At 42.4% G+C, this 288,358-nt stretch overlaps 6 protein-coding genes across 9 annotated transcripts; 2 read left to right on the forward strand and 4 right to left on the reverse strand.

Annotated features, from left to right (window-relative positions):
• Positions 1–233: 233 nt before the first annotated feature.
• myo1d (myosin 1D) lies at positions 234–140,540 on the forward strand. Its single transcript, XM_061708988.1, has 22 exons — positions 234–679; positions 25,910–26,118; positions 26,747–26,840; positions 28,979–29,144; positions 29,306–29,359; positions 29,458–29,553; positions 32,196–32,312; positions 33,447–33,650; positions 35,190–35,335; positions 35,672–35,786; positions 36,671–36,841; positions 53,783–53,853; positions 56,733–56,807; positions 57,600–57,732; positions 58,787–58,953; positions 61,779–61,986; positions 85,301–85,524; positions 86,156–86,294; positions 87,036–87,140; positions 87,301–87,414; positions 101,066–101,220; positions 138,643–140,540. The coding sequence occupies exons 1-22, from the start codon at positions 585–587 to the stop codon at positions 138,797–138,799; spliced, it is 3,015 nt and encodes a 1,004-aa protein (XP_061564972.1). The 5' UTR covers positions 234–584; the 3' UTR covers positions 138,800–140,540.
• A 16,592-nt stretch (positions 140,541–157,132) lies between these two features.
• cdk5r1b (cyclin dependent kinase 5, regulatory subunit 1b (p35)) lies at positions 157,133–160,118 on the reverse strand. 3 transcript variants are annotated; one of them, XM_061708184.1, is made up of 2 exons: positions 159,749–160,118; positions 157,133–158,268 (listed from the first exon to the last, which is right to left on the reverse strand). In XM_061708184.1, exon 2 carries the CDS (start codon positions 158,046–158,048, stop codon positions 157,140–157,142), a length of 909 nt encoding a protein of 302 aa, XP_061564168.1. In that variant the 5' UTR covers positions 158,049–158,268; positions 159,749–160,118; the 3' UTR covers positions 157,133–157,139. The 3 variants fall into 3 exon arrangements, with proteins under 3 accessions (XP_061564168.1, XP_061564167.1, XP_061564169.1); XM_061708183.1 differs by having other exon boundaries at positions 157,133–158,271; XM_061708185.1 differs by lacking the exon at positions 159,749–160,118 and adding an exon at positions 159,485–159,561.
• Positions 160,119–161,003: 885 nt separating this feature from the next.
• On the forward strand, positions 161,004–174,389 carry psmd11b (proteasome 26S subunit, non-ATPase 11b). Of its 2 annotated transcripts, none has more exons than XM_061708775.1 (13): positions 161,004–161,114; positions 164,157–164,258; positions 164,439–164,635; positions 167,980–168,037; positions 168,362–168,556; positions 169,701–169,845; positions 169,958–170,018; positions 172,473–172,535; positions 172,914–173,039; positions 173,219–173,254; positions 173,370–173,421; positions 173,528–173,670; positions 173,762–174,389. In XM_061708775.1, the coding sequence occupies exons 1-12, from the start codon at positions 161,024–161,026 to the stop codon at positions 173,668–173,670; spliced, it is 1,269 nt and encodes a 422-aa protein (XP_061564759.1). In that variant the 5' UTR covers positions 161,004–161,023; the 3' UTR covers positions 173,762–174,389. The 2 variants fall into 2 exon arrangements, with proteins under 2 accessions (XP_061564759.1, XP_061564760.1); XM_061708776.1 differs by having other exon boundaries at positions 173,832–174,389.
• A 25,657-nt stretch (positions 174,390–200,046) lies between these two features.
• On the reverse strand, positions 200,047–207,100 carry LOC133419681 (serotransferrin-like). Its single transcript, XM_061709042.1, has 17 exons — positions 207,067–207,100; positions 206,834–206,982; positions 206,081–206,183; positions 205,803–205,994; positions 205,561–205,690; positions 205,343–205,398; positions 205,010–205,173; positions 204,718–204,871; positions 204,483–204,637; positions 204,289–204,385; positions 204,175–204,195; positions 203,908–204,072; positions 201,460–201,610; positions 201,250–201,317; positions 200,969–201,150; positions 200,301–200,493; positions 200,047–200,212 (listed from the first exon to the last, which is right to left on the reverse strand). Exons 1-17 carry the CDS (start codon positions 207,098–207,100, stop codon positions 200,169–200,171), a joined length of 2,058 nt encoding a protein of 685 aa, XP_061565026.1. The 3' UTR covers positions 200,047–200,168.
• A 3,755-nt stretch (positions 207,101–210,855) lies between these two features.
• Positions 210,856–228,993, reverse strand: LOC133419273 (transmembrane protein 150A-like). The gene is made up of 7 exons (XM_061708344.1): positions 228,929–228,993; positions 226,028–226,075; positions 225,517–225,603; positions 222,648–222,715; positions 218,234–218,361; positions 212,759–212,936; positions 210,856–211,880 (listed from the first exon to the last, which is right to left on the reverse strand). The coding sequence occupies exons 1-7, from the start codon at positions 228,991–228,993 to the stop codon at positions 211,633–211,635; spliced, it is 822 nt and encodes a 273-aa protein (XP_061564328.1). The 3' UTR covers positions 210,856–211,632.
• A 21,133-nt stretch (positions 228,994–250,126) lies between these two features.
• Positions 250,127–267,971, reverse strand: LOC133419336 (elongation of very long chain fatty acids protein 6-like). Its single transcript, XM_061708451.1, has 4 exons — positions 267,724–267,971; positions 257,565–257,696; positions 254,144–254,295; positions 250,127–250,885 (listed from the first exon to the last, which is right to left on the reverse strand). The coding sequence occupies exons 1-4, from the start codon at positions 267,804–267,806 to the stop codon at positions 250,455–250,457; spliced, it is 798 nt and encodes a 265-aa protein (XP_061564435.1). The 5' UTR covers positions 267,807–267,971; the 3' UTR covers positions 250,127–250,454.
• Positions 267,972–288,358: the final 20,387 nt, after the last annotated feature.

Here is a 288,358-nt window from a genome sequence, read left to right on the forward strand (position 1 = left end):
TGGAGCAGAGCAGTGGTCTTGAGAAATATTTGCGCTGCTTTTCAACTTCCACTCAGCCCGAACCGAGCCACGCCTCCTCCCGGTGGGGGCGTGGCCTGGGGAGGAGACTCCCCTCCCATTGGCTGACGGGAGACACGGGGCGTGTCCTGGGGAGGAGCCTCCCCTCCCATTGGCTGAAGGGAGACTCCCGGAAAAAGGCAGGTCTCGCCCGCAGCTCGCTGCCAGTGTAACGGGACCAGCAGCCACTTTGGTCCGGGACACTAAACTCTGGATGGATATGAGGACTTTTCGGGATCGTTTGTTCTTTGAAACACAAACTCGTTGCTGCTAAGGGATAGTAAAATACTCACACGACTTGTTTTAATTACAAAAAAAAATAAAAAATAACTCGACCTTAATTAAAAATGACAGAAATTACAATTTGAACCGGCAGAAAAATCCAAATGCACACCGTCGCTGTTTGAAGGGAGAGGTGCCAATGTGTCGGCACTTCAAAGCAATTCCCTGAAACATTTTATTTTATTTCATTTCATTTTTATTGTTTTTACTCGAGCTTCGGTGAAATAAAGTGAAACGGCAACAGCATGGCAGAACACGAGAGCCTGGAGTTTGGAAAGGCAGATTTTGTGCTTCTGGACACCGTGTCTCTGGAGGACTTCATGGCCAACCTGAAGCTCAGGTAAGCAGGCGTCACTCACCTGCGGAGAACCGCTGAGGTGTTTAACGGGCACTTAGCGGGGAGGCTTAATGACATCTTATCCAGGACGGACTGGTGGTTACTCAACACTCCCGAGCTGCCGCTCACCTGTGTTGGGCTGTGCAGGAACAATGAGCCCGTTTGTTCAGCATTCCTCCCGACCAGAGCAGACGGTTTCCATCCACGGGGGGAAACGTGTGGGAGACTCCACCCAACACTGCTGCCTCCTGCCCAGAGGGTTCAGCCAGCTGTGTTGTCAGAGTCTGGGCGTCCAACTAGGGTTGCCACCCGTCCCGTAAAATACGGAATTGTCCTTTATTTGAGGAAAAAAATGTTGCGTCCCGTATTGAACTAATACGGGACGCGATTTGTACCGTATTTTCATTAACTTTTACACCATATTCTAGTTGAATTATTGAAATAAATTAACTTTTACACCATAGTCTAGTTGAATTATTGAAATAAATTAACTTTTACACCATATTCTAGTTGAATTATTGAAATAAATTAACCTTTACACCATATTCTAGTTGAATTATTGAAATAAATTAACTTTTACACCATATTCTAGTTGAATTATTGAAATAAATTAACTTTTACACCATATTCTAGTTGAATTATTGAAATAAATTAACTTTTACACCATATTCTTCACCTGTAGGCTATATTATACATTTGGGCTGATGTGGACATACAGTAGCATAGGAGGCTATTTCAGTTGCTAGTATGGTTGCCTGTCTGTACAGTCATGCAAGTTCAATGCTATTAAAGCACGTTAAACTTGAAATCAAAGCATTTTGTTTTTTTATATAAAAAATGTTATATAAAAATAAACACATTTTTATTCAGTTTAGAAGTTTGGGGGCTTTTTTCTTTTGGATCCTGCGCTGCTGAAATCAGGGCGTCCCTTATATCTATTTCTGAAAGGTGGCAACCCTACGTCCAACACGCCCCGTGGATGGCCGAGCAGCGTGGGTCGTGGCCCGGGGTCAGGGTCCCGAGGGTCCCCACGCCCCCCTGCCACCCGTGATGAGTGGAAGCTGACCCTGCAGCCACGCAGCCTGCTGCTTTTACGATGCAGGGCAAGACCTGCATCGTTTAGGGCAGGCGTGCCCAATCCTGGTCCTCGAGAGCCCCTATCCAGCATGTTTTAGATGTTTCCCTGCTTCCTCACACCTGATTCTAATTACTCGTCATCATTAGCTTGTCATCAAGGTCTGGACAGTTCTGTTGTTGAAACAGCTACTTTTATCACGATGTGCTTAAGCAGGGAAACATCTAAAACATGCTGGATAGGGGCTCTCGAGGAACAGGATTGGGCGTCTTACCGACAGAAGTGTAAAATGTTTATTGCTTTGGTTTTATCAGCTACAAATGATTGTTTTATAAGCAATGGCAGCATCCAGGGTTCTTTCTTATGTTTTGAGGTCAGAGGTGATGTGGGCTCAGTGTTTGTGCTCCACTGGACTGGTTTTAAATGAGTTGACCATGCTGCCGGTAAGGACTGGGGCTCAAAGGTACTTCCTGGTGGATTATGGCAGTGTTCCTCAACCTTTTTTCCGTGATGTACTCCCTGTGAAATATTTTTTTCAGCCAAGTACCCCCTAACCAGCGCAAAGCACTTTTGGTTGTAAAAAAAATACCTAAGACAGAGCACTGTGCCATCAGTAACTGATTTATTAAACATAAAAATATTGCTGCTATGCTTCAACCACGACTCCATCGTTGGTCCAAGTGATTGACAGGTGAAGCCAGGTGGCATTTGACAGGTTAGGTGGAACATCCTGGTGTGGGGGATACTCTGCGGTTTTAGGATAATAAGTTGAATAGCCTACTCCTGAAGATAAAATTAATTTTATGAATTTAGACTTATATTTTCCTCAATTATTTATGAAATATTTATTTTTAAAGGATTTTTGCATGGATGCTAATTTTTAAATATATGTATATTTTAAAATCTCAGGTACCCCCTGGAGTGCCTTCACGTACCCCCAGGGGTACGCGTACCCTCATTTGAGAACCACTGGTTTAGGGCGTCTTACTGACATAAGTGTAAAATGTTTATTGCTTTGGTTTTATCAGCTACAAATGATTGTTTTATAAGCAAAGACAGCATCCAAGGTTCTTTCTTATGTTTTGAGGTCAGAGGTGATGTGGGCTCAGTGTTTGTGCTCCACTGGACTGGTTTTGAATGAGTTGACCATGCTGCCCGTAAGGAATGGGGCTCAAAGGTACTTCCTGGTGGATTATGTGATGCCGATGTTCAGTTTTTGGGCACCCGAACCGAGCTCAGGGAGAATCTTGGCACTTGAATGTTCCTGCGCTCCTAAGAGTGGGGTGATGATAGAAACCAGTTGTTAAGAAGTGGGGCATCATGGCACTTGAGCTTACCTGGATACCTAAAAAAAGTTAAGTTTGCTGCTCCAATGTTTGTAAGGGCTTTCACTCTCACCAAACTCTGGTTCTGCTTCAAACATGTTTGCTGTCATTGTTATTGTTGCACAGCCACATTATTATTATTATTATTATTATTATTGTTATTTTTATTATGATTTGTTCATCCTGTTCAGGGTCACATGTTTCTGGATCATGAACCAGCTTGTCAGAGTTTGAGGCTGAACATTGAAGCGAACCATGTCTGCTTCAACTTTCAAAGAATTGAGCTAGTGATTATTGAGTGATTATATATATATTAATCACTCCACTGGGCTTTTCACTATTAGGGGAAAAAGAAAATTGGCTCTGTTAAACGTCTTCTCCCATCCTGCTTTTATAGACGGTTTTCTCTTTAGTAAAGTGATCAGCAGCTCATAAATCCAGGCTTGAATATCATCTGGTTGGCAGAGCTTCATTTGTGAAACTTTGTTTCTATTGAATGTCCTTGGAGACCTCTGACGGCAGTACGGCGAGAATTGGGCGAAAACATTACGGCGCGTGTCATTCAAGGTTGCCGTCTGGGGTGACGTGCGTAGCCGGACCGAACGAGCATCAAACAGGGCTGATGACTGAAGGATGATTCTTGACAGACAGAAGCAAAGATGCTAAATTGAGCCAACTTGAGAAAATACAATAAATAAACTAAAGTGTTTATCTGTATGAAGTGGTCGAGGGATCCCCACAAGCTGCCAGATGTGACATTTCCAGATGTATTGTGTTAATTGAAAATTTGTGGTAAAATTACTGGAAATTTGGTTAAATGGATAAAAACAGCATGATGAAAGGTGCCATGTATGTTTTTTCCTTTTACATTTCTGTTTCCAGTTTACTATAACCTGAATATTTGCACATTTCCACCTCAGTGATATTAAACCCCGTGGTACTGGTCATTCGTATGTATTCCTAATAAATCCCATGGAAAGTTTCAGATCTTACATTCTGCAGGCCTTATCGTCTTCCAGGCAATGCTGTCACTTCAGCAGCCTCACTTTCACCGAGCTCCTTCCAGTCTGGGAAGCAGAAACATTTCATTTGGTTTTCATGTGACTGCCAAATCCCTCGTCCGACTCTCACCTACTCTTCTACTTGTGTGTTATACTGTCCCACAGCTTCTTCCCACCTTTCCACATCGCCTGAAGCCACATTCTCATGGGTCGAGCTCTTTAGCTCGACTGTGCATGTGCGAAACTGAAGTCTGGGCAGGGTGTGCCAGTTGTAAAAGTAAAGGTGTTTTATAGAGGACATAGCTGTTTTGATTAGCTCCTTTTAAAAAAAGACATGCTTTTTAAATGAAATCAGCTGCAGTCGTGTAAACGGTAGCTCTGGCAGCCAGACGGGGGGATCTTGGAGCAACCAGACAGCACCAGGCCTCCTTTCCCCCAGACTCTCCCCTATTTTCTGTCTGTTTGTTTTCCCTCCAGTGAGACGGCTCGGTCCGGAGATGGCGTGTGCAGATTGTTATTTGTAGAGGGTGTGACCGGCCAGGAGGGCTTCCTTTTTGCTCTTTTTCCCAGTAGTTTGAGCGTGTGTGTGTGTGTGTGTGTGCGTGTGTGTGTGTTTGCATGCGTGCTCATGCAGCCAAGTGCGGGTGTGTTTGCCTGAGTGGGAGTGGACCACTTCAGGGACGGATGCAGAGGGCATCCGATGGTCTGCGTTTGTCCCGGTGAGCCGTCCAAAACAAGCGGGCTGGAGCACATCTGTTGGGTGTATTTTATGGTGCGTTCGTGAAGTGAGATTTACTGCTGCACATCCAAGTTCAGCTCCCTTAACAAAAGTGATGTATTTGAACAGCCTTTTCCAGTACTGGGAGACTAATGTGCTCTTTAACAAGCATGCAACATTGCTCACTTTATCAGAACTTTTGTAAAACTCTCCCTTTATTATCGGTTTTCACTTGAAGTGTGTCAGAACGCTAGTGTGTGCCAGCCCTTAAGAAGGGACTGCTTTGATGAGCCGTCGGCTGAATTACACAGCTATGCTGGGGATTTCTGCCGCCGTCAGATGTCGGCCCTGCTGGGTTGCTTGTCACGTCCCCCTGTGGAAACATGTAAAGCACAATTTGAAAAAGATTGCTTGTGGCCAGACAAGGTTGCTCAAGTTGATATGTACTTTTAACTAGAAGCTGAACTATGTGGCCTTTTCCATGAAGCCTCCCTTTCTCAAAATAGTGCGCAGCAGATGCCCGGTCCTTCTGAACAGTCAGAGCTGGTTGGACAAAAGTTCATGTCAAATCTCTGTTGGGTTTTGGGGGAATTTTGTCGGCAGATTAAAAACCATGTTTATGTACATGAATGATCTGATATTTTAATCGAAATGACTCATGTCTTTTGCCCAAAGAAAGCTGGGGTCCTAATAATAAGAATAAGCTGAGATGGATGGATGAATAAAAAAAAATGTATTTAGAATGAGAAGATGTGTTCATGTTTAAATAGGAGAGGGTTTTACACTGTTAAGATATGCCCCTCATCAAACGGCACTCTCAGCCATTACTTTCCTAGATTACTCCTAGAGATCAGTCCTGTTTCCTCACTGGTACCTGAGCTTCAGATATTAACCAATACTTACGCAGATGATCATTCTCACCCATTTGTCTTGTCCAGGGTACTTTTACTTTGGCCTCACACCCATCATGCCTGCAAGCAGTTTGTAATAACTTCAAAATAATAAAGAAGAATATTGCTGAACAAAAAACCTCCTGACAACAAGATGATGTGTCCCGCTTGGTCAGAATTCTGCAAGCTGTCTCTCAGGGTGCCCCATGCACATGCTGGATGTGCCGCTGTCCATATTGTGTATATTTCAGTGCTATTCCAGCTACGTCGCTGTGTTCCCATTGCCTGACACATAGCTGGAAGCGGTCTTCTTACAGTCGTCTACAGTGGAACCTGACCAATAAAGTTAAGTAGAGTTAAATAAAGTCCTGAAACAAAGTGCATCTCTTTATGTAAACTTACAACGATGTCTAAGATGAGAATTCATTGTTGCAACAATTTGGACGAGTCCAAAAACACCTGGAAGCAAGTGGTCCACTTCTAACACTTACATTTCCAGCCCTTTTTGAAGCATAGATCCTGTATAAATGTACGGAGTTGTTGTTAATTTATTATAAAATGTGATCTGAACTAAGTCACAATATTGGTCAAACACAAATATAATAGAGCTGATGTTATACTGACATAATGGACGTTTGCAATGCTGGAGTTAAACATGCTCAAAGACACAGGAAATGACAAAGGTGTGTGTGTTGCAGCTTAAGCACGTCATGTTTGCCTGTTGTTGTGACGCAGAGATCAAAACAGATTTTATTGCTGAAAACCAGTTGATTTAGGACGTTAAAGAAAAACCCAAACCACTCACTGAACTGAAAAGATACGGACTCATGGATCTGTCCCATTATCCATACCCAACCTGGTTATTTAGCCAATATTTGGAGTGATACTAACATCAGACCGGTTTATCCCCAAGAGCTTCTTCAGATTTAAGACAAATGCGGGTAAAATAATTATAACTCAGCTGTGTGAGAAAAGGAATGAAGTGAAAGTTTAATGGCCAAGACTTGGGGAAGCCACCTGCTGTAGAAGGAAAACAGAGCAGTCAGTGGAAACTATAAAGAGTACCAGCGCTGAGCAAAGGTTCTCAGCACGCCGAGGAGCTGGCATCCAGGGAAACATCCCAAATAAGGCAGCGTTGTTTAGTCTGCTGCTTGGAATCCAGGAGGGGAAAAGAAATGCACTTAAAACGGCCGGGTCCTCGTAAATATGGATCATGGGAGATTTCAGTTACTTTTTATTTTAATGTATTCATTTTAACATACGGTAAATAAATGGAAATTAAGCTGGTGACAAGATGACAATCGGACAGGGCATGGCCCTCTGTTTTAAACTAGTTCATAATCGGTCACGGATTGGCCAGATGTGTTCAGAATAACTTTATTTTAATAAAAAAGTCTGAGGTAATGCATTTGTAACTGCCAACTGTGAAGTATGTTGGGGTGAAAGATGAACCCAGGGGCTCCTGTTTGTCGACGGTGTGAGCTGCTCTGAGTGATTTGACCCTTGAACCCGTCTACGAGGAGTTAAAGAGGACTTCAACAGGAAGTCTCCAATAATGTGGAGCAGGCCAGCGGAGCAGGAAAGCTGGCATTTCCCCTGCATTTGCTCCTCACATTTCATTGTTTCCTGCAGCCGATTACCAACTCGGTTGTGACTCTTGCATATTTGTGAGTTTCAAAAGAGCAGTTTTCATCCCAAGTAGCATAGACAAAGCTCTTCAACAGTTGGATATGTGGCTGTTCTGGCCCAGCCACGTTAAGGTTGTCACTGTATCTGAGGTATTTTCAGTGTGTGACCTGAAAGTTACTCAGCAAGCGATCCCGGGATGTCAAAGGAACAATGGTTGACCAGTTTTGACTGCTAGAACTGCAGGTAGAGCAGGAAGGGTGTGGCGAAGAAAGAGAAACCCAACTCAAACTCCTTTTAATCCTTCAAAGTAGATAAACCAGTCTCGTAGCATGAGGAGTTCCAGGGAGGAGAACCCAAGGTTAAAGGTCTCCTCCTCAGGTGAGGGGGTCTCTAAATAAGACTGGTGTCTATCGCCACCTCACATTGAAACATATCGCATCCAGTGTTTATTCTTAAGCAATATCCTGTAATTTCTTTCTGTCTTTTATTACCCATTCTTTTCCAATAAAACTAAACGTCCATGTGCAAAACACGCAGTGGCGGCTGACACGTTTGTAGCCTGCAGCAAAGATGAAATGGTAATGGTGCGTAGCGGAGGCCTCCTAAGAATATTTAGTCCCAACCCACTTATTAAAGTTTTTCTCCTCCTTCCAGCGGTCAGTAACTGGGAGAGAAATATTTCTAGATCAATGGAGAGATAGGCCTTTCTCTTATTCACTTCCTGCTCATTCGTGCAGAGCTCTTGCCAAGACCAGCAGCGGTGGAGTTGGTTTCAGTCATAGATTCAGAGATGCGGGATGTGAAGCAGATTGCAGGCACATTGTGGCATTAACTTGTGTTTCTTTTTATGTCGGAGAAGTTGAACTGTCTGAGAACTCCTCGTGCAAGTTGTTTCTCCAGTTCCCGCTGGGAGATGTCTCTGCTAGTCGTGAGGAAAAAGTCTCCCCCTGGAGCTCGCAGATTCATAGAGGGCTCTTTGAGAAATGCCTGGTAGGCCTGCTCCCCTGCAATCCAGCAGTGAAAAGTCCAGTCTCGCCACAAGAATTTCCATAGTACCGCCTGTAATCTGAAACACATTACCATCCCTACATAAACAGGGGCTGTGCTTGTGTAGCTCTATTCCTCACTAAAATAGGTTCACCAGCTCTCAGAGACGTCTCATTTGTGGACGGAGCGAGTTGGCAGGCGGGGTCAGGAGCAGGCCGTTCAGCACAGGCGTTCAGTCCTTCCAAGAGCTCTCTGTAGTCTCTGTGTGAGTGCCACTGCTTTACATGAGGCTGCTACCATGCACAGTTTCCTCTGACTCCTCACTATCATGTTGGCATGTGTGATGCATACCGTCTTGATGTAGAATGTGCCTCTGGTTTTCTAAGTGGACTAAAACTGTTACAGGAGGGTGAGTCAGAGCTGAAATGTCTGTTCCGTCACACGTAGTCTCATGCTGAAATATGAGACTGGAGCGAAATTATTATCATATCCCTGCAGATAAACGTATAATCGATGACAGGCTCTTTAATTGAACATTTAATCAGATTGCTCAAAAATGACATGGGTATTTTGTGGAACACTTCATCATCCCGGAGTTCCCATCCCTTCATCGCCATCTTCCTGTCTCTCACAGGTTCTGGATAGGTTTTCAAAGCTGAGACGGACTGGAGAAGAAGGCAAACATGATCTTTTACAGTCACTGATCTTTAAGTAAACTGCTGTATTTGTTATTTTTGCAAATGAAAATGGTGCATCAGGTAAAAATAAAAACTTAAACAAAAAAACAAAGCAAACTGAGGACGGACAAGCTGGTATCACCTGTCTGTTGGAAACTCATCATTGGGATTGGCTTTCAACAATTTGTGTCTGCTATGAAACAAATTCACTTTTGGACAAATATCTCAAGCTTGGTATTATTCATTTTTTAGCTCAGGTGGACTTTCCAAAGCCTCCGCTGTCAGGACGGCTGGCTGATCTTCCAGTTCTTGGTCTTTTTGGATTCATGACGTTTTTTTGTTGTTGTTGTTGTTGTTGTAAATACCAGTGAAAGATGGCAAAGGCTGCAAGCTGTCTTTTTTTGAAGCTTCAGTCTTAGCCTCTTAGACTTGTAGAACTGGGCATGCTCAGTCAAGTTTAATTGTTAAGTGTTGGACTAACTTGCTGTCCCAAACATTTTGATGGTTGCTTTTCTACATCTCCAACATGCCTGTGTCATGTGCTCACCTGGGTTGAAAACGCTGGATTCCTGTTTTGAATGCGTGATGTCTGCGTCTGCCTCACCTGCCAGAGCTGGGCGCTGGATTCCAACCACAAGCAACGCCGTGCAGTCTAGTCATGCACAGCAGCACAGATCACTCATTTCCAGATAGTTTTACCATCTGCTTGAGATCAAAGTGTTCATGTAGAAGTTCCTGTGGAGCTTTTGATCATAAAATGTATCTTTTTAAATCAGTTTTCTACATATTTACCTTCCTCTGTACTTTACCAAGTTTATACTGGATGCTCCAGTATCACAGATGAGGGACAATATCCCCGTTTGGAAAATCGCTCCTGAAATTCAGCCAAAAACAATTTCAGCTCTCAGCAGACAGTTTCACTAATCAAGTACAGATAGTCTGAGTATTGTTTGCCTTTTTGGAAGGCTGTGTAGAGAAAAGGGTTGTATTTTCTAGTAAGAACACAGAAATAGTTGAGGGTTTGTTTATCTTCTGCACCAAAAAGGATTATTTTTGTCCGTTGTGACTCATGCTGGAAGCGCATTGGGAAAGGAGTCCTTCCCAGACTGTGCAGGACGTCTTTAAGAAGCTTCCAGTCTTTAACACAGTTTAAATAGAAGCCTGGTTGTATAATTCTCTGTTTCCTGCAAATTAAGAAATGTGACTATTTTTATTTATTCCGCAGAGGTTTCACACAGGGCTGAATGTTATCATGCGTCACATGTAAACTGTTTGACTCATGATTTGCCAAGGAACCGCATCATCGGTCTGCAACATTACACCCAGACAAAACTTCCCCGTTAGCCTTGTTCACAAGCACATGCACACACGCTGCATTGAACTCATCTCCTATCTGAGCATGATTCACTGAAGGAATTAATTTTTCAGGAAAACACTTAGGTTGCATTGTGTTTGGGAATCCCCGTTTAATGCTCGGGACTCATATGGCCTCACATTGAGGTTCATTTAAGGTTTACTGCCTTTGTGTCTTTTTCTTTGTGTGTGTTTTGTCTGTCCTGGGCTGCTGTGACGTCATTCCCCGCTTCCTTCAGGCTCGTATTGTTCCCCGGTCCACCTGTTGGAGCCGAGCCGTGGGCTGCGGCAGCAGTGGAGGAGCTTACTCACTTTCACAGCCAGCAGGTTGAATCACTTTACGGCCTTAAAGAGACAACATACACAGAATCACTCTACTTTTACTCCTCAGTGCACCCCATTTCCCATGTTTCTTCTGTTTCTTCAGCATTATCATGGGTAGTTTCTGTGCTCTTCTGTGCTTTTCAGTTTTGAAAATTAAACTTTTTTTTTTTGGCTGAGTGAAACTGGGTGTGACTGCAGGTTTGTGGGTTTTGAAAGGCTACTTTTGAAGCTTTCCCAACGTTACCCCATCATGCATTATGACAAATTGTATTTTTGATAGTTATTGACTTTTAAGGACAAATTTATTAAGTGCAGCTTTGATATGCAAACTTTTACACAAATTACTGATTACCTTTTAAAGTTAAGATTTATTTTCTTTTGACAAAAGTTTCCAGTTGCTGAAGATGTACTTTTTATTTCATTTCATTTGTTTATTTGGAAGGGACAGATACAGAAAACATAGACAGACATAAATGGCTATCTGATGCCTAGTGCATAGTGTTTATAGCGAATGCTAATTTGCAACACTCGTCCCTAACAGGACGACCAGCTTCATGGTGGATGTGGGTGGACTCCCTTGTAGGGCGGAATAATGGCAAGAGCATCACGATACGATACGTATCCCAATACATGTGTTGCAATACGATACGTATCACGATACCTAATGTAATATTGTGATATATCAAAGTATTTTAATTTGCTAACTTAGTCAAATGTGCACTGGAGGATAGTGATCAAGGGACAATCAGAGTCAAAATTTTGCTTTTGAACAACTGCTCGATTTTTATTTTTATTAACCTTATTGCATAGGTGCTTTGTAGATCAAGTAAAAAAAAAAAGGCCTTTGCAAACATATCTCAATAAGGTAAGGTTTAGAGCTGGGTATCATCACTGACCTTACGATACGATTCCGATACACTAGGTCCCAAGTCGATATGATTTCCGATAAGATTCTATACAATTCAAAAAAAAAAAAAAAAAAAAAAAAAAAAAAAAAATTTCACCACCTCACCACCTCCGTCGCCTAGAGACAATAAAACATCTTTTGAAAAGATGTGAACTTCAGTGATTACTGCGCCTCGAAGAATGAAACATTAGCCTAGATTAGAGCTACACTGATTAATCTCCTAATTAACGTGCCAAGAGAGGTTGAATCTCTTAGTTATTGGTGACATAAGCAAAACAATATATACCTTGGCATTTTCAGGTAGACTGTGGTACGTTACATACTTTTTGAACTAAAAAACATTTACAATATTGTAACATTGATTTGGTTTTCTTTTGTTGTTTTATTTATATTCCGGCCTGCTGATACAATTAATCCAACATCAGTATCAATATCGTCCGATTCGGACCAACTTGTCTTGCATCCGATTCTTTGGGGTTTGTCTGTAGAAACTTATATTCAGTGTTCATTTGTTTTGTGTTTCCGATCTGTTCCTATTTGAGTTGGAGAAATAAAAGTATTTATGACTTTTAACCAGCGTTGCATGTAAAGTGACTCTGAGGAAGTCTGTTCACATTGCATGTGAGCAAATACACAGGTCACAGCTGCACATGTGGGTCAAATAACGTCATCCAGGCCTGTAAACACTGCCATTTTCACCGCACTTTAAAGACCAAACAGTTACTCTTAAATTCATTCAGACTAATTATGAATCCAGCTGACTTTAACTAAACCCAAGATGACAACATTCTTCCATAATAGCAAGTAGATTCCGTATAGTGTTGTTGATTATTGGTAAGTCAAATGCTAAGATTTGTTGTGGCATTGAAATAAGTGCAGTGATTAAGTGATAAGTGCAGCTCCGGCGTAGTGAATAACGCTGTCCCACATGTTGATGTCTCTTTTCTGCCTCCTCTTGGACTGCTGTCCAGCTGTCTGGGTTTGTGCTCCTCCCTTCTGTCCTTTAAGCCCTCTCAGATAGAAATCCTTATGCTTTCCCTGAAATAGCAGGTTGAGTAATGTCTGGTTCTGTTGGACTGGATCACTTCTTCTTTAAAACATTATGTTTCTTCAAATCCACTCAGTCATCCTTTTCGTAGCCAAGCCCACAGTGACTATTACATCAGCCGCTGCTGGCTAGTGTATCATAGTGCAGGCAGGTTCTGAATCAGTTCTCCTGCCAGGCCCAGAAGCCCACCACCACCCCTCCCTTTATTTCTCCTGTCACTACATTTGGAAATGAAATCAGGCTGCTTGATCTTGGTTTGGCATGTCTTATTTGCGTGTACACAGGGGGTGTGGTCGAGGGCTGTCAACAAAGAACAGGAGAAGCAGCCACCTGATCTGCAGCCAAGTGATCTACACATGGCTCCCATTTCCACCGCAGGGTCCAGCCCTGCCAGACGTATGGGAGCGTGCTGGGTTATGATCTGGGGGAATTCTGCCAAGCACTGACAAACCTGAGCTCATAGCCTTTTTGTTAAGTGTACGTATTGTACTTTTACAGTAAAAAGACCTCCTATTATAGAGTAATGGTGTTAAAATTGATCAGCTGTTACCTGCCAACAATGTTTTTTTTTTTTTTTTTTTTTTTTTTTTTTTTTTTTTTTTTGGGCCGCTCGGTGGCGCAGTGGGTTAAGCAAGCGGCTCATATACTGACGCTACAATCGTCCTGCAGCGGTCGCAGGTTCGTCTCCCGGCCTGCGCACCTTTGCTGCATGTCTTCCCCATTCTCTCTCTACCCCCTTCCTGTCTGCAACTTGAATAAAGGGCCACTAGAGCCACAAAAAATCTTTGTAAGTATTTTTTTCCCCCCAATTTTAATTTCCATTAGACTGGACTTTCAGGAGCATCGTCTTCACAGCAACACACATTCTTTCTCTTCCCCATTATACGCGGGAATTAGGGCATTTTGTAATTTGTTTCTTCGTGCTACATAACGTTACTTGAAGTAGGCTTAAACAAACAGCAGATTTAGCTTCGAGGCAAGCCTCCAGCCACATCATCTGAAGCTGCTAAACTGTCGTGATCTGCCTCTTGTTCTGAAAAGCTTGCCTACATCGATGAATTGTGTGTCAGTGTTAACCTCGGTCATCCAGTTTAATGCGAATGATTTCGGTGAGGCTTTCTCCGCTGCACCCGTTGTCTGATCTTTTTTTTATGCTATTATGGTAAGCATGGGTTAAAATGGCTAAAAATAACCCCTTTTTTCAGTTTTGCATAGCCTTCATTGTTTTGTTAGTGATTTCACATTTTAACTAGTGGACGTAGTACACCAGTTAGTTAGTGGTGGTGATGTAATCTTGTGAAATTAAACAAATATACATTATTAGGCGCATAGTGTTTCTGAAATGCTTTTTCCACCCCTCTGAGTTTGCAGCAGGTGAGCAGCATCAGAGGAGTTGTTTTAATCTTGTTGGTTGCTTCTGCTCCTACTTTGGTCTCGCAGTAGCAGCACTGATGTCTTCCAGTGATACAGCAGATTCATTGTCTGGTTTGTCCTCGGTCTGATGCACTTGAAGGTGTGGTCGCTGCATTTCAGTTTCCGCGTGTTTTAGATAGGGGTGGGTTAAAAATATCGATATATCGACATTTTACCGATATACATGTGTAGGAACGATTATCTATACATAAATCCAAGTATCGATTTAAAAAAAAATAAATATATATATATATATATATATATATATATATATATATATATATATATATATATATATGTGTGTGTGTATATTATATATATACACACACACATATATATATGTGTGTGTGTATATTATATATATATATATTTTTTTTTTTATCTAATTTTTTTTCCCCATTTTATCACCCAGTGCTCCTACCTAAGTGACAGTCCTGGGCATTGCTCCCTCTACCAACCCCGGGGGGGCCCTACACTGAGCTCAAGTCTCCTCCTTACTTGAGGAGTGAGCAGGCCGCTGCTTCCGGCCAGATCCTCCCCACCCCATCTGGCGCCCCGGTTGGCCAGAGGGGGCATGTATAGCCCAGGACTGTTGCATGTTTTTGTGAGGGTAGCTCACATTAGCAACCCAAGAGAACATGCAAACTCCACACAGAAAGGTCCTTTCACCAACCCCACCCAGGGTCTGGGCGCTGAAGTCATGGGGGAACTTTAACACGCACTCAGCACCCACAGCGTCCCCAGCAGGAATTGAACCCAGGACCTTCTTGCTGTGAGACGACTGCACTACCAGCTGTGCCACCGTGCCCCTCGATTTTTTTTTTTTTTTTTTTTTTTTTTTTCTTGAGAATCCCTTCCATTGCCAAAGCAAAATTGGTTTTGTAACTAGAATATCGATATCGTATCGGAAATCGTATCGACTTGGGACCTAGTGCATCGGAATTGTATCGTATCGGGAGGTCAGTGATGATACCCAGCTCTAGTTCTAGATGTTGTTTAATGGCACGGTTTTCAAATCAGACCTGTTTGAAATAATCTTTTTCATCTTTGGATCCATTAACCGACTAATGGCACCACCTGTGTACGAGATCACTTTTGCATGCATGTTTGTGACTTAAATTTGGAGCCTAAGAGCTGGACCATTTAGACTTTAATGTTTTCACAGACGTGCATCGCTCAAGGATACAGTTTGGAAGACGAGAGTTTCAGGCAATATTTGTGTTGGCAAAAGTAATTGAAGACAAGTGTTGGACTCTGTCTTTTCCTGCGTGGGCTCAAGGACTCGGTAACACTGAAGCTTACAAATGGCTCCAAAGTTTGCAGCTGTAAATCAAGTCTTTGTTACCCTGTGAAATAAATCTGCTGGAGAAAGTTCAGTTTCTGTCTGCGTAGATCAGAATTTTATCTTGAACAAGATAAAGATATTATTGCAGCTACAGCATGTATCCAGCTTCAGGCTTCCTAAAACTATTTATCTGCATGTTATTAATCAAGATATACTGTACACTTCTTAGTTGGTGTGTGAGTGAATGTGTGTGCTCAGTTAGTAGACATCGCTTAGCCGGTCTGTCACTTTTGTGGGTTCCCAAAGACATTTGTCATCTGTGCTATTTGCACCGTGCAGGGAAAAACGAGGCATACGCATCACTGTCCGTGTCCTAGTGGGGGTTTATCTCACCCTGCATATCTCAACACGTGGCTTGTTTGGATTTGTCAGGCTTGATAACATCATTCATTCCCAGACAGTCGTGGCATCATATGAGGATAATAAACAGTGGGAGGGTGCATGTGTTGATGGGCTACTTGAAGACAGTCGGGGAACTGCTGTGTAGCACTGAGCAGGAGAAAAATCCCCTGATCCAGAGCCCAGATGTCTGCTGGCTGCAGACCGTGAAGGTCTCTGTCACAGCGCGCATGAAAAGGGGAGAGAGCAGCACTCCTGACTCAACTCTGGTGGCTTTCCAGGATGTAAACCAAACTGACGCGTCTGAGACAGACTGCTGCTCCACAAATTCCAGTGTCTCCGTCGTTTGGGCCGTTAGGAGCGCGAGCTGTTGCCCAGAGCCGTTCATCTCTACTGTGTGTGTTGAAATTAGTGGCAGGGATGAGCTTATAAAAACAAGTTGAACCAAATCTAAAGATGGCATCACTTTAGTTCAGAGTTGTTTTGACAACATCAGCTTACACCTGTCACACGTCCCTCCCTGTGCTCTAAATCTCCTGAATCATGCAGTGATGTCAACATTGCACCCACACAAACACGGTGTCGGTGCGTTTACTCATCATGCCTTGGCCCTCATGTATTTGTGTTGTCTGTGCGAAGAGTTTCTGAGATTTAATCTGCCACAAACGGCCACATGTCGCTCCATAACTCTCACCTCTCTCTTCACGTTGCAGCGGTTACAGATCAAGCTTGAAAAGCCCTGTAACGGACTGCAGGGAAGCAGCTTTGAGACTTGTACTTTGACAGAAGTACAACACAGTTTATCTTAATGTGATCGAGCCGTGACTGTCTGTGTCTCCAGCTGTAGTTGGATTCACATGACTTTGTATTTGGGCTATTTGAGGAAGACAAAAATTGCAGGGAGTTTGTGAATAATTACAAAACAATACGTCAGAATTTCTCAGAATATAACGTAGATATTTGCGAGACAAACGCACGTCTGCAGTCGTTGACCTGATCAGATTACACAGCTGGATGTATCCACCTGGAAATATCTGTGATTTTTGCAGCCACACTGTTTCAGCTCCTAATATCTGTGTGGATGTGAAGGCTGTTGGTGTTCTAGCTGCTGAACGGGAGGCAGCGTGATCGGCTGACGTCTCTCATCTCCAAATACCAACAGATACCAGGACACGTGAACAGTCGGATCAGGATGAGATCATCCGTGATGTCACATAACACGCCTCTAAATCTAAATATAGACGTGTCATGGAAGCACTGAAAAAAATAATTGTTGTGATGTTGTGATGCTGTAGCGTAAGATGGTTGTTCTAATGTTTAACATTAAGCGTTTCTCTGAGTATCAGTCCAAAGTCCTTGTGTTCAGTTCAACGATATAGTTTCAGCCGAGGTTTGGACACACCTGTGTATTCAAACTGAATGAACGGGTGTGTTGAGAAGGCGTGATAACCGCACATGGAAAGGTGTGTGTGTGTGTGTGTGTGTGTGTGTGTGTGTGTGTGTGTGTGTGTGTGTGTGTGTGTGTGTGTGTGTGTGTGTGTGTGTGTGTGTGTGTGTGTGTGTGTGTGTGTGTGTGTGTGTGTGTGTGTGTGTGTGTGTGTGTGTGTGTGTGTGTGTGTGTGTGTGTGTGTGATTATTTAAATATCAGATTCCCCTGCAGTTCTCTTCCAGTAAGCTTTGCTAGTAGCTTTTGAAAACAGAACTGACTGCAGACCTGCAGATGCGATGAATAAAAGCATTATGCCAGCAGCTGCTCACAAAAACACAGCTTTTGAAAGTCAAAGCACCGCAATCAACGAGATAAGCTCTAAAGAATTCTGCTGTTACTCCGAACAAGAGCGGCGATGCTGATGAACTCGGCAATAAAAGTGGAACAGGCACAGATTATCTCCCTGCCCTTCATAATTCCTGCAGTTACCCTCCTGCCGGCTCTCTCTCTCTCTCTTCTCTCTCCCTCTCTCACACACACGCGCAACAAGTACTACAACATGTGAACTGATTAAAAACATGGTACGAAGCATTATGATATGCCTTTTTCCCCCCATAGAAAATGCAAAATCTTCAACATCTCTCTCTTTTTTTCCCAGGGCAGAAGGGGCGGGGTTTGTTAGTTGGAAAATGTCGTAATTTGCTTGTGCTCCTCCCTGAGTTAACCATAAACTAGACCCACCCAAACAAGATTGGAGACAGCGGTCGTGCTCTGTAATTCACTTCTGAGGAGTGCGTGTGTGTGTGTGTGTGGAGGCCAGCATGTGTGGGGTATTAGGGTTTCCTTGGTATTATAGAGCAGACAGTTATTTGGCTGATGTGGTTTTGTGTGTAAATCTTCACTTTTACGTTTTTACATCGTCTATACGGTGGAACAAAGCGCCAGTTTACTTGTTTTGTTGCACAGGATGGTGAAATATAAAGGAGAAACATGCTGGCAAACCTTTTCAACACACCACAGATCCTGTGTTTACTAGCAGTTTTGGTTCATGGGAACTGATCTTGTTTTTTTACGCCTCAAAAATAGACAAAGCGGCCGCAGACCCGAGGAAAACCACAATCTGATCCGTCCAGGTCCAGCTGCTGTGCCGTGACTTTCCATGCTTCAACCAACCAGCTGACTTACTATCCTGCGTCCAGTTTTGAGTATTTGGGTTTCAAAAGCTTTACCATGATCTAAAAAAAAAAAGGTTTTTGGTGCGTGCCAGATGTTGTGTTCATGCTACTTGAAAACAGTGATTCCTTCACTCTGGAGCTGCTGTAACATAAGCAGAATGAGATCTGGCGTTGTATTGCTGAAATAAGTAAGACTTTCCCTGGAAGAGACATCTTGCTGGCAGCTCCCATTAATATTATTTACAGTTACGGATGCCCCGATACCGATACTGGTATCGGTATCGGGGCCGATACTGCTCTCATACTCATACTCGCAAAAATTCTCCGATACCACGCACCGATACCACTTCATTGTTGTTACTGATTAGTGACTCTAGGGGGAGATGTTGAGCCGCAGTCAGCGTGATGATGAGAAGAGAGAGATACCCATTGGTGAGACTGGCAGTGCCATTTCAGGCAAAATAGCGACAATTAATGCAAGCGGGATGCTAGCAGTGTGGACATATTTCAAAATAAGGGACGACGCCAGAAGCAAGGCAGACTGCAAGCTACGTGCTGCTAAGGTGTCAAGAGGAGGAAAGGAGAATACGTCGTTTAATACCAGCAACTTGATAAAACATCTCAAGACGCATCATAAAGCCGATCATACGGAGTTTGCTAATGCTACTGCAAGACCACAACAGCCTCTCACGTTCCCAAAAAAGGCTTAGTCCAATACAGGGCTCGAAATTAACTTTTTTCTTCAGTGTCCTGAAACTGTCCCCCCCCAAGCTGGAGACAGTACTTCATAGTTAATTGATATTTTGTTGGAGACTGTGCAATTGTTTCATTGACATGTTATATGTTTGATATTTTCTTAAATGTGAAGACAGTGCCAGTGTGGAGACTTTTTATTTACACAGAAAGATTATTTTTTTGTTTAAAATAGTTATTCTACTAATTTTATTTATTTTTATTGAATTTATCTGTTGCAAATAAAACCTGTCTTCCAATTCCTTGCATTTTTCATTGCATTTTTAGCCTAGTTATCTTTGTGGTAGAAGTATCGTATCGGTACTCGGTATTGGCAAGTACACAAATTAAAATGGTATCGGGGGCATCCCTAGTTACAGTAATATAAAGTTCCCAATGTTCCACATGTATGTGTAGTTCCAGCCTTCCCTCTTTCCATCAGTCCGTCATAACGGGTTTCAGGCACGAAAGGCTTCTAGTTTGTGACGCAGCAAGGACCCGGGGATCAAACCTTATTCAAGACACATTCTCTGCCTCGAGCCCTTTGTCGCCTGCAGGAGTTGATCTGTTTGAAACCGGCGCGAGCTCAAAGTGTGGACTAAAACCATTGGACTTAGACCTGGTGAAGTCTAACCATGTTGTTACCGTGTTGTTACCATCTTGTTACCATGTTGTTACCGTGTCACCACGGTATAAAACGCACTCCCCTGGGATAGTGTGGTCACAGTGATTATAGTCTCAAGATTGAAGTGAAAGTCCGGATTAATCAGTGGATGTGAACGTGTCCGACCCCTGCTTGAGGCTGATCTTTCCTGCCCCTTTCATCTCTGGGCCTTTCTCCTTCTCATCCCTCTCTTTTGTGAGGTCTGAGTCTCTCCGTTTTCGCTGGCAGTGATTTGGACGGAGATCACAGAGCTTCAGGTCAGACCAGTTTAGACACACTTCCCCTCACAGCTGGACAGACGGCAGGATGAAAGGGGCAAGGCGAGTTGATGTAAAATTAGGGGCCTTATTACACTGGCAGATGGATGTGCAGTCAAAGTTAAAGTACTTTCAGCTTCCTGTATAAACGTTGACTCTGAATGCTCAAAAAGACGGGCCGATAGTGTCACCGACCCAATCATGATGGGATTTCCATGCACCTATAAATAGCACCTCTGGGACGATGATGGCAGATGAAGTCCTCTAATCTCCGTCCTGTGTGTCATTTAAATCCCTCTAAATGAGTCGGAGCAGATGGATCAGAAACCCGTTTCAGTCCACACTCCCACCCGGTTAATTTTTGTAGGATAGACTCAAACATCATTCACAAGAAGCCTCTTCTAATCCCAGATGTGGGGAGAAGACGGAGGCTCCCGTGGGGCGTCCGCTGGTCCAAACCCGCTCTGTCATCCTCGCTGTGCTCCCTCAGAGCTGCGACGGTGTTGAAGGATGTGATTGTGGTTTGTTTGTGTAATGGGTCATGTTTTGCTTCTGGGTGGAAAAATGAGAACCGCAATGACAGACCGACACTCCCGTTAGTAATAATGTTTGGACAAATATTCCCTTGCTATTGACTTTAAGGAAGCTTCTATTATAGCCTGTATTTTGCATCACTTTTAAAGGGGACCTATTATGGCATTTAATGTATATTTTAAACAGGCCTTGAATGTCTTTAAAAACAATCAAAAGCTTGTTTTTTCTACATAAATCAGAAATTCAGCCTCTGGGCCATGTCTTTATTTTTACCGCTTCTAACCTCCTTTTCTATGATAAATTCTGAGGGGCGGGGAGGCTATGATCATGAGGCTCTGTGCTGATTGGCTGCCTGACTGACGTGTAGCAGGGGAGGGCACAAAGCCTCGCTCCCGCCAGAAGAGCAGCGGCTGCGAACACTATAAGCGATGCGAGCGAGCGCCAGCGACAAAATCAATTCCATTGCTTTATTTTCTATTGGACTGTCCTAACTGGCCGCGAGTTTAACGGTTTCAGTGTGGACAGAGAGCGTCCGATGTCACGCAGCTCGACGTGATAGTCGGACGCTCGCATGCAGTTACACGGTGTAAACGGATCTTAAGCCTGAATTACGGTTCTGCGTTAAATCGACGCGTACCCTACGCCGTAGGCTCTGCGTTGGTGTAACGCGGAACCATAAATCAGCCTTTAGTCACCTGAAGAGGGAACGGGTCACCTCGTCTTCACACTAATTCAAACAGGAAGATTTAATTGAATTCTAAACAGGTACACCACAGTTATTTACTCCGATTCCTCATCATTTCATTTCTTATGTTACAAGACAAATGAATCCTGTTAACTGTAAAGAAATCACAACACGGAATGTTCACAAATGGCAACTTTATTGTTAAAAAAAATAAAATAACATAAGTTGTAAATAAATAACATGTATGCACTATTGCTGGCTCAAGGAAGGACTGTGCATCTTCTGAAGGTGTCGTTGAACAGCTTCAGGTGCTTGGAAGATCTGAAACCAGACAGAAGAAAAATGTATTACGGTACTAATAGAGCTCCAGTGTTACTTAACGGGTGAGTGGCTCCGTTAGGTAACACTGGAGCCATCGGAGCCACTCAACGGTCCGGTCCGGTGAGTGGCCCCGGTGCTCCGGAGCTAAGCTAAATACTTAGCCCATGCAAAGATCATACTTGTAGACCAATATAAATAACATAAAAAAAAAACACTTTATATATGTTAAAGCAAGAAAAAACATGTTTTTCATAATAGGTCCCCTTGATTCACATTCGGGGATTTTTGCGGTGAGGCGGCTCGGTGGCTCGGAGCGTTGCTTATCATTTCTTTGAGTGCATGCAGGCTCAGTCTTTGAGCTCAAATCTTTATTGCTCCAATGTTGAATCTAATGTTGACGTCACAGTGGTTCATTGGAGATTTTTATCATCTATAAAGCCTCTTATCTGTTACAAATCTGCTCATGAGGGGTTTTTTAATCAATATCTTCCACAGAATTATCTCATCAGGCTTTATTGTCATCATTGCTGGAACTTTAAAGACATATTATCTTTGTGTGTGTGTGTATGTAGCCCTAAAACAAACAATCCATAATCTATATAACAATTATATCAACACTAGTTGTGCTTGAAAACCTGATTCTAGTCCACAATATATGGAGCTAGAACAGTCTCATAATTCACAAATGCACAGGACAAGTTTTACAAATGCACAGACCGATTTGCAAATACACACACAGTTTCACACGTGCACAGAACAATTCACACGTGTGTAGGAAAAGATATACACATGTATTTTTGATGCACACACAAATATAACCTGATTTACAAACGTTTTTTTGTCTGTGAGTTGCGCTGGATTTGTGTGTGACTTTTGAGACTACCATGACGTCCCTCGATCCACAAATAGGTTTTTTTTTAACACGGAATGATCTGTGAAACGGTGTGTGTATTTGCAAATCGGTCTGCGCATTTGTAAAACTTGTCCTGTGCATTTGTCAATTATGAGACTGTTCTAGCTCCATAACAATACGTCACCATCAGAGGCGATCTGGACATCTTAAAGTTTTGTTGCTTTTCTTTACGACAAACAACTTTATACTTCTGCAGAGGGTCTGAGGGCCTTTCATCAGACATGTCTACTTCCTGAAGGACAGTTTTGTGTCAACTTTGATGAACGAAGCCAGGGACCACAAAGTCAGCGGCTCATGCTGCTCCGTCTTCATGTTGTCTGTACTGTGTTTAAGTCGTGTGTGTGTGTGTTATCATCTGCTAACGGTCGCATGTGCGTTTAAACGTGTAAAAGAGTGAATTGAGGTGAATGTGTGCAGCTGTATACTTGTAGTGTCTTTGGATTTTCTGCCCCCACAACCCAGGGTAAAAAAACTGGAAAAAAGATCAGTAGACTCGATGTAGCTTTAACAGAAGTTTAGTAGTTAAAATAAGACCCAGGGTGGATGTCGTGAGCTGACTGTGTTCCCGACCACATCTCTTGTGTTTTTGTTCTGTCATTAAGAGAATCAGGTGGATAACAAGAGACTTTGATTCATGTAAATGCAACAATAACCTTGGTCTCCAACTGCCGTAACGTAGAGCTTCTCTTCTGGCTTTTCTGTGGCACGCCTCCTCATGACGGATGGGAGATCCCATCACCCCCAAGTGGCCATAAACGTCCCGCCGTGCTCTCAGATCTGCCGTGGCATCATGTCAGGCCTTGCTGGCAGTGCCCCGCCAGCTATTGTACATACGAATGAAGTGGGCAGCTCGGCGCGTTGGCACATGCAGGGGTAGACGGAGGGCCCGTCCCAGACAAAGACCTCCGATTGACGTTTAAACAATGGAGCGGGCACACAGCAGCCTCCTGACTGAGGACAGGAAACACAATGGCTCTTTTTACTGCAGCATCAGGGAGGAAGAGTTACCAATGCTACCATCCCAATATACTGATGACGCCCTCTGCACGTCTTCTGGTGACATGTTTGAGTGGTTTTTGTACTCAGGACACCAAGGCATCTGTCATCTTTATTATTGTCTGCGTTTATTAACTAGTGGTAACCTGAACGGCTCCATCTCTTGAGAAAGTGCTGTTGTTTTGCAGTGAACCCTCTTTCTGCTCTGGCCCTCCAGTCTATCCAGGACACGTTGACGTCCCGTGCCAGTGTCCCTCAGGGCATGGCGCCAGGCTGAACATTGTCTGATGGATACGGACGTGTCGTGGACACGTGTCATCAGCATCAGCGGTGTTTGGACTGATGGTCAGGGACGTGCGGGATAGCAAATCAGCTCACTGCAACAACGGGAGAGCGGACAGCCACATGGGTGTTTTTGTCAGTGCCTGAGTCGGGTGTTATTTTGGAAAAATTATGTCTTGAAACCAATGTGACTTAATCTGGACATTTAAATCAAGCCTGCAATCACAAGAACCTTCCAGAGTTGCAGGAGAGTTTTAGACAAATATACTTAAGGCCGTGTTTGCAGGGCAGCAGCAGAGGTCTGGCAGCTGTGACGAGCAAGACCTTGAGAGGAGAAACAGTGGCATTGTAGTAATTTCTGGACAGAGAAGCAGGTGTACAAGGAAGAAGCAGAAACTCAGTAGAGAGTTTGTGTATTTATCTACAACAGAAGTTGAACATGTCCAATTTCAGGATGGCTGCATAGATTTGCTGATATGGTGACTATTGGTTTCCGGTGGTTCTTGCCACAGGCTGAGGGACGGTAAAGAGGTCGCCCGACTGACTGGACCATGACGGATCAGAGTCACATCCAGCACACAGGCTTTCCTGTCAGAACATTGTGTTGCAGCGGTTTTAAAATTGAGGCCGATCACTGTGGAATGGATGAAACTGTACGTGAAACCCTGGGAATCACGAAGTCTGATGAGCAAAGTCCCTTTAAAAGACGAGCGCAGCGGTCTTAAACTGATGACATGCACACATCTAGGCTTGAATGCATCCGGGAAACGTTCACATTCATGGATGAAACCATTTCATTGGCTGTTGATCAGCTTCACATACAGTCATATGGTCCATAATCAAGGTGGGGATGATTGACAGTCCTCCTGTAGCCTTGGTGCTTTCATTTAATAAACGTGATGTTTTCTATTTCTCTTTTTCCATAGGGGCTTTTGCTCTGCCAGAGTTGAACTCATCTTTTATTTGTTTTCTATCCATTGTTGTTGGTTTTTAAATTGTCTTTCCTTCTTCAGACGATGGTCTCAGTTCTGTGACTGGTATTGGTGCCTCTGTGTTGTTGCTGCCATTGCTGCTGCGCCAGGCGCGCCTGCATCTGTGCATGACCATAAACGGCTGTGAGAGGTGTAACAGATTTATAAAAGACCGACACATGCACACGTGAAATCTGGAGAAAGTGATGCCTGCACGTTTCTGCCTCTGATCGTGCACACAGGTGCTGTAGTGAGTTTTATTCAACCTGCGTTCAAGAGGGCAGAACAGGATGTAACTGAGGAAGACACCAGGAAACCTGGTGTGCATGGCTAAGGCCGGAGATGAAAAGACAAACAGTTGACAGATGGGAGAGCTGCCGTCAGCGTCTCTCCACAGTCGCTCTGGTTAATGTTTAGCTGGCTGTAAAAGCGTCAGTGTAGTAAAAGTAGGCAAAGGTCTTTGTCGGTGATTGGCTGTCATTGTTGAGATTACGAGTGATCATTTAATCTTTTTGATAAAAGTAATGTTCCTGCATGAATTGGGACGGTGAGAGACACCTGCAGACTTGATGCTGTGGTTGCTTGGGGGGGGTGTTATTCAGCAGGGGGCTGAACCCAGCGACTGGTCAGGGTCCACATCTGCCCCCTCATCAGCTATATCACTGATATTTTCAATTCAATTTTATTTATATAGCGTCTATTACAACAGAAGTTGTCTCTAGGATCTTTCCAAAGACCCAGAACATGACCCCCGAGCAATTATTACATAAACATAACATAAACAATGGCAGGTAAAAGCTCCCCTAGTGGGAGAAAAACCTTAAGCCAAACAGTGGCAAGAAAAACTCCCCTTTAGGAGGGAAGAAACCTGGCTGGATATTTACCTTCTGATACCATCTGACCGTCTTCTTCTCTCACTATCTGACATCAAACTCCTGCATTCATCTATCATCCGTGTCACATGTTCATGTTCAGGGTCACCAGGGCCTGCTGCAGTCCATCCTCAATTACATTTCTAAAAGGAAATGCTTGTTTTTTGTTTGTTTTTTATTACAAAGACACTTTTTTTTTCTTTAAATCCACACATGTCCAACCAAATATTTTCCTTTTTTTAATCTGTGAAGGAAGTAAACAGGTTGCTTCAGCCCTTTTTTGTGTTGTGATAGTATTTGTAAGTATTTTATTAGATTTGTGTGTGTGTTCAATCACATGACTGAATCCCACTTCGATGGCTTCTTCTCAGGTTTGAAAAGGGCAGGATCTACACGTACATCGGAGAGGTGGTGGTGTCTGTCAACCCGTACCGGGCCATGAACATCTACGGCCGGGAGGTCATCGAGCAGTACAAGGGCCGGGAGCTGTACGAGCGCCCCCCCCATCTCTTCGCCATCGCCGATGCTGCTTACAAAGCCATGAAGAGGAGGAACAAAGACACTTGTATTGTCATCTCAGGTAACACAGGAAGCCCCACATGGCGAGGAGAGAAAAAGGGAAAGAAAGAAACACAAATACGGTTTACTTGGTCTAAAGGACACATTTAAAATCCCGTCCTGAGAGTCTCTCTCTCATTTTCATCTCTTTTTTTTCTTTAATTGCTGAGGCCACCTGAAAATAATGTCATACATATGGTAACAGTGTTTTTAAAACAACAATCTTGTGTGGAGCATTGAGAAACCAAGCAGAGCCTGCAGCGCCGCTCAGTGGTCGGTTCAGGAACTGAGGTCCTCTGTGCCCTGCTGTCCTGTCCTAACCTCAAACCAATGTCACCAAAACCAGAAGCTCATAATGCTGCAAATATGTTGTGTCAGGAAATGATGGGCTTCCAAAAGTGAATATCAACATAAAATCCCTTTGGAAGTCTGTCTGGGTGGAGTAACCGCCATCTTTCTGAAGAAAGATGAACATTTAAAGTGTTTTCCTTATAATTAACAGAAATACTAGTACTTTTAAATGGAGAGTATTGTGAGCAGCTTTTGGTCTGGCGTGTACACCGCTTCATGATTACACGACTTAAATGGATTTGTGGATGTTTTGTGAAGAAGGAAAGCGGGCGTCAGCGCAGCCTGTGTTTGTGTTGCAGGGGAGAGTGGAGCAGGGAAGACCGAGGCCAGCAAGTACATCATGCAATACATCGCTGCTATAACCAATCCTAATCAGAGAGCCGAGGTGGAAAGGTGAGTTCCTGCTATTGACCTGGGTTTGGGGACGAAAGAGCAAACGTTATCAGATAAGTAGAGTTTATTATTCGCAGTTGCACAAAATCCACTCATAAATTCTCTGAAAGCGTGATGCTTACTGATAAGTTAGGTGACCCCGATGGAGCTGCTGCTCTGCTGCTTAGGGCCTGCTTGCAGTGACCCGTGGGCTTATTCTGAATCAACAACTGTGGTGTCCGGCTGTACGGTCCCGTACATCCATGTCATCTTTATCAGCTCATTGTCATACTCCCAGAATTATCCCTGTGGGCTGCATGAGCCTCCGGCAGATATGAATACAGGTGGAGTCATCGTCTCAGATCACAGACCGAGGCGTTATCGTACCATATTACAGCGCTATTTGTTGTACTTGAGTGTGTGTTACTGATCTTCATGGACAGTAAAGCAGTGGAGGGAAAATAGAATACGGGTCAGATAAGGAGACAGGACACCAGATTTAACATCTGATGAGGTTTTATTTGTACTTTTCTAAACGCTTGGGTCCCCTAGGCGGAGCTTTAGTGTCCGTGTAGTGGGGACAGGTGTGAACATTTCAGGGACGCGCAATGATGCCGGCCTGCCACCAGTACAGGTTGACCGCTTAATCAATTAATCAGTTTGATTATTGACAATTTAGATAGGTAAATAAATGAATAATTAGCGCTGGTCGCCACCGGTGGATTTTTAGCTGACTAACATGCGGTCGTATCATTAATCAGCCGTTGATAGCCTTATTTTATTTTATTTTTTGATTAAAATCATAGAAAAAGCAATTCCAGCCAGCCTGTAGCTAATATACATGAAATAACCTCAAGATGCTCAGAACAACGGAACAAGAACAAGCTCATATCCTTCTTTTGAAGGATATACAGATATTATCAATAGTATTGATTATTCCTTCAGCCTGTAGAGAGTCGGGTTCCTGTGTTTTCTGTTTGTAATCATGAAGAGAAAAGAGAATGAAACTCGACACCATTAAAACGTTGATATAACAGCAATATCAAGGGTGACCTAGACTTCTGCAGTCATTTCGGGTCTCGTCCGAGGCGACGTGATTCATCTCTGCACCTACTGATAGTCCATGTTTGCTTCCCTTTCAAATTGAGTCTTGTTTCTCTGCTGTGAAGCATAAAATGAATATTTAGTGAAGTTAGTTACTTAGAGGCTTAACTGGTGCCTTTAAACAAAGTCTCAGTTTTAGAGTAACTCTTTGTTGATACAAGGTTTGTAAAGAGTCTTAAATAATGGATTGAAGCTGCAGTGGGAAGGTGGATACAACAAAAGTGCTCATTGTTAATTCAGTCTTAGTTTAAAATGTCTGATTCTTTTACTTCTCTGTTCTCATGTAAAGGAAGGCTCAAGACTTTAAGATGAAAGTAAAACAATATCAAGTTTTCTGCATGAAAGTTATTTTATTCTGAAACATCATGTTTACGTCTGACGTTCTGTGAGAATTCCAAAAAAATTTAAAAACTCCCCTTCGGCCTGCAGAAAATCTCTCTCGTCCCCTTCTAGCCATTCCTCTGCTTTTAAAATCTGGCATCTAAAAACTGGAGCACTCGTACATAGATGGTGTCTTCGCCAGTTTCACACAACTTGAAGAAACGTGTTCTCTGACACTCTCCTAGTTTCCAGTGTTTGCAGGTGAGGGAGTTATTATGGAGGAGTTCCCAGATTTCCCTCCACTCCCGTCTAAATCTCACCTGGATCATATTATTGATGTGCTGTTACATTGTTTTGGTATCATTTGATTGTGAATGACCTTGGCATTGTTTTTACTTTGATATTTCCAGATTTATTCATTGACTTTTTTAAGTGTTGAAGTGAGTCCCTTGTGTCCTGACGTTCGCTGTTGAAATGCATCCATTTTTAAAAAAGAATTAAAAAGAAAAGAGGTCCTGTAAACATGCTGCTGATCAATACACAAATGCAGCATGCTGTTTTAATAGAAACCAGAGTCCAGACTGCTTTGGTGTCCCGGTGGTGCAGAGGTGGAGCTCTGCAAAGCACTAGTATAGATATGTATATTACAGGCGTCCATGCGTAATCGCTGGACAGCATCTGCAGCATCTTCTTCCACTTTATCGTTGTCCTTTATTGTCTTGTTCTCCTTCCAGGGTAAAAAACATGCTCCTGAAATCCAACTGCGTCTTGGAGGCCTTCGGGAATGCCAAGACCAACCGCAACGACAACTCCAGCCGCTTCGGCAAGTACATGGACATCAACTTTGACTTCAAGGGAGATCCCATCGGAGGGCACATAAACAACTACCTGCTGGAGAAGGTGAGGAACACTGCATGTGCATGCAACACAGCTAACAGGAAGGTGGGAGACCCAAACATGGTCCGAACAGCAATATTTGGTGCAGCCCCCTGCTTTTCATGCATTTTAATGTATGTGCCAGTTAATACTCGGACCTTCCTCTGTCCTCTCCCCCCCCACAGTCCAGGGTCATTTTCCAGCAGGAAGGAGAGAGGAGCTTTCATTCATTTTACCAGGTAAATGTAAAAGAGTTAAAGAAACAAAACCACTGAAAGCACATACATGCAGGTGTCTTGTGAAGTGTTTTAACACAAGTCCCCCCCCCCCCAACTAGTTGCTCAAAGGGGCTCCAGATTCCCTGCTGCGGTCTCTGCACATCCAGAAGGACGCGGCGGCCTACACTTACATCAAAGTTGGAGGGCATATTAAGGTATATTGGCCACGGTTACATGATGTTTTTTAATTATGAATTCATTATTCCGAATTAAATAATTCCGAATTAAACTATTTTCCTTCGAGTTTACATGGAAATAGTAATTCCGAATTGAGGTTTACATGGAAAACACATTTGATTGGCTTTATCCAATTCCGCTTAAGATCTAGGGGTTGGGGAAGGGTTCTGATTGGATAGGGGGGCGGACCGGAAGTTACGTCTACCGGAAGAAAAACAAACTTAGCCGCTTAACTTTGAAAAGCTGACAATTTTTATGTTTCCTGCCATCTGTTCTTTTAATTATTTCCAGGTCCTGCAAGCTATTTATTAAATAAATCGTCTCTGCTCTTGACCACTGTTTATTGCGTGCTGCCATCTTGAAACTTTGGCTGTGTCTGAAATTCCATACTTCCACCCTAATGATTAGCAAAAACAGTGTGAGATTTTTTTAGTGCGTCCGAAACATTAGTACGTACAACGGGGGCGGCGATGTGCAGCTTTGCTCTCTGGTACTTTTCTGGAGCACGAGTTCTCTGAACGCCAGAGTGACGCCAAGTGTGTCTGAAAAGGGATTAATGCAGCTTTGCGTGTGCGTGTGTGTGTTATTTAATAAGTACAACCTCAGATGAAGAACCACGTATCTACGGAAGAGTATTAGGGCCAGGCAAGAGAAAAATAACATTTTAGAGGAGGAGGATTTTTTCTTTCATTTTGCACTTCGAGAAAAATGTCGAGATTAATGTTGAAGTACAATTTTGAGGAAAATGTTCAGGAAAAAAGTCAAAATCTCGTGAATAAAGTTGAAATGTTGAGAAAAAAGGCTTTATTGTTGAAATTGTATTTCAACATTAATCTCGATATTTCGACTTTTTTCTCGAAGTGCACAATAAAAAAAAATCTTCCCCTCTCAAATATTTTTTCTCCTGCATTGCCCTAATACTCTTCCGTACGTATCTGTCAGCATAGTGTTATTTTAACAAGAATGGAACCAAAAAGAGAGAGATACAGTAAGTGGCACGGCCAGCACCGCCTCGCTCCTTCTGCGGTATTCAAGAGGGTGTAACCAGGTGCTGCTTGTCATCAACCCTTGATGAGCTGATCGTCTGCAGGTGCGTAGAGTTTATCACAGTTTAATGCCAGTAAAGAAAGACGTAAGCAATGCTCTTAGAGAAGCAACAGTTGGTGGAAAGTATTTAAGACGGTCTTCTCCAGGAGTTGATGTCCCAGCAAGTTCACCTCAACTTCAGACGGTTAAATGCTCGGAAGATTACGAGAAAGGCAGGAGCTACATCTTGGACTCTACAGACCTCACTTGGCATGTTAAATATTAAGGCTCATTAAATCCTGATTAGTAGAGGGGTGATGAGAGGGAGCTGTATTGCAGCTTGGGCCTGAAGTCATGTGAGGTTGTTTATCTGGCAGTTAAAGGGGACCTATTATGAAAAACAGGTTTTCTCTTGCTTTAACATATATAAAGTGGTCTCCCCTCAGCCTGCCAACTCAGAGAAGGAGGAAAGCAACCAAATTCTGCAGTGTCTGTACAGCCGCCCGGATGAGCCGTCCAGTGTGATGTGGATCTACGAGCCGTTCAGATTCTGCTCCCGTCGTTACGTAACCAAAATGCGATTTACATAGGTTGGCCTCCGATGCGTGAAACCACGCCCACAACTAACTCCGCCGGCCGGAGCTTCCGCCATTTTTCCGTAGCGGTGTATCGCGTCATTCAGGCAGCCAATCAGCACATGCCTCATTATCATAGCCCCGCCCACTCAGAATCCCGCATAGAGAATGAGGTTGGACACTGGGAAGATAAAGACATGGCTCAGAGGCTGAATTTCTAATTTATTTAGCAAAAACAATCAAACGTTTTTAAGACATTCAAGGACTGTTTAAAATAGGTATTAGATGCCATAATAGTTCCCCTTTAAAAGCCTGAAATTGGATTGTTAAACAGCAAATCTACAAAATCAAAGAATATAGATAGATAGATAGATAGATAAATAGAAGACTACTTCATATTTTTGCTGTTAAAGGTGGATCCACAAGCTACTGAAGCATGGGGTTACTTGGTATTACCCACGTTATTTTTCCTTGTTTGGTCCTTATTTTTGTCAAAGAAATTACAGTGTGAAAAAAGTTTTGTTGTTTGTTTGAGGTTTTTTGCCACAGTGACTATGACTAAGACAGTCCGATGTTTTTGTTTGTTTTTAAACACACAAACAGGATTAAAGGTTTAGAGTTAGTCTGGTCACCTTTGAGTTTACTGTAGGTCTCGGTTGTGTGTGGCTGCTTTCTTGCATGAGCTTAATGAGTTGGAACAAAAGCTGAGGAACAAAACAACTGGAGAGCGACAAATTGGCCTGATGTCATGGAAGATGAGGCTAGAAAACAGCTGAGCTGGAGTTTGTACAGTCTGTTCCCCGGCAACGCGCGAGCTCGTCGGGACACGTCACAGACTGTAACTCGCTTCACTGCTGAACTTGATATTCTGCCTTTGTTTAAATAAAAGAGGAGGCAGCAAGACACAGATGGAGGAAGCTTCATGACATATTTTGTGTAAAGTTTAAATGTGCAAAAATGACACCCAATCGTTCTTGTATTGTCCTTTCAGTAGTTCTGCATCTCTGTTCTCCCTCCAGTCGTCCATCAACGATAATGCCGATTTCAAAGCCGTAGCTGATGCCATGAAAGTGATCGGATTCACAGGAGACGAGATTCAGACTGTCTACAAGATCCTGGCCACCATCATACATCTGGTAATGTGCTGTGCTGACGCAGCCTGCTCGTCTCGTCCACACTTACACACGACAGAACCGAGAAGAGATGCTGAACTTGCAGTTTGATCTCTGGATCACATTCAATGTTTTCAAGATGTTTTGTTTTTATTTGGTTCTTCAGAACTGATGTTTTAATCAAAGCAAAACGAATGTGATGACCGAGCAGTTAACAAACAGGCCCCCGTTTATTCTTAGAAACATTGTTGTTATCCAGTAAAACCCTTTGGTGAATGTCAGAGTTTGGCCGTAACGGGATAAACAGCTGTTTTGATTAACTGCACCTGGAGAGGATGCAGACCGAACGCTGTGGGCTTTGAGTTTGACTGTTACAGACAACTTTTATTGTCTTGACAAAGAGAAAATGTTATCTTTACAGCCGTGGATGACAAAGTCTAAACGCCGGTGCAAAGCTTGGCACTGTTCCCATCAAGTAAATACACGATGAGCTAATTTATCACACTTTGAAAGTCGTGAAATTAGAAAGAGGGTTAAAATGAGTTTAAAATGTCGGCCAGCAGGAACAAGCTGCCCAGTTCTGAGCGCGATGGGAAGCAGTCCAGTGAAAAGTCCCGGTGATTCATAAAGAACACTTTGGCAGAATATCTAATCTCCCTTCAGGGATTAATTATTCAGACTGTTATTGAGCTGAATTTGGAAAAACTGTAGTTGTAGTGGCTGTTAGAAAAGCATCAGGCCTTTTGCATGAAAATACTGCGGTCAGATGAATAAGTACAGATGTTTGTTTGGCCAAAGGAGCGACAGACATGTTTAACACCAACCAAATGCATCTTTTATGGGACAAAACAACTTCATACAGACTGTGAAGGCAGCGGTAAAAGTGTTGTGGTTTTTGTTTCTTCTTTAAATTAACAAGCACTTGTTTCCGAAAAAAGCAAAACATGAACTGGAGCCACTGAAGTCCACTCAAAAATATCACAGCTCCTGATCTGGCTTCTGTCCGTAGTCACCGATTCAGAGAGGATCTAACGTTCTTTCCTGACTCCGGCTCCAGCTTCATGTTTCACACACGACTTACGTCCATTATCTTTGTTTATTACGAGAAGGTGGTTATGGTATTTGCCGTTGACCGGCCCCCTCTGACCTCTCCTGCAGGGCAACCTGACGTTCGGGGTGGACGGGGACATCACCCTGATAGAGAACAAGAAAGTGGTGTCGATCATCAGGGATCTGCTGTCCACCAAGGAGGAAAACGTGGAGAAGGCCATGCTGTACCGCACGGTGGCCACGGGCCGCGATGTCATCGAGAAGCAGCACACAATCCAGGAGGCCAGCTACGGGCGCGACGCCCTCGCCAAGGTTAGTGCTGGGCCACAAATGTTATGGCGCTTTTTTTTTCCCACTAGAACCTACTCTGTTCATCTCAACTTGGCCTGCTGTCTTTTCCATAACAATTCAGCTCCTGGAGCAGAAGTAGGCGGGTTGGAGCGAAGCTGCTGTGACGTATTTGATTGTGTGATCTAAACGAAGAAGACAACGACACTAAAGATCATATATGTGCTGCTGGGTCTGTGGCTTGTGTTCGATATCAAGTTAAAAGGCCAGCTGAGAGTGAGAGAAGCTTTTTTTTTTAGTTTGTCCTGGTAGATCTGGTCGTTCCTTATCACCCGTCTAGATCCCTTTTTAATTCTCCCCTCAGCCACCAGGTTTTTTTTTTTTTCTAATATTTTTTTTTTTTTTTACCCATTTTTATCAACTTTTTTTTTTATCACCCCATGCTCCTACCTAAGTCAGTCCTGGGCATTGCTCCCTCTACCAACCCCGGGAGGCCCTACACTGAGCTCAAGTCTCCTCCTTACTTGAGGAGTGAGCAGCTTCTTTTCACCAGACAGGGTGGGGTTTCTCCGGCCGCACTTAGCGCTTGGAAGGATCACGTTATTCCGGCCAGATTCCCCCCCCCCATCTGGCGCCCCGGTTGGCCAGAGGGGGCATGTATAGCCCAGGACTGTGTGCATGTTTTTGTGAGAGTAGCTCACATTAGCAACCCAAGAGAACACGGGGAGAACATGCAAACTCCACACAGAAAGGCCCTTTCACCAACCCCACCCAGGGTGTGGGTGCTGAAGTCATGGGGGAACTTTAACATGCACTTCAGCGCCCACAGCGTCCCCGGCGGGAATTGAACCCAGGACCTTCTTGCTGTGAGACGACTGCACTACCAGCTGCACCACCGTGCCCCCTTTCAGCCACCAGGTTTATGAATATCTGCACCTCAGAGTTGGATCACCAAACAGACTTTTGTGCTGCCGTTGCCTGTCGAACAAAATGAACAAGAAGCCGCGAGTCGCTCTTTCACTGATGTCACATCCACACTCAGACGTCTGACTCCAACCCCCGACAAATCGGTGGCCTGTAGTGTGATAACATCAGATGGAGCCCGACTCAGCCGCTTAGAACCTCGGCAGAGTAGCTAAAGAAAAGTATATAGTCGGTACGTTAGACCCCTGGTGGAAAAGCGCAAAGTCGAGTCGGGCTGAGTAGGTGCTAGTGGAAAAGCGCCATTAGCAAGTACGACCGAGCAGAGGCTGGCCGCTGCACGCAGGGTCGGGCTGCTTCACTGGTTCTCCTGCACACTGGTTCACGTCAACCCGAGTCCCACTGTTCTGACTCCAGACCCGAGTCTGTGGAGGCTGCAGCGGATGTCAGCAGCTACAACACCAACACTGTTAGCCTGGGAACAAAAGTCTGACTCACTCCTCTGAGAGCTTGACATTTTACTTCCAGTTAGTCATCAGTAATAGTGTTTGTGTCCTGGACCGCTGTGTCTCCCTGAAGCTGCAAGCAAAGCAGCCTGTTACTGGCCCCACGTCCACACTTTCACCTCTCTGTCGTCCTCAGGCCATGTATGAGCGCTTGTTCTGCTGGATCGTGGGCCGCATCAACGATATCATCGAGGTGAAAAACTACGATGCCCGAATCCACGGGAAGAACACGGTCATCGGGGTGTTGGATATCTACGGCTTTGAGATTTTCCAGAATAACAGGTGTGCATCCGGTCGATGATCAGAAACGTGTCAATCCTCACATCTCACGATCAGTGTTGAATCTCATCCAATCCACTATCGAACCCACTTGACATACCACTTAATCTTGTAAATATGATCTTTTTTTTTTTTTTTTTGGTGTTTAGTATTTTTTTTTCTCTACTTTTATATTGCTCTTTTTTATTATTTAGCTATTTATTGGTTATTCTATTTAAAAAATTTTGTATAAACCGTTGAGCGTGTGTGTGTTTGGCTGCTGCACGACTGAATTTCTCCTCTGGGAGATAAATAAAGTCTTCTATTCTATTCTAATCTTCTTTATTGTTTGTGCTGCAGCTTTGAACAGTTCTGCATCAATTACTGCAACGAGAAGCTGCAGCAGCTCTTCATCCAGCTGGTGCTGAGGCAGGAGCAAGAGGAGTACCAGAGAGAAGGCATCCCCTGGAAACATGTATGATCTAAATAACAACCATACCTCTCAAATCAAATCCCAATAGTCTCGTTTAGCCTTTGAACGGAGATGGCAGAGTTTCTGGATGCAGTAGTTTAGATGAAAAGGTTTCCATCCACAACTGTAGAAAAGGTGCTCTCATAAAACAGTTTACTTATTATTTTTTTGTTTTCTTGGTTTGTAGGAATAGTCAAGAAACCATGTGAAGATTTAAAAAAAAAACTGTATTTGCAGGGTTCAGTTCAGCTGGTCTTTGAAATACTCATTTAGTCTGATGTCTGACAGACTGGGGTGGAGGGTCAGAGATCTGGTTCCCGTGTTTGGATGGTTTATCATCGTATTCTTCTGATCCTGCTGAGCTAACATTTCTCCGTTCGCTGTAAACAACAGCTACTTTAATTGTGCATGAAGAAATTAGGAAGTAGTTCCTGTCACGTGTATGTTTTAGCTACATAATTACCTGTTGTCATGCTCCTCAGTTCTGCGGAAGACTCACGGTGCTAAAAATGTTTCATTCGGGCTTGTATTCTCGTATTCAAAGTGTTTGTTTGCAGCGTAGTCATTATTGTGCTTGAGCTGGCATGCTTTGGAAGAGACAGTTTCTGGTGGTCGGAGACGTGAAACAGGCCTCCGTGACTGAACCACTTGTGACGTTGTGAGTTTTGGTCAGTGTTCTTCAGGATAAATAAAGAAAACGTTAGAATTAATGCACACAAATCTCCACAGTTTATCAAAATGTGTGTGAACGGGATGCTTTTGTCAAAGTGAGAGGCGAGGTCAGGGGTCTTCTGGTCATCTTGGGGTTAAAATTAGTTCTGCAAACACATGAAATGTAGCATGTTTGTTGTCCGTAATTGGCCACTTTCCTCTCTGTTCCGCCTCAGATCGATTACTTCAATAACCAGATCATTGTGGACTTGGTGGAGCAGCAGCACAAGGGCATGTTCGCCGTTCTGGACGAGGCCTGCATGAATGTGGGCAAAGTCACTGATGAGGTGTTTCTCCAGGGACTCAACGGCAAGCTGGCCAAGCATGCCCACTACACCAGCCGCAAGGTAGGAAAGTCAAGTGGTCGAGTGCTCTTCTGCTGCCTTTAGCGTGGTAAAATCTGAAGTGGGACAAGCATCTTGAAGGTTTCTCTTCTCCCACCCAGTACCAAGTTACTCATGCAAGTTTTTCTCTTTTTTTCTGCTGAAAAGGTGTAATCTTGATCTTTTCTAAATATGGAAGTTGTTTGACAGTACTCTGTATCAAACTGAGGCAATATATCAACTTCTGCTGACGAGTGATGTGACTGTAGCAGCCTGAGGAAAGCATGCATTAAGTAGCGCCCGGTGCTGCAGGAGGCTGAAAATGATCCTGTTAGTGTCAGTAATCAGGAAGGCTTACAGCCAAATTCACTCCTGCGTACTGCTCAGACCAAACATAAGCCAATTTAACCCCCCAAAATTAACGGTTTAGGAGCAGGTGCCTTGGATTTGAGGGCAATCTCTCATCATCGCTGCTCTGAGCTAATGTTTTGAAGATTTTCAGGTGATGAATGCCATCTAAGTGCTAAATAGGGTTGGAGTTGGAAGGGTGCATTCTTCCTGCTGAACACTAGAGGGCATCAAGAGTCAAAGAACGAGCGTGTGCGACTCTGACTCAACACTTTGCAGCAGTGATGTCACTCTTAGCCAATAGGAGTGTGTGAAGCTGGTGCTCTGCTGTGTTAAAGAAAACGTATTTACAAATTTATGAAGAGAGCCATCAGCACAGCAAATGTTAGCGAGGCAGGGGAGAGTAAGGAATGGCGACGCAGTGAGAATAAATCCTGACACGTGGTGGCTTAACACCTATGTGCGTTCGTGGGAGGCTGTGGGCAGAAATACGTATGGCAAAGACCAGAAAGTGTGGCACTGTGTCAAAAACGTGCTCCTATGCAAAGAAAAAGCCCAAGTAGGTAGTGGATGCTGCAGATATTGTTGCTAATAGTGAATATAGACCCTAATGACAAGGACGCTGTGAATTAGGACAAGCTGAGGTAAAGAGTGGACTATAAGCTGTATTGATTCATGAAGCTTCCTGTTGTACTGAAGTCGATACCGCCCCCACCACTCCCATCGCTCTTCAACTGCTCCCTGCCCCTTTCAGACATTAATACTCTGACTGTACAGTCACCCAGCCGTTACCTGCTGGAACCAGAATGGGCTCCAGTCGATATCTGCCAGAAATATCTCCGGTGCTGCCTGGCGTCCTGTTTCCAAGCAACGTTAAAATGCTCATCTTTTGAGTGTGGAAGTGATGCTTTTGTTACACTTTCGTGGTAACGCTTCCAGCGTGCATCAAGAGTCCTCACAATAACGCTCCATGTGAGGGGATACTCTGCAAAGAATTAGGATTTTAGAAAACCTTAACACCACTTTTGAATGAAGTGTGCAGTTTATTGCAACAGCGTACTTCTCGGTTATTTAGCATCCTCAAATGTGATTGATTCATCACTGATGTAATTAACACCCCTGAATCTGGTTTTAGGTGGGTTCAACACTTTTTTTGACTGCATAGTTTCTGTCATTGTTATCTGAAGACGTATATGTTTTACATTTATACATATCTTCATAAACCATCTTGCTCCTACCTGGTAAAGGCCCTTTACAGGGCGATGATGCTGAGAGGGTAGTGCTGCCATCTCCTGGTCAGAGGAATTATCTCCAGTTCAGATGGAGCTGAGCAGCAGCAGATTGATCTGGAAGTGGTTTTAATGCTTTTAATTTCCTCTCGTCCAGATAGTTGTTATGGCGACCGCAACTAAAGAGTGTGCCTGGTGGTGTTGCTGCTGCTGGTTTTACACAGCAGGTTGATGATCACAGCGCCCGCTGCAAAGGCCTTAAAATCTTATTTTTGATATTGATTTTTAATTCACTTCAGTTAGGATTTTTAGGGAGCATCTAAATGTGCCTATAATTAAACATCTGAACCAGGACTCCTGGTGTAAATGAACGCCGAGGACAGATCCGAAGTGTTTGAGGTTTGGAGGGTAGGAAGAGCAGCTGTGCTCTGCAGACTTGAAACCCACGAGGCTCTCCGGCCTCCAGAGCCCACGTCTCCTCAAGCCTGTTTGCCAGGATAAAAGTGTGAAGGTTAAACAGAAAAGTGTGAGGGGAGAGAGGGGGAGGGAGAAACTCTGAATTAAATGTGAGGAGAAGGGAGAGGTACATGTGGAGATGAGAGACTAGTGTTGTTTTTGTCAGCCTGTTTCAATTTTAGTTATAGTCTTGTCTTTGGATCGAGCTATCATTTTAGTTTTTATTAGTTTTAGTCACATTCCTTCTCCTTTTAGTTGTGTCAAGTTTCAGTCGACTAAAAGTCTGAGCATCTTAGTCTTATTTTAGTCAGAATGGTCCAGGACCATTTTAGTCTCGTTTTAGTCAATGATTGTATTTAGCCAAACCCATTTTACAATTCAAACGTTATCTTATTTTTATATTATTGTTACCTTATAGACTCAAGAAATACATTCATTCCAGATACAGAAGACTCTTATTTGAGTTTACAACATATTTATTTTTCCGCATTTCTCCCCATCTTTTTCTTTTCCAACGACACATTGGGTTTTCTTTTCCACGTCTATGTAGAAAAGTGTATCCAAAGATGGTTCTTCTTCTTCTTCTCCCAGCCCCAGAGCAGATCCCTGCGTTTCTCTACTTAACTTTGTTTTTACTTGACGTGAACCTAGAGCTCTGCGTTAACGGCATCAGCCTCTAACCTGCAGCTGCATCTGCTGGATCTGATTCCCCGCTGCAGCGACTGGGATTGAGGACGTGACGTCACCAGCAGCAGAACTAAACTAGAGGAAACTACTGAAAACATGGACATTAAGGATCATTGTTAGAACAATTCGTCTCGTTTTGGTCAAAGAAAATGAAGACACATTTTAGCAGAGTAGAGTTTTTACTTTGTAATTTACATTTTAGTCTTATTTTTATTCCCCTACGATATTGCATTATATATTTAATTATCGTTATTGTCACATGACCAGCATCTTAGTTGCATCTCGTCTCGTTTTCCTCAGCTCATAAAGGTCCGTTGATGACGATATTTAGTCATAATTTTCGTTGACGAAAGCAACTTTACGAGAGATGGGGCTGTGCGATGGAGGAGGATGGAATAAAACAGGTTTTTATAAGGAGACTTAAAGAAGTTTGACACAGCGTCTCAGTAACGACTCCATCAGCAACCGTAAAGTGAAAAACAGGATTGTTTTTTATCACTATTTTTCCCAGTTTCACCCAGATATTATGGCAGTTATCTAACCATGATAAGGATCATCACTTGAATGTGTGGTCGTGACGACACACGGGTGGAAGGTTCCGGTCTGCGTTGTGTGTTGGAGTGTCTGTGGACCACTGCGCCACCATATCCTGGAACTTTCAAACCAGGCTGTTCTCGACGCTCTCTAAGCATCATGGGGATTAGGAATGAACTAGTGTTAACGTGTCACTGACACACATAAGCTCCACAGTTGATCAAAGCGTTCATCCTGGAACTCAACAAGTTTGCAAAAAGACTTGACAGGAAACTGGAACGACAACATCAATAACCTGCCGGCTGCTGAGGAAGACGTGTTTCTGCTGCTTAGTGACAACGCAATCGTTGACATTAAAACTGTTGCAATGCTCTGCAAAAGAGGCATTGAGAGAACCAAATTAAAAGTGATTACTACCCTTTTTAAAAAAAAAAAAAGTCATTCAAATCTTTATTTTTAGATTTTAAACAGTCAGAACATTAACCATGAACAATACAAATATTCCTTCAATTATGTTAGCCGTTACATTTTTTGTTCTGAATTTTTTTGATACATTCGAAGTAATTCTTGAAATTGATATGAAAAACAGGAAAGAAAGTTCGACCTGTGGAGAATTTGGTTTTATGTACGTGAAATTTTGCAATTAGAATAATCAAGTTAATTAATTGTTGCATTTTCCATATTACTATATTATAACAATATATCTTTGGCATTCACATTTATTGGTGTGTTGGAATATGATGTGATGTAAGCTTCAATTTTTTCCCAAAGAATCTGGGAAAATTTACATTAAAAGAAAAGGTGCCTAATCGTTTCCACTTCGGTTTTACTAAATACACAACATCAATATTGACACATTTTGAGACAAATCTGTTAGCAGGGTAAATGGGTAGAATTTTATATTGAACTTCTTCCAATTTATTTGGAAGGAGCCATCTTATGTTCCAGTTAATGTCAGAGAGGGAGGAAGACCATAAAAATTTTCCTCTACGCGTGATTGTCCTTTTCGTGAAGAAATAACTTGAGAATCGATTTTTCAACACAGGCCTAGTCTGAGAGCTGCGTCAGGCTGCGCTTACAGCAGACCCCCGAGCGGTTCCTCTGTAGGTGGGATTCACCTCTACATGTGTGAGAGTCCGAGGAGTTTTTTCAATTTTCCCCATTTCATGAAGTGTGCTTTGATACTAAAAGCCCAAACAAATCAGGACTTTCTATGAATATAGCTTTACTGTGGTCTGTAAGGTCCTTGTAACGGAGGAGCTTTCATGCAGCACTAGCCAGCGCTGGGTTCACAACCAACCCGTGCTCATGTTGAGCTGCACAAACCCGAGTAAGATGACCAATATTTCTGCTGAGTGGACAAAAGAGAGATGGATTACTAAAAACCTGCAGCAGGCGTGATTTACCACAGGACTCTTTCATGAGAATGCTTTACCAGGAGAGCTTAATTTGAATTTCTGTTGAACGTAATCGATGCACTGAGCTCCTTTTATAAAAACCTGTTTTATTCCATCCTCCTCCATCGCACAGCCCCATCTCTCGTAAAGTTGCTTTCATCAACGAAAATTATGACTAAATATCGTCATCAACAAACCTTTATGAGCTGAGCGTGTGTGGGGCCACGAAGGGATGAAAGAGAGGAGAAGCTGCAGGAAGAGACTGAGTCACGGGTCGGCAGTGTTGTGCATGAACGAGTTCAAATGAACGCGTTTATTGAACACGTTAATTTCTATGAGAACGTTGAACTGAACGCAACATATTTGCAAATAAAGAACTAGAACGTAAACTTGTTCATTCTGCAGATAACAAACTGGAATTTGAACTGTTCAGATTATGTGAGTTTCAGCTTCACTGTTTAGGTCCAATTATTACGGAATACATTTCACAAGCGGGCACATTTAAAATACTTGACGAGACGACGTTACACTACATTACCCACAATGCAGTGCACACACTAGCATAGCAACGGCCACAAGCTCCATGGCAACGGCGGCCCGAGCCCGGTGCAGTCTTTACATGACCAGTGAAGAGAGAGGCGTTGCAGACGCAGCGTCAGCGAGTCGTCAGATGATGATCCGCTTATCATTATTTGGGAGAATTTTACACATTGTCTCCCAAAGAGTCTGACGGTAAAAATCGGACCTTTCTGTGCAAATGATGTCCACCTACGCCGAGAAAACAAGTCAGAGTGTCTGCCTCGTCAACTTCACATTTGAAACGTCATGTGGAGTTAAATCATCCGTCCAGTGTGAGAAAATATCTGCAGTCCTTGACAATCAAAAAAAGTAATCAGGAAAAACCAAGTAGACCCCCAACTGCCCCAAATGACCCCAGTCCCACTGCTGCACCTTCAGGGGGTTGATTTCCCAGCAACAGGTAGACACACTGATAATGGACTACATTGTTGGAGATCTACAGCCTCTGAGTAAAGTTGAAAAGCCACTAGGACAATACATTATTGTATTCAGTGAACAGTTTTAGGATAGGGGGGCATTTCATTCGTACTTCTCACCTAAAAATATTGAAATTAACTGAATTTGATCTAGTCCAAAGTGAAAATGGTGAACTATGAACATGAATTATTAATTTTTAAACTATGTGAACTGAACTTTGAACTAGTTTATGAGAAGTATGAACTTGCACAACACTGCGGATCAGTTCCTGGAGGTGCTCATGTAACACCATCGGTGCTGCGTGTTGCTGGTTGCTCACTCCTGAATCATGCTGCTCTCTGTCGTCGCACACGGTGTGACGCACGCAAACCCTTGGTGCACGTTGTTCATCCTCTTCATTCATACATTCATTCATCCGCTTTCGAGATGAAGCACGTGAATGGTGAATGTACACCACACATGTGGTGACGCTGAACCGTGGGTGTAAAGAGCGCACAGGAGTCCTGATGAGACGGAGGGAAGGGATCCTGCAGGAGACCAAGTCCACAGCAGATGCCCTCTGCTGTAGCTTCTCATCCAGTCTTTCTCATCTGAGCGTCACGTTGCCCTGCAGTCTGCTGATGAGGAATTCTTTTTGTTTTCTTGCAGGCTTCTCAACTTTGTGATGAATTAATCAAGCAGTTTGAATATATGGAAGCTCCAGGCTTGTTTACAGAGCTTTCCTACCTAAAGGGAAATGCTTGACTCTGATGTACAAAGGATTTTTCTTATTCTTGTGCGCCTGGGTGCAGAGAAATCCAACTGTCAGCCGTTGTTAGGATCAGGCCACCACTGCTAGGTGCTGCACTTCTATCCTACGTAGCTCCATACGTACTTTGCACTTGTTGACCTGCTGCTAAACTGCATTTGTTTACCTCGGTCCTCCAGCCTCTCCGTAATGATGCCGGGGGTAACCCAGCTGGTCGTAGGAGGTATCGCCTCTAATTAGCCCTCATGAGACGCCAGCAGAACGAGTCAGCGGGTGAACTGTGTGCAGAACCAAGATGTACGTGTGCTTACATGTGCATTTGTGGAAAGTTTGGTAGTCCCAAACTTCTCCAGAGCTACGAACAAACTTCTGGCCGTAAAAGGAGCTTGTAGGGACACGCGACGGGACGGCGTTTGGACGGATTTGATGAGCATGAATGTAACGTTAACTGGCATCACAGGTTAGCATACGCCAAGTGAGCCAAGCCAGAATAGCAAATTGATTGAAACATGATGGGTGTGTTCCAGCCGGCCTGTTGGTTCCGCCCATTTGTAACACGGCAGCGTGCAGTTTGTGGGGATTTGTCCAGTTTTTCTTATGCAGTCTGGTTTTGATACGTAAAAACTGAAAGGTTTACAACTTCATGTTATGACATTTAATCACCCACTGAATTCTCTCTCTCTCTGAATCCTCACGATTTCTTAAAAGCTTATTTCAGCTTCCAATTCCCTGGGTTGCCGGCTTACAACATCTTCTTTTGATTAAAATGGTTCATTATTGAGCATAAAACTTGTATCTTCAAATGCAGCTCCTTTCACTTTCTTGTCAATTGCAATTCCTGCCTCAGTTTTCGTCCTCTTCAGCGCTCTCCTGGTGTTTGGTGATGTGCATCCCAACACGCAGCATGTGCAGGTGCTGAAAAGGCGTCGCTACATGTGTGCTACACCTGCTGCCACGTGTTTGAGTGCATGTCGAGGGGCTGTGTTAAGCGCTAGAGCTTCCTTGGGCCACGTGTTTGTGGTGTTGATCACGGAGACGCTCCGGTGGCCGGCATCGGGCAGGGACACTATGGCAAGCCGTTTTCATACACTATGGCAAGCCGTTGCAGATATCCGCAATTCAATTCTTCCTAGTCAAAAAGAGCATTTCAGATATCTACAATTACATTCTTCCTATCCACAATTGTCATTTCAGATATCCACAACGTCATTCTGCCGAGGACAAATTACGTCACTTTTAACATTCATGTGTGTGGTTTCTAATTACACATATCTACAATTCAGTTGCAGATATCCGCAATGTGCAACTGAATTACGACTAGCTGTAATTCCAGTTTCAGATATTTACAATCTAATTCTGACTAGTCATAATTCCAGTTCAAGATATCTTTAATTCTCCTCAATTCAAGATATCTACATAATCCTTTTTAGATATCTTAAATTAAGTTTTGACTAGTCAGAACCAAGTTGTAGATATCTTGAACTGGAATTATGGATAGTCATAATTTAATTGTAGATATCTATAATCAAGTTATAGATGGATTTTAATTAGAGATATTTCAAATTGGAGATATATCTTTAACTTTCATTCTGCCTAGTAAAAATGTAATTACAGATATCTTGAATTAGAGTTTTGACTAGTCAAAGTGATGTTATAGACAGGGCTGCACATAAGTGGGCCGCCAGAGCGCATGCGCCGTCAAAATCCACAGTGCGCTGTCAATCTTGTGCTGCGAAGCGCATTTGCGTACCAACAGCTGGGGCTCATATTATTGGTTGTGGCCAGACCAGAATATTAATATTAAAACAACTATTGGGAGAGCTTTTCCCCAGAACTCCCACTCAAAGTTTGTACTGGCCAATCACAGCGCGTCCTTACTCCCCCTCCATGCTCGTTGCGGCGGTGGGTGGGGAGGAAGAGAGGTAAGGATCAGCTTTACTGAACAAACCCCGTCACGTCTCGTCAAAATGTCCAAGAAGCAAGCGCCATTAAGTAATTATTTTGGCGTTCCACCACCACCAACTACAAAGAGACGCCAAACTGAACCACTACCCGTGGATAGAAACAGAAAACATGTTTTCGCCGAGAAGTGGCTGCATGATGCACGCGGCGACGCGCACCATACGTTCGCGGTCCCGCGTATCCTACCCCGTAAGTTCTGCGTTGGTGCAACGCGGAACCATAAATCAGCCAGTGTCCGTCACTGCGTGCAGCAGTTACCTGCAAGACGCTGCTCTCTGATTATGGCTCACAGTTTATGAAAACCCCAAATAAAAAATAAATTAGAGAATATTTTATTAAATCAATAAACAATTTCATCATCAAAATTATAACAAATAAAGGTTCAACATATCTTGCTTTGCATGTAATAAGACTAGGTAATATATTAGTTTCACCTTTTAAATTGAATTATTGAAATAGATTAACTTTTACACCATATTCTAGTTGAATTATTGAAATAAATTAACTTTTACACAATATTCTAGTTGATTATTGAAATAAGTTAACTTTTACACCAAATTCTAGTTGAATTATTGAAATAAGTTAACTTTTACACCATATTCTAGTTGAATTATTGAAATAAGTTAACTTTTACACCATATTCTAGTTGAATTATTGAAATAAATTCACTTTTACACCATATTCTAGTTGAATTATTGAAATAAATTAACTTTGTAAAAGACTATATTGAGCCATTCATCTTTATACAGTAAGTGAATAAATATCGTTTTGCCTATAACTTATTCCTGCATCCCTCTTTTATCGATCCGGCGAGACGGGTCACCGCGTTTTGGAGGCCCAAGTCACATATCCAGGGGCTCCTCTGAGCACCAGACCAAAATAATTATGTGCAGCCCTGGTTATAGATATCTTGAATGATGATTCTGACTAGTCACAATGTAATTACAACTAGTCAAAATGCAGTTGTAGATATCTGCATTGTTAATTCTGGATAGTCAAACTTAGCCATTAAATGTTAAAACGGCTTGCCATAGGGACACGGTCAACAGTGGTCGCAGCAGCAACGCATGGGGGGGGGGGGGGGGCTATGAGGGCGTGACGTCCAGCAGCTCTGTCGTGTGAGTGTGATGCCTAGGTCAGGGTTTATACCAACATCCATCTGCTCAGAGTGAAGTTGCAGCGTCATATGTGGTGCTTCAATACCCCGACAGCTGCCACTCAGTGAACTGGGCTTGAAACACAAGAGTCAGCTCTTCATCTGCTGCCTGGACCGGAGACAGCCAGTTACCTGCTGGGCAGGTTTTGAGATGATCAGATGCTCCTCATCAGGAGGTCTGGCTGCTACCATTTGTGCATCATGAAACTGGATTTCTCTCTTCCTCCCGGGCTTAAGAGAGCAGGGGGGCACAGGTGGCGAGGAGTTGGGCTGGAAAAGTGAGGGAGGGATTAGCTGGAGGGCGAGGAGCTGGGAGGAGAACTGGGGACGCACATCAACGCTGGGCTCTCTCTTCCTGGTAGTGGAATGGCAGAATCCGTGCACAGTAGTGTAGTGGAGACCCATCCAACCTACAGCAGCTGAGCTCTCCACCTTTAGCTCTGACGATGCAAGCGGAGCATTAATGGAGGCGTGAACTTCATGTTGCTCTGTAGAATAAATGTAGCTTCGGCATCAATAAAAGCAGGACGACCAAATCTAGATGGAGGCAGAGAAAGATCTGATCAAGGTGGCTGAAGTCTGTGACTTTGGATACTTGTAGAAGAACAGTTTTCCTGTGTGATTCAGTCTAAAAAAGATTGTTTGTACAAATCAGTTTGTTTTTGCACAAATACACAATAAAAGTAATCTCAAGTCGATTTACAGAGAAAGTAAACATGTTGAATGCCGTCAAATTAAATGTATTCCAATTACTGAATATTCCAATTAATTAATTTGTGATATACTTCATATAATACCAGTTAATAATCATTTTTAAACAATCTAAGGACCCCACCCAGAGTGATTGCACTGAACCAGCTGGGGTTTTGAGTTACAGGGGGTGGATTCAGTGAGCCTGTGAAAGTAGCGTGTTATTGCACATCTAAACCACAAGTTTGAGTTGTTTCAAGTTAAACACGTTTATGCTTTTCTTTTCTTTTTTATGTTATATTTATTTTTTTATTATTTATGCTTTTATTTATTTTTATATGAACCAAGTCTCACCGGGAACACCAGAGACTATCTTCGCCCACATTTGACTCTTTTATTAAATGTAAGAAAAAAAAAAAAAGTTTGCCAACACAGGTCTTTTTATTTTATTTTTTATTTAACCTTTATTTAACCAGGCAAGCAAATTAAGAACACATTTCTTATTTACAAGTGCAGCCTAGGGGCGTAAGGGGAGGGAGCTAAGATGAAAAAACAAAGTTATATAAATACACAAAAAGACATTAAAACACAATACAAAAGATAAAACAAATAATCAAGTAAAACAGTCAGTATGCCTGAAGGAGGACTAAAGGCAAGTGCAGGAGTCGGTTGTACTTAATAAAAGATGTAGTTTGAAGGTGGAGATGGAAGTCTTTAAGTCTTTAAAATGAACGTTACGAGTTTCTCATCTCCTCCAGAGAAATGACCCCAAATACTCTTCCTGGCTAGTTGGTGGGTGGTGGTTGCTGTAAAACAATCCCATGTTAATGCAGCTTTAACTTCTTGAGGACGGGTTGTTATTCTGTCCATTTATATTATTATACAGCATTCAGGCTAGTGATGAGTTTTTCAAGTGGTGCTTGGGTCCCTGCTGGCGGCTGCCGTCGTCTCATGTCCTGAACACCGTGCAAATGCATGAGTATGAGGGAGGGAGGCAGGGAGGATCTGCTTCTTTAACTCCCATAGCTAACTGGTTGTAGGAAGAATACACATGGAGACGAGTTAAAAGAGTGTTTATCACCGACTGCTGGTACAGTGAGCTCCTGAGACTGCTCTTGTCAGTTCTTCCTGCTGCCTCGCGCCTTCTCACCTCAGCTCCCCCTCCGTTCACAGTTTTCCTGCCTGTAGTTGCTATCTTTGAATAATATATTCTTCACACTTTTTTTTGTTCTGTTCTACATTATGGTGTTTGTGGAAATGGAAGAAAAAAGCCACCTTGCACCTCCTGCTAGCTTTAGTCACTTTTCACTTAATACATAGACCCTTTAAAATCTCCCAGATTACTGCCTACCTGACAAACAGACACAGTTTGTGAAACTGGATAGTTTTGTGTCTGACTAGGTGGCCAGCAGCACAGGAGCACCACAGGGGACGTTACTCTCACCTCTCCTCTTCACCCTGTTCACCTCAGACTTCCAGTACAAGTCAGCGTCCTGTCATCTGTGCTGTGCTCTTTGACAAATAAAACTCTAATCATCATCATCTGCAGAAATACTCAGATTACTCTGCAGGTGTGGGTTGTATCAGTGGGGGACCAGAAACTGAGGGACAGAGAACTGGTGGTACGGGAGATCCTTGGGGCGGCTAGGGGAGATCGTTCAGACCTCTACAGGAGATCCTTCCGTCCACATCAATACATCTCTACAATAAAATCTGTTTGATGAGATTTAAATCAAGGTGACTGCAATAATTAATTTCCCTTCAGGGATTTGAAGTCACAATGGTCTATTGTTGAATGCAAATTTAATGAAAATATGCCTTTTTTTTTTATACGTCATGAAACATGCAGTATAGTAAATGCCAACAATTTTAAATATTTAATTTTAATCTTTTTTTTTTTTTTTTTTTTAACCCATGACTATTCATGTAACAACATTGATCTGTTTTTCCCTTTACTGATGTTACTTCACATTCATTGATCAGTATTTCCAAGAGATGAACGCTTCTACCATGACATTAATTACTGACCCACTTAAGAAAAAACACAAAAGAGTGGGTTTTGCTTTGCGGTCTTGTAGAACTAAGACCAGTGCTAGTGCTACCCTTGTTAACATGGCTCAGTTGTAGTTCTTCAATTCTTACATCTACAACTGGTACAATTTATCTTCTAAAAAACAACACAAAATATGTAATCGCAGAGTACTGTACGCAATTTATATAAAAATGAATGCATATGGGCCGCTCGGTAGCGCAGTGGGTTAAGCGAGCGGCTCATATACTGAGGCTACAGTCCTCCTGCAGCGGCCGCAGGTTCGAAATCCCGGCCTGCGCACCTTTGCTGCATGTCATCCCCATTCTCTCTCTATCCCCTTCCTGTCTGAAACTTGAATAAAGGACCACTAGAGCCCAACAAAATCTTTAATAAAAAATTTAAAAAATGAATGCATATAACATACTTATTGACAACTGGAGGTCTTTGTGTAATGGTCCAATTAATTGGAGATCAAGTCAAAACTAAATTAATTATAAACATTCATAAATAGCAGAACCATGTTAACAATGAAGTGATAAAATGACTCCTGTGACTATAAACGGTAAGCATGTAACTGTGACCTGATCAGCCCAACCCATTCATTCTCCCTTGTGAACTGGTTCTGGTCCCCCTCCCGTTCGCAGCCATCCCACTGGCATGAAGCGTACCAAACGGATCACAGCAGGCCGGGGATGGGCTTAATGTGGTTCCTCATACAGGAAGATCCATTCCCGATTGCCTGGTCATGCAAGCGCTCATTGGTCAATGGAGTTGGTAACACATTATAGAACCAGATTTGTTCCAGCTCCACGGGGACAACACTCCAGCGTCCATGCATGTCATCATGGAGGGTTCTGGAATCACTGTCTGTGTAGGCCTCAAGTGTTTGCTCTTACAGATGCTTCTGCAGCGGCTTCAGTGTTGATACCGGTGACCGTGGCCATGGAGATCCAGTCCGTGGGCGGACATAAAGCTTCTCGGCATAATTACCACTTTCACTGCTTAAGTTTCCTCATCAGTCTGATTTGAGCACCGAGGACTCAAGTGCACGTCTCTGCAGATGTACTTCAGTTGGCCTGCCTTCCTCTCACATCCACACAAACGCCATCGCCCCCGCCGACCTCGGTTTGACATTAGGCTGAGTCCCAAACAAAGGGGAAGTGCTAACAACAAGGGTGCCAAGTTTGTGTCTGGTGTGAGTGTGCGTGCGTAGTGCATGTTGGTGTGTGTGTGTATGTGTTTGTGTTGGAGTGTGGCTGATTGTGATGGATGAGGGAGCAGCGCGGCTTCCAGCAGATGCAGGCTGTCTGTCTGGTAGAGCATCTGTTTGTCTGTCGTGTGTGTGTGCGTGTGTGTGTGTGTGTGTGTCCACCTGAAACGTATCTCTTTTGAGTTTCCGGTCCTGTCAACTCCTAGGACTGAGTCAGCTGAGCTGTGAGAAGTCATTATTGGTTAAAGCTGATATTTTTCAGTGGTAATACCTCGCTGACATCATCTAGCGGAGCTGTAACCTCAGGGTTCTTTTCTTCTTCCAGGAGCTGTGGTGCTCCCTTCTTAAGATTGTTGGAGTCTCAATGAAACTGGCCCGCCTTCCTATCTTACTGTCAGTTCTGCCCTCATGGTTTGTGCAATAGTAAACAATTAAAATAATGTCTTGTCCAATCCTTAAGGAGACATTTAAGGATATAATAGCAGCACTACCAGTGGGCATTGATGGCATTTTTGGCTGCCTCCAATTTATCTATTTATTCCTTCATTTTTTATGGTCAATTTCCGTGTTCCTACTAAGATCTATAATCAACCACACAGTTGAGATTTTTGTTTAATTGAGAAATTAACTCCAAAAAGCCATTTAAACCATTTAAAAATGAAAAAAGGTATGTTTTCTGAATAATTGCAGCAGGTTATAACTTATAACGCTGTATGTCATTGAAAATCCAATAAAATACAATGCTCTGGGTTTTGTTCATAGTGGTTTGATGCCTTTAAATTCTCTTCATTTTTACACTGCATCCACTTCCTCTATAATTTATTTGATTTGATTTTTCCCAACTGAAGGACGTCTTTGCTGTGAATGATATTGTTAAAATGATTGTGTACTTTACTGGACCCTCACAGATTCAATCCTCATGGAATAATTCCCTTCTGTTGTCATAACAACAGCTCGTCTCCTCATCTACTTCATCTTACGCAGCCACGGTTTCTTTTTTCTGTGAATGCTGAGCACATTACTGTTGACAGTAAAACCTGAAGCATCTCAGTGCTTCAGCAGATTTCCTCAGCACCATGGAGGTAAATAGTCTTTTGATTTCTGCGAGGACATGTACTTGCATCTGTCAAACATTTACTGATGGGTCCTTTGTGGGTTTTATTGGGGCCTGAGTTGAGACGGATCCGTGCAGTACTCGGGGATGAATCTCTCCGCATCTGAAGCTTTTATTGTGTTTGCTCTCACACGGGACCTTTCCCTCCATCATTGTCTGTCTGAGAGTGTGTGTGGGTTTGTCAAAGTCTGAGAGCAATGAGACCTCAGATGAGTCAGTCAGCAATTCCTCAAAGCGGTGGAACATACTACATTGGCCGGGTTGGAGGAAATGGCAACGAGATGGAAGCCAACATGGCTGTCTGTTTCTTTCTTGCTGTTTTTTCCTCCCGTGCAGAGTTGTGATGAGTAAAGTCTGAGTAAAATCCCACGCATGGAAGGTGAAAGACAGAGGCTGCCCACCTCTATGTGATTGTTGCTCCGGGTTCATTGGCGACTCACTGCCATGTGAGCGTCGCGTCTCGCTCTACTTCCGTACTCTGTGCAGGGTGTTCAAGTTCTCGGCTCTAAACCTGAAAAACTATTAATGAAAACAAAAGTTGAAAGGCCCTGACTGGGACCCAAATTTCAACTGGAATGATTTATGGACTAATATAATATCATCTTCCAGAAACCCAGATCATCAGCTTATTCATTATCAATTTGTACACAGAACCTATTTAACACCTTGCAAGCTTTACCATATGAAGATCCTGGTTAGCTCTTTATGTACATTATGCTCTCAGAATGAACCAGGAACCTTCATGCATATGGTCTGGGAATGCCAACCTGTTGCAAACTTCTGGCAACAGGTTGCAACTGCATTATCGTCGATAACAGCACAGAATATTCCAGTAAACTCTCAAACACTTATTTTAAATAATTTATCCACAATTAATGCTTCACTTTTGGCGCTTTTACACTAGTACCTACTCAGCGCGACTCGACTCACCACACCCCCGTTTTGCGCTTGTACACTAGTGGGTGGAGGCGGGTAGAGGCGGGTAGAGGCGTGCCGAGTAGATACTTTTTCTGTATCTACTCTGCCGAGTTTCTAAGCGGCTGAGTCGGCCCTGGATCTGGAACGACCAGATCTACCAAGCGCCTGGTCACGCTCGTGGTTACCAGCTGAGTTTTCATCAGCGCCGACACAAACAAACAAAAAAACTTTTGAAGCCATGCTAGCTGCTACCTCTGCTAGCTTTCTTTTTTCCACTTGGATGGTTGTTTGCACAAAACAAAAACTACCAAATATTCAGATTTATGTAGTTGGATTTGACTTTTAAGCCTGTAAATTAAAAGAAGTAACATATTTTCACATTTTATAAAACAGGAAAAGTACCCTTTCAGCTTGTTTTCTTTTAAACCGATAACCTTTTATAGTGGTTTTAACTAGTAATTATTATGGAAACGGAGCCAGATCTGGGTGACTTGCACAATTAATCCGTAACAACGCACACAGAAATGCTCTCATGGGTTTGGCCTGATGATCTCTCTGCCCGTCTGCATCTTTACGGCCGTTAAACCATCTTTCCCACTGGGTTTCCAGTTTTCCCTCATTATTTAGAACATTGGCCTCGCCACTTCCTGCACCCTCCCTGGGACTGTTGTGACACTGCAGGGAATCGCTCGCCCCTCCTCTAATCTGTACCCCACACAACCCAACATTACCTCCCCAGAAGTTCCTGCAGGAATGGATATTTCTGCGTGTCTGTCTCCGCCTGCTCTGCTGCTAACGGGCCCACATACGGGCGTTGTGGTAGTACTTCCTACCTCCTCCTTTCATCATCTCTCTCTCCATTTTCCTCTCCTTGTCTTTCCTGGGAGACCTAATCAGATGTGGCGGTCTTAATGTTTTCCAAGCCAGTGCCTTCACCGTCGCAGTGGTGCTAATAGGTCTGCAAATCACCCCGAACACTCTGCCCAACCTTTTTACAGCACTGATGTGTAAAGACTTTTAGTCCAAGATTACTGAATAGTCTAGACGGATACTTCAACAGGACTCAGGCCCAAATTTTAGCAATTGGCAATTACACTGGCATTTTTGTAGGAAAGAGCCACGGTATGTCTAAAATGTCAGGAATGTTGAATCAGAGTAGTAGTGCAGATAATTTTAAACAGGCATGTAGCCAACATCTATTAGAAGAGGCAAAGCCTAGGAAACCACTGAACCTACCAAACTGAATAAAATAATTAAAAGAAGAAAGGTTAGATGGGAGCTGGACGAGACTGGGACACCTTCTTTATCAGATGTTGGCTTTTCAGTGATAAAAGGTGAATGGTTATGTAATGCTGTGTTGTGCTGTTTTTTTCCAGGTAAATGTGTAATGCCTGTTTCTTTGCCTAAAGACTTCATCCTTTTTAAAACCAAGTTACAAAAGCACGTCCTTGTTTAGTTGTTTACTCCCTGCTCCCTGTGTCTCTGCAGCTCGCACCGACTGACAAGAGTTTGGAGTTTGACAGAGACTTTCGCATCCGGCACTACGCAGGGGACGTGGTGTAAGTATCTCAAAGTCTGCTTCATTCAGGACATGCTTTTACCCATGATGCATCCTCTCTCCAGCAGTTCCGCATTTGCATGCCTTGGGGTTGCGGACAGAGCTTCTTTAAGGGAAAAAAGACACTCATTTGGAGTTTGTTTGATTTATTTATTCATTTTTAAAGACATTTCAATCGTAACATAATTAATAGGTAATATTCTTATTTCAAACTGTACCACTTTGCCTATTCGACTCCCTTTTTCCTCAATATTTTGCCAGATTACAAATTCTTCAGATTTAAGGACCCAACATGTCGTTGCTTCCCTCCTCAATACGAGACGTTGTTTTCTTTTATTTCATTTTCAGTCCAAAACACAATGTATTTGACCAACAACATTGATATCATGTAGACGGCTGTGAATGCATACCGTATGTATTCACAATGGTTGCAGTGAAATGGCATTGTTCATTTTACTCGTTTTACTAGTTTTAAACCACATTTGCACAATAATTCTACATGTGACACGTAAAAAGAAACACATCGTAACTTTCACAGCTTGTGCCACACTTGAGTTAGTGGTGAAGCACAACCCTTCAGATGTAAATTACACCCAATAAACCTAAAAAGACGGTACTGCTATACGATGGAGCATAGAGTATGTAGAGTATGTTGCCGTAAGGGCACATATTACAACACATATGGCGAACTAAGTTTACACTATTACACTGTAAACAAACTCTCAAATACTTACATTTCGCTCATCTCCACTTCAGCTGCGGTCAGTTGGTACTGATACCCCTTTTAGGCACAATCCTATTGTAAGTCATGGGTTTAACTGGGCCAGGTTGCTCGAGTGCAACATCGAAGGGAAAACTGAAGCAACATAACAGCCAAGGGCAGGTAATATACCGATCAGGAGTCACGTTATAAATCCTCTTTGTCGCTTATCAGATTCATAAACTGTGTTTCAGTTTCACTATGAGATTCTTTGCTTTGTTTACATTTATTTGAGTATTATTGCAAGTTGTTTGTTGCTGTGTCAAGTCCTGGTACAGTCTGGAACAACTGGGAAAGCAGAACTTCACCTTCATCCTTCTCCAACTTCTTTCTAAAGTTCTGAGCAAAATTGTATTTATATATTTAAAATGTAAAAAAAAATATAAAACGTAGTTTCTTTTATATGTACCCCTTTATAAAGTAATAACTATTTAGGAGAAAATCTTAAAACTTTCATCGTTGAACCTGTTCAGGGTCGGGTAGTGGGCTGGGGCATATCCTAATGGTTACTGGGTTGAAGACGGGCGACACCCTGGACAGGAGAACGACTAATTTTACAGTTATATTTTTCAGATATGAATTCATGAGAGAGGTGAATATTTATCGTGTGAATTGACGCCACAAAAACGGCTGCCAGTGCTTGAACTCAGGTAATCTCATTGTCACAGGAAACCTGGCAACTAATCTCCGTTTGGTGAGGATTTTATTTAGCCCAATTCTAAGAAATCATTTGATAAAATGTCCATTTCTATCATGTAAAAACTAGGGCTGTCAAACGATACATTTTTTTAATCATTTATTCACACATTTTTTGCTGTTCTAAATTACCTTAAGGTCATTTTTTTTATGCTTTTAATACTGTTAAAAACATGAGAGAGGGCAAATATGCTTGCTTTATGCCAATGTTTATTCAACTTTCCACCTGAATGTAACATTCCTTCATAAATACAAACACAATATATTCCCCAACTTTACACTTGTAAAGACTAACTTAAGATTCCTTGTTCAAGATCAATGTAAAACAATGAACCATATGCATCACAAACATTGTACAAGAAGTGCATTGGTCAGTTAAATTTTCCATGCAATTATGTCTAACCAAAACTGCAAGCTGCTATCCAGCGTTGTCTGCTTTTGACGAGGGGGGGGGTGCACTCTATGCATTGGTCGTGTGTTTGGCTGCAAGTGGTATTTGAGACTCGACATACTTCGATGGTAATTCATTTCAAATAACTTTAGTCTTGTCCAGCGAACCATCTGGCATCTTTTTGAAAGTGAACTCGCCGTTCAAAAGTCTCTTTTCATTCTCCATCTTTCCTCACTTTTCAAAAAAGTTCACGCAGTAGTCCACCATACTTTTCCTCAAGCTACGGGTGCCATCGACCGCCAGAAATTATATAATGTGCGTTTTTTTTTTTGTTTTTTTTTTAAATCCTGTTAATCGTGCGTTAAAAAAATTGTCGGTGTTAAGAGGACGTTAAGTTAACGCGTTAACTTTGACAGCCCTAGTAAAAACATAAAGGCATGTTTTTAAAGTAATTAATGAAGGAGACAATAATGCCCAGACTTGTGGGCAATGCACAGACTTAAGCACTTAAATAACATTTTAATCGCATGATGCACCTGCAAACATGATAAGACCCCTTCCACACCCCAGAGCACCTGCACACAGATCACACGATTAAATCACATGTGCTAAGCCTTCTAAGTGCTCTCATGGAGGACTGTTGAGCCCATTTGTGAAGGCAAAGTGTGTGCGACCCAGGGGACGACTCGGGGCGGAGGAGCGGGGCCCGGCTGGCAGGTTTGATTGATCCCTGAGCCACACTTGGACTCCAGGAGGCAGAGAGCTCCCCACATCTCACAGCGTGGCGCAGAGCAGCTCAGATACTTCTGGCAGCTTCATCACAGATGCACTACATCATGCTAAAGTGCAATTTAACCTGAAGCTCCGCGGCACAATGAGGCTCTGTAGTTGCACAGCATCCATTTATTTTCCGGTGAACCACAGTTTCTGTAATTAAAGTACCAATGTTAACTGGTAAAACACAAAGCAGAGCAGTGTGTACGAAAGCACTGCGTCTGCCCATGCATTAACCCCCCCCCCCTTCTCTTCACAGGTACTCGGTCGTGGGTTTTATCGATAAGAACAAAGACACTCTGTTCCAAGACTTCAAGAGGCTGTTGTACAACAGGTGACAGGCACATTAAATCACTTCCACACACTCTGATGTGTTGCTTTCTGCACAAGACACAACCGGCAGAGGATTGCAGCTTGTCATGTAGCAGCGCCTCCTTTCCTCAGCCTGATGGGAATGTGAGAGCTGATCAGTTCTCACTGGTGTAGGCAAGTTAGGCGAGGCAAGTTTATTTGTGTAGCACAATTCAACCCAAGGTAATTCAAAGCACTTTACATAAACATTAAAAGCGGCAAGACACAATTAAACAGTAAATAACAAATACAATGGGAAGAAAAGAGGTAAAATAATAAAAAGCACAAGTTTTTAAAAAGTAAGAGCAGTAGAGTACAGCAGGTACACAACTCATTCTTAAAATGGCAAGAATTACGTTTCTATACGGTCAAAACGTACAAACAACGGGTCAAATACAGTATTACAAAAGTAATGTGTAACAATTCGTATGGTGAATTAAACCAATTTGACAATTCTATGCCACAATGCCTGTTTCCAGGTCTTATTTCACACAACTGACGAGAATTACGTTTCTACGTTTCTGGTGTATTCTGTCTTGTTCTTGGCATGTAAATATATGTTTGATATGTTAGCATCATGTCCCATGTTTTGTATTTGCATATGAACGGTATTATTTTCAAATATTGGCAGTAGTTTTCTAGTGTTTGTCAGCATCAGTCTTCATGAAAACGGTATCGTACTGAAATGCAACTTTTCATTAATTTTGAACATGTAAAATGATTAAAATAAAGTTGTTTCATGTATCTGATGGTATAAATTTGACATTTGCAACAGTACCAACAGTGTCCTGAAGGCCATGTGGCCCGAGGGCAAACTGAGCATCACTGAGGTGACCAAGCGGCCGCTGACGGCAGGAACGCTCTTCAAGAACTCCATGATCTTACTGGTGGATAACCTGGCATCCAAGGTGAGAGGTCTGGATTAATGAATCATTTCATTCACAATTTCTTAGATTCAGTATTCAGCCCACCCTAAAGCCATACAAATAAGTCACATAGATTTCCCTGGAAATGAATTATGAAAGTGGAAGGAGGCTTTGTGACCTCAGAGCCTTTAACTTCTGCATCAGTAGAAGGTCAGGTCTTGCAAATGATCACTGTTTTAAAGGGGATGTAAATGAGATGTGAAATGGGAGATTAAATAGATTTATATTTGGTACTCTGAACAAACATGTATTAATATGTTGCCTTTTATTGGCAATTGAAGACTGTTTTGTCAACGTCGAGGATGTATCAAGGGCAAAGACTTGCTGAGTCAGCACTGGAGCCAAATGCAAGACAGCTGAAGCACGCCCTGCACACCACACTGCACAACAATGTCTGCGTTCCTCATGTAGCTCGCGCAGGGATCAGGCCACACCTAGGCCGAAGCAAAGCCGTCATCTTACATTCTAGCAGCACGGTTACAGAGTCAGCTTTTAAATCTAGGTTCCCTCACATAGCTGAGGGTCTGCCGGGTCTCCTTTTCATTTTAACGGTTTGTCCGTAACACCGTTGTTGCTTTTGTACACTATTGACACCGTCTCTCCATAATTACCATCCCCAACATTTAATGAATAAAGTCTAATTTTTTAGCTTTCAGTCATCGATTAATCCTCACTGAAAAACACAACATATGTTTGTTAACAAGCTAGTTTACAAGGAACATATGTATGAGTTAATGAATGATGCACTGGAATGTTATATTACTATATATTTGTAGTTTTAAAAAAATGAACATGTATGTTGCAGAAAGCTTTTCTCAGAGATGAAGTTGCACTTTCCTGCACATTATATATTTTTGCACATTTTTGCACATGCTTGCATCAAGGTGACCAGGAACCTCTCAGATACATCTCGCATGCTTACTTCTGTGACTGTGGGCATTCACATTCCCGTGTCGTGTTCACAGTTTGTACTGGATGATTGGTCTACGCATTCTCTTGTTATTAACCCACAGTCACATTATCTTTCCCTCTGTAGGAGCCGTATTACGTGCGCTGCATCAAGCCCAACGATGTCAAGTCCCCTCTGCTGTTCGAGCACGAGCGCTGCCTTCACCAGGTGGAGTACCTGGGCCTGCTGGAGAACGTCCGAGTGCGTCGAGCTGGCTTTGCCTACAGACAGACGTATCGTCGCTTCCTGCAGAGGTACTCGTCGTTATGAGCAGCACGTGGGCTGCTTGCTCAAGTGAATTCATTCATTTATTTCTGTTTTTGGTTATTTAAAATATTGTATTTTATTTATTTATTAATATGGGAACATTTTATACCATAAGTTACAGAAAGTAAATTCTCACAATTAAGTTATTGAAGGAGGTAAATTCTTTTTTTTTTCAAAAGTTAATTTCATGAGGTCTAAATGAATTATTGCACATGTGATGTCCGCTGTATAACAGGTGAGATCTTAATCCAGACAGACACCCTAAACCTCATAAAATAATACTTTGGTTTATGAGTCGAATAAAACCAGATATTTTTGTGGAAATGTAATTTAGCTTGAGTGATTTCTGATGGCTGGATGCCTGGCTCTGGCCTCTGAGACCATACAGTATATAAGAAGATATGCTCTCCACATTCTGCAGCTCTGCCCTTTTTCCCCACTCACCCACTGACAGAAATCACGGTGGACGCAGGATTAGGTAACGAGTGTTGCATAACCTGTGAGCATATCATCCAGAAATATCACTCATTTCTCCATACTGATGCACAGTATGTGAGGTTGGTGCATCACAGCCTTGCAAGTGACTAAGATTAGACATGTACTTGTGATTCACTTATATTTATCTGAGTCCATTTATTTAACATCAGAAAGATCATACAGTCCACATCCCAGGGAGAACACACTGGAAATGGAAAGAATGAATGCTAACTTTTCATTTCTTGTTATAGTATTTTACAATATACCATTCAATTCTGCTGTGTGACTGAATTATTGTAATATTTAAAGCAACTGAATACAGCAGCTGGAGTGAATACTCTTTCAGGTAAAAAGTGTAGGGCACTTACAAGTTACACAAGTTATGTTTCTCCTTTGAGATGTATTATATATTATTTCAATGCCACCGGGTAATTTACGAAGAATCAAAGTTTCTTAGTAACCTGATATGAAACAAACCTTCAAGTATTTGCAATGACCTCAGTAAATGAGCAGTCTGAAGATGAAAATCTTTACCTAAAACAGTATCACCAGTATCTTCAAGGGAATCCGGGGAAACGGGGAAAAATAAATGTGTACTGCAGGTGAAATGTGTAGATTTTAGGAGTGTAAATATACACTAATCTCCCGATACGGTACGATACACGATATTGAGGTCATGATAACGATACGTTATTTTAGCAGTATTTTTTTAACAAGCCATTTTAGATTTAGTCTTAGTCTTTTGGACGAAAAAGCTTATTAGTTTTAGTCACATTTTAGTCATCTCTATATGTGATAGTTTTAGTCTAGTTTTATTCGACGAAAGCTCAAAAAGGTTTTAGTCCAGTTTTAGTTAGAAAAAGGAAAAAATAAAAAAAATGTCACCAATATTTACAATAATAAAGGTATATTCTGTTTTAGCCTAAAGGTAGCAGACTCTACGTATGATGAAGCTGCACATATAACTCGACCAGTTTAACACATCACAACGTGCTGACGGAACATAAACACACAAAGAGAGGACCACACCGTCACTGAATGTAAACATGGTTAAACATGCTGCTAACGTTACAAAAAAAGCCAAGTGTGCTGTTCATTTAGACACATGGGGAACAGCAACACGTCTCAAATACTATATTTTCGGCTGCGTTTAAGACAGTCACTCAAACATGGGTCAATATGATAACTTATTACACTTGCAGCCCGACCAAAACCCCGTCATGTACTACACACAGGCTACCAGTAACACACACACAAGCTACTGAATTGATGTCAGCACATGAAGAAAAGGTGCGTCAACGAAATAATTTCGTCATCGTTGAAGAAAACAACACTGGCCCAGACTGCCCTTGTTTTAATGTTTAAACCCCAAATTCAGTGGGAGACTAAAGTGAAACATGTATAGTCCTGAATTAGTTCTATTCAATTTTATTTATATAGCATCTATTACAACAGAAGTTTTCTCTAGGATCTTTCCAGAGACCAGAACATGACTCGTGAGCAATTATTAGATAAACATAACATAAACAATGCCAGGTAAAAACTCCCCTAGTGGGAGAAAAACCTTAAGCCAAACAGTGGCAAGAAAAACTTCCCTTTAGGAGGGAAGAAACCTGGACCTGGATCATAAGGGGGGGCCCTCCTGTCGGAGGCAATATGGGCAGAGCAGGAAAAGAGAGAACAGACGGAGAGAATAAAGAACAGAGAAAGGAGGGCCAGGATGTCAGCAAGGATATAGCAGACATCTACACAGACAGGTGGAAGCAGCAGTGGGATGATCAGAGGGGGGGACTGCAGGTCAGCATGCAAACTACAAGAACGATGGACAAAAATGTCTTCTCCATGCGTCCAGCTGCCTTTTATAACGACGTTCATTGGCGCTATTGACTTGTCCTTTTGGCCCTGGCACCATGGAGAGATCATGGTTGTTGGTAAGCAGATAAAACGCTGATCTCACTATAATATCAACCACTCAGTCAGAATCATGTCGTCTTTCTCGATTGAATATAACTCGTGAAACCCCGCCGCTGTGTTAGCCAGGGCCATGTAGAGGGAGCACACAGATTCCACACCTGTATGACATCGCTGGTTTGCAGACTGTGTATTGGCAACACTTGTCATCATTATTAAAGTTATAAATAAGCTCAGAGGAGTGGGACATTGCCTGGAAAAGTTTGCAGTTTTCATTTCCTATCCTGTTTAGCACATGGGTCAGATATCCAGGTATCCATTCAGTTACTAGCGTCGTCATTTAGATTTGAAATACCAATAAGTTGTTTTGTGACGCCTCCCAGTGCTGCCTTGCCTCTCATTGCCACTGAAATCCCTCCTCCAGGTACAAGATGATCTCCGAGTTCACGTGGCCGAACCACGACCTTCCGTCAGACAAAGATGCAGTGAAGAAGCTCATGCAGGGCTGTGGGTTCGATCACGACGCGGCCTACGGCAAAACCAAAGTTTTCATTCGCACGCCACGTACTCTCTTCAGTCTGGAGGAGCAGCGCGCTGATATGGTGCAGAGAATTGTCCTCTTCCTTCAGAAGGTAGGAGCATGACGACATCCAAGTTATGTTTTTTTTTTTTTTTTTTTTTTTATTTTTGTTTGGAATGTCAACAATACATACATCTTTATCGCATAGTTACTTGTTTCAACACAGTGCTCCAATTTGTTTTTTTCCATTAAAAAAAACATGTTATAACAGAACACATGAACATGGGGTGTTTTCTTTTATAGTAATACAAGAAAATAGATACTTAAACAAATCTTGTTTAAAAGAGGTAAAAGAAAATTAAACAAAACATCATTTCAGGGAAATATACATTTTCCATTGCTCCCAGATGTCTTTGAATTTAGATTGCTGCAGCCTCTTTGAGAAAGTAATTCTTTCCATCACAAATATATCATAAATTCTATTATTCCATTCATCTATAGATGGGATGTCTGGCTTAAGCCATTTCTTTGTTATTGCTTTTCTTGCAGCTAGGCTCAGTATTCCAAATAAGTGTTTAGTTTCAGAGCTTACAGTGGTTGAACGTACAAGCCCAAGGAAGAGTTTGTCCCAATTTAAATGCAATGTCCTCCCCAAATATAATCACTGTGTGAATGTTACGCCAGAAAATATTTATTTTTTGACGGGCCCAAAACAGGTGGTAATGATTGGCTTCCTGGGAATGACACATCCTCCAGCAACTGGAAGAACCCATGTTATGTTTTAATGCCACCGTGAATGTTTGATGCTTGACGCCGCAGCGCCTTCAGAACTGGACTACTGAAAAGCCCTTGTTGTTAAAAGTTGGAACATTTCTTCCTCCTTAAATCTTTTTTTCCTTTGCCTTAATCCTTGTTGAACTAAATAACTGAAAGGACAAATATGATTTTGCAGTATTTGTTATAATGAAGCATCTCCTAAGTATAAATGTGTAATTGTAAGGAAAACACAGTGATCTGACGTTAAACAAGCTGCGCTGGTTTCGATGGCCGAGTCTTGTTTGCACTGAAACTCAGCGACACTCCTGCATATGAAGCACCAGCTCTGCTCAGTTGCACAAGCTCTGAGATATTTTCGGAGCTGATACTATCTTGTATTATTAACATTATCCTTAATCTCTGAGGGCGAGTGAGTCTCTGCTTGCAGGAGTTTTTGTCCCACACAGCACTTGTGAAGTTATTACCCGAGTAGCTTCGACATTCGTCGTTTCAGAGATTTCAGACTTTGTTCAAGGAAGCGTCCAATAGCAGCCCTCCTCATGCATCCACTGTCTCATTCAGGTGACTCTGATCTAGTTGTGTGAGTCGTTAAGCTCCCGTGTGGCTGGAGTTGGGACATATTGGCAGTCTGCAACGTTGCTGTTCCAGAAATGCAAGTTAGTTCACAGAGTACGCGGTCTTAAACTAAGATTGCAGTTAAGCAGGAAAATCAATAATTCTCTTCCTTTGAGCCTTCCCTCTCGTATTATTGTGAAACGATAACATTGAATTTTCATCTTGCCGATGGGAGAAGAGGAATCATCGATGCTGTCAGATGAGTCAGACTAACGCGCTGCAGCCTGAAACACAGCAGAATGCATTAACGTGTCCTTCCGTCCAAAATGAAAATTCACGCAGCGATCGTGTTTGAATATTGATCGCTGAGCGTCTCCGGATCTGAGTAGTCGTTGGCTCTCTCACGCGCCGGTGATCTGATGACACGTGGTTCCTGCGAGGATGCCAGTGTCTCAGTGTGATTATGCTGCGTTCACTGACAGGCGGCGGCTGAGGATGCAGATTAAACCTCAGACAGATATGGAGGCTGGTCTGTAAGTCTGGACTGAAGCTCTGTCTGGATATCAAATTAAGGATGCACTATGCTAATCTGCTATCTCTGGCTGACAGCCGTGCAACAACAGCGTCGACGTATTACCTCTGTGTGGGCGTACATGTGTGCAGTGTGTCCACATAAATCATCTGATGCAAAAGAGATTCCTCCACACCATGCTGGTTGGATGTAAACCTTCATTAAATTAAATACTTACCTGCTGTACTCTACTGCCCTTATTTTTCAACAACTTGTGCTTTTAATTATTTTACCTCTTTTCTTATCATTTTATGTCATTTTATTTGTTATTTAAGCGTACTCTTAAATTAAATACTTATGATTTTTGAAATCCGCGCAAAGTTATGGATAAGTCCTGAATGCAGGCATTGTGACGTAGAATTGTCAAATTGATCTGATCCACTGCACGAATCGGCACAGATTACTTTCTAATACTGTATTTGACCCGGTCTTTGTACGTTTTGACCGTATAGAAACGTAATTCTCGTCAGTTGTGTGAAATAAGACCTGGAAACAGGCATTGTGGCATAGAATTGTCAAATTGGTTTAATTCACCGTACGAATTGTTACAGATTACTTTTGTAATACTGTATTTGAACCGGTCTTTGTACGTTTTGACCGTATAGAAACGCAATTCTTGCCATTGTAAGAATGAGATATGTACCTGCTATACTCTACTGCCCTTACTTTTTAACAACTTGTGCTTTTTTATTATTTTACCTCTTTTCTTATCAATTTATTTCATTTGTTATTTACTGTTTAATTGTGTCTTGCCGCTTTTAATGTTGATGTAAAGCACTTTGAATTACCTTGTGTTGAATTGTGCTATATAAATAAACTAGCCTTGCCTTCTCAAGGTGCATTTCTTTTTTTTTATATTTTATTTTTATTTGGTTTTTCAACAAAAACAAAACATAAGACAGACAGGGTCATCACAGGTGTATAGAAATGCATGTTGTTAAAACAAGATTGAATGGGTCCGGGTTACATTTTTATCAAAATGTACTGGGTCCTTAGTGTCCATGTGTGCAGGTTGGGGTGCTAGAGGATTTTAGATCCTTTACTCTTTTCTTGTAGATCCTAAGCGTTCCGTAGGAAGATGGAAGATGTCTCCCATTCTTACATAACTCAAAAGTCCATTCTTTTTGTGCAGAGGGGAAATACAAAAACAATGGCATATTTCTTCTACCAAACACATATACAGAAAATCATTTTCGGTTCAAATAGGACTTCCATTTTTCCCAGTATTTTTCACCTTTCTTGGTAACATGTCTCAAAGAAAAAGTCAATCGTTCCATATTGTAGATGTCATTAACTATTTCAATCCATTCAAGGATTGTAGGAGATTCTTTACTCAGCCATTTCCTGGTTATTGCTTTTTTACTAGCTACTAACAGTATTTGTAAGAGGTATCTGTCCTGTTTATTGAGTCCCGTCGGTACATTTCCTAAATATATAGCACTAAAATTGAAGATAAGTTCTGAGCTGATTATAAATCTGATCTCTTTCACTATGTCTATCCAATAGGAAGATATGTTTGGACATTCCCAAAAAATGTGAAAATGACCAGCTGACATGTTACCGCACATTCTCCAGCACTGACCTTGTTCAGGGTTGTTACTTTGCGCTTTTTTAATACTTGGGGTTATAAAAAACCTTAAAATGTTTTTCCAGGTGTATTCCCTCCATAAGTCAGAGCTTGATGTTGTACACATTGTCCTACATATATTTGACCAGTCATCTTCAGTCAAAGCTATGTTAGCTTCCTTCTCCCACCTTAATTTTACATACAAAGTGGAAAGACCCCTTTCCAGTTGTAGAGATGAATAAATCTTTGAGATCAATTTCCTATTAGAATTACCTTTGTATGCATCAGAAAATATCTTAATCAAACCCGTTCCTTTCTCTCCAATAGTTTTAATATTTGTTTCGAAATGATGTCTCATTTGAAGATATCTGAAGAAATCACATTTCTCTAAATCATACTTTTTTGAGAGTTGTTCGAAGGTATCTAAATCTCTATTGGAGGATATCGTACAGTATGAAGTCATACCTGCATTTGTCCAAAGTTTAAATCTGTTATCAAATTTAGCTGGTGTAAATTCCGTGTCATGTGCCACCCAGCGTAATTTTCGTGCATTTCTTTCAAAATTTAGGTCTTTAAATTCCTTATACCAAATGTTTAAGGGGACTGCGATCCATTTAGTTCCTTTGTCCAGATGTTTCTTCAGAAGGGATTTGTCCCCCAATATAGATTGGAGAGGTATGTTTATTTGATTTTGTTCAATGTCTTTCCATTTTGCATCATATGTAGGATCACACCAGCAAACCAAGAAACGTAATTGTGCTGCTTTATAGTAGTCTTCTAAGCAGGGTAAAGCCCTTCCTCCTCTGTCCTTGGGCAGTTGTAATGTCTGAAAACGAATCCTGGGCCTTTGCTTTCCCCAAATAAATGTTGAAATCAGTCTATTCCATTCACTGAATTGTTTGGGAGGGACATCAACAGGCAGTGATTGGAAAAGGTAAAGCAGTCTGGGTAATATATTCATTTTTATAGCATCTATTCGATTATACATATTCATTGGTAACAAAGACCAACGGTTTAAATCAGCTTTAATATCAGCTGTTATGGGAGTATAATTATATTCATAGGTGGCGGATAGCTCTCTTGGTATTTGTATTCCTAAGTATTTGATTTTGTCACCTTTCCATTTAAAGTTACACAATCTATAAACATTGTCCTGTGGTTCATAATTAAAGGTAAGAGTTTGGGTTTTCTGTAAGTTTAATTTGTAACCGGAATATGAACCGAATACTTTAAGCAGACACAGTAATTTGGGTAAGCTAACATTAGGGTTGCTAAGCGTCACAAGAATGTCGTCCGCGTACAGACAGGCCTTGTGTTGTGTATCTCCCATCAATATACCTGTTATTTCATTATCTTCCCTGATTGCCTGTGCTAGTGGCTCAATAAAGAGCGCAAAAAGTGTGGGGCTGAGGGGGCACCCCTGTCGACACCCCCTCTCAAGAGAGATTGATTTACTTAAATTCACATTTATTTTAATTCTAGCTGTAGGAGAGTAGTATAGAGATTTCAGACATCCAACTACCTGGTTGTTAAAACCAAACCGTCTAAGAACTGAATACAAATATTCCCATCGAACCGAATCAAAAGCTTTCTGAGCATCAAGGCTTATAGCTATCGATTCCATGTTATTGTTTGTCATCTGATCGATGAGGTGGAGGGCCCGTCTCACATTGTCCTGCGTCTGCCTGTTTTTTACAAAACCAGTTTGGTCTGTATCGATCAAATCTGGGATTATATTTTCCATTCGCTTTGCAAGTATTGATGCAAATAATCTATAGTCTATGTTTAAAACGGATATGGGTCTATAAGAACCGCACTCTGTTTTATCCTTACCCGCTTTGGGGATTACTGAAATGACTGCTTGTCTCCAGGACAGTGGAGTCTCCCCACCCTGAAGAACATAATTAAAACATTGCTTAAGAACTGGTATTATAATCTCTCTAAAGGTTTTATACCACTCCGATGGGTAGCCGTCTGTACCTGGCATTTTATTCGTTTTTAATCGTGATATAGCATTGTTTATTTCTTCTTCTGTTATCTCCTGGGTTATTATTTTATTCTGCTCTGTTCCTACAGATGGCAAGTCCAAAGACACTAAAAAATTTGATACGGCTGCTGACTTAGCTGCCTGAGGTTGAGCGTATAATTTTGCGTAATATTTTTCAAGACAGGTTTGTATGTCTTCCAGGTCATGACACATCTTATTGGTCTGAGGATCTTTTAATTTATGTATAGACCTCTCGGCCTGTTGTTTACGAATTCTCCAAGCAAGTAATTTTTTTGATTTTGCACCGTTCTCATAGAAATTTTGTTTAATTAGTTTGGCTCTCTTCTCTATCTGATTTTCATACAGGTTGTTTAAAGATTGTTTGGTATCCTGAATCGGATTTAAAACTTCAGTATCCTTGTATTCCACATGTTTACTCTCCAGAAACTTTAACCTTTCAGTCAGATCCTTAATTTGTTTCTCTTTCTCCTTTTTCTTCTGAGCTGACCACATGATAAGTTTACCTCTAATGACAGCTTTTGCAGCGTCCCACAGTGTGCTGGGAGACACTGCGCCATTGTCATTATGAGTCAAATAATCTTGAAACTCTCCCTTTACATATTTCTGGCAATGATGGTCATTCAAAAGATAAGTATTAAGTCTCCACAGTGTATCCTTGCGCTTACTATCAAGGTGCAGTGTTAAATATACCCCTGCGTGGTCAGAAATATCCCTTACCCCAATATTACATTTAGTAATCCTGTGTCGATCTGAATTAAACATAAAAAAATAGTCGATTCTTGAATATACAGAATGCGGATGGGAGAAAAAAGTAAAATGTCTATTAAGCGGGTGTAACTCTCTCCATACGTCTATCATGCCCAATTCTTTAAGTAATTTTTGAACATGTATTGCTTCGGATCTCAATTTTTTTGTTTTGTTTGAGGAGTCAATGGAGGGATTGAGTTGAATATTCCAGTCCCCCCCACACACCAACACGCCTGATACTTCCGTGTTTATTAAGTTAAAGACCTTTTTGATCAGCTGTTTATCATTTCCTGGTGGTCTGTAGACGTTCAATAATGTAACTTCTTTGTGATCAATTAAACCTTTCACCAGTAAGTAACATCCCTCTTTATCATTGATCTGTGAAGAGAACTGGAAGTTTACTTTGTTTGAAATTAATATCGCCACTCCCCTTGAACTTCCTTTTTCAAATGAAGAGTAATATGAATTTTTAAATCCCATCTTTTGCAACTTCTCATGTTCAACATTGGAGAGGTGTGTCTCTTGCCAGAAAATTATGTCTTGTTTTTCCCTTTTTACTTTGGCAATCGCTTTACTTCTTTTTATAGGATTGTTTAACCCATTCACATTCAGTGTAATTATGTTATAATGTTGATGGGGCATTTCAAACAGTACAAAGGAGAAAAAGATTCACCTGAACATTTAAACATCCCTGGATGACCTGAACACTGTAACTTCTGTCTGCAAATCAAAATGAAACTAAACATATAAACATAAAAAAATAATGACTTCCATCTCTGAAGTATGAACTCAACTTCTAGTTTGGGAGGGGAAGCCCTAAACCGTGAAGGGGCCCCTCTCAGTGCAAACCGACATCTCTGACTTAATGAAATCAGAGCAGTCCACATAAAATAAAAACAACATAGGCTCCCAGCTGCGGTCTATATCAATATACAGTTTAAACTTAGAAAGGAAAGTTGGTTTAATTTGTATTTATATTTCACAGCGCAGTCCGAGCTGGCATCAAGATATATTCTTACCCGTTTTTTTTTTTTTTTTTTTTTTTTTACCAGTCGCGCAGTCATTTATAGTTGTTGGTTGTTGTCATTCAGCATCTTCCCCTCGCCTGAACCCCTTGAGCTTGTCCTGGATGCGCTGCAGGCGCACAACTCGGCCCCGGCCCGCCGCCGCACCTGCTGTCACCCACGGGAGCCGTCTCCCTCCCGACGCAGGTGCACCCTCCGCCCGGGCCTCCGCTCCGCTGGTATCCGAGATTAAGCCCTTTTTCTTCAGGTCATCCGCTGCCTCCTGTGAGCTGTTGTATGTTACCAGACCGCTCTCGTAGAAAACCTTGAGTTTCGCCGGATAGAGTGTCTGAAAACGGATCCCTTTTTCCTTAAGTGCCTTTTTGGAGGCGGAGTAAGCCTTTCTTTTCACAACTATTTCGGTCGGGAAATCCTGTTCAAAGAACACTCGTCTACCTTCATGGTGGATCTCCTTTTTTTTCCAAGCCGATCGGAGTATGAGCTCTTTAGTTTTATACTCCAAGAAATAAATGATGATGGACCTCGGGTTGGAGCCCCGCGGCGGCTTCGCTCCGAGGGACCGGTGACAGCGCTGTATGCCGAGGGAGGGGTCGGGAAGGGACAGGTGGGTTTTAATGAACTTTTCAATAAATTCCTGTATGTTGTCCCCCTCGGCCTCCTCGGGAATACCGTGGATGCGTATGTTATTTCGGCGTGACCGTGCCTCGAGGTCTGTCAGGTGGGCTTGGATGCTCTCCTGAAGCTCCAGGGTGCGGGAGAGCACTTCTCTGGATTCTGCGGTCCAATCCTCCACGTCCGCCACTCTCTGCTCCACTTCTTCAGTTCTGTCTGTGACTTCTTTTAAATCAGCACAGATAGCACTCAACTTATGGCTAATTTCTCCTCTGAAGTCTGCCAATTCCCTCTTCAACAGCGCCATCGTGTCAGTAAACTCTTTTTTCATGTCCGAGCGAACCGCTTGTATCTCGGCAATGATGTTGGCCTGAATCGCCTCCATGGCCTCGTGCTCGGTGTGGATGCTAGCGGCGTCGCTAGTGTCTTCACTTTCGCTCTTGGAATTGTCGTCTTCCCTCAACTTTTGCTGTGACTTTCCTCTCGTCCTTCTCGTCTTTCCCCCTCTCATGCTATAAAAACAACTTTTTAAGAAAGATAACTGATTTTTGTGGGGGTATAAGTGCGACCATCTGGGAGCCTGAGACTTATGCTGCTGCTGCCTGCTGCGCCATACCGGAAGTCCCTCAAGGTGCATTTCTAAGCTCTGGGACATGAGCAGGGTCTCCAAGTCACATGAACTTCGCTACGGGATCGATTGATTGACCTTTTGTATTGATCTGTGTGACCCTTTGCTGGCTGTTCCCACACACACGCCAGACGGGTGCTCCTTTGCTCCTCTCCCTCAGGAATATCCCATCTTGTATCTCGCAGCATACGCCGTCTTTGATGGCGGCGGGGAAGCCCTGAGGAATGGCAGCTTTTCCCTGCGAAGCAAACATCACAGCGTGGCTGAGTTGTTGGAGGACTGATACTTAATCCTGCCCTCTGTCACTGTGAAAGCTGCAACTGCAGTATGTGCTCCATGTGCACGCTCGCACACGCCATATGCGTTCAGTGACACACAAAATCAAATAGTGGCGTGACAGCAGAATTGACTCCTGTATCCATCATGCTGTTACTCAAACATCCATCCCAGCAGAGTGTGATCTGCGGTGCCAAGCAATCCCCTTATCAGCACCTGGCACACCACAGCGCCTTATGCCAGGCGGCAACAGTGTGCCAAGGCTGTCAGTGTATGACCGAGGCTCAGACACACTTCTGCTGCCTTTATTTGCCCCACAGATTTATAATAATACCTCTCAGTTTGCACTGGCAAACCACTAAAAACACAATCTGTGACTCTGCATCCATGAGTGGGCCTGGGGGTCACCCTGCCTGGCTGCACTCGGGGAACATCATACCTCTATGAGGCGTCCCCTTGTTTTACCCCTTTAAATCGTCATAATGTGGTCTCCTCTGAGGAGGGGGTGCACCTGGAGGAAATTAGGGAGGGGCAAGGGCTCCCCCACAGCTCCATTTAATCCTCCATCCATCAGTCCTCTCTCCACTCGCCTCGTCTCTCCACTCTGCTCTGACACCGCTCTTTTCACGCAGCGTGACATTTATTGCAGGTAGGCCTGGAGCCATTAGTGATGGTTCTACATCTTACTGGGTCCAGTCTCACACTGACAACACTGAAAAAGACCATTCCCACTTTCAGGAAGGCCAGCTGAAGGAGAGGCGATAGAATAAATCCAGATGATATGAATTTAACATGGGCCACCCCCACCTTGCCTCTGTGTTAGAAATGAATATTTCATAACTTCAAGCCCAGCCATCCACATCCCAGCGACTGTCGGGCGCTTGTCAGAGCAGGGATGATGATGGGAAGAGACCCCTTGTCCCCGCTGCCCCCCTGGATCCTCAGCCACAGCTTTAATTGCTTTCCAAAGCGTTCCGTGGTCTCTGTGTAGCAGGAGGTTAATCAGGCGCGGAGAGTGTTTTGTCTCGGGCCGTCAGCCTTCATAGCAAAGCCAGAGGGACGTTGTTTGTGTTGGAGCTAAATGAAAATGTCTATAAAGGATTTATGCCTTTTTTTTGGTTCTTTTTTTCCCCTAGTGCAATAATTGAAAACTTTAAACTTGTTTGGGGAAAATGTGATTGACGTGGAAAAAGTAGTTTGTGGATAACTCTGTGTAGCCTTTTCATAGACGGTGGGCCGCTCTGTAAGACACCCACCCCACTGTCCAGAACCCATCTGCTCTCTGCTGGACCTCAGCAGACCTGGGCACGACGGGTCTGAGCTGTCGGTCTGATATCACACCTTTAACCTGGCAAGAACAACATGGCAGATGAACGGGGGATGCTTATATGTTTATGTAGTGATCACACTGCTGGACTTTGATGAAAAGAAGTAGAAGTGGGTGCAATTCATCGATGTGTCGATGCATCGCGATGCGTCACGTTATGATTGGAATCGATTAATTAAAAAAAAATAAATAAAAAATTTAAGTTATCCTATCTAGATTCCAGACTGAATAAGCTGCTGAATCATTTCATTTTCAAGAATGCTCATTTCTTACTTCTTATTGTTCACTTGAAATATGGCAGATATGTTTACACTAAATAAATTTGATGGAAGTACATATCTTGTTTACTTGACTTAATGAACTCATTAAATCCAGGGCTTGACCGTTTTCAGTGTTTTCCGCCAATAGAGGGGGCTCTCATGCAAGTGCAGCTTTCCCTGGTCAAAGTTAAGTCAAAGAGCAAATGTTTACATAGTCATAAAATAAATTATTTTGTGTCTTTGAAAAATACATGTCAAATGTTCAAAAAACCTTATTTACTTAATGAGTGTTGTTAGAGGAACTGAGTTAATTGATTGGCTATTTATTTACAAATATAGCCACAGATGAAGACAAAATCAATCTTGTATGGAAAAAAGCATTAAATTCACAATAATCGAATCGACAATCGTTATAATCGATGAATCGAAGAATCGAAGCTCCGATAATCGAAATCGAATCGAATCGTGAGGTACCCTTGTTTGCACACCCCTAAAAAGAAGTATGAATCCTCGCAGAACACTTCCATTTATTACCACAGTTAGCCATTTCATCTCGTTGTTGCCACGTAGCTGATTATCACAGAGGAATCTCAGATCCACCCAAGGTTGTCAGATTTTGTGCTCCTGTTCACTGTCCCCGTCAATAATTCTCCTGCAGCTCTCATTATCTCTGGTGGGCATAAACACTCTAAAAGACAGTTGCTATGGACACAGGGATGACCAATGTTTGGCACACAGTCATTCTCATTTCCCTTTGCCCTCACTCCATCCTCACTGTGATGATTAGTTACAATACAGTTTTGAGCTGAAGTGTTGGTCTTCATGTGAATGTTTGAGCTCCACTTTGCTGCAGTATTCCTGTGCAGGTTACTGCAGGAATATGACGAACATGTGGGCTGTCGGGGACGCTCCAGGCAGCAGCTGTGGCTGAGCGGGTAGAGGAGCTCGTCCTCTGACTGGAGGGGGAGCAGTTTGATCTCATGTCACATGCTCGAGTGTTTTGGGAAGTGTCCTTCAGGTTTTCCTGTCTTTTTTTTTAATGTATAATAGGTGTTATCATAACCCTTAAATGTAACGTGTTTTCTACACAGGGCCGGACCAAGCCACCATGGTGCCCTAAGCTAAATTAGATTTTGGGGCCCTGTATTACTGCCAATAATACTGATTATTGATCACACACCCACTATAAACTTATTTCATGTTCTTCCCTGTCATTATTACAAATACACTTGTAAAACTAGATGTAAGAACTTTTTGTTGTAGTTAGATTGTAATCCACAGTGATTAAGACCATGGAAGCAGACAACAGATTAACAAACTTGCAGAAAAATCTTTCAAATAATATTTTGCAAAGTCAGCAACTGCCCCTACTGGCCACACAGAGAAGCAATAGATAAAAGATCAAAGAGCTGCACAGTTGCAGCAGTGTTGTTTCCATCGTCCTATTGCCAGCTTGGCATGTTTTTACCCATCTATGGTTTTTAATCTGAAATGGGAGCAAATTCAGCTACAAGAGCGGCCTGGGGTTGATTTACACTTAATATTTCAAGTGATATAGTACTAAGTGTGATACTGAGTGTCATCTACAGTGTAGGACTACTAAAAGAAACAAAATAATCAAATAGATCATTTATAAACCATTTACTGTAAACACGTTATCTACTTTATATTTGGTTTTAAATAAACTGCAACAGCAATGTGCAACAACAATTTGAAGTGGAACAACAACATTTAAGTGCAACAACAAAGTACTACAAAAACTAGAACTATAATTGAACTCACTCAACTTAGATAAACAGTACCTTGTTAATATGTGTATTTATGTAAAAATAATTTAATTAAAATTTTTTAATTTTCTTTAACTCTTGGGAGCCCCCTAGTGGTCACGGGGCCCTAAGCAGCCGCTTAGTTCGCTTATGCCTTGGGCCGGCTCTGTTTCTACAGATAAACTGATCAGATATGCTATATAATGTCAACCAAATAACTATTTGAATAAAGATAAATGCACTTGTCTGTTCATCCATCCGTCGTCCTCCACTTCTCCGAGGTCAGGTCGGGGGGGCCTAAGCAGGGAAGCCCGGGGTTCCCCCTCGGCAGCCACGTCACCCAGCTCATTGGGGATCCCCTACCCCCAAATAAACATTGATATTCATAGCACTAATTTTCAAGTCTTTTTAGGATGTACATGGCTCAAACGGGATCTCTACTGATGCTGTGACGACTCATTTTTCCATTGGACAGTTGATTTTTGTCAAGCAAGTTTGACAAATGTCCATTTTTAATCCTTTAGTGCTAATGACAAGCAACATTCCTCCAATCTGACTGATGAACGGTGCATCAAGAGCCATTCAGTGCACTCTAATACCGCATCTTTCAATGAGATTGCAGTGATTTAACTCGGCCTGAACACATTTTATTCACATCATTAGAGTGCATTAGCCCCGAGGTGAACATTCACAAATATATACGACAGAAGGATTGAGAAATCCATGTTGTTGGGAGTGTGTCTCGCTCTAGAGCATGTTAACGATTTATGATAATGAATTCTGGCCTGAACCTCTGCCTGGTGACCTGTCCTGACAGTCTGTGGTCAGTTCACGCTGCAGCGTCACCAGATTCTGTCTCACACTCTGGATCCCACCCTCTCTGTGCAAACCTGAGCGACGGGCATGTCGGTGGACAACCAGATTGTATTATTCCCAGAGGACTTGAAAACTCGGGCATTCAGCGTTGGGTTGCATTCGAGTGTCAGCAGTGGAGCCTGTCTGTGTTTCCATGCCGGTACGTGGTCAGGCATTTTGTTGCCCTGCAGGTGACACCAATGCAAATGTTTTTCCTTTGCCTTTTATGATGGACTTTTTTCCTTTAAGTTGCAAATACTGCAGGGGTTCAAACTAGTGGTGGGACTCGATTTAAAAAAAATGTATCTAATTAATTATAGGCATTGTAATTAATTAATTAATCGCATATCAATATTTGACACGAGAAGCAACATTTTTCAATTTAAATGGATTTTGGTATATGACTGAATCATTGAATTGACACACAAATGACACAAATTCTTTCTTGCACAATTTGCACACAATTGTGCTTTTATCCAGGTTTCCACTTGGTAGTTTTTTAAAACTAAAATTTCCGCCCACCGAACCCAGCAACGACTTCCATTGTTGTTTCTCGTGTTGAGTACTGTGCATCAGTATTAGGGGTAACTTATACCGGGAACTCGTGCAATGAGAAACGTTCCACACTGTTTGGAGTGCAAAAGTAAATAGCGATTAAATGCATCATTTTTTTTTTTGTCCTTTTATTTTTGTGTAATTAATTATTCGGAATTAACGCGATAAAGTCCCAGCCCTAGTTTAAACACATGCAGTTGCCTCAAAGTTGCCTTTAATTGTCTGTCAACAGAAACCTTCCAGCTCTTGCCACTTGCTCCAGTGCACATGATTTGTGCCTGCTTTTACCCCCTTGCTCATCTCACAGTCAAAACCCCTGCAATCTGTCCCACTTTGCTGCAACAAAAAAGGAAAACCTCCCAATCTGCCTGTGAGCTCATAAATCCCGAGCCCGGCGGGGGCTGAGGGCCGGCTCCACCATGATCAGATGGTGTTCTCAGCGAGGAGAGGAAGGCAGCAAACCTGTCGGAGGCCTTGTTATTGGCCTGATTTATCCTCAATCTCCCGAGGGTTGTCTTCATCAGCCCACCATCGCTAGCGTGGCCGGCCTGCTATGCTGGGGGACGAGCAGGAAATGGTTTTATAGTGTTAGTCCGTCCTTGTGTGGGTGGCTACTGTAGATGGCTTCATCGTAACTCCAACGCGTCTCTGCCTGTCACAGGCCTTAATGAGGCTCCAAACACCATGGAGGCAGTTAGTGTCTGCTCTTAAGTGATTCATCGTTGCTTTGTGGTCTCTCTTGTCTTGTTACGCCTCTCACCTCCAGCACCCTTCACATTGTAATAAGGGACTTTTTGGCGTAAACGGACACTGCCGCTGATCTGGCAAATGCCCGTGCACCATGTGGATGTTATACGGGCAGCTTCTGTGCTGAGCTTTAAGCCCCTTTCACATAGAACGCGCAAGGCGGCGGTCGCCGCCGGCTTTCCCATTCATTGTGTATGTGCTGTATGCGCCTGCCTGCGCGCAAATTGAATAATTTCACCGTGCGCCCTGTGACGACATCTCGGCACGTCCAATAGGAGAGAAGGTGGTGAAGGGTGAAAAAAAACTTGCAGGTTGTAGATCAGAGACGATCAAGATGGAGGAAAAAATGATCTTGGCTGTGAGTCTGTGTGAGGAGCTGTGGGATACGAGACTGCAGGCCTATCGTGACCTCAATGAAAAGGGACAAAAGTGGAGAGAAATCTCCCAAGAATTTGGACATACCTGGTGTGTTTAAAAGTGGTACGAGCCTGTATTCCCCCCCAAAAATGTCTTCTCATGAGGATTTCATGGACCCAGACCCTCCTTGCTGCTGCTGCTTGTCTCCTCCTCCTCATCAGACCGCCTTCTATGTGAAAGCAGCTTTATGCACCAAAGCTTTGGGATTGTGTGCTAATGGGTTATGATTGCTGATGGTTGCTGGACTGACACCCAAGATACCGGTCCCTTTGTTCAGATGACGGCATGGACACATAAAAGACCCCTGTTAGTAGTGATGCACCGAAATGAAAATTTTTGGCCGAAACCGAAATTATTAATAAACACTTGGCCGAATACCAAATAACATACCGAACATGGTTCTTCGCGGTTTTTCGTTTATTTTGCCAATTTTTTCACCATTGCATAAATCAAATAAATGTGCTTTATGCATGCTTTTCAAAGAAAGAAATCTTTAACAAAATTACAATATTTATTGAACATGAAGAACTAGGGGTGTAAAAATATATCGTGCCACGAAATTTCGCGATACAAAAACGTCACGATACGTGTCGTGGAGGTGACAACCTGTATCGCGATATTATGTTATTAATATTAATCTATTGTGTTGACTAGAAACGCGCATCCGACCGCGGCCGCGCCTGCGCGGACCAAAATCTTCCTCCGCTCAGGAGAAAGTAGTCCCGTTTTGCGGTCCTGTTTTGAGCTCTGAACCTTTACTGATGTAAGTCTGGTGTAGAGTTAAGCCTTACCTTATTAAATTAAACCTTTTTGGGGTCGTGAGTAGGATAAACACGGAGACAACTTCTGCGTGAGTTTGCGTGTACTTCAATGTCCACTCAACAGCGTAGGATTTCAGAACATCAACACAACACCTAGTGCTGTATCACTCCGCCCAATCTAAAACATACTAACAACTGATATACTGACTAGTGTAATTATAGTCCCTGATTTACAGAATATAAAGAATATATTTACAAAATAATGAACCCTGAATTACCAAAATAACCTTCTTAACAAACATGAATCTCCTCTTACACTTATAAGGTGAGCAGGAATAAATCTTTTTATGATGTAAAATTGTATGTATTTATTTACTTGTATTTATTTATTCAATTTTAGTTGTTAAATTTCTGGAAAAGAAAAAAGTCAAATCATACATGAGAGAAACTATTCAGTTTGTGGCAAAATATTTTTATTATATGAAACTGAAGATGCATAATGCAAACCTGACATTTACTTTTAGTTCAGTTTGTGGAAAATGGTTGGCCTGGCTTTCTCTTTAAAACTTAAACAGTTATAAAGCATTACAAACTGTAAAAATAGGGCAAACGCACAGCATTGTTTTGTATTATGTGTCTTTCAAATAAAAGACATTTTTTTCCAGTTATATATTCCTCATTCAAGGTTGTTAAAAAATACTGCTATAATATCGTATCGTATCGTTATCGTGACCTCAATATCGTGTATCGTACCGTATCGTGAGATTAGTGTATCGTTACACCCCTATGAAGAACTGAACATTTTTTTAATTTCCAGCATTTTTTTCATATTCGAGCAGACACTATACCAACAAAGCACAATAACTTAAAGGGGACCTATTATGAAAAACACCTTTTTTTCTTGCTTTAACACATATAAAGTGGTCTCCCCTCAGCCTGCCAACTCAGAGAAGGAGGATAGCAACCAAATTCTGCAGTGTCTGTACAGCTGCCCGGATGAGCCATCCAGTGTGATGTGGCTTCTACGAGCCGTTTAGATTCTGCTCCCTTTCGTTACGTAACGACGGAGCCATTTACATAGGTTGGCCTCCGATGCGTGAAACCACGGCACAACTAACTCCGCCGGCCGAAGCTTCCGCCATTTTTTCGTGGCGGTGTATCGCGTCATTCAGGCAGCCAATCAGCACAGAGCCTCATTATCATAGCCTCCCCGCCCACTCAGAATCCCACATAGATAATGAAGTTAGAGAATAGGATGCTAAAGACATGGCTCAGAGGCTGAATTTCTAATTTATTTAGCAAAAACAATCAAAAGCTTGTTTTTAAGACATTCAAGGCCTGTTTAAAATAGTTATTAGATGCCATAATAGGTCCTCTTTAAAATAAATAGATTAGCAAAATACATTTTTTGGACATCTTTGAGCTTACCTATAACTGACTGCCAAAAAACTGTAACATAGGCCTTAAAACAAATAAAAGTCATTGAATGCGTTAAAGTGCATTGTAAAAAGAAAAGCACAAAAGAAGTGTATAAACCCACAACAAATGAATAATTGTCCTGGGCATTGATTGCAAACAGCCATTCTTGTATCATTCTCAGCCACTTTGAAATACTTCCACACTGCTGACATGTTTTCTGCACGCACGCCCTTCACTCCACGCTGTTCGCTGTTTGCGTCATCTAAACATGCCGTTATTAATTGTTCAGTTTTTTCCCCACTTATTCCACCGAACACCAAAAGTGTTTTTTTGCTATTTTCGGCCGAACAATTTCGGTTACCGAACATTCGGTGCATCACTACCTGTTAGTCGCTGCTCTGCGTCTGCTACATGCCTCTGTTCAGCACTCTTATTTAATGGATGACACCATCAGGTATTTAGTCTCATGCATTCGTCTCATGATTCATAGCGTAGAAGTTGGCTTCCCACAGATGAAAGTACGAGTAGCTGAACGACCCAAAGCTTTAATATCACCAACACCAGAGATGCTGTGAAATGTTGAGGCAATAACAAACGGTATTGATCAGTTTGGCCCTCTTGTGTGTAATCTCCGAGTCGCTGAGACCACTTGGACTGTAAAGACTGCCATGAAACAGACTGGTGAATCTCAGCAGTGTAGTCAGAAGCAGAAGGTAAACAGCAGTTAATCTCTCGACTGCACAGAACATACTGTCACACAATTGTGCATTTATAGTACCGTACTTATACCTGGAAGTGGATCCACTTGAATGTGGATGTGGCCCGCATGACTGCCAGGGTGTTGTAATATCACGCCTGCATTCAGGCAACAATTAACTTTGTTCAACAAATCACTTTTCCAGAGATGCTAAGCTATATGGTAATTTTGTTGATTTTGAAATTGTATTGTTCAGGTTGTTTTGTTGTTGTTTTTGTAACAACCTACTTATATGAATAATGAGGCAAGCAGGAGATTTTCAGCAAAAGGAAATAAATAAACTCCTGATGCATTTTGTAACAAAGACTGCAGCTGCTAAAATGGTCTTTTACGTCCCCCAGGTACAAAAGGAGGTGATCTTCGCTCTTTTCTTTAATTCCACCTCTACTGGCATTACATTGCTCTTGTAGCCTACCTGCTGTTTGGGAGGTGTTGCAGACCTGATGACCTCTGCAGTTTCAGTACAACCAGAACTGTTAACCACTGAGCCCAGTCCCCTGGAACCCACTCATTCCTCCCACGACAGTCACCCCGGCCCGTGGGAGGGTCATCTCCAGGGCTGATCATAGATCAAATCATTTACGTTTGCTCTTGTATTTAGTAATAAAGCTTGTCAGTCGCTTATTAGTGCCATTTATACATACAACAATGTAGAAATATATTTATACTTTTCAAGAAAATGTACACAAGTTGGTACGGAAGAGTATTAGGGCCAGGCTGATTTTTTTTTCATTATGCACTTAACAAATGTTGAGAAAAAAGTTGAAATGTCGAAAATAATGTTGAAGTACAATTTCGAGAAAAAAGTCGAAATGTTGAGAAAAAAGTCAATATTTGATGACGATATTGACTTGAAACACATATCACACATATGCAGTTGCATAACTTCAAAAACTTAGGGATGTAAGTTAGTTACAGTAGTTAGTTACGGCTGCTGCTGCATAGCTGTCCTAACTGGATTTGATGGGCCAGAGGAGGCACTTCGACTTTATTCACGAAATTGCATTTCAACTTTATTCTCGAAATTTCGACTTTATTCACGAAAGTTCGACTTTATTCTTGAAATTGTATTTCAACATTATTCTCGACATTTCGACTTTTTTCTCGACATTTCAACTCTTCTCTCGAAGTGCACAATAAAACAAAATCTTCCCCTCTCAAATATTTTTTTCTCCTGCATGGCCCTAATACTCTTTCATAGGTTGGAATATCAAAGACCTCCACATAACCCAGTGGTCTGGGTTCTGCATGTAGCAGAACCTGACCTGGCTCGTGTGATTACACAGATCTGAAATATTTTCAGACTGGTGGTTTTTCTTCCTCTTTGATTCACCTTGTTCAGGAAGCTCTCGTAGTGACGGAGAATACGGCAGCGCTTTGAACTATCCGCTACCGGCTGAATGTTACAGTCCTTTAATTTGAATAAAAACACAAATCCCCACTAACGTATAGTTTAGATAATCTGCTGCTGATTCAACAGAGCCTGACCTCTCCGTCTCTGCATGCTCCTACACCAGCAGCCTCATCAGTTGACAGCCTCCACCACACTTTTTTATATGCAAATGAGAGAATTTCTTTTCTTTGCCGCAAGCCTCCCCCACTTGATGAAAAATTAAATATTCATGATCTCTGTGATTACCGTGCGCTGCACTTGGAGCCTCCGGAGCACAGAAGCGTCGCCTTGATTGTCAGTTTTAATGCTGCTGTTTGTCATTTTTCTTTTGAAAGGTTATTCCAGCCTCACAAACATCAACTCCTGTCGGTGTTAAAGAAGGAGAGAATACAGTAAAAGCAGAGCATATGGTGGTGATTTTTAGAGAGGGTGGATTAGGAGTTATGGCTCCCTTGGGTCCCACTTACATCTATTATTCATGTTTCAGAGGGTCTGATAGCCACTCAGCCTGTGTTTGGTTACAAGAGGGCCCGGTTTAGCCCTCTATTAGTCCAAGTTTATGCTGCTCAAGCATTGTAATCAGAATGATGGGTCATGACAAAGCAATTTCTATCTATAATGCAAACAAAACCTTCTTACACAGGTTTATGTCCTAGTTGGTCTTCGGGAGCTTTATTTAGAAACTCCCAAACAGTATTAAAGAGCGACTAGTTTCATGATTTGGTCATGTTCGGGGTCTCTGGAAAGCGCCTAGGGACAACTTCTGTTGTAATAGACGCTATATAAATAAAATTGAATTGAAATGATAGTGTTCCATTGTACTCATGAGCAGTTACTGGGGTCATGTGGGTCAAGGGACTGATTAAGTTATGATTCATAATTTAGTTAAAAAACAGTTAAAAATGGGTAATGATAATTTCATCATAATTCATAAAGTTTACATTGGACTAAAATGTGTACATGATAAAGTCTTTTGTATGTTTTGTGTTCTAGGTTGTGATGTCACTGTAATTTTGTGACTGGTTTGATGTAACGATGAAGTTAAGTTTCACTTCCAGTTTCAGAAAATGCTGGAAGCAACACAGTCTTTTGACCGTGCGTTAGACATTGTAATTTACTTTAATGTTTTCAAGTAAACTTTTAAAAGCCAAGGAAAGTTGTCATGTTTCATCGCTCGTGTCGAAAATAGAGTTTTTGTGGACTGACTCAAAAGGTGGTACAAATAAGAGTGATCAGAGTGCCACCACAGATATGTTTTGAAATATATTAACTTATTCTGTAGTATATAGTCCTAATATCGCTCTGCTTTGCACCCAAATTGATCCCTGATAGCCCCTGTTAGCAGGCAACTGGGTGTGGGGGGTAATTTCTATCACAGCAACATTGTTTTATTGACATAAGATAACAAATATAAAACTATATCCTGCAAACATGACCAACAGCAGTGGTGACATTTTAAATGCCAAGTGTATTTAGATTAGCATCACAATCTGGTATCCAGGGTGGCGATCTGATCGGTGATCAATATTCTTCACGTGAAGCGTGTGAAAGTATAGCAGCAGAAAATAAATGATTGCAATATTGTTTAGTTTGTTCAGTATTGATCTTGCAAAGCTGTTGCTGCAATGACACATTTGATTGTGTGGTCCTAGAGGCTAGTCATGTGACTGCTGTAGTAATGCATTGCATTATGGGATGCCGTATTGGCGGGAAATTGGTCAGTTGCACACTGTGATTTTTCCCAGAAGTAAAAAAGCATCTGGTTATTTCCAAGCACCATCTAACTTCCGGGCTGAGACTGTTGCAGCTCCTCAGCTCAGCTGGCTGGTCTTTGTTGGACTTTGCACCCGTGACAACGCTGAGGGGGAGGAACCTTCTGTAACCTGTCGGGGGAATTTGTATAAAGCAATAAATGAATTTCCAATATGACTGAATGACAGGGGCTACATCACCCTACGGAGGTCAGCAGAGTAACGGTTTGGACCAGCCCAGCTTCAGATAAAAGCAGCAGTAATGTTTGATTTCCCCACAGAAAGAATATCTGTAGTTGTCAGGGCTGGGGATCGATTCACATGTCAAGAACCGATTCGATTCCGATTCAGAATCGATTATCAGGATTTGATTCGATTCAATTCCGATATCGATTTGGGTTATTAAAACTGTTTTTTGAGCTGTTGCATGAATTATATGACTGTGTAGATATGCAACATATTAATACTAGTATTATATTGAGATTCAACGGCAAGTATTGGCAGCTAATGATGCTGTAAGGACCAATCACCTCCCAGAATGCTGATATAACTGCTTTCAGAAACATCAGAATTATCAAACAGATCCAGGGCAGCAAACAGAGATAGGGCCGTATGAAATCGGTTTTATGTTCATCCATTTTCGGTGTTTTTCGGGTGTATATTTTTTGAGAATTTGGTTTTTAGCATTTTATGCAAACGTAACCCCAAGACAGTATATAAAGTAATGAAATATACACAATTTATGCAATTATAACAGAAAACTTTAATGTTTTCATACCTTTAAACATATTTAAAGGCAAAAAAATCGTGTCCAACAAAACATCCTTTTTTGGGCATAAACAAAAAATAGCTAAAGTTGTAATGTAATGATGAAAAGGCAAAAAAGGTCCTTCAGAACGGCTCTTCGGAACCAGTGGGTCACATGACTGATGCTTGGTCCGTTGTTACTTCACACATGCTTTGTGTTGTTGCTCCCATCCGGCGTACCGTGTATCATGTTCAAGCTAAATCAGAAACGCACTAGTAATGTAGTATGCAGTGTTGAAAACAACCTGTATCTGCAGAACTCATTTCAGGAGCCATTAATGACTTGCATTTGCAGTAGCACCAGTTTGGATTTGCTATTGTTTGAATTTTAACACTTTTTTTATATGAATGTAATTAAATGCACTGCTTGGTTTATTTGAAGACCCCGAGTCTGTCATGTTTCAAGTGGGTGGTTGTGTAGGTTTCTAAAGGGTTGGGAAATGTGCTATAAACTTCAAGGATTTTTTTTTTTAATATTCCAATAGAGACATTTTTCTGTAGAAAGAAAAAGCTTATAAAAGCACAGAAGACAACTGTGTAGAAATAGATGAACACTTCTCAATCAGCGTGCTAAATCAAACTACAAACTATATTGGGGGGGGGTATCAGTCTTCATCTCCCCATTTACAGCGTTTATTAGAAACGAATCAAGAAGCTATCAAATGTAGTTAATACGTTTTTTACAGGGTAACTAGCGATCTGTAAACTATTAAAACTCTAAATGAACCTCCCAACATGGCTCCTGACTCTGACCGCGTCCTTCTTAGGGTTTCTGTTCCTCCTATCAGCAGCAAAGCTGCAAGATCACTGGGGTCATCATGAATTGATTTTTTTCACCATCCTTGTCATGTTTCCTCTGGCTTTGGTGAAGGTTTGAATATACCGGTAATAATAAAAACCTACCGTGTTTCTGCCTTTATTGTGGTTATCTTTCACAATTCTTTTAACAAATGGTGTCCCTGAAAGTCATTTCCACCTCCAATAGAAGTAGTCAAAGTTCCTGTAAATTCAGATGAAGCAGAAGGTAAACATGCTTGAGCTTCTCTGAACTGTCCATCTGACACAGAACAGAATGATTGTTTTTATGAGCCACATTTAAATCAAACTCAATATTATGCATATAGATAGGCCTATGTTATATGTAGGTATGTATAGAGATATATTGAGTTATATTATATGTACAGTATTTATATATCTATATCTCTATTAATATATATTGATTTATTGTTATATGTAGATATGTCGATATATAGATTTATAGTAATTTTTATGTATATAATTGGGGGTAAATATATGAACCAGTGTGTATATATAGCATATCTACTCTTATATAGTTAATCAAGTATATTGTTATATCATTGCTGTCTATTGTTCTCTATTATATTGTAGTATTATTGTAAAGTAATGATGATGTAATACTGTACATTATAATTACTTCTATTATTACATACAGTACATACATAGTAGCACAACTAAATGCTGGGCGTTTGTTTTGTTTTCTTTTTGTTAGCTTGTTTTGTTTTTGACTATGTTTATATATACATATAATTGAGTATTATGTCACTATATTGAATAGTTATAAAACACACATAACCAAACAGCCCTGCTTTAATAAGTTAGCTTATTTAAACTCTTGTTATATGTAAGAATGTATGTAAGATTCAGGGGTAAGACTCGAAGACTCCTACATGGGGTGTCACAGTCGATCATGAGGTCCGTGTGTTCAAGCTTCATGAAAATATAACATTATACGCCGTGCAATGCAGGGCCTGTAAGGGTGTCATCTACAGAGCAGCCTGTTACTGCCAACTCACGAGTTCTCCTTCCTCCGTTCCGCTTGTGCAGGTCTGGCGAGGAACCGTGGCCAGAATGCGGTACCGGAGGATGCGCGCCGCCCTGACCATCCTGCAGGCCTACCGTCGCTACAAAGTCAAGTCCTACATCCGCGAGGTCAACCGCCGCTTCAAAAATGTCCGGTCCATGAAGGACCATGGCCGACATGTGAAGTGGCCCACGCCGCCCAAAGTCCTGCGCAGGTTCGAAGAGGCTCTGAAGAGCATCTACAACAGGTAGGCGCTGCCTATTTATTACAGTAAACCTTGCAATGGCATTTACTAATACTGTATTAATACTATGGTGTCTCTCAGAAAAGAGTCAGAGGAGGATCATTTTTTCAGAGGAAATGTTTTTAAATTGCTTTTCTGTAAAGTAAATACAGTAACTGTTCTTATTTGACTGAACTAAAGCTGAATCTATCCCCAGCCTCACTAAACTACGATGACCTCGAGGGTTATTTTCCACCCAGATGAGCCTGTTTAAGGCAACTTGCACGTTTCCTCCAGCCTCAGGCCCAAACCGAGGATCGATATTCCTTTTTTAATCCCTCCTCCTCCTCCTTCAAAGTCTCACCACTGCCTTTCATCCCATCGTCTGTTTGCTTTTTTGTTTTCTCCCTGAAGCTGCGCACAGTTAGAAAATAACCCTGCCAGAGGATGATGCTGCCTGTCAGGATTTGTGAGTGAAAGGGCAGCGAGAACAGTACATAACAGCTGGGCTCTGCTGCAGCCGTTTGCTGGGTGCAGCACCGCCCCACTGACCCCATCCACAGCATCAAGGCTCTGTGCACATGCTTTGAAACTGAAAGTCAATATCTCTGCTCTGACTTTGCTCCTCACAAGTGCTTCTGGCTGTTTCCTTCAGGTGGTGGGCATGGACGCTGATCAAAGTCCTCTCCCCAGAAGAAGTTCTGCAAGTGAGGGCCAAGGTTGCCGGCCTGGAGGCCCTGAAGGGCCAGAGGGCTGACTTGGGGCTGCAGAGAGCCTGGGAGGGAAACTACCTGGTGAGTAGGTGGACTGTAGAAGATGTGCAAAACAAGAACCCCACACTGTTATGGTTGTTTACTAGTTTTACTCTGTAGTCTACGTCTCAGGGGCACAACAAGATTGATAGCCATTCACACTTTATGCAGGCTTTGATCAACTGCTCACCGACGTAAATACCCTATCATCTCATCACACTGCTCAATACTCAAGGTATTTTGGCCGGTTAACACGATCAAGATGACATCATGAAGTTATTGGGCCCCAGATTGATGACGTCAGGCGATTCAAAAGTGTAGTCTGGGCCGCCACCGGTCTGGGGTCTGGGCTGCAACCAGGTACTGGCTGACCTCCCATCATGAAGCTCTACATACATGACGAGGACAGGATTCAGGATCTTTATGACAAGAAAAACATCAGACATCTCATCCCTGAACAAAGGAATGCAAGCTCAGCATCAATCTTACTCTACTGAACGCAATAAATCGTAAAAGAAACGTGCATACAGTACTACTTACTCAATGAAAACGATGAAAACAGCAACAGATATGTCTTCTCCAGTATCTCCCTGATCACCGCTCAGGATGAAGGATCACAAAAACAAGACTGAGCCTGAGCCGCTTGATTGAACCATGATATTTATGTGACACATGTTTCCAGGCCTCTTTTCACCAGCCTTGTCTAAACTTGATCGGCTCCACTAGCGCCGTGATTCTCCTGAAGCTGAACTTTTAAATCTGTTTTGTTGTCTTGTCCAACAGAAGCGCGACAGCCCCGACACCGCTGCATCATTCACACTCGTAGCCAGCGAGCTGCAGCGGAAGGACAAGTTCATGAGAGTCCTGTTTTCCTGCAACGTGCGAAAGGTACGAGGCGCGTGGCTTTAAAGCATTTATCCTCCGCTAACCACGCAGGAACTCAGTCTGTGTGCGTTGACGCATAACCTCTCCCTCCCGGCTGTTTGTGTGCACATTCTGTTATATTGTCGGTCGTCTAATGAGGTGTGGGGGACTTTGTGTTTCCCAGATCAACCGTTTCCACAAGGCAGAGAACCGGGCTGTGCTCATCACTGACCGCCACCTGTACAAGATGGACCCCCTGAGGCAGTACAAGCCCATGAAGAGCATCCCGCTCTACAACGTAAGACATCCCTCCCTAACCGCCTTTTACGGCAGACGGGTGTTAGCAAACAAAGGCCTCATTACACACAGGCCTTAACAGCGCTGTCGGGCCAGAGCTGGCTGCTCTGGGGCCGGCTCAACACATGCGGAAGATGACGCCCAACAAATGAAACCGTCATTGAGGGGAAGTGAGTGACAAACAGAAAGGCCTCAGTACGCAGCAGCTGAAAATGGCAAAGGTTTGGAAATGAGCGCGGCCTGACCGAGTCTTTGTGCTCCACATTTTACTTTCAGTAAATGCTAGCATGGAAGTGGTTGTTACTAGTGTTGTTTTTGTCAGCCTGTTTCAGTTTTAGTTTCAGTCTAGTCTTTGGATCAAGCTATCATTTTAGTTTTTATTAGTTTAAGTCACGTTCATTCTCCTTTTTAGACGTGTCAAGTTTCAGTCGACTAAAAAGCTGAGCATGTTAGTCTTATTTTAGTCAGAATGGTCAAGGACCATTTTAGGCCCAATCCTAATTCAACTTCACTCGCCCTTCTTTTCTCCACTCGCACTTCTTTTCTTCCCTAACCCCTAAAAAAGAAGGGGGAGATTTTAGGGCAATTGAAATCTAGGGCACTTGGCCCAGGTGCCTGTCCCAATACTCCCCCTACCCCTCGTTTTCATCCCTACCCTGATCAGGAAGCAGAGAGCCAAAAGCTGTTTTAATTTCAGCTGTAGCGCTGTTAATATGGCACTTTATTAAGTTTTAATATTTTTTCAGGTATAAAGGTAACCTTTAAGATCCGCAACCGGGGCTCAGTTTATCCTAATAACGCCTGTTAAGAAATTTGCTCCGAAATTTAGAGATTTCTGTCTGCCGGCTCCGGAGCTTGGGTCCGCGTTAAATCGACGCAGAGCCTACGGCGTAGGGTACGGCATACGGCGCGCGTCGCCGCGTACATCGACGCAGACCTTACGGCGTAGGTTACGTAACCTCCGCCGTAGGCTCCGCGTTGGTGTAACGCGGAACCATAAATCCCTTTATTCTGGCGTGATCTTCGGCAACTTCGGCAACTTCTGAAAGTGTGTAAATTACCCAGATAACAGCTGGATTACTTTGTGGTTTCTGAAAAGTATTATATCAGAAACATCCAAAACAAATCTGACGGGTCACAGGATTATTTCTCTCTATTTCTCTGAGACGAGTCTGCCTGTTTGCCTTCGGTCGGCGAGTCAAATCGACGCAGAGCCTACGGCGTAGGTTATGTAGCCTACGGCGTAACCTAACAGCCTTTACTCCGGCGCAATCTTAGTGAACAACGGACAAAAAAGGGATTATGTACATTCACTGAGTGAATATTATGAAAGTAAAATATTGGTTTGCAACTAGAAATGTAATCAAAACACATTTTTATGCAGAAACTAACTCAAAATATTGATTTTATTCACAAAAAAATAAGAAATGTCCGCCATGTTTTTTTTTTTTTTCAGTCCGCAAATGACGACGAAAAGCATTCTGGGAAATTTTCATACCCCCTCGCTCGTGAAGTCAGCATCTGAAAACCCTCGATTTGAAGGGGCTATTCTCAGCCCCTAGCCCTCGTTATGCCCCCTCCCCCTTGGTGAAAAGAGGAATTGGGACACCACTACCCTCACGGGAACGTGCAAAAGTTAGGGTTAGTGAAGAAAACGAGGGGCGAGGGGTTCAATTGGGACGCAGCCATAGTCTCGTTTTAGTCAAAGATTGTATTTAGCCAAACCCATTTTACAATTCTGTTGAGAACTTTTAAATTAAACTGACCCCTGAGGTCAATGAGGTTTTTGTTTAGTTGTTTTAAACTGCTGCTTCAGGTTGCAGTTGTCTGCACCTCCCTCTTCCTTCCTGCTGGTGCTGATAGCCAACAAACACAGGTCACGTGACCCCCTGCCTGAAGCTGGGCCTGAGGTGACTGATGTCTTTGATCGCCCACCAGCCTCTATATGTGGCTGCGCAAAAATCCATATGCAAAGATCTCTTTCAGCTCTGCAGTTGGATGTTTTTTTAAATCCCATTCATGCTGTGATCGGCCCATTAAGGAAGGTACATGCACAAGCGCAGGAGGCTGTTTCCATGGCAAATGGGTCCCGTTTCCCTCATAACACTGTTTATTATCCGCCAAAGACGGAGGCATTTGAGGTAACATTCTCTTCTCTTAGTCGGGTTGTATAAACGATTCCCTCTCTGAGGGAATTGTACAACTGTACAACTGTTATTGTTTTGAATTTAGCTTACACAGCATGTGCCTTTGTCAAAAACGATCTGCAGCCGTCGTCTTCCCCACATTATCAATGCCTCCCCTTAAATGAGGAAGGTGAGTTAGTTTAATTGTTTAATTAGGATCCCCATTAGCTACAGCATGACTGCAGCTATTCTTCCTGGGGTCCGCCAATATTTTAAAATAATACAGTACTAAAACATAACATAATGAAAACAAGTCAAATAAATTTCCACTAGATAAAAAGAATATCAAATTAAAAAAAAAAGCAGAGACATTCCACAAAATGAAGACAGCGAAATGAGAACATAACACAAAACAAAACAAAAACACTGCACAGTTAAGACTTCATCTGAGGTCGTCAAAAAGTCGGAAAAGCAGTCCACAATTTCATTTCATTTGTAGTCTAGAACTTCACAACTGATCTAATATAGAAAAAAAGAAAGAAAAAATACATTCAACAACAATCATAACCAACTATATTTCCATTTCCAGCATGTCAGACAATCAGTCTCAGCAATCTGCTTGTTTAAGTGAGCTCTATTTCAATGTTCTATAATTGTTACTTATACTGATTCAAAAGATGTTGCTTAACTAATAATTTGAATGGTCCTGTGCTGTTTGTTTGTGTGATGTTTGGGAAATGAATTCCACTCATACATGGCCATGTACACAACAGTCCTTTTCCCAGCATTAGAATTCACATTTGGCAGCAGAATATCCTCCAGCTGCATGTCTGGTGATATATTTATGATAGTCAGAGCTGTAACATAGCTCCTGGTATAATACCTCAGGAGTCATATTTCTAATAAATGATAATAATGAGTAAAGTAATTTTTCACTAACCATTAACCAACCAACATTCTTATGCATTTTAATAACGCTTGTCGTCCAGTTACAACTAAGAACAATGCGTGCAGCCCTGTTTTGTATTTTTTGTAGTTTTGCAATCATATATGCAGTTGCATTTGACCAAACTGCCGGGCAATAGTCAAGATTTGATATAATTAAGGCCTAAATTACTAGTTTAGTTTCTTTTTGAGTTAAAAATGTTTTATGTCTGTTAGTGTGTTGCTGTTCATGCTTACTTGCGTACATCTAGATGTGCGGATTGTTGGGCCCTCACAGCCGTCCTGCCCAGATCCCCCCAAAGTCACAGGATTGTGTTTTTGTTTGTTTTTTCTGAGCTTTCTGAGTTGGAGATTAAGGCACAAACCCAAATAAATGCACTCAAGCTCAGAAAAGTATAGTTTTTGCCGTAATCTGCCCTTTAAACGTGGTTCTTTTAGCAGTGAGGTGGATTTATTTTCAATATTCTTATCTGAACTGTCTCTGTAGAGATGCTGAGCAGCCAGTATGTCCTCACTCTGGATGCCTGAAAAGGTGGAAGAAAATATAATTTCAATGGCCACGGTTACATGATGTTTTTTAATTCGGAATTAATTATTCTAAATTAAATCATTCAGAATTAAACTATTTTCCTTCGAGTTTACATGGAAATAGTAATTCCGAATTGAGGTTTACATGGTTTGATCGGCTTTATCCAATTCCTCTTAAGGTCTGGGGGTTGGGAAGGGTTCTGATTGGAAAGGGGGGTGGACCAGAAGTTACGTCTACCGGGGGAAAAAAAAAACTTAGCGGAATTTAAAGCGGAATGAGTGTATACATGATTGTGGAATTATTCTATTCGGATTTAAAATCGGAATAAACCAGCCACTTACTTCGGAATTAAGTTTAATTCGGAATGGACATTTTCATTTGGAATTAGGTGTTTACATGGTAATTTTTACTAATTTTGAATCAGATTTAATTTTAATTTTGAATTAAAAAGGAATTAAACTTCCCATGTAAACGCACTTAATGGAAAATCAAGCTATTCCTTCCTGGGTTTGGTGATTTGCCACAACATTAATATTGCTACCACGATTTGATTGCTGCACTGACCTTGAAGGTGAGGAAGGAAGGGAAGGTGTGATGTCGCCCGGTGAAATGAGTGGGATATGAAGCTGGAGTGCAGCGATGACTGTGACAAGGCACCCCAGTGCTCAATCTGACAAAGGGATGGGAGGAATTACAGAGCTTAGAGGAGCAGCCACAAAGCCTTCATCAGAGCGCCTGGAAGTGACGTAGAGGGATGGAGGCAGACAGATGGTGCTAGAGAGAGATAATTGATGCTGTACAGGATTTTAGTTACGGTAATGTTCATTCAGGAGAACTTCACTCATGCAAACTATGAACCGATAGTTGAGACTCGACATTGACACACGGGGCACATGGGAAGTCAACGACACAGAGCCCCGAGAGCCTTTAAAATAATCAAGAATCTGTTTTCTGGTCAGTAAGTTCTACAAGGATCAATAGGTCTGACCTGCGAGCATTGCTCATGCAGCTGAAGCCTGGAATATTTCATTTTTTTATGCAGTCACTGAAAGCTCAGCACTGAGTCGCATTGCTGCACGAGTCGATGCATGTTTTTGTTTGTTGTCTTTTATTTATTAACGTGGACAAAAACACTGTTGTTTTTCATTCAGTCCCACAATCATAACAAAAAAGTGGAATTATATACCAGAGCCACATATCTATTTTAGCACGAGAAAGAAAAATGTCTTCACCAGAGCAGAATATGAAAATGTTGGCTTTGAGAGCTCCTATTACCAACGACAGGGTCTTGGCTGTAGTTCTGGTCTAGTGGATTGGTTTTGCATCCTTTAATGTTCAAAAACACATTTGGTCCTCACTGCTGCAGCACTGCTGCTCACGATTAATCTGAACTGTTTCATTTTAGAGCCCATCTCCTCCTGCGTCGGTCCTGACAAGCGAGGAGTGAAGCCACTGCCCCGTCTTTGTTAGAGCTGGCCCTGAAGCGGGCAGCATTCACAAGTTTCATGGTAGTGTTGAGAAAATAAAGGAGTTATACTGAAGAAAAAGGTTGAATTTCATGAACCACAAGGTGTTATCTGAGGAACGGAGCACATGTACTGAGGGGTTCAGATCTTGATGCATTAAAACATGACAGCAGGGAGTTTAAGATGATGGTTTTGGTCCGTATTCTTCTGTGGTCTGCAGTAATTATTGTGTCTAATCATGTCACTGTGATGACTCTCCAGCACCTTCAGTCTTTATTTCCTTTCAGATTTATATGAATTCTGCCAGTTTAACGCAAGATGTTTTATCAGGACACTTTACATACAATTTATTTACCGAGGGAAACTTTCAGTGTAAGTGCTTGTCCTGTACTTACAAACTGGTTCTTTAGATTGTCCGGAGCGCCGCTCCAGGAGTAGTTTTTGTTTTGTGGTTGGAGACTTGTTCAAAATGACCAACTTCTCCGGTGCAAAACATTTCCCGAGAGCCATCTCCTGCGTTATGATCTAGATTCACAAGCTTTTTTTCCAAGTCAGAGCTCAAATATCACTCTCTAGCTCCATCACCTCGTCCAAATGTTGTTGATTCTGGCCCCAAAAGATTGGAGCGGTGAAAAGATGAACATCAGACCTCAAAAGAGGGATTTTTAATTTAAAAAAAAACAACAACTTCCATTTACTGTATATCATGTAATTCTATTAAATTGCACAAAAATGTAAAACAAAAAGTGAAAAAAGATAAAATTGAGATACCACACCTTTTAACACAGATATATATATTAGTTTATATATATTATAAATAGTTTATATTTATATATATTTTTTATAACTTGATAAGATTTTTCAATATTTTTTAAGACAAACAACCCCACATATATCCCACCCTCCCCGGTTCCCACATACAAAGATAATAGCAATAAAACAGAATATGTAAACAAGGATAAAAAAGATAAAATAAAATACATAAATAAAATAATATTAATAATAATAACAATAATAATGATGATAAATAAATAGATGAATAACACATGGACGGTTAAGGGTTACACATTAGTCCAAACATCTGTCAGTTAGTACAATTGAGGGTTTCCACACTTCTGAGTAACAAACATGACAAAAATAAATGCTAAGCTACATCATCGAAAGACAGCGTAAGGATGAATTCTAAGAAAGGGGACCAAGCCTTTATACATTTTTGGCGAGATTTGAATCTGTTGTATCTGAGCTTTTCTAAAGGTATAATATTAGTTTATATTTAATTATAAATAAATGAAGCCTGCTATAGATCTTTATCATTATAGTTTTTTGCCCTTTTTTTGCGTTTACTTTGGTTGATAGGCAAGAATTAAAACTCCTGTATTTCAGCACATTACCCGCAAACAAACGTCGTTGCCCGGATAGAAAAATGTATTAATCTTTTAAAAATGGAGCTGCAAGGGGTGAGAGAGTTGGTCAAGGTGAACATGGGCAGAAGTGGCTGGGAGCAGAAAGGTGGAGGGGAGGGAATGGAGATGTAAACGGAGAGCTGCTGCAGCATGACATGGAAGTATTGATCAGAAAAGGTCAAGCAGAGGGGAGAGCAGTTTAGTTCATTGTTGATTAGCACTGATAGGCTAACAGCTCAGCATCTCCTTGGCTGCCCCACAGCGTGTGTTTAATGCTGCTCCTGCAGGCCGAGCTGAAGGGGAAGGCTGGGCTGATGGATGGCTAGGAAAGTAGTGAGGAGCCAAAAACAGAGCCACATGATTTATATACCAATTAATGCCCGTGTAGGAACGGTGAGATCACACCATTTTTACTTCTTGTTGAGATTCAACAAAATTAAAGTAAATCCCGAATGAAAAATGGCTTCTGGATCAGCACCTCACACTGCCACTTCTCATCTCTCCTAACCTTTTCATCTTCAATTTTCCATTTTTATTTTTCCATTCTGTTCCCACCTTTTGTCCCTCCCCCCGCCCCCTCCTCTCCCATCTCGCCCATCTACTACTGTCTTTGCCTTTTCTCCATCTCGCTGTTGTTGTCATGCCAACTTCCCGGGAGACGGTGTTGTCATGGATACTGAGCAGCAGGGCAGATCAGCTGATGTCTGGTGTTGTGTTGGCATGTGCACAGATCTGTTTCCTATGTGTGCACTCTTTCCCTTCCTTTTTCCTGTTTATGTGTGACCCCTCCATTTCCCTTCATTTTCATCCTGCTTCCATTACTTTATTTATTTTTAGACTACACACTGAAATGTTTTGCTATTTACAACCAGGTAGCTCAAAGGATACACGATGGTCAATAAAGAACTGGCTGAGAAATGGGGATGCAATGAGGCATGCGGTTTAATCGTATCAATAAAAATCATGTGCTGCAGGGAGAACATGCAGAGGCCGGACTATGTCGTGCCCACTCATTCATGCCGCCCCTTCTGAATGTTTTTTTATTACTATTCTGTATTTACAAGACCTTCGGGATTTGTTACATAACCAATAAGCATAAACTGGGAAAATATGTGATTATGATGATAATGATCTATGAAGCAAAGTGATGGCCAAAGGAGCACTTGAGGAAAACTGTTGTGGTCCTGTCGGCATGTCTGCAGACTGGGCAGTCTACATGAATTTAATAATAATATAATACGTTTTATTTAAAGGCGCCTTTCTTGGCCCTCAAGGCCGCCGTACACAACACATTAAAAAATAAAAACAGCAGAGCACATTTAAAAACAGCAGCAGTAAAAATAAAGGGAAAAAAAGAAACAACAGAAAGAGGCAGAGAAATGAGCATTAAGTGAGATAGGCAGTTTTGAACAGATGCGTTTTGAGTTGTGATTAATTTGTTGATCAGTAATTTCAAAAGAAATGTTCCTAATGGGTTATGCTTTTCTTATTTGTTTGTACGGTTCTTTACAGCATGACTCAAAAGAGACATACCAGAGTTAGGAAATGCTTCTTTCCAGATGAACGTATGAACATGTTATAGTGTGAATGCCATAAAAAAATGAGCAATCAAATTTGACTGGCACACATTAGATCTATTCACTTCCACCTTTTGTCTTTAGTTTTTAGATTAACCCTTGTGCTTCCCATTTTTGTGTATTTGAGAAAAAAAAATGTATTATGATTTTGGTTTGATTATTGGAAGGGGGGTGTCTAGCGATGGGAGTCCTGGATTGTCCAGAAGTAGCAGCAAAACTGATTTCATTGTATTTTTAATGTTGTGCCAGATTTAAAATTTTGTTAAATGATATCCAGTATTGGCTACAATGTAAAATCCTGAAAACTATTGAATGTATTATAGTATTATAGTATATGTATTATAGTTTTGAGCAGAGCTGAAGAGGTTTGAGAGATTTTTCCAAAAAGAGAACATTCATGTAGGATAATTTTATAGCAATAATTTGTGCATTTATATTTTTGGCTTGAGGGTAAATCCACACCTCCACAAAGGGACCCACTGGGCATAACAAAACCCACATTGTGCTGCTCTAATTTACTGCCTGACAGAAAAGAACAAAAGCATCTGAGGATGTGGTGTAAACGGCCCGTTCATACACAGAACATTGAAACTATGGAAACGGCAGGTCACCACTCAGATGGATGACTGCTCACACTCCAGCAGAATTACCCAGCTTCCTGATCTTTGTCTCCTCTCAGTTTACGGACATGCTACACTTCCAGTAACTTGGTAATGGGTCGCACAAAGCTGTACATGGATTTCCAAAGAGGCACATCCCCAGGAGAAGAGGAGGGGCAATTTAGTTCCTGGCTCCGCCCACTAAAACCAGCTCAGAACAGATGAGAACTGATGTCACGTTTACACATTTACAAAAACGGATATTTCCCACTCTACGTTTTGAAAAATACCATCATTTACACGAACCCGCATAAATACGCTGTAAAGGGGTGCTATGAGCAGCCAAACCTACAGGCGGCAGTTAACGAAAAGCATATAATCATGCTAGCCAATCAGAATCCTGGAAAAAAACATCAACAAATGACACGAGTAACTTCCAGTTACTTCCAAGATGAACAAGAGTCTTTCGTTTGGAGTGACAGAGAAGTGGAATTACTTTTTTACTTATTTTAAAAAAAAAAAATTTCTTACAGCACCTGGTATTCCTAGGCGGTCTCCCATCCAAGTACTAACCAAGTAGTAATTACTTTTAAGTGTGACGTTAGAATGTAAAACAAGTAAAGTACAAGAAAATATTGACGGTGGCCAAACAAATTGCAAACACAGGTCGCACACATGACGCTGGTGACGTTTCTGTCGCATAATGTGACGTTCTGAAGCCTAAATGTCAGTTTCCCTCCGTTTACAAGCAAACGTGAAGACGGAGTTTTTGCAAATCTCCACTTTGGCCGGAGTTTTCAGAAATTATCGTTTTTAGTGACTTTGAGCTTCGTTTTCGTGTAAACGAACGGGCAAAACGCATGAAAACACCACAGTTTTTGCTACGTGTAAACGAGGCCTGAGGAGGTGGAGGAGATTTGAACTGCAGTTATTGTCCATTGATTAGTGCTTGGTTTCAAGAATGTATTTGCATTGTTTAGTCACATCTATACAACTTTGAGTCATTTCAAGGAAAAGTACAAATCTTTGTGGGTGTTTTTGAATCGAATAACAGTAATTATCATTCAACTGCCATTCATCAGGCGCTTGTTGCTTCTAATAAGCCTCAAAATGTAAGTAATTGAGTAGCCTTACACCGTTTGAAACCAAGATTTTACTCGGGCCAACCCCCTCCATCGGAGCTGTGATTCCCGATCAATACCACGGCTGCCTGTGGAGGGTTGGCTCTTATCAGTGCCAATGAAGCAAAACGCCGTGCAGTGCAGAGAAACTCCTCTGAGGCCTCGCTCCACTGTCTGCAGTCGTGAAGAATGTGTTTTGTGGGATTTGTGACAGATGGCTGGGCAGATAAATGGCTCTAACAGATTTTATACTTGGGATGAAACTGATATTGTGAATCGAAACAAAAAATGAGACGAGGAAATGGATCAGAATGTATCGTTTCCCAACTCATTAGAACACTGAGTGTCGTTCCAATCAATTAAGCCTGTAATATAAATGTAAATGCAATTTTCTCCTGGTAATTAACTGTGGGTGGATTGCTCGACAGAGGGACATGGCTCTAGGCTGCAGTTCATCAAGTGCTCATATTTGAAGTCGCAGGCATTTTGCTGATTCTCGTCTTCGTCTGTTGCCCCGCTGATGGAGAATTCCTCCCGCAGCACATCGTCCTGCTGATGGGTATTAATGTACCTGACCGACTGCCCCACGGCTCTTTCCCCAACAACCACCACCCTCGGTTCCTTGGAGAGGTCTAAACCTCAAAGGAAAGATGGGCCCAAAAGAAAAGGAGGGATGAAAGCACAGAAGGGAAAGGAATGGGAGTTGACGAGACATAAAGCCGAGCTTTCTCTCCTCCCGAGAAGTGATGTCCTGTGAAGACGTCGAGTCCTTCCTGAATCCAACAACAAAGTGGAAATCCGTCTGTTGTTCACTAGCATGCGGTTAGAAAATGTTGATTGATCCTTTGGGGTTCAATCAATAAATCTTTACTTCCAGTGCTGACTGGAAGTGGAAGTATTTGCATACATGAATAGACGCCACATTGTGGCTGCTTTTGTTGGGCAGTAAAGCTGTTGATCAATAAGTAATTACCATCAAAAGAGTGCCTTGTGTTTTTGGTCTTGTTCTTAAAGGCACATTCCTGAAGGGTACGAGGCAAATGCATAAAACTCTCATTGAAGTAGACTTTTGCTAAAAGAAATCTCATCTGCCATCAAGAGTTTCCCCAAAAGTCCTGAGGAAAATGCTAGTTACCCGACTCAAGCAAGCGCTTTCAGGACACACTGCAGCTTGCTTATCATCAAGGGGTTGGAGATGTCGATGCCGTTGTGCACTTCCTTCAACAAACCCACTGTTGCCTGGATTCTTTGCCTTCCCCAGTACGATGCTGGATTCACACTGAAAGCGTCAAAAGTCGCCTGTGGAGGCTCGGGACGCCTGCATCGCTGCTTGCCAACGCCTGTTGACGCCTGCAGTGGGCGGGGCTTTCAAGCTGCGCTGCAGAACTGGAGGGAACAAAGTGCATATAGTCTACATATATATATATATATATATATATATATATATATATATATATATATATATATATATATATATATATATATATATATATATATATATATATATATATATATATATATATATATATATAGCGTGCAGATCTTCAGTTTCCTATTTAAGCATGGATCACACTTTGGGAAGCCTTCTTTATATTCTAGCGTTATTTCCGCATAGATGAGAGTGAGTTTGATGCTCTTTAACAAGGTTGGTCCCGGATCAAAAGCAACCATCGGGGAGCCGTTGGTCCCGGTGAAGCTGCAGTCTGTCTGCGGTGAACACTGACACACCGGGTCGCAGCGGATTTGGTCATATTGTTTAAACTGTGTTTTGTGATTAATAAGCATGGTTTTTAATTATTTTGCGTTGGATCGATGTAGCAAATAAAATCGTTCGGACCATACAGCCCCTCTACCATCAGTTACGTGTTTCACATGAGCAGTTCAGGTAAAAACATTTAGTTCAGGTAAAAACCGCAGTCAAATCAGCAAAAATGTCAGTTTGCTGGATGAAATATATTAATTCCTGATAAAATAAGTTTGTTAGTGCACAGCTCTGCTCCTGTACGCATGTGAATGAGTGTACGTTTGTGTGAACATGAAAGTACAATCTGCATTGAGGCTTCTTGCTTTGGGAATCCCGGTCTGTGATTGGACGCTGCCTCGGCTTCGCTGCTGCTCATTCGCACAAAGTTGAGATTTTAACTTCAAATTGGCGCTCCTGATGCCTCCAACGCCTCCGTGGCCTCCAACGCCTCTCGCAGCGCGCTTTCATAGAAAATGAATGGCAGCCGGATGCCTATGACGCTTTCAGTGTAAATCCAGAGTCGCTGCTGCCTCAGAACTCTCAAAGGCTCCAAACAAGGAAACCAGACTTCCTTTTCTTCGGTCTCACCGTTCCCCAGAGGACTGTCAGCCTTATTTTAAGCCTTTGTTGCGGATGCACAAAAAATAACGCTGCATAACATGAAGGGCAACATCACACATCTTCTGTGTGACACAGCGATTTAATGTTGGTTTGTATTCAGTCAAACTTCTGGAAACACCCACCCCCCAGTTTATAGAAAGTCTTGTTTAAGGAAGCTTTAGGCTGTCATGGTTTTTAAAATGTGCAGGATGGAGAACAGGGCCTGATGAAAGAGGCTCCTCTTACATTTTAAGCACTTCAAAACCTTCTTCACTCCAGTTTACTATAACTATAAGGTATCTTCCCTCCTCATGTCAGTTTCTATATCTGCTAAATCAAGATATGTCTCAAACAAATGCTCATCTGTATACACACTTTGTGTGTTTCTATGCGATGTACAGTAATCCCTGGTTTTTCGCGGGGGTTACGTTCTAAAAAGAACCTGTGATAGGTGAAATCCGCGAAGTAGCAACTGTAGGAGCCATATATTGATGTTTCATTTGTTTGATCTGGTTGCCACGGTGATGAAGGAAGTTTGGGTCCCGTGGGTCGTCACCGTAGCTTATACAAGGAATCAAATCACCTGCACTGAGGTGGAGAGAGGAGCGTTGGGTAGCCGTAATTTTTGTTGACCGCATTTTACTGATCTCCCCGATTACACTTTGCAGTGTACACATTTAAAACCTAAGTGAATGTAATCGGGAGGCCGATGTGACTGAAGTTTTGTTATTAAACGCCATAAAACGTATCTCGGACTCAGCGTGCTTCTATGTCAGCAGCAGCGCGTCATACAAATATACAGGACCCAACAAAAACTCTCAAGCGGCTCTAATAAGTACAGGAAAGCCGCAATAGCAACTTTTTTTTTTTTTTTTACAATTACAAGGCTTCAAATTTCAGAGATCAGCCCCGCCCCACCGCGACCCGATTAATTGGATTTGAACGGGGAAAAAAAATAAAAATGATTATGAAAAAAAAATACAGTAAGTACAGTCAGACAAATTGTGACTGGTGTGTATTTCACTGCTCTTCTGATGCCGCTGCATCCTGACTCGCTCTGTAGCGTCTTTTTCTTCTAAAGCCCGCGGTTCAGATGTGTTTTTTCGAGAGAAGAACATAGTTATGGGTAGTTGTTGTCGCTCTTTTTTCTTCTGGGCAAAAAGATTCTTATAAACCCACATGCTACCATGGATTATATTTGAGAACTGTAATGAACGATTCATCAAAGTGTCCCGTTCTTGAGCTGCTGCTGAAGCTCATTGGCCGTTCTCAGCATTGTTGCTAAGCAACCAACGTTATTGACACAGGAAGTGAAGAAGCGGGGAGACTGTTTACCCAATCAGAATGCAGAAGACGATGCTCAATGCAAATCCGTGAAGCAGCGAGACGTGAAAAGTGAACCGTGTTATAGCCAGGGATTACTGTATAACAATATGTGCAACGCTTGTGAAACCCCGCTCTTACCTGTACCTTCCTCTACCTTGCTGTTGGCTGTGTGCATGGTTATCCGTGTTTAACTGGACCTGTGTGTGCCTCTCCCAGGTGACGGGGGTGAGCGTGTCTCCTGGGAAGGACCAGCTGGTTGTGTTCCACACCAAGGACGGCAGGGATCTGGTGGTGTGCCTGCAGGGCATGGTGCCCGCCAACGAGAGCCGCATCGGCGAGCTGGTCGGCACGCTGCTTGGCCATTTCAAGAGGTAGGCGCCGTGGGAGGGGATGCTTAAAAAGTTGTGTGCAACAAGTTCTGGAAGAGAGGGAGCTCCTTTTCATTTCATCTGCTTCCAAATCTGGAAGACTCGACACGAGGACAAGAAGAGCAAAGATGCATATCTTCCAGTTTCAGTGAGCATATCTTCCCCACCTGAACCCGCCGCACTTGAGTTAATCTGCCGCATCAATGCAGGGGCGTCCTAATGTTTTCATTCTCTCTCAACCCCTTCAAAGGGCGCTCAATGAAATACTTTCAATTCTAAATGTTTAACTCTACAGGGTTATTGGAGAATATTAAGAGACCTCTATCAACACTAACTTTTTTTGCAGTAATCAAAGTTACCAAATATGGTCACCTGCCCTGTAAAGGGTTAAATCTCATTTCTAAAACATCATGTTGAATCCAGTTGCGTTGTGACACATGTTTGGCGTGGACCACTGACCCGTGGCGGGCGGATTAAGGGCCAGATGTAGGACACCGTCACAGCTGTCCTCACTTAGACTGTGATGTTCACTTAATCTGAGCTCAGAGCTCTGCTCAGGACCTAAGAAGACCGGCTTTACGTCGCTCCGGACTCGGCCAATCCTTATTTATGTGAAACTTTCCAAGCGGAAATGCAACCCACAGAGCAAAAAAATAACCAAACTGAAATGAAAAACAAACAAGCCCAAAAGATTTTAAAACATTTTTTAAATGTGCCAAACATTTTCTAAATAAGCAGTTCAGGTTCAGATAAATGGTTTTAGACAAAAAGGTCAGGTTGGTATTAAAACCAGAGGTCGGAGCTCCACTGGTAAAAGACATGGAGAACCACCAGATAGTTGGGATTGATATGGTCCCATTTCTCTCTTTCTGACACATCTAGGTAACGTTCTGATCATTTTGATGTTTATACTGATTATTTGTTCAAATATTTCTGTGCGGGTGAAGTAATGAGAGTGAGAAACTGCTGGAGTCAGATTTGAGTCTCGCAAATCTTATAGTAAATCGTGAAGATCCAATATGTGAAACATTAACGACCAGGAATGTTTGTGTGGATAATCGAGACCACAGTTGCACACTCCGGGGATTTTTACTTGGATCCTAACAACACCCGATGAGAAAATGAGCTAAGAAAAGAAACGAAATACCTATAAATACTGATTTTACATTTATTTTCTGAAGTGGTATCGAAGGGAATTATGTCTCATTTTCCAGGAGAGACACAAGACGGACCACATTATTAAAAGATGATGTCCTTACTAGTGTCCACGTCGTGCTGTAACATCCGATACATCACGCTTCCTCTCGGATCATCCCAACCCCTTGTTTCACCGCTCTTCCTTCATGTTTACCCTGAGGTTCACAGCCGAGGTTCTGGATGTTTGTAATACAGCTAATATTGTAGTGTGGTTAGCTGTCTGGATTATATTGTCACACTCTACACACTACAGGAAACTTTGATTGATTGATTGATTGATTGATTGATTTTTTTTTTTTTAGTTGGTTCTCATATTTAAAAAAAAATGTGATCTTTTAGAAATATGTCTGTGCAGCACCGTTCAGTCTGAACGGCACAAAGTGAAGTGATGACGGGATTTGAGTCCGGACAACTTTTACACAGTAATTACACTGCTCTTGTGTCATTTAAAGAAAAGCAGGTGCAGATAAGCTGCTGGTCACATCCACCCTCCTGATATTGAACCATCGGGTCTTGTTCTATTTGTTCTGTGAAGTCGTACGTCGACAACTTTCTAGGGGAAAGCGTCGAACCCTCCCGTATTAAACACTCTTGGGTGTCACACCCTTCCACTTCTTTTAACATCAAACTGAACTCTTTAAAAAATAAGTTGATCATGTTTTGTTGTTGGAGTACACAAGGATGTTATGCCAGTAAGATGCTGCCTACGATGGATTATCTGCAGCCTGCACACGCTGCCCTTAAACAGCAGGCTTTTGTCTTCTTGCATATTGTTTTTCTCCCAGCAGCCGCCAAAGAAATTGGGTAAGACATTTCCACTAGACACAGTTTAGTTGTGCTCATTCCCCCTCTTTCTACTTTAATATAGTTTTGTTGAAGAGTATGAGCGCACACACACACACTGCAGACATAGAGGAGCAGTTGTTTTAACCATTCAGGCCTTTTGTCCCTAGTTAAACCTAAAGGGTTTCATTTGACTCATTAGATTGGATTTCTTATCAAATCCAACAGACTAAGACTATTTCAGATGCCCGTGGCTGGCATTCGCTCTCATTTCCCTTTCATTAAGTGGTTCGTCCTGTTGGCCTCATGTGATTTTATTTAGGCATTAAGGCCATGAGACACTCCGACACTGAATTGTGTGAGAGTAAATATGGTGTGGATGAGATAACGGACTAGGAACGCATCCGCCGGATAAACCACTGCAGAGGCGTCTGATGGCGAGGTTTCATTGTCGTGGCTGCGAGGAGCTCCGACTCTTGCATTATATTCTCGAGTCACCCGATTGAGAAAAATGTCTCATTGTCCTCACAGAACAAAACAGCACAGCTATGAATATATTCATAGAAAGAAAGTATCACATTTAATGCCTTAACCAAATTTAACGGTAGTTCATTCACTAGGCTTAAATGCCTCATTCAAAACCACATATTTAATGGTGGTAGAAGCAGTGACAAGTTTGTTTTTGGGGACCCATCATAGTGTTGTGTGGACCAAAGTATGGTGCCCAATCCTTTAAACCAAGCTGCAAAATCAGCTGCAAAAATGTGTGGATCACTTTTCCACACCATTTGGTTAAATTTCCTTGGTTTCCAAGAAACTCCCAAATTATCCTCTGATGCTGCTAAGACATGCTGCTTTAAGCAAGCAAGAAAGACAGCGGGTGGCAAAGAGAGGGGGTTGGGGTTGAGGTGCTGCTTTAACACAGGCAGGGTGTCTTGAATCCATGTAGAGTACGGTGACATTTCAAAACTATGAAGGCATTCTGGAGGGAAGTGTGCTGCTCGGTGTCAGAAAGCTTGATCTCTGCTGCACAACAGGATAATGACCCGAAACACACAACCACAAGCACTAAAGAGTGTTTGTTCTGGACCATTGTGAAGTGTCCTGATCTAAATCCTGTTGAACATCTGTGGAAAGAGCTGAAACATGCAGCCTGCAGAAGAAAACCCTGCGAACCTGAGACAGCAGGAGCAGTTTGCCAATGAGGCCTGAATTAATAGTTGCACTTCCATCTTCTTTAATCCAGAGCACGTCTCACTGAGCTTTGAGCAGGTTTCCTTGTTTTCACACTCTGGTGTTGCCCTGCTTCCTTTTGAAACCCTTCACACTCAATACGTCTGCATTTGCATCCCAGCCGAGCCCTTCCCTCACACTCGGGCTCCGTGTTCCTGCTTGTGAAACTTCTGCTCTTGGGTGTTCGTCTGTGGATATCTGTGCAACAGCGCTGTAAAAAACCCCAGTCAGCAGAGATGCAGAAACACGCTGACGTCACCATTTCCCCGTAGCCTCGCTCGTCTTACGCCAGAGCATCCCTGATGGTGCTTTTCCACTAGCACCTACTAAGCCCGACTCGCCTCGCCTCAGTTTTGCGCTTTTCCACTAGGGGTGTAACGTGCCGAGTAGATACTTTTTCTCTTTCTACCTTGCCGAGGTTCTAAGCGGCTGTGTCGGCTGCATCTGACGTCATCACACTACAGGCCACCGATTGGTCGGGGGGTTGGGAGTCAGACGTCTGAGTCAGGAGGCGGAAATCAGCGAAAGAGCGACTGACGGCGGCTTTTTGTTCATTTTATTCGACCAGCAACGGCAGCACGAAAGTCTGTTTCATGATCCAACTCTGAGGTGCAGATGTTCATAAACCTGGTGGCTGAGGAGAGAATTAAAAAGGGATCTAGACGGGCGATAAGGAACGACCAGATCTACCAGGAGCTCTGTCACTTCATAGCTGCTCGCGGCTCCAGCTGACTTTTCAGCAGCGCGAGAAAATCAAATAAAAATTAAAAAGCGTCGCCGCTTGAAGCTTCTTTGACTCTCATTTTTTAACTTGATATCGAACACAAGCCACAGACCCAGCAGCACATATATCATCTCCTCCAGGTTCTACATCTTTAGTGTTGTTGTCTTCTCCGTTTAGATCACACAATCAAATACGTCACAGCAGCTTCGCTCCAACCCTCCTACTTCTGCTCCAGGTGCTGAATTGTTATGGAAAAGAAACCAGGCCGAGTTGAGTCGAGCCGAGATGACTAGAGCTGAGTAGGTACTAGTGGAAAAGCGCCATAATAGACTCGACTGCTCCCATCTCTTGAGGGGAGATGCAACAATCCACTGCTGGTGGATGCTAATAATGATCATGAAGCATTGAAGGTTTTCTGTCTCTTTTTGTCTCGCATACACCTGAAGTGCAACTTCAGATGGGTTCTATCATCCAAACAGAACTATTCATGCCATCTCATTTGCCAGCCGTGTGTGTGCATCTTTGCCTCGGTAGAAAGGAGGTGTGAACATGCTCCATCGATGCTGTTCTGTGGCGGCACCTCGTCCTGGGATGCAGCCCATTTTTCTGCAGGGCCTCAGCTAGTGACCCTCCACGTGCTTCACCCTTCACACTCATCCATCACTGTGAAACAGAACAAAGGCTGCAGCGGCACATGGAAACACATCTGTATGTGCTGGTGCATGTCCTGTGTTGCTCCGTTGGGGGTGTCCGCATCAAGAAGGTTCCCCACATCTCAGCTCCACATGGGACCTGCTTGTGTATCAATATTGCATGATTGGTCTGCATGTGCCGTCCTGCCACTGCAACTCCCTTTAGATGGGGTTTTAACCTTTATCTCTCCTTCAGCATGCTGCACAGTGCACAGTATGCAGAGAGAAGGGCATCTTACAGCAGCAACAAAGCAGCACTTCATCCTCTCAGTTACAGCGAGGCCAAAATAGAACGACTCTGCTCAAGGGAATAAACGCTCCGCTGGATGCTTCAGTGTGACGTTTGTTTTTGGCAGTTTCCAAATCTCCTTGGCATAAATCTGTTTTATACATCCTATCTTTTCACATATTTGCATTTTGCTGAGGAGTTGCCTGTGGTTTTAATTTTGCGATAGCGTCAAGCGGAAGTCATCAATACTACACACAACTGGCTGAGACTGCAGTGACTCAGAGATTTCCAGCCCATTCTTAAGAGGATAACCCTCTTATCTGCCTTGACGCACCAGTTGTCTAGAGAAATTCAGAAATAGATCATTAATTTGCATACAAAGGAAGGGGAATAAGACCCTTATGCCCCCCCTCCCCTTATCGTGGTTTCTTTCCACTTCTTATTTTTTGATTACTTCCCCTTTTGTATTCTCTCACTCTCTCACGAAGCTCTTTGAGCTCCCTCCTCTGCTTTATCCTGTCCTGCCCCTCTCATTTGTTTCCCCCCCTCCTGCCCCCTTCCTCCTCCATTTCTGGAGAAGAGGCAATAAAATATTTAAGATATTGCTGCTGTTGAGGCCTATATTTAGATGGGATGAGCCACCCCTCTCTCTCTCTCTCTCTCTGTCTCTCGAGTGTCTCTCGTGTTTATCTGGGTGTTGAGGATGCTGTGGTGGGGGCTGCAACACGTTTGTCACATATGGACTTATAAAAGTCCGTGATGGATTTGGGTCACTCACAAGTCCTCACGTACAGTAAAGAATCACTAGATGGTAAGAAGAGAGAAGCAGAGCCGCATGAGCTACATGTGGTGGATTTCTGCAGAAATCTTAAGCATGAGTAGATTTTCAGGTTAGCTCTCAAATGACCCAAATGGAGGCTAAGTTAACAGGAAAACATTAGCAAGTTAGTTTATTAATTGACAAATTGGATTCACTTTTGGCAGCATGGTGGCTTGGTGGTTAGCACTGTTGCCTCACAGCAAGAAGGTCCCCGGTTCGACTCCCTGGCCCGGTTCGACTCTTTCAGTTTGGAGTTTGCATGTTCTCCCCGTGCTTGCGTGCGTTCCCTCCGGGTACTCCGGCTTCCTCCCACAGTCCAAAAACATGCGTAGTAGATTGATTGGTGATTCTAAATTGCCCGTAGGTGTGAGTGTGTCTGGTTGTGTTTATATATGTGGCCCTGCGATGGACTGGTGACCTGTCCAGGGTGAACCTCTGCCTCTCGCCTGAAAATTAGGGATAGACTCCAGCAGACCCCCGTGACCCTGAAAAGGATGAAGCGGGTATAGAAAATGGATGGATTCACTTTTCCATACCCGTAAAATCTTGGTAAGATTAACTGCTCCTTTCCATTACTATTCTTTTAACCTTTCCTTGGTAAAGCCTGTGCTCTCTCACTGTTGTACTGCATAGTGCTCAGAACAGATGAGCTGTACCTCCTAGCAGACTTCATGGGTCATGATTTCCTCCATGACGATGGGCCCAGATGCAGCTAAACAAGCCCACACCATGATACTACCACCATGTTTAACAGATGGGATACCATTCTCTTTCTGAGATGCTCTGTGTTTTTTCTCTGATTACATCACTTTGCATTTCCACCTGAAAGTCTCATTTTGTTCTTTTTTTCCCTATCTGATGGTTTTTCAGTGTCTCCTGTTATCAGATTATATTAACTAATTAAAGAGAGGTCTTTTACTGCTTGGAAGTTAGTTTTGGTCCCCTTGTGGCCTAACAGACTGCTGCACTGCTGCTGAACTGGTCTTTGCCAGTTAATCCTGGAGAGGATTATTCTGATTTTGAGTTTCCGTCATTTGCCAGTTGGAATAGTTGGAGTGTAAACACCTCAGTTGCTTATTTTTTCCATCATAAAAGCCTTGCAGCTGGAGTATAGTCCTGCCTCCATCTCCTCGCAGGTTTTATCTTGGAAGACTTTATCCTGTAACATGCATGAATCTGTGCTGGAAAGTATCAATTTACTTTTAATATTAACATTTCCAAACAAAAGTCACAGTTCTTAGCAAGAAGTAAAAAGCGAAACGATGAGTTATATTTAAGCTTCACGCAAACACCTTTTTTTCTTTATTAATAGATGAATATTAAATATTAAGAAATGCAAACTGACCCCGGTTCAACACTCTTGTAGGCACAGGAGAGATTATAGACCAAGTAATGAATTTTTGACAACTGTTTTCAGCTGAACTAAAAGAAAAATTGCGTTTCTACTCCACCTGCTGCTCTCGTCCAGTTATTAGGCGTTCTGGACCTTTCTAGCGACACAGAGACGAACAACGGATGCCAGTAAGGTGATGTTCAGAGGTAAAGCTTGCCATGTCTTGGGATTTCACATGGATTTTTTGAAAATGAGAATAAATTAAGAACTCAATTTCAGTTTAACTTTTAAGTTTGTTAAAGTTTGTTTCTCAGACGGCTCAATCCACACACTTCCACTCTGATTCACGCCCTCCCCGCTGAGATCTACATATAAAAATAGCTCAGTATTGAATTATTCATCCTCAACCTCAATTCTCACAGGTGGAAGGATGCAGGTTTTGTCTCTATAAAAGGCAATATATTTGTGCAAAGATGTTTTTGTTCCCAAAAGCAAGAGAAGTGGAACATTTTTTCAGGGTGAAAGCATACAAATCCCAAAATGTGTGAACGACAGAGAGCTGGTGAAGACTGTCCTGCATGTGCCAGTCAGACATGAATAACAAAGCTGCCCCGTGAGCAACACTTGTGCATCGCAGGTTTCTATTCCTCCATTCTTCCTGCCAGTCTGCAACTGGAGCTTTTCTAGCTGAAAATCAGAGGCTCCTTTATGCAGCGACAATTTGCTGGCGTCACGGGCGGTAGATAGCTCGGTGGGCCGAAGCCGTCGCCCTTGTGCTCATCTATGGGAGAAGTTAAAGAGCATCTACCGCTAGCTTCTCCTTTCATCAAGGCAGGGAAGTATCAGGCCAGAATAGATGAATGTCACCGAGCAGTGACTAAGTATGTGGTGTTGAACATGTTACCGGACATTCTTGTGTAATCGCCACAGAATAATTTGTTGTATTTAGTTAATTTCTACAGAATTTCTAAAGAAGAATATTTATTTTATTATTATTATTTTATATTAAATACATATTTTATATTACAAATAATTTTGTGAGGACCCCCTGGCCCACCATGAAGGAGCCCAAGGCTGGGGACTTAAGACCTCACTTGTATTTTTTGTTCAAAGAGAAAACAAAATCGATGCTAATCGACGTGTTTGTTCTCCTTTTTTCCAAATGAGAATCGATAAGAGAATCGATAAAGAATCGAATCGTTAAACAGAATCGAAAATGGAATCAGAATTGGAAAAATCTTATCAATTCCCATCCCTACTCATTGGGGTGTCTTTAACAAAACTGTTGTAGCATTACTTCCAATATTTGCTTTGAAAAGGAAAAGTAAACTGCAAAACACGTGTACATTTAGGCCAAAGTCAAAGTAATAAGAAGGAAGTTTAGATTCTGAAAGTTTAAATCAAAGTAGCGAACAAACCGGACGTCTGAAGATAAGAGGAAATCTAATAATCTAATAATAATGAGGCACACGTGCATCACAACATTGAGCAGGTGCACATGCGACGTACTATTGGAAAGCTCAAGTTCCTTTAATTCAGTTTCTGAAGTTAATACATTTATGAAGCTTTGAAATTAAGGTGAGTTATGTAACGGTTTCTCAGAATCAACTGATCAATCTTTTTACATTAATTAGCAGCTGTGGCTTATCTTCACAAGTCATTTGAGCCTACGGGAGCTTAAAACGTTTTGTCCACTAGACGAAAAGAAGCCCTGCTGCAAGGCCCTCGCCTTGAAAATATGGATTAAGATGAGCTATCAATTGTTTGTGCATCACCGTGTCAGTGCACTCCTGCAATGGAGGATGTGCTGCCTGTGAAGGGCTTAGAGGGCAGGGGAGTTGTCCAAGACTGGGAAAGGGTCCAGGTTCTGTGAATATACTAGCCTCATAGAGGAAAATGATTGAAAAGTGTACTACAAAATCAGTTTTATCAACTCGGGAATGTTATCCTTTGCAATACATATTTACGGTGTGATAATAATTTTTTAGACCTTTAGAGATTATACACGGTTGAGCAGCTGCAGGAACCTTCAGCTCCTCATTATTGTCTGATTTGATGATTCAGCAGACTTGACCCTGCTCTGATCATTACAACTTTTTTTTCTGGACTTTTAATCAATTTAAAATCATTCTTAAAGCTGTTATGACCCTTACACTGTCATAGTTCGGGTATCAACAGAACCTGTGAAAGATTTGCTCCAAGTGTGTCCTCCTCCGAAGTCCGTCCTCTTTATTGCAGTTTGACAGCTGATCTGGATTTAATGGATTCTTCCTTTGGACCTGCACCACGTCGTGTAAACCTGAGGAATACCAGGATTTCATGTTGACTACATTTTTATTAAATTGAGGATATCTCGTCTAATAAAACAATATGACTGTACTGTAGCTGTTTGCACATTTTTGAAATTCAATAAACAGGCTGGATTTTAGTAAGGCTAAAGTCTGATTTAAGCGTCTGCATTAAACCAACGCAGAGCCTACGCCGTTGCCGTGACGCCGTCGTGAACCCTTCGGACTTCTCCGTCACTCCATTTTGCCGCGGTGCAAAACCCCCCCAGAGCGCTAGTTGATACTGATTCAAAGAGATAAGGAAAACTATTGTGCAAAAAACCAAAACAACCCAAAAAAAAAAAAAATCACACACACACGAAGAAAAGAGCGCTGAAAGTTCACTACTGCTTCACGAACCGGAACCGGAAATGCGTTGCTACCAAGTGAACCAATCACAGCCCTCTCGGTCTGTGTTGGGTCTGCGTTGCCTCGACGCGTAGTTACATTTTTTTGGGAGGTGCACGTCAGGCTACGGTGTAGGCTACGGAGAGACTCCCGCGTAGCCGCGTACCCTACGGCAGTGGTCCCCAACCTTTTCCGTACCGCGGACCGGTTTAATGTCTGACAATATTTCCACGGCCCAATCTAAAGGTGTAGCTGAACTAAATAAAATGGCCGGCATTAAAAACTGTGGTATTTTCGCTATAGTAGTAGTAATAATAATAATAATAATAATAAAAAAACATCATTTTTGAAGAAATAAAATGAAATAATGGAAATTGTAAATTACCTATAATATCAGTGTTTCTATAAATGTGTTTTTATGTTTGTTTTCTCATTAACTCATTAAGTTAAACTTGTATGAATGTAGAAAGACTAACTATTTTATTTTATTCCTTTATAGCTCTTACGGTGTGTTTGCAGTGTATTTACATCCAAGGAAGAAAAACATTGTGAACCATCAGTTTGAGAGTCAAACATTATCAGTCGGGGATTCTACAGAAATTATTTTTTAATTAAAAAAAAAAAAAAAAAAAAAGTTTTTTTTTTTGTTTTTTTTTTTTCTCTGTGCGGCCCGGTACCAAATGACCCACGGCCCGGTACCGGGCCGCGGCCCGGGGGTTGGGGACCACTGCCCTACGGCATAGGTTTAACGCAGAACCATAATTCAGCCTTAAGGCTTTCACATTTTAGTTTACTGCTGTTGTATTAATGTAATAGAAAACACTAAACTAGCCTTTTTTATTATGGTCAGAACAAAACAAGTAAAGATTTTTGTCCCCCAACAAGATTGCATCTGCTCACACTTTTTCCCTCCTCTCACCTTTTTTCTACCATTCATCCCCCTTTGCCCCCACCCATTCACATGTGGCTCCTCCCACCCAGCAGTGTGAGTCAGCAGCCCTTTACTGATCTGTCAGTGTGATGCTCCTAGCCCCCTCCCTGAAGACGTCAACGTTTAACCTTGCTCCCTCAGCTTCTGCCCCCCCCCCGGGATACGTTTGGGAAGCACTGGGTCGGACCGAGTGCACGGGTAAAAGTGGAAACTGAGCACTGGCTCAGTGTTGGAAGGAGGGAGGGAAGTGGGGATGAGCTGGAAGGAAAAGAGCGCAAATGATGCAAAACGGATGAAGATTAATAAATGAAGGAGGCCATATCAGTCATATCGGTTTATTGATCTGCAGAAATACAAGCTGTTTTGTCTTGCGTTCTTGGTTCAGGTAACTCAGAAATCACTTGAGCCTGAAAGTGGAAGAGCTCGCCGTCATACCATGCAGACATGCTGGCGTCTGTGTTCGTCTCATTCATTTCTTAGTGTGTGATGGGTATTTTAGGCCTATTATCTGCCAGAACTGAGCCCTACTTCTAATGACATGACTGGACTCGGATTTGAGCACTGACGACTTGGACCAGTGCTTTAAACGCATTCAGACCCATAATTACTACAGATAAGTCTTCAGAGTTGTTTCTTTTTATGTAATCTGCGCTAGTATCTTTATACAAAAATCATTATCTGCATCAAGTTTGGTGTTAATTTTCAGTCACATTTAGGCACGGATGAATAACACCCGGAGAAAATGTTGCTCGTGGCGTCTGATCAGCCTTTACTGATTTCTGGTCTCTGGTAAAAAGCGTGCCAAGTGTTCATCGGTGAAAGAACCATCGAGCAAATGATGGGGGGGATTATTGCAGGTACAGCGGATAAGTCTGTAGCTGTAGCCTATAGGAAGGTTTACATTTTTATTTTTTTTAGTTTGTTTTTTTTTTATCCACGAAATAACAGGTGGAGACGCGTAATAATTATTCTGACATAAAAAAAGAGAAGGGGAGAGAGAGAGACGGACGATAAATAGATGAGTTTAATTATTTTGATCAATTTCTTATTATTATTATTATTATTATTATTATTATTATTATTATTATTATTATTGTTTATTATTTATTATCAAGATTTAAGATTAAACCCAGTGATAATAATAATAACAAATTATTATTATTGTTTTTGTCCAGTGGCTGATGTGTAGAGTTTGGGGATTTCCAGTTATGAAGAATGGTTTCCTTGACGATGCTAGAGAAATAAGAAGCAGATTTCTGTCTTTGATTGGGAGGTTGTCGACTTCTGTCAGATCACTGTGTAAACAGAGTGGCCGTGATTGAGGGATCCTACAGCGAGAAATACAGGAAAGTTCCTGAACTACTGTTGTCCAAAAAGAGTGAATGGATCAGCAGATCCATGTGGCATGAAAGTAATTATCAGTGCTACCCAGGGTGCATTGTGACCATGTGTCTGTCTGTGAATCCCATTTTGAAAATTTTCCTTTGGGTGATGTGAGATCTGTATATGATTTTCGTACTGTACAACTTTTATATTTGTGTTGCTGGTCATGGAAAAAAAACCTTGGCAGGTCCCATCCATCCATCCGTCCATCCATCCGTTTCCTTCTGCTTATCCGAGGTCTGGTCGCAGGGGCAGTAGCTTAAGCAGAGATTTGACATCATGGAGGCCTGGTGCCAAATCGTAGATTGAACAATTACTGGACAAACCATCTGTGATGTCACCCGTTGGTTTTCTGAGTGCTCTTGAAGCCTTTCCTCACATTTCACAGCACAACAAAATAAATCCCCTTTAAAATGTGAACGATTATGCTCTGGTACGTCTTTATTCACAGCTCAGAAATCAGTAGCAAAAGTGGCAACAGAGGCTGAACTGGTCACCAATCAGAGGTCCACACCCTTAATTACATATAAATGTATTTCTTTGTGTGTCTTTACCTGTCGTAGTACAAAACATTTACCCCCCCCCCCGTACAGTTGTAGCATGGAGGTGAAATCTGTCTGTCAAGACTCAAACTGTGTTTGAACCAGGCTGTAAATATGTTTATTTCTGATGCAAAGTTGGACATTTTAACACGGCCATCATAAGATCGACTTGCTTCCAGAGCCAGACCCTGGTGGTCAGTCGATGAACTGCATGTTTTTGTTACTTCCAGGTTGGCATCAATAACACAGATCCCAGTATTTACATTTTTTAAGAAATTTGCTATCCAATGCCTCTAACTTCTCTTTATTTTTTCCCATGCAACCCCCAGCTTTACTGTGACTTTAACCTGTATCAGATTTGACAAACATAATTTGCAGACTGGTGGAGTACATCAATTGTCTCCAAGCTAATATCAATAGCTAGCATCCCACCAGGAATTAGGGTTTAGTACTGGACTATAACGGAGGCTGTTTTTGTCCTGGTAGGAGTCGTGTCAGTGGTGTGCCAGTGTTCCCTTTGTATACAGAATTAAAAATCTGTGTACTGTGTACACAGAGTATGTACTACTCATACCTACATGTGTTCAAATGGGTTGTTTTTGGGGGGCAGCAGGGGGGTTAGTTTCAGATGATTAAGTCTTCTATCCTTTCACTTCCACTTATCTGGATTTGGGTAGTGGGGAAAGCAGCATAAGCAGGAAGGCCCAGACATCCCCCTCCCCAGCCACCACCTCCAGCTCTTCCAGGCGGATACCGTGGTATTCCAGGGGAAAGGATGTAATCTCTACAGCAGGATGCATTTTAACCAGATACCCAGACCATCTCTTCTGGCTCCTCTCACTCTGAAGGAGAAGCAACTCTTTTCTGAGTTTCTCCTACAGTGGCCACGGTTACATGATGTTTTTTAATTCGGAATTAATTATTCCAAATTAAATAATTCAGAATTAAACTATTTTCCTTCGAGTTTACATGGAAATAGTAATTCCGAATTGAGGTTTACATGGAAAACACGTTTGATCGGCTTTATCCAATTCCGCTTAAGGTCTGGGGGTTGGGAGGGATTCTGATTGGATAAGGGGGTGGACCGGAAGTTACGTCTACAGGAAGAAAAACAAACTTAGCCGCTACAACTTTGAAAAGCTCACAATTTTTATGTTTCCTACCATCTGTTCTTTTAATTATTTCCAGGTCCTCCAAGCTATTTATTAAATAAATCGTCTCTGCTCTTGACCACCGTTTACTGCGTGCTGCCATCTTGAAACTTTGTTTTGAAAACAAGCCCAGCGCGGAATATAAGCGTCATCGCGACAGACGGGCAAGGGAACGAGCAGCGCAGAAAGACCGGAATTAATTTAAAGCGGAATGAGTGTATACATGATCGTGGAATTATTCTATTCGGATTTAAAATCGGAATAAACCAGCCATTTACTTCGGAATTAAGTCTAATTTGGAATGGCCATTTTCATTCGGAATTAGGTGTTTACATGGTAGTTTTTATTCATTTTAAATCGGATTTAATTTTAATTCTGAATTAAAGAGGAATTAAACTTCCCATGTAAACGCACTCATTACTCTAACTCGAAGGGAGAGTCCAGCCACCCTTCAAAAGAAAGTAATTTCACCTGTTTATAACCACAATCTCTTTTTTTGTCAGTTTGTGACCATAGGTCAGGTCTGGATCGTAGACTGATCAGTAAACAGTCTTGCTCAGTTGTCTCTTCACCATTGCAGACCAGCACAGAGTCTGCATGACCTTAGATGTCACACCGCCAGCCCTCTTCTAACCGAGCATGGTTCCATGGTCCAGGTTCTTATGCCTGCCGCTTCACACTTGGATGCAAACTACTCCAGTGACAGCTGGAGAATTTTTCTCCATAAAAATTGAGAACAGAATTGATGACGATGGCTAGCCCTGGCAGCATCCAGCTCCCAGGATAAATCCCTTGATTTACGGGCTAAATTGCTCATGACAGACTCGGTGTCCCGTCCTCCTATAGGACTCCCCACAGAGTATCCCAAAGGACAGCGTCAAACTGCTGCCTCGAGTCCACAAATGACATGCGGACTGTCCTAATACACGCCTTCAGGACTCTAACATGCAAAGAGCTGATCTGCAGCCAGCATTTTGACAGATCTGGGATTGTTGTCATAATTCACAAAGCTGTTACAAAACACAGCAGTTGCAAAGTCCACCTGGAAGCTCAAAGTATGTGAGTCTGTTGTGCAAAGGATGAAAGTTGGAAAAAATAAATACTTAATTGTACGTTAAGGTCACACATTCATGTGTCTGTCTGTAAGAATCAAATCTGTGCCTGAATGTTTTGGCTATAGTGACTGGTTGGTACTTTACAACAAAAAGAGGACTTCACTAAACTTACCATTGTGTCTTTTCTATGTTAACTGAAGATGGCACTAATATTGTTTATTATAGCACAATGAAAGAAGCCCGAGAGGAAGGAGGAGTGATAAGAAAAGCAGACGGAGAGGGGGAGAGAATCTGCCTTTGTCTTCTACTCCAAGGTCACCCCTTCTGCTGAATCAAATATTTCACACTGATAGAAGTGGGCTTCTCTCTCCTCCTCCGTCGCGCCACCCCTCCTTCTCCATTTCTTCTTCCTCTATCCCTCACCAGGCCCGCTGCTGCTCCTCCCCCTCCCCCCTTGTTTTTCTCTTCACATTCCACTTCTCCTCCTCCCGTGATCCCCCGCCCCCCTTTCTGGGGCGCTGCGGATGTAGTTCCCATGGCAACCATTGGATCCATGTTTGTCTGATACGTATGTGATCCATTAATAACCCTGCTGGCTGCAGATAATAACAGCACATCTTATCCCAGACCACAGACGGAGCAAAGAGACAGAGATGCATGCGAAGAAAACTGAACAGTATCAAACAAAAATAACATGAATGTAATATGAAGACATGAGCAGATGGAATATGTCAAAAGCTTTTATTTAACATTTAAGACAGTAAAGTGCTGCACATTAATTCTTCATTATTTCATTCTGCAGTGCACCCTTAACACAAGACATAAAAAAGGAATGATGTACTCAACCAAATATCATCTTTAATTGTTGTTTAATCTGATTGTGTCACATATTTTAAACTAACTCAAAAATAAGTATAGATTTTGATGTTCCTTAGATGAATGTGTCAAAGAGCTGCATGGCCTCAAACGTTATTGTTTTTTTTTTTTCCAATTTTCAAAGTCACGTTGGCACTCCCCCACACACAAAGAATCAGACACTCTCTGCAAGTAGCTGTTATGTGGGCCAGCGGGTAGTTCTACCCGTCTCACTGGCACCGTACTGCAGCCTGGGGGAGGAGGGCGGCTTAGGTGGACTGATGGATGGCGAGTGGCCAAGACGGAGCGATTGGGATTTTTTTTTCTCTCTTGTGACTAAGAATGTGTGTTTATCCCTGCAGAATGTGGAAGTATACATTAGAGCTGATGCTGATGGTGTAGAAATGTGTGGTGTGTCTTGCAGCTTCTGTATGAATGAAAGCGTTGAGCTGACCTACTTTTCCACTGCAGAGAGCCCAGACTCATTGCCAGCCTACCTCCCTTCCTCATCCTCCTATTGTCTCTCACTGAAGGACAAATCAACTGAGGTGTGCTGCAGAGGTGTTTGCACTAATAATAGCAGCATATTGTGCTCTGAGATGTGGGTACAAGCTGACTTAACTGGGTGACTGTGTCAAATATACACAACATCTTTCTGCTAAATCACTAGATTTACTCTTTGATTTAAAGCAATTTAGATAGCTTCTCAAATGTGATTTATACAGTATGATTCCAATTAGAATATAGCCATTAATATTGGGGATCCAAATGGGGGTAACTCTTTATTTTTAAGAACATTCAGTGCTCATTTGAATAAATTAGATTTCTGGTTGGATTTCTTGGATGAGGGACCGTAAGGTGCCTCTGCCGGGACTCCCTCTTTTTGCTGGGGGTCTTTTTTTTTTTTTTTTTTATACTTTTTATTTTGTCTTTTTCAAGTTACACAAAAAGGAAAGAGAAGGGAAAAAAAATTATAATAAAAATAAAAAATGATAGTAACAATCATAACATAACTACCTGGGGGAGATGTAATATTTTGACATTCTTTTCTTTCCCTTCTTTAAGGGCATGGCTGGGATTTGACCTTAAATGTAGACCATTTTTGCCACTTTTGAGCAAAATCCCTTCCTCTAATTCTCAAACAAAAAGTCAATTTTTCCATGGCGTATATTTCTTCAACAATGTCGAGCCATTGTCTCAGTCCTGGGGGATCGCTTCTCATCCAGAGTCTTGTCAGGGCCTTCTTAGCAGCAACAGTCAATATTTTGAAGAGGTAGATGTCTCTCATTTCAGTGACTTCAACAGGCATAAGTCGCTGGGGGTCTTTTAATGCTGACGAGACCTGAGAGATTGGAAGGAACCGAGTTCCTCAAGGCTCTGGATGTTGTGGCCATGCCTCTACGGCATCGCACTAACATCAGGGACAGTGTCTCTGCATTGGCAGACTGGGGTGGTGGTCCCCGTTTTAAGAAGGGGGAGAGGAGGGTCCGCCTCACTGGTAAGCTCTATTCAGGCTTACTGGAGAGGGGGGTGCATCGGATGGTCGAACCTCAGATCCAGGAGGAGCAGTGTGGTTTTCATACTGGCCGTGGGATGGTGGACTATCTCTGCACCCTCAGTAGAGTCCTGGAGGGGGCGTGGGAGTTGCCCAACTAGTCTGCATGTGCTTTGCGGACTTGGAGAAGGTATTCAACCATGTTTCTCTAGTCCTGTGTGGTGTAGCTCACAATTTACCAGTTAGTCTATTTTCTAGGGCTGGGCGATATATCGAGATTTTAATATATATCGATATATTTTCAAACACGATATGGTACGAGACAATATCGTTTATATCGATTAAAAAAAAAAAAAAAAAAATTCACATTTTTTTTAAATGTTTTTGATATAGCTTATTTTGTGACAAATTGACTTGAATGTTTTACAAATGTTTTGTTATTTGCACAACTGTCAACCTCAGTGGAAAAGTCTGCCTGTTACTGTCTACATTGTATTAATTGCACAGTGTATTTTAATGTAATTGTTATGCAGGAAAGGGATATTTGTTTTATTTTATTCAAGAAGCATTTTTATTCTATATATGCAGGCAGTTTATTTTTATTTCATTTGTTTTATACATTTTGATATTGTGCAGACCTCTGTTAATAAAGGTACCTGTGTGACATTTGGCACGAGGCTTTGTATTAAAACTGACTGTTTTTTTAAGGGTTTGCCTCAGAAAAAAATGATGCTAACAGAGATGCTATGCTATAATGTTTTGGGGGAAACCCCAATTAAGGCACAGAAAAAATATCGAGATATATATCGAGTATCGCCATTTAGCTAGAAAATATCGAGATATGACTTTTGGTCCATATCGCCCAGCCCTACTATTTTCCTACCCTTACCTGTGCTCATGACCTGTGGGTAGTGACCGAAGGAACAAGATTGCTGATAAAACGGGCAAGATAAGTTTCTTCCACTGGACATCTGGGCTCTCTCCCTTTAGAGATGGAGTTACACACTGGAGTTACACTGACTACATCAACAATGAAAGACTCCACGTTGTGTGATCAACTAGCTGTGCTTTTAGCCTTTGTGGCTTGTTTAGCTTCATAACACTGAGCATCCGCTCAGCAATAAAAACCTCCACATCAGGCTTCACAGAAACCGTGTCATCATGATTTGTTCACTACAGAGAGGAAAAAATAATGATAATAATGATCCATACATTCTGCCGGTTTTAAGGTTGTATAACCTCTCCAGTTGATGAGTCAGTGCCAACAACAATTTCTTTTCTTTTCTCCTTTCAGGGTTGCCGTGGTTGATTGCCATGGTTCCTCATACTGTTTTAACACTGGTTTTACATCAGATGCCCATCCTGGCACAGCCCTCTGCATGTTCCACAGGCTGGAGACGGACACTGTAAGGGGATAGGGCAATCAATCTGGCACCCTTCCAGTTGAAGGGGAAATGACACTGCCACTGCATTAGCAGGCACCAATCCTTTACGTTTTACCTCTTTGACAGCAGGGACCTTAATGAACAGTGCTGACAAAATCATGTCAGTAGGGTCCTAATGTTCATGTTGCTGCTGGGCTGTCTTCATAGTGTCCTACATGAACCAGCCTACATTGACTGTGGAGTAGTGCATTATATAGCGAGCAGTGGGTGAATTTGGACAGAACATACTGTACTGTATGTCTCCCTGCTGTTGCTGTTCTTCACTTGCATTTCCCTGCAAGGATCCTGCAGTCAGTCTCCACTGCTGCCTTCAGCCTGAAGGTGGACCGCCTGAGAGCCGTAAAGCTCTTTTGAACGTGCGGGGCGGCTGCACACCTACACCTTCCAAGTACAAATGCAGCGCTTTAGAACAAAACTAAACCTCTATTTTTACAGACCGAATTCCATTTACTGTTCTTGTAGTTGACCAAAACAATTTTTAAACATGTCTTTGATCTCTGACAAATTGAGCATTTCTCAGCGTTCATAAATTAAACAATTAGCTGATTGATTTATCAAAAGGCAAAGACTCATGGAAACTCAAAAATGCTAACATTTCAGCCCGTGTGTGTGTGTGTGTTACCAGGAAAAAATGTTCAGCTGCTTTCTGCAGCTGATCTTTCTGCTGATCATTCCATTCTCACGAACTGTCTGAGCTCTCATAAACAAGATTGCAGGGATGTAATTGGCTTTGACCCTTTGATACATTCAACTATCTGGGACATATTTATGAAGCCTCGTTTCAAGTGCATTCTGAGGGGCAGAGATAAGCGCCGCTGGATTTACTGTAGTTCATGCTCTCTGCAAGGATCAGTTTTGCGTGAAAAACTCTCCTCTGAAGTTTAATTGCAGCCTCAATGAATTATCCAGACTGGTATTGCTTCATTTAGGAGCGTTTGTATTTGTTTTGCTTCTGACTGTCCTCATTTAAGCCAAATCCCAGTTCTCACATGTGCCATTTAGACCTCTGCTTGAATGCAGAATGCTCTTTAATGCCGCCTCGGTTCCTGATCCCATGATGAATTTCTGCTGGAGTCAATCAGACACTAATTACAAACAGATCAAAAGCGAATATTGAATGAAAGGTTCACAGGTTGCGACCTTTATTTTTTCTTAAATGCGTCATAAATTTAGCGCTCATTGCTCCTACAAGAATTACTGGATGTTGACTCTATTTACCGCGTGTGTTGTGTATAAACATGTACAGATGGAATTAAATGAATGCATGCTATTTATTTAGCAGCATGTCTGGTTGCTCTGGTTTCAACTGGAGGGGGGAAATTGTGTGTAGATGCAGGCTGCCTTTACAGTGTGTGCTTGTTTGAGCCGGTTCTCACCGGCGTATGCATGCCCATCTGTTGACTTGCACTATATTAAATCCCTTACATGGACACTTTCTGTCAGAGTAGCTGGCTCTGCATCCCGTAGGAGCTTCACTCATGCTCGTGTGCATGCGGAAGGTGTGCACTAATACTTACAGTACAGTAAGGCCATCTTTTGAATCTCTGCATGCTTGAAAGCACCAGTTGAGTTTGTAGTTTTATTTGGATCCCCATTAGCTACAGAAAAACTGCAGCTATTCTTCCTGGGGTCCGACACGTAATATACAGACAAAAATTAAAAGCAAACCTAAAGAGGTAGCATATAAAAAAAGAAAGGAAAAACAGAAAATAAAGAAAAAAATAAAAAATCTTTCCGTTTAACATTTAAATCAATACATATTCATACATTTTATAACATCAACAAATTCAAACCATGTATAGTTATCATAGATTGCACCAATAACCATTTTTAATAAATATTAAATTAATATATATATATATATATATATATATATATATATATATATATATATACACACACAGTGGGGAGAACAAGTATTTGATACACTGCCGATTTTGCAGGTTTTCCCACTTGAAAAGCATGTAGAAGTCTGTAATTTGTATCATAGGTACTCTTCAAATGTGAGTGACGGAATCTAAAAAAAAAAAATCCAGAAAATCATATTGTATGATTTTTAAGTAATTAATTTGCATTTTATTGCATGACATAAGTATTTGATACATCAGAAAAACAGAACTTAATATTTGGTACAGAAACCTTTGTTTGCAATTACAGAGATCAGACGTTTCCTGTAGTTCTTGACCAGGTTTGCACACACTGCAGCAGGGATTTTGGCCCACTCCTCCATACAGATCTTCTCCAGATCCTTCAGGTTTCGGGGCTGTCGCTGGGCAATACGGACTTTCAGCTCCCTCCAAAGATGTTCTATTTGGTTCAGTTCTGGAGACTGGCTAGGCCACTCCAGGACCTTGAAATGCTTCTTACGGAGCCACTCCTTAGTTGCCCTGGCTGTGTGTTTCGGGTCGTTGTCATGCTGGAAGACCCAGCCACAACCCATCTTCAATGCTCTTACTGAGGGAAGGAGGTTGTTGGCCAAGATCTTGCGATACATGGCCCCATCCATCCTCCCCTCAATACGGTGCAGTCGTCCTGTCCCCTTTGCAGAAAAGCATCCCCAAAGAATGATGTTTCCACCTCCATGCTTCACGGTTGGGATGGTGTTCTTGGGGTTGTACTCATCCTTCTTCTTCCTCCAAACACGGCGAATGGAGTTTAGACCAAAAAGCTCTATTTTAGTCTCATCAGACCACATGACCTTCTCCCATTCCTCCTCTGGATCATCCAGATGGTCATTGGCAAACTTCAGACGGGCCTTGACATGCACTGGCTTGAGCAGGGGGAGCTTGCGTGCGCTGCAGGATTTTAATCCATGACGGCGTAGTGTGTTACTAATGGTTTTCTTTGAGACTGTGGTCCCAGCTCTCTTCAGGTCATTGACCAGGTCCTGCCATGTAGTTCTGGGCTGATCCCTCACCTTCCTCATGATCATTGATGCCCCACGAGGTGAGATTTTGCATGGAGCCCCAGACCGAGGGAGATTGACCGTCATCTTGAACTTCTTCCATTTTCTAATAATTGTGCCAACAGTTGTTGCCTTCTCACCAAGCTGCTTGCCTATTCTCCTGTAGCCCATCCCAGCCTTGTGCAGGTCTACAATTTTATCCCTGATGTCCTTACACAGCTCTCTGGTCTTGGCCATTGTGGAGAGGTTGGAGTTTGTTTGATTGAGTGTGTGGACAGGTGTCTTTTATACAGGTAACGAGTTCAAACAGGTGCAGTTAATACAGGTAATGAGTGGAGAACAGGAGGGCTTCTTAAAGAAGAACTAACAGGTCTGTGAGAGCCGGAAGTCTTACTGGTTGACAGGTGATCAAATACTTATGTCATGCAATAAAATGCAAATTAATTACTTAAAAATCATAGAATGTGATTTTTTGGATTTTTTTTTAGATTCCATTACTCACAGTTGAAGAGTACCTATGATAAAAATTATAGACTTCTACATGCTTTTCAAGTGGGAAAATCTGCAAAATCGGCAGTGTATCAAATACTTGTTCTCCCCACTGTGTGTGTGTATATATATGTATATATATATATATATATATATATTACAGTTGAGTGCTGTGCAGCATCGTGGTCTATCATGGCCAGTCTCTCTCCTGCCTGCCCTTTACGTTCGGCTCATGACCCCATCCCCCCCACACACACATGTTCCACCCAGCAACAGCACCATACCATCTCCCACTGTCAGGCCAATTATTACCAACCTCAGCACAACAGCCCGCCTCCCCTCTCCTCTGTTTCCACCCCTTCTTCTTCTTCTCTCTTAACCATTTCTTCTATCCCTCATCTCATCTCGAAGTCAGACCTCTTGTTCCCCCCCCTCCTGTCTTATTTTCCCACCTGCCATCAATCCACAAGTCCCCCACCTCCGCACCCTCTTGCCACCTCTATAACAACACTCATTCATTACACCTCCACACATGCGTTCAAACACCAGCACAACCTTGGTGCCTTTCCATTTGACTTAATTATCGCTGCTGTTCATCAGAGATTATCTGATAAACCCTCGGAAAAATGTGTCCTGCTGTCCTGGAGTTTTTCCTCCATGGAGGAATTTGATATGACATCTATGCAACAGTGAGGAAAACATCAATATTAAGGTACAGATAAGCTTTCAGATGAACTAAAAATATTAGCTATTTAAAGTACTGGGGGAAACATAAGAGAGGTAAATCTACCTACATTTAATCATAAAAAGCATGACACAAAATACTTGTCCAGCACTCTGAACAAAAGGACAAAGGAGAAGGATGTTCACCACATGACAGGACACAGTCGTCCAGCTGCTGCCAGTTATCATAGCTAAACATGAAACTAAAGCTAAAACTGAAGCTAACAGTTGGAAAAGAACCCAGTTAACTTCAAATTACACAAAGGATATAATTGAGGACTTTTGTTCTGTGTGTCATCGTTGACAGGATTCTTTCAACCTATATATATATTTTTTTTAACTAAGCTAACACTAGCCATTTTTTTTAAAACTGAATATACTGAATGACCAGGTTATTCCATCAATGGATGTGATTATTCCCTGATGGTACGGTCATATTCCAAGGCGGTTGATGGAGCATCAGACGTCATTTTCACACGTGGATTGGCCACAACAGGAACCTTAATCCAGTTGAGAATCCCTGATGTTCTGGAGGAGACTGTGTGCAGCGGTCCAACTCTCCATCCTCAGTACAAGATCATGGACAGGAATAAATGCCCCTTGAAACGATGCTGCAGCCAATGCGTGGCGTCATGTAAGCTGAAGGAGGTCCAACGACATATTAGTGTGTGACTTTCTTTTTTTTTTGGACAGGCAATGAATATCAAAACAAACTGTATAATTTTATACCTACAAAAAGAAAATAAATGGTGGTGCCGGTTCACTTAAATTTGGAAAGTCAAAAACAGCCCAGAAGGCATTTTTCTGGAAAATGTAATAAAATAAAAAGCACATGTTCCTGTAACTTTACTTCCATGATTCCTGTGGATTGAGCTGTGAAATAGGAATAAATGATATAGCTTTTATTATACACATCTTAGACTTCAAAATTTTCCAACCACATAAAAGTTGACGACGACCGTCAGGAGATGGAAATAGAGGAACCTTTGATGGGACATTGATTGGCTTCAATGAACAAAACTGGTAACCACTTGACAAGTGAGCTGTCTCCCTTCAGTAATGAGCAACTAATTGAAGCTGCCCGTGTTTTTTATCTCCTGCGGGGTGTGTCAGCGTATTGATCTGTGTAATTTGATCCTAGTGAATTCTTTTGAGATATGATATGGGAAGGTGTCCTTAACGAAAACGGCAAAGACTCAGCTGACTGGTTATTGATATTCAGCAGGTTGGTTTTGCAATTTTCACAGAAGACGGCGTCGGGCACCGAGTTAGCGTCCTGCAAATCCCCGGTGCTGTTAAAGCATCCTGCTGTGTGGCTGTAATGACTGAGCAGCGTGGGCCGGCCTCCACCATCTGCGGAGCGGCCACGGTAACCCCCGGAGACGGATGTCTTTATGCATGTTTCCTCCGCCTCTAATCTTCAAATCTTGTGGTGAGAAGCGTGCCCTTTAGTTAAACAGGGCCGTCAGAGCAGCCTGAGCATATAGTTGTTATTGATAGCTATCCTTCAGCTGCTGTCCAGTGGGAATAAGTGGAGTTTGTCCGCAGCTGATCTTTGGAGAACCCCCCAGCGGTTCGCACACATGTTGCCGTATCCTCTTTCTCCTGCTCTCCTGTGGTTAAATCCAATTGAAATAGTAAAGTTTGGTAAGTTGTTGTGTTTTTTTTCTTGCCTTTGAGTCATGGACAGGAATGGTCAGAGAAAGAGAGAGACATGAAGCAGAGAGTTTAGACTTAACTGTAAGTACACAGAACACGTAAGGCAGCCATGAGTTTCACAGATCTGTAGTTTTATCTTCTATAAATGCTTGAACAAAAAATATTCAGTATATTCCAGCTGCTCACCAATAAAGAGGTTTTCCCTGCACGAGTAGTTGGTGTGACACTTCGTTTCTTTTTACTGAGACAGAAAAGTCGGTTCATACGTCTCGGTTCATACATCTCACATCCTTTTTGTTCCCCTTTAATCTCAAAGTAAGCTTTGCACAGAAAGTAGAGTAAGCTGTTACCAACTGATCTGAGAGATCTCATGTCTTTCATAAGTTTCTAAAATAACCCCAAACCCGGGAAAGAGGACACTGAGAGGCTTTTAGTGTCTTGGTAAATGTGTCTAGTGCCCTGAGTGAGGAGCATAAACCCTTTCTGTCAGAAATTGCTATGGACTTCAAATAATGTAATCTCACAAAACAAGAGTAATCAGAGTTTAATCAAGAGTTTAATCAGAGTAAAACACTGATTCAACTTTTAATATTTGAACATAATACATTATTATTATTATTATTATTATTATTATTATTATTATTATTATTATTATTTATTATTATTATATGTGGGACAGAGTTTGCAAAAATTGGTGTTTACTGAGTAGACGAGTTTGCATTCCTCCATTATGTCGTTTAATTCGGTCATCTCAGGTCACTAAATGAGTTAAAATTTCAAACCAATGAGGTGCAGTTCAATCTAATTTAATACCATGTCGTTCAGTTTGTTATAATCGTGTTCATATAATGATGTGGATATTTTATTTTATTTCAAGTCTGCCTAAGGCAACCAACAGACTCAGTTCCTCTCACCTTTCAGTCAGGCCTGCATGCAAGCGGCAGAAGAACAACTGCACGGTAACTTGATTCAGTTTAAAGGTATGAAAAGATCTTCTTTATCGATTCTTAGCTGTCGTGGTCCTCTGCTCAATGGATTACTGTCTTCATCAGTATTTTAAAGGCTTTGTCTGATTATTTGGATCATTTTGAATCTAAACCAGAGAACCAGATGTGCTTAAGAGATTCATATCTCCACACAAACAGACTCTCTTCAAGATGCTCCTGGGGCTTTCAGCGGACACTGATAGTCAAGGTCTCTGTACCCGGACTGCAGCAGTCCAGGTCCTGCTGACTGTCCTTTTTTTGTTTTCTTTAAAGAACTACTAGCTTTGAATATTAAAAAGTTTGAGAGTCTTTTATGCTCAAGCTTCATATGCTGCCATGGGAGTTTGCAGGATGATTTCCTGGCAGTGTTTTGCAGTCTAATTTGTCTTATGGGACATTTTTGGGCTTGTTTTTGACCACTTTGTCAGCAGCTGCCAGGCTTTCTCTCCTTCGTCTGAAGCCTGGGCCTGGAGCAGGCCGGCGTTCAGCTGCTTTGATGTTGGGAGGAGTGTCACCTCTGAACTCGTATTCCTCAGTCCCTGTTCTCTTGCTCTCTTTGTCTGTTCCCCCCTGCAGACAACTTAATCAATAGGATTCTTTTTTGCTGCTAGTGCAGTTTCACCCTGTTTTATGACCTACTTTGTAATCTGTATCGTTTTGACCACATATTCCTTTTATTCAGGTTCAACGGGAGAGATAAGAGCGAGAAGCGATCTGAGCGGGGAGAATAGTTGTGCTCAGGTCTGCTCCATTTTCACAGCGTGGTGAATATTGCAAGCATAGGTGCTGGTTGAAGGTTTTAGTACAGCATTTGATCAAATGTTTAATTTAGGTCCCAACCAATGCAGACTGGACATTATGGCTTCCTCTATTCACTCTAAAGAGCTGTGCTTTCTGTGTTACAGCTTTATTGTCTGTCTCTGCAACACTTAATAGGATGTTTTTGCAAGACTGACAGTAAAATTGCATGAAGTTAAAGTCAAAAGTTAAATAAGTTGTACTTTAGGGGAGTTGAGGCTTACAGCCAAAGATGAATGATCTGCAGGGTAGATTCTGTCTTTCTAACCCCGGTGTAATATCTCCAGTCTTGCTCTTGCTCTGTTCCATGAAAACTGCTCTCTCTCTCTGCATTTCTCTATTATTTATACACCGTATCTGCAGTTGCAGTTCTACCAAAAACTGCACGACTCAGGCAAAGTCATGCTAATTAAAGAGCCGTGCTCAGAAAGCCTCTCAGGCAGTATTCACACTTTGAACCAATCGGAGGAACGGGCGCTTTAAAACGACGGTAGATAAGTCGTTTCAGCTCCATCCATCCAGACTGCTAGAGCCACCTGATCTCACATTCATCGTTTTGTTCTAATGTTCCAGGACGAGAACTTATTCCACCCATGAGCGGTCCGGGATTATTTTTAGCTGGGTGTAGGTGTGGGTCTCGAGTATTTGTGCTGCCGCTTGCATCTTTTCATTTGTTCTCCAGCGCTAGCGGAGCACACGGGAGCACGTGAAAACGTGCGCTGCAGCCATGTGAGAGACAGAGGAAGAGAGATGATGTGTCAGTTCTGGTGCTGGCTCCATATCCATGTAGTTGAGTGGGCAGCAAAGACGGGAGGGAGACGTTTGGAGAGACATGAAAAGAACACCAAATCAAAACATTAAGCATCTCTTTTCTTGTTATTTTTAAATGTTCCCTTTGATCCTACACAACCTTTTTTCTTCGGTTACATGGGATGGCTTTAAAGCTTACGGTAAATCCGAGAAACAGGATACAGAAAGGATGGTATTGCCGCGTGTGTGTTTCTTATATATATGGTTGTACGTGAAACACTTCCTCGCTTTAACCTGCGATTTGTGTAATAAATAAATGTATATAAATGCATGTTACTAGCTATGTGGTGCAGTCAGATCAGTGGCGAAGCTTTCTGCTACCTGCTTCAGGTGAAGAATAGGATCAATGCAGAGTGATATGAAGATACACACAATTCTACTCTGATCTAGGTCTATGATGACTAAAAACCGTACAGGGATAAGTGACATGTTTTCAGAGCTGGACAACCCTAAACACGGACCCTGTTCAGACATTCCATCCCTGGAAATTGGATCAGAAGGTCTGGACACGTTCCAGGATGGATTCAGGTCCATGGAATCAGGGCGCCTCTGAAGGTGGTCTGGGACACTTGTGTCCACATTCCCTTCGTAGTCTGAACATGGAAGTGTCCTGGGAAGTATTCGGGGACTGACATCATCGGCTGGTTTGTTTGATTTTTGCGGGCGAGTCACCACAAGAAAGCGCTCATCTTGCTGGTCGGGATGCATCTTCCATTCTGTTTTATTTACACTCACTTGTGTTCAACATATCCTTTGTGTCAGGATGTGTTTGTGGTAGATCCTTTTGTCTTGTTTCATTCATTTCTTTAACTTCAGGTCCCTCCTGCTGCCTGTGGCAATTAAAGCTTTTGCATTTGGAGTTTGCAAACATAGATGATGTGCATGTTTATTAGTATTCAGTGCTAGAATATGAGATCTGATCACTCAGGACACATTTGGGTAGACATTACTGCACAGTTTAAACATGCATTTAGCGCTGGCCGCTTGGAATCAGGTTTCCTGATGCAGTTCGGTGCAAGATCTGAACGGGGGCCAAGATGATTTTGACTTGGCTGTAACTTCAGACTCCAAATAAATGGTCTTAAAAGACAACTCCCACCCCCTTAAATGTGAGTTTCAGCTGCTCCCATCAGGTCGGAGGTTCAGGGTACCTGCTTGCAAAACGAAACATTATAAAAATAGCTTTGTACCAGCAGCCATCAGTGCTATCAATAAGTGAGGGAACTGCAACATAACTTTGTATTTATGTTTTGTGTTGTTTCCTTTATCTTGTTTTTATGAAAAGGCACATTTTTTATCCCTTTGCTTGGTTTTAATATTTTAGTGTTTTTTTTTTTTGTTTGTTTTTTTTTCTACTGATGTTTTAACTTATTTTGATTCTTATCTTGGGGCCGTTCTTCTTGTTCTTTGTTCTTTTAGCCAAAGCACTGTTGTCACTTTATCTTATCCTGTGTTGTTGAGTGTATGGTTTTATATTGTATGAGGAGGCACTCACTGTGAACCAAATTTACCCAAGGGTACTATAATAAATCTATCTATCTATCTATCTATCAAACACAGAAAAGTGTCCACATAGTCCTCTGTATACTTCTCTCAATCAAGGTGCTTTTAAAATGCAGGCAGCTCTCTCTCCTATCTCTGCCCTCAAATACTGCAATATAATATCAAAGTGTTAAGTTTTTTGTGACTTGAAACGAACTGAATCCATTTTCAAATTTCAAATACTTAATTCAATTTCAGCTCAACCTTTGTTTTCCTGCATCAGCCACTGCATTTCTTCATTCATAAGTTAAAGAAACCCATCAGGGTTCCTCCTGCACTTGCTTCATGTGACATCCTTCTCTCTTCAAAATAAGCTGTTGGAAACTAAAACAGGGTCTAAAAACTTTCCAACTTGACTGTAGTGTCCCTTTTTTCAGTGTTTCACATGATTCACTTGGCAGAGAGAGTGCGTCGCTGGCGCTGTCATGTGCACAAAGAGCATGAATACAAGCCTGGTGGTCAGCTGGTGACGGAGGAGGCTCATCCTGCCGTGTCCACGCCTCAGATCTGACCTCGTGGTGCTTGAACTTAGAATATGCACACGCCATCAGCTGCATGGCTAGTGCACTGCTAGTGCATGTGCACGGGTGCTCTCTTTGCTTTATTCTGTGCTTTGATCACTCTGATGTCTTACAAATGGAAAAATTGATGCAAGGAGACAGTTTCCTTGTAAAATGTGGCATCACTTGAGCTTTTTCTGGGGAGGATTTCATCCTGGAAGCTTTGACGGACAGACGCTCCAGAGTCTCTGTGCATGGCCTCTCACACAGGGTACATGCACGTAAACGTCTTGTTGTTAGCATGGATAAATATTTGTTTCTTGCAAACTCCTGGCATAGAATTGGATCACATATTTTACTACAATGTCTCCGTCCCCCTGCATCACCTCACACCTCACACTTCTGTCTCCCTGATCAGCCTCACAGGTCTTTCCATTTTATTCCCAGCCTTTAGTTCCTGTCACTGATCTGTTTAACGCCGCCTCCGCGATGCACCCATGATGGATTACTACATTATTGTCTGTTAATTATGATTTGCAACGTGCCGAGTGTGAGAATGCTAATTTGATGCTAAGTCTCTGTTGGATTTCATGACTTGGGAGAGCAAATAAGGATGATGTTTAAAATGTTCTTAAGCTTCTGCTTGTCCGTTTGAAGACGCGTCAGTCACCACAGTTATAACTGAGCAGGCAGCTCACTTTGATCCAACTCTTGAGTCTGGAGGAGAAGTCAGCTTCGGTGAAGTCCACCCGCACCACTCATATATATTTCATCAGCAGACAGCTCAGGGGACGGCCAGGTAGGCTATTGGAGCCGTGACTCAGAAGAGGGCTGGATGCTTAAACAGACTGGAGGTGGTCTTTCCTCTTCAGTCTGAACATCGTCCCCTCATCCTCTCCTCCCCCACTCTCAACCTGCAACAGCTTTCCTCACTCTGGTACATTTCACTATCTTTCTTCATATTTTATATCTTAATTCCTCTTCTGATAGCCACTTTGCGTTATTCTCAATTTTTGAGATTTAGTCTTCTATCTTTTATATTTACTCTCATTCTCTTGCTCTCCTGGCCTCCCTCCGTCCAGGCTAAGAGGGAAGCTACCGTTGAGAGCCTGGGCTCACATGGCATGAAGGGCAAAGAGGCATGCAGGGAAGGGTGGGGGTTGAAGGGAGGAAAATAATTGATTTATTCTTTTTTTTTCCGTTGAGAGAGTCTGCCCTCGGGGCTCTGACTGACTCAGGGCCATTTCTTGACTGGAAAGGCCAGCCAGGGACCGTGTTTTTTTTCTCAGAGGATTGCTATTCCAGATTTACTATTCCAGGCGAATTAGCGTGTGTTTGCAAATGAGAAATAGCACAGGTGGGAATGTCTGGGTTTTGTGGGCGAAGTTCCAAAATGACAGTGCAAACACTGGCAGAGCTAATCTCTTATCTTATTTAGATAATAGCTAAAGCAGTGAGGAGGGGGGAAGATGTCCAACAAGCAGACACGTTTATATCAGGAGCCTGTCACTGGCCATCAGCTCTGGTGCAGCTTGTTCCTTGTTCCACCAGATGTTTTTCTTTTATTCTCATGTGTCGGCATCCAACAGCACACATGCACACATGCACATGTTAACTGTGGAAAAAACACCATTACAGGTTTGAACCTGATACGGGCAAGTTTTAACAAGCAACTTACGTAACACCAGGACACTTGTAGTCTACACTAATGTTTTGACATGTACTCTCATTTAGTCCTTTAGGAGTCAGAAAATGTAATAAATTCAAATTGAAATAGAAAAGGGATTTCATGTAGGCTGTGTTTGCTCCGTGTGACTTATCAGTCACATTCCGACACTTTTATATCCTCACTACAGGCCCGGAGATGGCGTTGACTCACCTCTCTGCCTGCAAAGTAAATAGTCATTTTTGATGCTGAAGCAGGATCCACAGCAGCCACAGAGCGATGCTAAATCTGCCTTGAAGTGTTCGGTTGTGCATTTTTAAAAATATATATTTATTTATAGGCCAGCTTTGGCCACAAGGGATAGGAGATGTGTCAAAGGCCCATTCAGTGAACTCGGCAGGGGCTTTGGGAGGAGGTTTCTTGTGCTTGTGTGTGCGGTGCAAGCGAGGCGAGCCCTGCTTGCCCTTTACGAGGAGCGCAGCGCAACCCCCCCCCCCTCCCCCCCCCCGGCATTTCAGCACTACAGTGCGATGGAGAAGCACGAGCGATGGCCAGCGGAAGAGACATATCACCAACTCTCACGCAAACGCCGCCATTGGCTGGCTGGCAGCCATGGCAGATGGGGGAGTTAGGTTCACGCTGGTTACCGTGGCAACCGACATCAGCGCTACCCTGAGCTTTTTCCACCCTGCATAAGCCGAGCCACAGAGCTGCACACACGCTGCAGAGGCGTGCGGCGTGGGCAGCAGGAGCCTGCTGCTCCTTGTTTATGACTTGTAGATGTTGTGCAACAAGTCGGCGTTCCAGGTGCACCGCTCATCCCCCGTATTCGGAGGAGAAGATCATAGAGCGGTGGGAGACCACTAAATGGTGTCACCAAGAAAAGTGTGTCAGGACAGGCGCTTGACTGAACACAAAGAGGTGCATGTTTGTTTCCTACGGTTTTAGCGTTTGAGCTCCCAGCACCGCTTCCACGACGAGCTCCAGCCTCTCCATCTCCGCCAGCCAGCGTTTATCTCTCACATTAACGTCACCTCACATTTCTGCCTCCCATATCAGCCTCACAGTTCTTGCCATTATAATCCCAGCCTTTGATTCCCTTCATTGATCCTGTTTAACAGCAAACGAGGCAAAGTAGCCGTTCACTCAGACAGAACGTGACCTGATCCGACAGCCTCTAAAAGCCTGGCTGCTGCAGTGCTCCGGTCCAGAGCAGCGTATGGATCATTCCTTCAGCAGCACTCCTGCTCCATTCCTTATGTTGTTTATCTTCATTTGCTCAGCTCCTGCACTCAAATCTTCACACACACACTTGCAGCCTCACTTAGGAGTCTTCAGATCAGGGGGGTTTAATCTGAACCCTGTACATGTTTCAAATCCAGCGGTAATCAGGCTGGGAAGTGTTCCTCATCTCTCCAGCTCCGGTGAATCGGGGGTTGGAGAAACTCAGCTTCTTGTGTTCAGTGTGTTCTTAGCCGTCAGCTTTGGCCATACGTTCTAAAGATGTTTTCAAAAGTGGTTCTGTAAATGTATGTAAATGTGTTGGGACCTAGCCTGAACCTAGTCGTAACCTGATCCGAGAACCTGTTTGAGGACGACCTGTTTTAGAAGCAGGTGGATCAGCTCTGGTGCTTCTGTGGTGCCGACCTTGTGCAGGACGCAGACCCGGTTCGGTCTCAGTGCCTCAACTTGAGCCTGTGTGTTTTGGCCAATTCAGCATCATCGTTTGGTCCATCTGCTGTTGTTCTTCATATTTGTTTGTATCGTACATGTTTACCAACAACACCAAGAACTTTGTGAGCATCCTGCAAGATCATATCATGTCAGTGGGATAAAAGGAAAGTGGGCAGCGGCGGTTTGATGAGCAGCTCTCTGTTTCTTTTCAAGCATCAGTAAAATCTCAGTAAAAGACTTTTGTGCTGTTATTGATCAAACTTATCCAGATATCACCAACCTGACAGCACGGGTTGCTTTGATACAGGCAGAGGTGTATAATCCAGGTGCCATAAAGTAAAAATCCAGTCCAGCAGTTGTTCCAACCAATCACTAAACCAGCTCCTCTGCAGGTAGATGGTCGTTAGTGAAAACCCTTGTTCTAAATGTACAGGCTGATCCAGAACCTTCTCATCTTAGCTCCCCAAGGCTGCACTTGTAAATAAGAAATTTGTTCTTAATTTGCTTGCCTGGTTAAATAAAGGTTTAAAAAAAAAAAAAACATGGCAGGGTTTTTACTTCATGGCACCTGGATTATACAACTCTGGACACTGGATGGTTGCGTCAATTTCTTTGTGCACATTTACTCATCCTAACTCTTATTTTGGTAAAAGTGCTCAACAATGCAACTGCAGCAACCATAAAATATACTCTGCTGTTGCTACAGCCCCGGTTTCATCGCTGAATATCGCGTTTATTAACCCGATCAGGCATGTCGTCCTTTTTACATTAGTCCACACAGGGTCCGTCTCCAAGGGTCCGCCTCTGACCCTGGATTCACACTGAAAGCGTCACGTGCGTCATAGGCGTCCGGCTGCCATTCCTTTTCTATGAAAGCGCGCTGTGAGAGGCGTCAGAGGCAGCGGAGGCGTCGGGAGCAGCGCGTTGGAGGCGTCCAGAGCATCAATTTGAAGTTGAAAAATCTCAACTTTTATGCAAATGAGCAGCAGCGACGCCGAGGCAGCGTCCAATCACAGACTGGGATTCCCGAAGCAAGAAGCCTCAATGCTGATTGTACTTTCATGTTCACACAATCCTACACTCATTCACAGGCACACATGAGCATAGCTGTGCACTAACAAACTTATTTTATCAGGAATTAATATATTTCATCCAGCAAACTGACATTTTTGCAGATTTGACTGCCGTTTTTACCTGAACTGCTCATGTGAAACACGTAACTGATGGTTGAGGAGCTGGATGGTCCGAACGATTTTATTTGCTACATCGATCCAATGCAAAATAAGTAAAAACCGTGCTTATTAATCACAAAACACAGTTTAAACAATATGACCAAATCCGTTACGACCCGGTGTGTCAGTGCTGCTCACCGCAGACAGACTGCAGCTTCACCAGGACCAACTGATAAGAACTAAGAATAACTGAGAAGCGTATCAATAAATATCAGTATCGTTATCAGTATTAGTATGGGGGGGTCCTAAGAATAAGCAGTCCTAGTTATTACCAGTTCTGCCACCATCTTGGTTATTTTGAACATGCTTAACATGTTTTATAAACTGACATTAAAGGGATTGTGACATGAAAAACACATTTTTCTTGATTTTTTGTGTTTTGTTGGGTGTCTTGACATCAATTACACCCAAAAAACAACGAACTTTTAACATTCAGTGTATTGTGTGCTTTCTGGGATTTTCCGCATAACTATGCAAAAACGGCGCATGTGGTTTGGTGGCGGGCCGTTACGTAACGGCCCGCTAAATCACCGCCCCCTCCACCCAGCTCCCTGCCTCCTCTCCTCTCCAGCGCACCATAAAGGCTGATTTATGGTTCCGCGTTACACCGACGCAGAACCTACGGCGTAGGGTTACGCGACGACGCACACCGTACGCTGAACCCTACGGCGTAGGCTCTGCGTCGATTTAACGCGGACCATAAATCAGGCTTAACATGGAGCTGTTTAGAGCCTCTTTTGTTCTAATCACCGGAGGAAAACTGCTAAGAAGACCCGCGGCCACTGACTGGACTTAAGATAAGGAGACACTGCTGCTTGCATGCCTTTTATTTTTATGATTGTTTGCTGTGGTTCGCCGTGCTGCTTTTCCGTGCATGCTTCGCCTGTCGCTCCCGGCTTAAATCTCCGACGCCGCTGTGAGCGTATGGCTGGAGGAGGAGGAGGTTTTGGAGGAGGAGCGAAGCAATGATTGACAGGAAAGGGGGAAAAGGAAGCGTTTTTCACGGCGCAAAAAAACACTGTAATAAAAAGCCAGGAATAGAGTACTAGAATGAAGTTTTTCTTGTTACACTCTTTTAGACACATTTGAGGGATGTTGGCCAAGACTTTTAATAGTGTTAAAAGCATGTTAAAAATGATGTCACAATACCTTTAACGCTTTTCCCCCTTTTTGTAAGTGGAGTTTTATTTTGAAAATCACTGGAAGTGGCTGTTTAGTCAGTCGCTCATTAGTATAAGAGCAAATATCAGTATTGTTATCAGTATTAGTATTGTGGGGGGGAAAATCCTAATAATAACCAACCCTAGTTATTACCAGTTCTGCCAAAATCTTGCAATAGGTTCGGTACGTTCCGTACCAGTGGAAACGGCTGTGAATGGAAGGGGTGCCAGAGCCGTGAAAATAGAGAATATTGATAATGGGTTAATGGGTATGGATGGCCAGGCGGCACTGCACTTTCATATTTCACCAACTGGCACTGAGAAAGGAGTGTTTGACACAGTTTTCCCCCTGGTTTCAACCAATGACTGACTCTCCAGCATGACAAAGACAAAATGAAACTCGAGATGACGGGGAGAAATCAAGATGATGCAAGACGACAAGAAATTGACAGTCAAAAAGGAACTGATACAGGTCCCTTCTGCTGACCGCCAACATGAATACCCAGATTATTTTCCACAAAAAGTCTGTTACATTTATGTGAAAGAGGTTGCTTTTTTTGTATGAAAGGGAAAGCAAACTTCACAAAACAGCATAAGCATTTGGGAAAGACCAAATGGGGAACAAATAACGTGATAAGAAGCAAAAACATATCTCATAGTGTTTTCCAACGGGCTAAGGACAGATCCACCGGTATTTCAGTCTAGGAGACACAAATGGGAGATCAAGTTGCTATAAAGACTAGTCAACAACTTCTTAGAAGTCACTGTTGATAAAAGAGAGAAAAAAAAGCCATTATAGGGAACTTAGGAGAGAGGCTGGTTGAATAAACAAACACCAGACACGTCAACAACGACATGCGATGAGATCGCATGTCAAGCATCTCACTTCTGCTGATGGTTGCTGTTGATCCGGGACCAACCTTGTTAAGGAACATCAAATTCACTCTTATATACGTGGAAATAACGCTAAAATATAACGAAGGCTTCCCAAAGTGTGATCCATGGTGAAATAGGAAACTGAAGATGTGCAGCTATATATAGATATATGTAGACTATTTGCACTTTGTTCCCTCCAGTTCTGCAGCGCAGCTTGAAGCCCCGCCCACTGCAGGCGTCGACAGACTATAGTGTGAATCTACCAAGCAGCGCGATGCAGGCATCGGGCGGTTTTTGACGCTTTCAGTGTGTTTCCACAGTGAGGGTCCGCTTTAACGCAGGTCAGATCTGATGTAAACAGAATGATGCAGGGTGGTGGGCCTGCGTGGGATTTATCACAAGGGTCTGCGAGCTCCTCATCATCACAGCCGAGGACCAAATAAATCTGTATTTTATGGGAACCTTAACGTGCGAGTCAGGTCATTAATAAACCGAAGAGCCTTAGAAAGAAGCCATCATGGACACAGCCAACCGTGGCGCTGACTACATGAATCACGCTGCAGGAATGTGAGCTAAGGAAGAGAAGAAGCCAAAAATGCTTCCGTCTTCAGAAAGTCTGAACATGAAGAGTTTATGGTTCCCCTTTTTAAGCCCTCCACGTTGGGGTTTAGATGTTTCATTGCTCTGAACTTCTCCAGAAGCAGGAGGTATCCGTCTCCCTGGGACTATGCCATTCGTTAGATCAACAAAAAAAAAATGTAACTGAGGAAAATAGAAACCGTTATTTAATCAAGTATTGTCTCCTGTGTTGGGGTCACTCTGGTGTCGGGGATCATTTCTGCAGCTCTACCAACATCTGAATCATTTAGATGTAATCCGAAATTTTATTTAGTTTGCAATTCAAGTTTACGGTGAAAGTCTCGACATTGTTATGTTATGTTTGATATGGAGGCAGCCTGCTTCAACAGTCAGCAGGGAATGGTTAAACTCCAGGTGGAACTGACGCGAGTGCACACGGGAAATGGTTGGGTTTGACCGCTACAACGCTGGATGTCTTCACCTCCCCTGATTCAAAATATGAGGGAATCAATGTTGAAATATGGTTAGGCAGAAACATTGAATCCATGTTGAAGCCTGGTCCGCGACAAACAGAATACTGATTACATGTTAGCATTAGAATTGGATGATTGGTTGATGGTTGATCCGCCATCAATCGTCGACCTTTACCAAAAATCAACCTTTTTTGACCATAATTCAACATTGATTTAACATCTTTTGCTATCTGGGTTTACATCTTAAATGCCTCAAGATGAAACATTTTATTATTTAGCACTAAGAATAAAATTAAAATGCAGCAATTGTTCATTCCGTCCACATTTGGTATTTTGAGCTATAGGTTAGCATATTTCATTGTGTCGGTCCTCGCTTGTTTGCAGTTTTCTTTTAAGTACAGCCACTTGCAGAGTATGTATAGTTTGTTGGTCGTTTGTTTTTCAATAGTTCTTTTCTCGTAGTGCTGCGTTAAAGGGTGGTATTGTGTGTGCGAGAGTGGGACCCAGTTTGCTGATATTAAAGCACAGTTTAACTGTGTGGATGGGGAAGATTTATGGTCCACACTGTTGTATGGAGGGGGGGGGGGGTAGCATGATCTATGGCTTTAACAGCCTCTTGTGTCTGTTTTGTATTCGCGCTTTGGTCACTAATGAATCAGATTTTGCTCCTTTTTGATATGACCAAGCAGAACATCTGCAGACATCTGTATACCAGCTTATTGATGCAAATCTGTCAAATAAGTGTATGAATTAGATTTGTCGACGGTGCCTGCTACGTTCTGGTTTCATCTCTGCGTTTGTCTCCCACAGTGAGAAGAGGAAGCTGCAGGTGAACATCGCGTCTCCCATCCAGTGCAGCATGAATGGCAGGAAGTGCACGGTCATCGTGGAGCCAAAGACCAACCAGTCGCAGCCAGACTTCACCAAGAGCCGGTCTGGGTACATCCTGGCTGTTCCTGGGAATTAAAAACTGACCAAAGCCAAAAGCAAAGCGGCTGATTTCAAACCAGACTCAGATGATGATGATGATGATGATGACGAGTATGATGATTCCCATCTTGTGTTGTTTTAGTTTTTTTTTTTCGCAGAGCTGTTGTTTGTCTGGGGGAAAGAAAAAAAAAAAGCTCTTCAGTTGGATTTGGGTTATTGAATCATCAGTTATCAAAATTATGCCAAAATTGACCTTTTTTTGTACATTTCAAGGCAAAAAAGAAAGAAAAGAAGTGGACATGGCTTCTATATGCAAAATATTAATAGATGAACATATTTAAAAAGATATGCACTAACTAGTTATTCACCAAAGTTCTTTTTTTTAATCTAAAGTAAATTTGCTTTGTGCAATATTTTGTTTGTTTTGGACAGATTTTGCGAGATGAGTGCAGATTATGTGGCAACTGTTCTCCAAATCACTGATGTTGTATAATAGGAGAAAATCCAAAGCTTTGCAGGGGTTTATAATCCGTGCAGGTCCATGTGCAGGAAACCCTCGGAAAGTTCACGCTTGGCCGAGGTGGAGGAAGACCATCTATTGTTGGACTTTTATTTGCTTTCCCAACGATTGACATGTCAGTGACATGAGCTAACGGCCTGCCTGCCTCCAGGGTCAAAGGAAGGAGGTGCAGCATTCACTTTTAGTTTATTAAACGCTGCTTGCAGCTGTGTGAGGGAACGAGGCGACTGTGACTCGTTTCTCTCAGCGGATGCTGAGGGGGGTGTGCTGAGCGCGTCCCGGACCAAACCACCCACCACATGCAACGCCGCCAAATCTGTTCATTTCAAAACGCTCTCCATAGATTGTAGTTTTCTAATTATTCTGCTCCTACGTCAAGCGTCAGAATATACTGTGACCAGCATTTTCTATGTATCGCATCTACCAGTGTACTCGGAGTGGTGCCGGACTGGATGGCAGGCAGCAAGTGCTAACATGATGACAAAGCACTCGTTTCCCCACCACCTTTGGTGGAGATCCTCCTAACATGTATGGATTCTGCTTAGCAACAGTGTTGCTGGTCAGTGCTGTATCCTCCCTGTGAACCGCAGCCTCTGAGCCCGGCTCATATGCTGTCTCTCTGTTCACTGGACAGGAGGACGACTTGTCCTAGGTCTTAGTTCTGCAAAGCAGGCTTCCACTTCACAAACCCCTGTTATCACAGAGACTGTGTGTGTGTGCGTATGTGTGTGTGTGTGTGTTCCTAAATCAGCTCCTTTAGCTCTCCTTTCTTGGCCCAGAGATACTTGTGGAGACAGTGAGGAAGAGAAGACAAATGGAGGTGTGAGCTCTGCACATTTGATGCTCTGGAGACTCTGACGTTTTTCAAGGTGTGAAAACGCAAGTAACACTAATCCCATCTCGGCCTCTGTAAGCAGAGCGCTCGAGTCGTATCTGTGCTGTTCTCACACCGACAGCTGCGGTCGGTGTTTTCGGGTGTTTTTGTTCGTCCCTTACCACCCGACAATATGTCCTCTCCTAACGTTGAGATCTATGGCAGCTCAGAAGATTGGAATGAAATATTTTATGTTTTCTTTATTTATATCAGAAGCTGACTGGTTTCGTAGAGTGCAAAAAAAGAGTATGCAGTAAGAAAAAAAAAAAAGAGGCATCCGCACTCTGCTGAAAAATTTAATTTAGCAGCTCAGATCCAGTTTCAGTTGCTGCTCCCCTCCCGGCCGTGGACCACAGATTGGCCAGATGAAGCACAGATCATCTGGAGCTGAACCTGGTTCTCTAAAAGCAAGCGATGTCGTTGGCAGTCCAACATGCTACCTGACCTGGAACCGGATTCTCTGTGTGTCTGGTTGCTGGACTGTCTGTTTTCTTTGCATTTTTCCCTTTTCTTTCTTTTTTTTTGCTAATAAGGTAGCAAAGAATCTCTTCAGGTATGATCTCAAGCTAGCTGGGCCAGTGAGTGGCGTCACTAGTGAGAAAGTTCTCCCCAAAGCTTTACAGACATGCTCCTGAGGCTTCAATGCTAACCCTATGCCACATTGATTTACACAATTATTTCACCCACACATCATCACTTGCTTTAAAACATGGAAGCAGCACCCACTAGTATGTGCTTCCCATCCTTTTTTATGCATTGTAGCTCACACTTTGGTTCTTTAAGTAATCAAAAATGGTGAAATTTGAGCACATTCACGTCCAAGAAAGCAAACTCCCCTCTGCTGATGAGGGTCACGGTTTGGTGAAAGGTTTTCTTTGCAGCTGTTTCATAGGTCCAGAGGGACCATGTGACTGAAAGTCATGTCTGAGCAGCTGCAGGTGGAGGGAATTTCAAGTGAGGTTTTGTTTTATTCAGCCCAGAAATTGGTGAAAAATAAATAAATGAAATAATCTTGGAGGACCAACGCTGCAGCTCGGTTGTGCTGCATTTTGTGGGAGGACGAGGTGAAGGACTCTGGATGGGGGTTGAGGACAGCTCAAGCTTATTAACTGTGGCTCCTTGGAGAGTCTGTCACCAGCTTGACCAGTAAAAGTCTGCCAGCTGCCAGTCGGCGTAGCCGCGTAGTGGTCCAGTCTAGAGGGTATTTTCTAAACACGGTTATTATTCAGTTCCACTTTCTCTGTTCCACTTTGATGCCTCCCAGAAGATGACCTTGTCCGGTTTCTTGATGAGACACTTCTGCAGAGAAGGGAGGTGTTGGTGGCGTTAATAGACGGCCTTGAGGGGAGCTGAGGCGTGCGACTGAGGAGTGTGTGACTGCAGCGGTGCAGCTTTGCATGTCCTCCGGTGGGGAATCTCCCACAGGGCTCCTCCTCTCCTCTCTGCTTGGCTACTCGCTGCTCATCCTTAGACTGGACTGTGTCTCTTCTCATTTCAGCGCTTTGCTTTCTCATGGCGAGAAGGCGGTTGGTGAGCAAAGCCTGGCCTGGCCTGGCCTGCTCTCCTCCTCAGCGTCTCCCGTCTCCCCGCCCGCCCGTCTCCCTTGTTTTCCTCCTCCTCCTGTCAAAGCGCTGGCTTCCTCACCTCGCAGGGCCCACTCTGCCATCCCGCTTGCCATGAAGTGCCTTAAAAGGGACCGAACACCAGCAATAAAACTTGTACAGTAAAAAAAATATGAAGGAATATCATGAAGCAACAAAGACTTAGAAAGTTCAATATTACGCTAATAGTTTGTGATTTTTCATTTTGTAATAAAACTCATTCGCTTCATCTACACTTGAATACTTTCTCAGCAGGTTTGTCCCATCTGAGGGAGAAGATCTTCAAAAACACATTACAACTGTGTCGTTTTTAGAAATGTCAAAGTTTTTTTATTAATCTTAATGCAACAGAAGTATGAGGGGACTATTGAGCTGTTTTTCACGTTGAGCACAGACTACAGTCTGTGTTGGTTTGCTCACGTTCATGTCGGATGGCGTCGCCCACGACAACAGCGAAGTTCCCTCACGCATTAAATTCTTTAAGGATAATACAGACATATGAGGCTTATAATACAATAAGATGTTAATCAGGTTTTTGATGCACGCTCAATCCATCGTTGGTTCTGGTACTTTAATATGAGGAGGAGACAAATATGGTTTGTCGCCGGATTTATTTGTTAATGATTTGTTTTGGTGTTTCCAACTAATCACTGATGATGATTACTGATCCATTCGGCTGATTGTTCAGCAGGAGTCAGGCTTTTCCTAATCACCCCTGTGTATGAATGTAAGCGCTTGTGCCGCTGTGTTCCTCCCATCACTGGTGAGATCGACGTTCCTCTGGTTTCACTGTTTTTTACCAAACGGAAGTGACACCAAACTGTGTGATCACGCTCGCTGACGTTGGCCAAAGGGTAACAAATTCACTTTTTCCTCTATAATTTATTCTGCACTCAGCAAAATCTGTATGTATGCACCATTTATTCCGTATGTGCCTTACTTTATAATTAGTTTATCCTGTATGTTGCTTATTTGTGTAATATTTTATTATGACATGCATGAATAAGTCCAAAGGGAAATGCTGTAATCCTGTATTGAGCGTATGTTTACTGTATAAATGCAGGTCTGGCACTCCATCATGCTCCATAATGGAAAGTACTTCAGTAATCAGTTTATTAATAAATGTATTTGCTTCAGTACCTGATTCTGTTGCTTGTTTTCTTTGGTTCTTCTTGTTTTGAGAGTCATCTGTCTACGTGCAGAGCTTAGATGGACGCTAGTGTCGTGAGGCCAGCCGTCGTCCGTAACGCCCCATAGAGCTCAGTGTTCATCATCCAACCACTAACAGCAAGTTCAGCGGCTGACATGCAGATGGAAGGGACCCCTGCCGTCGGCATGACGACACCTCCACCCTCTGCCACTGTGTCAGCAGCTGCTGCAGCAGCACAAGGTTATGATCCACCGGTTGAGTGGTGACTGTGCTGCAGAGAGCGAGATGACTGTGTTTCTTCCAGCGACTAAGTCTAAGACGGATCTTGTGTGTAAATGAATGAGTGATGGTCACGAAGCCACACTAATCTGACTCCGTCTCACGACATTCAAAGCTCCAGCAGCAGATTTTGGCTCTGACTCATGGTCCTGCAAGTATGCATGCATGTTTGAGGTTTCCCTGCAACAGCACCATTTTCTGCATTAAATGGGTTTTTGACAGACTTTTGCAGACCTTGATGACAAGCTGATGCTGTTGTATTCATATGAATCGGGTGTGTTAAAGCAGAGACACATCTAAAACATGCCTGTTGTGGGTCCTGAGGGCCGGTACTGCCCAACACTGCTTACACAAACAGAATGCACATTTTTCAGAATTACTGACTGAAGTCTGCAGTTTCCTCCAGTAAGGTCTTTGGAGCGGTTTCTGGGTTTTTCTGCCCTCCTCTTCGTCTTCAGTGAGTGTGAGGTGTTTTCTCATTTACAGCAGCAATAGTACATTCATATAAGTACAATTAGGACAAAAACTTAATAAAGTTAACAGTAATGACGTCATGACATGGAGTATGTAAGTGATAGCTGCATAACTGTAGACATCTAAGCTCCTTAATCACAATATAATGTCCTGTTGGTGTTATCTTGACAATTTGCAAAACCAAGTAGCCGTATAGCAATTGTCAAATGTTCAAAGATAACGAGCATAAACCAAAATTAAATAACATCAAAAATGAGAAGCAACAGCTTTTATCTTTTAAAATCAGGAGCAAAACGTCTAGGATGTCAAAGCGTCCAGCAGTGACGTTTTTGCCGTGCTCATTCCCAGGAGGAGGTCAGTAATCAGATTACTGTTGGCCGTGTAAACAGTCACCGGCTCGCCCTTGAACAACTCTCCTTCTCTGGTTCTTTCAGCGCCGTTTTTGGGTCTGGGTGTCTGCAAGGAGTTATCTGTGTTGTGCTCACCCAGTGATCATGTGGACTTTTATAAATGTATATTTTTGTGATTATGAGGACCTGTAAAACCAGACTTTGCCCCTTCTTCCTGAAGTCCTGCGACCCCCTGCTGCTAACTCCTGGTTATCTCGGCCTGGGTCGAGATAGTCCGTTTACGACCCCCACTGCATGGCCGGAGATCAAAACAAGGACCCAGCAGGGTTTCTGCCAGGGAAAACAGACTTCCTTGGGGTTTTACGACACCCCCTGGGGGGGAGCCGGATGCAGCAGGAGCCCAAAACCAGACCTCAAAATGGTACTGCTTCTTTGAACCCCCCTTTTCCGCTTTAATGTGCCTCATAAAATGGCGCCGTTGCCTGAACTACAACCCCCAGCATGCCTTGCGGGGGGGGGGTGGCGCCTACAAGCGCGCGCATCCAATCGCAATGAGGCACCGATGACGTCACTGCAGCGCGCGTAGGATCAAAACCCCTGCCGCTGCTTCTCTTCGCTCTCTTCCGATCAACCTCTCTTCCTGAGCAGCAGGACCAAAGATCCCACCTCCTCTCCCCCCGGGCTGGGGGGAGGCAGGAGGCCCGCACCGGACCGGGCCCTGCGGGGTCCGGCCGTTGAAGCCGCTGCTCCCCTTTCTTCTTCTCAACTTCATCTCATCGGCGCAGGCCAAAGCATCCCATCTCCTCTCTCTTCCCCCGGGCTGGGGGGAGACAGGAGGCCCGCATCGGACCGGGCCCTGCGGGGTCCGGCCGTTGAAGCCGCGGTCCCCCGGGAGGCTCCGATTTCTCACTAAACTCTGTTCCTCTTTAAGTTCACAGATCCAAGCTTCCGACGCCCACGCGCTCCCGGCAACCAGATCGGGACACAGCTGCGATTGAGTTCTCTGACTGAACCCCCCCTCCCCGCTCCGAGCCCCTGTCTGCGAACCGGCGCAGGGATCGGGGACGGACGGCCGGCGTCTCGCCCGGCGTGAGCTCTCCCGGGGCCCGGACGGCCGCGCGTCGGCGACCGGCGCAGAGAGGGAAGCACGGCAAGGAGAGACCGGTCCCCCCGCCGCGCCTAGGAATGCGTGTGAGCCTCCGTTTTGGTCCGGAACCACGGCCCGGCACGAGGCGGCCCCGCCGCTGTCTAATCCGTTTCAGGGGAAGGGACGGGACGCGATATCCTGACTGCGAAACCCCAGCAGGACCGCGAACCCGGTCGACAAACCCGCAGGCCCCCGATTCCGGATCCCAGAGGAGACGTGAACCCGCGTAGCAGTGATCAGTAGGATTTAAGAGTGTTCAGAACTGTGTGTGAGATTGTGAGACCTGGGTTATCAGTAACTTAAGAGTGTTGCAGAGCTAAATCTGTGTTCAGAGCTGAGATTACATCATCATTGTTATCATTATCATGGTTGATTCATTTGTAGTCACTACTTTCTGCTAGTCATTCATGTTTTAAAGCGCTGTTTTCTGCAGTTGATCACGGTTTAACACCGGGATCACCATCCGGTCCGATTGCACGTGGCCCAGAGGGCGCGTCCATCTTTAACAGACCACAGGAGCCTCGTTTGAACTGTAGATGTTCTGTATCTTCATTATTATTACATTTGATTCTTTTCTTTTCATTCCATGCATTTAACGTTTATGTTTCATTTTATTGATTGTTGTTTTTCTAGTTAATTAATTGTTTTATGGATACTTAAGCCATTTCTGCCATCAGATTTATTTGGGTGTTGCGTTTATCATCTTTTGACACCCGTATGTAAATAAATTCTGATTGATTTCTTTATGAGTGGTTGTGTTATTTCATGCAAGATTTGGTCACAGATTGATTTGTTTAAGCAGAGCCTAGTGTTCGGATATCACGCCTTCACTGTTATTCTGTAAGATTTGCTGTTCTGCAGGATAATTCAAATCATAATGAGACTGATTTTCTGCTGTTAGTTATCGAATCCCACCGGAAGTAAGGCCCCGGCGGTGGTGCCCCTACGAGAATTATCATTTTTGATAGTACAATTTGATAAATAGTCAACTTTATTAATTATTAATAATTCTTTAATAGAATTATCATTAGCCTTGATAACTGGACAGCCAAGCTACCTATGAGTTGCACAACATCTGTCAGTTCTGCAGAATGAATTGATTCTGAGGAGGATGTACATGTCTTTTGACTTCAGGATGGACACAAGCCTGTTACTGTTATCAGCAGCTTTTTCTCTCTTTTTGTAGCTGTATTTGCCCCGAGCATCACATCGCCTCTGGCAAGTGTGACAGATGAAAGTCTTGAGTATTTTCCTTTTTCCTTTTATCCCAATTATTCAGATATAATTCTGTATTGGCTTTATCTGATGTTTTCGTTTATTTTTTTAATAAACAAAAAAAAACCTTAATTGGGTGGGTTTTTCAATAAATGTTTATTTTTGAGGTGAAAATCTCTATTCCTGATGGTAATTCTTGGTTGGATACTTAATGCTCTCAGCCTCTTTGGAGGATTTTTTTTAATAGTATTTTGGAGGTGTTTGTTTTCACTAAGGACGAACTTCAACAATCATTTGTTCCGGTTGTCCTCCGTGATTCTCCCGACTTGCTGTAACCCTCAGCTCAGGTGTCAGTTCTTCTTTAGAAGAATGCAGCAGCATGTTTGGCCTCTGGTGAAGTTTCTGCTCATCCACTGACAGGCCTGTTCTGTTTTTGTTCTCCCTAATGATGGCTTCCTTTACTCCTTCACAGTCGGAAAAGCTTGAATTAAAGCTGAAATTCGATCTCCGACCACATGTCGATTGATTCATTTCAACTCTGCTGTGCTTGTGTACTGAGGCAACTGTGAATGTCACTCTTTAAATATTTATGGACACAGCCATAATACCCCAAGAGTTGGACCCTGGAAAGAATTTTTTTCATCCACTGCACAAAGCTTTTCACTGACTTTAAAATCTTCTAAAAACAAAGAAGAGAGAGAAATGTTACAAGAGCATTTTACTGGAACATCCTCAGTGCTTTACACTTTTACAAGCTTCTGCTGTCTAGAAACAGAACTTGGGATTCTGTGTAAAATGTAAATACAAACTGAGTGCAGTAATCTGCAAACCTTTATAGACCCTTTTATTAACCAGTCCATAGTATATGGAAAACATATACAATGCTGAAGGTGAAATGTTATAAGTTAATATTAGCTCATTTTGAACTTGATAAGCGTAACATGCCTCAAAAAGCCTTGAAAAGTGTGTTGAAACACTTGTAAGAGCAACTTACTAAATTAATTGGCAACAGGTCAGTGACTGGATGTAAAAAAAAAAACAAAAAAAAACTTTCAGAAGTAAAGATCAGCAGAGGTTCCCCAGTCTTCCTCTTCTACAAACTGTGAAACAATTTTAGAATAATATTCTCCATGATAGAATTGCAAACACTGAATAATGTTATAAATGATATAATATCAAATGTTATGATAATCCGGAGAAATCTCCCTGTGATAGGGACAAAAAAACCCAGTATTGGTGGCTGTGAAGTTCAAACTCTTGGGTGGATTAAAAACAGGTGTGGGTTTATATGATAATCACAGACTTAGAGCTCAGTTAGTCCATTTTGTGTCAACTACAAATAATCCATTTTATTTATGGGCACCTTTCACAACACTTTTTACGTTACAGAGAACATCAATTGTGCAAATAACAACAAAAGCGCAACAGATTAAAATGTTAGCAAAATGCCATCTAAATGAAAAATATGAATAAAATACTGAACCAACAAAACAACAGGTTGTTTGTTTTTCATATGGGATAGTTCAGATTTCCTTGTGCAGCTGTTCCAGATGACGGTCTTTAGCTTTATGGTGCAGTTCAGGGGTGTTCTGTACCAGGAGGCAGAGCAGGGGAAGACAGTCCAGGTTTTCAGAGGAGCAAGGGAATCCACAAGAGAATGCAGTTTGTTATTATAGTAAGAGACTAGATCGTCAGGAGAAGCTGAGTAATCTTTGAGCTTGAGGTTGTCAATGCCATGAACAAGAAATGTGATAGTACGGGTAAGTTTTGGTTTGAATACTGTCAGACTCCTCTGTCTGCTGGAGAAACTGTGGGAATCAAAATGCAAATCATTACCATGTTTTCTGGGACTGCCCTGTCATAAAGAATTACTGGAAAGAGATACACAAAGCCCTACCTGATATCTTCAAATGTGAAATATCCCTCGAGAGTAAGACCATGTTTTTTGGACACATACGTCAGGACTGGCCAAAAACAGATAAACATTTAATGAATATCCTGCTAGTGGGCTGTAAAAAGATAATTACAAGAAAATGGTTATCACAGGAGAGCCCAACTTTAAAGGTATGGATAGAAATTACAATGGACGTTTATAAAATGGAGAAGATAACGGCATTTATTAATCATAAATTGGAGAAATTCACCTCGTACTAGGAAAACTGGGTCAACCACTCTCCATAGGCCTGATTTTATTTTCTCTAGTCAATGATTGTGTTATGTTGAAAAGATACATAGTAGTTTTTGATGGTTTGTCTTTCTCTTCATTGTTTGGACATAAAACAAAAACATTATTCCGACATTTAGGACAGACAACGGATGTGTATTGGATGTGAATGTCTAATGCTGAATGTCAATAAAAAAAATAAAAAAAGAATAGTGGCAGACGGACATTAAAAGAGACCAACTCCAGTTAGAAATGGGCAGCACAGAGGCAAAGCAATTCAAAGGAGTCACCTCAGTGAAACAGATGTCCAAAATATGGCCTTTAGAGCAGGTGGAAAAATTCACAAATTACTGGAGGCCAAAACTCTCCAGACAGGCTGTAAAAACTCGAGGAAGAATGTGGTTAGTATTATCCATATGAATATTAAAATCACCCAAGAGGATTATATTAGGAAATAAAAACCTTTAAAAAATGCACGCTGGAGTTCCATCATGCAATTAAAAACCATAAGTGAACACCGGCCAGGAACGCCGTTGTCTTCGCTGGGCCAAGGCTCATTTAAAATGGAATGAGGCAAAGTACGAAACAATTTTACAGTCAAACAAATTAAAAATCTGAACTTCTTTTTGAAAACCATGAATCCTCCATTTTCCAGAGTGAAGATAAGAAGAACTATCCATCTCTTCATCTGACCTCGGTTCAAAATCTTGGATATCGGATATCGGATATCGGATGGTTTGGGGATACAACCCAAGGGACGAAGGAAGGGACGGTTTTACAAATCTGAACAGGAAACATCAAAGCTGAAATGTATATGCAGGTTAGCAACATATGTTACCTTCCGGACAATGTTTTTTTTTAGGGAAGACCTTACATCTTTCAGTATGACGGTGCTAAACCACTTTCTACATCCTTTACAAAATAATTCCCAGGAGAAGAGTCAAGGTGCTGAACTGGCATGTCTGCAATTATGATCCTCCACTAACTGAAAACATCTGGTGCATCATCAAACCAAAAATATGAAAGGGGAAAAAGACCCAGGATTGTTGAATCTTGGGTCTCACAAGGGTGCCACAGTTTTCCTCTCTAACCTCAGCAACTGGTCTCCTCTGTTCTCGTTTATGTAGACAGTTGGATTTTTCTTTCTCTTTTTATTTTAGGAAAGGATGCTATAGACTGTTAAACATCATCCTGTCCCAACTTTTTTGGGCCCTTTGTTTTTGAAGATGGTTCACATACACCTCAAGAGATGGGGTTGTAGTTTTGTTCAGCCCACATGTTTGTTGACGAACCAAAGGATTATGAATCATGTCTCATTATTATGTCAATGCCAATGATGAGCTGGCATCAATAGGAGTTACCATGGAAACACTAACTCTGATAAAACTGGTCGATGTTTGCCTGGTCTGTGCCATCAGGTGCAATGTAAAATACTTTCATTAGACCAACCTGCTGCACATTTAAACCCAGAAAAAACAATTATTTTAAAGTAATGTATGCCCGTCTTCAACATGTGGGGCGTGATGTTGTTGCCATAGGGACGTGAAACTGGAGGTCCACCAGTTCACCAGAGAATTAAGTGTGTAAAGTGAGACACACACTCACCGGCAGCTTTATTAGGTACACCTCACCGGTGCCGGGTTGGACCCCCTTTTGCCTTCAGAGCTGCGTAAATCCTTCGTGGCATAGATTCAAAAAGGTTCTGGAAACATTCCTCAAGGTTTGGTCCATACTGACATGATAGCATCACGCAGTTGCTGCAGATTTGTCGGCTGCACATCCATGATGAGAATCTCCGTTCCACCACATCCCAAAGGTTCTGTTGGACTGAGATCTGGTGACTGTGGAGAACATTTGAGTAGTGAACTCACCATCATGTTCAAGAAACCAGTCTGAGAAGCTTCTGCTGTCTAGAAACAGAACTTGGGATTCTGTGTAAAATGTAAATACAAACTGAGTGCAGTAATCTGCAAACCTTTATAGACCCTTTTATTAACCAGTCCATAGTATATGGAAAACATATACAATGCTGAAGGTGAAATGTTATAAGTTAATATTAGCTCATTTTGAACTTGATAAGCGTAACATGCCTCAAAAAGCCTTGAAAAGTGTGTTGAAACACTTGTAAGAGCAACTTACTAAATTAATTGGCAACAGGTCAGTGACTGGATGTAAAAAAAAAAACAAAAAAAAACTTTCAGAAGTAAAGATCAGCAGAGGTTCCCCAGTCTTCCTCTTCTACAAACTGTGAAACAATTTTAGAATAATATTCTCCATGATAGAATTGCAAACACTGAATAATGTTATAAATGATATAATATCAAATGTTATGATAATCCGGAGAAATCTCCCTGTGATAGGGACAAAAAAACCCAGTATTGGTGGCTGTGAAGTTCAAACTCTTGGGTGGATTAAAAACAGGTGTGGGTTTATATGATAATCACAGACTTAGAGCTCAGTTAGTCCATTTTGTGTCAACTACAAATAATCCATTTTATTTATGGGCACCTTTCACAACACTTTTTACGTTACAGAGAACATCAATTGTGCAAATAACAACAAAAGCGCAACAGATTAAAATGTTAGCAAAATGCCATCTAAATGAAAAATATGAATAAAATACTGAACCAACAAAACAACAGGTTGTTTGTTTTTCATATGGGATAGTTCAGATTTCCTTGTGCAGCTGTTCCAGATGACGGTCTTTAGCTTTATGGTGCAGTTCAGGGGTGTTCTGTACCAGGAGGCAGAGCAGGGGAAGACAGTCCAGGTTTTCAGAGGAGCAAGGGAATCCACAAGAGAATGCAGTTTGTTATTATAGTAAGAGACTAGATCGTCAGGAGAAGCTGAGTAATCTTTGAGCTTGAGGTTGTCAATGCCATGAACAAGAAATGTGATAGTACGGGTAAGTTTTGGTTTGAATACTGTCAGACTCCTCTGTCTGCTGGAGAAACTGTGGGAATCAAAATGCAAATCATTACCATGTTTTCTGGGACTGCCCTGTCATAAAGAATTACTGGAAAGAGATACACAAAGCCCTACCTGATATCTTCAAATGTGAAATATCCCTCGAGAGTAAGACCATGTTTTTTGGACACATACGTCAGGACTGGCCAAAAACAGATAAACATTTAATGAATATCCTGCTAGTGGGCTGTAAAAAGATAATTACAAGAAAATGGTTATCACAGGAGAGCCCAACTTTAAAGGTATGGATAGAAATTACAATGGACGTTTATAAAATGGAGAAGATAACGGCATTTATTAATCATAAATTGGAGAAATTCACCTCGTACTAGGAAAACTGGGTCAACCACTCTCCATAGGCCTGATTTTATTTTCTCTAGTCAATGATTGTGTTATGTTGAAAAGATACATAGTAGTTTTTGATGGTTTGTCTTTCTCTTCATTGTTTGGACATAAAACAAAAACATTATTCCGACATTTAGGACAGACAACGGATGTGTATTGGATGTGAATGTCTAATGCTGAATGTCAATAAAAAAAATAAAAAAAGAATAGTGGCAGACGGACATTAAAAGAGACCAACTCCAGTTAGAAATGGGCAGCACAGAGGCAAAGCAATTCAAAGGAGTCACCTCAGTGAAACAGATGTCCAAAATATGGCCTTTAGAGCAGGTGGAAAAATTCACAAATTACTGGAGGCCAAAACTCTCCAGACAGGCTGTAAAAACTCGAGGAAGAATGTGGTTAGTATTATCCATATGAATATTAAAATCACCCAAGAGGATTATATTAGGAAATAAAAACCTTTAAAAAATGCACGCTGGAGTTCCATCATGCAATTAAAAACCATAAGTGAACACCGGCCAGGAACGCCGTTGTCTTCGCTGGGCCAAGGCTCATTTAAAATGGAATGAGGCAAAGTACGAAACAATTTTACAGTCAAACAAATTAAAAATCTGAACTTCTTTTTGAAAACCATGAATCCTCCATTTTCCAGAGTGAAGATAAGAAGAACTATCCATCTCTTCATCTGACCTCGGTTCAAAATCTTGGATATCGGATATCGGATATCGGATGGTTTGGGGATACAACCCAAGGGACGAAGGAAGGGACGGTTTTACAAATCTGAACAGGAAACATCAAAGCTGAAATGTATATGCAGGTTAGCAACATATGTTACCTTCCGGACAATGTTTTTTTTTAGGGAAGACCTTACATCTTTCAGTATGACGGTGCTAAACCACTTTCTACATCCTTTACAAAATAATTCCCAGGAGAAGAGTCAAGGTGCTGAACTGGCATGTCTGCAATTATGATCCTCCACTAACTGAAAACATCTGGTGCATCATCAAACCAAAAATATGAAAGGGGAAAAAGACCCAGGATTGTTGAATCTTGGGTCTCACAAGGGTGCCACAGTTTTCCTCTCTAACCTCAGCAACTGGTCTCCTCTGTTCTCGTTTATGTAGACAGTTGGATTTTTCTTTCTCTTTTTATTTTAGGAAAGGATGCTATAGACTGTTAAACATCATCCTGTCCCAACTTTTTTGGGCCCTTTGTTTTTGAAGATGGTTCACATACACCTCAAGAGATGGGGTTGTAGTTTTGTTCAGCCCACATGTTTGTTGACGAACCAAAGGATTATGAATCATGTCTCATTATTATGTCAATGCCAATGATGAGCTGGCATCAATAGGAGTTACCATGGAAACACTAACTCTGATAAAACTGGTCGATGTTTGCCTGGTCTGTGCCATCAGGTGCAATGTAAAATACTTTCATTAGACCAACCTGCTGCACATTTAAACCCAGAAAAAACAATTATTTTAAAGTAATGTATGCCCGTCTTCAACATGTGGGGCGTGATGTTGTTGCCATAGGGACGTGAAACTGGAGGTCCACCAGTTCACCAGAGAATTAAGTGTGTAAAGTGAGACACACACTCACCGGCAGCTTTATTAGGTACACCTCACCGGTGCCGGGTTGGACCCCCTTTTGCCTTCAGAGCTGCGTAAATCCTTCGTGGCATAGATTCAAAAAGGTTCTGGAAACATTCCTCAAGGTTTGGTCCATACTGACATGATAGCATCACGCAGTTGCTGCAGATTTGTCGGCTGCACATCCATGATGAGAATCTCCGTTCCACCACATCCCAAAGGTTCTGTTGGACTGAGATCTGGTGACTGTGGAGAACATTTGAGTAGTGAACTCACCATCATGTTCAAGAAACCAGTCTGAGATGATTCTGTATGACCTGGTGTGTTATCCTGCTGGAAGTAGCATCAGAAGATTGTACACTGTGGTCATAAACGGATAGACATGCACGCCTTTGGCTCTGGGGTTGTTGCTGCGCATGTTCGGCCCATGTTGGGGGACTAGTGCTCGGGTGGGTCCCAGTCCATCACCGGGGGTTTCCTGGCTGCCTCCTCTCGTGGTCATGGGGGCCCCGCACGCGGGTTCCCTCGGTCGCTGCTGGGAGGGGACGGGCCTTGCTGGCGGGGGGTTTCCTCCCGCCCTCTTCTGGTCCTCCGTGGGGTGGCTGGGGGCCTGGGTTCGGGTCTCTCCCTTGTCAGCTTGTGGTCTCTCAGGTGGTTGTGCCCTCCCTCCTCCACTATAGTTACAGTTCAGGTAGAGCATCGTTTTGACTTTACACTCACACAGTTACACAGACATACACACCTGCTCATTCACCTACATGCTCACCCCACAGTTTTGGAGTGATTAGATAACCTTAGTAGCCTAGTCCGGATTTAGTTTTAGAGACCTGGTTGCTGTTTGTGTCTCTGCCTGTTCTCGTTTCTGTGTGTTTCTCTCTTGCAGATTCCAAAGGCTTGTGTGTTTTCCTGTGTTTCTCTGTTTTCAGACTTGCAGCGGATAAAGTGGCCAGTGAGTGTATGAGCAAAAATGCTTGAAGGACCAAATGACAAATGACACACTTGAATGTTGAGTGCATTTTATTTTTCAATCACAGTACAAAAATAAATTAAAATAAGCAGAAACAAACCCAAAAAAGAAAGTTTCAGTTACAGCAAGAGCTTTTTTGTCTTTTTCAAAAGAATCATTTTTATGGAACAGCATCTACAACCTTCCCTCGCCCACCAGGTCCTGGTACCAGTGGTGTTCTGCTTGTTTCTGTATGAAAACAACACATTCTTCTGTACAAATAAAATGCTGCCACTCACTCACTCAATCACTCTCACACACACGGCCATTCATTTGCACATACATGCAGTCCACCGAATGCCTCTCTGTTTTGTTCTCTTTTTTATCTACAACGTACGCAACAAGATACAGAAAAGAATTTGACAGAAATCTCTAACTATCACTGGAGTGTTTTTTTTATATATTTATATATATATTCTATAGGATTATAAACAACTACTCAATGATGCAAGTGAATGAACATGGCACAGCTCAGGTGATTTGTTGCTAGTGGACAGAGAAGAAACAATTTGGAGTGTCTGTTTTAGGCCTTTTTACCTGAAGCTCTTAATTTTCCTGCCAAAATGGAAGCCCAACTCGTCCAAATGAGCCACCTCCACAGCAGAGCAGGCTGTGATTTATGTTAAAGCAGCTGCACAGAGGTCGTTTCTTGGTGGTATTTCAACTCTGTGAACCTTCTACAGAACAGAATTTTAGTGCTCTGCAAAGACGAGGACTGTGCATCTGCACAGTTTTTAGCAAGGAGATGCTGCTGCTACTAGAGATGGAGATAGGTGCTCCAAGGAAGATGAAAGGCTAGTTGTCAGTGTTTCTGATAATAAAAACCCACAAAAAACATTGTATCTGTGGAGGTCATCACCCTCGAGATGAATGTTTGTGATGCCAGCTTTACACAAAGAGGATGCTGCTGGATCATCTATAAGATTTGCGTTGTTTTTCTGCTGTGATGACAAAGGAGTCAGTGTCATTTGAATTATTCATCCCCCTGGAAATCCTCCTTTGCTCTGATATGTTGAACAGCAGTATGGGTATGCTTCTAAATCAGCACCCAAATATATTTCTGAGCATTTTATGAGGTAAAAACACTCAAAAATGTGTTGTACTGGCAGAGGGGCACTGAGGATTTCACCCTGGTGACGGTCAGATTAAACAGTGGTTTTGGTTTAAGGGCTTTTTGATGGGATATTCATTGCTAAAGACCCTGCAACATTCATTTGCATCAACCACATCAATCTTCATTCCCACCAAAGGTGAGCACACCTGTGATACCAGCTAACCCTCTCCTCCATTTCTTTCCCTTCCACAAGTCTCTCATCAGGATCTTTCAGTTACACCACATGTGCCTAAATCATAAATACATACATGGCTATAAATTAGTTGTGAGAAATCAGCTAGAGGAAAATCCATTGAATCAATCAGCAGCTGAACAAACAGTACAGTATCTAAGAGTTATCTCAGACTTGTTGGACTTTCATCAAAGATATGGCACTGATAGAACATTTTTTTATGCTGAGTCGTGAGCACAAAAACCAACATCATTCCAAAGTATTCAACAAAAAGAAAAGAAAAAATCCCTGGTAAACAAATAGCCTATTTTAGCAAGCAGAGCTAAATAAACTAGTGTCACTTTGTTCACAGCATTCTCTAATGCAAATGCAGTTGGTTTACGAATCAAGTATAAAGAGAACTCCTTCCCTCCCCAAGACTCTGTAAAATTGCATGGCACACGTGCAAAACATTACAATTCTAAGTAAAAAAAGAAAATGAAAGAAAACTTGTTCCAGAAAAGCAATAAATAAGTTTCAATAGGTGTAAGCCTTTGTGGAGCAAAACATCCATTAACTTGTTTTTTTTTTCTCTCTAGATGAAAATAAAGCTGTTCTTTCAGAACACACACATATGTCCACTGGCTATTGTCTTTCTTATCAAAAGTCCCACAAATCAGAGCTTGCTGTGCATCTGGTCGGTGTGTAAGTCCTGCTATAGATCCAAGAACGTGAACCCACAAAAACATGGATCCAGTACTGACGCCTCACAGGCTCCCTGGTCCGAAATACAACGCATCAACAAGAAGTCCGGTCATATCCGTGTTAGTGAAGGGGGCATGGGTATTCCAGTGAGCCGGCCAGGGGGACGCCCGTGAAGAAAGCCAGTCAGGCGATGGCCCTCCCCCTCCTGCAGTGGGCAGTGGGCAGTGCACATCACATCGTCAAACAGTCACAAGGTCACTGGTGGGCTGCTGCAGCCTCAGGCCTGTCCACATTCATTGCTGTAGCATCTTTTTCTATTTTTTATTTCATTTTTTTCATTTTTTCCTATTTCATAGAGATATAGAATGTTTTGAGTGTTGGAAAAGGATTTACCCAAGTCTGGAAATTTTTTGTTCATCCTTGTCAAAAAGAAAAAAAAAAAAAAAGCTTTCATTTTTGGGTATGCAAGTTTTAAAATATCATTTGTCCATCAAAATAAAAATAAACCAACGTGATACCGCCCTCACCCCATACGGTTCACCACACCAAAGGTGCAGAGTTTTTCTGTTCCTACTTGATGCACGGTAGCTACATCTGTAACCTTTACTAAGTTTATACAATAATAAGTAAATAATGTTACAAGTACTGTTTAAAAGTTATGAAAATGCCAGACTGGATTACACCCCAACCCCCCTCACCCTCATTCTCCCCCCCAGCATCCCCTCACCGGTCCAGGCCAATGAGCAGGCGGCTCCTCTCCTCCTCCTTCTGGCTCTCGTTCTTCAGGTCAGCAAACACCTGAGTGAAATAGTGGGGGTCTGAGTTGATCTGGAGCATTTTGGCGCTCATCAGGTTGATGATGGAGAGGCAGCGGTCCCAAAATGCCTCCTTGGAGCTCTCCACCAGGAAGGGCTTGAGTGGGTAGGAGATCTCATTGCCCATGTAGGAGTAAGACAGGTAGAGGCAGGTGAGCAGCACGGCCTGCAGCTCGTGCTCCGTGGCGACTTCAGAGGAGACCACGTCACGGCACAGCATGTAGACAAAGACCACGTTGGCCGGAGTGATAAAACCCTGGTCCTGCCAGCCTTGCAGAAGCAGGGAACGGTCCACACTGCGCAACCACAGCACTGGGTCAGTGGGTGAAAGGTGCTTCAGGCGGTAGCAACGCCGGCACAGAAACTCTCCCAGACAGCGCAGAAGCTCACTGGTGGAGGCCTGGACAATCACTCTCTTAGGTGTTCCAGAGGCTGCATTAGAGTTGGCCAGAGGGGCCTTCTTGACCGAGGAAGTGGTATTGTTGGAGCTCTTGTTTTGAGCAGGGGTGCTCTGATCCTGGGTGAAGGTGGACAGGTTGGCGCAGGACTGCGACTTCTTCAGGTTCTCATTGTTCAGCTGAGTTACATTGTTCTGGTAGGTGCCATTGGGCTGCACCTTCTTGGAGCTTTTTTTCTTGGCCGACACAGCTACAATCCGCTTCCATGGAAGCACGTTGATGAGCGAGTGCCGCTTCAAGTTCTTGTCTTTGGCATTCTTGCTATTCTGCACGGCCGTGTAGTGGCCCACAGTGGCAGGTCCATCCTCAAAGAGAGCTGCCTTTCGGTAACTGGGTGACAGTGACAGCACGGTTCCCATGGCGACTGCCGGGGAGCTTTAGCCGCAATGGGTAAGAAGGGTGCCTGCTGGGGAGAAGATCCAAATGGTCTCAAAGCCTCAGCGCTTCTTGGAGGCCGTTGGGCATCTAAAGCGACCAAGCAGGTTGTCCGATGAAGAGCTCCCTCTGGGGATTAAAATCACCTCAGTAGATGTTGGGACTGCTGCTATTTAGCTCTCTGCCCCAACCTCAGGAGGGCCACTGCTGAAAATAGAAAAGATCAATAATCAGTAAAATAAATTCTGAGGATCAATTTAAATTATCCATGTATTTCTACCATCGTTATTTTGTCCAATATCAGATCCCTAATTATTCAGTCCAATTTCAGTCATCACAAACAACTCAGTTGATATCATTGATATAATACAATCACATAATACAACACTGTCATATTCAATCCAAACAGTGATTGAACAGGAAAAAGCTCATTCACAGGCAATAAACATGGCTTCAGAAACCTTTCTTTTGAACACAAAAAAATTACTTAATTCAATTTATGTTGTTTCACAATTTCACAATAACCCTAACAAAAGATTTCCGTCTCCTTTTAACTCCCCTGCTCGCTTTTGTACAGAAGATTTAAGAAGAAATACATGTAAATTTTGATTAACATTCTATTAAAAACAGTTTGTACACCCTCTGGTAATACTTCATTTATTTATTTTGCTGTGAACATTTGCATTGTTAAACGTGAAGACTTTAGGAAACAGAGGATAAGTGTGATGTCCTTATTCATAAACTCAACACATCAATGAATCCAAAAACATCTTATAACACCTGCTGGACATGGTTTATCTGACACATCAAGCGTATTATAGCAGTATCGATTTAACTCAGTAAGTGGTGGAATGCATCAGCCTATAGCTCATTCTGGTAGAGACAAACAGATAGACGCTTTACAGGGACATTATTTGATATTTTTTGTTCATTTGCAACAGCTTAGAGTACACGGCGACATAAAACAATAAGTGAGTGGTTTTAAAGAGGATTTGAAGGCCACGTGCGATTGAAAATGGACGGAACATCCTTCATCATTTACAGTGTGGGTTTTAAAGGCGACGGTCCTCCCGTCTGCTAAAATGGAAGCCAGAAACGTAAACACCATTAACAGGTGAAAGTCGCATTTTATGCTTGATGCAGCGCGTTCAAACACAGCAATATTGAAGTCAGATTACTAACATTTTCATTATAATTACATATACAAGGCCATAACTGAACATTTTTTGCGCCTCGCGTTTTCTTCATCCGCTGCAATGTCGATGGATCTTTTTTCCTCAATTGCGCACCATATTACAAGCTCGATCCTTCGTTCCATCGTACTGTTATAAGTCCTATTACTGTTTCCTTGTTGTTGCATTAAAATCCTTGTTCTTTTGTGTCCCACCTGGACTAAAATCGTATTTATTAGCCCACTCACCGCGGTGATGAGTTGTGTACATCGGGAGCTGTCCGTGGTGCTGAAATCCTGCGTCTGCGTCGAAACCAGATATCTGCCAGTGATAGGCGGTGGCTCACATTTAAACATATGTTTTCTTTTCCCTCTCAGTTCCCTAAACTCCCACGTTATGTCAGTTTCATATACATTTTATGACGTTTTGGTGATTGGATACAACCCATAAAGCATACATCACAAGCAGCTGCACCTAAAGGGCAAACATCCCCAAAATCAGATCAAACTCACCAGATCTGGAGCTCAATGAAGAAATAAGTACAATGCAAAGGTGATATTCTGCTTCTCGAGCTTGGATTTCCTTTCAGGGTGCGATTCAAACACTAAAGCATCTCGAAGCATATGAATGAGACAAGGACAATAATCCGATCCGATCCCAAAATAAAATAAATGGAATGAATAAAAAAAGAAAAAAACAGCAAGCGGTAGATGAACGCGCCTGGCGTCGGGGAGCAGTTGTGGAATGGATGCTCGGATGAAGATGTGCTCGTGGTCTCGCTGGCCGTGGGATGCGGATGCTGCGAGGGCTGATGTTGACTGTGAGGATGGTTGACGCAGAGGCGGTGGTGCGGCGCCGCGCTGCGCTCTGTGCGCCGTTTCTGCGTCCTGTCTGCTGAGAAACAGCTCCGCCTGCAGCCGCGCAGCAGGAGCTCATTCAAGCCCAATGAACTGCACACAAAACCCTCTTCTAATCCCCATCAGGCGCTTTATTTGCAACACACTCCTCATCTCTAAGTAAATACTTGGGTTAATTAATAGACCTCAGATATTAAACAAATTAATTAAAACACTGTTCAATATAACTAGAGAGTTATGATTTTGTTCACACAACCTATATTTGATTAAAATAATGACAGACAAACATTAAATGCATTGTTTTAATAACGCAGATCAGATTGATAACATCGTGTATGCAATGCTAAAATCAATTTGTATATATATATATATATATATATATATATATATATATATATATATATATATATATATATATATATATATATATATAAGAAAAATATATATATCTGTGTATATATATGTATATATGTGTAGTATATATGTGTATATATATATGTGTGTATATATATATACATACATATATATGTATATATATGTGTGTATATATATATATATATATGTGTGTACTGTATGTATATATGTATATATATATATGTATATATATATATATATATATATATATATATATATATATATATATATATATATATATATATATATATATATATATATATATATATATATATATATTAATTATATATATATGTCTATAATTAACCCAAGTATTTACTTAGAGATGAGGAGTGTGTTGCAAATAAAGCGCCCGATGGGGATTAGAAAAGGGTTTTGTGTGGATTTCATTGCTGGTACCGACATAGACGGTTTTCTTCATAAAACTACATTTCCCTCCAGCCTGAGTGCGTGTAGAGCGGTGACGTCACACACGCTGTACGTCACTCTCATTCAAGTCGGATTTGAATAAGGAAGATGGCGGCTGCAGCAGTGGTCGAGTTTCAGAGAGCTCAGTCTCTCGTCAGCACGGATCGCAATGCCTCTATCGATATCCTTCATTCTATAGGTGAGTGTTTCCTCGGCACTTTGAGGCGGACCTGGTTCTGGTGACCCGGTCGTGGAGCGGTCTGTCCCGCGCTGCGGGGGCGCCGGGTGTGTTAGCATGTTAGCCGGTGCTGACTCACTGCTGAGCGCTGCTAGTGGGGGCACCAGCTCGTTAGCATCCTGCTACCTTTAGGCCTGAGAGGGGCACGCTTCTCCTCGGTGGTCGGCAGGACTGTTCCACCTGTCCCACCGGGTCACAATCTTCATGTGAAACACAGAACGGTCTCTCTGGCCAGTTGACACGTTAGCATCACAAATACCTTATTAGCCTGTTGTCATCCGACCAGTGAAGAGCTCACTGAGACCAACTGCTGACTACCAGGAATACTGGACCTGGGGTTTTGTTGAGGAAATAAATAAGTACATACTTAGGAGTTTTAAAACGTGTAAACGTTGTATGTATGTTTGTCCTAGGGTTGCCACCTTTCAGAAATAGAAATAAGGGACACCCCGATTTCAGCAATGCAGGCACCAAAAAAGCGACATCCCCAAAACTTCTAAACTGCATAGAAATGTATTTATTTTATATGAAAACAGGGTTTCCGCAGGGTTTTAAAAAGTATTAAAAAGTGAAAATTGTCAAATTTAAGGCCATTAAAAGTGTTAAATTCACTGTCAGAGGTATTATTTTTTTTTAAATTGGTATTATTTTTTACCTTTTTACATTTTAAGCAGACTATTTTATTGTCATTCACAGAGTGAAATAAATGTGAAACATCTGGTCAACATCAATGAGTCTATAAATCTGTTCTGTATAGTGTTCTATAGTTCAAAATCTGTATTAATGTTAAAAGGTCCGTGATTAACACTTAATGTTGTGACCGTTTTTAAAAAAAATCTGAAGGTAGTGAAAAAGGTATTAAATTGGTATTAAATTTAACATAAGGATTGCTGTATAAACCCTGGAAAAAACAAAATGCTTTGATTTAAAGTTTAAAGTGCTTTAATAGCATTGAACTTGCATGACTGTACAGACTGAAACAACTGGAATATCCTCCTATGCTATGTATGTCCATCAGCCAAGATGTAGAATATAGCTACAGGTGAAGAATATGGTGTAAAAGTTAATTTATTTCAATAATTCAACTAGAATATGGTGTAAAAGTTAATTTATTTCAATAATTCAACTAGAATATGGTGTAAAAGTTAACCTATTTCAATAATTCAACTAGAATATGGTGTAAAAGTTAACCTATTTCAATAATTCAACTAGAATATGGTGTAAAAGTTAACCTATTTCAATAATTCAACTAGAATATGGTGTAAAAGTTAATTTATTTCAATAATTCAACTAGAATATGGTGTAAAAGTTAATTTATTTCAATAATTCAACTTAAAAGGTGAAACTAATACATGTATATTACATAGTCTCATTACAGGCAAAGCATGGTATGTTAATCCTTTATTTGTTATAATTTTGATGATTGAATTATTTATTGATTTCATAATATATCCTAATTTTTTGAGTTTTTTTTATTTGGGGATTTCATAAACTGTGAGCCATAATCACCAAAATTATAACAAATAAAGGCTTGAAATATCTCACTTTGCATGTAGTGGGAAATAATATATTTGTTTCACCTTAAGTTGAATTTACTGACACGAACGAAGTTTTGCAATATATTCAAATTTTCCGACCTTCACCTGTATATTATGACATAAATTAGAGCATAATATGTGTCTGTATTGGTTCAATAAGGAACGCAACTTTTAATTCCCAATTACGGAACAATTCCGTATTTCAAGGGACGGGTGGCGAGCCTAGTTTGTCCTGAAACTGCCCGGTCACATCAGTCCATTAGCTGTCAAGTCTCCTGCCTCTTCATTCTCATACTGTAGTTACGGTGTTGGTTGGTTAGATCATTTATTACTCAATTAAAACCTTTGTCTTGTCTTAAATATTAAACGAAAATGTGTCATTTCTATGTAGAGAAATTTTAGCATCTACTAAAGTGTTGTGGTCAACATGCAGAGGTGTCAAAAGTACCGGTATTCACATTCATTACTCAGGTAGAGGTATAGATACTAGAGTTTAAAAATACTCCTGTTAAAGTATCAACTCAAGTTTTTTACTCAAGTAAAAGTACTGGTTTCAAAACTACTTAAAGTGTAAAAGTAATGTAAGGGGGAAAAAAGCCATGAAGGACAAAAGCCATTGAAAATGAATTCATATATTAGTATAATGCAAATATATTAAAGAACCATATATGTGTACTATTGAGCATTAACATGTGTTTCAGAGAGCAGGAGGCAACTATGACTAGTTGCCTATAAGTATTGTAATGGTGCAAAAAGTCAAACTTCAGAGGCATGTTGTCATTTATCCTAAACTTTATTGGAATGTACATCCAAGTTTAGTTGCAGGAATCTGAGGGCAACGGATGTAAGAACAAAACTGGACAAGAACATCGGTGCCACAACCACAACCAAATTCACTCTATCCGGATGGAGCAATTTAACTGGATAGTTTTTTTTTTAAAGGCCGAAATAAAATAGATTAACGAGGCTGTTTTTAAAATGTAAGGAGTAAAAAGTACAGATAATTGCGTGAAAATGTAAGGAGTAAAAGTAAAAAGTCGTCTGAAAAATAATTACTCCAGTGAAGTATAGATAACCAAAATTTCTACTTAAGTAAGGTAACGAAGTATTTGTACTTCGTTACTTGACACCTCTGTCAACATGTTTCTGAAGAGTTTGTTGGACTGAACCGGAGCTGTCACAACAATAATCTGGTTTTTGGGACAATCTGATGGGGATTTTTGATCCTTTTATTCCTGATAGCTCTATAAACAGATCAAGTAATGGGCATCTAATCTGGCAGACACTGATGTCTGGATGTAATGTAGATTATCATTACAATAACATTGAGATACAGTTTGTAAAACAGATTTGTTGACACAAAAAACCAAAGGTCAAGGACATGGACACACATTTAGACTGCAAATTTCTGGGTTTTAGTTCTGACTGTTTTTGTCATCTTTTTTGTCATTTTCTTTAAAATTAGTGAGACGAGATGTCCAAGAGGACGATGAGGAAGCTGTCAGGGTTAAAGAACAGAGCATCCTGGAGCTGGGGACACTCCTGGCAAAGACGGGCCAAGCAGCAGGTAATGTTTTCACTTTGACCCCTGTCAAAGAGTTGTTGTCCTATGTTTGCTTACATATGGACCTACTCAGGATAACCACTTTTTTTGAACAAGGTGTTGTATTTGAAATATTTACTGTAATTTACAGAATATTGATAGCTTGTATTTCCCTAAATGTCCTGATATTTTTCCTCCCTTCAGAATTAGGAGGCCTGCTGAAATTCGTGAGGCCTTTTCTGATTTCCATCAGCAAGGCCAAAGCAGCTCGGCTGGTCCGCTCTCTGCTCGACCTCTTCCTTGACATGGAGGCGGCCACGGGGCAGGAGGTGGAGCTGTGTCTTGAGTGCATTGAATGGGCAAAGACAGAGAAGAGGACGTTCCTACGACAGGCTCTGGAAGTAAGATGTTCTTGAAGCAGCGTGTGCTATCATAGTAGCAAGTTTTGTCTGAAAAACACAACAGTACAGTGTGCCTCATTGCTAGAGTGGAGCACAGTTTTCTTGCTGGCTATACTCACTTTTAAACAAAGAATTGTATTAGATGTGCAAGGTGATGGTACTTAAATATACGGCGGTAAGTGGTGAAAAGTTTGATAGTAAAGACTGAAAGGATAAAGGACCCCTTTAAACTCCAGTCACTGTGCCTTTTTTTTTTTATATTATTTTTCTGTTGCATACAATGGCTTGATTGCTATGCTGATTTAACAGGAGTTCAAAGGCTGAGTTATGGTTATGCGTCAAAACGACGCCGTGCCTACGCCGTTGCTGACGTGCACCTCCCAAAAATTGTAACTACGCGTCGAGGCGACGCAGACCAAACGCAGACCAAACGCAGACCGAGTAGGCTGTGATTGGTTTGCTTGGTAGCAACGCATTTCCGGTTTGAAGCAGTCGTGAATTTTCAGCGCTCTTTTCTTCGTGTATGTGTGTTTTTTTTTTTTTTTTTTTTTTTGCACAATAGTTGTCCTTATCTCTTTGATTCACTGTTTTAGATTTTTTGGGTTTTTTTTAGATTTTATTTATTTTGCACAGTTAAACATTACACACATAAAAGTACCAACTTTACAAATTTAAAGTGCAGGAAGAGGCGAAAACTCAAAGAGCTTATCAGGTGCCTCCACCAATAGTTAGCATAAAATTTAATATCAAACTTATAAAAACAAAATATACAAATGAGCAGTTAGAAATCTATAGATGATAGAAATTAAAGGAAAATTACAAAGAATTTACACAAAAGAAAAATGATTGGATATATGAAAACCGATAGAGTACAATTTAATAATTAAGTAAAGTAAGTAAATTAACAAAAAATGAACAAACGACTAAATAACAAACCAAGTGAACAAAAACAAACAATTATTTGAAGGAGATTACACAAGACGATAACATTTTTCAGCACATCCATTACTTATCCCAGAGCAGTTACATTTACAAAACAAAAATTAAGTGGTGTTTCAGACATCCTTTAAAACCACTGTGACCGGAAAAGTCGGATAAACCATTCAGGAAAAGATCGCGACCCAGCAGGCGCGGGGGGTACTGCACCGCGGCGAAATCGAGTGACGGAGAAGTCCGACGGGTTCACGACGGCTTGACGCAGAACCATAATTCAGGCTTAAGAATGGTTGTTTCCAGCCACATCAGTATAGATGGTGTCTTTCTATGTGTTTTTTTTAATAGAAAATCTGGTCCTTGAGAATCCTTCATAAACAGCAACTACAGTTGAGGGAGTTTGGGGTACTTTGTAGGGCTGCAGCTATTGAATATTTAAGTAATCGAGTATTCTACTGAAAATTCCATTGAGTAATCGGATAAAACATATTTTTGTTTAGTTAAAGAGCAATTATAAATATAAACAAGATGTTAGATGTTAATTGACATTACTAAGACAAAATTATATAATACAGTAGGTTCATGGCTGTGCATTTAAAAACCCTGAACTTACACCAGTTGACCAAATTCACTGCCGTCACTTAAAAAAACTAAGGATCTTACCAAGAAATGTTCTTATTTCTAACCTAAAAATGCCATTACACCTGATAACACACATCACTTAAAAGGTTAGGTGTTTTTCACACATGTTTCAATTGAACCTTCATTTGTGTCCATCAAATTTTAAGTTCTAGTTAAGTTTTAAGTTAAAGTCTTGATAAGATTTTGAGTTTTGGCAGTGTTCAAAATAAAATTGAGACCTGCTGTATTGGAGCACATTAGCCACCAGCGCTACTTGATGTTTTATCCATCAATGACTACAGAGCTAAAATTGAAAATGTTAGCAAGGTACCGTAACGTTAATCTCATTATTTAGCGCTACATTAACTTAATGTTACCTTGTCTCGGGTGACGGTCCTCCGCTCTCGGAGTAAACAGGGTGTTGGGTGGAGATGCTGCAGCATTGAGGACGTACTGTTGTGGTATCAAGCGCTGTCTTACAGTGATACATGCAACAGTGTTCGCCTTGGTGTCCAGCTTGAAATGCTCCCACCCTTTTGACATTTTCTGCCTTTTCTTTTAGTTAAAACCAAACATATCCGCCGCCTCTTTCTTCTTCTTCCTTTACGTGCGTGGCGTCAGCGCGTTGTGCCGCATTAAACGTAGTCCGGGTGAAATACCTGCTTTGAGCTGGCAAAATTAAACGATTCCTCGAGGCAGAAAAAATTCCTCTAATTTTTTGTAATCGAATTACTCGAGGAATCGTTTCAGCCCTAGTACTTTGACAGGTGTTTAAATTTGACATGTCTGACGTCAGATTTTGCCAACGTGACAGACGGATCGCAAGAAATCATCCGCCTACTACTGTGGTCATCAACCCTCGTCCTCAAGATCGACCGTCTTACATGTTTGACATGTTTCCCTACATCAACACACCTGACTGTAATTAAGGGTCGTTAGCAGCTTGGCATCAAGGTCTGTTCAAGTCTTAGTGACACAGGTACTTGTGTTATGGTGTGCTGAAGCACGGAAACGTCCAAAACACACAGGACAGTCGATCTTGAGGCGCAGGGTTGATGACCACTTGCCTACTGAATACTCTTGCAGGAAGGACTAAAGAGGGACTCTGCTCTCCTGTCACCCAGTCCTGCCTTGTGCTGACTTTTAACGCAGCTTATGATTAATGACAATGAAAACAAAAATGATATCCCCAAACATAAATTTACAGCTTTCGATGTGATTCAATGCAGAGGCTGTGATTTCACACCCAAAATGCTGGAGTTTTTAGTTTTCAAACATATGACACCTCTGATGTGAAAACAGAAACATGTATTACAGCATATAACAAATCAGCAAATCCTGCCTGAACATTGCCAGTCGTCGCTATTTCACGCTTGCTGCCAGGAATATCTGGAACTCTTGGCTGGATCACAAAATGTATATTTGATCCTTTGAGATATTGTATTAGTCCTGTTGTAAGTGGCGTGGAGAGAAACCACACCCGGAAGCTGCCTCATGATGTTTGACTGAAAGATGAGAAGAGGGATGCTGTTGATACAAGCTGTGCTGGGATAGAAGGGGGAAAAACTCGTGCCAGGAAACATTTACTCTGAGTCAGAGAGAAATTCTTCTTTACTTTGTCCTGAAAACAAAGACAAAACAAAAAACAAGCACATCTGTCCAACATCAGGAGCTTGATCACATAATGTAAGGCAGCTGTCCGGCAGTTATGTTACACACATGTCTTCTGTAGCGTAGTGGTGTGGTACAGCTGCTCTCTGTTTATCTAACAGCACTCTTCTTGCTTTCAGGCTCGACTGATCTCACTCTATTTTGATACCAAACGATACCAGGAGGCCTTGGCTCTTGGTGAGTGCTTAGATACAGCACGTTTACTTCTTCAGGTGGATGGAAATGCACATTTTTCTTGCTACGGTCTTAATGTGTTTTCTAACACACACAAACAAGTCTTTTTCCATTTGAAATTATAAAGATTAAAATAATTTTTAGACACAGTATTTTCTCAACGTAGAATTTTCTCTGAATTAAGAAAAAAGAATGGACAAGAGAAAAAATGACGGCACATACCAGGCCTGTAATTGTGCATTTACACCCAAGCTCTGCGGCTGTACTGTCAAAGTTGCTGCATTTAACAGTGAATGATGTCAGCTGATTTCATCCTCCTCTCCTCAGGCACACAGCTGCTCCAGGAGCTGAAAAAGATGGATGACAAAGCTCTTTTGGTGGAGGTTCAGCTGCTTGAAAGTAAGACGTACCATGCTCTCAGTAACCTGCCCAAGGCCCGTGCCGCCCTCACCTCGGCCAGAACAACCGCCAACGCCATTTACTGTCCTCCAAAGCTTCAAGCTGCCCTGGACATGCAGTCAGGTTGGATATGTTTGATGTCCTTGCTACCAGAGACACTTTGATTTTATGCTGAACATTTTGTAATTTGATGGCCTCATCCAGTAAAACAGTGTTTTTTAAGTTGCTCTTTTTAATCCTATATTTATACAAACTAGGGCTGGGCGATATGGACCAAAAGTCATATCTCGATATTTTCTCGCTGAATGGCGATACTCGATATATATCTCGATATTTTTTCTGTGCCATAATTGGGGTTTCCCCCAAAGCATTATAGCATAGCATCTCTGTTAGCTTCATTTTTTCTGAGGCAAACCCTTAAAAAAACAGTCAGTTTTAATACAATGCCTCGTGCCAAATGTCACACAGGTTCCTTTATTAACAGAGGTCTGCACAATATCAAAATGTATAAAACAAATGAAATAAAAATAAACTGCCTGCATATATAGAATAAAATGCTTCTTGAATAAAATAACAAAACAAATATCCCTTTCCTGCATAACAATTAAATTAAAATACACTGTGCAATTAATACAATGTAGACAGTAACAGGCAGACTTTTCCACTGAGGTTGACAGTTGTGCAAATAACAAAACATTTGTGCAAATCTCAAATAAAACATTCAAGTCAATTTGTCACAAAATAAGCTATATCAAAATCATTATCTTTTTTTTTTAATCGATATAAACGATATTGTCTCGTACCATATCGCGTTTGAAAATATATCGATATATATTAAAATCTCGATATATCTCCCAGCCCTAATACAAACCTGTCAATATTGCTTTGCAAAGTGATTTACTCATTAATCTGATCTGACAACAGACTAATCTCATGATAATTTAAAGGATTAAAATGTGTTGCAACATCAGAAATTTTTAAATGTCCATAAATAATTGATCAAAATGATCTATGAAGTAACCATTTCATCAGTTGATAGAAAACTGTAACCTTGACGTCTTTTCTTGGGACTCATTTAATTTAATGCTGATTATTCTTATCTCAGTATCTATACTCACTTTGAGGAGAAAAGCTTTGAGCCACGGCCTTACTGTATTTAATCTTATTCATCGTCTTCACCCCGTCAAGCTTTTGTTGATCCTTCACATTTCATGCTGTCTTATGTGGTTTGGTTGTAAACTATCGTGCTGTGTTGTCTCTGCTGCAGGAATCATCCATGCAGCAGAGGAGAAAGACTGGAAGACGGCTTATTCCTACTTCTTTGAGGCCTTCGAGGGTTACGACTCCATCGACAGTCCCAAAGCCATTACAGCGCTGAAATACATGCTTCTGTGCAAAATCGTGCTCAACTTGTGAGTGATGCTGCATTTTCTTGTGGGAACTTCTCCATCATCCATGTAATGTGACATGACCTGACATGCACCTTTTAAATGATCAACTTTGTTTTTCTGTTGTTGCTTTCAGACCAGAGGAAGTCCAAGCCCTGATCAGCGGGAAGTTGGCACTGCGATATGCCGGCCGACAGGCGAGTACCACACTTGTACCTGCAGCAGAAGGAGCAAAGCATTGAGAAAAAAAAAACCCAAACAATCTGTGATGTAATATTTCTTGCGTTAGACTCAGGTATTATGATTTTACAAACTATGCAATCTAAATTGGGTGCAAGAATAAAGTTTAGGTGCAGGAATCACAACATTTCTGAGTTGATGTGTTCCAGGACCAGCGTCACACCAGCTGTGTGACATCTGCGTTGCATTTTGCTTTCATGAATTACTGCTTTGTAGCTGCACAGCTCGCAGGTGCTGTCTGCACAGTATTTTACTCAGCAAAGGAAAAACAAGTTTCCATATCTTTAATCAGGAGTCCATCTTTTCATTTCAGAGGAAGCTTCTTTGTTTTAAGCCTCAGATGTTGCACTGTTCTCCCTCAAAGCTTTGCCTTCAAACTCTGGTGCAAAGTATCTTCTTTTTATTTCAAGCGGTTTCTACTCTGATTCACTCCTGCTTGTATAAATGTCCTGCTCTGTCACCTACACCATGTCCACACTGCAGATACCACACATTGTTTGAACTCCAGCACAAGTCTGATTTGACGGTTCATATTCACACATACCTAGAAATGTCTCCCACTTTCAAATGACCTGACAGCCTTCTGGTCCCACCTGGAGCAGAAGCATTGCAGTCCAGCTTTGCAGCCATTTTGCGAGTCACAGCCTGCTGATGGTGTTATAATTTGAAATGCATATATCCTGCCCTTGTCTGACCTCCTGTTGGCTCGTTTTGCTGTGCGTACGCTGACGCATGTCTCTGGTGGACTGGAGCGGGACAACTCTCATTTACTAGAATGGCAGCGGCTGCCTGACGATACCTTGGGGGGGAAATTCAATTCAATTTTAATCATATAGCATCTATTACAATACAAAACCTCTTTTGGCATTTTCCAGAGACCTAGAGCATGACTCCTGAGCAATTATTAAATAAATAAAGGCAAGTAAAGACTCCCCGCATGGGAGAAAAACCTCAAAGCCAAACAGAGGTCATTAGTATCAAGAGCTGCAACAGAAATATAATTTGTGAGCCCATGTTGAAGCAGATGGGTTGATTGAGGCAAGATGCACAAAGTTTAAAGAGAAGCAGTCGCTGCTGTTATTGGTTACATTGAGTGCGTTTACATGGGAAGTTTAATTCCTCTTTAATTCAGAATTAAAATGAAATCTGATCTAAAATGAGTAAAAATTACCATGTAAACACCTAATTCCGAATGAAAATGGCCCTTCCGAATTAAACTTAATTCCGAAGTGGCTGGTTTATTCTGATATTTAAATCCGAATATAATAATTCAGCGATCATGTATACACTCATTCCGCTTTAAATTAATTCCAGTCTTTCTGCGCTGCTCGTTCCCTTGCTCGTCTGTCACCATGACACTTCACGCTGGGATTGTTTTCAAAACAAACTTTCAAGATGGCAGCATGCAGTAAACGCTGGTCAAGAGCAGAGACGATTTATTTAATAAATAGCTTGGAGGACCTGGAAATAATTAAAAGAACAGATGGCAAAAAACATAAAAATTGTGAGCTTTTCAAAGTTGTAGCGGTTGTAAGTTTGTTTTTCTTCCGGTAGACGTAACTTCCGATCCACCCCCCTGTCCAATCAGAACCTTTCCAACCCCCATACCTTAAGAATTGGATAAAGCCGATCAAACGTGTCTTCCATGTAAACCTAAATTCGGAATTACTATTTCCATGTAAACTCAAAGGAAAATGGTTTAATTCTGAATTATTTAATTTGGAATAATTAATTCCGATTTAAAAAACATCACGTAACCGTGGCCAATGAGCTCAAGAGGATGAGAGTCCTTTTTTGCTGCCGAGTTGTGCATGTGTGCCATTTATCCAGCTGTCAGATGTTTTAGGATGCAAAAATACATCTGTCTAGTTAGCTTAGTTTCACTATTCATCATTATTTGTTGACCTGTTATCACCTGCAGCAAACGCATGAAGGAAAGTCGCCCGGTTCAGCTGTAGATGTGTTTGTGGGGGTGCAGGCGTGATTCTCAGCGAACTCGCAGAACTGAGTATAACACCAGTGCACGTGTACACGCTAAAACCAACATGAATTCTGATGGGTTGTATGATCACGCGTTACATTTATGCCCGACTCAGAACCACATACTGAAGTATTGAGAGAGAACAGTTTATCTGAACATTAAAACAAATAATCCTGCTCTCAGTTCTAGAAAAGTTCCAGGTTGAAGGTGGTTAAATGGCCCCATAAAAGACAATTTTAGATAAATTGAAGGTCCTGATTAGATGCACATCTGCTGTGAAGCTGGTACACTATCATTTTTGTTTATTATTAGCATTAATATATTAAATGTCTGGTTTTGTTAGGACTGTGAAATGTAACACACAGTTTGCAGCTGGGAGCATCTCTCAGCTGTTAAAGAATTGCATGAATAACTTGTCTTCTGTGTTTAGACGGATGCACTGAAATGTGTTGCCCAGGCCAGCAAGAACAGATCATTAGCAGACTTTGAGAAGGTAAGAGTCGACAGCATCCACAATTAACTGACTTTATTACTTGTAGTCCCTTTGAAAGCAGGACTGTGTCGCCCTTCTTATGCCTCACAGTGGTTTGTCAGACTTGAAAGTGGAACAAAGTCTTCTCCTTTGGTTCTGATGGCCTTGCTATATTTGAGCAGGGACACGTCTGTATTTGGGTTGTGTGAACACAAAGCTTCAGCAATTACAGTCCGATGTTTGTGGTGAAGCCTGTTTGATTTTTCTTCAGCAGTGCTTCCTCTTTCACCATGAAACATGCGGCACAAAAGATCTTTGTAGCTGCTGGTTTCAGCTGACATTCAATGGGTTTTTCATGACGGAGCTCTTTAAGTCGGGGCTTTTTTCTTCTTCTTGCAGGCCCTCACAGAGTACAAAGCAGAGTTGAGGGACGATCCGATTATTAACACTCACCTGGCCAAGCTGTACGACAGCCTGCTGGAACAAAACCTGATCCGAGTCATCGAACCGTTTTCCAGAGTACAGGTAGGAACTAACTACACACGTGTCGCTCAGAGCATGTACTCAATAACATTTATAAAATTAATCCATTGATGCACATGACATATTTATTGCCCAGGTTATTTCCCACGTGTCTTTGTGAAGCAGCTTTTTATCTGTCTGTTCTGAGTCGATCTTTACAGAACTGTTCCTTGTGATTTCAGATAGAACACATATCGGGTCTTATCAAACTATCAAAGGTAAGTTTAAACAGAAACAATTGCCCATGTCCTCAGAGTGCAAGTCTGTCATTTGTCTTTTAAAATGCTGTGTTTTTCCCCTGTCTTCATGAATTGCTTGTGTTTGTGTTCAAAGGGTGATGTTGAGAGGAAATTATCACAGATGATTCTGGACAAAAAGTTTCATGGTACGTGTAACCGTCCGTTTCTATTAAAATGAAAGTTGGAGCTCTCCCGTTTCCGTGCTGTTGCTGCAGGCCTGTGTGCTGATGTGGTTGTGTGACTCCTCTGAAGGAATCCTCGACCAGGGTGAAGGTGTCCTGATCATATTCGAAGAGCCTCCCGTGGACAAAACATACGAAGCAGCCTTGGAAACCATTCAGAACATGAGCAAAGTTGTGGACTCGCTTTACAACAAAGCCAAGAAGCTAACATAGGTGAGCGCATTTCCGGGCCAGGCCAGGCTTACATTCATGCTCACGCTTTCTTTGCGTCTGTAAATGTTTTTTTTGTCTTCCTCGTCCACAGAGCTGATTGCTGTGACAGTGAAATGGAGGAAATGTGTGTGTTTTGACCAGCGTGTGTATTGTTTTTAAAGACAGGGACAAGGGAGAACAACACGTCCCACCAACTGCAACAGGATCTCTCATCCTCCTCCCCACTTAATGGACAGTTTCATAACTTCTTGTTTGTTTCTTCTCCTCTTTGATTTTGATATCTCTTCAGGATTCTGTATAACACTCAGCGGCCACAACAGGCCATCAGGGAATATTGTAAAACCACAATTTAAAAAGAAAAAAATAATAAAAGGTTTAAGAATACATATATGTTTATATCTGCTGTAAGGTTGGGCCCACCGAGCCTTAAGCTGACTCCACTGCAACCTCAAAGGTGCAACATCGACCTCTGTGGCTTCAGACTCTGCTACCTGCTGCGTTTGCAGAACTGAGGCATTCTTCTTGTCCATATCTCGCAAAAGCACAGTTCAGTTTTTGAAGGTTTGGGATACTCTAGGAATACTGATTTTTATTTTTTTTTTTTTAATTATTTTTGTCCAAGAGCTCCCTCTAGCTCTAATTTTCTTTCCCTTCACCATGTCAATGCCAACAGTTAAGTCCCCACTGTATTTCAGATATGTAATAAACACTTATTTGTTTCTGGTTTTAGTGTTTTTGTTAAAATGAAAGAAAGGAAGAAAAGGAGGGTCAGATGTTGCCACATGTCCGCCCGTCCTGCTCTTGTGCGTTCACAGACCAGACAGGATGCCGTTTCACCGATAGTGCCACTTTTCCGACACTTCAGCTTGCCTCCGTGTGCGAGTGCAGCATGAAACTACAGGGTAGAGCAAGGTGGAGATGTCTGTTGCTCCTGAACATCTGAGCTTTCCTCAGCGAACACTTCTCCATTGTTAGTTCCTAGCACTAGTGTGGTATGCTAGTAACCAAACAATTTGTATGGGTTTCTTTTTTTTTTTTTCTTAAACATTTTCAAAAATAAATATTTTGTATCCAAAGGATTTTGCCTTGTCTCTGCTGACAGTCACTCTTGAACTATTTGAGGGGAGAAATCTTGTTTTTCAAGCTTCAGAAGTGTCAGAACTGCAGGATGGTGGGAAGACGGGCAGAAATGATCCCACAAACCGCTCCAGAGAAGTGGCTCTCACGGATCTTCGCTAACACTAGATAAAATCAAAGCTTATTCAGTTTACCTGGCAAAATGTCTTGAGTGTATTTGGGCAGTTGTGTCAATTGTGTAACATTCAGTTTTTTTTACAAGAGAAATGCAGTTTGAAATGAAAGCTTGTAGAAATCAAACAAAGCTGATAACATTTCCATGGATATGAGCACAATCAGAAGTTCATAGTTTATTTGGTTTAAAATGTCTTAAGCTAAATGATAGTTTGCGGATGTGTTCAATGTAGTTGTGAGAGAGTAGAGGATGGGGTCAGATTGGGGCGGGTGGCTCGCTGTGGCGACGGCTGAAAGAACAAGAACAAATGTAGTCTGATACTATGCTTCTGTGGAAAATAGTTCCAGCTCACCCGTATTTTGTAGTTGTGTGAACTTCTGATTCTTAGCAGTGTTAAGACCAGCCAGGGCCCCTCCAGTACAACACAGGAAAAGGTCTTAACATGGACGTAAATGGACGCTTGTATGTATTTTTGACATAAATCGAGCCGCATAGAGGGTGAGAGGTAAAGACTGGTGGGAAACACTTGTTCTTTAAAATCGCAAGCATAATTGTGCTGGTGATCACACCGGTTTCCCAGCATCCCCAGATGATGACTGGATGTCAACAGGATCTGAGCAACCGTTCACCAGGCAGGGAGGGTGATGCCGACAACTGTCCTAAATGTTAGGATTTGTGTCTTTTATACTCGACCAAAAAATGCATGTAAGGATCTCATTTATTTCATTTCATTTAACCTGTTCTTTAATAATTTATTACATATATAACATACATATATATAACAGTAATATAAATGTTTAAGAGCAATAAACTAATTACAATAATGGTCTATGTTTAGGTCAATTTCAATCATGTCAATCATAACTAGACTGTTAGGAATCTTATATCTAGAAAATGTAAAGACCCCCAGAAGAGAGAGAGTACATGAAATGAGTTGAGAGAAGAGGATGCAGAGGACAGGGTTAGATGACTGCGCTCAAGCAAGCCGTCATTCATACTTTCGTGTACACCAGCCGCTCCGACATTTGGTGTGCGTTCGTATTCCAGTCTTTACTAAGAACAAATGAATCCGCCTCAAATACAACTTCCGGTTTTCAAAATAATATTTCAAGTCAAAATAAAAAGACAAAAAAAATGTTTTAAAGAAAAAGACATGAGGTACTGATTTTGAAGTAATGAAGATGTGTATTTTTTCAAATATTTTAAATATTTCTGTGACTACTTTGATTACAACCAAAATTGCACCATAATCTTTTATACACTTTTATTGTAAGAATAGTGTAAGAATATACAAATATTTCACCTTATTAAAGAGATTGAATGCTTTTTTTATTTGCTTCAGGTGGCCTACTGTGTTTTAAATTTTATTTTCCATAATGTCACCTAATAACACAAACCTCTCTTCGGCTTGTAGTGAATACAATCACTACAAGCATGCTCAATTAGATAGAAATGGTTCGAAATTGGTCTATAATTAGCTAATTAATTATAAGAATGTCTGGGTCAAGATAATGTTTTTTAAGTAAAGGTTTAATTACTGCAACTTTAGAACCCTGTGGTACGTATCCTAAGTTTAGGGATAAGTTGATCTGGTCCAGTATTGTCGTGCCAATAAAAGAAAGAACATTTTTGAAAAGCCGAGTCGGGAAGGGGTCCAACAAAAACGTAGATATATCTCTATTGATGACTGAGTTCAACTCAGGGAGGTCTACAGGAACAAAGCAGTCTAGAGTCAAGTCAGAGCCTAAGACTGTAGAAATGCCCACAGCCGCCACCGGGGGGTCCTGGTTGATTTCTTCTCAAATTCTGATGATTTTACTGTTAAAGAAGCTCATAAAGTCTTCACTACTGAGAGCTGCAGGAATGCACGGCTCAACAGAGTTGTGACTCTTTGTCAGCCTGGCTACAGTGCTGAACAGAAAACGTGGGTTCCTTTGTTATCCTCTATCAACGTTGAATAATAAGCTGTTCTGGCTTTGCGAATGGCTTTTTAATATACTATTAGAATATCTTTCCATTCACGATAGGAGTCTACAGACTTACAAGAGTACCACTTCCTTTCCATTTTACGCACGTTTTGTTTCAACATGTGGATATCTGAATTATACAAGGGAGTTAAGCTCATATGGTTGGAAAACCCTTCTTCTCAGAGGAGCAACTGCATCTAAAGCTGAATGCAACAAATCAGCAGTGTTACTAGCAAGGAAATCAACATCTGCAGAGGTAGAACCCAGGTCACTGGCCTCTACTGCTTCACTATTTTCCACTATCGTAAGATGAGCAATGGCCTCCCTAAATTTGACAATAGCTTAATCGGACAAACACCTGCTAAAGAATACTGCCTGTTTTGCGCTTCAACATCGACAATATTAAATTCAAACGTTATTAAACAGTGGTCGGATAAGAGGGAGTTTACAGGCCACATCAACAGATTATCGGGTTCGACACTGTAGGCGAGGAGAAGATCGAAGTATGATTAAAACAGGGCATCGGTTTGTTCATCTGAAAATTCAGACAGAAACTCTAGATAAGCACCAGCAGGGGGCCGGTACACTACCACTAACACAACTGGCTTCTCTGATTTCCAGCTCGGGAGTTTAGACTAAGCGTGAGGCTTTTGAACGTAATATAATCACATTTAGGTTTAGATTTTATTTGAAGACTGGAATTATAGATCGCTGCTAATCTTCCACCTTGGCCCGTGCTTCGGGGATGATGATGATTTAAGTAACCGGGCGGCGTCGATTCATTCCAACTAACATAGGCTACTCTTCCTCCTGTAGCCAGGTTTCTGTTAAACAGAAAATATCACTCCTGGTCTCGGTATTTAGATCGTTTACTGATAGAGACCTGGAGCTTAAACATCGTAGGTCTATATTTTTTTATTGGCAGGCAGTAGTCCTCGAGAAGCAGCAGAGAAGCGTGTAAGACTGCAGAAGAAAAGCAGATCACACTTGTGTCCAGGTTGTAGTTTAGATTTTTGCCCACAACTGGTCCCAGGTAGGCTACTAATAACGGTCTTCAGTCTCATGCAGTGGACACTTAATATGATTCGAGCGGCTTAATGGGAGGTTTAATTTTGAAGGTCAATGACAATGTCTGTTTTTGTTATCATTAACTTCGTGCGATTGTCACACCACGTCACAAGGTTATAGCGCTGGCCCATTACAAATGCTTCCGTCTGGTGGTAAACTAATCAATACTTTTTTTGTTCGCAAACTTCAGGAGTCTGTCTGTTTTCTTTTTTTTCTTCTTCTGTCTGTTTTCTAAAAATTACTTCAAAATGTATTAGCAGCAAGTAAAGTAAGCGTTACCCACAAAGTAAAGAGTAAAGTTAAGCAGGAGAAACTGTAGCTGCAGCAGATAACAGGACAGCATTTGCCACCACTGCTGAGACTAACAAAAAAAATCAAGTCATTTTATCTACAGATTTGTTTTTGTTTTTTAAATCAAGGTATAAATACCCTGACATAAAGAAGAACCGCTCTGGTCGCTGAATAGAAGTCAGACAAGCTCAGTCAGTGCAATGATGAGTAAATGTGGGTTTCCGTGTGTGCTGTAATGGCAACATGACACCACGAGGTGGCAGCAGAGACCTTCATTCCACTGCAGGTTACGGCAACGAGACTGACTCCAACCAGATCCAATTCAGAAACCAAACCAAAATACTTTAACCGCCCAAACCTGGGCTGAGTTAAGCCTTACAAAGTGAACTAAATATAAAACACAGTTTGTGATTCGTAAGACCTTCATGACATTTGTGAAAATGCAAAATAGGGTAATTCCCCTGTTTTTTTTGACACGTTTTTTGAAACTGGTTAGAATCAGGTCTGATCAAAAACTCCATTAATACGTTTGTCAAACCTTGCTCAAATGATCTCGTAGATAGTGTTGGATGTCTATTTCATATATCATCACGTGTCCTCATATGACTTATTAAACTCTCCTGTCTTATAAAAACTATGCAATAATGCCAGGCTACAAGATGGCCTTGGAGAAGGAACAGCCTGGGTCTGAACTGTTAAGGTGCAGGTTTAAATCATGGTTTAAATACAGTCTGCGGCCCCCACACAGATCAGATCACTTCGGAGGCAGACAGAGTGCTTCAGGCTTGAATGCATTCTGTATAACACCGATTTTGCCTAAATAAAACTACTAAAACTTATATCTTGTCCTGGCTCTATGTGATCAAAAAATCGGTGAGAAGCAGCTAGGCTGATCTCAACAATAGCAAAGAACATATTAAACACAGTTTAATTCCTGAAATCCTTTAAGGCACCTGCAGCACCTGGAGCTTGTACAAAAAGAAAAAAAGGGAATGTAAGTGGTTAAAACATGGACTTTATAGCGTAGGAACTATAGAGGAATGTGGCATGTATGATGGCATGTTAATCTACAATAAACCTGCAGAGCTAAAAACTAAAAGGTAGAGTAGGAACACACTCTCTGCTGTATTAGGTACAGCAAGTGTACTTAACTAAGTGGGTGCTGAGCGTAGATTAAGATTTTTATATCATGAGGGCCTCCTGGCCGCGTGACCGGCCCGGACGGGGTGGCCGGGGATTGCCTGGGTCGCGGTCCGCCGCCGCGGGATCCCTGGCTGCTTCTTTCCGCGCCGTGGGGGCCCCGCCCGCGGGCCCCCTCGGCCGCCGCCGGGTGGGGGGGGGGCCTCGCAGGCGGTGGGTTGCCTCCCTCCTACTTCTCCCCTCTGTGGGGTTGCCGGTGGCCTGGGTTCCGGGCTCTTCCTTGTCGGCCTCTGGTCTCGCGGGTGGCGGGGTTGCTCCCCCCCCTCCCCCACTATAGATACACTTCAGGTGGAGCTTTGTTTGGTTTATCACACACACACACACACACACACACACACACACACACACACACACACACACACACACACACACACACACACTCATATAGTCACATGCATACACACACACACACACACACACACACACACACACACACACACACACACACACACACATGCATGATCATATACATACACACACACACACATAGACATACACACTGGCTTGTTCACCTGCATGCTGGCTCTCTAGTTTTTGGGTTTAGGTAGCGATCAGATCTCAAGATTTAGGTCGATTGCTGTTCGTGTTTTGGATGGCTCCGTGCCGGTTTCGTGCTTTGTTTGTGGTTTTTTTGTTGCAGATTTCCAGTGCTTGACGTGTGTCTCCGTGTGTTCCTGCTTCCTGGATTGGCAGTGGATGTCGTCACCCCCCCCCATCACCCCCCCCCCCCCCCAAAAAAAAAAAAACAAAAAACACTGGGTTTGTATGTGTATATTTATGTATGTGTACGCATATGTGTGCGTATATATATGTATATATTACATATAGTAATAATGCACATATATACACTTTTGGTTTCTACCGTCATGGTATCAATCAATAATATGTGTGCAGACAAGGTAAAAAAAAAATAAATAAATAAAAAAAAAAAAAAGAAAAAAAAGAAAAAAAAAAAAAGATTTTTATATCATGTACAACGGGACATATGACTGACACAAGAATGACATGTATAACACAAGAAACCATCTTGTTGTGCCTTAAAAAAAAACTCTCAACCTTCATTAAAGCAAATGACGATTAAAGAAACACTACGTAACTTTTCCACCTTAATATCATATTTCCAGAGTCATTGTGATGGTACATCAACTTCCAACAGGTTTAATGACACATCTTTCATGGTCTGAGGGGGTCTGTATCGCCTTCACTGGCACTATGTAACTTTGAGGAGCATGGTAGGAACCCTTCCACACTAAAAAACTACAAATCTTTACGACTTTGACTGCTTTACGGCATATGTCACTTCCCCCTCCTTCCCGATTCGCAGTTGAAACAAAAATGGGCGGGGCTTGGAGCGCAGGGCTCCGCAGAAGCTGGTAACCCGTTGCTGCGTTGTGGATGCAGGAGCTCCACACAACAGACGTGGGGAAAAGATCGCTAATGGTTTAACTTTTCAACGGTTTCCTGCTCGGAGGCAGAACCACGCAGGCCAAGTATCTGATATGACAAAGTAAAAGAGTGAAAAAGTCGTCCGCTCGCTTGGATCGCGGCTGTAACGACCAAACACCTTCCACACAGTAAAGCCTGAATTATGGTTCTGCGTTAAATCGACGCAGACCTACGGCGTAGGGTACGTGGCGACGCGCAACGTACGGTGCGTGTCGCCGCGTACCCCACGCCGTAGGCTCTGTGTCGATTTAACGCAGAACCATAAATCAGCCTTAAACCACAAACACTCACACAGATGGGCGTCGGATAAAAACACAGGTTTTATTCCCCACTTCGCCAGCTAAACGCAGTTGCTGGCCAGCTTTCTGCGGTGCAATTAACCCCAATCTTCAGATAAAACTAGTTTGTTGAGGAAAAAATATTAACTCTTATTTGTAGCTGCAGAGCAAAAAAATAATCTCACGAGGAAAACAAAAATATTGCTCACGCCTCGGAGCCTCTTCACCATAATATAGCAGTCAAAAAAAAGAAAAGAAAAGTAAGAGGGATACAAAACATGTACTGTATGTTGTACTATTATACAAATTTATTGAAACACATGGCGAGTCAAACATTTACCAAAGCAGCTGCCAAACACTCCTAAACAAGGTAGCCGGAGACGGTGGTTCTGCAGAACTGCGGCAGTAATCCCTTATAAAGAGTGGCGCTCCGACCAGGAGCTTCATTCTTTAGTAGGGATTTCATATGGATCCAAAACGTTAATAATCATTATTTTCTCCATATACCGCTCCCTGGCTTCCTTGTTTAAGGTATCCCGGTAAATTCCAGTTTCTTTCCAGCAGTTTAACATCTTTTTTTTTGCGTTCCGTCTGTTCACTTGGTGAAACAGAAAAGCGTCCCGTCTTCTCTCATCAAAACAAATGCACGCGACGGGACAGGAGTTTTCCGGCAGTACGCGCTGGTGCTCATGGGAAACGTAGTGTTCTTTCTGGTAAAACACTCATAGACGGATTACCGCATGGGCAAAGTGGGCATGTGCCCAGGGCCCTGGAGCCAATGGGGGCCCTCGGCTTTCAAACATTTTTTTTTTTTATGTGTAGCCTAAATTAAAATAAATTTACAAGCTCATAGGGCCCCGTTTTGTGTGATACGTTCATATATAATCGTAAATTGTAGGCTATAATTACGATAAAATGTGCATTGTGCGGTCAGTGTAGGCTAATTCTTACTTTACAACTGTCCTGAACACATCAGGGCTGTGAGCCGTTAAATCGACGCAGGGCCTCCGCCGTAGGGTACGGCGAAGCCTACGGCGTAGGGTACGCGGCGACGCGCACCGTACGTGCGCATCGCCGCGTACCCTACGCCGTAGGTGCCGCGTTGTGTAACGCGGAACCATAAATCAGCCTTAAACAGTTTTGCCAATTTGCCGACTCGGCAAATTTGCGGCCATGAAAGAAATGAGCGCTAAACTTTAAAAGAGGACTAAGCATGTACAAAGTTTTATGGAAGAGTCAACTACCATTGGTGAGTCAGTGTAACCTTCTTAAATAATTTATTTATCAGAGTTGTGGTATTCTTGACCACCTGCCTATTTTAATGAGCTTTGTGTTGTTGTCAACTAGACCGCCGAGTCTATTCTCTGTTATAGAGCTCAGAAATGATGTTATAGACCGCTGTGTCTATATCTATCTAAATAGATTGTGTAGATCATTTATGGGTTTCTTTTTTGTATTTAAGCTGTATCAAAGACGGAACTGAGTCAGTCCATATCTGAGTTTTCAGCTCCATGTGATTGACAGCTGTCAGGCCTGTGTGTGTGTGTGTGTGTGTGTGTGTGTGTGTGTGTGTGTGTGTGTGTGTGTGTGTGTGTGTGTGTGTGTGTGTGTGTGTGTGTGTGTGTGTGTGTGTGTGTGTGTGTGTGTGTGTGTGTGTGTGTGTGTGTGTGTGTGCGTGCGTGCGTGCGTTCTTATGAACAAGTTTGTGACTTTACTCTGCTTTCTGCAGCATAGGCCTATAGGCTTAGCTCAAAAAAAAAGTTGAAATAAATGTTGTTTGATGGGTAGGATGAGGTGTTGTTGAACGTTAAAATTACTATCATAAGGGCCCATGGAGAACGCTCCGCCCCCTCTGTACTGAGACCCACGCTCCGCCACTCCGCCATCCACAATCACACGGTGTGATTGTCAATCACACCGTGTGATTGTGGATGGCGGAGTGATTGTGGATTCTCTACGCTATTGTGAGACCAAACTGAGTGATTGGGGAGGGCATGCACCGTGCACGTAGGATATTATTGTAGGTAGTAGGGGCCCATAGCGAGTTTGTGTCCAGGGCCAGTGGTCATGATAATCCGTCCTTGAAAACACTACCGCTTTTGTCCAAAAGATGCCGCCAAACTCAGAAAAGCTGAAAGTTACGTTGTGCTGCTTTAAATCAAGAATTTAGTTTAATCTTCTATTTTTGTCTTTTCTTCCCAGTTGTTTACATATATATTAATGGTTAATACTAAATTTGGCAAAACCTGAAAGGAACATATATATAAATATATTCATTTTGATCTTGCAACAGAGGGTTTGTTTTGTTTTTTGTGTGAAAGTGTTTATTTCACTAGCCGTCTAGAGTCTAGACAGTCTACCATGTTTTACTGGCCCCTAAAAAAACATACCTGTTTCTGTTGAAAGGTGAATAAAATCACTGACAGCTGGACATGAATGAGCAGGAAAGAGAAGACAGGACAGTGACGGGTGCAGCTTCGTGACTGAGTGGTGTGTTGTAGTGTATGTAAATGAGAGTTTAACGTGTTGTGTTGGAATAAAAGGACATTTTAACATAGGACAAACGGATATATAAAGAAAGTGAGGAGCTTTCCTTGTGTAGTTGTATAATAATTCTGTGTGTGAGGCGTGTAGGGCTGTGAGTTCATTTAAATATCTGTGTCTAGGTTGGTGGGGGCATAGATACTAGGAATTTAACTAGGAATTTATTAAAGGATAGCCCCTAGAGATGTAACATCTAATTTTCAAGGGGGTCCCATAAAACATACAACATTACAATATATCACATTACAGTACAGACATACATGACATAAAACAAACACAGACATCTTGCTCACCCCCTCCCACACACAACCCCTACCCACATAAGTCTAGTTACAAAGTAGGCTAATTAAATAACCGAAACAATGAGATAAATATAACATAACAGAGAGAAAAGAAAAAAATAAATAAATAAATAAAAATAAATAAATAGAAAAAAGGACACAAAAAAATACATAAATAAATTAAAAACATAGGCAATTTGTTTTAAGATGATAATATAATGCCAACTTAAAACAATGAAAAGAGGTAATAGAACGCAAAAGGAGGGGAAGACTATTCCAATCTGATGGAGCTTTAGAATAAAATGATCTTTTCCCAACCTCTTTTAAAATTCTAGAAAGAACAAACGGAAAATTCATATGTCTAAGTGAGTATGGAGAGTTATATAGAATCATGAGTTCTTTTAAATAAGGAGGACAGTGAAAATAAACACATTTAAAAAGGAACTGATGCCAGTGAAATTGCCGTCTAGATTTGGGTTGCAACCAGTTCAATGAATCAAACATAAAACAATGATGTGTTCTGAAAGGACAGCGTAACACAAATCTACATAATGAAATAAATAATACAGTCAGAGGTTTAAGATGGGTATATGGAGTATTTTGATAAACAATATCTGCATAATCAACAAGTGGTAGTATGAGTTGAGAAATTAACCTTTTTCTGACAGAAAGTGTGAAACAGTTGATTGAACGGTAAAGTGAAGCGAGACAGCCATATGCTTTTTTAACAGTATAATCAATGTGAGGTTTAAATGTAAGTTCCGGGTCAATCCAAAGTCCAAGATATTTGAATGTGTCAACTTTATCAACAAGAGATCCATCGGAAAAATAAATATGAAAATTAGATGAACGGGTTCGGAGGTGACGTGTACTGAAAACCATGCTACAGGACTTCTTTTTGTTCAATATAAGTTTGTTCTTACGGAACCAGTCTTGAACCATATTAAAATCAAGCTTTAAAGAGTTCTGGATGTGTGCTATATCAAGGTTTGAGGTGTATATAACAGTGTCGTCAGCATATAAGTGGGTATGACAATTAGAACAGATACTCGGCAAATCATTAATGAAAATAGAAAAAAGAAGCGGACCCAATGTGGAACCTTGAGGAACACCTTTGTCAATAATTAAAAAGTCAGATTCATGACCCTAAACAACAACACATTGACAACGATTATGGAGATAAGCATTAAACCAGAGAAGAGCATTTTGATCAAGACCAATAGCAAAAAGTTTGTCAAGAAGTAAATAGTGATCAACCAAGTCAAAAGCTTTAGACAAATTAATAAAAATTGCACCAGTAAATTGGCCATGATCAAAGGAGGTGAACACATCATTTGTGAATTTCAATAAAGCTGGCGTAGTGGAAAAGTTTGGTCTAAATACTGATTGGAAAGGTGATAGAATGTTGGATGAGTTTAAATAAAGTGACTGTTGATTAAAAATAATCCTTTCAAAGGTTTTTGCAATTGTACAAATACATACATGCATATCAATTACATGAAAGTACCATGTACCGACTATCTATATATAGAAATGTATGTATATTCTTGAAACTATGAAGTCCTACATGCAGTCAACTATACAGTTGATTATACCTACATAACCAAATATCGATTTGTGTGTATATACATGTTCATTAATGACGGAAAAACAATCGTGCAGTTCTTAAGACAAATAAATGTGTAAACACCTATTTGAGAGTACATAGCATCCTAGATTTATCGTGTATTTAGATACATTAGATAGAGAACCAAGCATCTTATTAAGGGATTAGAAGGTGTTGTAATGGCCTCCAGTGCAACTGTGAGAAACCTTGGTGTTATTTTGGACCACGATTTGTTGTTGTTCCATTCTCAGAGTGCAGGTTGTAGTAGTTCAACTTTCAGTATGGGTTAAGGAGGCTGACACCTCCACCTTTATAACCAAAAACATTTTAGCAAAGCCTCTAGTTAGTGTAAACTCTAGGGTGTTTGGGCCAGTAGTCATAGCTGCAGCTACAGGATGAGACTATAACAGTTAATCTTAAAAATAGCTTCATTGTAGATGGCATAGGCCTACGCTGCAGGGGGAGACCAAGATGATCCTCTGAGTGGTGCCCATCCCCCCCTTCCTTTACGATCAACCCTCAATTAGAAGTATCTCATAACCATCATTGTTCTGGTTTTCTCCCACTAGGGGAGTTTTAATCGGCCATTATGTAATAATTACATGGGGGTGATGTTCTGGTCTCAATGGAAGTTAGTTTTTTTTCCCAGTAAGAAATATCACATTAACGTAGGTGGAGTATCCCGATCATAAACAGTAAACTGACTAACCCAAACATTCTGATGAAAACTTTTACATGACTTTGTTTAAAAGTATTCCCTTCGTACTTCACCTTTACTTTTATTCTTTAGTGGCAATGATTTTAGCACACTTTCCAAGTCTTGTAATTTTGTTTACCTCAGCATTTTATCACTGCTAGTTTCAGCTAGTCTGTTAACAGGTGTGATGACCAAGAGTGCCAACTTGTAGCTGGAAGACAAGTCCTTTCCAGACCCACTAGTTTACAAGATTTGATAGTGCCTTATGTTCCTGGCAGAGCTCTCCGCTCCCACGGTGCAGGTTTACTTGTAGTTCCTAGAGTATCTAAATGTAGATTTGGAGGGCGGGCGTTCTGCTATCAGGCACCATTACTTTGGAACCAACTTCCAATCTGGGTTAAGGAGGCTGACACCACCTCCACCTTTAAAACTAAACTTAAAACCTTTCTGTTTAGTAAAGCCTATAGTTAGTGTTTAGTAAACCTCTAGCTGGTGTTGGTAAATCTCTAGGTAGTTTAAACTCTAGTGTGTTAGAGTCAGTAGTCATAGTTGCAGCTATAGAACAAAACTATAATAGTTAGTCTCAAATATAGCTTCGCGGTAGATATGCTGCTATAGGCTTATGCTGCAGGGGGGCACCGACATGATCCGCTGGGCGGTGCCTCTCACCCTTCTTCTCCTCCCCTTTTCCCTGCCTCTCTTCTCCATTACCATTTTTATTTATTATAAATATCTCATAGCTATCATTTTTGTCCATCGTTCCTGTAGTTTCTTGTGCCGGCCCCCCTTTTTTCTATTTTGTGCCCCCCCATCCCCGGTCATCCCGTTGCTGCTTCCACCTGCCTACGTAGATGTCTGCTGTTGCTGCTTCCGCCTGCCTGCACCCCCCCCCCCCCCCCCCTTTGGTCATCCCGCTGCTGCTTCCACATGACTTGTGTGCTGCCGACGCCCCCCCCCACCTCTGGTCATCCCGCTGCTGCGTGCTGCTGACGTCCCTGACTCCCCCAGTCTGGCCTTCGGCAGGAGGGTCCCCCCTTATGAGCCTGGTCCTGCTCAAGGTTTCTTCCCTCCTAAAGGGGAGTTTTTCCTTGCCATTGTTTGGCTTAAGGCTTTTCTCCCACTATGGGAGTTTTCACCTGCCATTGTTTATATAATAATTGCTCGGGGGTTTATGTTTATGTTCTGGATCTCTGGAAAGCGTCGAGACAACATCTGTTGTATTAGACGCTATACAAATAAAATTGAATTGTAATAGGGCCATCTTAGGTGGAATTGGCCTACAACACAGCTTTACCCAGTAGGTCCCAATACAGTCCAGGACCTCTAGACAGGTCTTGCCCAGTTTCTCACTGGTCCCCCATTTCTGTACCTTTATTATAAATAAGCATTCCCCAAAGCCATGTACTAGTAAAAAAATCTTTATTGGCCAAAACGATAATATAATATGCAAAACTAGGACACATTTCTGCCAGCCTTGAGACACCTTAGCATTTCCTGCAGAAGTCTAGGAGGCTGCTTGGACGACCTTTTTCTGCTGCACAGAACCATGATTGTCAAAACATGCTCTGTCAAGTAGTGGATGGCTTGAGAGTAGTCTTTGCCCTTCTCATGGTGCTGGCTGAAGGTAGTCTGGGTGCCAGGAGGGTACAGGCCATACAGGAGGTTGTAGTCCAAGTATGGATAGGGGTAAGCCGAGAAACCACCCACACCAAACTGGGGAACCACCGCACTTGTGAATCCCTGCCGTCGTTGGCCCAGTTGGTCAGCCGGATAGCCAAATTCCTCTGTCTGCTGCAGGAAGTAACCCAAGTTCAGCTTCCTTCATAATACTGGAAGCTTCTCCTGCCTGGAAGCTAGGTTCAGGTGGTGGTGGAGGGGCTGAGAGGAGAACGTCACTGGCACCCATGGTCTGGTCATCTTCTGCTGCTTCAGTCAAGCTTTGGGGAGGAACGGCCCACAGGGTTTCTGTGGAGAAACAAGTCAGGATACACTACCCAACCACAAGACTAGTACCATGCATCTACAGACTTATTTGGTAGAAGAGACTGACCTCCAGCTGGTCCTGACACCAACAGCTCCTGCTTGAAAGGGCAAAGCAGAACCAGAGACAACATAGCCAGGCTGAAGTGGCACATCTGACCCAACATAGTATCCCACAGCAGGTGCAGCTGAGCCCAGGCTACTCACTACTGGCGTTGTATAGCCAACAAGCTGAGGGGGATTAGGATCTTGGACAAGTACTGGGGCAGAGATCAGTCTAGGAGCACTGTGCAGTACTGGTGGATACTGTGGATGCTCCCTGGTAGGAGGCAGAGTTACCACCAACACTGCCCCCGCCACCACCACTCTGTTGGTGAGATTTTGATCCTGAGGACAGAAAACATGATTTAAGGCAAGTGTAATACAACTTCACATGTGTCTTCAGCAGATCATAGCCTACCTTTCAAATGCATACCACATGACTCCACAATCAATGCACAGAGAGAAACCGTGAAACCATTAAAAACAAGAACACAACTACATCAGAAAATTCTAGAACTTGCTCGAAACAGTTTCTTCAAACCAAGACTGGACCAAACCTCAGAAAGATGCCTGAAATCTTCATAGTGAAAGTCAGACATAAAGCAGGCAGCATGGCTGATAGTTTTTAAATGTTGCCAGAGACCAGTTCTGACCAATAGCCGCTTAACGGGCTAATGACACACAGCTGCTGTTGTCTGACTCCCAGGAACCGTTCTCACCTCAGTTGATGCTCCAACTGACTAAGTTAATATGGACCACAATACTCCAATCATAATCAGATCGAGGAAGGACTCGGATTAAGAAACGTTCATGTAAATAGCAGCTTTAAACTAATTACGTTTCTTGGCGGTAAGGTATTGCGTACTTCCTGTTTGTTGTTCGCAGTCTGTTGCTGTTTGCACGGTGACACGGGCTCTGATTCTTCAAATCTTTTTGATCTAAACGTACCTTGTTTTTTTGATAATATAAGACTATATGTGGTAAACCTCTGTTTTAAATTGAGCACTTGCACATTTTCCCTTCTGCAACTCATCGTCACCAATCACCGGTACACTTTCTGTCTTTTAGCCTCTTTGCATGGCCTCCTCTTCTCCCACGGTTTCTTCTTCTCACTGCTCAGTGTGTGAAATGTGTAGTTTATTCATAGCATTGGAAGCGAGGCTCAGTGAATTAGAGGTCTGGTTCCGCCAACTAGACCATAGATCCTGTAGACCCCTCTGAGCTGACCCCAGTCATCAATAGAGTTATATCATCCACCTGTTTGTTAGACCTCATCCCGACTCAACTACTCAAAAATTTTCTTTCTCTTATTGGTCAACAATACTGGACCAGATCAACGTATCCCTAAACTAAAGAATACGTACCGCAGGTTTTTAAAGTTGCTGTAATTAAACCTTTACTTAAAAACCTTCTCTTGACCCACACATTTTAGCTAATTATAGACCAATTTCCAACCTTCCATTTGTATCAAAAAATCTGGAAAAGGTAGTCACAAGCCAGTTATGTGACCATTTGTATAGAAGTGATCTATGTGAAGTTTTTCAGTCAGGGTTCAGAATGCATCATAGCACAGAAACAGCACTGGTTCGAGTCACGATTGAGCTTCTTATGGCCTCAGATAAGGGTTTACTGTTCATACTGGTTCTACTGAAGCTCAGTGCTGATTTTGACACTATAGATCACAGCATTTTACTACACAGGCTAGAGCATGTTGTTGGGATTAAATGGACAGCTCTAGGTTGGTTTAAATCATTTATATTATTTATATATTCCACTTTGTTCATGTACACAAGATTTCTTCAGAACAGACACTGCTCTGGTGTTCCACAGGGTTCAGTGCTAGGGCCAATCTTGTTCAGTTTATACATGCAGCTGCCGGGTGTATAATACAGAATCACCTCAACAATTTTCATTGCTATGCTGATACGCAGCTGTATTTGTCTATGAAGCCAGGTGAAACAGAACCATTAGCTAAACTCCAGGCATGTCTTAGGGCAGTGGTCTTCAACCCTGGTCCTCGGGACCCTCTGTCCTGCATGTTTTAGATGTTGCCCTGCATCACCACACCTGATTCTAGTTAACAGTCATCATCAGCATGTCATCAAGTTCTGGACAAGTTTGTTAATGACACAGTCATTTGTATCAGGGTGCGCTGAAGCAGGGAAACATCTAAAACATGCAGGACAGGGGGTCCCGAGGACCAGGGTTGAAGACCACTGTCTTAGGGAGTTCAAGGACTGGATGTCCACTCATTTTTGCTTCTAAATTCCGATAAAACAGAGGTTATTATTTCTGGTCCCAAGCATTTTAGGAAGGGATTAGATGGTGTTGTAATGGCCTCCAGTTAGGGCTGGGCGATATGGACCAAAAGTCATATCTCGATATTTTCTAGCTAAATGGCGATACTCGATATATATCTCGATATTTTTTCTGTGCCTTAATTGGGGTTTCCCCCAAAGCATTATAGCGTAGCATCTCTGATAGCTTCATTTTTTTCTGAGGCAAACCCTTAAAAAAACAGTCAGTTTTAATACAAAGCCTCGTGCCAAATGTCACACAGGTACATTTGTTAACAGAGGTCTGCACAATATCAAAATGTATAAAACAAATGAAATAAAAATAAACTGCCTGCATATATAAAATAAAAATGCTTCTTGAATAAAATAAAACAAATATCCCTTTCCTGCATAACAATTAAATTAAAATACACTGTGCAATTAATACAATGTAGACAGTAACAGGCAGACTTTTCCACTGAGGTTGACAGTGCAAATAACAAAACATTTGTGCAAATCTCAAATAAAACATTCAAGTCAATTTGTCACAAAATAAGCTATATCAAAATCATTAAAAAAAAATGTTAAAAAAAAAATGTTAATTTTTTTTTTTTTTTTTTTTAAATCAATATAAACGATATTGTCTCGTACCATATCGTGTTTGAAAATATATCGATATATATTAAAATCTCGATATATCGCCCAGCCCTACCTCCAGTGATACTGTACAAAACCTTGGTGTTATTTTCGATCAGGATTTGTTGTTTAAACAGCATATTAATCAGGTTTGTAAAACAGCGTCTTTCCATCTCCGTAATATCGCAAAGATTAAGAACATCCTCTCCCAGAGGGAAGATAAAAAACGAATTCCCACGTTTGTATCTTCAAGACTAGATTACTGTAATGTATTATTAGCAGGATGTTCAAGTAATTCTCCGAATAGGCTCCAGCTGATCCAAAATGCAGCAGCGCGAGTGCTGACAGGAATCCACAATAGAAATCACGTCTCTCCAGTGTTAGCTTCCCATAAAACTTGGAATCTAATTCAAAATTGTCTTCCTTATAAAGCCCAAAGGGGCCGAGTTCCACAATATTTGCAAGACCTAATAGTACCTTATGTTGCTTATAGAGGTCTCCGCTCTCAGAGTGCAGGTTTACTCATAGTTCAACTTCCAGTTTGGGTTAAGGAGGCTGACAACACCTCCACCTTTAAAACCAAACTTAAAACCTTTCTGTTCCGTTTCTGACGCGTTTTTCACAGGCAAAAAAGTGAAGAGTGAAGTTTTTCTTGTTACACCCTTTTAGACACATTTGAGGGATGTTGGCCAAGACTTTTAATAGTGTTAAAAGCATGTTAAAAATTGTCACAATACCTTTAAAACCAAACAAAACATTTTAGTAAAGCCTCTAGTTAGTGTAAACTCTAGGGTGTTAGAGCCAGTAATCATAGCTGCAGCTACAGGACGAGATTAAAACAGTTCTTCTTAAAGATAGCTTCATTGTAAATATGCTTCCATAGGCCTACGCTGCAGGGGGACACCAACATAATCCACTGAGTGGTGCCCATCACCCCTCCTTCTCTCCTCTTCTTTTTCCTTTCATCTCAGTTATTAATTAGAAGTATCTCATATCCATCATTGTTCTTGTAGTTTGTTGTGCTGTCTGCCCCCTCATTTTCTCTTCTGTAGGGGCATAGCATAGCCAGTACTGACAGCTCCTGTCTGAGGGGGCATAGCAGACCCAGGACCAACATAGTATCCCACAGCAGGTGCAGCTGAGCCCAGGCTGCTCACTACTGGAGTTGGATAACCATGATATTCATAGCTATTCTGAACCTTGGTACATTTGCACGCTGTCACTGTCATGTGAAAAATAAAAGGACAATTATACCATGACTCAGCATTAGCTGAACAAGAGATATAATCCCATGTCATTATTTACTTAACAAAAATAAACCAACAAGGCAACATACAGAAGCAGCCTGTGAAATAATACAAAAAAAAGCATTATTTTTTTTGAGTTAAGAGTGAGTTAAATAATCATCAGCAGGACTGATCTGCTCTATTAAATCAATATTTGCTAGTCCTGAGCGTTCAGAGTTTTAGTAACACAATATTAAGGAGGAAAGACATCAGCAGTGCAGTCATATAAGGTCACATCTCACACAGTCCATCTGAGCAGAGCCGGATTAAATAAATGGACTACACTAGGCAGACTGTGATTTTTGGGCCCCCCTCCATCGATGTTATTTATGAAATCTTAAACTTACCAAAGTTACTAATAAAACTTAATTCACATTTTACATAGCCTAGTCATAGTCAAGTTGGTTCTTTGTATTCCAAAATAAGTCATGTGTTGTATATTAAACAGTCTATCAGACTATTTTTAGATTTTTATTATTTATACGTTATTACAACGCTCTATTAAATGCTATTAAATTATCCTTATCTTATCGATTGTGAGCATTTTGCAGAAAATCTTAATTAAATGTGTTGATTAAATTGAATAGTTAAATAAGAAATCAAATCTACAAAGACCAATAAAATTTGCAGTAAGACAAAGTGTGCTGTAGTATGTATGTCTGTATGTGTATATGTATGTATGTGTATGCGTATGCAGAGCCGTTTGGGAGATTTGCGAGGCCCTGTGTGAAATTGTCAGGGGGGGTCCTTTTTGGGTTTTTTTGGGTTTTTCGGGTCGGATCGGGTGTCTATATGCGCAATTTTAACTCTCCAATTAGCAAAATACTGGATACCTTCCCCTGCCTCATCATCATCTGGGCTTGCCTCGACGCGGGGCCCCATGGCTGCTTGAGACCCGGTCGGATCGGTGATTTTTGTAACAAATGTATCAAACGAGCCTTTCAGAGAGGCATTAAACTCTTCCATTTTCTTTAGTTTTTTTCTTTTTTCATCCCCTGATGGAAATTTCCTGAATCTCTCTCGTTCTCTCGACATTGTGTGACAGTTTGTTCCAACTCCACCCGTCTGGATCAGACTAGCTTGTGTCCGCGCTTGGTCTGACCAGTTGTATTGAACAACAGACACGCGTCATCATTGCACATATATTTATTGATATGCACAGACTAGTACACATTTAGGTCTGTAATGGAACGTGACTGTTAATATTTATAAGGGAAAAAAGGAAAAAAAAAAACGAAAGAAAAAAAAAACGGCCCATAGCGCGAGGCCCCTTGGGGCGCGAGGCCCCGTGCGGTTGCACGGTTCGCACATCCCTTGCGGCGGCCCTGTGCATATGTATGCGTATATATATATGTATGTATACTAAATATAGTAATAATGCACATATATATGCCTTAGGTTTTTACCGGCATGTTATCAACCATTAATATGTGTGCAGACTTTGCGTTAATCCGGCTCTGCATCTGAGATCTGCATAATCCAGGGTCAAAGATGCTAGTTGGCCTTAAAAGAGAAATCCTGCCATGAGGAGCAGTTCTCTAGAGGTAAATGCCTTGTTTGTACTTTAGGTCGGAGTATAAGTACACATAAGTACACATCATCAGAATCAGAATCAAAAAGAAGTTTATTGCCAAGTAGTTTAACACACACACTGAATTTGTTGTGGTGATTGGTGCAATACAAAAGAACAAATAATATCAAAAGAAAAAATGTACAACATGTTGGTTTTTAAAATGCCGGACGGGAGTAATTAGTGATTAGTAATTAAAGATGACCTAGGATGTGCGTTAATGTGACGCATAAGGTCAGAACTGGGATCTTTACGTTAATGTAACGTAGAGTGTGGTGGGGGGACAGACCGTGGTGGACGGGGGAGAGGGGGGACCGGGCCCTTGTTGACGAGGACAGCTGCAGTCGGGAAAAAACTGTTTTTATGGCGTGAGGTTTTGGTCCTGATGGACCGCAGCCTCCTGAGGGAAGAGTCTGAAACAGTTTGTGTCCGGGGTGGGAGGGGTCTGCTGCAACCTTTCCTGCACGCTTCAGGGTGCAGGCGTGCAGGTCTTGGAGAGATGGAAGATTGCAGAGCGGATGATACGCTGCAGCTGCTCCTGTCCTTCACAGTGGCAGCAGCGTACCAGACGGTGATGGAGGAGGTGAGGATGGACTCAATGATGGCCGTGTAAAACTGCACCATCATTTTCTTTGGCAGGTTGAACTTCTCCAACTGCCGCAGAAAGTACATCCTCTGCTGTGCTTTTTTGGTGAGGGAGGTGATGTTCAGCTCCCACTTGAGGTCCTGGGTTATGATGGTCCCCAGGAAGCGGTAAGACTCCACCGTGTCTGCTGGAGAGTCAGGCAGGGTGAGGGGGGCAGGTGGGGCTGCGTTCCTCCTGTAGTCCACTATCATCTCCACTGTCTTTAGAGCGTTGAGCTCTAGATTGTTCTGGCCGCACCAGGTCACCAGCTGGTCCACCTCCCACCTGTAGGAGGACTCATCACCATCAGGGATGAGTCCAATGAGGGTGGTGTCGTCCGCAAAGCTGTTGGTGTACAGGGAGAAGAGCAGAGAAGAAAGAACGCAGCCTTGAGGGGATCCGGTGCTGATGGTCCGAGGTCAAACATATTTTCCCAGCATAACCTGGTACAGAGGTGCTACAACAGCAGAAGACAAGTCTGGATGCTGCTCCTGTCAGCCAAGAACACAAAACTAAGGCTTCAATTAGCATGGTCAGAATAAATCAAGAGGTTTGATGAGTCTTGATTTCTGCAGCACCATATGGATGGAAGGGTCAGATGTTGACATGAACACAACAGGTGTTTTTCTCATCTGTTAGCATTTCAGGGTGATGGTGGGTCAATTGTGATGGGGATATATTAATTCTCTTTTTAATATTTACTGTGTAGGCCATTTAGCAACATTCTGCAGGCAATGCAGGAATGGGATTGATCATGTAAAGTAACTAGCCAATTTGAACAAAAATATGTTCAGAGTTTTAGTCGAGATTTAGATAAATAGCGTTGAAACAATACCGATCTCGTGGTCTCAAACAGTGAACTAGTGTCTGCTTGTCCTGTTTGGGTTCTTTAGACCTTTAAGAATTTTCACTAAATTCAAGTGAAGCTAAATTATAAATGCATTAAAACAAGGTCAATTAAATTGGAAACTAAACAATTTTATTGAAGTGCATTGACTTTGTCCACTTTCAGTGCCTTGATAGTTGTGAATTAGTAAAATAAAGTTCATTAAAATAACCATCCATACCTGCTTATTCCTATTCATGAGGTCATTCAAAATATGTTATATACCAGCTCCTACTGGAAGAATGTGGAAGGTGACCACTGATGAGGGCAGACATATTGATCTGTGATCAATTTCACAGGAAAAATGTGTCACATGATGAGATTACACATCATGGAATAGTGGGACGACAATTAGCCAATTACCATTTTAGTAATTAGTTCTAAATATTGCACTGAATGAAATTCTAAAGTGATTTACTTTACTGTCACCGAAGTATATCATTTTTTTTTTTTTTTTTTTTTTTTTTATTTATTTAAAATGGGACAGCGCATATTAATGAACATTTACATGTAAATATGCCAGATTATAGCCTCAGGCTAATTTCCATCTGTAGTCCCCTGGCAGGTTGATGGTAACATGAACATAAACGAATCAGAAAAAACAAAGACAGAAACACATAATACCACAACACAACACGAAACTCAGTACAAAGAATAAAAACAGGAGACCAACGACCAGTGTGTAAACGAGTCTAAACAGTAGAGTACAGTTATAGTGGATATATGTTAAAGTGTTTATATTTTAAAGTGCTTAGTGCGAGGAGATAAATTATATTGCACAGGAACCAAAATGGAGTATACATATTGCACAAAACCCGTCGTTAATATAAAGTGCATAATCAAATTGCACATTGCTCTACCGTATCTCTACTAATTGTATTTAATATATACATATGTATATATACACATATATATACACACATACGCATGTACAGTACGTACACACACTCATATACACACATATATATACATACACCTACACACACATATCCATACCCATGTCTATATACATACCCCAGACAAGCCCAATCTGAATTATGCATGATCACAGGTTTGGTTGCCTCTTAACCACATCTTCAAGTGTTTCTTAAATGTGGTGAAATTAGAGCACTCCCTTACCGAGGGTGGGATGCTATTCCAAAATGCACACCCTTTATAAGATAGGGTATTTTGGGCAAAAGTTGTCCGCCTGAAACTTAGGTCACAATCCCCTCTATCAGTGGCTCTCGTCGCACGCAGAGTAGGGCCACGGGTAGATCTCTTTTTAATAAACATTTTCAGTGGCAGAGGAGCCAAACCATGTAATGTTTTATAGATAAGACCAGCAGATTTGAAATTTCTCAAGTTAGTGAAATTCAGAAAATTATATTTGTCGAGGATTCTACAGTGGTGATAAGACGAGGGCTTCTTATCCAAGACTTTTAGCGCCTTTTTAAAACAGGACTCAATAGGGCTAAGAAATGATTCACAGGTGTAAGACCAGCTGGTGATACAGTAATCAATATGCGATAGAATCATAGAATGTAGAAATGTTAGGGCCGCACTGTCAGATGATCTGATCTGTTTGAAATTGCGGATATTAAAGTTAACAGTTCTTACGACACTTTTAATGTGATTCTTAAAGGACAACGTTGACTCCAACGTGACACCAAGATATTTAAACTCACTCACGTTCTGGAGTTCCTCTCCCCTCAGATACATTTTACAGGGGGACAGTCTAGTTGTTGGTTTACTGAAGGTCATACAGACTGTTTTTTTAGCATTTAGTGAGAGGCATGAATTAATCAGCCACTCCTGAATGTGGATTAGGACAGTGGTTAATTTATTGGCTGCATCTTGGGGATTTTTAGCAAAAGTAAAGATCACTGTATCATCAGCATACATAAGGGTGTCGATATCTGTGCAGACATTTGGCAGTTCATTAACATATAAAGAGAACAGAAGAGGCCCAAGCACAGATCCCTGAGGGACCCCTACTGGACAATGCAGGTAGGGTGATTTGTGCTCACCTACTCTTACAGAATTTTTCCTGTTTGATAAGTAAGATTTAATCCATGTAATGACATTATCAGAGAAATTAAAGCCAGAAAGTCTGGAGAGGAGGATATCATGGTTGACAGTGTCAAAAGCCCTTTTAAAGTCAATAAACACAGCACCCACACAAGGGTTTCTATCTAGATAAAATTTGACCTTTTCGATAAAAACACAGGCGGCTGTCTCAGTCAAGTGGTGGGAACGAAAACCGAACTGCATAGGATGGAGAGGTGGACCACTGTTATTAAGATGTTCTATAATAGATGTAGCAATCCACTTTTCAGCAATTTTAGAGATCACTGAGAGGATGCTAATGGGCCTGTAGTTGGCAGGGTCAGTTTTGTCACCGGCTTTGAATACAGGGATTACTGTTGCCACTTTCCACGCCGATGGGACAGTCGCCTGAATTAAGGATACATTAATTAAGTGTGTGATTGGGTGTGCTAAGGAATATTTATGAGATTTTAAAAAACTGGTATCAAGACCATGATCATCCCTGGCTTTGGACTTTTTTAAGTTAGTAATAATATTTATGACTTCAGGCACAGTTACTTCATTAATATTAAGAATTGCAGAATCACTAGTAAAAGAATTGAGACAATAATTAGAAAATTGCTGAGTAGCACTGGGCTTAGAAAAGGACAGAGATCTCAAGCACCGAATTTAAAAAATATTCATTCAATTTGGAAGCAAGTGTGACCGGTTCAGACACCAGCCTTCCGCAGAATTTAAGTTCAAGGTCTTTATTATCTTGATTTTTTTTATGTCTGCCCGTAAGCTTATTTATGGTTTCCCTGATCAGTTTACTATTTCCTTTTGCATTTTCAATAACATTCATAAAGAAAGTTGCCTTGGCTGAACGTAAAGTTTGTGTCACTTTATTTCTTAGTGATGTGAAAATTTGCCTATCTGTGGTCAGGCCAGAAATTAGGTATTTTTTTAATAACTGGTCCCTGCGCACCATAAGTTTTTTACAGTCACCAGTTATCCAGGGCAGGGAGTACCCCCTTTTCCTATGGCCTCCCGTCCGCGTAAAAGGTGTTGTGATAGTTTTTAGTAAAGAATGAAAACGATCACAGCATATATCACTAGAGAGAATTTCACCCCAGTTCTGAGCATTCAAGGCCTCAGATAAATTTTGTTCTTGGTTTTTAGGTATAAAGCAGTGATTAGAGGAAGCCTTAGAGTTAAAAAGAGCGTTATTAAACCGCTTTTTAGTGAGTTTTCTAGTGAAGAAGATAGCGTTGTGGTCCGATAAACCAGTCAGAAAGTTATAAGATTTTATGACTCTTTCCGGTTTGTTAGAAAACACTAAATCTATTATGGTTTCAGAGTTATGTTATTCTAGTTGGAGTATTAATTGTGTAAGATTATGGTGATCAGTAATCTGCTTAAGGTTTTTCCTAATCTTTTTATCGTTCAATTCACATTAAAGTCTCCCATAAGGATTACCTCTTTGTTAAAATCAGTGATTGAGGGTTTTAAGTTGATCATAAAATTATTATTTCATTAGGCCATAACATTTGTTTACAGGCGATTGTGTTTTTGACATAAAAAAAGGACACCACCTTGAGGTCTATCTTTTCGAAATACATTATAGCCAGGTAACGTGATTGCAGCCTCTGAAGATGAAGAGTTGAGCCATGTTTCAGATAGTCCCAAATAATCAATATTAGAATTAACGAGAAGATGTTCCAGCTGGTCCCTTTTAGGCACCATACTACGAACATTCAAGTGACCTCCTAAAAGTCCTTTATTTCTATACTGAGGATCCCAGATTTTAGCTTGGTTTAAAGTACGGAAAAGTTTCATGGACCTAAGTTTTTTTTCATAACAGGGTTTCTAGGTTTAGTTCTAACAAGACTTGGGTTTTTCTGTGGAGACTTACAGGTTCGCAGTGTGTTGTTACCATTGTCCCACTGTTGGGCCGGTGGCTGAGGGTGCGGTCCCGCTGGGGCTGCCGATGGGTTGGTACTGTTCGGACCACTACACACCGTGTATAATGTGTCAAGTACATACACTTCTAAAGTTTTGGTACCATCAACCGTTTCATTCCCTACAATATAAGAAAAAGTTTGAAATCTGAGCAAGATCATTTCAGTAAGCACAGAAATAACCCTCCGAACCCTGAAGTCCCCAGATGGAGACTTTGGTAAGAGAATGGAACAATTAAAATGGGCTAAGGGTTAAAGGATATGCAAAAGGAGACATTGCTACATTTAACACTGAGCCACATCTTTAAGAGCCTTTGTCCCTGTATTCACTCAGTTAAGATACAAGTGTTATCAGCAATTTAAAAGTAAATACTTCATGATTTTGGAAAATTACAGTTGACAAAAAAGAGCATTGAAAGTGCTTTATTTGCAAAAAGTTGTGAACAAAATGCAGATGAACGTAGTCAGGAATGGCAACTTGACTGGATTTGAAAGCTGTAGTTTGTTACACTATAGTTGGAGTTTAGACTGGATGAACTTTGGGTTCATCATTTGAAATAATTAGATCCAACTGAAGCAAGGCACCATCCAAGTCACCTCTAGATTCTCTGACAGGAGTGGAAAGTGCAAGATTTCTCCAGATCTGGAAGGAGGAGAGAAGACAAAAGATTTTTTTTTTTTTTTTTATAAAATGCGGTCATAACATTTCTGTTAAAGTAAGAAGCACAGACCTGAAACACTTTCACTGCAGTGTCTGAGTGAGCTCATGGCAGTCATGTACTCTTCTCCCAAAAAGGTCCCGTAAGTTTTTCCTGCTGGAACCTCCTGGAGACACTTGGTGGAGTCCTTGAAGAGGAGGTTCTTTCCATTCTCTGACTGGAACATCCTGAATGAGGAGTCACTGCCACCGGTACCAAACAGGGTCTGGACAGAGAAAACGTCACTAATTGTGTTATTTTGTAGACATGCACTATATCACTCTTTGGTCTGAATTTTGATGCCTTAGTTAGTGGAACAGTTTTGATTGGCATTTTCTGTAAGTAAGGATCAAGTATGAAAAGTATTGCCAAGTAGGGATCATTAGTCTACAGACAGAAATACCAAAGCCATCATGGTTTAGATACGTCCTATAAGAGTCAAAGTTGAAGCCAAACAGAACTGACAATATGATCTAAAGCATATCCAAACCACCCAACCAGGTTACCCAGCTGTTCCACACAGATCCATACTGATTAATTTGCCTGGTGTAGTTCACTGGACCTGAATAAAAATCTTCCAGATGCAATTAAATACAATTTGTGAGTATTACCAAGTGGTAGAATTTGATGCATCCCTTAATCTTGATCCCAACAAAAAGGAAAATATGATGTCCCTTTCAAAGTTCACGCTTTTTACCGACCTGCTGGACCTGGAGGGTTGCGACGACCCGAGCGCGGGTCTCTGGGCGAGTCACCACGGCGTGAGCAGGCACTTTAGCCAAGTGACAAGAGGTGAAGTGGGTGATGGGCACCGGGCCCTGACCAGGGCAGATCAGCTCGAAGTCAGAAGATCTCAGACTCTGAGCCCAGTCAGGACCACTACCTTTGAGGAGACCATGTGCAACATATCCATTTAGGAGAATATTGCAGCTTCATAGGAAATGTCACAGTAAAAGGAACATAAAATTATAAAGCCTTGTACCATCACTGTTTTCCTGAACGGTTGTGTGTTTAATGAAGGCAACGTCACCAGCATCCTCAGCCAGGCATCTGAAAAGAGATCGAGTTAAACGGAGCTTTATTCAGGAATGTCTGGGATTAAATTAAAATATTGACAAAATGTTATTCGTGTTGTATAGCTGACTTTGTACATAAACATGGACTCAAGCCGTTGGTAGTAGCTGCTTCTTACCTAAAGGCACCAGCATAGCCGTAGTAAAGCTCTTCAGCGCTGGGTTTGCACTTGGCCTCGTTGCCCACGGCTCCACCACTGCCTTTACACGCTCTGCAGAGGGGGGAGTCAGCAGCAGCTCCAGGGGCACAGCCGCTACTGAAGAACTTAGCTGGGGAGGAGACAGTCAAAGACGAGTCAGTGCCACTCCTGGGTTTCACACCCAATCATGTATTTAAATGATTGCATGGAAGACTGCATAGATAGTAGACTCAGCTGTAATTAAGAGGGCTTTTACAGACACATCCACAGACGGTTTAAGAGTCACCATTTTCATAGTCCAAACTAAAATAGCCAATCACAGTGAATACTTTGAATCCTGGGATATAAATGTTTTGCAGGCAATGAGTAATTCACTTTCAGCTTTTCTGCAGTTGGCTCGTTTCCTCTGCCTAATAAACCCTTCACTTGCTTTGACACCTCTTGGACCAGCTCAGTTGGACGACCCAGTAACAGTTTCAAGATGAAACCAGAAAATATTCAATGGCCATGGTTACATGATGTTTAATTTGGAATTAATTATTCCGAATTAAACTATTTTCCTTCGAGTTTACATGGAAATAGTAATTCCAAATTGAGTTTTACATGGAAAACACGTTTGATCGGCTTTATCCAATTCCGCTTAAGTTCTGGGGGTTGGGAAGGGTTCTGATTGGATAGGGGGGGCGGACCGGAACTTACGTCTACAGGAAGAAAACTTACTCGACTAGCAACAACATGGAGGACCACATTATTAGCATCCTTTTTGGATTCGTTTTGATTTTATTTTTGAAGCAGCAGCACGACAACATCATGTCAATTTTCTTTCGTGTGCTGAGGAGGAGGGAGATAGAAGACCGTGTTTTGGCAAATAGTAGAAACCGGTCAGTTCAACGATTGCGCTACCTCAGTCCACTGCCGTATCCAGCTCACAATGCCAGACAGCAGTGGATGAAAGTGTGCAGCAAGGACTGGTGGAACCGAATCGTCTGAATCCAAGCTATTTATGAAATAAATCGTCTCTGCTCTTGACCACCGTTTACTGCGTGCTGCCATCTTGAAACTTTGTTTCGAAAACAAGCCAGGCACAGAATATAAGCAGCAACACGACATCATGTCAATGATTTTCTTTCGTGGGCTGAGGAGAAGGGAGATAGAAGACCGCGTGGAACAAGCAAACAAGCCCAGCGCGGAATATAAGCGTCATGGCGACAGACGGGCAAGGGAACGTGCAGCGCAGAAAGAACGGAATTAATTAAAAGCGGAATGAGTGTATTAGGGGTGTAACGATACACTAATCTCACGATACGGTACACGATAACGATACAATATTATAGCAGTATTTTTTTAACAACCTTGAATGAGGAACATATGACTGGAAAAAATTGTCTTCTATTTGAAAGACACAAAATAATGCTGTGTGTTTGCCCTATTGTTACAGTTTGTAATGCTTTATAACTGTTTAAGTTTTAAAGAGAAAGCCAGGCCAACCATTTTCCACAAACTGAACTAAAAGTAAATGTCAGGTTTTCATTATGCATCTTCAGTTTCATACAAGTACAAATATTTTGCCACAAACTGAATAGTTCCTCTCATGTATGATTTGACTTTTTTCTTTCTAATTTCACAACTAAAATTAAATAAATACATACAATTTTAGATCATCAAAATGATTGATTCATGCTCACCTTATAAGTGTAAGATGAGATTTATTTTTGTTAAGGTCATTTTGGTAATTCAGGGTTCATTATTTTAATAAATATATTCTGATGTAAATCAGGGACTATAATTACACTAGTCAGTTTATCTGTAGTGCTTAGTATGTTTTAGATTGGGCAGAGTGATACAGCACTAGGTGCTGTGTTGATGCTCTAAAATCCTACGCTGTTGAGGGACATTAAAGTACACTGGAGCTCAGCAGAAGTTGCCCGCGTGTTTATCCTACTCACGACCCGAAAAAGGTTTAATTTAATAAGGTAAGGCTTAACTCTACACCAACCTTATATTAGTAAAAGTTCAGAGCTCAAAACGGGACTAGTTTCTTCTGAGCGGAGTAAGATTTTGGTCCGCGGGTCGAGGTGCGGTCGGATGCGCGTTACTAGTCAACACAATAGATTAATATTAATAATCCAATATCGCGATACACTTTGTCACCTCCACGACACGCATCGTGACGTTTTTGTATCGCGAAATTTCGTGGCACGATATATTGTTACACCCCTAGAGTGTATACATGATTGTGGAATTATTCTATTAAAATTGGAATAAACCAGCCATTTACTTCGGAATGGCCATTTTCATTCGGAATTAGGTGTTTACATGGTCATTTTAAGTCGGATATAATTTTAATTCTGAATTAAGCTTCCCATGTAAATGCACTGATTGACTAAGACTTTGCTTTTTCCAAGTGAAGCTGAATTGATCACTTACTGAAGTTACAGTCACGAGTTTCGTTGTAGATGAGACCCATGGGGACGTTCCAGCCAGCAGTCCTACCGACCCCCGTGTGGCAAGACTTCTTCCCCCTCAGGTTGGCCCAGGTCACCCCCGAGCCCTTCTTCACCACAGCGACAGCGTAGTAAGAGGACGAGCCATCTAAGAGCACAGAAAGTGAATGCTTCAAATTACATTTACAAGTAATTTTTACCACGTTTCCTGAATTATGTTGGATTTAACCATGAAAAAGAGAGAAAGTACCTGCTGAAGATGTGGATTTAACTGTGGAGAAAGAGGGGGAGGACACAAACATTACTAAAGAAGAATGGAGGAACAAATGTACAATAATGGTCTTAATAAAATAAAACACCATACCTGACTCTAACTGCTCCACCATGGCAGGAACCAGACCACACTTCCCAGCAGTGTACACCTGTCCTCCATCCACCGACACAGCATCAGCCTCTTCACGCTGCACGGCATTTCAGACGGGAGATTATCAGGAACGAGACTGCTACTCAACAGTAAAAATCATCCTAAAATCAGCATGTATTGTCATAAATATTTACCATAATCTTTTGGAGGCACCGCTCTACAGTGGAGGCATTCCTGCACTCAATGGATGCAGTGTTGGACACGCTGCTGATGCTCCACACGGCACACTTTTGAGTCTCAGCATGGCCCACAGCACACCATCTAATAGTTGAGTTTCTTGGGGCCCGCTCTGAAGGAGCAATTAAGATATATGGGGACAGTCTTTCCTCTGGCTTTAAGTGTATGTAGAGAGAGAGCTCTTCCTTTTACCTTTCGTAATGGACCGGATTATACTCATGTATTCAGCCCCCAGATACAGGAAGGAGTCTGTGTGCGGAGGCACCTGCACCAGCCTCTGGGTTGCATCCTTGAACATCAGATCCTTGGCAGGGGAATAGGCTTCGGAGGAGAAGAGGTCAAAGTTCTGAAGAGAAATCACAAGTCATTATGAAAGAACCGAGCACAGGGTGAGACTCCTGTCCTTTCATCATCCCGGAGTCCCTACAACGCTGTCCTCTTCTTATCAGTTAGTCAATACTCTGTTAGAAACGGTTTTATTTACCTGGACGTCGCTAAGACTCTTCCAGATTAAGCTGGCCAGCTGTTGGTCCTTGCGGCTGATGACAGCATGAGCCGGCACTTTAGCTAGGTGGCAGGTTTTATAGCCATCAACAGGCGCTCTGGTGCCGTCCTTGCACAGGAGCTCGTAGTGGGGCTTCTGGGCATCTGGAAGAGTGAAAAAAAGGCATTATGGTCAAGGCAGCACTGACTCTTACCTTTGATTTACAGTGCAATTTAGCTGCAAATTTAGAAATTAAACAAAGTTCTATGCATTAAACACATTTTAGGATTCATTGCTGGATGAAGAGCAAGATTGAACTGATCTGAAACTGACCAGGTACAGTGAGATGCTTCACAAAAGCCACATCCCCAGCATTTTCTGCCAGACACCTGTTGAGCAGAACAACCAGAACTGATATTAAGGGCCATGTTTCTCACATCAGAACCTCCAGTCAGGTAAAACTGTTGCAGGATTACAGATGTAAGATTAGATGTCTTGACCAGAGCCTACTACAGATCAAGAAAGGTGATGAACTTGAGTCTGGTACTGACTGGAAGGCTCCGGAGTAGTCGTAGTAAGGCTCTGCGTGGGACCTGGAGCAGTCTCCTTTGCACAGCTGGCACAGCTTGGACCCTCTGGCTGCACCCGGGACACAGCTGGCCTGGAAGAAGCTGCTCACCGCTGCAAAACAAAGGGATGCCCCCAGGGAAGGGTTTTAGCTAGACTGGGCTTGTTTGTCGTTGATCCTGCTTCACAACCTCAGATCATTTCAAAAAGATAAAATAAAACTCACCCTCCTCCACAGGTTTATCGTCAATGCCAGCCCACTCAATTATGTCCATGGCCACCAGAGTGCCAACGGGAATGTTCCAGCCTGCAGATTTCCCCAAACCAGTGTGGCAGGATTTCTTCCCCCTGAGGTCTCGGATGCCAAATCCACCTCCCTTTTTCACCACAGCAACAGCATAGTAGCAGGTCTCTGAAGCTGTGCAAGGGGAGGGAAAAAAAAAAAAAAACATGTTCCTGTGCATACAGATTTCATTTATCAAGACAGATGAAGAGTAAACATACAGGAGCCATAGTCTTCAGCAATGATGGGCTGCAGGTCATAGTTGCTTAGTCCAGCAGTGTAAATGTCCCCGCCGTCCACAGTGATGGCATCTGCTTCATCAGCCTGAAAAATACACACCATCTCTATCCTGCAGTACTGTCTCCAATTAATGAATGAAAGAGTGTGTATGTGTACAGTTAAGTATCTTGTTGAATGTGGTGGCATCATAACCAAGTTGAATGGATTTACATCAGGGGTTTTCAAGTCCGGTCCTCCCTGTCCTGCATGTTTTAGATGTTTCCCTTCATCATCACACCTGATTCTAATTAATGGTCCTAATTAGCTTGTCATCAAGGCCTGCACCATTCTGTTGATGACACAGCCACTTGTATCACGGCGTGCTGAAGCAGGGAAACATCTAAAACATGCAGGGCAGGGAGGCCCGAGGACCGGAATTGAAAACCCCTGATTTAGATGAAGAGGTCGACAGTATTCGAGTGATACAATACTAGTTTTGTTAGCAGTTACAGCTACTCAACAATTTTAGTTGAGTATCATAATTTTAAATCAGAATACCTACTTTTAATAGTCTTGCATGATTTTAGCTTTAGGCTAAAATGGTACATTTTTACTCAAAAAAAAATAAATGGGAGCCTCTGAGATGCATCATAAGGACAACGTTTGGAAAAGCAAAATAAAGCAATGATTACATTTTTCTCATATGGCTGTTACAATACATTCTTCAGCGCTGTCACTAATGGTAATCTCCTCACCTTGATGGCAACGATGCACTCCAGGGTGTTATATTTTGTAACACAGGTGAAGGTGGGAGCTGCAGCTGCAAGATCCAAACATTTCCGATATTCTTCCTCCGACTTCACGCACCATCTCACCTGCTCAGGTGGGGGGGCGTGCACGGCGGCTGCGCGAAGGCAAACGTGCACAGATCATTTACACGGCTCGCCGGTTATTTAAATAACGTGTACAGGATTGTAAACGTTTTTACCGAGACACCCGAGCAGCAGGAGCAGAGACGTCATGTTCCACGGGAGGGACACCTGCAAACAGAGCGGAGTGTCGCAGGACGGCCCGGGTTTTTATAGCAAACATGAGCAGGGGCGGAGTTACAGTTGGGCGGTTAATTTGTCTTAAATCTCAATCCAAGGGTCTTAATTTTTGAATCTTAATTTTAGAGGGGATTTATCCAGTCATCATTAAAACGTTTTGAAAAGGAAAAGTTTATTTAATCGTTCTGAGGAGAAATAAATCTGTCTAACAGTTTAATGCGCTTACTTGACAACGCCTCAGTCAGGGTTGCCAGATTGAGCGGGTTTCCGCCCAATTGGGCTTCATTTGACTTTGGGCTGAAACATATAGGACTGGGCAGGTTGATAAAATTTGAGCTGCTTTTCCTGGTTTTTACAAAATATTTAAAAGGAACCCCGGTTATTAAGACTTGTAGGCCCTAATAAGCCACAATTGTTCTTTTATACTAAAATATGTTGTTAGAAACACATAAAATAATGTAATTGCTTTATGTTTATTACATATTTTGACCTGCGGGAGGCGCCATGTTTTACCTGCGCAATGCATTCTGGGGGCGATGACGTAGTTCGGTTGCTCTGGGAAGAAAAGCCACGTTTGTTTAACTGCGACAGGTATCTAAAACATAGATGAGCAGCACCCTCCCAGTCGTGGAGGCTGACGAGGGCAGCCCATAAGACGTCTCGGTTGAGGCAAATTGGCTCAAAGTTCTCATGTGCTGTGATGCACGGGAGATCTGCAAAAATGATCAAAGTCGTGCGCATCTTATCAGTGCATTAAACTGTATATAACGCAGTGGCGCCGCCAGCCGGAATCCTGTACGCACTGTGCGTAACCTTTTTTTGAAGAATTTATTTTTGGTACGTGCTGGGTCCACCGTTTGATGTAACCATGACAGACCAGAGGCTGAGTGGACTTGCCCGGGAGTTTGACGAAACGGGAGGCGCAGACTTCGCTTCAAATAGGCAAGAACATCTTTGTTTACAGGGGCGGCAGTAGCTCAGGTGGTAGAGCGGGTCGTCCAATGATCCGAAGGTCGGCGGTTCGAATCCCGCTCTGTCCCAGTTTGCTGTCGTAGTGTCCTTGGACACCTTACCCACCTTGCCTCGTGTGAATGTGTATGAATGTGTATGAATGTTGGTGGTGGTCGGAGGGGCCGTTAGGCGCGATATGGCAGCCACGCTTCCGTCAGTCTGCCCCAGGGCAGCTGTGGCCACAAATGTAGCTTACCACCACCGGAGAATGTGTATGGATGAATAATGATTTCTGTAAAGCGCTCTGGGTGCCTAGAAGGGCGCTATATAAATCCAAGTCATTATTATTATTTAATTTAATGACGCCACATCTGGCTGGGGTTTTTATTGTAGCATCGGCTATCTGCAAGTTGAGACATGTGGTCGGTTAGCCTATCTGAGTTTTATGGTGCTTTTATGGTGTTTTAATAGTTCATGCTTTATGGTACTGTACTTTTTCTTTTTTTTTTTACTTTTTTGTAGGTGCATTGTATCTGTGTGGAGGTGCGCATAATAATATCACCATATCTGTAGTGCGCCGTGCGCACGTTATCCAATTTTTCACTGCAAAGTTTTGTTTGAGGAAAAAAGATCTTTGAAATACTTATTGAACACTGAATAGCCAACCAACCTATGCTCTCCCTAATGGATAGTGGAATATTCAGGCCGAGTGAAATTAGCCGTATAGAGCAGTGGACGGACTGTTTCTGTGCCTATTACGAAATTGAATCCTGGCTGCGCCACTGTCCTAATGATTTATAAAGCATAGGACAGCGGTGGATGCTAATAATCTCCCAAATTATTGATATTGGAATACGTTTTATCACACAATAGCTTAAAGTGAACAGCTGCTGACAAAACATGAGCTCTTGACAGCAAACGCTCTCCTTCTCTGTTTGCATTGAGACGCAGTTGCTGCACAGACACCAGGGATTTTGTCCCACTCTTGCCTCATCCTGTCTTTCTTGGTCTTCATTTGGCTCGTTTTGAGATATGTTTTCAGTGTTGTCCTCCTCCTTGACCTTGCGCTCGGGTTCAAATTGAAATGGCTGAACAGATGAGATGTTTATCCTCTGGATTATCTCGTTGAACAGTCACAACAGTGTACGGGGGCCAGCAGGTGCAACCGACTGACGTCACTACCCAGAGTGCATTGCGGTGTAAACAACAATGGCGACCTATGAGTTAAATTATATTTTCAAATTTTATAAAAACGAAGACATCAAAAATGTTTTTTATATCACATTGTTATAATTGATACCAACATTTATCTTTTAAGACCTACATGTCTTAATAGCCAGGGTTCCCTTTAAAAAAAGGGTAGCCTAAATTGTACATTCTGCAAATTGGTCAATACATTTCTGCAAATTTGTAAATATGTTCTTTTACCTTTTTAAATGCCCTTATTTATACAGATTTTAGTTAATTTTTTGTCTTGTTGTTTATGCTTCTAGCTCCTTGTTTGTCTTTGCTTTGAGTGTTGATATTATTATTAAATGCATGCCTTGTCACAAGTTTTTAATTGCTCAATACAACCTTGTGTTACTGCTGCAGATGACAATAAACTTCTTGAACATGTTTGTAAACTGCATCCTGAATAACTAACCTTTTCTTAAAACCTATTAACTGGATTACTCTCCCTTTCAGGCGCTGGGCTCCGCCGGCAGGCTGCAGGAGAGCGGTCAAACAGTGACACCTAGTGGCATGCAAGTGACATTACATCAACAAAAAGAAAAACGTCTTCCCCTGAATTCCAATCTCCACCCTAAACCATCAAGCCCTGAAGCCTCACAGACTTTAGTGACGTCAGCTGGAAGTGATCAAGTGTGAGAGGGTGTGAGCGCTCCATTTGGTAGAAATAAGAATGGGACAGCACTTAGCAGAAACCGGAAACACGTCAGATCAAAATGTAACGTACCGGTATTATAAGTTTGGGAATGATCATCCTAGGGATGTTTGAAAACAAAGTGGTAGCCTATATAAAGGAGCATAAAATTCAACAAAGAACACAATTTAAATATGCGCACAGTACAATATGTATTTCCTTGTTAATGTAGTGTCTTTCTTTCAATCTACCCATACCAGCGCATCCAGTATGCCAGGCTCAATCGCAGAGTAATTTCATTTTTGTAAGAGTCCTATATGTTCGTATTACCAAAAAGTACAATTTTAACTAAAGGTATGATTACAGTGCTATATTTAACTATTTTCTCAGGTAAATCATTTTCTGACTGTTTGATGATGGTGGACAGCCACCTGGTTCATCAGCAAGTCTGATGCAGAAAAGAGTGAGCATTCTCAAGTTATAGGCTTTTTTCTCATTTTTCCTCTATTCGAACTGGCCGAACTTGGCCCCTTTTCAGGGTTTGGAGTAGTTCTAAAGAAGAGCCAAAAAAACAAATTTCCCCCCAAAATAAAAAACCACAACATCCAATTTCACTAATAGGAGACCCTAAAGATAATAAAAATCATTTTTGTGGTTGGTTCTTCTACCTCAGGTAGGTGTATCTTGAAATCTAAGGGCCATTGTTCCTAGACTATCTGAACCTCTGCTCCGGCTGCTCCCTCTGAACCTTCAACCTGGACAAGACTAAGTTAATGGATATTATACCTGTACTGGGCAATTTATGTGTTAGATGTTTAATATCCAGCGAATTAAAATTATTTTAGAACGGTTTGTAAGTTAAAGCAAAAATAATGCTTGAAATCCTGGAAATGCCTTTTTTTCTTTATTTCTCATAGATCTTTATTGTGTGTTATTGAATACAGCATGATTATTCCTTCTTGTAAAGGCTGATGTGAAAGTCATTCTCTCTGAGAAAAATTATCCAGCTTTGTTGGCATAACAGAATATAAGTCAGAGATGAGCTTATAGGAGAAATGTGACATGCCTACTTTGGCTTTTTTGCTGTGGATTTTATAGGTTAAAATGGAAAATAAGCTGTTTATAATAAGGAGAAATACTCACGCCAAAATGTGTCAGTGAAATAAGCCACTTCGGTTAAAACACATTTGTTGACATATCAGAACATCCTCTTATTGTTTGTGTGAGTTTAGTAGTTTTTTTTTCTTTTGATTTGTCTTGAAGGAAGATGTGAAAGCTGGTGATGTAACAAAACTTCCTGAGTAAAAACAATACACGTTTCGGTGGGAGCCTTTTCGGACTGACGCCCAAACCCGCCCCAGCAAGGAGCGACATTTCTCAGGCACTTTCATGATGCTTGGTCTAATGAAAGGCATTTCCACCAAGGGATTCAGCTGTTACATAATTAAAACAAACAAAGAGGACTGCGGGTGTGGGTGTGTGTGCAAGTTTAGCTCATCGCTGGCCTCTGTGTTCAGAAAGGCACTTGTGATATTATGCAATGTTTTTACAGTTGAGTCTGCAGAGCTACAGCCAAGATATGTCTTGAAGTTTTTTGTCCCTGCTGAGGCGAACAGCTTTGTTGCTATGGCTACTGCCCTGACTGGGCTTCTTCCATGTGGGTCCATGTCTGAGTGACGCCCTGGTTCAGCTACAGGATCGACAAACTGTCGGGCTGGTGGTGGCTGGTCCCTCCGCTGACCTCCGTCTTCTGTTCAGAGTTGGAGAAGCTGTGCACTCCCTCTCCTCTGGAGAGCACCATCAGGGTATCCCCTGACATGCCCCCAAACTCGAAAGCAAATGTCCCGTAGAAGAGCATGATGAGCATGCAGTAGATCCACTCAAAGATGGCAGAGGCGTGCTGCAGGGCAAAGCTCTCCTGGCAAAAGAAAACACCGCCTGGGGATTAGACGTTAAGGAGAACAATGACTGCAGCTGGAGCCCAACGATGTCAGCAAACGCACCGTTTAACACGAACAAAATCTCTCTCATCAACCCCAGCATGCACACGTACACATTCACGGTCCACGTGTGGACTTCTTTAATCATCAGGGATGAGTCTATGACATAATTGAACAGTTTTGAACTTCTCATTTAAATATTTACATTACTTTATCACATGGATTACAAACAATAGTCCCCATGAGATATATAATTAGAGTCAAACCAGATAATAACAAAGATCTTTCTTCCCATAACGATTACTACCACTAGAGGGTGCTGTCTTGTAACGTGAACTCAGTGTTTTATCACCTAGGAACTTGTATCTAGTACACACCTAGAGAAAATGGCCTCAGTTTAAAGTCTGTTAAAGGAATATTTTCATGTTTTTTAATTAAGGCTGAATGAAGTATTTCTAAGTTGTTAGTTTATGTGCCTTTATTAAGTACCCTATAATACTGTGTTACTTGGACTGCTGATTATGCTGCAACGTGGAGGCTCTGTGATAAAGAAACTGTGGAGACAAAGTAAATAACTACCTGGTTCCAAAGTGACACTGTGAGCATATGTCTGAAAACTGAAACTTGAGGTTGGAGTTGTTATAGATGGTAAATAATCCTCATACTTAGTAAATGTTATCTTAGATCCCCATGGGAAATGTTATTATTCTCCAAACTGAGAGCACTATCACCACTGTTGATTGTCTAATAAGACATATCTTCACATTATAATTTAATGCAAACACATCTCAAAAAGAAAATAAATCCCTTTAAACATGTTATTATTAGACTTTAAAATTTGACTTAAACGCTGCAGCAGCAGTAGGAACAGGATACTGAGCACCAGGGTGATCAGGGCCAGAAGCGTCATCCCAACTCGTAAGTGGCCAATCCGGTACTCCCCCTGGGTTTTGGCCAGTCTGTGGGTCAGAGCCGACTGAAGGCACGCAAACAGCATGCTGGACGGGAAGGCCACTCCAGCCCCAATGTAGTGAAGGACTTTGGCAAAGTCAACCTGCAAAACACAAAAACCCACCAAGGACTCTTAAAGCTATTAAAGAAAACCAAGAAACCCAAGGGTCTTCTATAAACTCTCAATGCCGTTCAGAACAGCATTTTGAAATAAATGAGTTTCAGTAACGTTTTAGACATTTCTTTTAGTTAAAATCATCATCAATTACAAAAAAAGAAGAAAAAATGGAGATGGCTGTAGAAAAATATTCCTTTTTTTGGCAGCGTGTGGTTAGTATGACAGTGTTGTACATTTATGGCATTTTGCTGACCTACCTTCATTATTTCCTTCATGCCTGCCTACCTACCTACCTACCTACCTACCTACCTACCTATCTACCTACCTACCTACCTACCTACCTACCTACCTACCTACCTACCTACCTACCTACCTACCTACCTACCTACCTACCTACCTACCTACCTACCTACCTACCTACCTACCTACCTACCTACCTACCTACCTACCTACCTACCTACCTACCTACCTACCTACCTACCTACCTACCTACCTACCTACCTACCTACCTACCTACCTACCTACCTACCTACCTACCTACCTACCTACCTACCTACCTACCTACCTACCTACCTACCTACCTACCTACCTACCTATCTACCTACCTACCTACCTACCAACCAAACCAAACCAAACCAAACATTCTACTGTTGACTCCCATATTTTGGTTTTTGATTTTAAATACTAAAAGAGGATCTAAAGAAAAAACAAAAACATGGAAGAGCGCTTTTATTTAGATACCACAACCCATGTTTATTTATTTAGTTATTAGTTTGGAAAATATGAATGTGTTTACATGAATGTGGTGTACAATTATTGATTATCTAATGAAACCCAGACCTGCGTGATCTTATACAATATGTAGTGAGTGGTAAATCCCAATCCAAGGGTGAGTAAAGATAATGAAGAAAGTGAATTTTGGCTTTTGGGCCACTAATCAAGCTGCACCTTCTCAATGGGACTCATTATGTTCAGCGACAAAATCTTTGGCCCATCAAAAAACAGATGTGAGCCATCAAATACAGGCTGAAGGCTACATAAAAAGCTGTAGAAGTGGAAATAATCTCATCCTTGATGAGGTCAATACAATCTGGTGCCCATCTGTAACCATCAGGACGAATCAGAATCCCATCCACAGGTTATCCTGACCCAACACGGGCAGTCCTCAGTCATAATTGACAAACGGCAGAGCGGGCACATTTACACGGAAAAACCGTGAGAGGACTGATTTACAAGAGAAATCAGATCCTCTCCATCATCATCTATGACACTTAAACAGTGTCATCTTGAACTGAGAAAGTCAGGAACAATGAGATTACATTAATTTCAAACAGGAAGTACTGCCTCATGATGCATAAAACCCTGTTAATACGTAAAAGCCAAGCTAAAAATCAGGAGTAGTGTGTGGAAAAAATGTAAGTGTTTTAATACATTCATCCGATTATAAGTGTAAGTAGCAAATTATGCTACAGTTTCTTTTGTAAACTGCTTCAGAAGGACATTCTGATTTTGCCCCTGAACATGCTTCAGTAGCTGAGACACTGTTGCAGAGGAGGCCGCTTTTTTTTAATTTTGAAGGAATTTAATCATGTGATGCTATAACATTGAAGCATCAGCCTGAAAATATCATACAGGTGATGGTGATGATGATGATTTTCTTAAAATGCAGTTGGGGCTATGATGAGCTGCATGCAGAGGAATCTCCTCAGCTGACGTGATTCTTAATGCAACAAAAGCACTCCTTCCTCTGCGATATAAACACTTTCAGAGTAAGTACAACACATATTTTCACATTGTAACACCACCCAAGGACTCCTGCCGGAGTTCATTACCTAAGCCTGAACAAAGACAGGGTGGAGGAACTTGCAGCCAATCAGTGAGCAGAAGGGGCTGTTCATGTATTATGTCTGCCGTCGATGAAAGAGCAAACTCTGCATTGTGCTCCAGAACGTATTTGAAGGGGCCCACATGTGCACAGACGTAACAGGAGTAACCTGAGATGCACACATACCTGTCATACCCACCACGTGTGCATTTAAAGAAAAATGCACACGTGCCTGAATATGACTTTTTTATCTCTTGAAACAGACATCGAAGATGATTGCTAAGGGGAAGTTGAGCAGATCAAGAAATCTTTACATGTTTTTACTTAAAGCAGTTTGAAATTTTCTTATATGACGAAATAAGTACAAATGGGAACATTTTGGTCATAGTTTTCTTAGCATTATAGGGTTGTGTTTTTTCTTCCGTTGCACCTGAAAGAAAACTCATTTTTAAAACTCATTATTATGAACACAATAAAAGGAATATCTTTAAGAAACATACTACATTTTAATCGGCGTATCGCTAAAACTCCCACAATCCCAGGATTTTGATTCAGATTAATTGATTCTTGTCATCCCCCAGATGTATTTATATTTAGTCTAATCCATCCTTTTTCTGCATACTTTTAGAAATGTGATGCTGTCATCAAAATAAAAGTATTGAAACGACATGTGTCTGTTCTCAGTTGAGTGGTGTCTGCATTAAAGGAGACATTACACCCTTTCATTCAGAAGTTGAGACCATTTCCTCGGGTCTTAATTAAACTTCTTTTTCACGAAATTCGCTACAAAAGTTACCTTTTTAATGTTTAAGTTAACACACTTTCAAAATGTTGCTCCAACTTTACAGAACTGACTTCTGAGGTACTGCAACACAAGCCTGACATGAAGCTCCGTGGGGTTAATTAAGAGGAAGATGGGTACATTTACTCTGATCTGGATCTGTGATGTCACAGTACCTTGCAAATCTGAAGTTAGTTTCCGACCTCGGCTGGTTTTATGCAGTCTGTTATCCTAATCAATTTAAACACCTAAATATATGCTCTCTGCTGTGGAAAAAGTACCTTTTTCATAATGTCTCCTTAAAAATATACAGTGGCATATTATAATCATCTATAGTGGATTAGAAATAATAATATTTCCCTCTGAAATAAAGTAAATACACCATTAAGAGATGAAGAATTAGAGAGAATCTTAAACACACAATTGTCACCATATATTCAGATGTTCAGCAGTGGAAACGTATGTCTGCCGTAAAAAGACATCTATGTGAACAGCTGATCACCACGGACAGCAGAGCTTTTACTCTGCACAACACACAGTTTGAGCTTCTTTTCAAATATGGCACCAACACCAACTAACAACTTCAATAACCCCCTGCCTCAAAGAGACAACCAAACAATTTACAGACAAAACAAGGGGAACATGAAAGCACGTGTGCTTTGGAAGGTCTACAAAGGTCTGAGAGGCTGCTGGAGTTGGGAGGACGCAGAGGCTCAGCACATGAGGAGTGATGGTTAACCTGTCAATCAGAGCTGCATTTGGCAGCTCAGTCTGTCTTGTAAATCAGCTTTCAGCGTTTCACATTTCGCTGTCATTTCCTGCCCAACAAACCTCCTCGGGAGGAGCTGAAAGACGAACAACGTTCGGTTGACACGCGTGGCTCTTTCATTCAAATGTTGACAATGTATAAATATATTATCTGTGTGCCAAAAGAAGGGACAATCTGAGCTCCTTTGTGACTGTTGTACTAGATGTTACATGCAGGCCCTGTGCTTCATGTTGCCATGACAATGACCTACAATTTTCAATTTTTTTCTCCTTTTTTTAAGCAAGTGTAAGAAAAAATGACAAAACAAACAAAAACATTTTTTTTTTCAAACACTATCTTAACTCATTTAGATTATGAACATTATATAAATACATATTTATTCAGATAATAAAGCGTTGCTTCAGTGACTCTGCATCCAGTGGACTTGCAATACTGTGCAGAAAACATCAAACACTCACATCAATTTCAAAGAAACTAACAGCACAAAAGCGGCTTGAATAACTAACAGTGAGATTACAATCAAACTAATAATTATATAACCGGGGACCGGGGTAATCTGGGACCGGGGTAGTCTGGGACCGGGGTAATCTGGGACCGGGGTAGTCGGGGACCGGGGTAGTCTGGGACCGGGGTAGTCTGGGACCGGGGTAATCTGGGACCAGGGTAATCTGGGACCGGGCTAGTCGGGGACCGGGGTAGTCGGGGACCGGGGTAATCTGGGACCGGGGTAGTCGGGGACCGGGGTAGTCGGGGACCGGGGTAGTCGGGGACCGGGGTAGTCGGGGACCGGGGTAATCTGGGACCGGGGTAGTCGGGGACCGGGGTAGTCGGAGACCGGGGTAGTCGGGGACCGGGGTAATCTGGGACCGGGGTAGTCTGGGACCGGGGTAATCTGGGACCGGGGTAATCTGGGACCGGGGTAGTCTGGGACCGGGGTAGTCTGGGACCGGGGTAGTCTGGGACCGGGGTAGTCTGGGACCGGGGTAGTCGGGGACCGGGGTAGTCTGGGACCGGGGTAGTCGGGGACCGGGGTAATCTGGGACCGGGGTAGTCGGGGACCGGGGTAGTTGGGGACCGGGGTAGTCTGGGACCGGGGTAGTCTGGGACTGGGGTAGTCGGGGGCCGGGGTAATCTGGGACCGGGGTAATCTGGGACCGGGGTAATCTGGGACCAGGGTAGTCTGGGACCGGGGTAGTCGGGGACCGGGGTAGTCTGGGACCGGGGTAGTCTGGGACCGGGGTAATCTGGGACCAGGGTAGTCTGGGACCGGGGTAGTCGGGGACCGGGGTAATCTGGGACCGGGGTAGTCGGGGACCGGGGTAATCTGGGACCGGGGTAGTCGGGGACCGGGGTAGTCGGGGACCGGGGTAGTCGGGGACCGGGGTAATCTGGGACCGGGGTAGTCGGGGACCGGGGTAGTCGGGGACCGGGGTAGTCGGAGACCGGGGTAGTCGGGGACCGGGGTAGTCGGGGACCGGGGTAGTCTGGGACTGGGGTAGTCTGGGACCGGGGTAATCTGGGACCGGGGTAGTCGGAGACCGGGGTAGTCGGGGACCGGGGTAGTCGGGGACCGGGGTAGTCGGAGACCGGGGTAGTCGGGGACCGGGGTAGTCGGGGACCGGGGTAGTCTGGGACTGGGGTAGTCGGGGACCGGGGTAGTCGGGGACCGGGGTAGTCTGGGACCGGGGTAATCTGGGGGCGGGGTAGTCGGGGACCGGGGTAGTCGGAGACCGGGGTAGTCGGGGACCGGGGTAATCTGGGACCGGGGTAGTCTGGGACCGGGGTAATCTGGGACCGGGGTAATCTGGGGGCGGGGTAGTCGGGGACCGGGGTAGTCGGAGACCGGGGTAGTCGGGGACCGGGGTAGTCGGGGACCACCTACTTGGGTGAAGGTTTGAGCTGCCTACCTGGAAGTTCCCCACCATGATGAGCCCCGCAGCACAGATCCAGCCGGCGGAGAGGCCGGCCGTGTTGAGGACACAGTTCTGGTGCTTCTCGATCACGTGAGCGTAGCGCAGCAGGCCGATAAGCATCACTGGAGGAGCCAAACACGGACAGGAAGAAACAACAGATCAGATTGTCAAACTTGACAGCAAACACACGGAAACCAGCCTCAACTTCCAAAAGGAGACAATCAACATGAAGATGTTCCATCTAATCCACATGCTGCCTATCTTTCATCATGTTTCCATGAGTATGTAAGGGTAGATTTGAGCTTAGGTCTGGGAATGTGTCTGTGGAAAGAAATAATTTCCAAAACAAAGGACCTGGGGCTTCACGTACAAAACGTGCAGCGCACAAAAAACGTGCGTACGCCAGTTTCTATGCTCACGGTCGGATGTTCAAAAAGTGATTTGAACGTGGAAAGTTGCAGTCCTTCACGCACACATCAAGTCTGGCGTACGCACTTTTCTGAGGTTTTGTCCGTTGGAGACTCTCACTGGTGATGCAGTGAAGTGCAGAATATGAGGAAATGTTACACTTAGCTGCAACAATCTCACAATCAACCACATGATCGGAACATACAACCAAAGACAGGAGCTCAACGATGGAACCCGCAAATCCCAATCGTTGCCTTGGCTCCGTTAGAGGAACTTGCTGATGCATCAGATCACACCGATCTGCTGGTCCAGGACTAAGACTGGACCAGCAGCTGGTTTAGGTACCAAGAGGATCCTTCTGGATCTCTGTCCTGAACTGGACCAGCTGCTCCGGTTCAGACCAACATGATGCTTTCAGCGGGAGCTGCTGACAGGTCGGACATCTCTCAGTCGCCATGACGACTGTATGGGACGACTACTCGAGATAAAAGCCAGATCTCCAGCTCACAGCCAAGGTTTTTTTAATTTGTTTTACTTGTTTTTCCAAGTTCCTTGTTAGGATGAGCGTTTTTAATGGATATTTATCCTCATTATCATATTCAAATAGATCTACTTGAGAGAGGAGTGTTGTGCTCCTGCATGTCCATTCAATTCCACGTTGATTGTGATGTTCAAATAAACGTGCGTGGATTTGGGCGTACGCACAGTTTTGAACATCTGAATTTTTTTTTGCGTAAGCAAGAATTCCACGCACGGTTTCAGGTTGAAATCCACACACTCTTTGTACATGAGGCCCCAGGACATCAGGTCACTTAATGGTGCCAGTAAATGTGCTGGGCGTTCTGCATGAGAGGAGCCTGAGCCGAGATGTTCCTCCTGCAACGTTTAGCGATGAAATTGCAGATCTCTGTGTGGGATGATTCCCGAGGTCTGCTGATCAAACAGCTCCATCAAAGCCTCACAGCAGTGTCAGGCCACCCTCCCACATTTCCGTGTGACCGTGTTGACATCTGGTGCTGATCGTGCTACAAGCTGCAGAGCGGAGTGTTTTGAAGTCCCTGTTGGCAGTCCAGCAGTGATGGTGGAGTGCATGCAGTGATAAGACTCTGTGTTTGGGATTCTGGGTTATCGGTGCATTTCTTGGGCTGCTGCCCAGCATGAATGGACTTCATGTTCTGTGCCTTGACAATTACCATTCTTCTAATCCCCACTCACACCACACCTTCGAATAAAACAAACTCCACCACAAACATAAACCAAGTATTGTTTATTGGAGCAGAATCAAAAGGGGGAAGCTTTTGATGTCAGGGAACGTTTCCAGAGCGTGAGCTTCCACACGCCTGCAGCTTTCTCCGAGCTAAAGGGTTGGCTGGAGAGATCCATTTTTCTCTCTGAGATTCACAAATTAAAAATGACCAAGAAGACTTGTTGCTTTGCATATGGACACATCTGCGCCCAACAACACCTTGATTGAGATGCCAGATCACACCGACCTGCTGGTCCAGGACTAAGACTGGACCATCAGCTGGTTTAGGCACCAAGAGGATCCTTCTGGATCTCTGCCCTGAACTGGACCAGCTGCTCCAGTTCAGGCCAATATGATGCTTTCAGCTGGAGCTGCTGACAGGTCGGACATCTCTGTCACCATGACGACCGTGTGGGACGACTACTCGAGATAAAAGCCAGATCCTAAAACAGCCAATAACTGTGTCTGAACAGAAAAACATTAAAATACATTTTGCAGGGAAAAACCGGTTCTGTAAAGTTGTCTTTTAAAATAAAACTAAGATGTCATGGAAAGGTTGGTTGGTACGAACTGATATGACTCTGCAATGAATGAATGAAGTTGAATGAATGAAGTTTTTATTGAATGTTTAGGCAACTTTCAGATTCTGATATGGAGTCGGCTGCAGGTGCTGCAGGATCCAGAAAGTGTTTCTCCGGTGATGGAGGCAGGGACACAGACCGGTCTATCCTTCTGCGGATGCAACACTCCGAGTTACAGCAACTTTGCTCTTTATTTCTCACGTTTGCACCTCAATAATCCCGTCGGCACAAGTTGTCTTTATTTCTGCAGCGGAGGAATCAGATCGTGATGCTTCATGTTTTAAATATAAGTTTATATTGTTCATATTGCTTATGAGAGTGGTGATCGCGGACATCCATAAAGTGTAAGACTCAATAAATGTGTACGTTGGTACGTTGGTCAGTATATGTAATACGCATGACAATAAAGTGGAACAAGGAGCCGTTTTTCGTCCACAAACTTAAGTTCTGGTGTCGGTTCTTGAAATACAAACAAGAAAAGCAGAGTGTAATGATGCACTAACGCTGCCCATAAACATTCACAAACCCGTACGCAGCACAAAGCAAAGAACAACAATACCCATAATGCAATGCAGTTTAAATCAGAAGAAATGCCTCCAAATAAATTATTTTTTCCAGGCCTCAACTTTTGACAGGACTGTCTCCAGCTCACTTTTTTTTATTTGTTTTACTTGTTTTTGCAAGTTCCTTGTTAGGATAAGTGGTTTTTAATTGATAATTATCTTCATTATCATATTCAAACATATGTATTTGAGGGAGGAGACAGGGCGGATTGTTTTGCTCCCGCATGTGCGCTTTTGAACATCTGAATTTTTTTTTGCGTACGTGAAAATTCCACACACGGATTCACGTTGAGCCCTGCGATGGACTGGTGACCTGGTGTAACCTGGATGCACACATATTAATGATTAATACCATGCTGGTAAAAACCTAAGGCATATATATGTGCATTGTTACTATATTTAATATATATATACATATATACACGCATACATACGCATACACATACATATATACACATACAAACCCGGTGGGGTTTTTTTTGTTTTTTTTTTGGGGGGGGGGGGGGGGGGGGTGACATCCGCTGCTAAACCAGGAAGCAAGAACACATGGAGGCACACGTCGAGCACTGGAAATCTGCAACAAAAACCACACGAAAACACGAAACACGAAACCGACACAGAACCGACCAAAACCAGAGCAGCAATTTTTGTTTTAATGTTAACTGTGAGTGTGAAAATCTCAGCACAACATATTATACAATGCTTTATACCTAATATGAACCAAGTGGTGCCACAAAAAAATAATAAAATCTTGCGGGCCATTGGGCCCCAGGACGGGGGAGTACCACCCCCCCAAACCCCCCTGAAGTCCCGCCCCTGGTTCAGCATACTTTTGGCCTCATATTCGTCCAAAGTACTCAGTTACCCAGAGTTAACTCAGTGACTGCAAGGTGCAGTCCTGCGGGGGTGCTGCAGGATTTTATCGTGACCATACGATTGAGTTTGAGTGCGTTTGAGGTTAACGTCCGGCTTGAAGAATTCACCTCCAATAAAACCGGAGGCATCGCTTGACAGTGACTGAACACGACGGCATCATCATCTAACATACACGCTTCAGTAGATCAGCATCAGCTCACCTGCAGCAGGACACACCCGAACAACACACCGGTTTCATACAGTCACATTTATGACATGACTTCACTTCCGCTAGAAAATTAGTGGTAAGATTCCTAGAATGTAAGAAAACTCACGGACATCCGTGAAGCAAACGGACACAGAAAACTAACAAGTATTCTGCACGTTGAGCTACGAACCCTCAGAAGACCACCAAAAATAGATGCTTTGATAGTTTTGGCCCACGGCAGAGCCCGGCAGCTGCCCCTTCAGTCACAGAGGGATGTTTTGTGGGTTGTACAATGCACAAAAAAAGCACCATTCAGGGTATAAAGTACATTTTTCCCTCAGACTGAAGGCTGGAGCGGGACATGGCGGTGGATTCTGGGGAAAAGAGACTTGGCTGGGCTCACACCAGCTGAAAAAACAAGCCTGAGGGTTCGAATGCTGAAAAATGCCCAGAATCTTTCACAATCAAGAGACATGTGGATGTACATCATACAGAGGTAAAGATACCTGGCTGCGTGCATTTGAAGGCAACCTGAAGGGATATTTACCCATGAATGAGCCGATGCTGCATATGAGGCTGAAAAAGCAGCTTTCAGGTGGCAGAGTCCCACATTTACTAGGGAGGAAACAGAGAGGAGAAGAGGGGGGTTAATGTGAAGCAACCTCCAGCCTCAGCGGGCTCACGTCCAAGTTCATTCAATCACTCACAGTTCAAACCATGACCTCCTGATTTTTCATTTTTCCAACGGTCGAGCTTAGGACAGAGTGACCCTGGTCTTTATTTACACACAGAAAGCCCCGTGAAGGGTATGAACAGACCATAGCAGATAGTGGATCTAAGATCCCATATTCAGGCTCGTCTCCTGCAGGGTGAAGCTCTCCGCAGTAACTTAAACCACTCGCATCAGTCTGAGCGTTGTTGCATGGTCGTAGAGGGAAAAACATGTTTTAGATTCTGCAGCAAAGCTTCAAAGACGTGTGAAGGATCCAGCGCACAAGATAAACCCCTCTTTTTCCTGTAAATGCCACAGGGTCCACCCCCTCATGACTACAGGCCTCAATAAGGCAGAACTGATCATTTGATTTTGGTCATTCGATGGACAATGCATCTTAATTTTAGGATAATATATACCTTGAATGCAACTTCAGTCTGTATGTTAGTATAATTTTTATATTATTCTGACAATATTCAAATCAAATTGTCTTACATAACATATACTTTTAATAGTTTCATACTAAAACGTCATCCATCCATCCATTTTCTATTCACCCCTTTATTCCAACGCAGGTTCCCAGGCTCTAAAGGAGCCCCTCCCAGCTTGCTGCAGGGGAGCGGCAGGGCCAACAAACACCTCTCTGTTTCTGTTCTGGTCCACATGTTCTACATACTGTATATGGAGGTCATGGGGGGGGGGGAGTGGGTCTGGACACCCCCTTCCTACTGTAGAGGGACTGTTGTCCCCTTCAACCTTTCAGTGAATTAAAGAGAAGATTCGGAGCCTTGGATTAAGACTACATAGATTTAAATAACATTTGACCTGATTATCAGCAAAGCAAGACCTTGAAAGGAAGAAGAGTTGTTTTGTTGCCTGGTGGATCCTTCACTGGTCATCGGTTATGCACACCCTTAAGCCTGATTTAAGTTTCTGCATTAAACCTACGCCGTTGCCGTGACGCGGTCGTGAACCCTTCGGACTTCTCCGTCACTCAATTTCGCCGTGGTACAATACCCCCCCAGAGCGCTAGTTGATACTTTGTTTATCTTCCGGCTTTTCCGGTAACAGTGAATCAAAGAGATAAGGACAACTAGTGTGCAAAAAACCAAAACAACCCCAAAAAAAAAAAAAAAATCACACATGCACGAAGAAAAGAGCGCTGAAAGTTCACTACTGCTTCACGAACGGGAACCGGAAATGCGTTGCTACCAAGCGAACCAATCACAGCCCTCTCGGTCTGCGTTGGGTCTGCGTCACCTCGACGCGTAGTTCCATTTTTTGGGAGGTGCACGTCAGGCTACGGCGTAGGCTACAGAGAGCCTCCTGCGTAGCCGCGTACCCTACGGCGTAGGCTCGGCGTTGATTTAACGCAGAACCATAATTCAGCCTTTAGAAACAAGCATTTACCCAAGATAACAAGTTTCTGTCGCCGGGGTGGAAAACGTTTCCCTAAAAGACGCTGAAGTAAGATTTAAAATTTTTGTTCAGATTATATTATAGTGTAACGCTCACGTGACGTGGTAACAATAATAATTGTGGATGAAGTCATGAATGAATGAATCCAGTGTGTGTGAGCCAAAGCCGTTATTCGTGCAGCTAGAATTACGTTTGGTTTCTGGTACAACACCATTTCACATCATAATAAAGTAACTTAAAGTCCAATTCAGTCCATTTATGATCCAATTCATTCAAAAGAAAAAATCATAATTCAACAATTCATATAAGCCAGAAAGCAGCCGACTTAAAGAAGCCGACAGCGGTCACAGAACCTTCTCTTCCTGGTACGCGCTACGAAGGCGCATGGAGGCACAGGACGTATTTGTGTTTCATTCTTTTTTTAAAATGTTTTTTGTTTGTTTGTTTTATTTTTCATTTATGGCTACGGTAGTGGACACCATTATGAATGATATCTTTAATCAGGCTCATTTCTGACAACCCAAAGTCTTTCATCAGCATGTGACCAGATTTCATTGAAGTGCAACCCGTGATTCAGCATTTCATTTCAATATTAGCGTAGAACTTACACTGAGGGATAAGTGTCAGACTTTTATTTCACATAAATACAGACGCTGTTGGGGTTTGATTTGCAAATGAGCGTAGCTTCACGGGTGATGCAGGTCCTCAGGGTGCTTTCGGACCTGTGGCCCGTTTGTTTTCTTTCCGATTCAGGGGATAAATCGATGCAGTTGTTTCGTTTTTCGTTAGTGGCGTTTGTGTTCACAAGGCAACCGTCTGTAGCGGTTCAAAGCTGTTAAGAAATGTCATGCGCGAACCAACTGTTCTCTCATTGGTCAGAAATGAACGTGGAAGGAGTTTCCTCTTCCGTACCCCGGGAAAAACAACAACTATGGAGCATTGTAAGTGAGTGTGGCTAGTTTTGTTTCTGTGTGTTTCTATGGTTAATCAGTTGCTGTGTCGATTATGTTCTCACTGCAAACGAACCGCTCCAGGTCTGGAATGGAAGCGAGCCGAGACCACCTCTCCTAGGTGATCTTGGCTCACTTGTTTTGTCCGAGCGCGATTGCTGTGTTCACATATACCAAACAAACCGATCTTTAGGGGGAAACACTCCCTGTTTCGGAACAACTGCTCCAAACGGGACAGGTGTGAAAGCACCCTCAGTATTGCAAGAACCAGACAAACCAGGAAACCAGGAGCGTTGCATGTAAACAAACAAACATGTGCAGGTGACCCCACTGACCTGATGAGCGGTATGTTGTCCAGCGTGCAGCACAGCAGCGGCCCTCTCTGCAGCGGGAGCGGCTCCTCGCAGGACTCGTTGTACAGCCTGCCAACACACGCAACAGCACGCATGAACGCAGCATCGCAGGGATCCCTCCCCACAGCTGAGCCTGCTGGACGCACTACAACTCAGCTGTCTAAAGAGGATCAACGTTTAAGAAAATCATCTCAGTTTCAGGCCGTATTATTATCTAAAAGGGTTATAATAAACCTCTGATGGTGCAGGACAACTAAAGAAAACAAATGCTTGAAGACTTTGTTAATGTTTGAGTGTCAGATTGCACATTTGTGGCATCACAGCACTCACTTTACGCAAATGACAGTAAAAGATTAACCCCAAATATTTTTAGGTGAGAGGTTGGCTTGCATCAAAACAAAAGCTCAAAGATACATCTTCATTTTCAACATTGCCTTGATAAAAACCAACTGGCAGATAGATGATAAATGTTTGTATTAGTGTGTCTTTTTACCAGTTGTGCACAGGGCAGACGTGCTGGTTGTAGAGGGCCAATGCATATCTGAAACGATAAGGAAGAAACAAGGTTGAGGTTGAATGATTTTAATGCCATCACCAATATTTATCAATGCTGAGCTGGACACTGGTCCTACCTGACCCTCACTGGTCCTACATGGTCCTCACTGGTCCTACCTGTTCCTCACTGGTCCTACATAGACCTCAATGATCCTACCTGGTCCTCACTGGTCCTACATAGACCTCAATGATCCTACCTAGACCTCACTGGTCCTACCTGGTCCTCCATGGTCCTACATGGTCCTCACTGGTCCTACCTGGTCCTCACTGGTCCTACCTGTTCCTCACTGGTCCTACCTGGTCATCACTGGTCCTACCTGTTCCTCACTGGTCCTACCTGGTCCTCACTGGTCCTACCTGGTCCTCACTGGTCCTACCTGTTCCTCACTGGTCCTACCTAGACCTCAATGGTCCTACATGGTCCTCACTGGTCCTACCTGTTCCTCACTGGTCCTACCTGGTCATCACTGGTCCTACCTGTTCCTCAATGGTCCTACCTGTTCCTCACTGGTCCTACCTGGTCCTCACTGGTCCTACCTGTTCCTCACTGGTCCTACCTGTTCCTCACTGGTCCTACCTAGATCTCAATGGTCCTACCTGGTCCTCACTGGTCCTACCTGGTCCTCACTGGTCCTACCTAGTCCTCACTGGTCTTAACTGGTCCTCACTGGTCTTCATGGGTCCTAACTGGTCCTACCTAGACCTCACTGGTCCTAATTGGTTCTACCTAGTCCTCATGGGTCCTAACTGGTCCTCACTGGTCCTCACTGGTCCTCACTGGTTCTACCTAGTCCTCATGGGTCCTAACTGGTCCTCACTGGTCCTCACTGGTCCTAATTGGTCCTACCTGGTCCTCACTGGTCCTACCTAGACCTGACTGGTCCTAACTGGTCCTACCTGGTTCTCAATGGTCCTGCCTAGATCTCAATGATCCTACCTGGTCCTCACTGGTCCTACCTAGACCTCAATGATCCTACCTGGTCCTCACTGGTCCTACCTGGTCATCACTGGTCCTAACTGGTCCTCACTGGTCCTACCTGGTCATCACTGGTCCTGCCTAGTCCTCACTGGTCCCACTTAGTCCTCATTGGTCCTACCTAGACTACACTGGTCCTCATGGGTCCCACCTGGTTCTCAATAGTCCTCACTGTTCCTAACCGGTCCTCATTGGTCCTCATTGGTCTTTACTGGTCAAGTGATGTTTTAATCATGACACAGATTAGACTACTGTGATAATTACTTGCCCCTTGGGAATTAATAAAGTATTTTTGAATTTGAATTTTGAATTATAAATGCAACCTGGTCATAATAAGGCATCACGTTGCAGATATGTGGAGGTCCTTCTGCACTCCTTCACACTTTTTTTCTGTTTACTGGCAAAGGTCAAATGATTGAGACTTTTTGCAGCTTTAGTACAATCTATTGGGTTTTTTGGATCAATAACATTTTAAAAGTTAACAATTTGAAGTACTATTATACTGAATTGGACAATAGACAGCATGTGAATGAATTTGATCACAATTTGATTGATACTGACTGCATTATAACTAACTTAATTAAGCTCGTCCACTTAATGAGGTGCCCCGATGCATTTCCACTTTAGACATAAATGTAAATAAAACTGACGTGAACTGTTGTGGCTCTTTGGCAGCTTGCTGGGTGGTGGATTACAATGGCGTGACTTTAAATTCTCTTGATCACCAGAACCTGCTCCAAGGAGGCCAAAAAAGATGCTTTAAATATACCTATCATGCTATTTCGTTTATAAATCAATAACTTTTCGGCGCTTATACATGTAAGGTAATCATGTCAATGACACCTTGAGCAAGTGGTTTGTGCTCCAAAAAATGACATATTTTGCATACATGTGTTGTTTAACCAGATGGATTTCTTTTTTTTTTTAAACATAAAAAGGAGATGTGATACACTGTGATACATTTACAGAATATGTATGCAACACAATTCTGAAATGAGCGGTTTAATGAGGTGAAGGTTTCAGGAAAGAAGCAGCCATCTGTCCAGTTGTCCAGTGTTTGGGAGAATTGCCTACGTGTACTTGTACTGTCTCCCATAATGCAACAGGCTACTACAATGAAAGGTGGCCAGGGCAGTTATGTGACCAGCCCTCTACATATTTTAAAACCTTCTTCTTCTACTCCTTTCGGCTCTTCCCTTCAGGGGTCGCCACAGCGAATCAGTTGCCTCCATCTGAGCCTGTCTTCTGCATCCTCTTCTCTTACCCCAACTACCTTCATGTCCTCTTTCACTACATCTATAAACCTCCTCTTTGGTCTTCCTCTGGGCCTCCTGCCTGGCAGTTCAAAACTCAGCATCCTTCTACCAATATATTCACTATCTCTTCTCTGGATATGTCCGAACCATCTCAGTCTGGCCTCCCTGACTTTATCTCCAAAGCCTCTAACCTGTGCTGTCCCTCTGATGCACTGATTCCTGATCCTATCCAGTCTGGTCACTCCCATAAAGAACCTCAGCATCTTCATCTCTGCTACCTCCAGCTCTGCCTCCTGTCTTTTCATCAGTGACACTGTCTCTAGACCAAACAACATTGCTGGTCTCACCACAGTTTTGTACACCTTTCCTTTCATTTTAGCTGAAACTCTTTTATCACACCCGACACTTTTCTCCGCCCGCTCCATCCCGCCTACACACGTTTCTTCACCTCTTTTCCACACTCTCCATTGCTCTGAACTGTTGACCCCAAGTACTTAAAATCCTCCCCCTTCTCTATCTCTACATATTTTAAAACCTGAAGACAGTAAAAAGGCAGATGAACATGAGATACAGAACAAAGGTTTGTCAAAAGGACAGAGATACTCACACTACCCATATTCCTGTGATTGTGAAGACGGGCAGGCTGACCGGAAGGATCATCCATAGGGACATGATGGCCTCCAGCAGATCGTTACTACACACAAAATCACATTTCCATAAATGAAACATCCCAGAAGGTTTTCAGAGTTGGCTGAACAAAATAACACATTTGTGCATTTTAAAAAGCCACTTTCAGCACTTGAGAGATTGAGTTGTTGATTATTAATCAGGTAAGGAATGCTGCAGAATGCAAGACTTGAGCCAGAAGAGCCAGAGGAGATAAGGCAGAACAAGATCAATACGTCTGCAGTGGGCTGCAACAGTCACCCACTGTTCACTCAGGTGGGATGTGATCACCGCTGTTGCCTTTGGACTGCAGGACACAAGACGACACAAGAGTCCTCTGGAAATACAACTGTATTTACCCACAGGTGGACACACGTGTGTACAACTGATGCAACTTTTCTAAACAGCTGTTGGTGATTGTAATTACAATTGTGCTGAATTAAAAGATTCTGGATCCAGAATCACCACAATGGATGGATGGATGGATGGATGAATGGATGGATGGATGGATGGATGGATGGATGGATGGATGGATGGATGGATGGATGGATGGATGGATGGATGGATGGATGGATGGATGGATGGATGGATGGATGGATGGATGGATGGATGGATGGATGGATGGATGGATGGATGGAAGGAATGTAAGTCAGTTAGACAACTGCAGCTCATTCAGATCTCTGCTGCTCCAGTCCTCACTAAGACCAACAAAGTGGACTGCATCAGTCCAGCTCTGAACCAGACATGGAGAAGCTGCATTTAGGGCTGTTCGATTTTGCCCAAAAATAAAATCTCGATTTTTTTCTCTCAAAATCCGATTTTCGATTACGATTACGATTATTTTGTGGATTGACAAAAGGCAAAGAAATGATTTCAAATATGCTGTTTTTTTATTGAACATTTGCCCCATTGGGCTTTAAGTGCAAACTTTGCTCTTATTAAACCAAAAATGAATGAATAAAGTGCAAAACTCTGTAAAATAAGTTGAAAAAAAGTTTTAAAAAATATAATAAAATATAAAGTTTTATCTCTGAAAAAAAAAATCAGCAAATCAGCACTTGCAAACATACAGTAAGTTATATTTCCAATTAAATAAAACAAGACATTTTCTAATTAAACTAAACTGGGTCTTTGCATGCTAAATAATAATGCAACCCATGAAGGAGGTAGAGGTGTGTAATGTCAGTCATTACATTTGCTATTCACATTTGCAAGTTTTTTGCAAGGAACACGAGCCGGTCTACCGCATCTGGCTTGAGGGATGCCCGGTGGCATGTTACAACGCCCCCTCCTACACTAAAGAGCCTCTCCGATGGGGCACTTGTCGCAGGTATTGAGAGGTATTTCCATCAATCATTAATATGGTATAAATCATTAATATGTGTGCAGACAAGGTAAAAAAAAAAAAAAAAAAGTGAAAAATCGATTTTACGATTTTAACGTTTTAACATCGTTCTAATTACATAATCGCGATTACGATTTAAAATCGATTAATCGAACAGCCCTAGCTGCATTCAGCTTCTATGTTCCACATGTCTGGAACAAACTCACAGAAAGCCTCAGATCAGCTAAAACACTCAGTTTATTTAAATCCAGTTTGAAGACTCACCTGATCCCAGCTACATTTGAATAAAGCTCCAAATCTTCCGTTTTACTTTTAAACTTTTAGAAACTTGATCATCTTTTAACTACTGATTTTTATCTGATTTGTATCAATTCTTTTTTTGTTCAAATTTAAAAAATCATGTTTTTATTTATTTTTTAAGGTTTTTGAAAAAGCTAATATAAAATAAATAAAAAAATAAAATAAAAAAAGGTTTCTTAATGTTTTTGCCCCTCCTTGAACCGCCACCTTACTGTGGTGGAGGGGTTTGTGTTGCCCGAGTGATCCTAGGAGCTATGTTGTCGGGGGCATTACGCCCCTGGTAGGGTCTCCCATGGCAAACAGGTCCTAGGTGACGGGCCAGACTAAGAGCGGTTCACAAGCTTACATGGTAAACAAACCGTTACGTCGCCGGATCGGCGTCACCGGGGCCCCTCCCTGGTGCCAGGCCTGGGGTAGGGGCTCGTAGTGGAGCGCCTGGTGGCTGTGTCTTTGCCCGTGGGACCCGGCCGGGCTCAGCCCGAAATGGTGACGTGGGCCCGCTTTCCCGTAGGCCCACCACCCGCAGGAAGGACCATGATGAGCTGGTGCCATGTGGGCTGGGTAGCAGTCGTGGCGGGGCAGTAGATCAGACTTGTTCCCAGTGCATGTTGGACTCCGGTAGGGCTGCCCTTTGTCCTGTTCATAATTTTTATGGACAGGATTTCTAGGCGCAGCCAGGGGCCGGAGGGGATCCGGTTTGGGAACCTCAGGATTTCATCTCTGCTTTTTGTGGATGATGTTGTCCTGTTGGCTTCATCGGACCGGGACCTTCAGCATGTGCTGGGACGGTTTGAGGCCGAGTGCGACGCGGCAGGGATGAGAATCAGCACCTCCAAGACCGAGGCCATGGTTCTCCACCGGGAAAGGGTGGTGTGCCTTCTCCGGGTGGGGGGAGAAGTCCTGCCTCAGGTGGAGGAGTTCAAGTATCTCGGGATCTTGTTCACGAGTGAGGGAACGATGGAGCGGGAGATTGACAGACGGATCGGTGCAGCGTTCGCAGTTATGCGGTCGATGTACCGGACCGTCGTGGTGAAGAAGGAGCTGAGTCGAAAGGCGAAGCTCTCGATTTACCGGTCAATCTACGCACCCACCCTCACCTATGGTCATGAACTTTGGGTAGTGACCGAAAGGACAAGATCGCGGATACAAGCGGCCGAGATGAGTTTCCTCCGCAGGGTGGCTGGACGCTCCCTTAGAGATTGGGTGAGGAGTTCGGTCACTCGGGAGGAGCTCGGAGTCGAGCCGCTGCTCCTTCACATTGAGAGGAGTCAGCTGAGGTGGCTTGGGCATCTTTACCGGATCCTCCTGGACGCCTCCCTAGGGAGATGTTCCAGGCATGTCCCTCCTCCCTAGGGAGGTGTTCCAGGCATGTCCCTCCGGGAGGAGACCCTGGGGAAGACCCAGGACACGCTGAAGAGACTATGTCTCTCGACTGGCCTTGGAACGCCTCGGACTCCCCTCGGAAGAACTGGAGGAAGTGTCTGGGGTGAAGGAAGTCTGAGCATCTCTGTTGAGGCTGCTGCCCCCGCGACCCGGTAACGGATAGGCGGCGGACGATGGATGGATGGATGGATTAATGTTTTTGTAAAAATATATTGTTCTTATTTTCTTAAAAAAATTAATGTTTTAATGTCTGTAAAGCATTTTGAATCACCTTGTTGTTGAATTGTACTATACAAATAAACGTACAGTACCTTGCCTACAATACATAATTTCTATACTCTTTGGTGATAGAATGATACAATTTCAAAAATGAGCTCTACTTCAACAAAATCACAAATGAACTTGTAAGAAGGATAACTATATATCACGTTTTATAATTTCAGAGTTGCCCCGTACATTTACTGGAGCATCACACCCAGACATGTTCACTAGTGGAGGGTTTGATTTCCTTCTGCAACATTTTAGAGGGAAATGTTGAACTTTCAGCTTTAGTTACTGTTTGGTTGAAGATTTTACTCAATAACACTATTGAAACATAACACACTGCCAAAGATTAACCCAGAATCTTCCAAGCGTTCTGTTTTCTGACGTCTTGCAAACACAAGTGCGTAGCTGCACTCATCTCACACTTCTGAATGACGTGGCTCGCCACGCTTTATCACAATCATTACTGCGGTCAGGCCAGCCGTCATTCGTACTTAACGTGGTCAAATCAGCCGCTCCTAAATGTCATCTGCTATTATTATATCCTATTTCAGTCTTTACGGCAAATGAATGAATGCGGCTCAAAAACAGAAAGATATGAAGTACTGAGTTTGAGATAATCTATATGGATAGTTTATAGATGGAAGGATACTTTATAGATCCATCTACATATATATACATATCTCTCTCTCTCTCTACATACCTGTATATATATAGATTTTTAAATAAACAGGACCCGTTCCCTGTCTACCCTCTACAATGTACAATCAACAGTACTGCACCAAGCTCTTTAATCTCTGTATATCCTTATGCACTTTTGAGTAGGCAGTGTTTTAGTTTTTAACCCAGTGTCCTTATTTTTTTTTTTTTAGTGTTTAGAGTTGTTAATGTTTTAATTGTTTTTATTGCTTGCTTTGAGCCAGTGGCAACGAAATTTCGTTCCACTTGTATTTGGACTTTTGGAATAACAATAAAGTGAACTTGTCAGGGTTTGACATTTCCCCCAGTTTGTGTTTTCATTTCTGCCCCTCCTGTTTCCCATCTGCCCTGATTGTCCGCACCTGTGTCTCGTTTGGTCTTGTCTTTCCCTGCTCCCTTTTGGTCTGTACTGTTTGCTCCCTCCATGTCTCCTCGCCTAGTTTTTGGATTCCTGTTTTTGTTCAGTTTTGTTCCTGCTCGGCAGCGCTTTGGTTTTGCTCAAGGTTAATAAATCCTGCTTTTGCCAATTCCTGCCTCCTGCTCTCCTGTATTTGGGTCCTCAACAAACCACACCCGTGACAGAACCTTGATACCTTGAGAGAGAGTGTGTGTGTGTGTGTGTGTGTGTGTGTGTGTGTGTGTGTGTGTGTGTGTGTGTGTGTGTGTGTGTGTGTGTGTGTGTGTGTGTGTGTGTGTGTGTGTGTGTGTGTGTCAAACTCAGTACCCCATATCTTTCTGTTTTTGAGCCGCTATCATTCATTTGCCGTAAAGACAATATAGGAGTGGCTGATTTGACCACGCAAATACGAATGACGGCTGGCTTGACCGCAGTCAATCATTTTAGAAACGGCCAGCCTTCATGACAAGTAAAAGAAATGAAACAAATTAGTGTTTCCGAGCTGTTTGATTGTCTCATTAATAACTTTACAACCCCTCAGATCAGTTTCCGTGTTTCCTCACTCATGCTGCAGCGGTGGTAATCTGATCCTGCCAGAATATGTCAGATCAAAGGACCAAAACTTGTGTCATTTTCCTTTTGCTGTCAGTTTATATAGATTATACATTCTTTCTCATGCAAAGGGTTTTTTTGAAACCTTTTTGTTACATTGTTGTATAATTTCAATGATATGAACTTCTATTCGTCTAGTTTTATACATATGGTATAGATTTGTCTTCAAGATAAAAAAAACATTGTCCCTCCTCGTCTCTTTAAAGACATTTGAGAGACTATTGGACCAAATGTCCAAAAAGTTATTAATAGTAGCCTTGCTTCAGGTGTTGTTCTGGCGCAATTTAAAGAAGCTGATGTGGAACCCCTGATTAAAAAGCCAAATTTAGACACTTCAGTTTTATCAATTTATAGACCCATTTCAAAGCTCCCTTTTATGTCAAAAATCTTAGAAAAAGCTGTACTTTTACAATTACAGTCCTTTTTGGACATGCATGGCATCCTTGAGATGTTTCAATCTGGGTTTAAAGTTTTCCACAGTACTGAGTCTGCACTGTTAAGAGTTTTTAATGACATCTTTTTATGCTTTTAGACCTTACTGTTGCCTTTGATACAGTTGATCACACAACTCTCATTTCTCGGCTAGAGCATTGTGTTGGTATCTGAGACACTGCCTTGCAATGGTTCAGGTCATATCTGTCCGAGAGATGCTTCTCAGTCAGACTTGGTGACTCCCAATCATCTTCTGTCCCTTTATCTTGTGGAGTTCCCCAGGGTTCAATTCTCAGACCTATCCTCTTCTCTTTATACCTTCTCCCCCTTGGACTGATTTTTAAAAAGCATGGCATCTCTTATCATTTTTATGCAGATAACTCTCATTAAACTTCTTAAATTTAAATGAAGGTAAAACTGAGGTCATGGTGTTTGGACCCAATCGGGCCTGTGATGGCCCTCCTATTGATCTGGGTTCCCTACATATTTACTTAAAAACTACAGTCACCAACCTCGGCGTCAAAATGTACAGTGATCTTAAACTGGACAAGCAAGTAAATTCTGTAGTAAAATCCAGTTTTTATCATCTGAGGCTTTTATCTAAAATTAAATCTGTTTTATCTTTTAATGATTTTGAACGAGTGATTCATGCTTTTATCTCAACCCGTTTGGACTACTGTAATGCCCTCTATACTGGCGTCAACCAGACCTCCCTTGCACGCTTACAGTTAGTCTAAAACGCGGCTGCTCGTCTTTTAACAGGAACCTGCAAGCATGATCACATCACCCCCGTTCTCCACTCCCTTCACTGGCTCCCTGTCTCTTTTAGAATTAATTTTAAAATACTATTGTTTGTTTTTAAGTCACTAAATGGGTTGGCACCAAAATATATCTCAGACCTCCTACATGTTTACACTCCCTCTAGGTCTTTGAGGTCCTCTACTCAGTTACATCTTGTCGTTCCCAAAACTAGGCAAAAAACCAGGGGCGACCGTGCTTTTTCAGCAATAGCCCCTAAACTCTGGAACGAGCTTCCTCCCCACATCAAAATGGCCCCCACACTAGAAATGTTTAAATCTCGTCTTAAAACGTATTTTTATTCTTCGGCTTTTAATCCAGCATGAGAGTTGTGTGGTCTCTGTCCTGTCTTTTATGTTTATGAATCACTGGTTGTCTGTCTGGTGTGTTTTTATTTCCTGCTTTTATGTGCTCTTATCTAGTTTACTCTGTTTTTAGTTTTTACTATTTTATTATGTTTTGTTTTACTCATTGTGCAGCACTTTGGTAACCTTGTTGTTTTTAAAATGTGCTATACAAATAAAGTGGATTGGATTGGATAAAAGATGTGGAAAATAAATCATGAAAATGACAGATGTGATGCTCTGATCATTTGCAAATATTATAGTTTAGGATTTACTTAAAACTAAAAAAAACCTACTACAACTCCAAGAAAACAGCAGCTACAGTTACACACAGTTCATTAACATACAAATATCCTTTCACTTGTCACTTCTTCACAAAGCATAATATTTTGTTGCAAAAAGGCTGGAAAGACGAGGAAGCGACTGACCTCTTCGTTCAGGAAAGCGTCAGCTCAGTCTCCACGTCTCATCTCAGCTCCTGCACCTTGCAGCAGATGTTTTCTGCGAGTCCGAGCTCCTGCTTCTGAGGAGCTGCTAATTTCATGGTCCAAGTCCAATGTAAATGTGTCCAAAAAGGTTTGTGGATGAGGAGGAGAGGAGCAGCTGCTCTCATCACACTCCTCTGCCAGCAGACCGGTGTTGTGATGGGAGCAGGAGCAACAGCTGGACTGAGGGACTCTAACTCCTCCTAACTGCTCAGGTCCTCCCTCAGGAGGGGGAGATAAGGTACGATCATGATTTGATTTGTTTTGATTCAGCTAGCAGTGAAAGCCAGGGCTCCAGTGAAAAAAGAGCAGAATTTTACAGCAATAAATAAAAAACATACAATTACATACAATTTTAAAACATACAATTTCAAAGTTAAAAATATTTCATTTAAGGGTAACCATGCAATGCATCATATGCAAAAACATTTTTAACTTGTTTATTTTTGCTGTTGTTTTTTTCATGCTCAGCAGCAATAACCCGATGCAGGAGTTTCAGGTATGACTTTATCAGTGTCTCACATGGTTGTTGAGGAACATGAACCCATTCCTCTAAAAAAACACTGCTTCAGTTCAATGAGGTGACTCGTGCGCAGCTGTCTGAAGACCCTGCTAAACCATTTCAGCTGGACTAAGGACTGGTTGACCTGGCTGTTCCAAAATCCGTTCTTTTGTGTGTGTTTTGTCATTTTTAGCTCTTCTTATGTGGATTTGCCGGCGGCTTCTTGCATGATCCACAGCCTTAGCTATCAGACAGATGGCCTCATATTTACCTGCGCTATACTCTGGTGGACAGAGGAGCTCTGGGTTGACTCAAAGACTGAAAGGTTTCCACATCACTTGGCTGCAGAAAAACACCAAATCCCCCCCCCTTCCACCAGCATGTTTCCCTCAGAGACAGAGGGGGTTTACCCTGCAACCCCTTCCAAACAGATCAATCTTTTTCAATCTTCTCCCAATGGTACTGCTTTGGACTTTAGCGTTTGACATACTCAGCTGAAGCCACAGAGCTGTTGGCTCTGAGATGTAGCTCCTTGTTTTTGTTGTTGTTTTTTTCTCACACTCTCTCTCTCTCTCTCTCTGAGCAATGCATGGTCTGACCTTGGGGTAAGTTTTGTTGGGAGTTCCACTCCTGAGAAGCTCAGAGTCTGTCTTGAATGCTTTCCACTTGTTTAATTTTCCTCACGTCAGGTCATTCAACTCCAAATTGTTTAAAAATGGGACTGCATGTATTGCTTGCCTAAGACTACTGTTTGTCTTTTCCTCATGGCATTGTGTTAATACACACTTGAATTCTCCAGACAAGCCAACTGCCAAAATACCTGCTATTGCAAAGGTTTGGGCAACATCTCATGATCAAATTATGATGCGTTGATGATTAGCAGCACCGAGCTCTGACAAAGTAATTGACGTAAAAGTTAAATAATGTCTGAAAAAAGGACACTGGCTGATATTGCATTTGTCCTTTTATTATTGTGATCAGTTCGAGGATACCTGGCCCTTGGATGAGAAGCTCTGGCAAAAAAAACACACATTTATTAAAGCTATAGTCATAAACCGAGGGTAGTAACGAGTTACATTTACTCCGTTACATTTTTGTTTTGGGAAATTTTGTACTTTTAGGAGTAGTTTTGAATCACTATACTTTTTACTTTACTTGAGTAGATTTGTTTAGAAGAAACTGTACTCTTACTCAGCTACATTAGCCTACGTTGAGCTTGTTACTTTTCTTTCATTCCCCTCCGCGTACAGTACGCGCCAATCTCATGACATCACTGAGTGATTCTTTGGGAAAAATGTTTGTTTTTGCATGTTTTGTCACATATACACAGACTCAAACACACACACACACAGAGTTTATATGAGTTCATGGGCTTGTTCTAGTTCTGCCTGCGGAGCCTGGTTAAAAAAGAAAAGTACAAAGGCTTGAAATTTTGTGCTACTTGTGCTTAATTTATTTTTTTATTCTGTTATTTTATTTATTTTATTATTTATTAAAGTACTTGAATTTTAGAATGCAATGGCTAAAAATGATCATTATGATTCTTTTGTTTATATGTATTTTAGAATTTCTACCTGTTAACTGCAAAAATACTGCATCCAAATATTTTACACAAGTAATTGTTATGAGGGCAAAAACCCACGTGAATAGAAAGAGTATTTTTGTGGATTGAGCTACTGTATTACACATAAACTTGACTAAAATGACTTAAAGGTGGACTGTATAAAGGTGCTTCTCAGGAGCATGTGTCCGAGTCCAGATCAACGGCAGCAGCACAGCAGACAAAACCGTGAAAACCCACTGCTGCCACAAGAGGTCACCAAAGACCTCAGGATGGAGACAGACACCAAACTCAAAATGTTCAAGATTACAACTGTACAGAAAATCAGCTGTTTGAAGCAACAAATTGTTGTTCTACATATACATATATTCACATTGAAGGCATAAAAACTATGAATTAACACATGTGGAATTATATACTTAACAAAAAAATGTGAAACAACTGAAAATATGTCTTATATTCTAGGTTCTTCAAAGTAGCCACCTTTTGCTGTGATTCCTGCATCGCACACTCTTGGCATTCTCTTGATGAGCTTCAAGAGGTAGTCACCTGAAATGGTCTTCCAACAGTCTTGAAGGAGTTCCTAGAGATGCTTAGCACTTGTTGGCCCTTTTGCCTTCACTCTGCGGTCCAGTTCACCCCAAACCATCTCGATTGGGTTCAGGTCCGGTGACAGTGGAGGCCAGGTCATCTGGCGCAGCACCCCATCACTCTCCTTCTTGGTAAAATTGCCCTTACACAGCCTGGAGGTGTGTTTGGGCTCATTGTCCTGTTGAAAAATAAATGATGGTCCAACTAAAAGCAAACCAGATGGAATAGCATGCGGCTGCAAGATGCTGTGGTAGCCATGCTGGTTCAGTATGCCTTCAATTTTGAATAAATCCCCAACAGTGTCACCAGCAAAGCTCCCCCACACCATCACACCTCCTCCTCCATGCTTCACGGTGGGAACCCAGCATGTAGAGTCCATCCGTTGACCTTTTCTGCGTTGCACGAAGACACGGTGGTTGGAACCAAAGATCTCAAATTTGGAATCATCAGACCAAAGCACCGATTTCCACTGGTCTAATGTCCATTCCTTGTGTTCTTTAGCCCAAACAAGACTCTTCTGCTTGTTGCCTGTCCTTAGCAGTGGTTTCCTAGCAGCTATTCTACCATGAAGGCCTGATTCACGCAGTCTCCTCTTAACGGTTGTTCTAGAGATGTGGCTGCTGCTAGAACTCTGTGTGGCATTGACCAGGGGCCTCATTTATAAAGCTTGCTTGCGCACAAAACAGGGCCTGAAAGATGCGCAAGCCACTTTCTACGCAAAGGTTGGGATTTAAAAAGAAAAAACTAACCGAAAAATCTGCGTATCCCTACGCCAACCCTGACCCTCCCGTAGGAACTTTCTTAAGATATGGGGAACTGGCGACGCAGGCGGTGAGGTGGTGAAATGATGAAGCCAGATTCATGTCATACTTTTAATGTCATCACATATCAGACTTATAATATAATAGCGCTGATCGTGTCCCTCTGTGTTTGAAGCACAGCGTCAGTCAGGACTCTGGTGCTGCTGCTGCCGCGGTGAGTGGGCTTGCCACCCGTCCCTTGAAATACGGAATTGTTACGTAATTGGGAATTAAAAGTTGCGTTCCGTATTGAACCAATACGGAACGCAGTTTATTCCGTATTTCACAATTGTCCCATGCACGTCTGTCACACACGCACACACTAGTTAAGCCTAATTATGCCTAATTTATGGTTCCACGTTAAATCAACGCAGAGCCTACGCCGTAGGGTTACGCCGTAGGTTACACGGCGACGCACACTGTACGGTGCGCGTGGCCGCGTGACCTAGGCCGTATGCTCTGCGTCGATTTAACGCGGAACCATAAATCAGCCTTGAGCAGCACTGAGGGGAGGAGGGGGAGCGGGGCTCCCGTCCCGTCTTTGCACAGAGTGTCTTGATGATTTGCAATTACAGGCTGAGCCTACCGTTAGTTAAACTGTAAAAAGTGGGGGGGACAAAAACATGAGTTTGAAAAGTGGGGGGGACATGTCCCCCCTGTTCCCAATGGAAATTGCGACCTTGCGCTTCACAACGTTTTATTTTCACTCGCTTTATTTTATACTATTTATATACTATTTATACTTTTACTGTGACCACCAAATAATGTTGTTTTCCTGGCCTCCACCTCATCCACAACATCTCATTCTCAGTCTCCGTGAAATTTAGTGGCATGGTGGCTCGACACTTCTCATTCATCCTGACACCCTAACAGGCCGCAGGAAGCCGCTGCGCATGCTCAGCAGGCTCATTCATATGCAAATACTACTTTGCATTGCCCATTTATGGTCAAAAGTGGGCGTGTAGAGGGCGGGATATGAGCCGAATTCAGCTGCACAACCTTCCAGCTGGACTGTGATTTATAAAGCGAACATTGCGTGCAAGTGTGCGTGCACACGGTTTTATAAATCCAGATTTTTTTTTGCGCCCGCCATTTTCGGCTATTGGGTTTACGTGAACTTTTAGTATGGATCCTACGCACTCTTTTATAAATGAGGCCCCTGGTCTCTAATCTGAGCTGCTGTTAACCTGCGATTTCTGAGGCTGGTGACTCGGATGAACTCATCCTTGCGGCAGAGGTGACTCTTGGTCTTCCTTTCCTGGGGCAGTTTCTTTGTAGCGCTTGATGGTTTTTGGTTTTTTTGGGATTCACTGACACTTTCAAAGTTTTCCCAATTTTTCAGACTGACTGACCATCATTTCCTAAAGTTTCTTTACTTAGCTTCTTTTTTCTTGCCACAATACAAATTCTAACAGTCTAGTCGGTACTATCAGCTGTGTATCCACCTGACTTCTGCACAACAGACTGATGGTCCCGACCCCATGTATAAGGCAAGAAATCCCACTTATTAAACCTGACAGGGCACACCTGTGAAGTGAAGACCATTTCAGGTGACTACCTCTTGAAGCTCATCAAGAGAACGCAGAGTGTGTGCAAAGCAGTAATCACAGCAAAAGGTGGCTACTTTGAAGAAACTAGAATAAAAGGTGTATTTTCAGCTATATTTTTTTTTTGTTAAGTACATATTTCCACATGTGTTAAATCATAGTTTTGATGCCTTCAGTGTGAATCTACAATGTCAATGGTCATGAAAAGAAAGGAAACTCATTGAATGAGAAGGTGTGTCCAAACTTTTGGTCTGTACTATATATATGTATATATACATATATATATATTTATATATTTGGCCCAGCAGGGTCTTTCTGTGTGGAGTTTGCATGTTCTCCCCATGCTTGCGTGCGTTTCCTCCGGGTACTCCGGCTTCCTCCCACAGTCCAAAAACATGCATATTAGGTTAATTGATGTTTTGAAATTGCCCGAAGTTGTGAGTGTGAGTGTGTCTGGTTGTTTGTGTAACTATGTGGCCCTGTGATGGACTGGCAACCCGTCCAGGTGTACTCCTGCCTCTCGCCTGAAATGAGCTGGGATAGGCTGCAGCAGACCCCCGTGACCCTGCAAAAGATAAAGCGGGTATAGAAAATGGATGGACATACACATACTGCATATATACATATACATGCACACACATAATAAACAGAACAAATAAATACCGTTTAACATGATACATTATAAAAATATGAAAAGTGAAGAGGAGAGTTAGACTTAAACTACAAGTTACAATTTAGTACAAAAATTTACATTGTTTAAAGTTAAATTCAGAATTTAAAAAATTCAGTCAAAAAGCAGCTGTAAACACAGAATTTAAATCCAGCAGAAAACAACGTACACCATTTCAGTTCAAGTTTTCTCCCACTTCCCTCCATATCCTCAACGTTAAGATGACCATTTTGTGACACCCCCAGCCAAGGCGTGTTTTATATGTCTGTTTCAGACACTTCCATCCATCCATTATCTATACCGGCTTTATCCTTTGCAGGGTCACGGGGGTCTGCTGGAACCTATCCCAGCTAATTTTCAGGCAAGAGGCAGGGGTTACACCCTGGACAGGTCGCCAGTCCATCGCAGGGCCACATACATACAAACAACCAGACACACTCACACCTACGGGTAATTTAGAATCATCAATTAACCTAGTACGCATGTTTTTGGGGGGAAGCCGGAGTGGAGGGAGGGAAGGGAACCCACGCAAGCACGGGGAGAACATGCAAACTCCACACAGAAAGAGTCGAACTGGGCCAGGGAGTCGAACCGGGGACCTTCTTGCTGTGAGGCAACAGTGGTAACCACTAAGCCACCGTGCTGCCCTGTTTCCGACACTTCCAAAAGGAAATACTGCATGTAGATAAATTGACTTTAGTCACTCCTACAAAAAAATGATACAATAATAAGGTCCTTCCCCATGGACACGGACATCCACTTCATATATCTTTAACACTACAATGCAGGTTGTATCATATTTGATACATAACTTTAAAACTTCTCTACCACCCTCATAATCAAAACAAAACAAACAAAATAGTACTTAAAATGACTTAATGTATTAATAACTTTCTGTGTATTTTATGTCTGGCATTACAGACACCTCCTGACACCTCCCTCCTGACAGCAATACACATACACCCACCCCCTCGAAGCATCACAAGGGCACTCACATACACATTTTCATTATATTTCAGAAAATTCTATTGTATTTTGAAGTATTTTATTGTATTTTCGTGTTTTTCGTCTTTTCCTTTTCTTTGCATACGAGAGCTGTAATGCCAATTTCACTGAATTTGTTCAGCGATAGACATTTAATCTAATCTAATCTAACTGGTGACATGGTCTGGACTTCCAAAAGTCCAAGTCCAACTCTTTCACCTTTGTGCTACTTATCTGCAGGGTGTTGCTCTGGCACCATGACAATAAAGTCTCACAAGGCCTCTGTACATCTTCTCTGCCATTCTTGATACGCCCCGGCACTGTGTTGTCTGCATATTTTTGCATGTGAGACGGCTCCAACTTGTGAGAGCACACTAACTCTTTGTAAGCGAGTCTAAGTCGTCTCTATAGAGTGAAGAGTACAGGGGCTGTACAAGAGACAGCACTGGTTCGAGTCACGAATGACCTTCTTATGGCCTCAGATACAGTTAGGGATTAATATACTGGTTCTACTGGACCTCATTGCTGCCTTTGACAGTGTAGATCATGGCATTTTACTGCACAGGTTAGAGCATGTTGTTGGGATTAAAGGGACAGCTCTACGTTGGTTTAAATCATATCTATCTGACAGATTCCAGTTTGTTCATGTACATGAAGTTTCTTTAATACAGACGAGGGTCTGCTATGGTGTTCCGCAGGGTTCAGCGCTAGGACCAATCTTGTTTGGAAAGTATAATCCAGAATCACGGCATACATTTTCATTGCTATGCTGATGATACACAGCTCTATATGTCTATGAAGCCAGATGAAACAGAAACCATAGTTAAACTTCAGGCATGTCTTAGGGACATCAAGGACTGGATGTCCTGAAATGTTTTGCTTCTAAATTGAGTTAAAACAGAGGTTATCATTTTTGTTCCAAAGCATTTTAGGAAGGGATTAGATGGTGATGCGATGGCTTCCAGTGCAACTGTGAGAACCCTTGTGTTGTTATCGACCAGGATTTGTCGTTTAAACCATATATCCATCAGGTTTGTAAAATAGCATTTTTCCATCTCCGTAATATCGCAAAGATTAGGAAAATCCTCTGGCAGAGTGATGCAGTAAACTTAGTTCATGCGTTTGTATCTTCTAGACTAGATTACTGTAATGTGTTATTAGCAGGATGTCCAAGTAATTTGCTGAATAGGCACCAGCTGATCCAAAATGCAGCAGCGCGAGTGCTGACAGAAGTCAGCAAGAGAGACCACGTCTCTCCAGTGTTAGCTTCACTCCATTGGTTCCCCGTAAAATTCAGAATCCAATTCAAAATTTTATTACTTGCTATAAAGCCCAAAACGGCTTAGCTCTGCAATATTTGCAAGACCTGATGTTCAGTACCGTATGTTCCTCCTAACAGATCTCCGTTCTCAGAGTGCAGGTTTACTCGTAGTTCCTAGAGTATCCAAATGTAGATTTGGAGGACGGGTCTTCTGCTATCAGGAATTACTTTGGAACCAACTTCCAGTTTGGGTTAAGGAGGCTGACACCACCTCCACCTTTAAAACTAAACTTAAAACCTTTCTGTTTAGTAAAGCCTATAGTTCGTGTTTAGTGGACCTTTGTTTGGTGTTCAGTGGACTTCTGGTTAGTTTATTATCTGGTTAGTTGGTTTATTATAAGTATCCCATAGCCATCATTGTTGTCCATCGTTGTTGTAGTTTGTTGTGCTAGTCTGCCCCCCCACCCCTTTTTTTTCTCTTTTGTGTATGTTTGCAGGCCAGAGCTTCGGAAGCTGCATGCTGACCTGCAGTCCCCCCCTCTGATCATTCCACTGCTGCTTCCACCCGTCTGTATGGATGTCTGGTAGATGCCTGCTGACATCCTGACAGGTAATTGTGGTTGATGTCAATTTCAGGTACCTTCATGTGTACAATGTCCACTTTAGACACCCTATGGACAATGTAAATGTTAAGACCTGGACACAAGTGTCCATATAATCATTTAAGCAAGTTGAGCATAAAGAAAAGTCTGCAAACAGCAATGAACTGAAGCAATTAGGATTCAAATTTATCCAGAACGATGTGAGAGACTGATAAACTCACGTGAAAAGATCATTGGGTGTACTTAGTTTTCCACACTGTACTTCTTGGTTTTGGCTTTCTTCTCGTTAAAAATGTATGACCATCAGTGTTATATGTCATGCATCGTTCATGTCAGGCTGTGTTTCAGTTTCAGTCTTTGCAGGTTACAGATGATTGATGATGGTTAACGTGACCAAACATTCAGCGACCTCTTGTATTGACATTGAACAGGAAATAAAACCTGCTGTGCTGAGTGGCCGGGTCTGTTGTAAATTACGTCATGTTTTTGTTATTTCATGAATGTTTTTCCATCACTGACAGTTATTTTTTACATCTTAAGGCAAAAATGTTCTTTGTCTGTCAAAGAGCCGTTCATGACATCGGAGGGGGAGGGGAGCAGGCTGCAGTCCCGACCTTAATCCTTTCTGGGATGTAGAGCACAAGTTGGTCCAAAGCTGTGCTCCTCACTGCGTGTCGTCCTCTGGTGTCAACACCCGCAGCTGGGAGGCTGAGCCGGCGGAGCTCCGTCCTCCATCAGCAGCTCACGTCTCAGCCAGGACACTTGCAGGTCATTAGAAGAACAACAACAGATTCAGAGGAAAACTCCTGTTCTGTTTCTAAGACGGTTACTTAAATGAAAAACTGCCATCCAATATCACAGGGGACAATAGTGGACACAACTGTTTATAAATTTGTGCACACCTGTTTTTACACAGCATACATATGAGGCTTTCAAGACTGGGAACTTGACCTTTGTCCCAGATTCAACACTGCACAGCACTAATTATAACATTATATAATCATATAACACCGGGGTGGGACGGCGTCCACACTTTTTTGACCATTTTGTACTTCCATTCATAATTTGTCTAATCAAATACATACTGATTATCCCTAAAAATGCTCTGAAGTTTCAGCTTCCTGTTTGTTATTGATCCTTGGAGGGATAAGCAGAGGTTGAAGAAATACACCATGAGAGGTTTGCTGTTACATAAGACGGTCTAACCAGAAGTCAGCAGGTGGGGTACACCCCCCGCCCCTTAGTATACACGATTAACTAAATAAAGAACTATCACTTTTCTGCCACCGTGAGCAATAATATATTAAGTTGTCATTGATTTTATTGCAATTGTTTGGAAGAAAGTGTATAATCTCCGTCTTCAGGCGAGAAATGTAATACCAGGAATAATTCTTCTTTAGGCTAATCCCCTTGTGAACACATCTTCTTAGGCTACCCTAGTCATGTTGCAGCGTGCTCAGTTGTGTGGCCCATGAGCTGAGTTAAGTCGTGAAAGTGAGTTTGAAAGAGGCCCCCCGCAGCATTGTGGGTGGGGAGGAATCCACGGGCTGCCTCCTGTCTCCAAAGGCAGTGCCAAATGTCGAGCTCCCTAACCAGTGGGAAGGTAGTCGCTGAGAGGTTGGTGCTTGTGAGTCGGGAATTCAACCGTTTTAAGTGAACAGCTAGAGAATCACTCCTCACCAACAGGAGCTGGTGGCTGACGGATATCCACTCAGCATCTGCAGCCATCAGGCAACTGTCCATCCAAGCTCCAGCCGCTGAGAGAGCAGGGGGTCGGGGGAGGAACTCGAGGGGAATCCAGCGTATTACGCCATACCGTAATAAAATCAGCCCGCTTACTTTTCCATTACATCATGTTTTTCTCATACACTAAACTCTGTTTATAGCACAGGCATTCCCTGCTGCCCCAGCGTGCTGCTCCAGTCCTCCATCCTGTTGTCTCTAACAGCAATCATCACATGAACAACTTGAATGGCCGTTTCCTTCCCTCTCAGTGACCCGTGTCGCCAGGGCCGGCCCACGCCTCCATTGGGCCCTAAGCAAAATTAGATTTTGGGGCCCTCTATTACTGCCAATAATACTGATTATTGATCATTCACACACCCACTGTAAACTTATTTCATGTTCTTCCCTGTCATTAAAAATACATTTATAAAAATAAATGTAGGAACTTTTTGTTGTATGCCTTGGGCCGGCTCTGCGTGTCGCTTACTGGTTACTTGGTGTGAACAAAACAATGTCAGGAGTCTTGACTGCAAGACAACACGTTTCTTCTTTCAACCAACTGTATTCTGTGATTATACATATTTTATATATATTTTTTGTATTTTTTATTTCTGACTTTTCAGTCTTTTTACCCCTCCCCTGCATGTGTGTGCTAAGTGTACTGCTGACAACAAAAATAAGTTTCCCCACTGAGGGAGAAAATAAAGGATATCTTATCTTATCTTATCTTATGTAGTCTGAACAGCACCAGCGACATTCGGACACTGAAAGAGGTATGAAAGTCATCTAAAACCGCCTTCTGTGGACGGAGCTGGAGAGAGAAACGGAGCTGCACGTATCTCTGTTGGATTCAGCAACATGTCACAGAAATGTCAGAGATCTCAGGAAAGAAAGACGGAGCATGTTTCATGTGAGATGTTTACGCCGTCAGTGTTGCTAAAACCTTTCAACTCAGAAAGAAGTGAAGATCCAGTAAACCAGGATGGATTTATTGCAACATTTTCAACATGAAAAGCCCACAGCAGACTCTACAGGGAGGACGTTCTTATATTTCTCATGAGGAAAACATGTTGCATTAAGATGCCAAGACCATTAAGAGTTTAATATGACAGAACAAGTAAAACAGGTTTTTCTTGGCACACAAATGATCCATAATGTTTAGAATTAGCTCAAGTTTGTCGTTTTTTGGCAGCTTTGGGTTCTTGATCGTGTCGTAGATGGTTTTATATGTAATAACATTTAAGACAATTAATTAGTATAAAAAGCAACGACTGGCCTTGTGGGATGTGGAGACAAGAACAAATTGAAGCCGAGAGCTCTGGAAGGTTCATTTCACATCAGTTGGGGAGTTTTAGCATCTTCCGTCTTAACTTCTCACAGAGAAAATCAGTACGTCACAACAACATCAGAAGCAGAAACATACTTCTTTTAACTGTGTGTTTCTTTTAACTGTGTGTTCTTTCTCAAATGATGTGCCTCAGGGAAACATGCAGCAACTTGAGCTGAGTTTATCTGAATAATCTGTGTTTCAGTGCACAAGGATAACAGAGGAAAGATGTAAATACAAGTTAAGACAGAATTAAAGCAACACAAACAACAGGTATAGCTCGACAGCTCCCTCTACAGATGTGGAGGTCTTCGTCATATCCTTCATATCTTATGGAAGTCTCATATCCATAAGTTCAGGATGTTGAGGAAGACTCTTGAACATATCTTTCAGTACCTCTCCTCTAGACTTTCAAGACAAAACACTGATCTGAAAAAACAACAACAGGGATTTGCACCGTTCAGACTGTCATTAAAAAGTCGGATAGGAGTCAAATTCGGGCAAAAATCAGAACTGAAGTGCAGCGTGAACGTACCAAAACCTCTCCAAGAGAAACTGGGGTCCGATGATCACCGTTAGCTCTCATCTAAACGTTTTCTTTCTCTCTAAATTTGGTTCAATAAGATATATGGGAATAAGGTCATTTTAGTATCATCCTGTATGATTTATTTCCGTCCAAACAGACACTGCTTTAAGGGAATAGTCGCAGGTGGTTCAGTTTAGCTAAACGTTTTAGTTGGCAAGTGTATTTTCTGATCATTTTTCTGGTAGCTTGAGAAACAAATCTGCTCCTTTGGCACCACCTGCATCTCAATGCCGTTTACAAGTTTCCAGCGCTCCCGTTGCAGCTCCTCCAATCACAGCCAGGGGGCGCGTTTTGGCAAATGTCAGTCACAGAGTCTACAGGACTGTCTCAGAAAATTAGAATATTGTGATAAAGTTCTTTATTTTCTGTAATGCAATTAAAAAAACAAAAATGTCATACATTCTGGATTCATTACAAATCAACTGAAATATTGCAAGCCTTTTATTATTTTAATATTGCCTATTATGGCTTACAAGATTAAGATTCCCAGAATATTCAAATTTTTTGAGATAGGATATTTGAGTTTTCTTAAGCTGTAAGCCATGATCAGCAATATTAAAATAATAAAAAGCTTGTAATATTTCAGTCGATTTGTAATGAATCCAGAATGTGTGACATTTTTGCATTACAGAAAATAAAGGACTTAATCACAATATTCTAATTTTCTGAGACAGTCCTGTAGTGCATGGTCCTGGCGACCCCCATCTCTGTAGTTATGCAACTTCCTCGTGCTCCCGCACTTCAATTTATGGCGCTTTTCCACTAGTACCTACTCAGCCCGACTTGACTCGCCTCGCCTTTGCGCTTTCCCACTAGGGGTCTAACGTGCCGAGTAGATACTTTTCTGTAACTACTCTGCCGAGGTTCTAAGCGGTTGAGTCGGCTGCATCTGACGTCATCACACTACAGGCCACCGATTGGTCGGGGGGTTGGAGTCAGACGTCTGAGTCAGGAGGCGGAAATTAGCTAAAGAGCGACTCTGACGGCGGCTTCTTGTTCATTTTAGTTGACAGGCAATGGCAGCGCGAAAGTCTGTTTGGTGATCCAACTCTGAGGTGCAGATGTTCATAAACCTGGTGGCTGAGGAGAGAATTAAAAAAGGGATCTAGACGGGCGATAAGGAACGACCAGATCTACCAGGAGCTCTGTCACTTCATAGCGGCTCGCGGCTCCAGCTGACTTTTCAGCAGCACCGAGACAAACTAAAAAAAACTTGATATCGAACACAAGTCACAGACCCAGCAGCACATATATCATCTCCTCCAGGTTCTACATCTTTAGTGTTGTTGTCTTTTTCGTTTAGATCACACAATCAAATATGTCACAGTAGCTTCGCTCCAACCTCCTACTTCTCCAGGTGCTGAATTGTTATGGAAAAGAAACGTGGCTGAGTTGAGTCGAGCTGAGATGAGTAGAGCCGAGTAGGTACTAATGTAAAAGCGCCATTAGACGGACACGCTCCCAAACTACAGGGGGCGGGGCTTGGGAGGGGCTTGGGAGTCCAACGGAGCTGAATGCGATTACTGGATTTTAGAGAAGTTCCTGACTGCAGCTTTAACGAAAAGACATCTGAGACTACGCCAACTTCATACATGAAATCTCTACCAAGCAAATACATACGAGTTCTATTTGGCATGGCAGAGTGACACATTTTTGTTTCTTCACTAAAAATCATGGCGCTATATTCCACTTATCGAGTAGGTAGTGCATAGTTTCAAACTTCAGAGGAAGTCTGTAAGTGGGGGGGCAGGATGTCTGAGTCTGTGCACATGCTCAGTCTCAGGCTCTGTGATCAGGGGAGATCATGAGAGACGGATAAAACTGTTGAGGAATACAGATTTTAACATTTCTGGTTAAGTGCAGGTTAAAGAAAAGCGATTCAAAGCTTGCGTCAGCGTTACAGGTGGAGGTAAGTGCTTTTTCTCAGCTCCAAGTCTGTATGCTGAGACATGCAAAGCTCCTCGCTCAATAACTGTGCATTTATCACAAATACATAAAAGACAAACATTTGTTAATCACAAATAAATACTTGGCCCTTACACGTGTAGTTTAGACATTAGTCAGGGGTCTGAGGAACTCCTGGAGCCCTTCTTTCTCCATACTGTACTACAACTATTGATTGGTTTCAGATGTGCTGAGCCCTGCTCCTCCGAGGCTCTGACTGGACAGCTGGGTCCCTGCCGTCTGAGCTCTGGGTCCAGATCACAAGAACACCAAACAGCCAGGAAACTATTTTTTAAAAGTCTGGGACTCTACTCTGCCTTGGATCCTTTGTCCTTGGAGGAGTCTCTGAGGTAGTTGTTGTAGAAGAACGAGGCGAACAGAACCAAGTAGCTGAGGTACATGACAGAGCCCCACATGATGTTGTCCATGTTGGATGGACAGCGCACCTCGTGCATCCAGAGGTACACCAGAGCCAGGACCGCCAGGCCCATCCCCATCTGCAGGATCTGCGTGGCCGTGATGACCATGGCGAAGGGACGGGGCACCCGCAGGCTGGCCGCCCGGGCCGCGTAGTACGTGTACATGAGAGAGTGAACGGCGTAGTTCATGGTCATGAACCAGCCGCCGCCCGCCACCTGGTCCTTGTAGGAGTACCAGGAGTACAGCAGCACCGTGACGTGGTGGTACCAGTGCAGGAAGATCAGACGCTGCTTCCGCAGCACGATGAACACCGTGTCTCCTGGGGGACAGAGCGCAGACATGGTTACGTGGACTGGAGCTCAGCGGGGGACAAAAGTCAAGATCAACGGATATCTCGTCAAAATAGGATCCAGTTATTCATATCAAAGATGTGTCGCTGCAACACTTTTGGGGACCTCTTCCACATGCACGCCCCTGCCTGAGTATAGAGGGAATGAGCATGACGTCACAGACTCCACAGTTTCTCCTACTAGTTGCAGCCATTTTTGCCACTCAGTGTGAGTAAGGGGGCGTGGTCCAGTGGGGAAGTGACGTCAATGCATACCCTCTATTGCCCGAGTGGACAACTTTATTCCCGGGTTGGACGGCCGGACCTGGAAGCCCGTCACTGGTACAGACGGACTCACAAGGCCCTCCAGGCCTGCTCCCTCCCTACCGCTGTGTGCACTAGGGTTGCCAAAACGGAATCATCCCCGTATTTATAAACTAAATCACGCGTCCCGTATTGAGCATATTATTACTGTGAGAGTCAAAAAATAGTCATAAAATGCCAATGGAAAATGGCATTGAGCTGTCGAGTTCATAAGTTATTTCTTTCTGTTTTACTGCAACTGTAGCCTACAGTCATGGCCTTTGAGGCACAATGTTTACAAGTTTTCTACAGACTTTCTGTTTGCACTTTTGATAATGCACTAAAAATGTGCACTATTACAGAATGGATGTTTTTCTTTCTTTCTATTGTTTTATATTAATTTATACAATTTTAAGTTAAGCAGGACAGGTTTCTGTTTAAAAATATATACTTATTTTATTCAGTTCATTTTGTTATTTTGTATTAAAGTGATTTGCTGGATAATAATTTGTTTTCAATGTGTTCATGACATTCAAAAATATAATTCAATTCAGGTTCGAGTCAAATACCGGTAGTTAAAAAATCGTTTCACTCACAAAAAAAAGGGGCAAAAAAAATTCACCACGCCAGGAAAGATGAAGGCAATCGGGTTGATGAGGTGTCCCTTATTTATTTTTCAGGGAGTTGGCAACCCTAGTGTGCACCTTCAGCTGAAAGCCGACAGCCCTTGTGGACCTGGACACACGGGCCGTCCCCCGTCTTTGTACAGGATGTGGGAAAGAAGCCGTCCAGCTTTGTGCTCTTTCTGACTGGAACTGTTTACGAAACATCTTGTTTCTTTTGGTTAGTTCCTTTTCAGATTGGTTTGTTTTATGTTCTGTTTTTATTGTAGCTGTCTTGCGTCCGTGGGATGGGCAGTTGCTGCTTCTTGGCACGACTCCCTTGAAAAAGAGATCGGGACCTTCGTGGTAAAAAGATGACTAAATAAATAAACACACAAACAAAAACACTGTTTAGCGTGTGTATCCTGCAGGACAGCAGCAGTGTGACCGGCAGGAAGGCGAGTTCCTCTGCAGCCGCCTGTTTTAATCAGGCACTAATGGAGTCTCCCTGCAGCCTCAGCATCTGCCTCCATCTCCCAGGGCAACCACTCCGGCCGACGGAGAGCAGAGATTGCGGGCGTTCTGCTATCAGGAACCGTTACTATGGAACCAACTTCCAATCTGGGTTAAGGAGGCTGACACACCACCTCCACCTTTAAAACCAAACTTAAAACATTTCTGTTCAGTAAAGTCTCTAGTTAGTGTTTGTAAACCTCTAGTTAGTGTTTAGTAAACCTCTAGTTAGTGTTTAGTAAACCTCTAGTTAGTGTTCAGTAAACCTCTAGTTAGTGTTAGTAAACCTCTAGTTAGTGTTAGTAAACCTCTAGTTAGTGTAAACTCTAATGTGTTAGAGTCAGTAGTAGGGCTGCACGATTAATCGTTAAAAAAAATCGCGATCTCGATTCATGCTTGAACACAATCTCATTTCCAAATGACGATGATTTAAAAAAAAAAAAAAAATTTAAATTTTTTTTTAAAAGATGGCTGCATAAAAAAAGGACTAGGCCTATGTTCTAGGACTACAACAAAGTCCTGTCATGGTCAACTATCATGTTGTCATGTTTGTTATATTTTGTTAACGATTGTGGATTACATTTGGAGAAACATCTACCTTTCTCATCACCTGACACATATTGCACATAAATATTGTTAAAATTGTTATTGTTAAAATTATTTAAAGACAAGAGAGATGTTTATTGTTTTTATGTGCAATGTCAGCTGTTACAGCAAAAAGCAGCCAGAGGAATAATTTGTTGCCTCAGAACTACAGGATCTGTTACAAGTCCCCTTTCTGAAAGGGTGTTCAACTCAGGGAGGAACAAATATTGTTAAATTGTTATTATTGTTTAAATTATTTAAAGACAAGAGAGATGTTTATTGTTTTTATGTTCAATGTCAGCTGTTACAAATGATGCCAGTCTTTTATCAGGCACCATCATATTTTTTGTAACGTTTACCTTTCGGCAGCTTCTTAATAGCAGCAAAAGGCAATGGGGGGTTCATCCCAGCCAGAGGAATAATTTGTTGCCTCAGAACTACAGGATCTGTTACAAGTCCCCTTTCTGAAAGGGTGTTCAACTCAGGGAGGAACAAATATTGTTCAAAATTGTTATTATTGTTTAAATTATTCAAAGGTTTGTGTAAAGAAGACAAGAGATGTTTATTGTTATTATATTTTTGTTCAGCTGTTGCAAAGTTAAAGTAATAAGTGCAATAAATTTTATATTGGAAAAAAATCGTGAGAGAATCGTGATCTCAATTCTAAGCAAAAAAATCGTGATTCTCATTTTGTCCAGAATCGTGCAGCCCTAGTCAGTAGTCATAGCTGCAGCTATAGAACAAGACTATAATAGTTAGTCTCAAACAGCTTCGTGGTAGATATGCTGCTATAGGCCTATGCTGCAGGGGGCACCGGCATGATCCACTGGGCGGTGCCCATCACCCTTCTTCTCTCTCCTCTTCCATTTTTTATTTATTATAAGTATCTCATAGCCATCATTGTTGTCCACGGTTCTTGTAGTTTGTTGTGCTGGTGCTCAAAGGAGCAGAGGAGGAGATGACATCTAGTTCAGACTGCAAATATGTTGCATATTATCTTCTGTGAATTTCATTTGAAATCAGTTCTGACATAACAAACAATATATTTACAGGAGCAATCCGCTATTATAAGTTCATTCAGTCACACAAAAGTTGCCCGCCCCCCCCCCCCCCCACAGTGGTGTCAGGCAGCTCCTGTGACTGCTGAGTTCCTGCTGCCGTCAAGCTGCACAGTGCAACCTAGTTTACTTGCTCTGAATGTGAAAGGTCCCTGATGCATGTTTCATACAGATGTTTCAGACCTTACCCAGCTCGGGGACTTTGCTCAGGATGAAAGCGTAGGCCCAGAACTTGGTGACGGCGGCGCTGTAGAAGCTGTTGTCACACACCGACTCCCTGAAGCCGCCGGTCGTCAGGACGTGCAGCATGTACAGTCCAGTCCTGACTGCTCCCACGATGCTGCAGAGGGAGCATGCAAGCCGGCACATACACACACACACACACACACACACACGCGGGATCACTGTGGTGTTTTCTACCTCATTAAAGAAGCACCAGCAGTTGGTGGCGTGCTCTGATCCAGCTGTTAGGATTTTATGAAATTGTTAAAAGTATGAGGGGTTTTTTCTGTAAGATTGTACACTGATGGTTGCTCTCAGCGCAGAACCACCTCCTGTCCAGACTGATTAGCTGAGTTCTTCTTTAGGTGAGGACGACGAAGAGGAACGGATGTTTAAGATTGATGGGTCCCCTCCTGTTTTTCTCTTGGTTTTGGTTGTCGTAGATCTAATACCCCACAATGCCCTTGTGGCTGATGAGAGGCACCCACTTACTTCCAGTTTTAAACTGTTATCATCAGCTCGGCGTTATTGCCCCCCCCTGTTCACTAAGAACAGGTCAAACAAGTCCTTTATACCCCAAGCCATTAAACTTTTAAATATTGATAGGAAATAGCAGTCCAGCTGAATTTCCCCACGGGGACAATAAACACTGTCTATCTAAAAAAAAAAAGATCTTTGCTGAGTTGGCATGTCTTGATTGTCATGATTAAAGATAGACAACAGAAAATATATGGCTGAAAGTGTGACATGTTTAAGTTCCTTTCCCTGCAGTTGGCCTCCCAGATAAGGTTCAACCTCGGCTCCTATAACATACTAAACACCTCCCTTTTTTAGTATAAATATGACTGGATTGATTACCACAGTGTGCATTTCTCTCCTACCTATGTGGTTTGAGAAAAGTGAACCTCCGGCTAGAAAACATTGTGCATGATATAATAAAAGCTTGTATTAACATTTGATTCTGTTCACTGGTGCACCAGACAAATGAACACGTGGATCTTTCACAGCCGGGCTGGACCATAATGTGTTCAGAGCTGGGAACGTCATCCTGCTTATCTACGAAGCTCTTTGATGTGTTTTATGGTTTTATAACAGCTGCAGTAGGTGAGCCAAAGGGGCAGTGGGAAGGTTGCATCACTGCTCCTTGACCCACAGGGTTATGGTACGATGCTGACGGTTAGAACACACACAATAGCACAGATAAAACCCTCTGCAGTGTTACACCTCAGACACACTTCAAACACAGAAGGATCCTTGGTTTTAAATAAATTCATAAAATTCTCACAAGTATTTGGTTTGTAAATGAGAAATAAATGGTGGAGAAGGCATTCACAGAAACTTTTTTATCTGAAAATCGATCGATCAGGCATCAGCTCATTAAAGGATCCTCCTACAACAAAACACTTAGGGGTAAATTTACAAAAGGATTGCGCGGCTTTTGCGGCCGCTAAACCGGTGCAAATGACACAAAAAGAGAGCGTCTAATTCACAAAGCACCCGCAAAGGGCGAATTGCAGCACAAACTGCGCTGCCAAGCAAATAGTGGCATTGTGCGCCTGTGCCATTTGCATGCATGCATCCATTTGCCACACGCAAAAATAGTGGAGCAAATACTGTCTTTTCGAAGTGTGTATTAACTGCACGCAAACTCACTCCTCACTCCCCATCTCTCTGTTTCTCTCTCTCTTCAATGTAATTCAAGCCTGTGTGATACTGAATGATATTAAGGGTGAAATCTATAGTCAGACATGACTGTAGACAGTCAGATCAAGTGGGGTTGTGGACTTATCTCGGATTTAAAAATAAAAATAACAGGAGCTCAGGATTCATCCATACAGTAGGGGCTGCTTTATTACAAACAATTCCACCATATAAACATATAAATCTAGAATGTGTGTGTTTACCAGCTTAATAATGTCATCACATATCACAACATATATCAGACTTATAATAAAATAGCGCTGATCGTGTCCCTGTGAAGCTCAGCGTCAGTCAGGACTCTCAGCTGCTGCTGGAGATGCAGCCGCGGTGAGTGGGCTGCCACCCGTCCCTTGAAATACGGAATTGTTACGTAATTTGGAATTAGAATTCATATAAAACAGTTTATTCCATATTTCACAATCGTCCCATGCACGTCTGTCACACACGCACACTAGTTAAGCCTAATTATGCCTAAATAATGGTCCGCGTTAAATCGACGCAGAGCCTACGCCGTAGGGTTACGCCGTAGGGTACGCGGCGACGCGCACTGTACGGTGCGCCCGCCGCGTAACCTACGCCATATGCTCTGCGTCGATTTAACGCAGACCATAAATCATCCTTGAGCAGCACGGAGGAAGGAGGGAGGAGGGGGAGCGGGCTGCCGTCCGGTCTTCGCACAGTCTCTTGATGATTTGTAATACAGGCTGAGCCTACCGTTAGTTCTTAAACTGTAAAAAAGCTGGGGGGGCAAAAGCATGAGTTTGAAAAGTGGGGGGGGACATGCCCCCCCTGTTCCCAGTGGAAATTGCGCCCTTGCGCCTCACAGCGTTTTATTTTCACTCGCTTTATTTTTTATTTCTGCAGTTTTGATTATGGACCAATGTGTGTGCAGAAATATGGAGAACACTGGAAGCAGCTCCGCTCACTTACTCAGACAAGGGGAAATTGCACTCAGCCGCAAAACTTTATGGGCGTGTTTGCGCCGGCATAAAATTAGAGCAAAATCTTTTGTGAATAGGACCTTAAGGCGGGGCAAATTGCGGGCGCAAATGCGGCGCAATTCACAGCGCTATTTGCGGGCGCAATCTGTTCTTTGTGGATTTACCCCTTAGTTTAATTTAGTTTATTGGTCCTTTCAATTTCCACAACACAATAACCCAAAGTAGAGGTGTAAATCATCATTGTAATACAAAAAAATATAATATATATAATTTTTTTGGTGTATATATATATATATATATATATATATAAATATATATATATATATATCCGTGGCTCCATATATACATAATTTTAACTAAAAACCATGGACCAAAAGGTCTAGACTGAAGCCTAAGCTTATGACGCCTACCCTTTTCACATAAAAAGAAGAAAGGAAAAAATAAATAAATAAACTAGTGCATTTTGGATTTAGAGAATGAAACAAAATACATAAATAAATCCATATGAGAAGTTGCCCGAATATAACTCCCGACTTCAGTGAAACGTTTGTGAAACGCTGCGTACAATAAACAACTCATGATAGTATCCAAAAAGATGATATAATAGATGTAATAACAATAACCACCGGTCCGGTCCGGTGGATCACTGCTCCCTGTAGACCCGAGCGCTACGTTCACTGGTGAAAACATGTGACATAACCAAACCGTCAGTCATCAAAGAAGACAGAAGTAGTGAGTGACTCACCTGAAGGCGGCCAGGCCGAGCGACCACAGCACCAGCGGTCCACGCAGGTTCAGCTTGGGCCTCTCCCTCATGAAGTGGCGGCCGGCGAACACCAGCGCCACGTACAGGCCGCAGAACATGAAGGACTTGTTCCTGCAGAAACACAGCAGAGATGAGCAGAATCAAATCAATCTTTATTTGTTAAGCACTTTTCATACAAAATTAAAACTGCATTGCAAAGCGCTTTACATAAAACATAATAATGCGGGTCGTGGTGAGTAGGATAAACACGGAGACATCTTCTTCTGAGTTCGAGTGTACTTTAATCTCCGCTCAACAGTGTAGGAATTTAGATCAACAACAGCACCTAGTGCCGTACTGTGGCGTATCACTCCGCCCAATCTAAAACAGACTAATCACTACAGATAAACTGACTAGTGTAATTATAGTCCCTGATTTACATCAGAATATAAAGAATATATTTATAAAATAATGAACCCTGAATTACCAAAATAACCTTCTTAACCAAAATAAATCTCCTCTTACACGTATAAGGTGAGCATGAATCAATCTTTTTTATGATGTAAAATTGTATGTATTTATTTACTTTTATTTAATTTTAGTTGTTACATTTCTGGAAAAGAAAAAAGTCAAATCATACACGAGAGAAACTATTCAGTTTGTGGCAAAATATTTTTACTTGTATGAAACTGAAGATGCATAATGCAAACCTGACAAGTGATGCAAAGTAAAGGAGGAGAGGATGAAACATTGCAGTCCCTACACCTACAATTAGTCTTAATATGAAGGTGCTCTAAGGGGCCCCTGCTGCTCAGAGCAGCTCATCCTGGTAAAACCGGGACCAGAAGATGTTTTTAGCAGATGTTCTTCAGACGGGGAGTCAGAGAGATGCAACGTGCACTTTCTGTTTTGAAATGACACTTTTTATGTTTGTGCCACTCACTGCTTAGTAACTGTTTAATAAATACAGTTTTGGTAAATTTGACTTATTCCCCCTTTTTGCATGAAAGTTAGTTAAAATTAGCATATTAATGCAGTATGAACAAGAATGTTTTAATGTAGACAATAGACATATAGAATCGTCAAACTGGTGTGATTGTATGCATCAAAGTGTTAATTCAAGGCTAAGGCAAAATATCGAGATGTATATCGTGTATCGTGACATGGCCTAAAAATATCGAGATATTAATAAAAGGCCATATCGCCCAGCCCTACTTAAAATCAAAACCCCACTCTGCCTCACATCAAGCCCCCGGGGAGACGAAGGCACTGGTCCGGATGGTACTGGGAATCAGAGATGGATCTGACCACAACCGGGTTGTTGGAACCATCTCAAAGCAGCAGCTGTAAACCCTCCACACTGTGTCCAGCAGCAGAGCCTCAGACTCAAACCTGCGTGGCTCCCAACTTCCTGGGACCCACTCGCATCTCATCTAAGCTGGATGACACAAGCATTTGACCACTTCAGGAAAAATATTGGCTCATTTTGAATCTAATGCCTGGAGGAGACATGAACCACCACGGCTCCTCTGACCGCCAGTGTGTCTGCAGACAGTCTCATTCCTGTCTCCTGCAGGACCCACGCTGCTCTACTACTACTAGAGAACAACACAAGCATTAAAAATCACCTAGGAGGGTACAGCTGCTGGTCAGACTACTGAGACTCCAGTTGGACACAGGTGCTGTCACGCCAATGCTAGAATATCTATTTTTTTTATTTTTTTTGCTCTACGTCCCTGCGTCTTCTCTGTTGGTCTTCTTCCCCTCACCAGATGTTTTCAGTTTTTGTAAAATGGTATATTTCCGTTGTGATGGAACCTGTCAATCACAACGGTGGAACCTGTCAATCACAACAATGGAACCTGTCAATCACAACGATGGAACCTGTCAATCACAACAATGGAACCTGTCAATCACAACGATGGAACCTGTCAATCACAACTATGGAACCTCTCAATCACAACGGTGGAACCTGTCAATCACAACGGTGGAACCTGTCAATCACAACGGTGGAACCTGTCAATCACAACGGTGGAACCTGTCAATCACAACAATGGAACCTGTCAATCACAACAATGGAACCTGTCAATCACAACAATGGAACCTGTCAATCACAACAATGGAACCTGTCAATCACAACGATGGAACCTGTCAATCACAACAATGGAACCTGTCAATCACAACAATGGAACCTGTCAATCACAACGATGGAACCTGTCAATCACAACGGTGGAACCTGTCAATCACAACAATGGAACCTGTCAATCACAACGGTGGAACCTGTCAATCACAACGATGGAACCTGTCAATCACAACGGTGGAACCTGTCAATCACAACGGTGGAACCTGTCAATCATAACTATGGAACCTGTCAATCACAACGGTGGAACCTGTCAATCATAACTATGGAACCTGTCAATCACAACGGTAGCCTTGGACACTGCCTGATGCTGCTGATGCAGCATCAGGAGAGAGAGAGTCTTCAGGGACCACAGCGATCTGCTGTTGTTTTTTTTTATCTAATGTGATTGGACAATTTATTCCCCGTCTTTTTTAGAAAATCATACTGAACAACATAACCAGATTTTTAAATAGGTTCAATAACACTTGCTTTTGAAATAATATTTGTTGATTTTGTATATTATCAAATATCTGAAAGAAAGGAACGTTATCTTTTCAAATAATATAAATTCCAGACAGAACAATGGAAATGTTAATGTTTTTCTTCTCTCTAATGTGTAAATTAAACTGAACCCAAACCAGGAAGAAAAAAACAATACAAAATAACAGTGGACTTGTTGAAATGTTAAACCCCTACTTTATGTTCAGTTGTCTTTTTCCACTGCAGTTGAACTGAACTGCTTCACTAAAACCCATGACCAACAAGTCATTGTTGGGTGGTTACATTTTTCAAAATTAAAGGACCGAAATATTTCTTTTTTCACCATCGAACCAAGCTTGTACCTAACTGGGACTTCTGTGGACCATTACACCCTCATGTATGCCAAGGTAAATTGCGCCCCCCAAAGATTTTTAGCACCAGCCGCCACCGACTCCCACCTGCTAAACCAGATGCTGTGAACAGAGCTGTAAACACTCGGTGGACAGGGAGCTGTTGTACCGTTCCTTGCAAATTCACTAATGGAATATTAGTGCACTTAATGAATGATAGCTGACATAATCAAGTGTTACTTCACTACTGATACTGGACCAGCTCTCATTAGACAGACTAGTTACTGTGGAAAGAAACGCCCTAATCAAGTTCAGCGGAGCTCAGAAATGTGGTTTTACAAGGTCAGCTGTGTTCACACCTCCTATCAAAGCACTTCACTTGACGATGAGGAAGAATGATCACTTTCCAGTTTACAAAGGTATTTGGTCCATAAAAAGGTATGATCTAATCTCTCGCTGTGTGCTGATGGGAGGCTCTGCTGCACAGCTGTGTGGCCCGCAGAGTCACGCAGCATGTTTACATGCAGCAATTCAATTCGGGTTGCAGATCGGATAAGACATCATTCAGACTTTTAAACTGCATGTAAACACCTGAACCCGATCTAATTCGGACCTACTGTATGTGGGACTGGCTAACCCGATTTATTAATCGGGTTGGAGCACCTAGATCGGCCTTTCTCAAACTGTGGTACGCGTACCACTAGTGGTACGCGGGCTCCCTCTAGTGGTACGGCACGCAAAATAATCACTAAATACTAAAAAAAATAATTAATAATTTAAAAGGTGAAACACTATTTAATATATGAGAATGTATGAAAAAACTGTATCAACCGATGTGTGTGAGCCTAGCACAAGCGCGAACAGTGACGCCAGTACCAGCCGCCCCACAACATCTGCTACTGTTACCAAAAAAACGACAAAAAACAGTAAGGAGATATGACGAGAACTACATCAAATTTGGATTTATTTGTAGCGGAACAGAGGAAGAGCCCAGACCGCAGTGTGTGCTGTGTGGTGACCTGCTGTCCAATGAATCAATGAAACCCTCGCATCTCACCCGGCATCTAACAACCAAACACCCGGCACTTGCGGACAAACCAGTGAGTTTTTTTTTTACGAAAACGTGAAGGACTGAAGCAGTCAAAGTCCGCGATTCAGTCCTATGGTACACCCACAAGCAAAGCACAGGAAGCATCATATCGTGCCAGCCTCCGGATCGCCAGAGCCGGTAAGCCTCACACAATTGGAGAAGAGCTGTGTTTACCATTAGCCAAAGAGATGACAAAGATCATGTGTGGAGAAGATGCTGCCAAGAAGTTAAACTTCGTGCCGCTTTCAAACGACACAGTATCAAGAAGAATAACAGACATGGTCAACGATGTTAAAAACACACTGATTGAACGCGTTAAAAAAAGCTGATATTTTTCCATACAGCTTGATGAGACAACAGACGTCGCAGATTTAGCACAATTATTGGTTTACGTGCGATATGAAAATGACGGTGCAGCTACGGAGGATTTGTTGTTTTGTCAACCACTTCAGACCAGAACTACAGCAGACCAAATATTCCAAGTACTAAATGAGTTTATGCAAGAGAACGGACTGGACTGGAAAAGGTGTGTGGGTGTGTGTACGGATGGAGCAAGAGCAATGACTGGCCGTAATAGCAGGGTAGTGGCTCGCATCCGAGAGGTGGCGCCCGAGATGCGCTGGACTCACTGCAGCATCCATCGTGAGGCGCTGGCAGTGAAGAGGATGCCTGAAGAGCTTTAGTCTGTGCTGGATTCAGCTGTAAAAACGGTGAACTTCATCAAGGCCAGACCAATGAATGCTCAGTTATTTCACGTGCTCTGTGAGGAGATGGGAAGTGAGCATGTCCAGCTTTTACTTCATACTGAAGTAAGATGGCTCTCAAGGGGGAAGGTGCTTTCGAGGCTGTTTGAACTACACAGAGAGGTGCATCTGTTCTTGCAAGGAACAACCTCCCCCTTCGCAGACCTTTTTGAGGAACCAGTGTGGCTCTGCCAGTTGGCCTACCTGTCAGACATTTTCTCTCGTTTAAATGAACTCAACTTGGGACTACAGGGACTCTCTGTAAATGTTTTTGGTGTGCAGGACAAAATCAATGCACTGATAAAAAAACTTGAGTTATTTGAAATCAAAGTCAGAGCAGGTGATGTCTCAGCTTTCCCTGCGTTGGAGAGTTTTTTGTCAGAAAATGACCTGATGCTTGAAGATGGAGTGAGGGAGAACATCGCTGCACACCTTGCCTCACTCAGAGAACAGTTCTGCAAGTATTTCCCAGGGCTGCACAAAGATGGAGCTGGCAGCTGGATGAGAAATCCCTTCACCATTGACATTACCCACATGGTCTCAGGGGACTTAAATGCTGTTGAGCAGGAGAGTTTGATAGAACTATCTTGTGATGAAACACTGAAGGCTTCTTTCAAAGAGCACACAATGTTGGACTTTTGGATAAAGCAGTACAGTGAGTACCCTGTGCTTTCTGACAAAGCAGTGCGCACTCTCCTTCCCTTTGCAACCACCTACCTGTGTGAGAAAGGCTTCTCTTCACTTGTTGTCATAAAAACAAAGTACAGAAGCAGAGTGGAGGCTGAGCCCAACCTGAGACTGAAGCTGACCTCCATTGACCCAGACATTCCCCGACTGTGTTCACAGAGGCAAGCACACCCATCACATTAAGCTCATGTAAGTGGTCATCATATCTGTGGATGTTTAATTGGAACTCTTATTCTGAATGCTTTTCCACACTTTTTATTCTTAAATCTTATTGTTCTGTCTCTGTGTTTGTGTTTGTCTCTGTTTCAGAAAGGAGTCACTAAAGCTGAGAAACAGCAAGAACTGTAGTCAGGCATAGCCTGTTTTTATTTTTTGGTCTTTTTTTTAAGTGAAGTCAGTAAAGTTATAACATTTCAGCACAGCACAGTTTTTAAGTACAGTTTCAAATAACATTGAAGATTTGTTTTATATTTATTTTATTACAATGTTTATTTCATTTTTATATGCAGTGCATTTTGATAGATTTTGTACAGTAGTTTATAATTTTCCAATTTTAAACACAGTGTTCCATCTGTGTATGATTGTTACAGTTGTCAACACTATTAAATAAACTTGTTAAATAAAACTTTCAAAATGTTTTTCATGAAAACTTTGACTTACTCCGCTACTGTACTTTAATGTTGGTAATTAGGTGGTACTTGGAGAGCAAATTATTTTCTCAGGTGGTACCAAGTGTAAAAAGTTTGAGAACCACTGACCTAGATAACCCAGTCGCAATCGGGTTGTTAACGCCATGTATACGGGGACATAGATATTGCAGTCTGCGCATGCTCGAGAATTTCCCCCGGGTGGGGTTTTCCCCCGGGGGAGGGGATTCACCCGGAAGTGAAAGGAGACGGCGCGTGCTCAGTAGTAGCACCCTGGGGTGTCGTCTGACTGCTTCAGGGGTGTCGTCAAAAAATGACCTATTCTGACATTTCATATATATATATATATATATACACACCGTATTTTCGCGACCATACAGGCGCCGTGTGGAAAGGCATACCCTCAGTTTTGTGTCATTTCTGTATTACAAACACACACACGGCGCACCGACCGAAAAGGCGGCGTCTACACACACATGCGCGCCGCGGAACACACACACAAGCACACAAGTGTGCGTATTTAAAAATAGAGCGGGAGCAATACTTTGTTTAATTGTACTTTATTTCAGTTTTTACATTAATCAAACCCATCGAAGTCTTCATCATCTGTTTCTGCATTAAAGAGCTCCGCTAATTCAGCTGTGCCAGTCCGAATTTCCTCGCTGTCAGAGTCACTTTCCGTGCCGTGCGGCGCCTCGGAAATGCACGCTTTTGCAAAAGCTTGCAAAATAGTCCCAGCAGACACATTAGCCCACGCATCAACAATCCATCTGCAAACTGTGGCATAACTTGCCCGGCGCAGCCTTGCACTCTTGGTGAAACTGTTCCCCCTCAGTCATCCATCGCTCACACGCCGCTCGCAGCCTTAAGGCTGATTTATGGTTCTGCGTTAACCAACACAGAGATTACGCTGTAGGTTATGCGGCGGCGCGCACGTACGGTGCACTTCGCCGCGTACGTTACGGCGTAGGCTCTGCGTCGATTTAACGCGGAACCATAAATCAGGCTTCACTTCAAAGTGAAGCCGCCTGGAAAAGCCAGCTGGAAAAGTCTCTTTAGGCAGTCTTTCTTTTAAAAATCACCATAGTTTCTGTCCATCAGCGTGGCAACCAAGCACAACAGTGAACGATGACTTCTACTCTGGTGCAGTTATCGTGTTCAAGTTATTGATACAAAATAAACGGGACTTATGCATTTACAGTCAGAGCGATGCAGTGCGGTTTTTAATTATATTTTACTCTGGGGTGTCGTGAGATTTTATTCACTTTTGAAAGGTGTCATGACTGAAAAAAGGTTGAGAAAGGCTGTTTTAGACAGATTATTAATAGGAAAGCAGTGAGAATGCACTTTTTTTCTTGTTGTTGTTAAGCAGAGGTCAACCGGAAGTGGCTCTTTGTTGAAATGGTTACCTTGGGTACAGCGCCACCTAGCGTCACGGAGTCAGCCATGCTCTGGTTATACTGGATTATTCAATCTGATTCAGTCTAATCTCTGAAAAGCATGTATACTCAGACAAGTGATCCGATCTTCTGCATGTCATTATCTGATACGATCTGCAACCCGATTGAACTGCTGCATGTAAACGTACTGACAGCTGGAGCCTCCTGCAGGGTCACAGCTGGTTTTCTTCTTTCTAATGTGTAAAATAAACTGAACCCAAACCAGGAAGAAAAAAACAATACAAAATAACAGTGGACTTGTTGAAATGTTAAACCCCTACTTTATGTTCAGTTGTCTTTTTCCACTTCAGCAGAACTGAACTGCTTCACTAAAACGTATGACCAACAAGTCATTGTTGGGTGGTTACATTTTTCAAAATAAAAAGGACCAAAATATTTATTTTTTCCCCATCAAACCAAGCTTGTACCTAACTGGGACTTCTGTGGACCGTTACACCTCCATGTGTGCCAAGGTAAATTGCGCCCCCCAAAGATTTTTAGCACCAGCCACTACTGACTCCCACTCCCTAATAATAATAATAATAATAATAATAATAATAATAATAATAATAATAATAATAATAATAATAATAATACATTTTATTTTCTAGTGCACTTTTCATTAAAAACAAATCTCAAAGTGCTACAAGTTAAAATCAACCATGAATAAAACCAGCAGGCTTTTTTAAAAAGGTGTGTTTTAAGGGTCACGTTTAAAAGCGTCCACAGTCTGCAAGGCCCTCAGCTGGTCTGGGAGGGAATTCCATAGGTGAGGAGCAGCAGAACTGAAGGCTCCATCACCCATTGTGCGGAGTTTAGTTTGTTTGGTTTTTAAGAGGTAGGTGGAGGAGGAACGGAGGGAGGTGAGGATGTCTGAGGAGTTAGGAGATCCATGAGGTAAGTCGGGGCAGTTCCAAAGCCCCTAAACCCAGTACTCGAGTTGAGGGGGAGATGAAGGGGGATGGCATCCCCCCTGAAATAAAAACAGTCAAAATCATCCCCCCTGTAAAACTGCCATCCCCCCTTGCCATCCCTTATGTAATTTCATCAATGAATGTGGTTTTACTGCTATTTCAACATTTAGAGTCATCACCATCCCTGGCCCTGCCCCTTTTCAACCTTTCCCCGACCCTGCACCCCAACCTGGGACTTGCTGATTGGGCCGGAGCTTCGGGAGCTGCGTGCTGGCCTGCGGTCCCCACCCCCGGTCATCCCGCTGCTGCTTCCACCTGCCTGCTGTGCTGTTGACGTCCCCGACCTAGTGATGCATCGATTGTTCGGTAACCGAAATTGTTCGGCCGAAAATGGCAAAAAAACACCTTCAGTGTTCGGTGGAATAAGTGGGGAAAAAAACCGAACAATTAATAACGGCGTTGTAATATAAGGAAATAGACTGGCCGCTCCGTCCCGTAACGTTGCGCACTACATAAATCGTTGGCCAACCAAAACTAACCCCATAAGAATTTTACCTAACATTCACCAGGAGGTGGAACCAAAACAACATAATGCTGGGAAATTAAAAAATGTTCATTTTTTTATGTTCAATAAATATTTTCTACCTTGTAATTTTGTAAAAGATTGTTTTCTTTGAAAAGCATGCCTAAATCAAATGTATTTGATTTATGCAATGGTGAAAAAATTGGCAAAATAAATGAAAAACTGCTGAAGAACCATGTTCAGTATTGTTCGGTATTCGGCCAAGTGTTTATTATTATTTTCGGTTTCGGTTTCGGCCACAAATTTTCATTTCGGTGACCCCCAGTCTGGCCCTTGGCAGGAGGGTCCCCCCTTATGAGCCTGGTCCTGCTCAAGGTTTCTTCCCTCCAAAAGGGGAGTTTTTCCTTGCCATTGTTTATGTAATAATTGCTCGGGGGTCATGTTCTGGGTCTCTGGAAAGCGTCTATAGACAACTTTTGTTGTATTAGACGCTATATAAATAAAATTGAATTGAACCAGAAAAATAACTTATTTGACAATTTTCACCTGTTTCAAGTACATTTTCACTTGAAAGTAGGAAAAATCTGCCAATGGGACAAGATTTATCTTCTCATTACAAGCAATAAAATCTTGTTCCACATGCAGATTTTTCTACTTATTTTAAGTGAAAATCTACTTGAAACAGGAGAAAATTGTTGTTTTTTTTCCAGTGATGAGTCTTGTTTTAAGTGTAATGACATTCTTTTTACTAAAATGAGACATTTTAACTAGAAATAAGACAAATATTCTTGTTAGGATTTTGAGTTTTTTCAGTGATCCATTTTACTTATCCTGTGAAGGACAGAATCATATTGATAAGTTCAGAAAACTGTTTTTTATTGTTGTGTTTTGATGTATTTGATGTAAGCCCAGTGGATATTTAAAGCTTACAGAAGGCTGCATTTAACTGCTGCTATGTCATTCCTGCAGTATTTCTGCAGGTGTTTTGGTCAGTGCTATTATTTGTAATATATTATATTATTTGTAATCAGCACAAATTATCTGTCCCCATATGATAAAATCCACCATCCCCCCTGGTTTTTTTTTTTACAACTCGAGTACTGCCTTAAGCAGATGCAAGAAGCAGAGCTGGAGCTCTGCGGGTCAGAGGACGGAGATACTCACCAGTGTTCCTGCATCCACTCCAGAGCTCGTCTCTCGTCAAAACGCCGCTCAAAGTCATAACTGCTGAGTCCGGTGTCGTTCATGTTGGTCCTCTGGTGGTTCTGGCGGTGAGGAGGGAAGATGCAGGACACCGAGCCGCGGCCGTGGGTCGGGTCTGGGTCGGGTCTGGACCGGGTCTGGGAGCGGGCTGGTTTTAAACCCGCCCAGACCGGGGCAGGAGGATGCGGCGGTGCTAGATGTCGTTTTTCCAGTTAGTGCGCTAACCTGCGTCAAGCTGACTGCAGGAAACCCTCCTCTTCCGGTTCAGCTTTTCAGAATAAAACACCTTTGTGACGTGACGGTTGCTCATCCTTAGAGGGGACCTATTATGGCATCTAATACCTATTTTAAACAGGCCTTGAATGTCTTAAAAACAGGCTTTTGATTGTTTTTGCTAAATAAATTAGAAATTCAGCCTCTGGGCCATGTCTTTATCTTCCCATTCTCTAACCTCATTATCTATGAGGGATTCTGAGTGGGTGGGGCTATGACAGGAGTCTGCAACCCAAAATGTTGAAAGAGCCATATTGGAGCAAAAACACAAAAAACAAATATGTCTGGAGCCGCAAAGAATGAAAGTCTTGTATAAGCCTTAGAATGAAGGCAAATGGCGAAAGGAGAAATGTTGAGAATAAAGTCAAAATGTCGAGAAAAAAGTCGAAATTTTGAGAAAAAAGTCGAAATGTTGAGGAAATAGTCAAAATGTCAAGAAAAAAGTCGAAATGTCAAGAAAAAAGTGGAAATGTCGAGATTAATGTTTAAGTACAATCTTGAGAAAAAAGTGGAAATGTCGAGAGAAAAGTCAAAATTTCTAAATGTCGAGAAAAGGAAAGTAAAAAGGAAGAAAAAAAGAGAAAAAAGGAAAAAAGAAGAAAAAAAGAAGAAAAAAAAGAAAAAAAGGTCAAACATTTTTGAAAAAGCTCCAGGAGCCACTAGGGCAGCACTAAAGAGCCACATGCGGCTCTAGAGCCGCGGGTTGCCAACCCCTGGGCTATGATAATGAGGCACTGTGCTGATTGGCTGCCTGAATGATGCGATACACCGCTATGAAAAAATGGTGGAAGCTCCGGCCGGCGAAGTTAGTTGTGGGCGTGGTTTCACGCATCGGAAGCCACCCTATGTAAATCGCGCCCGTCGTTTGTCACGTAACGACGGGAGCAGAATCTGAACGGCTCGTAGAAGTCACATCACACTGGATGGCTCATCCGGGCGGCTGTACAGACACTGCAGAATGTGGTTGCTTTCCTCCTTCTCTGAGTTGGCAGGCTGAGGGGAGACCACTTTATATATGTTAAAGCAAGAGAAAACGTGTTTTTCATAATAGGTCCCCTTTAAGTTCCATCTCAAGTTTTATTTTGACAGTACACATTGTGGTTTCTCGTGTTCCTAGTTATTATTTTGGGTAGTTTGACGCTGAGCGTCTCTGACAGGTTCAAGCCCCGGCCATTGATTGAACCCCCTGCACGCTGGGAGGCTGAGGGGCGGGGTTTGACGGTGGCGTGGACACGGGAGACTTCCCATGAGAAAAAAATGCACTTTTATATTAATTGTTGTGGAAAAACCTATTAAACGCTCTTTAATGTGTTCTTTCCAACTAAGTGAATATTCAGACTGAAACTCAAACTGAAACCAGTAACTTGAGAGATGATCCAGATTTCAGTAGATTTAATTTAACAATTGCATGCAAAGCGGTCAGAACCTACATGAGGTGTTTGGATGAAGAATGACAATGAAACAAAGGAAGCATGAGGATTTTAAGGCACATAGGATGATTCATTTTTACAATTCTAGTAGACAAAATCATTGTTACGGTCGGTGTTAATCTTTTTGGGGCAGAGTACCAGTCTGTACACTTGTCGGGCAAAGGCTATGTTTTGCTGCTCTCAGCAGTTTTGGTTTAAAGTGGCCAAGGCTACAGTTAATAAGTAAATACAGTAAATAAATAAGTCATTTTGATATAGCTGCTCTAAAAATAGTTTTTGGGAACCAGGATGTATTCACGTGTTACGCATCGGACCGCTTTAATTCATTAACCTTTTATGATTTCTTTCGGTTTGTCTTTTCCTTGTGGGGTGTGAGGTGTTGCAAATATTGGTGCAAATGTTTAGTCCTGTGCTGTTTTTGGACAAAATAACAAAAACCCGAGTGCTATGTGTTCTTTTAGAGCAAATATGCTAAATAGTGACTGGATATAACATTTTTTCTGGCTCAAAAAGTAAAACGTTCCTAATTTCCATATTTAACTTTGGGGCATTTGTTTGCATGAAGCTTAACAGCTAAAGACTTTAGTTAACTGCAATGTGCATTTAATTTCTTCTTAAATAATTCAAGATATAAAGGAATATTTTCATTGAAGATAGTCCAACACACACACACACACACACACACACACACACACACACACACACACAGTGGCTGTTTACCTGGCGGTCTGTTGGTGGAACTTTCTTATCAGCAATGAGACTGCATTTCCTTATCAATGTGATCTTTGCCACAGTGAGCCACCAGCTCAAGTGTACATGAGCAGCAGATTTACATAACAGTGTCTGTGGACACTGTATGAAACATCTGGAAAAGTACTGGACATGGTTCGAGTGACCGGACAAGTTCTTGTCAATCAGCTAAAATGTATTTGCAGCATTCCACATATGCAGCATTTAAGATAAATAAATCATAATAACTTCAGAGTACCATGCTACCCTTCCTGCTTTTTTAAAAGAATCTATGTAGTATATGTTTACATCATAACCCCATACTTATATTAAACAGAAAATGTTTTCAAATGAAAAGATCTCATCATTTGTAAATGTTTCATCCAATCCATGAGTTATTAAAAAAAGAAAAAGAAATCATAAAAAAGTCCATAAGTATAGGGTCAGAGGCAGAGCTAGAGGGGAGGCCGGGGTAGCACTGGACCCCCCTGAAATCTGATTGGCCCCCCCAAGTGCCACCACAGATGACTGACATATCAGGGCACCGCGCACATCTTGTCCAAAGGAGCCAGTTGCGTTTTGAAATCATGACTCCTGACTGCTATGTCCCTCCTGTACAGTAGTTGGCGCTATGTACCACAAAGAGTTGTAATCCACCTTATTAGGAGAAGAAGAAGAATTGCCACAGAAGAGGAAGATTTGAATTAGTGTCAGACGTTATCTTTGCTGGAGTGCCTGGAGCCAAATTTGAACTTAAAAACGGTTAAGCAATCGACAAAATAAAAAGAGGAAGAGGAGGAAAAGGATACATATCCTTGATGGACAGTGAAGTCCTCAGTCACTTTTTAAAATCACTTTTGTGTTCAGATAGGAGATCCTTTTGCTACAAGCCATGGGTACCAAGCTAACGTTAACGTTACATCTCATGGCGTCTACAGATCACCACTCTCAGTTTACAACGGCCGCTCTACTTTTAATTCGGGTTGCCGCTTATATTTACGTGTTTCTGTTTGTGAGTGAGTAACTGAGCGTCAGTGAGGAACTGAGTGTGTGAGTAACTGTGTGTGTGTGTGTGTGTGTGTGTGTGTGTGTGTGTGTGTGTGTGTGTGTGTGTGTGTGTGTGTGTGTGTGTGTGTGTGTGTGTGAGAGAGTAACTGAAAGGTGTAGGTGTGTGTGTGTGCATTTACCATTTTTGTTAAAAAATTGTTGCAAAGTTTTTTTTTTGTTTTTTTACATTTTGTACAGTGTGAGTAAACTTAAATTTATAGATACACAAATCTCACCTCCTGTGCTTAATACATTTACAACATTTAGAGACTCTGATTGCAATTGATTGTTGGAGAAACTAATTCATTGTCATAGTCTGTGGACGCCCTGGAATAGCCTTGGCCCCCTCTGGCCACCCCAAGGTCAAAAGTCTAGCTCCACCACTGTATGGGTCTAGTTCAGATTTGTGAGGTTGACAGAGTGGATAATCTAACGTACGTGGCCCTCTGCTGGACAACGCACGCAGTTACACTGAACCTGTAAATGTCTCCTCCTCAGCATGACTCAGAACAGGTGGACTAAAACTGTGTAAACAACCTGCATGAACGAAGAGGAACAGACTTATCAACCCGTGCTGATGAGACCACTTCCTGTCTCGTCAGTATTGGAGCAGCGAGGCCACAGAGGGACGGAGAAACTGCTCTTTTAGGAATTACCAATAATGTTTTGGTGGCAGCTGACTCCAGTCTTCTCAGCATTTTTACCATTTTTGACCCAGATGCAGCAGAGCAAGGCAGCAGGAGTTCAAAAAAAAAGAAATTTATTTTCCTAAAAAAACCAAAGCGCTGCTGAGCAGAATTGCAAAAATGAACTTAAAACATGACCAGAAATCCAAAAACCTGACGTGACACATGGAAGTAGGAACAGTACAGACCAGCAGAGAGGAGCAACGGAAGCATGGACACATGTGCACACGATCAGGGCCGATGGGACCAAGGGAAGTTAAGACATGATTTAAACACAAGGATATGGGATTTCAAAATAAAACAGGACGTAAATACAAAAACTGTGGAAACCCAACACCATTACATAAACCCAAAAAAACGGTGACATTCCTTCCCGTACTTCCTTGTTCTTTCCAGTTGTGAAGTGAGCAGAGGAACCGAGGACGGAAAAAGGTGACTACAATCCTCAAAATCCCTCGTTACTCTTTTTTTTTTCAAATATTGTTATTCCACAGCATTTTATTGTTTGATATTAAAGGAAAACATGTACATTTAATTGCAATTCAGTTTGCAAAGTGAGATTGATGCGTTTTGCCCCGACTGCACGGTGCAGATACTGAGAGGACTACTTTAAAGAAGTCACAGGTGCTTCCAGCTCATAGCCCCCGCTCTTTCAGGTGCTATTTAGCAACTGAAACATCCTTGGAGCTGTTTTGCTGAGGTTGATGAAGAAGAAGGAGAAAGAAGTGGAAAAAAGACACGTTTAGGAAATTAGATAAATATTCAACAGTCTTCCAGTTTACAGCATTAGTCTAATCTCTTTCTTTGTGTGCTGTTTTTCAGCCTCTCTTTCCCGCTACAATTTGCCCTCATTTGTGTCTTGTTCTTTAATTAGATCTGGATGTATTTATAGTCCCGTTTCTCTTAATTCCTCGTCAGTCCCTCCTTGGTTCATGCCTGAGTCCGCCCCCCCATCTGCTCACACTCCGTTCATTATTAAAGTCCATGTTTGCATCTCTTGCGGCCTCCCATGTGTCTATGTTCAGTCTCTCACTTTCTTCTCGTCGCAATGGTTAACTTCCAAAAACCTTTAATGGAATTGAACAGAAACTGTTCAACAAATGCACGGAAAGGAAAAGTATCTTCGTTCTGAAATCAAGAGTCAGTTGCAGTTTTTTCAGAGGTGTTCTTTTCTTTTCTCTTTTTTTGTGGCTTTTTAGAGCATAAATTGGTTACATGATGTACAAAATCTGACAGATTTGGAAGATACCAACAGATACTAAATGCTGCTGAAAAGCCTCCTAGTAGCAGATATTCATTAATTATTCATTTTCCTGTCAGAACTCGGACTGCAGAACTAGTGGACCAAACCCGACCTGCATCACCGCAGGAATTACAATGAATGTAATAGCTGCCATCTACATGCTTCTCAGACCAGTGCACAGAACATTAGCATTAATGCTACTGGCAGGAAGTGAGGGCGACGGTCTAGACAAGCATGAACGCTGGGTGCAGTCACAGCATCCCGGAGATTTCTGTGGAAATGCACTTCCTGCTGCGCACACATTTACAGCAAATTTTATTTATTGTTTATTGTTTGTTGTTGGCTTTATCTCGAACAACAACAAATCACCATCAAATTAAAAGCGTCAAAATATCAAAAAAAGCTAAACAATTTAACAGTCTCATCCAGAAATAAAGAACAACAGCAAAATAATGTGTTGGAGAGGGAACAGGAGGAAGCAGAACGCTTATTTAGTCCTGTCCCTTCCTCACAATATCATATCATATGCCATAGAAAATATGAAAATTAAAATAAAATAAGAAAAGAAAGAAAAAAACAAAATAATAACAAAAAATAAATAAATATTTTTTTTAATAAAAAAAAAAATACAACACAAACAATGAATAAACAACGATCAAGGCATAATCAAACTAGCCTCCTATAATATCCTAAACTCAAAAATGTAATTTCCCAGTGATCCTAAGTGATCTGGAGATGCATGTGAAAAGAACTGGTGCCTTAGCTTTGCTTGGTTCAAAGTTCAAAGGCAAAGTTTGGTCAAACCAGAAGACTTATAAAAGTCCTTTGGACTGATAAGATCCAAGCGGGTGTGTCTGGATAATACACAGAAGCACAGATGGAGAAAATCAGAGCCAACACCGGTGGATGGTTAATGGTTGGGGGTTGTTTTGCTGCTACGACCTGCGATAGCAGAGTATTTGCCAGGTTTGAGGCCGTTTGTCCAACAGCTGGAGCCCGAAATCTGGTGGACGGAGGAGGAGGTCCCCCCCTTATGATCCAGGTCCTGGTCCAGGTTTCTTCTTGCCACTGTTTGGCTTAAGGTTTTTCTCCCACTAGGCGAGTTTTTACCTGCCATTGTTTATGTAATAATTGCTCAGGGTCATGTTCTGGGTCTCTGGAAAGATCCTAGAGACAACTTCTGTTGTAATAGACGCTATATAAATAAAATTGAATTGAATTGAATAGAATTGAAAAGTTGCTGCCGTGGTCTGGCTGAAGCGCTGTGGTGAGATCACATTTAGGTCAGAGGGCATAAACAAAGACTTGCCACTCTAAATGTCTTATTTCATGTTATTTATTGGAGGATATTTAACCTAAAATCTGTAGAACCAGATAGAACCTTTATATATTAAACCCAAGTATTTAAAGCAGGGGTAGGCAACCCTGGCCCTTGAGTGCCACTGTCCTGCATGTCTTGGATGCTACCCTGCTTCAGCACACTGTGATAAAAGTACCTGTGTCATCAACAGAATTGTGCTGCCCTGGATGACAAGCTGATGACGATGATTAATTAGAATCAGGTGTGTTAAAGCAGGGTAGCATCTAAGACATGCAGGTGGCAGTGGCACTCGAGGACCAGGGTTGCCTACCCCTGATTTAAAGGGGACCTATTATGGCATCGAATATTTTAAACAGGCCTTGAATGTCTTAAAAACAAGCTTTTGATTGTTTTTGCTAAATAAATTAGAAACTCAGCCTCTGAGCCATGTCTTTATCTTCCCAGTCTTTAACCTCATTATCTATGTGGGATTCTGAGTGGGCGGGGCTATGATAATGAGGCATGTGCTGATTGGCTGCCTGAATGACAAGATACACCGCTACGAAAAAATGGCAGAAGCTCCGGCCGGCAGAGTTAGTTGTGGCCGTGGTTTCACACATCGGAGGCCAACCGATGTAAATCGCATTTTCGGGTAACGAAAGGGAGCAGAATCTGAACGGCTCGCAGAAGCCACATCACACTGGACGGCTCATCCGGGCGGCTGTACAGACACTGCAGAATTTGGTTGCTTTCCTCCTTCTCTGAGTTGGCAGGCTCAGGGGAGACCACTTTATATATGTTAAAGCAAGAAAAAACGTGTTTTTCATAATAAGTCCCCTTTAAAAAAGCTGTACGCTGACTATTTTTGTTTGAGTGTTAATCCACTGAGCTGAAGGATGTGAGTATTTCCACTACTGCCTCTGGGGTGCTGTTGGAGAGGGAGAGACTGGGCATGCCCGAGCAGACTGAGAGGATGAGGAGGAGGAGGAGGAGGAGGAGGAGAGAAGGCTGCACGGGAGAGAGGATCAGAGGGACAGAGTTTCCTTGCAGTAACATTATAGCGAGGACCTGTCTATTTTAGGGCATCACGTCTTTTTTAACAACTGCCAGGAAACAGAGGGACCCCCGCCTCCCTCCCTCCCTCCTCCCTCACCAGCACCCCCCCCCCCCCCCGTCCCCGCAGCGCCGCGGAGAGAGGCGCTCCGCAGTGCAGACCGCGATGCAACAGCGTCTCAGCCTCCCTGCCGGGTGAGACACCGCCAGGTGAGTGGATGTCCTTGACTTCCACCCCCTCCCTCGTGGATATTCAGGTCCGGGCCGGCTCTCAGCGGTCGTGCTGCCAGATTCATGTGGGAGGCGTGCAACTTGTCCATGCAGGGCGAAGAGCTGCAGGACTGCAGGACTGCATCCTCGTCACGACAGGTTCTGCTGCTGGCTCTGCAGCACCTGTCTGTCGGACCCCGGGCCGGCCGGAGCAACGCTCCCCCGCTCCCCCGCACACGCACACACGACCTGCAACCCGCAGCACGCATCACAGCCTGCACAAACCTCAGGGAAGTTTTGTCCTTGGCGGGAAAAGTTGCCCTCATCTAAGGTGAGAGTGGACGTGAGGAGATTTTAGATCACTCTGTCTGCACCCAGAAGACACAGGTGGATGCACTGTAGGCTATGTATTAAAATAAATAAGATAAATAAGTCATTCTGGATCTGCAGCAATCTGAACTAATCTGCTAATATCTTTTGATCTTTAGAGGATTGTGATAATCAGATGATTAACCTGATTACAGGAAGCCTCATGTAGACATAGATGTGGATGCATCTTTACAGGATCCGGATGTCTTGTATGCTGATGATAAATTACTCTGCAGAGAAAAGTCTCTTAACCTCCGCAGTTCAAAACCGTAGGGAGACTATAGTGCGCCCGGGTGGGCAAACCTGAGAGCAGACCTGCAGACCGGTGGACGGCACCGGCAAGCATTCTGTCTTCATTTGTTGCAGCTTGTGAATCTCCCAGCGGGACTCGGTCTCACCTGCTTCTGGGTTTCAGGGAGCCACTGCTTCCTCCTGTTCATCCCTGGACACGAGGAAACACACCGGTGCTCCATCACGCCTGCAGGGCTGCAGGTGTCCCTGAGGACGCTGTGACCGCTGGTGTCTGTTACACTGACTGCCGATAGAGGATCTTTATCATCGTTACTCCTTCCTGGGACAAGTTTGGGTCAGATTGAAGGAGCAAATGCTGCTAATATGCTCAGGGGATCTTTTGAAGCAGTACGGTGCCTTTGATGAAGCGATAATCAGCAGGTGTGCAGTTTTCTGTGAGAGCAGACATTTTGTCTGTTTGCTGGTCTGGAGCATTTAGCTCTGTATTAACACAATGCCATGAGGGAAAGATATAACACACACAAGTGGTCCTTGAGAAGCGATTGTTGTTACACATCAAGCAGTAAACTGTTACAGAACCTTGTCAAAATAGTTTGATGTTCTATTGTGCGAAAGACTTTTCACAAGTGGAAAGCGTTCAAGACAGTATTTTTTTGCAGCCACGAGACCTGGGCATCTCTCAGCCATCGAGCAGACCCAGAACTCCTTGGTAAACTAAGTCACCTGGAGGCAAACGTAAGACCCTCTGTCTCAAGCTTGGCTGGAACCCGGTCGTGACAGGACCGTAGTCTGAGGCACACCAGCTCACCTTCACCAGAAGGATGGAAACATAAAAGAGCCGAGGTGTTGGAAGGACTTGGTGGAGGTCCAGAGTCGGGACCTCAGTCCGTGTGAGTTGCTGGGGCAGGACACAGCCAGCAGCCCTGGCCACAAGCTGTACACTGATGGTATTAGACGAGCTGGAACCAGCAAACGGCTGGTGTTGCTTTGTGGAAAATGGAAAGTGGAGGAATCGATTGATGGATTTCTTCTGACCCGTATCTCAACAAATAGCACTTTGTTAGTTGTTAGTCCACTTCCGTACTATAGGGACATCAGATGCAGGTTGAACAAACACAAGTAAACCAAAGATTCAGATCCAGCTCAGACATGCATGTGTGTCTGGACTGGGTCACGTGCAACAAACCGGCCCCCCGGGTGGAGCTCTGTGGCTGAGGTTAGAGGAGAAAAGGTTGGACGGAGCAGGGGTTCACATCAGTTGAGACTGAGAGCTTGTGAAGTCGCTGAGAGGCCGAACTGCTGCACAACTCTCTCTCTTCTCCGATGTTGGTTCAGCTGAGAAACAGCATCAGTGACCGAAGTAGTCTTGAATTCTTATTTCTTCCTCCTTCTCATGCAGGTTTTCACGTCCTCCCACACTCTCCCACTCTCTGCTCCCACCGAGCAGCCCGGGCTGTATGTGTTTCAGCTCTCTCCTCCAGATATGGGCTGCCAGATTCTGCCAGCCCACTGTAAAGGAACCAGCAGAGAGCCATGTTGTTTTTTTATTTTTGCTTAGGCACACATTTGGGAGGTGCGATACTGAGAGGAGATGGAAAGCGAGAGTCCTGGCAGTGAAAGGGCTTTCTTAGCGTTTGGATCGGAGGCAGCTTGTGTGACGATGGCGAGCGTTTGCGTCTTGCAGCCCTGCTGTCCTCCCGTGTCGCGGTTGCTCGCCGACGGCTAGCTGCCTGCTACTGTTGTCTGCAGTGCAGATGGAGCCCTTTACAGCGGCTCGGATCACAAAGCTGTTCTCCATGGTACGTGCAGAAATGCCTTGTTGCGTTGACAGATCATCCTGTCAGTAAGAGGCTGGGGATCATTCTTGGTGTTTGGTAACATTTCAGTGCCAGTGATTGATTTCCTTTCTCTTTTTCTGATGCTCAATAGTCCTCAGCATCCTGCTAAAGTGTCCAGCAGCAGGAGATATCACTCTTTATGTGAATCCAGGGAGCACAGTTGCATAATTGAAAAGCTTTAAAAGACACCTCTCACTAGTTTGACTGGAAATGTGAGTCGGGGGATGGAGTTATTGATCGGCTGTGACGAGCTCATGGGGTTTCGTGGTGGCAAAGAAATACCGCAAATTATGTTTCTCTGAGTCACTTGTTTGCCACAATAGTGCTAAAAGTATGTTGTTGTTTCTTTAATATAGGTATAAATCATTTATCATAAGAAATGATGCATCTGGCCACAAGTAAACAAACTACAGCTCTGTATGCAGTATATGACTGAACCACTCAAACATCCAGATGCTTCTTGTCTCCGACAGACTTACAAAGGTTGACTTTTCCGTTTTTTCTGCCACCGACTATGTCAGATCAGCTCAGTTAAGTTCAGCTCACTGATGGAAATAGTGTTTGACTTGTTCCTGCTCCTCGTAGAAACCACAATCATTCCCTTTCACCTTTTCATTTTGGAAATGCAGTGATTCTTCGCCCACCATGCCGCAGAGCAGGCCACCGGTTCTCTGGGCTCAGCCTCCCGTCCAACGCTGCAGAGTAATCTGAGTACTTCTGCGGATGACAGGTCCCCGGGTTGTGGATCACTAGCTCAGACACAGACACATTTTTTTTCGTGGGGGGGGGGGGGGGGGGGGGGTTGTTTCTATTACAAATACTCGTCATCAGTGTGAAATTGCAAAGACATTGAATATCTCAGTCGATCACATGTATCCTTACAAGATTTGGGGAATCTGGAGAAATCTCTGTGTGCAGGGAAAAGACCAGCGTTGGTGTTGGATGGTTGTAATCGTCAGGCGGTTCTGCTGGTTTCTGGCTCAGGAACACATGACATCATTGTCATAGCTCTGGAGTGAGCAGGTCTTAGTCTGTTAGAGACCAAACATATTCTTGAAGAGAAAACGTTTGGAGTCAAATGGGCTCTCGCTCTTGTCTGAACCGGTTTCTTTGAAGATCTTCAGTTTGTTTTTCTCTTGTTTCCTTGTATTTTTCTTTTTGGGACTTTGTTCTGTTGCAATGTCTGGGCAGAGACAGACACACACACACACACACACGCACGCACGCACGCACGCACGCACGCACGCACGCACGCACGCACGCACGCACGCACGCACGCACACACACACACACACACACACACACACACACACACACACACACTGCAGAAAGGGTGATTCAGCACCTTCTCGTTGGGGGGGGGGGTGGGGGGGGGGTGAAAGAGTCTTCATCTATGGTGATCTGACGTCTTGTCTTCCTTCGTTGCTGCTTCCTGAATATTGTTTGTTGTTTTGAATTCTTTTATGTTTCACAAAATGTCACTGCCTCATCCTGTCCAGGATCACGGGTAGGGCTGGGTATCGATTCAAATGTCAAAAATCGATTCGATTCCGATTTGGGTTAGTGTTATTAAACAGTTTTTTATTAAACAGTTTTATTATGCAACATAATAATACTAGTATTATATTGCAAGTTTCAACAGCAAGTATTGGCAGCTAATGATGCTGTAAGGACCAATCACCTCCCAGAATGCTGATATAACTGCTTTCAGAAACATCGTTGGGCAGAATTACCAAAGGTCAGACCCAGGGCAGCAAACAGAGGCCGGATGAAATCGCTTTGATTTTTTCCCTCATTCCGTTTAAATTTGCGTTTAAAAAGTGCAGCATCTGCACTTTTCGGTGTTTTTCGGTTTTTAATTTTTGAGAATTTGGTTTTTAGCATTTTATGCAAATGTAACCCAAAGACAGTATATAAAGTAATGAACTATAGACAATTTATGCAGGGAAGCGCATAAATAATCAATAAATCAATTAATCGCACGATAAATGAAAATTGACTCGATAATTTTTCCGGCCTCGATAAATGGCCATATGCACGCATATTTGTTTTCTTCGTCTCCGGCCTCCAAACTGGATGACAAGAGGGCTCACTCTGTGCATCGGTCTTAGCACCTGGGCGCGTTTGTTCCTTAGCGGAAAAAAATGAACGGAGTGAACCATCTTGTCAATCATTCAGACTCTTTGTATCTGTGGGGGGAGGCGGAGCCTCGGGTTGAATCCCCATGGCAGACTGCGCTGACCCCAGTTTCTTTTCCTCCGCTTAGTAATATGCTAAATTCAGCGGGTTGTCTCGTCTGATCTGAGGTCGTAGGTGAAAAAAAAAGGAGAGCACGGGTGGAGAGGAGAGGGGCGGTGGCGGCCCGGAGGCCGGCCGTCTCTCTCCCTCCAGCCCGCGGCTCAGTGCTCGGGTGATTGCCGGGCGCGGCGGCGCAGCGAGGGGACGAGCCGGAGCTCCGTCACCCCACGCGTCCGCCGCCAAGATCCCCAAGTGGATGGGAGCGTGTGTCCGCCTCAGCTGCTGTTTGGGGAGGTGGCGGTTTCTGCGAGGGGTGCGGAGGTCCCCGGGCGGGTCCCGCACGTCGCGACTGGGCGTCCCGACGGTCTGCACTTGGGGGCACGAAGGCTCGAACCCCCCGTTTGCTTGTTTTATTTGTTTTGCATATTTAAAAGTTCTACAATGTCAAATAAAGGTTTAATTATTACATTTGAAAGGGTGTACTTGCATTATTATGATATATTAACATTACATAAGTGCTTATTTTGGTCTCGACAATGTCGACAATAATATTGTTTATCGTCAATAATTTGTGGGACAATATATCGTCCAGCAAAATTTGTTATCGTCCCAGGCCTACCCCCGGCTTTTAGTGATCCCTTTTGGAGCATTTTCTCAAAAAAAAAAAAAGATTTTTAAGCAAATTTTGAAGCCTTTCAGGAGTTTTCAAAACCAGCGCTTTGTTAACGCTGCAGCTACTCTTTAACGCCATGTTTATTGTTTGATAGTTTCACACCACGCGCATGTGTGAAATAAATGACGTGACTACTGGGATTAAAGTTCACGGGCAAAAATGTAATAATGAAAAATCGATCTTTAGACATACAAATCGATTTTTAGGAATTAATATGAGAATCGATTTAGAATTGGAAAATCGATTTTTTTCAACACAGGCCTAGTCACGGGAGTGCTTCAGGTTCAGGGGAAAGTCACTGGGGAGGGATGGACATCTAGCATCCAATGAGTTTAAAGCCCCATCGATCAATGGGCGCCTTGTTCAGCCCTGGAGGACTCAGGGTTCAGCCACAAAGACGGGCCTTCGCTGCTGGAGAGGAAATCAACTTATTCTCAACTTGATCATTGCTGTGGTCTGTCTGGTCTGAAGCAGGTTGAGATGAGTCTCTTTCAGATTGCTGAGAGCCTTGCAGCTTTCTGAAAACTGTTGTTTGCCTCTCTGGCAGAGATGCTGACACTGCTGAAAGGTAAACGCTGGCTGAGGGCTGCTGCTGCAGTCTGCAGGGACACGCTTCCAAGAGCCCGCCGTTCTCACCTGTTTCCTACACATGGAGATCTGCGTGGCTAGGCAGATGCTGCACTCTCAGACTGAGTGCATTTACATGTTAAGTTTAATTCCTCTTTAATTCAGAATTAAAATTAAATCCGATTTAAAATGAGTTATGACCATGTAAACACCTAATGAAAATGGCCATTCCGAATTAGACTTAATTCCGAAGTAAGTGGCTGGTTTTTAAATCCGAATAGAATAATAGAGGAATTACTATTTCCGTGTAAACTCGAAGGAAAATAGTTTAATGAATTATTTAATTCGGAATAATTAATTCAGAATTAAAAAACATCATGTAACCGTGGCCACTGATGGCTAACCATTAATGGCCCTCCTTTCAGAGGGGTGGGATGTTTCCTTTAAGGAGTTCTTAGTACGCTACTGCACCTGTGTGTTCGCCTCATCCATGCTCATGTAGAAAAGCATTAGCTCTCGTTGTTGCTCAGAGCCAGCGAGGATCCTGGTGAGAGCCGACTGCGCTGACGTGTCATTCTGCCGTGACTTTACTTAGATAAATGAGCTGCCTTCTTCAAGGGCTGAGCAGAGGTCGGAGAACAGAGTTTGTCTGTCATGCGATTGATTGCAGCAAAGGTATCTAGGGCTTTAGTCTGTTCAGGCTGGTTTGGGTATTTAATTCAAAAGTATGTTCTTCATGATTATACATTTCTGCAAACTGACAAGCTCATGAATTTGTATTAATAACATTGTACATTAGCAGTACACAGACAAATAATCTACGTTCACGCTATTTCTATTCCATTACCGAGATCAAATGCAATGAAAAGAACTTGTATGTACAGGGCCATCTCACAGTGGAACAGGTTGCCATATACCATAACTAAAGCAACAAGCAGAGACAGTTTCAAAAAGCAACTAAAAAGGTTATTCTTGGGTACAGACAAAAACAATGGTTAATATATATGTTTGATATACATTTTGTGTTTACATTTGAGTATATATATATGTATAATTGTGCTTTTATATGAATGTATTTTAATTTTCATGGACCCCAGGAAAACTAGTTGGCGTTTTGCGTCCGCTAATGGGGATCCAAAATAAAAAACAAAACAAACGCTACAGGCGAAAGCGGCTCAAATCTGGTTGAACGACACAAAATCTTTTCACATCTTTTTTCACATCATGGTAACGTTCACATGTGGCTCTAAACCAGGTCTGAATCTGGTCTTCAATGAGACTGTAGTCCGAACCATCGCACATCATCCGCCACACAGAACAAACACTTGAACCACCATCAAAATACGGCCAAAGAGTCTGTTCTCATTGATGTTACTGTTAATTATTAAAGTGAAGTTATTAAATTATATTTTGTATATTTTGTAAACACACACAACGCAATGAGTCATAAACCTGTTATAAACTACACGTTAACCACAGCATATGATCTTTGATCATGAAGTCATCTGATGATCTTTAATGATCCTGTGTTTTGATTGGTTTGTAGTTAAAGGTAGGGTAAGCAATAAGCGGGAACCCCTCTTTCCCATCTCTTGAGTACACCATTTAAAAAAACCAATAAAACTGCTATTTATACCCAGTAACCTTGAAACATGGCACTTTTCCACTAGTACCTATTCGGCCCGACTCGACTCGCCTCGGTTTTGCGCTTTCCCACGAGGGGTCTAACGAGCCGAGTAGATACTTTTTCTGTAAGGCCGCGTTCAAACTGCAGGCAAATCTGATTCATATCTGATTCCTTCTCATATCCGATTTTCAGGGCTGACTGTCCACACTGTTTTTAGCAAGTGTCCAAATCGCATCTGGCTCTGTTCAGACTGGGCCACATCATTGACTGATCTGACGGGTTGCCGTAACAACGACGTCGGAGCGGAGGCGTCACCAAAGATACTCTATACAGATATAATTTATTGAAGTCTCTGGCGTCACCCAGCACGTGTATTGTGTGACGTCATGTAATTGCATGCGTTCTGCCCACCCGATCAAAGGTTATGGGGATCCTTTATTTATTTGTAATTTTATTTTTTTATATATATATATAAAAAAATCCCAAAATATCTGTACCGTTCCTGATTGGGTTGGCTCTGCGCATCATTTTTAGACACAACAATGAACGCATACCGCAAAAGTTGTGTCTCGGCGGAGGGACCCGACGTCCCAGCAAAATGAGCACGACAGAGGAGAGAAGTGTTCAGAACAAAACCACCAGCAAACTAACAAACAAACCAACAAAGCTCAGAGTTAACAAAACGAACCAGCAATGAACAACTGGCAGCCCCGCTCTTTAACCTCTCCTCCTGATGAGCTGACGGGCTGCAGGTTCAGGCTCTCAGCGCGACTGAAGGCTGATTTATGGTTCCGCGTTACACCAACGCAGAGCCTACGGCGTAGGGTAGGCCTACGGCGTAGGGTAGGCCTACGCGGTGACCCGCACCTACGTGGAAATGCAGTCTTTTCTTCTGCTATTAAAACATGATTTGTAATGTGAATTTGCAACACTTAAACTACAAATAATAGTTTTTGACGTGACATCAGAGATTGTACATGCTCTCTGTGTAAGGATGAGTAGCTCCACAACTCGAAATGGGTGGGTGGTTTGGCGCATGGGTCTGGTCACGGACAATCAAATCCGATCTGAGTGTTTGGAGCTGTTCAGACTGAGACGCATCTGCCCAAATGCGATATGAATGCGATATGAAACTACCTCCCAGAGGTGGTTTCTGGTTTGCAAAAATCGGATCTCATGCGGTTTGGGAATGTTCAGACTTCAAAAGAGTCATCCAGTTTCAATCTGGATGGGCTAAAAATCGGATATTGGCTGGCAGTCTGAACGCGGCCTAACTACTTTGCCGAGGTTCTAAGCGGCTGAGTCGGGCTGTATCTGACATCATCACACTACAGGCTACTGATTGGTCATGGGGTTGGGAGTCAGACGTTTGAGTCAGCAGGTGGAAATCAGCGAAAGAGCGACTCGCGGCTTGTTCTTGTTCATTTTATTCGACCAGCAATGGCAGCAGAAGTCTGTTTGGTGATCCAACTCTGAGGTGCAGATGTTCATAAACCTGGTGGCTGAGGAGAGAATTAAAAAGGGATCTAGATGGGCGATAAGGAACGACCAGATCTACCAGGAGCTCCGTCACTTCATAGCTGCTCGCGGCTCCCAGCTGACTTTTCAGCAGCGCCGAGACAAACAAAATAAAAAAAAAAAGCCTTGCCGCTTGAAGCTTTCACTCTCATTTTTTAACTTGATATCGAACACAAGCCACAGACCCAGCAGCACATCTATCATCTCCTCCAGGTTCTACATCTTTAGTGTAGTTGTCTTCTCCGTTTAGATCAGACAATCAATTACGTCACAGCAGCTTCGCTCCAACTCTCCTACGTCTGCTCCATATGCGGAATTGTAGTGGGAAAGAAACTTGGCCGAGCTGAGATGAGTAGAGCCGAGTAGGTACTGGTGGAAAAGCGCCAAAACAGAGCGGGTCAGGGTTCCCCCTAAGCTACAACAAACATACACACATGATGGGGCGTGTCTTCGTGGGGAGCGCTGGAAGGAAAGGGAGGGAGGAGCCAGGTCTCTAATGTTTCATAACTTTTGCCTCATACTGCTATATCCAACAGACAAATCAAAGGAAAAGAGCAGAGTCAACTCTCCTGGGTGAGGTGTGCAGCCTCACGCTTAGCTTTTTTTTAAAAACATTTCTCTTAACAACTGGATAGTGCTGGAAAATGACAATAGAGGGTATGCATTAACGTCACTTCCACAGTGGCAAAAACAGTTGCAACTAGTCGGGGAAACTGTGACGAAGATGGGATAACAGCTGATTATTGGCTTAAATTAAAGGCAGTTGGACTTGACAGTGACCCGTACAGTTACCTGAAGAACCAGTGGTCCATGGACATTAATATTTGGCCACAAATCCAGTTTCCTGATATTTATGTGTACTTAATTTCTACACCGGGGAAATACACAAAGCAAAGCTTGAAGGCATACAAAAGTCTTGACGCTTGGTCCTACTTCAAGGCAGGACTTCAAGGCAGGATTTGTTGTAGCCGCGTCAAATGAAGGCAGGATACGTGTGGCGGCCATGCTGCGTATGCGTTCTGAACTGCAAGTATATCTGGGCTCTCACTGCTGTGTTTATATTTAAATTTATAATTTGCACTTGTCTGCTATGTCAAACAGAAACAAATAATGAATCTGGAAGTAGTAATCTATGTAGCATTGGGTTACAATTTACAATTGGTGTCAAATTAGCGCGTTAATTGCAATTTTAATTTTAATGGCATTTTTAGAGCGTTATGTTTTTTAATCGCTTAATCTATTTTTTAATCTCTAACTTTACTTTTCTGTTTGCGAGTTAGTTACCTTTATTGTGAAATCTATGTTTGTGCTTGAGTTGTTAGGGGCGGAAAACAACGGCCAGTCCTACCTTGAAGTGGACATTGATTGGCTGTCCCTGTGTGTGGGTGTGGTTAGCTACGCTTGTAGCTGGACAGGTGGGAGGATGGAGGAGCATGTGAAAGTTTCTAAAACGCTCCAATGGCTCCATTGATAAAGGTAGAGTGATATGTGTCTTAGTGGAAAGGACTTTGCTCACCACCGAAGCAGCTCAAATTTAGCCACATAAACGCAAAGCACCCGGTCGCTAGCGCAGCCACAGCTAACGTTAGCAGCAACGATGTTACCACAGCAACGATGTTACCACAGCAACACTCTTCCCCAAACTAGACTCGAGGAGAGCACCACGTGCATGCGCACGTCTGCGACAGAGAGGCTGGCGGATGTTGTTGCCAAGTGGATGGAAATGGCAGGACTGCATCTGCTCAAGTCTGTTAAAAAATTACTTTATAAAGCTACTTTTGTTGTTATATATCAATCTTTTGATCTGCCACAATCATGTAATGAATTCAAAGGAAAACACCTCAAGTTGAGGGCTTTCTCAGCAATTTTTAGGTGAGATTAAAAAAGAGATTAATTAGATTAATTAATTACAGATCTTAATTAATTAATTGCTCCATTTGTTTAATCGCTTGACAGCACTTATTACGATACCTCATTTTATGAAGGACCCTCCTTCACACAATCTTCTCCGGAGGTCTTCATACCTCTGCTCTGCAGCCACCACATGCACCAACCTCCCACAAGTTTATCATCCCTTTCGCTGTAAGATGTCCTCTCACTTTCTCCTTGATTTTCTGAAAACCATGTTGATTAGAAAACTCTTCTTGTCTTCAGTGTTTGAGGTGGGACAGGAAATGTCTAGGTCTGCAGGACCCCACCCCACCCACCCCCACCATGTGACGCTGTTCTCAGGCTACCCATATTCATCTTCTCTCTTAAATCATCTAGAGGGGTGAACATTTACCTGTTTATGTTTCTGCTGTGGGAGAAGGTATGAAGTAGGGGGATCAATTGTATTTTCTGAATTTCCCTTTTTATTGTGATAATAATTGTTCACCTTCAACAGCCTTAACAGGCATTATTGCATCATCACTCGGCTGTATATGCTCCGCTAAATTATTAAAGACTGGCTCAAAATATCAGAGCAAAGCAAAGGCTGGTATTTCCTGCTGTTGCAAAGGCCGATGTCACGCAACATATCTGATGGTCTCTAATCTGCTATTATAGCTGTCAGAGTACCAAATACAAGAAACCGGGACGCAGGAAGAACAAACCGTAAATATTACCAGGGACAGATGTGGAAAACCGAAACCAGAAGCACACAAATGCAAAGGAGAGGCGCTAGAGGACAAAGAGCAGCACATAGAAAGATGAGTGCTGGAAAGAGAGTGTGATGAAATCAAAGCTTGTGGCCCAACAGCCTCGTCACTGAGTAGATCTGAGAAGATGTGGTTCAGTGATCCGTTGGGACATCAGGGGCAGTTCAGAGGGGAAGCAGACCAAGATGTGTTTGTGTTGCCTCTGTGGCGTCACCTAGAGCATCGTTAACCTCAACAGCCTTCTATTCTTACATCAACCACCAGAGGGGTATTCCAGGAAGCAGGTTTAGTGAAAAGTCTGAGTTTGTTAAGCCTGAGATGAGGTAAATCCGGAGTTTTCAGTTCCAGAAAGCGATTTAACTCAAACTCTGAGTCAGTTACTATGGCAACTGAGCCTCTGAACCTAACCTGCTCGCTAGCAGGTTTACTTCAATAAAGCCTGAGTTTCTCTCTGTCTCCTCCCTCAGTGGCGTCAATTCAGCCAATGGACCTTTACGCAATACGCAATACTGCACCACGGACAGCAAGCGGCAGAGTTAGAGAGCAGAAAAAGCGTATCTAACAAACGCAATGTAGTTTATTCACTGTCAGTGCAACAATAACACAGGGACATCCGAGTTTAACTTCAAACAGTTAAAGTCCAAATGCAAAAAGGAGAGGGAGAGTAAAAAAAAGTCAAATATTTCCCTTAAACAGATTTATAAGAGGGTAGGGTGATCTTACCTTAAAATGAACTTGCATAATTAATCCATCAGTGGCTAACAGCCTCGTTAATATCTTCTGCTGCTGGGGCAACATTGCCTTCTTTCTTTTTTTTTTAATTGCGTGGTTGTCTGCTTCATTTTCATTTTTGTAAGTTAGTAACACTGCAGAGCGCACTAAAAACGAGATTGATAGCGACCAC

Source organism: Cololabis saira, chromosome 19 (assembly GCF_033807715.1).
Source record: "Cololabis saira isolate AMF1-May2022 chromosome 19, fColSai1.1, whole genome shotgun sequence".
Classification (NCBI taxonomy): Eukaryota; Metazoa; Chordata; class Actinopteri; order Beloniformes; family Belonidae; genus Cololabis; species Cololabis saira.

Excerpts from the sequence above, each read along its gene's own strand:
- LOC133419681 (XM_061709042.1), bottom strand. The coding sequence starts at position 207,100 with ATGACGTCTCTGCTCCTGCTGCTCGGGTGTCTCG. Across the intron at positions 206,983-207,066 it reads CCTGCTGCTCGGGTGTCTCG|CCGCCGTGCACGCCCCCCCA; the intron begins GTAAAAACGTTT and ends GCCTTCGCGCAG. Across the intron at positions 205,399-205,560 it reads GACTACTCCGGAGCCTTCCA|GTGTCTGGCAGAAAATGCTG; the intron begins GTCAGTACCAGA and ends TCTGCTCAACAG.
- LOC133419336 (XM_061708451.1), bottom strand. The coding sequence starts at position 267,806 with ATGAACGACACCGGACTCAGCAGTTATGACTTTGAGCGGCGTTTTGAC. Across the intron at positions 257,697-267,723 it reads GAGTGGATGCAGGAACACTG|GAACAAGTCCTTCATGTTCT; the intron begins GTGAGTATCTCC and ends GTGTTTCTGCAG. Across the intron at positions 250,886-254,143 it reads GAGCAAAGTCCCCGAGCTGG|GAGACACGGTGTTCATCGTG; the intron begins GTAAGGTCTGAA and ends TCTGTCCCCCAG.
- myo1d (XM_061708988.1), top strand. The coding sequence starts at position 585 with ATGGCAGAACACGAGAGCCTGGAGTTTGGAAAGGCAGATTTTGTGCTT. Across the intron at positions 58,954-61,778 it reads TATCGTCGCTTCCTGCAGAG|GTACAAGATGATCTCCGAGT; the intron begins GTACTCGTCGTT and ends TCCCTCCTCCAG. Across the intron at positions 61,987-85,300 it reads TTGTCCTCTTCCTTCAGAAG|GTCTGGCGAGGAACCGTGGC; the intron begins GTAGGAGCATGA and ends CCGCTTGTGCAG.
- cdk5r1b (XM_061708184.1), bottom strand. The coding sequence starts at position 158,048 with ATGGGAACCGTGCTGTCACTGTCACCCAGTTACCGAAAGGCAGCTCTC.
- psmd11b (XM_061708775.1), top strand. The coding sequence starts at position 161,024 with ATGGCGGCTGCAGCAGTGGTCGAGTTTCAGAGAGCTCAGTCTCTCGTC. Across the intron at positions 169,846-169,957 it reads TGCAAAATCGTGCTCAACTT|ACCAGAGGAAGTCCAAGCCC; the intron begins GTGAGTGATGCT and ends TGTTGCTTTCAG. Across the intron at positions 173,422-173,527 it reads TCTGGACAAAAAGTTTCATG|GAATCCTCGACCAGGGTGAA; the intron begins GTACGTGTAACC and ends ACTCCTCTGAAG.
- LOC133419273 (XM_061708344.1), bottom strand. The coding sequence starts at position 228,993 with ATGTCCCTATGGATGATCCTTCCGGTCAGCCTGCCCGTCTTCACAATC. Across the intron at positions 226,076-228,928 it reads ATCACAGGAATATGGGTAGT|ATATGCATTGGCCCTCTACA; the intron begins GTGAGTATCTCT and ends TTATCGTTTCAG. Across the intron at positions 222,716-225,516 it reads GACAACATACCGCTCATCAG|TAAATGTGGGACTCTGCCAC; the intron begins GTCAGTGGGGTC and ends TTTCCTCCCTAG.